Genomic DNA, 259,756 nt, shown 5'->3' on the forward strand with positions numbered 1-259,756 from the left:
ATGCACTCTCACTCACACACACTCACTCTCATGCAGTTACACTCACACAGGCTCACTCTCATGCAGTCTCACTCACACACACGATCACTCTCATGCAGTCTCACTCACACACGCTCGCTCTCCTGCAGTCTCACTCACACACGCTCGCTCTCATGCAGTCTCTCTCACACACACTCGCTCTCATGCAGTCTTCCTCACACACGCTCGCTCTCATGCAGTCTCACTCTAACACGCTCGCTCTCATGCAGTCTCACTCACACACACTCACTCTCATGCAGTCTCACTCACACACGCTCTCTCTCATGCAGTCTCACTCACACACACTCACTCTCATGCTGTCTCACTCACACACACACACTCTCATGCAGTCTCACTCACACACACTCACTCTCATGCAGTGTCACTCACACACACTCACTCTCATGCAGTGTCACTCACACACACTCACTCTCATTCAGTCTCACTCACAATCACTCTCTCTCATGCAGTCTCACTCACACACACTCACTCTCATGCAGTCTCACTCACACACACTCACTCTCATGCAGTCTCACTCACACACACTCACTCTCATTCAGTCTCACTCACACACACTCACTCTCATGCAGTCTCACTCACACACGCTCACTCTCATGCTGTCTCACTCACACACGCTCGCTCTCATGCTGTCTCACTCACACACGCTCGCTCTCATTCAGTCGCACTCACACACACTCACTCTCATTCAGTCTCACTCACACACACTCACTCTCATTCAGTCTCACTCACACACACTCACTCTCATTCAGTCTCACTCACACACGCTCACTCTCATGCTGTCTCACTCACACACGCTCGCTCTCATGCAGTCTCTCCCACACACACTCACTCTCATGCAGTCTCTCTCACACACACTCACTCTCATGCAGTCTCACTCACACACACTCACTCTCATGCAGTCTCACTCACACACACTCACTCTCATGCAGTCTCACTCACACACGCTCACTCTCATGCAGTCTCTCTCACACACACTCACTCTCATTCAGTCTCTCTCACACACGCTCACTCTCATGCAGTCTCACTCACACACACTCACTCTCATTCAGTCTCACTCACACAGGCTCACTCTCATGCAGTCTCACTCACACACACTCACTCTCATGCAGTCTCTCTCACACACACTCACTCTCATGCAGTCTCACTCACACACGCTCTCTCTCATGCAGTCTCACTCACACACGCTCACTCTCATGCAGTCTCACTCACACACACTCACTCTCATGCAGTCTCTCTCACACACACTCACTCTCATGCAGTCTCTCTCACACACACTCTCATGCAGTCTCACTCACACACACTCGCTCTCATGCAGTCTCTCACACACGCTCACTCACATGCAGCCTCACTCACACACACTCACTCTCATGCAGTCGCACTCACACACGCTCACTCTCATGCAGTCTCACTCACAGACGCTCGCTCTCATGCAGTCTCACTCACACGCTCGCTCTCATGCAGCCTCACTCACACACGCTCGCTCTCATGCAGTCTCACTCACACACGCTCGCTCTCATGCCGTCTCACACACACACGCTCGCTCTCATGCAGTCTCACTCACACACGCTCGCTCTCATGCAGTCTCACTCACACACGCTCGCTCTCATGCAGTCTCACACACACAAGCTTGCTCTCATGCCGTCTCACTCACACACGTTCGCTCTCATGCAGTCTTCCTCCCACACGCTCACTCTCATGCAGTCTCACTCACACACGCTCTCTCTCATGCAGTCTCACTCACACACGCTCACTCTCATGCAGTCTCACTCACACACACTCACTCTCATGCTGTCTCACTCACACACACTCACTCTCATGCAGTCTCACTCACACACTCACTCTCATGCTGTCTCACTCACACACACGATCACTCTCATGCAGTCTCACTCACACACGCTCGCTCTCCTGCAGTCTCACTCACACACGCTCGCTCTCATGCAGTCTCTCTCACACACACTCGCTCTCATGCAGTCTTCCTCACACACGCTCGCTCTCATGCAGTCGCACTCTAATACGCTCGCTCTCATGCAGTCTCACTCACACACACTCACTCTCATGCAGTCTCACTCACACACGCTCTCTCTCATGCAGTCTCACTCACACACACTCACTCTCATGCTGTCTCACTCACACACACTCACTCTCATGCAGTCTCACTCACACACACTCACTCTCATGCAGTGTCACTCACACACACTCACTCTCATTCAGTCTCACTCACAATCACTCTCTCTCATGCAGTCTCACTCACACACACTCACTCTCATGCAGTCTCACTCACACACACTCACTCTCATGCAGTCTCACTCACACACACTCACTCTCATGCAGTCTCACTCACACACGCTCACTCTCATGCTGTCTCACTCACACACGCTCGCTCTCATGCTGTCTCACTCACACACGCTCGCTCTCATTCAGTCGCACTCACACACACTCACTCTCATTCAGTCTCACTCACACACACTCACTCTCATTCAGTCTCACTCACACACGCTCACTCTCATGCAGTCTCACTCACACACACTCACTCTCATGCAGTGTCACTCACACACACTCACTCTCATGCAGTGTCACTCACACACACTCACTCTCATTCAGTCTCACTCACAATCACTCTCTCTCATGCAGTCTCACTCACACACACTCACTCTCATGCAGTCTCACTCACACACACTCACTCTCATGCAGTCTCACTCACACACACTCACTCTCATGCAGTCTCACTCACACACACTCACTCTCATTCAGTCTCACTCACACACGCTCACTCTCATGCAGTCTCACTCACACACGCTCACTCTCATGCTGTCTCACTCACACACGCTCGCTCTCATGCTGTCTCACTCACACACGCTCGCTCTCATTCAGTCGCACTCACACACACTCACTCTCATTCAGTCTCACTCACACACACTCACTCTCATTCAGTCTCACTCACACACACTCACTCTCATTCAGTCTCACTCACACACGCTCACTCTCATGCTGTCTCACTCACACACGCTCGCTCTCATGCAGTCTCTCCCACACACACTCACTCTCATGCAGTCTCTCTCACACACACTCACTCTCATGCAGTCTCACTCACACACACTCACTCTCATGCAGTCTCACTCACACACACTCACTCTCATGCAGTCTCACTCACACACGCTCACTCTCATGCAGTCTCTCTCACACACACTCACTCTCATTCAGTCTCTCTCACACACGCTCACTCTCATGCAGTCTCACTCACACACACTCACTCTCATTCAGTCTCACTCACACAGGCTCACTCTCATGCAGTCTCACTCACACACACTCACTCTCATGCAGTCTCTCTCACACACACTCACTCTCATGCAGTCTCACTCACACACGCTCTCTCTCATGCAGTCTCACTCACACACGCTCACTCTCATGCAGTCTCACTCACACACACTCACTCTCATGCAGTCTCTCTCACACACACTCACTCTCATGCAGTCTCTCTCACACACACTCTCATGCAGTCTCACTCACACACACTCGCTCTCATGCAGTCTCTCACACACGCTCACTCACATGCAGCCTCACTCACACACACTCACTCTCATGCAGTCGCACTCACACACGCTCACTCTCATGCAGTCTCACTCACAGACGCTCGCTCTCATGCAGTCTCACTCACACGCTCGCTCTCATGCAGCCTCACTCACACACGCTCGCTCTCATGCAGTCTCACTCACACACGCTCGCTCTCATGCCGTCTCACACACACACGCTCGCTCTCATGCAGTCTCACTCACACACGCTCGCTCTCATGCAGTCTCACTCACACACGCTCGCTCTCATGCAGTCTCACACACACAAGCTTGCTCTCATGCCGTCTCACTCACACACGTTCGCTCTCATGCAGTCTTCCTCCCACACGCTCACTCTCATGCAGTCTCACTCACACACGCTCTCTCTCATGCAGTCTCACTCACACACGCTCACTCTCATTCAGTCTCACTCACACACGCTCGCTCTCATGCAGTCTCACACACACAAGCTCGCTCTCATGCCGTCTCACTCACACACACTCGCTCTCACGCAGTCTCACTCACACACACTCACTCTCATGCAGTCTCTCTCACACACACTCACTCTCATTCACTCTCACTCACACACACTCACTCTCATGCAGTCTCTCTCACACACGCTCACTCTCATGCAGTCTCTCTCACACACACTCACTCTCATGCAGTCTATCTCACACACACTCACTTTCATGCAGTCTCACTCACACACACTCACTCTCATGCAGTCTCACTCACACACGCTCACTCTCATGCAGTCTCTCTCACACACACTCACTCTCATGCAGTCTCACTCACACAGGCTCACTCACATGCAGTCTCACTCACACACACTCACTCTCATGCAGTCTCTCTCACACACACTCACTCTCATGCAGTCTCACTCACACACGCTCACTCTCATGCAGTCTCACTCACACACACTCACTCTCATGCAGTCTCACTCACACACACTCACTCTCATGCAGTCTCACTCACACACTCACTCTCATGCTGTCTCACTCACACACACTCACTCTCAAGCAGTCTCACTCACACACACTCACTCTCATGCAGTCTCACTCACACACACTCACTCTCATGCAGTCTCACTCACACACTCACTCTCATGCTGTCTCACTCACACACACTCACTCTCATGCTGTCTCACTCACACACACTCACTCTCATGCTGTCTCACTCACACACACTCACTCTCATGCAGTCACACTCACACACTCACTCTCATGCAGTCTCACTCACACACACTCACTCTCATGCTGTCTCACTCACACACACTCACTCTCATGCTGTCTCACTCACACACACTCTCATGCAGTCTCACTCACACACACTCACTGTCATGCAGTCTCTCACACACACTCACTCTCATGCAGTCTCACTCACACACACTCACTCTCATGCTGTCTCACTCACACACACTCACTCTCATGCAGTTTCACTCGCACACTCACTCTCATGCAGTCTCATTCTCACACACTCACTCTCATGCAGTCTCACTCACACACGCTCGCTCTCATGCAGTCTCACTCACACACACTCACTCTCATGCTGTCTCACTCACACACACTCAGTCTCATGCAGTCTCACTCACACACACTCACTCTCATGCAGTTTCACTCGCACACTCACTCTCATGCAGTCTCATTCACACACACTCACTCTCATGCAGTCTCACTCACACACGCTCGCTCTCATGCAGTCTCACTCACACACACTCTCATGCTGTCTCACTCACACACACTCACTCTCATGCTGTCTCACTCACACACACTCACTCTCATGCAGTCTCACTCACACACACTCACTCTCATGCAGTCTCTCTCACACACACTCACTCTCATGCAGTCTCACTCACACACACTCACTCTCATGCAGTCTCACTCACACACACTCACTCTCATTCAGTCTCTCTCATACACGCTCACTCTCATGCAGTCTCACTCACACACACTCACTCTCATGCAGTCTCACTCACACACACTCACTCTCATGCTGTCTCACTCACACACACTCACTCTCATGCAGTCTCACTCACACACACTCACTCTCATGTAGTCTCACTCACACACACTCACTCTCATGCACTCTCACTCACACACACTCACTCTCATGCAGTTACACTCACACAGGCTCACTCTCATGCAGTCTCACTCACACACGCTCACTCTCATGCAGTCTCACTCACACACACTCACTCTCATGCTGTCTCACTCACACACACTCACTCTCATGCAGTCTCACTCACACACTCACTCTCATGCTGTCTCACTCACACACACGATCACTCTCATGCAGTCTCACTCACACACGCTCGCTCTCCTGCAGTCTCACTCACACACGCTCGCTCTCATGCAGTCTCTCTCACACACACTCGCTCTCATGCAGTCTTCCTCACACACGCTCGCTCTCATGCAGTCGCACTCTAACACGCTCGCTCTCATGCAGTCTCACTCACACACACTCACTCTCATGCAGTCTCACTCACACACGCTCTCTCTCATGCAGTCTCACTCACACACACTCACTCTCATGCTGTCTCACTCACACACACTCACTCTCATGCAGTCTCACTCACACACACTCACTCTCATGCAGTGTCACTCACACACACTCACTCTCATTCAGTCTCACTCACAATCACTCTCTCTCATGCAGTCTCACTCACACACACTCACTCTCATGCAGTCTCACTCACACACACTCACTCTCATGCAGTCTCACTCACACACACTCACTCTCATGCAGTCTCACTCACACACGCTCACTCTCATGCTGTCTCACTCACACACGCTCGCTCTCATGCTGTCTCACTCACACACGCTCGCTCTCATTCAGTCGCACTCACACACACTCACTCTCATTCAGTCTCACTCACACACACTCACTCTCATGCAGTCTCACTCACACACACTCACTCTCATGCAGTCTCACTCACACACGCTCGCTCTCATGCAGTCTCACTCACACACACTCACTCTCATGCTGTCTCACTCACACACACTCACTCTCATGCTGTCTCACTCACACACACTCACTCTCATGCAGTCTCACTCACACACACTCACTCTCATGCAGTCTCATTCACACACACTCACTCTCATGCAGTCTCACTCACACACACTCACTCTCATTCAGTCTCTCTCATACACGCTCACTCTCATGCAGTCTCACTCACACACACTCACTCTCATGCAGTCTCACTCACACACACTCACTCTCATGCTGTCTCACTCACACACACTCACTCTCATGCAGTCTCACTCACACACACTCACTCTCATGTAGTCTCACTCACACACACTCACTCTCATGCACTCTCACTCACACACACTCACTCTCATGCAGTTACACTCACACAGGCTCACTCTCATGCAGTCTCACTCACACACGCTCACTCTCATGCAGTCTCACTCACACACACTCACTCTCATGCTGTCTCACTCACACACACTCACTCTCATGCAGTCTCACTCACACACTCACTCTCATGCTGTCTCACTCACACACACGATCACTCTCATGCAGTCTCACTCACACACGCTCGCTCTCCTGCAGTCTCACTCACACACGCTCGCTCTCATGCAGTCTCTCTCACACACACTCGCTCTCATGCAGTCTTCCTCACACACGCTCGCTCTCATGCAGTCTCACTCTAACACGCTCGCTCTCATGCAGTCTCACTCACACACACTCACTCTCATGCAGTCTCACTCACACACGCTCTCTCTCATGCAGTCTCACTCACACACACTCACTCTCATGCTGTCTCACTCACACACACACACTCTCATGCAGTCTCACTCACACACACTCACTCTCATGCAGTGTCACTCACACACACTCACTCTCATGCAGTGTCACTCACACACACTCACTCTCATTCAGTCTCACTCACAATCACTCTCTCTCATGCAGTCTCACTCACACACACTCACTCTCATGCAGTCTCACTCACACACACTCACTCTCATGCAGTCTCACTCACACACACTCACTCTCATTCAGTCTCACTCACACACACTCACTCTCATGCAGTCTCACTCACACACGCTCACTCTCATGCTGTCTCACTCACACACGCTCGCTCTCATGCTGTCTCACTCACACACGCTCGCTCTCATTCAGTCGCACTCACACACACTCACTCTCATTCAGTCTCACTCACACACACTCACTCTCATTCAGTCTCACTCACACACACTCACTCTCATTCAGTCTCACTCACACACGCTCACTCTCATGCTGTCTCACTCACACACGCTCGCTCTCATGCAGTCTCTCCCACACACACTCACTCTCATGCAGTCTCTCTCACACACACTCACTCTCATGCAGTCTCACTCACACACACTCACTCTCATGCAGTCTCACTCACACACACTCACTCTCATGCAGTCTCACTCACACACGCTCACTCTCATGCAGTCTCTCTCACACACACTCACTCTCATTCAGTCTCTCTCACACACGCTCACTCTCATGCAGTCTCACTCACACACACTCACTCTCATTCAGTCTCACTCACACAGGCTCACTCTCATGCAGTCTCACTCACACACACTCACTCTCATGCAGTCTCTCTCACACACACTCACTCTCATGCAGTCTCACTCACACACGCTCTCTCTCATGCAGTCTCACTCACACACGCTCACTCTCATGCAGTCTCACTCACACACACTCACTCTCATGCAGTCTCTCTCACACACACTCACTCTCATGCAGTCTCTCTCACACACACTCTCATGCAGTCTCACTCACACACACTCGCTCTCATGCAGTCTCTCACACACGCTCACTCACATGCAGCCTCACTCACACACACTCACTCTCATGCAGTCGCACTCACACACGCTCACTCTCATGCAGTCTCACTCACAGACGCTCGCTCTCATGCAGTCTCACTCACACGCTCGCTCTCATGCAGCCTCACTCACACACGCTCGCTCTCATGCAGTCTCACTCACACACGCTCGCTCTCATGCCGTCTCACACACACACGCTCGCTCTCATGCAGTCTCACTCACACACGCTCGCTCTCATGCAGTCTCACTCACACACGCTCGCTCTCATGCAGTCTCACACACACAAGCTTGCTCTCATGCCGTCTCACTCACACACGTTCGCTCTCATGCAGTCTTCCTCCCACACGCTCACTCTCATGCAGTCTCACTCACACACGCTCTCTCTCATGCAGTCTCACTCACACACGCTCACTCTCATGCAGTCTCACTCACACACACTCACTCTCATGCTGTCTCACTCACACACACTCACTCTCATGCAGTCTCACTCACACACTCACTCTCATGCTGTCTCACTCACACACACGATCACTCTCATGCAGTCTCACTCACACACGCTCGCTCTCCTGCAGTCTCACTCACACACGCTCGCTCTCATGCAGTCTCTCTCACACACACTCGCTCTCATGCAGTCTTCCTCACACACGCTCGCTCTCATGCAGTCGCACTCTAACACGCTCGCTCTCATGCAGTCTCACTCACACACACTCACTCTCATGCAGTCTCACTCACACACGCTCTCTCTCATGCAGTCTCACTCACACACACTCACTCTCATGCTGTCTCACTCACACACACTCACTCTCATGCAGTCTCACTCACACACACTCACTCTCATGCAGTGTCACTCACACACACTCACTCTCATTCAGTCTCACTCACAATCACTCTCTCTCATGCAGTCTCACTCACACACACTCACTCTCATGCAGTCTCACTCACACACACTCACTCTCATGCAGTCTCACTCACACACACTCACTCTCATGCAGTCTCACTCACACACGCTCACTCTCATGCTGTCTCACTCACACACGCTCGCTCTCATGCTGTCTCACTCACACACGCTCGCTCTCATTCAGTCGCACTCACACACACTCACTCTCATTCAGTCTCACTCACACACACTCACTCTCATTCAGTCTCACTCACACACGCTCACTCTCATGCAGTCTCACTCACACACACTCACTCTCATGCAGTGTCACTCACACACACTCACTCTCATGCAGTGTCACTCACACACACTCACTCTCATTCAGTCTCACTCACAATCACTCTCTCTCATGCAGTCTCACTCACACACACTCACTCTCATGCAGTCTCACTCACACACACTCACTCTCATGCAGTCTCACTCACACACACTCACTCTCATGCAGTCTCACTCACACACACTCACTCTCATTCAGTCTCACTCACACACGCTCACTCTCATGCAGTCTCACTCACACACGCTCACTCTCATGCTGTCTCACTCACACACGCTCGCTCTCATGCTGTCTCACTCACACACGCTCGCTCTCATTCAGTCGCACTCACACACACTCACTCTCATTCAGTCTCACTCACACACACTCACTCTCATTCAGTCTCACTCACACACACTCACTCTCATTCAGTCTCACTCACACACGCTCACTCTCATGCTGTCTCACTCACACACGCTCGCTCTCATGCAGTCTCTCCCACACACACTCACTCTCATGCAGTCTCTCTCACACACACTCACTCTCATGCAGTCTCACTCACACACACTCACTCTCATGCAGTCTCACTCACACACACTCACTCTCATGCAGTCTCACTCACACACGCTCACTCTCATGCAGTCTCTCTCACACACACTCACTCTCATTCAGTCTCTCTCACACACGCTCACTCTCATGCAGTCTCACTCACACACACTCACTCTCATTCAGTCTCACTCACACAGGCTCACTCTCATGCAGTCTCACTCACACACACTCACTCTCATGCAGTCTCTCTCACACACACTCACTCTCATGCAGTCTCACTCACACACGCTCTCTCTCATGCAGTCTCACTCACACACGCTCACTCTCATGCAGTCTCACTCACACACACTCACTCTCATGCAGTCTCTCTCACACACACTCACTCTCATGCAGTCTCTCTCACACACACTCTCATGCAGTCTCACTCACACACACTCGCTCTCATGCAGTCTCTCACACACGCTCACTCACATGCAGCCTCACTCACACACACTCACTCTCATGCAGTCGCACTCACACACGCTCACTCTCATGCAGTCTCACTCACAGACGCTCGCTCTCATGCAGTCTCACTCACACGCTCGCTCTCATGCAGCCTCACTCACACACGCTCGCTCTCATGCAGTCTCACTCACACACGCTCGCTCTCATGCCGTCTCACACACACACGCTCGCTCTCATGCAGTCTCACTCACACACGCTCGCTCTCATGCAGTCTCACTCACACACGCTCGCTCTCATGCAGTCTCACACACACAAGCTTGCTCTCATGCCGTCTCACTCACACACGTTCGCTCTCATGCAGTCTTCCTCCCACACGCTCACTCTCATGCAGTCTCACTCACACACGCTCTCTCTCATGCAGTCTCACTCACACACGCTCACTCTCATTCAGTCTCACTCACACACGCTCGCTCTCATGCAGTCTCACACACACAAGCTCGCTCTCATGCCGTCTCACTCACACACACTCGCTCTCACGCAGTCTCACTCACACACACTCACTCTCATGCAGTCTCTCTCACACACACTCACTCTCATTCACTCTCACTCACACACACTCACTCTCATGCAGTCTCTCTCACACACGCTCACTCTCATGCAGTCTCTCTCACACACACTCACTCTCATGCAGTCTATCTCACACACACTCACTTTCATGCAGTCTCACTCACACACACTCACTCTCATGCAGTCTCACTCACACACGCTCACTCTCATGCAGTCTCTCTCACACACACTCACTCTCATGCAGTCTCACTCACACAGGCTCACTCACATGCAGTCTCACTCACACACACTCACTCTCATGCAGTCTCTCTCACACACACTCACTCTCATGCAGTCTCACTCACACACGCTCACTCTCATGCAGTCTCACTCACACACACTCACTCTCATGCAGTCTCACTCACACACACTCACTCTCATGCAGTCTCACTCACACACTCACTCTCATGCTGTCTCACTCACACACACTCACTCTCAAGCAGTCTCACTCACACACACTCACTCTCATGCAGTCTCACTCACACACACTCACTCTCATGCAGTCTCACTCACACACTCACTCTCATGCTGTCTCACTCACACACACTCACTCTCATGCTGTCTCACTCACACACACTCACTCTCATGCTGTCTCACTCACACACACTCACTCTCATGCAGTCACACTCACACACTCACTCTCATGCAGTCTCACTCACACACACTCACTCTCATGCTGTCTCACTCACACACACTCACTCTCATGCTGTCTCACTCACACACACTCTCATGCAGTCTCACTCACACACACTCACTGTCATGCAGTCTCTCACACACACTCACTCTCATGCAGTCTCACTCACACACACTCACTCTCATGCTGTCTCACTCACACACACTCACTCTCATGCAGTTTCACTCGCACACTCACTCTCATGCAGTCTCATTCTCACACACTCACTCTCATGCAGTCTCACTCACACACGCTCGCTCTCATGCAGTCTCACTCACACACACTCACTCTCATGCTGTCTCACTCACACACACTCAGTCTCATGCAGTCTCACTCACACACACTCACTCTCATGCAGTTTCACTCGCACACTCACTCTCATGCAGTCTCATTCACACACACTCACTCTCATGCAGTCTCACTCACACACGCTCGCTCTCATGCAGTCTCACTCACACACACTCTCATGCTGTCTCACTCACACACACTCACTCTCATGCTGTCTCACTCACACACACTCACTCTCATGCAGTCTCACTCACACACACTCACTCTCATGCAGTCTCTCTCACACACACTCACTCTCATGCAGTCTCACTCACACACACTCACTCTCATGCAGTCTCACTCACACACACTCACTCTCATTCAGTCTCTCTCATACACGCTCACTCTCATGCAGTCTCACTCACACACACTCACTCTCATGCAGTCTCACTCACACACACTCACTCTCATGCTGTCTCACTCACACACACTCACTCTCATGCAGTCTCACTCACACACACTCACTCTCATGTAGTCTCACTCACACACACTCACTCTCATGCACTCTCACTCACACACACTCACTCTCATGCAGTTACACTCACACAGGCTCACTCTCATGCAGTCTCACTCACACACGCTCACTCTCATGCAGTCTCACTCACACACACTCACTCTCATGCTGTCTCACTCACACACACTCACTCTCATGCAGTCTCACTCACACACTCACTCTCATGCTGTCTCACTCACACACACGATCACTCTCATGCAGTCTCACTCACACACGCTCGCTCTCCTGCAGTCTCACTCACACACGCTCGCTCTCATGCAGTCTCTCTCACACACACTCGCTCTCATGCAGTCTTCCTCACACACGCTCGCTCTCATGCAGTCGCACTCTAACACGCTCGCTCTCATGCAGTCTCACTCACACACACTCACTCTCATGCAGTCTCACTCACACACGCTCTCTCTCATGCAGTCTCACTCACACACACTCACTCTCATGCTGTCTCACTCACACACACTCACTCTCATGCAGTCTCACTCACACACACTCACTCTCATGCAGTGTCACTCACACACACTCACTCTCATTCAGTCTCACTCACAATCACTCTCTCTCATGCAGTCTCACTCACACACACTCACTCTCATGCAGTCTCACTCACACACACTCACTCTCATGCAGTCTCACTCACACACACTCACTCTCATGCAGTCTCACTCACACACGCTCACTCTCATGCTGTCTCACTCACACACGCTCGCTCTCATGCTGTCTCACTCACACACGCTCGCTCTCATTCAGTCGCACTCACACACACTCACTCTCATTCAGTCTCACTCACACACACTCACTCTCATTCAGTCTCACTCACACACACTCACTCTCATTCAGTCTCACTCACACACGCTCACTCTCATGCTGTCTCACTCACACACGCTCGCTCTCATGCAGTCTCTCTCACACACACTCACTCTCATGCAGTCTCTCTCACACACACTCACTCTCATGCAGTCTCACTCACACACACTCACTCTCATGCAGTCTCACTCACACACACTCACTCTCATGCAGTCTCACTCACACACGCTCACTCTCATGCAGTCTCTCTCACACACACTCACTCTCATTCAGTCTCTCTCACACACGCTCACTCTCATGCAGTCTCACTCACACACACTCACTCTCATTCAGTCTCACTCACACAGGCTCACTCTCATGCAGTCTCACTCACACACACTCACTCTCATGCAGTCTCTCTCACACACACTCACTCTCATGCAGTCTCTATCACACACACTCTCTCTCATGCAGTCTCTCTCACACACACTCACTCTCATGCAGTCTCACTCACACACTCACTCTCATGCAGTCTCACTCACACACACTCGCTCTCATGCAGTCTCTCACACACGCTCACTCACATGCAGCCTCACTCACACACACTCACTCTCATGCAGTCGCACTCACACACGCGCACTCTCATGCAGTCTCACTCACAGACGCTCGCTCTCATGCAGTCTCACTCACACGCTCGCTCTCATGCAGCCTCACTCACACACGCTCGCTCTCATGCAGTCTCACTCACACACGCTCGCTCTCATGCCGTCTCACACACACACGCTCGCTCTCATGCAGTCTCACTCACACACGCTCGCTCTCATGCAGTCTCACTCACACACGCTCGCTCTCATGCAGTCTCACTCACACACGCTCGCTCTCATGCAGTCTCACACACACGAGCTTGCTCTCATGCCGTCTCACTCACACACGTTCGCTCTCATGCAGTCTTCCTCCCACACGCTCACTCTCATGCAGTCTCACTCACACACGCTCTCTCTCATGCAGTCTCACTCACACACGCTCACTCTCATTCAGTCTCACTCACACACGCTCGCTCTCATGCAGTCTCACACACACAAGCTCGCTCTCATGCCGTCTCACTCACACACCCTCACTCTCATGCAGTCTCTCTCACACACACTCACTCTCATGCAGTCTTCCTCACACACGCTCACTCTCATGCAGTCTCACACACAGAAGCTCACTCTCATGCAGTCTCACTCACACATGCTCACTCTCATGCAGTCTCACTCACACACGCTCACTCTCATGCAGTCTCACTCACACACGCTCCCTCTCATTCACTCTCACTCACACACACTCACTCTCATGCAGTCTCTCTCACACACGCTCACTCTCATGCAGTCTCACTCACACACACTCACTCTCATGCAGTCTCACTCACACACACTCACTCTCATGCAGTCTCTCACACACGCTCACTCTCATGCAGTCTCTCTCACACACACTCACTCTCATGCAGTCTGACTCACACACGCTCACTCTCTTGCAGTCTCACTCACACAAGCTCACTCTCATGCAGTCTCACTCACACACACTCACTCTCATGCAGTCTCACTCACACACACTCACTCTCATGCAGTCTCACTCACACACACTCACTCTCATGCAGTCTCACTCACACACGCTCACTCTCATGCAGTCTCTCTCACACACACTCACTCTCATTCAGTCTCTCTCACACACGCTCACTCTCATGCAGTCTCACTCACACACACTCACTCTCATTCAGTCTCACTCACACAGGCTCACTCTCATGCAGTCTCACTCACACACACTCACTCTCATGCAGTCTCTCTCACACACACTCACTCTCATGCAGTCTCACTCACACACGCTCTCTCTCATGCAGTCTCACTCACACACGCTCACTCTCATGCAGTCTCACTCACACACACTCACTCTCATGCAGTCTCTCTCACACACACTCACTCTCATGCAGTCTCTCTCACACACACTCTCTCTCATGCAGTCTCTCTCACACACACTCACTCTCATGCAGTCTCACTCACACACTCACTCTCATGCAGTCTCACTCACACACACTCGCTCTCATGCAGTCTCTCACACACGCTCACTCACATGCAGCCTCACTCACACACACTCACTCTCATGCAGTCGCACTCACACACGCTCACTCTCATGCAGTCTCACTCACAGACGCTCGCTCTCATGCAGTCTCACTCACACGCTCGCTCTCATGCAGCCTCACTCACACACGCTCGCTCTCATGCAGTCTCACTCACACACGCTCGCTCTCATGCCGTCTCACACACACACGCTCGCTCTCATGCAGTCTCACTCACACACGCTCGCTCTCATGCAGTCTCACTCACACACGCTCGCTCTCATGCAGTCTCACTCACACACGCTCGCTCTCATGCAGTCTCACACACACAAGCTTGCTCTCATGCCGTCTCACTCACACACGTTCGCTCTCATGCAGTCTTCCTCCCACACGCTCACTCTCATGCAGTCTCACTCACACACGCTCTCTCTCATGCAGTCTCACTCACACACGCTCACTCTCATTCAGTCTCACTCACACACGCTCGCTCTCATGCAGTCTCACACACACAAGCTCGCTCTCATGCCGTCTCACTCACACACGCTCACTCTCATGCAGTCTCTCTCACACACACTCACTCTCATGCAGTCTTCCTCACACACGCTCACTCTCATGCAGTCTCACACACACAAGCTCACTCTCATGCAGTCTCACTCACACATGCTCACTCTCATGCAGTCTCACTCACACACGCTCACTCTCATGCAGTCTCACTCACACACACTCACTCTCATGCAGTGTCACTCACACACACTCACTCTCATTCAGTCTCACTCACAATCACTCTCTCTCATGCAGTCTCACTCACACACACTCACTCTCATGCAGTCTCACTCACACACACTCACTCTCATGCAGTCTCACTCACACACACTCACTCTCATTCAGTCTCACTCACACACACTCACTCTCATGCAGTCTCACTCACACACGCTCACTCTCATGCTGTCTCACTCACACACGCTCGCTCTCATGCTGTCTCACTCACACACGCTCGCTCTCATTCAGTCGCACTCACACACACTCACTCTCATTCAGTCTCACTCACACACACTCACTCTCATTCAGTCTCACTCACACACACTCACTCTCATTCAGTCTCACTCACACACGCTCACTCTCATGCTGTCTCACTCACACAAGCTCGCTCTCATGCAGTCTCTCTCACACACACTCACTCTCATGCAGTCTCTCTCACACACACTCACTCTCATGCAGTCTCACTCACACACACTCACTCTCATGCAGTCTCACTCACACACACTCACTCTCATGCAGTCTCACTCACACACGCTCACTCTCATGCAGTCTCTCTCACACACACTCACTCTCATTCAGTCTCTCTCACACACGCTCACTCTCATGCAGTCTCACTCACACACACTCACTCTCATTCAGTCTCACTCACACAGGCTCACTCTCATGCAGTCTCACTCACACACACTCACTCTCATGCAGTCTCTCTCACACACACTCACTCTCATGCAGTCTCTATCACACACACTCTCTCTCATGCAGTCTCTCTCACACACACTCACTCTCATGCAGTCTCACTCACACACTCACTCTCATGCAGTCTCACTCACACACACTCGCTCTCATGCAGTCTCTCACACACGCTCACTCACATGCAGCCTCACTCACACACACTCACTCTCATGCAGTCGCACTCACACACGCGCACTCTCATGCAGTCTCACTCACAGACGCTCGCTCTCATGCAGTCTCACTCACACGCTCGCTCTCATGCAGCCTCACTCACACACGCTCGCTCTCATGCAGTCTCACTCACACACGCTCGCTCTCATGCCGTCTCACACACACACGCTCGCTCTCATGCAGTCTCACTCACACACGCTCGCTCTCATGCAGTCTCACTCACACACGCTCGCTCTCATGCAGTCTCACTCACACACGCTCGCTCTCATGCAGTCTCACACACACGAGCTTGCTCTCATGCCGTCTCACTCACACACGTTCGCTCTCATGCAGTCTTCCTCCCACACGCTCACTCTCATGCAGTCTCACTCACACACGCTCTCTCTCATGCAGTCTCACTCACACACGCTCACTCTCATTCAGTCTCACTCACACACGCTCGCTCTCATGCAGTCTCACACACACAAGCTCGCTCTCATGCCGTCTCACTCACACACGCTCACTCTCATGCAGTCTCTCTCACACACACTCACTCTCATGCAGTCTTCCTCACACACGCTCACTCTCATGCAGTCTCACACACAGAAGCTCACTCTCATGCAGTCTCACTCACACATGCTCACTCTCATGCAGTCTCACTCACACACGCTCACTCTCATGCAGTCTCACTCACACACGCTCCCTCTCATTCACTCTCACTCACACACACTCACTCTCATGCAGTCTCTCTCACACACGCTCACTCTCATGCAGTCTCACTCACACACACTCACTCTCATGCAGTCTCACTCACACACACTCACTCTCATGCAGTCTCTCACACACGCTCACTCTCATGCAGTCTCTCTCACACACACTCACTCTCATGCAGTCTGACTCACACACGCTCACTCTCTTGCAGTCTCACTCACACAAGCTCACTCTCATGCAGTCTCACTCACACACACTCACTCTCATGCAGTCTCACTCACACACACTCACTCTCATGCAGTCTCACTCACACACACTCACTCTCATGCAGTCTCACTCACACACGCTCACTCTCATGCAGTCTCTCTCACACACACTCACTCTCATTCAGTCTCTCTCACACACGCTCACTCTCATGCAGTCTCACTCACACACACTCACTCTCATTCAGTCTCACTCACACAGGCTCACTCTCATGCAGTCTCACTCACACACACTCACTCTCATGCAGTCTCTCTCACACACACTCACTCTCATGCAGTCTCACTCACACACGCTCTCTCTCATGCAGTCTCACTCACACACGCTCACTCTCATGCAGTCTCACTCACACACACTCACTCTCATGCAGTCTCTCTCACACACACTCACTCTCATGCAGTCTCTCTCACACACACTCTCTCTCATGCAGTCTCTCTCACACACACTCACTCTCATGCAGTCTCACTCACACACTCACTCTCATGCAGTCTCACTCACACACACTCGCTCTCATGCAGTCTCTCACACACGCTCACTCACATGCAGCCTCACTCACACACACTCACTCTCATGCAGTCGCACTCACACACGCTCACTCTCATGCAGTCTCACTCACAGACGCTCGCTCTCATGCAGTCTCACTCACACGCTCGCTCTCATGCAGCCTCACTCACACACGCTCGCTCTCATGCAGTCTCACTCACACACGCTCGCTCTCATGCCGTCTCACACACACACGCTCGCTCTCATGCAGTCTCACTCACACACGCTCGCTCTCATGCAGTCTCACTCACACACGCTCGCTCTCATGCAGTCTCACTCACACACGCTCGCTCTCATGCAGTCTCACACACACAAGCTTGCTCTCATGCCGTCTCACTCACACACGTTCGCTCTCATGCAGTCTTCCTCCCACACGCTCACTCTCATGCAGTCTCACTCACACACGCTCTCTCTCATGCAGTCTCACTCACACACGCTCACTCTCATTCAGTCTCACTCACACACGCTCGCTCTCATGCAGTCTCACACACACAAGCTCGCTCTCATGCCGTCTCACTCACACACGCTCACTCTCATGCAGTCTCTCTCACACACACTCACTCTCATGCAGTCTTCCTCACACACGCTCACTCTCATGCAGTCTCACACACACAAGCTCACTCTCATGCAGTCTCACTCACACATGCTCACTCTCATGCAGTCTCACTCACACACGCTCACTCTCATGCAGTCTCACTCACACACGCTCCCTCTCATTCACTCTCACTCACACACACTCACTCTCATGCAGTCTCTCTCACACACGCTCACTCTCATGCAGTCTCACTCACACACACTCACTCTCATGCAGTCTCACTCACACACACTCACTCTCATGCAGTCTCTCACACACGCTCACTCTCATGCAGTCTCTCTCACACACACTCACTCTCATGCAGTCTGACTCACACACGCTCACTCTCTTGCAGTCTCACTCACACACGCTCACTCTCATGCAGTCTCACTCACACACACTCACTCTCATGCAGTCTCACTCACACACACTCACTCTCATGCAGTCTGACTCACACGCGCTCACTCTCATGCAGTCTCACTCACACACACTCACTCTCATGCAGTCTCACTCACACACACTCACTCTCATTCAGTCTCACTCACACACACTCACTCTCATGCAGTCTCACTCACACACGCTCACTCTCATGCTGTCTCACTCACACACGCTCGCTCTCATGCTGTCTCACTCACACACGCTCGCTCTCATTCAGTCTCACTCACACACACTCACTCTCATTCAGTCTCACTCACACACACTCACTCTCATTCAGTCTCACTCACACACACTCACTCTCATTCAGTCTCACTCACACACGCTCACTCTCATGCTGTCTCACTCACACACGCTCGCTCTCATGCAGTCTCTCTCACACACACTCACTCTCATGCAGTCTCTCTCACACACACTCACTCTCATGCAGTCTCACTCACACACACTCACTCTCATGCAGTCTCACTCACACACACTCACTCTCATGCAGTCTCACTCACACACGCTCACTCTCATGCAGTCTCTCTCACACACACTCACTCTCATTCAGTCTCTCTCACACACGCTCACTCTCATGCAGTCTCACTCACACACACTCACTCTCATGCAGTCTCTCTCACACACACTCACTCTCATGCAGTCTCACTCACACACGCTCTCTCTCATGCAGTCTCACTCACACACGCTCACTCTCATGCAGTCTCACTCACACACACTCACTCTCATGCAGTCTCTCTCACACACACTCACTCTCATGCAGTCTCTCTCACACACACTCTCTCTCATGCAGTCTCTCTCACACACACTCACTCTCATGCAGTCTCACTCACACACTCACTCTCATGCAGTCTCACTCACACACACTCGCTCTCATGCAGTCTCTCACACACGCTCACTCACATGCAGCCTCACTCACACACACTCACTCTCATGCAGTCGCACTCACACACGCTCACTCTCATGCAGTCTCACTCACAGACGCTCGCTCTCATGCAGTCTCACTCACACGCTCGCTCTCATGCAGCCTGACTCACACACGCTCGCTCTCATGCAGTCTCACTCACACACGCTCGCTCTCATGCCGTCTCACACACACACGCTCGCTCTCATGCAGTCTCACTCACACACGCTCGCTCTCATGCAGTCTCACTCACACACGCTCGCTCTCATGCAGTCTCACTCACACACGCTCGCTCTCATGCAGTCTCACACACACAAGCTTGCTCTCATGCCGTCTCACTCACACACGTTCGCTCTCATGCAGTCTTCCTCCCACACGCTCACTCTCATGCAGTCTCACTCACACACGCTCTCTCTCATGCAGTCTCACTCACACACGCTCACTCTCATTCAGTCTCACTCACACACGCTCGCTCTCATGCAGTCTCACACACACAAGCTCGCTCTCATGCCGTCTCACTCACACACGCTCACTCTCATGCAGTCTCTCTCACACACACTCACTCTCATGCAGTCTTCCTCACACACGCTCACTCTCATGCAGTCTCACACACACAAGCTCACTCTCATGCAGTCTCACTCACACATGCTCACTCTCATGCAGTCTCACTCACACACGCTCACTCTCATGCAGTCTCACACACACGCTCCCTCTCATTCACTCTCACTCACACACACTCACTCTCATGCAGTCTCTCTCACACACGCTCTCTCATGCAGTCTCACTCACACACACTCACTCTCATGCAGTCTCACTCACACACACTCACTCTCATGCAGTCTCTCACACACGCTCACTCTCATGCAGTCTCTCTCACACACACTCACTCTCATGCAGTCTGACTCACACACGCTCACTCTCTTGCAGTCTCACTCACACACGCTCACTCTCATGCAGTCTCACTCACACACACTCACTCTCATGCAGTCTCACTCACACACACTCACTCTCATGCAGTCTGACTCACACGCGCTCACTCTCATGCAGTCTCACTCACACACGCTCATTCTCATGCAGTTTCACTCACACACACTCGCACTCACGCAGTCTCACTCACACACACTCACTCTCATGCAGTCTCTCTCACACACACTCACTCTCATGCAGTCTCACTCACACAGGCTCACTCACATGCAGTCTCACTCACACACACTCACTCTCATGCAGTCTGACTCCCACACGCTCACTCTCATGCAGTCTCACTCACACACGCTCACTCACATGCAGTTTCACTCACACACACTCGCTCTCACGCAGTCTCACTCACACACACTCACTCTCATGCAGTCTCTCTCACACACACTCACTCTCATGCAGTCTCACTCACACAGGCGCCCTCTCATTCACTCTCACTCACACACACTCACTCTCATGCAGTCTCTCTCACACACGCTCACTCTCATGCAGTCTCTCTCACACACACTCACTCTCATGCAGTCTCACTCACACACACTCACTTTCTTGCAGTCTCACTCACACACACTCACTCTCATGCAGTCTCACTCACACACACTCACTTTCATGCAGTCTCACTCACACACACTCACTCTCATGCAGTCTCACTCACACAAGCTCACTCTCATGCTGTCTCAATCACACGCACTCACTCTCATGCAGTCTCACTCACACACGCTCACTCTCATGCAGTCTCACTCACACACACTCGCTCTCATGCTGTCTCACTCACACACACTCACTCTCATGCAGTCTCACTCACACACACTCACTCTCATGCAGTCTCACTCTCACACACTCGCTCTCATGCTGTCTCACTCACACACACTCACTCTCATGCTGTCTCACTCACACACACTCACTCTCATGCAGTCTCACTCACACAAGCTCACTCTCATGCTGTCTCAATCACACGCACTCACTCTCATGCAGTCTCACTCACACACGCTCACTCTCATGCAGTCTCACTCACACACACTCGCTCTCATGCTGTCTCACTCACACACACTCACTCTCATGCTGTCTCACTCACACACGCTCACTCTCATGCAGTCTCACTCACACACTCACTCTCATGCTGTCTCACTCACACACACTCACTCTCATGCAGTCTCACTCACACACACTCACTCTCATGCAGTCTCTCACACACACTCACTCTCATGCAGTCTCACTCACACACACTCACTCTCATGCAGTCTCACTCACACACGCTCACTCTCATGCAGTCTCACTCACACACTCACTCTCATGCTGTCTCACTCACACACACTCACTCTCATGCAGTCTCTCACACACACTCACTCTCATTCAGTCTCACTCACACACACTCTCTCTCATGCAGTCTCACTCACACACACTCACTCTCATGCAGTCTCACTCACACACACTCTCTCTCATGCAGTCTCACTCACACACACTCACTCTCATGCAGTCTCTCACACACACTCACTCTCATGCAGTCTCACTCACACACACTCACTCTCATGCAGTCTCACTCACACACGCTCACTCTCATGCAGTCTCACTCACACACTCACTCTCATGCTGTCTCACTCACACACACTCACTCTCATGCAGTCTCACTCACACACACTCACTCTCATGCAGTCTCTCACACACACTCACTCTCATGCAGTCTCACTCACACACACTCACTCTCATGCAGTCTCACTCACACACACTCACTCTCATGCAGTCTCACTCACACACACTCACTCTCATGCAGTCTCACTCACACACACTCACTCTCATGCAGTCTCTCACACACACTCTCTCTCATGCTGTCTCACTCACACACGCTCACTCTCATGCAGTCTCACTCACACACACTCACTCTCATGCAGTCTCTCACACACACTCACTCTCATGCAGTCTCACTCACACACACTCACTCTCATGCAGTCTCACTCACACACACTCACTCTCATGCAGTCTCACTCACACACACTCACTCTCATGCTGTCTCACTCACACACACTCACTCTCATGCAGTCTCACTCACACACACTCACTCTCATGCAGTCTCTCACACACACTCACTCTCATGCAGTCTCACTCACACACACTCACTCTCATGCAGTCTCACTCACACACACTCTCTCTCATGCAGTCTCACTCACACACACTCTCTCTCATGCAGTCTCACTCACACACGCTCACTCTCATGCTGTCTCACTCACACACACTCACTCTCATGCAGTCTCTCACACACACTCACTCTCATGCAGTCTCACTCACACACTCACTCTCATGCTGTCTCACTCACACACACTCACTCTCATGCAGTCTCACTCACACACACTCACTCTCATGCAGTCTCTCACACACACTCACTCTCATGCAGTCTCTCACACACACTCACTCTCATGCAGTCTCACTCACACACACTCACTCTCATGCAGTCTCACTCACACACGCTCACTCTCATGCTGTCTCACTCACACACACTCACTCTCATGCAGTCTCTCACACACACTCACTCTCATGCAGTCTCACTCACACACTCACTCTCATGCTGTCTCACTCACACACACTCACTCTCATGCAGTCTCACTCACACACACTCACTCTCATGCAGTCTCTCACACACACTCACTCTCATGCAGTCTCTCACACACACTCACTCTCATGCAGTCTCACTCACACACTCACTCTCATGCTGTCTCACTCACACACACTCACTCTCATGCAGTCTCACTCACACACACTCACTCTCATGCAGTCTCTCACACACACTCACTCTCATGCAGTCACTCACACACACTCACTCTCATGCAGTCTCACTCACACACACTCACTCTCATGCAGTCTCACTCACACACGCTCACTCTCATGCTGTCTCACTCACACACACTCACTCTCATGCAGTCTCTCACACACACTCACTCTCATGCAGTCTCACTCACACACTCACTCTCATGCTGTCTCACTCACACACACTCACTCTCATGCAGTCTCACTCACACACGCTCACTCTCATGCTGTCTCACTCACACACACTCACTCTCATGCAGTCTCTCACACACACTCACTCTCATGCAGTCTCACTCACACACTCACTCTCATGCTGTCTCACTCACACACACTCACTCTCATGCAGTCTCACTCACACACACTCACTCTCATGCAGTCTCTCACACACACTCTCTCTCATGCAGTCTCACTCACACACTCACTCTCATGCAGTCTCACTCACACACGCTCACTCTCATGCAGTCTCACTCACACACTCACTCTCATGCAGTCTCACTCACACACACTCACTCTCATGCAGTCTCACTCACACATGCTCACTCTCATGCAGTCTCACTCACACACTCACTCTCATGCAGTCTCACTCACACACACTCACTCTCATGCAGTCTCTCACACACACTCACTCTCATGCAGTCTCACTCACACACTCACTCTCATGCTGTCTCACTCACACACACTCACTCTCATGCAGTCTCACTCACACACACTCACTCTCATGCAGTCTCTCACACACACTCACTCTCATGCAGTCTCACTCACACACTCACTCTCATGCTGTCTCACTCACACACACTCACTCTCATGCAGTCTCACTCACACACACTCACTCTCATGCAGTCTCTCACACACACTCACTCTCATGCAGTCTCACTCACACACTCACTCTCATGCTGTCTCACTCACACACACTCACTCTCATGCAGTCTCACTCACACACACTCACTCTCATGCAGTCTCTCACACACACTCACTCTCATGCAGTCTCACTCACACACTCACTCTCATGCTGTCTCACTCACACACACTCACTCTCATGCAGTCTCACTCACACACACTCACTCTCATGCAGTCTCTCACACACACTCACTCTCATGCAGTCTCACTCACACACTCACTCTCATGCTGTCTCACTCACACACACTCACTCTCATGCAGTCTCACTCACACACACTCACTCTCATGCAGTCTCTCACACACACTCACTCTCATGCAGTCTCACTCACACACTCACTCTCATGCTGTCTCACTCACACACACTCACTCTCATGCAGTCTCACTCACACACACTCACTCTCATGCAGTCTCTCACACACACTCACTCTCATGCAGTCTCACTCACACACTCACTCTCATGCTGTCTCACTCACACACACTCACTCTCATGCAGTCTCACTCACACACACTCACTCTCATGCAGTCTCTCACACACACTCACTCTCATGCAGTCTCACTCACACACTCACTCTCATGCTGTCTCACTCACACACGCTCACTCTCATGCTGTCTCACTCACACACACTCACTCTCATGCAGTCTCTCACACACACTCACTCTCATGCAGTCTCACTCACACACTCACTCTCATGCTGTCTCACTCACACACACTCACTCTCATGCAGTCTCTCACACACACTCACTCTCATGCAGTCTCACTCACACACACTCTCTCTCATGCTGTCTCAGTCACACACGCTCACTCTCATGCAGTCTCACTCACACACTCACTCTCATGCTGTCTCACTCACACACACTCACTCTCATGCAGTCTCACTCACACACTCACTCTCATGCAGTCTCAGTCACACACACTCACTCTCATGCAGTCTCACTCACACACTCAGTCTCATGCTGTCTCACTCACACACGCTCACTCTCATGCAGTCTCACTCACACACACTCACTCTCATGCAGTCTCAATCACACACGCTCACTCTCATGCAGTCTCACTCACACACACTCGCTCTCATGCAGTCTCACTCACACACACTCACTCTCATGCAGTCTCTCACACACACTCACTCTCATGCAGTCTCACTCACACGCACTCTCTCTCATGCAGTCTCATTCACACACACTCACTCTCATGCAGTCTCACTCACACACGCTCTCTCTCATGCAGTCTCACTCACACGCTCACTCTCATGCTGTCTCACTCACACACACTCACTCTCATGCAGTCTCACTCACACACGCTCTCTCTCATGCAGTCTCACTCACACGCTCACTCTCATGCAGTCTCACTCACACACACTCTCTCTCATGCAGTCTCATTCACACACACTCACTCTCATGCAGTCTCACTCACACACACTCACTCTCATGCAGTCTCACTCACACACACTCACTCTCATGCAGTCTCACTCACACACTCACTCTCATGCTGTCTCACTCACACACACTCACTCTCATTCAGTCTCTCTCATACACACTCACTCTCATGCAGTCTCACTCACACACACTCACTCTCATGCAGTCTCACTAACACACACTCACTCTCATGCTGTCTCACTCACACACACTCACTCTCATGCTGTCTCACTCACACACACTCACTCTCATGCAGTCTCACTCACACACACTCACTGTCATGCAGTCTCTCACACACACTCACTCTCATGCAGTCTCACTCACACACACTCACTCTCATGCTGTCTCACTCACACACACTCACTCTCATGCAGTTTCACTCGCACACTCACTCTCATGCAGTCTCATTCACACACACTCACTCTCATGCAGTCTCACTCACACACGCTCGCTCTCATGCAGTCTCACTCACACGCACTCACTCTCATGCTGTCTCACTCACACACACTCAGTCTCATGCAGTCTCACTCACACACACTCACTCTCATGCAGTTTCACTCGCACACACTCACTCTCATGCAGTCTCATTCACACACACTCACTCTCATGCAGTCTCACTCACACACGCTCGCTCTCATGCAGTCTCACTCACACACGCTCGCTCTCATGCAGTCTCACTCACACACACTCACTCTCATGCAGTCTCATTCACACACACTCACTCTCATGCAGTCTCACTCACACACACTCACTCTCATGCAGTCTCACTCACACAGGCTCACTCACATGCAGTCTCACTCACACACACTCACTCTCATGCAGTCTGACTCCCACACGCTCACTCTCATGCAGTCTCACTCACACACGCTCACTCTCATGCAGTTTCACTCACACACACTCGCTCTCACGCAGTCTCACTCACACACACTCACTCTCATGCAGTCTCTCTCACACACACTCACTCTCATGCAGTCTCACTCACACAGGCGCCCTCTCATTCACTCTCACTCACACACACTCACTCTCATGCAGTCTCTCTCACACACGCTCACTCTCATGCAGTCTCTCTCACACACACTCACTCTCATGCAGTCTCACTCACACACACTCACTTTCTTGCAGTCTCACTCACACACACTCACTCTCATGCAGTCTCACTCACACACACTCACTTTCATGCAGTCTCACTCACACACACTCACTCTCATGCAGTCTCACTCACACAAGCTCACTCTCATGCTGTCTCAATCACACGCACTCACTCTCATGCAGTCTCACTCACACACGCTCACTCTCATGCAGTCTCACTCACACACTCACTCTCATGCTGTCTCACTCACACACACTCACTCTCATGCAGTCTCACTCACACACACTCACTCTCATGCAGTCTCTCACACACACTCACTCTCATGCAGTCTCACTCACACACACTCACTCTCATGCAGTCTCACTCACACACGCTCACTCTCATGCAGTCTCACTCACACACTCACTCTCATGCTGTCTCACTCACACACACTCACTCTCATGCAGTCTAACTCACACACGCTCGCTCTCATGCAGTCTCACTCACACACGCTCGCTCTCATGCAGTCTCACTCACACACACTCACTCTCATGCAGTCTCACTCACACACACTCACTCTCATGCAGTCTCACTCACACAGGCTCACTCACATGCAGTCTCACTCACACACACTCACTCTCATGCAGTCTGACTCCCACACGCTCACTCTCATGCAGTCTCACTCACACACGCTCACTCTCATGCAGTTTCACTCACACACACTCGCTCTCACGCAGTCTCACTCACACACACTCACTCTCATGCAGTCTCTCTCACACACACTCACTCTCATGCAGTCTCACTCACACAGGCGCCCTCTCATTCACTCTCACTCACACACACTCACTCTCATGCAGTCTCTCTCACACACGCTCACTCTCATGCAGTCTCTCTCACACACACTCACTCTCATGCAGTCTCACTCACACACACTCACTTTCTTGCAGTCTCACTCACACACACTCACTCTCATGCAGTCTCACTCACACACACTCACTTTCATGCAGTCTCACTCACACACACTCACTCTCATGCAGTCTCACTCACACAAGCTCACTCTCATGCTGTCTCAATCACACGCACTCACTCTCATGCAGTCTCACTCACACACGCTCACTCTCATGCAGTCTCACTCACACACTCACTCTCATGCTGTCTCACTCACACACACTCACTCTCATGCAGTCTCACTCACACACACTCACTCTCATGCAGTCTCTCACACACACTCACTCTCATGCAGTCTCACTCACACACACTCACTCTCATGCAGTCTCACTCACACACGCTCACTCTCATGCAGTCTCACTCACACACTCACTCTCATGCTGTCTCACTCACACACACTCACTCTCATGCAGTCTCTCACACACACTCACTCTCATTCAGTCTCACTCACACACACTCTCTCTCATGCAGTCTCACTCACACACACTCACTCTCATGCAGTCTCACTCACACACACTCTCTCTCATGCAGTCTCACTCACACACACTCACTCTCATGCAGTCTCTCACACACACTCACTCTCATGCAGTCTCACTCACACACGCTCACTCTCATGCAGTCTCACTCACACACTCACTCTCATGCAGTCTCACTCACACACACTCACTCTCATGCAGTCTCACTCACACACTCACTCTCATGCTGTCTCACTCACACACACTCACTCTCATGCAGTCTCTCACACACACTCACTCTCATGCAGTCTCTCACACACACTCACTCTCATGCAGTCTCACTCACACACACTCACTCTCATGCAGTCTCACTCACACACTCACTCTCATGCAGTCTCACTCACACACGCTCACTCTCATGCAGTCTCACTCACACACTCACTCTCATGCTGTCTCACTCACACACACTCACTCTCATGCAGTCTCACTCACACACTCACTCTCATGCTGTCTTACTCACACACGCTCTCTCTCATGCAGTCTCACTCACACACACTCACTCTCATGCAGTCTCTCACACACACTCACTCTCATGCAGTCTCACTCACACACACTCACTCTCATGCAGTCTCACTCACACACTCACTCTCATGCAGTCTCACTCACACACGCTCACTCTCATGCAGTCTCACTCACACACTCACTCTCATGCTGTCTCACTCACACACTCACTCTCATGCAGTCTCACTCACACACTCACTCTCATGCTGTCTCACTCACACACGCTCACTCTCATGCAGTCTCACTCACACACTCACTCTCATGCTGTCTTACTCACACACGCTCTCTCTCATGCAGTCTCACTCACACACACTCACTCTCATGCAGTCTCTCACACACACTCACTCTCATGCAGTCTCACTCACACACACTCACTCTCATGCAGTCTCACTCACACACGCTCACTCTCATGCAGTCTCACTCACACACTCACTCTCATGCTGTCTCACTCACACACACTCACTCTCATGCAGTCTCACTCACACACACTCACTCTCATGCAGTCTCACTCACACACTCACTCTCATGCTGTCTCACTCACACACACTCACTCTCATGCTGTCTCACTCACACACACTCACTCTCATGCAGTCTCACTCACACACTCAGTCTCATGCTGTCTCACTCACACACGCTCACTCTCATGCAGTCTCACTCACACACACTCTCTCTCATGCAGTCTCACTCACACACACTCACTCTCATGCAGTCTCTCTCACACACACTCACTCTCATGCAGTCTCTCTCACACACACTCTCTCTCATGCAGTCTCATTCACACACACTCACTCTCATGCAGTCTCACTCACACACGCTCTCTCTCATGCAGTCTCATTCACACACACTCACTCTCATGCAGTCTCACTCACACACGCTCTCTCTCATGCAGTCTCACTCACACGCACTCTCTCTCATGCAGTCTCATTCACACACACTCACTCTCATGCAGTCTCTCTCACACACACTCACTCTCATGCAGTCTCACTCACACACACTCACTCTCATGCAGTCTCACTCACACACACTCACTCTCATTCAGTCTCACTCACAATCACTCTCTCTCATGCAGTCTCACTCACACGCACTCTCTCTCATGCAGTCTCATTCACACACACTCACTCTCATGCAGTCTCTCTCACACACACTCACTCTCATGCAGTCTCACTCACACACGCTCTCTCTCATGCAGTCTCACTCACACGCACTCTCTCTCATGCAGTCTCATTCACACACACTCACTCTCATGCAGTCTCACTCACACACACTCACTCTCATGCAGTCTCACTCACACACTCACTCTCATGCTGTCTCACTCACACACACTCACTCTCATTCAGTCTCTCTCATACACACTCACTCTCATGCAGTCTCACTCACACACACTCACTCTCATGCAGTCTCACTCACACACACTCACTCTCATGCTGTCTCACTCACACACACTCACTCTCATGCTGTCTCACTCACACACACTCACTCTCATGCAGTCTCACTCACACACACTCACTGTCATGCAGTCTCTCACACACACTCACTCTCATGCAGTCTCACTCACACACACTCACTCTCATGCTGTCTCACTCACACACACTCACTCTCATGCAGTTTCACTCGCACACTCACTCTCATGCAGTCTCATTCACACACACTCACTCTCATGCAGTCTCACTCACACACGCTCGCTCTCATGCAGTCTCACTCACACGCACTCACTCTCATGCTGTCTCACTCACACACACTCAGTCTCATGCAGTCTCACTCACACACACTCACTCTCATGCAGTTTCACTCGCACACACTCACTCTCATGCAGTCTCATTCACACACACTCACTCTCATGCAGTCTCACTCACACACGCTCGCTCTCATGCAGTCTCACTCACACACGCTCGCTCTCATGCAGTCTCACTCACACACACTCACTCTCATGCAGTCTCATTCACACACACTCACTCTCATGCAGTCTCACTCACACACGCTCGCTCTCATGCAGTCTCACTCACACACACTCACTCTCATGCAGTCTCACTCACACACACTCACTCTCATGCAGTCTCTCTCACACACACTCACTCTCATGCAGTCTCACTCACACACACTCACTCTCATGCAGTCTCACTCACACACACTCACTCTCATTCAGTCTCTCTCATACACGCTCACTCTCATGCAGTCTCACTCACGCACGCTCACTCTCATGCAGTCTCACTCACACACACTCACTCTCATTCAGTCTCTCTCATACACGCTCACTCTCATGCAGTCTCACTCACACACACTCACTCTCATGCAGTCTCACTCACACACACTCACTCTCATGCAGTCTCACTCACACACACTCACTCTCATGCAGTCTCACTCACACACACTCACTCTCATGCAGTCTCTCACACACACTCACTCTCATGCAGTCTCACTCACACACACTCACTCTCATGCAGTTTCACTCGCACACTCACTCTCATGCAGTCTCATTCACACACACTCACTCTCATGCAGTCTCACTCACACACGCTCGCTCTCATGCAGTCTCACTCACACACACTCAGTCTCATGCTGTCTCACTCACACACACTCACTCTCATGCAGTCTCACTCACACACACTCACTCTCATGCAGTCTCATTCACACACACTCACTCTCATGCAGTCTCACTCACACACGCTCGCTCTCATGCAGTCTCACTCACACACACTCACTCTCATGCTGTCTCACTCACACACACTCACTCTCATGCAGTCTCACTCACACACACTCACTCTCATGCAGTCTCTCTCACACACACTCACTCTCATGCAGTCTCACTCACACACACTCACTCTCATGCAGTCTCACTCACACACACTCACTCTCATTCAGTCTCTCTCATACACGCTCACTCTCATGCAGTCTCACTCACACACACACATTCTCATGCAGTCTCACTCACACACACTCACTCTCATGTAGTCTCACTCACACACACTCACTCTCATGCACTCTCACTCACACACACTCACTCTCATGCAGTTACACTCACACAGGCTCACTCTCATGCAGTCTCACTCACACACGCTCACTCTCATGCAGTCTCACTCACACAGGCTCACTCTCATGCAGTCTCACTCACACACGCTCACTCTCATGCAGTCTCACTCACACACACTCACTCTCATGCTGTCTCACTCACACACACTCACTCTCATGCAGTCTCACTCACACACTCACTCTCATGCTGTCTCACTCACACACACGATCACTCTCATGCAGTCTCACTCACACACGCTCGCTCTCCTGCAGTCTCACTCACACACGCTCGCTCTCATGCAGTCTCTCTCACACACACTCGCTCTCATGCAGTCTTCCTCACACACGCTCGCTCTCATGCAGTCTCACTCTAACACGCTCGCTCTCATGCAGTCTCACTCACACACACTCACTCTCATGCAGTCTCACTCACACACGCTCTCTCTCATGCAGTCTCACTCACACACACTCACTCTCATGCTGTCTCACTCACACACGCTCTCTCTCATGCAATCTCACTCACACACACTCACTCTCATGCAGTGTCACTCACACACACTCACTCTCATTCAGTCTCACTCACAATCACTCTCTCTCATGCAGTCTCACTCACACACGCTCACTCTCATGCAGTCTCACTCACACACACTCACTCTCATGCAGTCTCTCTCACACACGCTCACTCTCATGCAGTCTCTCTCACACACACTCACTCTCATGCAGTCTCACTCACACACACTCACTTTCTTGCAGTCTCACTCACACACACTCACTCTCATGCAGTCTCACTCACACACACTCACTTTCATGCAGTCTCACTCACACACACTCACTCTCATGCAGTCTCACTCACACAAGCTCACTCTCATGCTGTCTCAATCACACGCACTCACTCTCATGCAGTCTCACTCACACACGCTCACTCTCATGCAGTCTCACTCACACACTCACTCTCATGCTGTCTCACTCACACACACTCACTCTCATGCAGTCTCACTCACACACACTCACTCTCATGCAGTCTCTCACACACACTCACTCTCATGCAGTCTCACTCACACACACTCACTCTCATGCAGTCTCACTCACACACGCTCACTCTCATGCAGTCTCACTCACACACTCACTCTCATGCTGTCTCACTCACACACACTCACTCTCATGCAGTCTCTCACACACGCTCACTCTCATGCTGTCTCACTCACATACACTCACTCTCATGCTGTCTCACTCACACACACTCACTCTCATGCAGTCTCTCACACACACTCACTCTCATTCAGTCTCACTCACACACACTCTCTCTCATGCAGTCTCACTCACACACACTCACTCTCATGCAGTCTCACTCACACACACTCTCTCTCATGCAGTCTCACTCACACACACTCACTCTCATGCAGTCTCTCACGCACACTCACTCTCATGCAGTCTCACTCACACACGCTCACTCTCATGCAGTCTCACTCACACACTCACTCTCATGCAGTCTCACTCACACACACTCACTCTCATGCAGTCTCACTCACACACTCACTCTCATGCTGTCTCACTCACACACACTCACTCTCATGCAGTCTCACTCACACACACTCACTCTCATGCAGTCTCTCACACACACTCACTCTCATGCAGTCTCACTCACACACACTCACTCTCATGCAGTCTCTCACACACACTCACTCTCATGCAGTCTCACTCACACACACTCACTCTCATGCAGTCTCTCACACACACTCACTCTCATGCAGTCTCACTCACACACTCACTCTCATGCTGTCTCACTCACACACACTCACTCTCATGCTGTCTCAGTCACACACACTCACTCTCATGCAGTCTCACTCACACACACTCACTCTCATGCAGTCTCACTCACACACTCAGTCTCATGCTGTCTCACTCACACACGCTCACTCTCATGCAGTCTCACTCACACACACTCTCTCTCATGCAGTCTCACTCACACACACTCACTCTCATGCAGTCTCTCTCACACACACTCACTCTCATGCAGTCTCACTCACACGCACTCACTCTCATTCAGTCTCACTCACACACGCTCACTCTCATGCAGTCTCACTCACACACGCTTACTCTCATGCAGTCTCATTCACACACACTCACTCTCATTCAGTCTCTCTCACACACACTCACTCTCATGCAGTCTCACTCACACACGCTTACTCTCATGCAGTCTCACTCACACACACTCACTCTCATGCAGTCTCTCTCACACACACTCACTCTCATGCAGTCTCACTCACGCGCACTCACTCTCATTCAGTCTCACTCACACACGCTCACTCTCATGCAGTCTCACTCACACACACTCTCTCTCATGCAGTCTCACTCACACACACTCACTCTCATGCAGTCTCTCTCACACACACTCACTCTCATGCAGTCTCACTCACACGCACTCACTCTCATTCAGTCTCACTCACACACGCTCACTCTCATGCAGTCTCACTCACACACACTCTCTCTCATGCAGTCTCACTCACACACACTCTCTCTCATGCAGTCTCATTCACACACACTCACTCTCATGCAGTCTCACTCACACACGCTCTCTCTCATGCAGTCTCACTCACACGCACTCTCTCTCATGCAGTCTCATTCACACACACTCACTCTCATGCAGTCTCACTCACACACACTCACTCTCATGCAGTCTCACTCACACACACTCACTCTCATGCAGTCTCACTCACACACTCACTCTCATGCTGTCTCACTCACACACACTCACTCTCATTCAGTCTCTCTCATACACACTCACTCTCATGCAGTCTCACTCACACACACTCACTCTCATGCAGTCTCACTCACACACACTCACTCTCATGCTGTCTCACTCACACACACTCACTCTCATGCTGTCTCACTCACACACACTCACTCTCATGCAGTCTCACTCACACACACTCACTGTCATGCAGTCTCTCACACACACTCACTCTCATGCAGTCTCGCTCACACACACTCACTCTCATGCTGTCTCACTCACACACACTCACTCTCATGCAGTTTCACTCGCACACTCACTCTCATGCAGTCTCATTCACACACACTCACTCTCATGCAGTCTCACTCACACACGCTCGCTCTCATGCAGTCTCACTCACACGCACTCACTCTCATGCTGTCTCACTCACACACACTCAGTCTCATGCAGTCTCACTCACACACACTCACTCTCATGCAGTTTCACTCGCACACACTCACTCTCATGCAGTCTCATTCACACACACTCACTCTCATGCAGTCTCACTCACACACGCTCGCTCTCATGCAGTCTCACTCACACATGCTCGCTCTCATGCAGTCTCACTCACACACACTCACTCTCATGCAGTCTCATTCACACACACTCACTCTCATGCAGTCTCACTCACACACGCTCGCTCTCATGCAGTCTCACTCACACACACTCACTCTCATGCAGTCTCACTCACACACACTCACTCTCATGCAGTCTCTCTCACACACACTCACTCTCATGCAGTCTCACTCACACACACTCACTCTCATGCAGTCTCACTCACACACACTCACTCTCATTCAGTCTCTCTCATACACGCTCACTCTCATGCAGTCTCACTCACGCACGCTCACTCTCATGCAGTCTCACTCACACACACTCACTCTCATTCAGTCTCTCTCATACACGCTCACTCTCATGCAGTCTCACTCACACACACTCACTCTCATGCAGTCTCACTCACACACACTCACTCTCATGCAGTCTCACTCACACACACTCACTCTCATGCAGTCTCACTCACACACACTCACTCTCATGCAGTCTCTCACACACACTCACTCTCATGCAGTCTCACTCACACACACTCACTCTCATGCAGTTTCACTCGCACACTCACTCTCATGCAGTCTCATTCACACACACTCACTCTCATGCAGTCTCACTCACACACGCTCGCTCTCATGCAGTCTCACTCACACACACTCAGTCTCATGCTGTCTCACTCACACACACTCACTCTCATGCAGTCTCACTCACACACACTCACTCTCATGCAGTCTCATTCACACACACTCACTCTCATGCAGTCTCACTCACACACGCTCGCTCTCATGCAGTCTCACTCACACACACTCACTCTCATGCTGTCTCACTCACACACACTCACTCTCATGCAGTCTCACTCACACACACTCACTCTCATGCAGTCTCTCTCACACACACTCACTCTCATGCAGTCTCACTCACACACACTCACTCTCATGCAGTCTCACTCACACACACTCACTCTCATTCAGTCTCTCTCATACACGCTCACTCTCATGCAGTCTCACTCACACACACACATTCTCATGCAGTCTCACTCACACACACTCACTCTCATGTAGTCTCACTCACACACACTCACTCTCATGCACTCTCACTCACACACACTCACTCTCATGCAGTTACACTCACACAGGCTCACTCTCATGCAGTCTCACTCACACACGCTCACTCTCATGCAGTCTCACTCACACAGGCTCACTCTCATGCAGTCTCACTCACACACGCTCACTCTCATGCAGTCTCACTCACACACACTCACTCTCATGCTGTCTCACTCACACACACTCACTCTCATGCAGTCTCACTCACACACTCACTCTCATGCTGTCTCACTCACACACACGATCACTCTCATGCAGTCTCACTCACACACGCTCGCTCTCCTGCAGTCTCACTCACACACGCTCGCTCTCATGCAGTCTCTCTCACACACACTCGCTCTCATGCAGTCTTCCTCACACACGCTCGCTCTCATGCAGTCTCACTCTAACACGCTCGCTCTCATGCAGTCTCACTCACACACACTCACTCTCATGCAGTCTCACTCACACACGCTCTCTCTCATGCAGTCTCACTCACACACACTCACTCTCATGCTGTCTCACTCACACACGCTCTCTCTCATGCAATCTCACTCACACACACTCACTCTCATGCAGTGTCACTCACACACACTCACTCTCATTCAGTCTCACTCACAATCACTCTCTCTCATGCAGTCTCACTCACACACACTCACTCTCATGCAGTCTCACTCACACACACTCACTCTCATGCAGTCTCACTCACACACACTCACTCTCATTCAGTCTCACTCACACACACTCACTCTCATGCAGTCTCTCACAGACGCTCGCACTCATGCAGTCTCTCTCACACACACTCACTCTCATGCAGTCTCTCTCACACACACTCACTCTCATGCAGTCTCACTCACACACACTCACTCTCATGCAGTCTCACTCACACACACTCACTCTCATGCAGTCTCACTCACACACGCTCACTCTCATGCAGTCTCTCTCACACACACTCACTCTCATTCAGTCTCTCTCACACACGCTCACTCTCATGCAGTCTCACTCACACACACTCACTCTCATGCAGTCTCTCTCACACACACTCACTCTCATGTAGTCACACACACACACGCTCTCTCTCATGCAGTCTCACTCACACACGCTCACTCTCATGCAGTCTCACTCACACACACTCACTCTCATGCAGTCTTTCTCACACACACTCACTCTCATGCAGTCTCTCTCACACACACTCTCTCTCATGCAGTCTCTCTCACACACACTCACTCTCATGCAGTCTCACTCACACACTCGCTCTCATGCAGTCTCTCACACACGCTCACTCACATGCAGCCTCACTCACACACACTCACTCTCATGCAGTCGCACTCACACACGCTCACTCTCATGCTGTCTCACTCACACACACTCACTCTCATTCAGTCTCTCTCATACACACTCACTCTCATGCAGTCTCACTCACACACACTCACTCTCATGCAGTCTCACTCACACACACTCACTCTCATGCAGTCTCACTCACACACACTCACTCTCATGCTGTCTCACTCACACACACTCACTCTCATGCTGTCTCACTCACACACACTCACTCTCATGCAGTCTCACTCACACACACTCACTGTCATGCAGTCTCTCACACACACTCACTCTCATGCAGTCTCACTCACACACACTCACTCTCATGCTGTCTCACTCACACACACTCACTCTCATGCAGTTTCACTCGCACACTCACTCTCATGCAGTCTCATTCACACACACTCACTCTCATGCAGTCTCACTCACACACGCTCGCTCTCAGTCTCACTCACACGCACTCACTCTCATGCTGTCTCACTCACACACACTCAGTCTCATGCAGTCTCTCTCACACACACTCACTCTCATGCAGTTTCACTCGCACACACTCACTCTCATGCAGTCTCATTCACACACACTCACTCTCATGCAGTCTCACTCACACACGCTCGCTCTCATGCAGTCTCACTCACACACGCTCGCTCTCATGCAGTCTCACTCACACACACTCACTCTCATGCAGTCTCATTCACACACACTCACTCTCATGCAGTCTCACTCACACACGCTCGCTCTCATGCAGTCTCACTCACACACACTCACTCTCATGCAGTCTCACTCACACACACTCACTCTCATGCAGTCTCTCTCACACACACTCACTCTCATGCAGTCTCACTCACACACACTCACTCTCATGCAGTCTCACTCACACACACTCACTCTCATTCAGTCTCTCTCATACACGCTCACTCTCATGCAGTCTCACTCACGCACGCTCACTCTCATGCAGTCTCACTCACACACACTCACTCTCATTCAGTCTCTCTCATACACGCTCACTCTCATGCAGTCTCACTCACACACACTCACTCTCATGCAGTCTCACTCACACACACTCACTCTCATGCAGTCTCACTCACACACACTCACTCTCATGCAGTCTCACTCACACACACTCACTCTCATGCAGTCTCTCACACACACTCACTCTCATGCAGTCTCACTCACACACACTCACTCTCATGCAGTTTCACTCGCACACTCACTCTCATGCAGTCTCATTCACACACACTCACTCTCATGCAGTCTCACTCACACACGCTCGCTCTCATGCAGTCTCACTCACACACACTCAGTCTCATGCTGTCTCACTCACACACACTCACTCTCATGCAGTCTCACTCACACACACTCACTCTCATGCAGTCTCATTCACACACACTCACTCTCATGCAGTCTCACTCACACACGCTCGCTCTCATGCAGTCTCACTCACACACACTCACTCTCATGCTGTCTCACTCACACACACTCACTCTCATGCAGTCTCACTCACACACACTCACTCTCATGCAGTCTCTCTCACACACACTCACTCTCATGCAGTCTCACTCACACACACTCACTCTCATGCAGTCTCACTCACACACACTCACTCTCATTCAGTCTCTCTCATACACGCTCACTCTCATGCAGTCTCACTCACACACACACATTCTCATGCAGTCTCACTCACACACACTCACTCTCATGTAGTCTCACTCACACACACTCACTCTCATGCACTCCCACTCACACACACTCACTCTCATGCAGTTACACTCACACAGGCTCACTCTCATGCAGTCTCACTCACACACGCTCACTCTCATGCAGTCTCACTCACACAGGCTCACTCTCATGCAGTCTCACTCACACACGCTCACTCTCATGCAGTCTCACTCACACACACTCACTCTCATGCTGTCTCACTCACACACACTCACTCTCATGCAGTCTCACTCACACACTCACTCTCATGCTGTCTCACTCACACACACGATCACTCTCATGCAGTCTCACTCACACACGCTCGCTCTCCTGCAGTCTCACTCACACACGCTCGCTCTCATGCAGTCTCTCTCACACACACTCGCTCTCATGCAGTCTTCCTCACACACGCTCGCTCTCATGCAGTCTCACTCTAACACGCTCGCTCTCATGCAGTCTCACTCACACACACTCACTCTCATGCAGTCTCACTCACACACGCTCTCTCTCATGCAGTCTCACTCACACACACTCACTCTCATGCTGTCTCACTCACACACGCTCTCTCTCATGCAATCTCACTCACACACACTCACTCTCATGCAGTGTCACTCACACACACTCACTCTCATTCAGTCTCACTCACAATCACTCTCTCTCATGCAGTCTCACTCACACACACTCACTCTCATGCAGTCTCACTCACACACACTCACTCTCATGCAGTCTCACTCACACACACTCACTCTCATTCAGTCTCACTCACACACACTCACTCTCATGCAGTCTCTCACAGACGCTCGCACTCATGCAGTCTCTCTCACACACACTCACTCTCATGCAGTCTCTCTCACACACACTCACTCTCATGCAGTCTCACTCACACACACTCACTCTCATGCAGTCTCACTCACACACACTCACTCTCATGCAGTCTCACTCACACACGCTCACTCTCATGCAGTCTCTCTCACACACACTCACTCTCATTCAGTCTCTCTCACACACGCTCACTCTCATGCAGTCTCACTCACACACACTCACTCTCATGCAGTCTCTCTCACACACACTCACTCTCATGTAGTCACACACACACACGCTCTCTCTCATGCAGTCTCACTCACACACGCTCACTCTCATGCAGTCTCACTCACACACACTCACTCTCATGCAGTCTTTCTCACACACACTCACTCTCATGCAGTCTCTCTCACACACACTCTCTCTCATGCAGTCTCTCTCACACACACTCACTCTCATGCAGTCTCACTCACACACTCGCTCTCATGCAGTCTCTCACACACGCTCACTCACATGCAGCCTCACTCACACACACTCACTCTCATGCAGTCGCACTCACACACGCTCACTCTCATGCAGTCTCACTCACAGACGCTCGCTCTCATGCAGTCTCACTCACACGCTCGCTCTCATGCAGCCTCACTCACACACGCTCGCTCTCATGCAGTCTCACTCACACACGCTCGCTCTCATGCCGTCTCACACACACACGCTCGCTCTCATGCAGTCTCACTCACACACGCTCGCTCTCATGCAGTCTCACTCACACACGCTCGCTCTCATGCAGTCTCACTCACACACGCTCGCTCTCATGCAGTCTCACACACACAAGCTTGCTCTCATGCCGTCTCACTCACTCACGTTCGCTCTCATGCAGTCTTCCTCCCACACGCTCACTCTCATGCAGTCTCACTCACACACGCTCTCTCTCATGCAGTCTCACTCACACACGCTCACTCTCATTTAGTCTCACTCACACACGCTCGCTCTCATGCAGTCTCACACACACAAGCTCGCTCTCATGCCGTCTCACTCACACACGCTCACTCTCATGCAGTCTCTCTCACACACACTCACTCTCATGCAGTCTTCCTCACACACGCTCACTCTCATGCAGTCTCACACACACAAGCTCACTCTCATGCAGTCTCACTCACACATGCTCACTCTCATGCAGTCTCACTCACACACGCTCGCTCTCATGCAGTCTCACTCACACGCTCGCTCTCATGCAGTCTCACTCTAACACGCTCGCTGTCATGCAGTCTCACTCACACACGATCACTCTCATGCAGTCTCACTCACACACGCTCGCTCTCCTGCAATCTCATTCACACATGCTCGCTCTCATGCAGTCTTCCTCACACACGCTCGCTCTCATGCAGTCTCACTCTAACACGCTCGCTCTCATGCAGTCTTTCTCACACACGCTCACTCTCATGCAGTCTTCCTCACACACGCTCGCTCTCATGCAGTCTCACTCACACACGCTCGCTCTCATGCAGTCTCACTCACACACGCTCGCTCTCATGCAGTCTCACTCACACACGCTCACTCTCATGCAGTCTTCCTCACACACCCTCGCTCTCATGCAGTCTCACTCACACACGCTGTCTCTCATGCAGTCTCACTCACACACGCTCACTCTCATGCAGTCTCACTCACACACACGCACTCTCATGCAGTCTCATTCACACACGCTTGCTCTCATGCAGTCTCACTCACGCACGCTCACTCTCATGCAGTCTCACTCACACACGCTCACTCTCATGCAGTCTCACTCACACACGCTCGCTCTCATGCAGTCTCACTCACACACGCTCGCTCTCATGCAGTCTCACTCACACACGCTCGCTCTCATGCAGTCTCACTCACACACACTCTCTCTCATGCAGTCTCACTCACACACGCTCGCTCTCATGCAGTCTCACTCACACACGCTCGTTCTCATGCAGTCTCACTCACACACGCTCACTCTCATGCAGTCTCACTCACACACGCTCGCTCTCATGCAGTCTCACTCACACACGCTCGCTCTCATGCAGTGTCACTCACACACGCTCACTCTCATGCAGTCTCACTCACACACGCTCACTCTCATGCAGTCTCTCACACACGCTCACTCTCATGCAGTCTCACTCACACACACTCACTCTCATGCAGTGTCACTCACACACACTCACTCTCATGCAGTTTCACTCACACACGCTCACTCACATACAGTCTCACTCACACACACTCACTCTCATGCAGTCTCACTCACACACGCTCACTCTCATGCAGTCTCACTCACACACGCTCTCTCACATGCTGTCTCACTCACACACACTCACTCTCATGCACTGTCACTCACACATGCTCACTCTCATGCAGTCTCTCACACACTCACTCTCATGCTGTCTCACTCACACACGCTCACTCTCATGCAGTCTCACTCACACACACTCACTCTCATGCAGCCTCACTCACACACTCACTCTCATGCAGTCTCACTCACACACGCTCACTCTCATGCAGTCTCACTCACACACACTCACTCTCATGCAGTCTCACTCACACACACTCACTCTCATGCTGTCTCACTCACACACGCTCACTCTCATGCAGTCTCACTCACACACACTCACTCTCATGCAGTCTCTCTCACACACACTCACTCTCATGCAGTCTCACTCACACACACTCACTCTCATGCAGTCTCACTCACACACGCTCACTCTCATGCAGTCTCTCACACACACTCGCTCTCATGCAGTCTCTCACACACACTCACTCTCATGCAGTGTCACTCACACACGCTCACTCACATACAGTCTCACTCACACACACTCTCATGCAGTCTCACTCACACACGCTCACTCTCATGCAGTCTCTCACACACACTCACTCTCATGCAGTCTCTCTCACACACACTCACTCTCATGCAGTCTCACTCACACACACTCACTCTCATTCAGTCTCACTCACACACGCTCACTCTCATGCAGTCTCACTCACACACGCTCACTCTCATGCAGTCTCACTCACACACGCTCACTCTCATGCAGTCTCACTCACACACACTCACTCTCATGCAGCCTTACTCACACACTCACTCTCATGCAGTCTCACTCACACACACTCACTCGCATGCAGTCTCACTCACACACACTCACTCCGATGCAGTGTCTCGCACACACACTCACTCTCATGCAGTCTCACTCACACGCTCACTCTCATGCAGTCTCACTCACACACGCTCACTCTCATGCAGTCTCCCTCACACACGCTCACTCTCATGCAGTCTCACTCACACACACTCACTCTCATGCAGTCTCTCTCACACACACTCACTCTCATGCAGTCTCCCTCACACACGCTCACTCTCATGCAGTCTCACTCACACACGCTCACTCTCATGCAGTCTCACTCACACACACTCACTCTCATGCAGCCTTACTCACACACTCACTCTCATGCAGTCTCCCTCACACACGCTCACTCTCATGCAATCTCACTCACACACACTCACTCTCATGCAGTCTCTCTCACACACACTCACTCTCATGCAGTCTCCCTCACACACGCTCACTCTCATGCAGTCTCACTCACACACTCACTCTCATGCAGTCTCACTCACACACACTCACTCTCATGCAGTCTCACTCACACACGCTCCCTCTCATTCAGTCTCACTCACACACGCTCACTCACACACACTCACTCTCATGCAGTCTCACTCACACACGCTCACTCTCATGCAGTCTCCCTCACACACACTCACTCTCATGCAGCCTTACTCACACACTCACTCTCATGCAGTCTCCCTCACACACGCTCACTCTCATGCAATCTCACTCACACACACTCACTCTCATGCAGTCTCTCTCACACACACTCACTCTCATGCAGTCTCCCTCACACACGCTCACTCTCATGCAGTCTCACTCACACACACTCACTCTCATGCAGTCTCACTCACACACACTCACTCTCATGCAGTTTCACTCGCACACACTCACTCTCATGCAGTCTCATTCACACACACTCACTCTCATGCAGTCTCACTCACACACGCTCGCTCTCATGCAGTCTCACTCACACACGCTCGCTCTCATGCAGTCTCACTCACACACACTCACTCTCATGCAGTCTCATTCACACACACTCACTCTCGTGCAGTCTCACTCACACACGCTCGCACTCATGCAGTCTCACTCACACACACTCACTCTCATGCAGTCTCACTCACACACACTCACTCTCATGCAGTCTCTCTCACACACACTCACTCTCATGCAGTCTCACTCACACACACTCACTCTCATGCAGTCTCACTCACACACACTCACTCTCATTCAGTCTCTCTCATACACGCTCACTCTCATGCAGTCTCACTCACGCACGCTCACTCTCATGCAGTCTCACTCACACACACTCACTCTCATTCAGTCTCTCTCATACACGCTCACTCTCATGCAGTCTCCCTCACACACACTCACTCTCATGCAGTCTCACTCACACACACTCACTCTCATGCAGTCTCACTCACACACACTCACTCTCATGCAGTCTCACTCACACACACTCACTCTCATGCAGTCTCTCACACACACTCACTCTCATGCAGTCTCACTCACACACACTCACTCTCATGCAGTTTCACTCGCACACTCACTCTCATGCAGTCTCATTCACACACACTCACTCTCATGCAGTCTCACTCACACACGCTCGCTCTCATGCAGTCTCACTCACACACACTCACTCTCATGCTGTCTCACTCACACACACTCAGTCTCATGCAGTCTCACTCACACACACTCACTCTCATGCAGTTTCACTCGCACACTCACTCTCATGCAGTCTCATTCACACACACTCACTCTCATGCAGTCTTCCTCACACACGCTCGCTCTCATGCAGTCTCACTCACACACGCTCACTCTCATGCAGTCTTCCTCACACACGCTCGCTCTCATGCAGTCTCACTCACACACGCTCGCTCTCATGCAGTCTCACTCACACACGCTCGCTCTCATGCAGTCTCACTCACACACGCTCACTCTCATGCAGTCTTCCTCACACACCCTCGCTCTCATGCAGTCTCACTCACACACGCTGTCTCTCATGCAGTCTCACTCACACACGCTCACTCTCATGCAGTCTCACTCACACACACGCACTCTCATGCAGTCTCACTCACACACGCTTGCTCTCATGCAGTCTCACTCACGCACGCTCACTCTCATGCAGTCTCACTCACACACGCTCACTCTCATGCAGTCTCACTCACACACGCTCGCTCTCATGCAGTCTCACTCACACACGCTCGCTCTCATGCAGTCTCACTCACACACGCTCGCTCTCATGCAGTCTCACTCACACACACTCTCTCTCATGCAGTCTCACTCACACACGCTCGCTCTCATGCAGTCTCACTCACACACGCTCGTTCTCATGCAGTCTCACTCACACACGCTCACTCTCATGCAGTCTCACTCACACACGCTCGCTCTCATGCAGTCTCACTCACACACGCTCGCTCTCATGCAGTGTCACTCACACACGCTCACTCTCATGCAGTCTCACTCACACACGCTCACTCTCATGCAGTCTCTCACACACGCTCACTCTCATGCAGTCTCACTCACACACACTCACTCTCATGCAGTGTCACTCACACACACTCACTCTCATGCAGTTTCACTCACACACGCTCACTCACATACAGTCTCACTCACACACACTCACTCTCATGCAGTCTCACTCACACACGCTCACTCTCATGCAGTCTCACTCACACACGCTCTCTCACATGCTGTCTCACTCACACACACTCACTCTCATGCACTGTCACTCACACATGCTCACTCTCATGCAGTCTCTCACACACTCACTCTCATGCTGTCTCACTCACACACGCTCACTCTCATGCAGTCTCACTCACACACACTCACTCTCATGCAGCCTCACTCACACACTCACTCTCATGCAGTCTCACTCACACACGCTCACTCTCATGCAGTCTCACTCACACACACTCACTCTCATGCAGTCTCACTCACACACACTCACTCTCATGCTGTCTCACTCACACACGCTCACTCTCATGCAGTCTCACTCACACACACTCACTCTCATGCAGTCTCTCTCACACACACTCACTCTCATGCAGTCTCACTCACACACACTCACTCTCATGCAGTCTCACTCACACACGCTCACTCTCATGCAGTCTCTCACACACACTCGCTCTCATGCAGTCTCTCACACACACTCACTCTCATGCAGTGTCACTCACACACGCTCACTCACATACAGTCTCACTCACACACACTCTCATGCAGTCTCACTCACACACGCTCACTCTCATGCAGTCTCTCACACACACTCACTCTCATGCAGTCTCTCTCACACACACTCACTCTCATGCAGTCTCACTCACACACACTCACTCTCATTCAGTCTCACTCACACACGCTCACTCTCATGCAGTCTCACTCACACACGCTCACTCTCATGCAGTCTCACTCACACACGCTCACTCTCATGCAGTCTCACTCACACACACTCACTCTCATGCAGCCTTACTCACACACTCACTCTCATGCAGTCTCACTCACACACACTCACTCGCATGCAGTCTCACTCACACACACTCACTCCGATGCAGTGTCTCGCACACACACTCACTCTCATGCAGTCTCACTCACACGCTCACTCTCATGCAGTCTCACTCACACACGCTCACTCTCATGCAGTCTCCCTCACACACGCTCACTCTCATGCAGTCTCACTCACACACACTCACTCTCATGCAGTCTCTCTCACACACACTCACTCTCATGCAGTCTCCCTCACACACGCTCACTCTCATGCAGTCTCACTCACACACGCTCACTCTCATGCAGTCTCACTCACACACACTCACTCTCATGCAGCCTTACTCACACACTCACTCTCATGCAGTCTCCCTCACACACGCTCACTCTCATGCAATCTCACTCACACACACTCACTCTCATGCAGTCTCTCTCACACACACTCACTCTCATGCAGTCTCCCTCACACACGCTCACTCTCATGCAGTCTCACTCACACACTCACTCTCATGCAGTCTCACTCACACACACTCACTCTCATGCAGTCTCACTCACACACGCTCCCTCTCATTCAGTCTCACTCACACACGCTCACTCACACACACTCACTCTCATGCAGTCTCACTCACACACGCTCACTCTCATGCAGTCTCCCTCACACACACTCACTCTCATGCAGCCTTACTCACACACTCACTCTCATGCAGTCTCCCTCACACACGCTCACTCTCATGCAATCTCACTCACACACACTCACTCTCATGCAGTCTCTCTCACACACACTCACTCTCATGCAGTCTCCCTCACACACGCTCACTCTCATGCAGTCTCACTCACACACACTCACTCTCATGCAGTCTCACTCACACACACTCACTCTCATGCAGTTTCACTCGCACACACTCACTCTCATGCAGTCTCATTCACACACACTCACTCTCATGCAGTCTCACTCACACACGCTCGCTCTCATGCAGTCTCACTCACACACGCTCGCTCTCATGCAGTCTCACTCACACACACTCACTCTCATGCAGTCTCATTCACACACACTCACTCTCGTGCAGTCTCACTCACACACGCTCGCACTCATGCAGTCTCACTCACACACACTCACTCTCATGCAGTCTCACTCACACACACTCACTCTCATGCAGTCTCTCTCACACACACTCACTCTCATGCAGTCTCACTCACACACACTCACTCTCATGCAGTCTCACTCACACACACTCACTCTCATTCAGTCTCTCTCATACACGCTCACTCTCATGCAGTCTCACTCACGCACGCTCACTCTCATGCAGTCTCACTCACACACACTCACTCTCATTCAGTCTCTCTCATACACGCTCACTCTCATGCAGTCTCACTCACACACGCTCGCTCTCATGCAGTCTCACTCACACACGCTCGCTCTCATGCAGTCTCACTCACACACACTCTCTCTCATGCAGTCTCACTCACACACGCTCACTCTCATGCAGTCTCACTCACACACACGCACTCTCATGCAGTCTCACTCACACACGCTTGCTCTCATGCAGTCTCACTCACGCACGCTCACTCTCATGCAGTCTCACTCACACACGCTCACTCTCAGGCAGTCTCACTCACACACGCTCGCTCTCATGCAGTCTCACTCACACACGCTCGCTCTCATGCAGTCTCACTCACACACGCTCGCTCTCATGCAGTCTCACTCACACACACTCTCTCTCATGCAGTCTCACTCACACACGCTCGCTCTCATGCAGTCTCACTCACACACGCTCGTTCTCATGCAGTCTCACTCACACACGCTCACTCTCATGCAGTCTCACTCACACACGCTCGCTCTCATGCAGTCTCACTCACACACGCTCGCTCTCATGCAGTGTCACTCACACACGCTCACTCTCATGCAGTCTCACTCACACACGCTCACTCTCATGCAGTCTCTCACACACGCTCACTCTCATGCAGTCTCACTCACACACACTCACTCTCATGCAGTGTCACTCACACACACTCACTCTCATGCAGTTTCACTCACACACGCTCACTCACATACAGTCTCACTCACACACACTCACTCTCATGCAGTCTCACTCACACACGCTCACTCTCATGCAGTCTCACTCACACACGCTCTCTCACATGCTGTCTCACTCACACACACTCACTCTCATGCACTGTCACTCACACATGCTCACTCTCATGCAGTCTCTCACACACTCACTCTCATGCTGTCTCACTCACACACGCTCACTCTCATGCAGTCTCACTCACACACACTCACTCTCATGCAGCCTCACTCACACACTCACTCTCATGCAGTCTCACTCACACACGCTCACTCTCATGCAGTCTCACTCACACACACTCACTCTCATGCAGTCTCACTCACACACACTCACTCTCATGCTGTCTCACTCACACACGCTCACTCTCATGCAGTCTCACTCACACACACTCACTCTCATGCAGTCTCTCTCACACACACTCACTCTCATGCAGTCTCACTCACACACACTCACTCTCATGCAGTCTCACTCACACACGCTCACTCTCATGCAGTCTCTCACACACACTCGCTCTCATGCAGTCTCTCACACACACTCACTCTCATGCAGTGTCACTCACACACGCTCACTCACATACAGTCTCACTCACACACACTCTCATGCAGTCTCACTCACACACGCTCACTCTCATGCAGTCTCTCACACACACTCACTCTCATGCAGTCTCTCTCACACACACTCACTCTCATGCAGTCTCACTCACACACACTCACTCTCATTCAGTCTCACTCACACACGCTCACTCTCATGCAGTCTCACTCACACACGCTCACTCTCATGCAGTCTCACTCACACACGCTCACTCTCATGCAGTCTCACTCACACACACTCACTCTCATGCAGCCTTACTCACACACTCACTCTCATGCAGTCTCACTCACACACACTCACTCGCATGCAGTCTCACTCACACACACTCACTCCGATGCAGTGTCTCGCACACACACTCACTCTCATGCAGTCTCACTCACACGCTCACTCTCATGCAGTCTCACTCACACACGCTCACTCTCATGCAGTCTCCCTCACACACGCTCACTCTCATGCAGTCTCACTCACACACACTCACTCTCATGCAGTCTCTCTCACACACACTCACTCTCATGCAGTCTCCCTCACACACGCTCACTCTCATGCAGTCTCACTCACACACGCTCACTCTCATGCAGTCTCACTCACACACACTCACTCTCATGCAGCCTTACTCACACACTCACTCTCATGCAGTCTCCCTCACACACGCTCACTCTCATGCAATCTCACTCACACACACTCACTCTCATGCAGTCTCTCTCACACACACTCACTCTCATGCAGTCTCCCTCACACACGCTCACTCTCATGCAGTCTCACTCACACACTCACTCTCATGCAGTCTCACTCACACACACTCACTCTCATGCAGTCTCACTCACACACGCTCCCTCTCATTCAGTCTCACTCACACACGCTCACTCACACACACTCACTCTCATGCAGTCTCACTCACACACGCTCACTCTCATGCAGTCTCCCTCACACACACTCACTCTCATGCAGCCTTACTCACACACTCACTCTCATGCAGTCTCCCTCACACACGCTCACTCTCATGCAATCTCACTCACACACACTCACTCTCATGCAGTCTCTCTCACACACACTCACTCTCATGCAGTCTCCCTCACACACGCTCACTCTCATGCAGTCTCACTCACACACACTCACTCTCATGCAGTCTCACTCACACACACTCACTCTCATGCAGTTTCACTCGCACACACTCACTCTCATGCAGTCTCATTCACACACACTCACTCTCATGCAGTCTCACTCACACACGCTCGCTCTCATGCAGTCTCACTCACACACGCTCGCTCTCATGCAGTCTCACTCACACACACTCACTCTCATGCAGTCTCATTCACACACACTCACTCTCGTGCAGTCTCACTCACACACGCTCGCACTCATGCAGTCTCACTCACACACACTCACTCTCATGCAGTCTCACTCACACACACTCACTCTCATGCAGTCTCTCTCACACACACTCACTCTCATGCAGTCTCACTCACACACACTCACTCTCATGCAGTCTCACTCACACACACTCACTCTCATTCAGTCTCTCTCATACACGCTCACTCTCATGCAGTCTCACTCACGCACGCTCACTCTCATGCAGTCTCACTCACACACACTCACTCTCATTCAGTCTCTCTCATACACGCTCACTCTCATGCAGTCTCCCTCACACACACTCACTCTCATGCAGTCTCACTCACACACACTCACTCTCATGCAGTCTCACTCACACACACTCACTCTCATGCAGTCTCACTCACACACACTCACTCTCATGCAGTCTCTCACACACACTCACTCTCATGCAGTCTCACTCACACACACTCACTCTCATGCAGTTTCACTCGCACACTCACTCTCATGCAGTCTCATTCACACACACTCACTCTCATGCAGTCTCACTCACACACGCTCGCTCTCATGCAGTCTCACTCACACACACTCACTCTCATGCTGTCTCACTCACACACACTCAGTCTCATGCAGTCTCACTCACACACACTCACTCTCATGCAGTTTCACTCGCACACTCACTCTCATGCAGTCTCATTCACACACACTCACTCTCATGCAGTCTGACTCACACACGCTCGCTCTCATGCAGTCTCACTCACACACACTCACTCTCATGCAGTCTCACTCACACACACTCACTCTCATGCAGTCTCACTCACACACACTCACTCTCATTCAGTCACTCTCATACACGCTCACTCTCATGCAGTCTCACTCACACACACACACTCTCATGCAGTCTCACTCACACACACTCACTCTCATGCTGTCTCACTCACACACACTCACTCTCATGCAGTCTCACTCACACACACTCACTCTCATGTAGTCTCACTCACACACACTCACTCTCATGCACTCTCACTCACACACACTCACTCTCATGCAGTTACACTCACACAGGCTCACTCTCATGCAGTCTCACTCACACACGCTCACTCTCATGCAGTCTCACTCACACACACTCACTCTCATGCTGTCTCACTCACACACACTCACTCTCATGCAGTCTCACTCACACACTCACTCTCATGCTGTCTCACTCACACACACGATCACTCTCATGCAGTCTCACTCACACACGCTCGCTCTCCTGCAGTCTCACTCACACACGCTCGCTCTCATGCAGTCTCTCTCACACACACTCGCTCTCATGCAGTCTTCCTCACACACGCTCGCTCTCATGCAGTCTCACTCTAACACGCTCGCTCTCATGCAGTCTCACTCACACACACTCACTCTCATGCAGTCTCACTCACACACGCTCTCTCTCATGCAGTCTCACTCACACACACTCACTCTCATGCTGTCTCACTCACACACGCTCTCTCTCATGCAATCTCACTCACACACACTCACTCTCATGCAGTGTCACTCACACACACTCACTCTCATTCAGTCTCACTCACAATCACTCTCTCTCATGCAGTCTCACTCACACACACTCACTCTCATGCAGTCTCACTCACACACACTCATTCTCATGCAGTCTCACTCACACACACTCACTCTCATTCAGTCTCACTCACACACACTCACTCTCATGCAGTCTCTCACAGACGCTCGCACTCATGCAGTCTCTCTCACACACACTCACTCTCATGCAGTCTCTCTCACACACACTCACTCTCATGCAGTCTCACTCACACACACTCACTCTCATGCAGTCTCACTCACACACACTCACTCTCATGCAGTCTCACTCACACACGCTCACTCTCATGCAGTCTCTCTCACACACACTCACTCTCATTCAGTCTCTCTCACACACGCTCACTCTCATGCAGTCTCACTCACACACACTCACTCTCATGCAGTCTCTCTCACACACACTCACTCTCATGCAGTCTCACTCACACACGCTCTCTCTCATGCAGTCTCACTCACACACGCTCACTCTCATGCAGTCTCACTCACACACACTCACTCTCATGCAGTCTCTCTCACACACACTCACTCTCATGCAGTCTCTCTCACACACACTCTCTCTCATGCAGTCTCTCTCACACACACTCACTCTCATGCAGTCTCACTCACACACACTCGCTCTCATGCAGTCTCTCACACACGCTCACTCACATGCAGCCTCACTCACACACACTCACTCTCATGCAGTCGCACTCACACACGCTCACTCTCATGCAGTCTCACTCACAGACGCTCGCTCTCATGCAGTCTCACTCACACGCTCGCTCTCATGCAGCCTCACTCACACACGCTCGCTCTCATGCAGTCTCACTCACACACGCTCGCTCTCATGCCGTCTCACACACACACGCTCGCTCTCATGCAGTCTCACTCACACACGCTCGCTCTCATGCAGTCTCACTCACACACGCTCGCTCTCATGCAGTCTCACTCACACACGCTCGCTCTCATGCAGTCTCACACACACAAGCTTGCTCTCATGCCGTCTCACTCACACACGTTCGCTCTCATGCAGTCTTCCTCCCACACGCTCACTCTCATGCAGTCTCACTCACACACGCTCTCTCTCATGCAGTCTCACTCACACACGCTCACTCTCATTCAGTCTCACTCACACACGCTCGCTCTCATGCAGTCTCACACACACAAGCTCGCTCTCATGCCGTCTCACTCACACACGCTCACTCTCATGCAGTCTCTCTCACACACACTCACTCTCATGCAGTCTTCCTCACACACGCTCACTCTCATGCAGTCTCACACACACAAGCTCACTCTCATGCAGTCTCACTCACACATGCTCACTCTCATGCAGTCTCACTCACACACGCTCGCTCTCATGCAGTCTCACTCACACGCTCGCTCTCATGCAGTCTCACTCTAACACGCTCGCTGTCATGCAGTCTCACTCACACACGATCACTCTCATGCAGTCTCACTCACACACGCTCGCTCTCCTGCAATCTCATTCACACATGCTCGCTCTCATGCAGTCTTCCTCACACACGCTCGCTCTCATGCAGTCTCACTCTAACACGCTCGCTCTCATGCAGTCTTCCTCACACACGCTCACTCTCATGCAGTCTTCCTCACACACGCTCGCTCTCATGCAGTTTCACTCACACACGCTCGCTCTCATGCAGTCTCACTCACACACGCTCGCTCTCATGCAGTCTCACTCACACACGCTCACTCTCATGCAGTCTTCCTCACACACCCTCGCTCTCATGCAGTCTCACTCACACACGCTGTCTCTCATGCAGTCTCACTCACACACGCTCACTCTCATGCAGTCTCACTCACACACTCGCACTCTCATGCAGTCTCACTCACACACGCTTGCTCTCATGCAGTCTCACTCACGCACGCTCACTCTCATGCAGTCTCACTCACACACGCTCACTCTCATGCAGTCTCACTCACACACGCTCGCTCTCATGCAGTCTCACTCACACACGCTCGCTCTCATGCAGTCTCACTCACACACGCTCGCTCTCATGCAGTCTCACTCACACACACTCTCTCTCATGCAGTCTCACTCACACACGCTCGCTCTCATGCAGTCTCACTCACACACGCTCGTTCTCATGCAGTCTCACTCACACACGCTCACTCTCATGCAGTCTCACTCACACACGCTCGCTCTCATGCAGTCTCACTCACACACGCTCGCTCTCATGCAGTGTCACTCACACACGCTCACTCTCATGCAGTCTCACTCACACACGCTCACTCTCATGCAGTCTCTCACACACGCTCACTCTCATGCAGTCTCACTCACACACACTCACTCTCATGCAGTGTCACTCACACACACTCACTCTCATGCAGTTTCACTCACACACGCTCACTCACATACAGTCTCACTCACACACACTCACTCTCATGCAGTCTCACTCACACACGCTCACTCTCATGCAGTCTCACTCACACACGCTCTCTCACATGCTGTCTCACTCACACACACTCACTCTCATGCACTGTCACTCACACATGCTCACTCTCATGCAGTCTCTCACACACTCTCACTCTCATGCTGTCTCACTCACACACGCTCACTCTCATGCAGTCTCACTCACACACACTCACTCTCATGCAGTCTCACTCACACACTCACTCTCATGCAGTCTCACTCACACACGCTCACTCTCATGCAGTCTCACTCACACACACTCACTCTCATGCAGTCTCACTCACACACACTCACTCTCATGCTGTCTCACTCACACACGCTCACTCTCATGCAGTCTCACTCACACACACTCACTCTCATGCAGTCTCTCTCACACACACTCACTCTCATGCAGTCTCACTCACACACACTCACTCTCATGCAGTCTCACTCACACACGCTCACTCTCATGCAGTCTCTCACACACACTCGCTCTCATGCAGTCTCTCACACACACTCACTCTCATGCAGTGTCACTCACACACGCTCACTCACATACAGTCTCACTCACACACACTCTCATGCAGTCTCACTCACACACGCTCACTCTCATGCAGTCTCTCACACACACTCACTCTCATGCAGTCTCTCTCACACACACTCACTCTCATGCAGTCTCACTCACACACACTCACTCTCATTCAGTCTCACTCACACACGCTCACTCTCATGCAGTCTCACTCACACACGCTCACTCTCATGCAGTCTCACTCACACACGCTCACTCTCATGCAGTCTCACTCACACACACTCACTCTCATGCAGCCTTACTCACACACTCACTCTCATGCAGTCTCACTCACACACACTCACTCGCATGCAGTCTCACTCACACACACTCACTCCCATGCAGTCTCTCGCACACACACTCACTCTCATGCAGTCTCACTCACACGCTCACTCTCATGCAGTCTCACTCACACACGCTCACTCTCATGCAGTCTCCCTCACACACGCTCACTCTCATGCAGTCTCACTCACACACACTCACTCTCATGCAGTCTCTCTCACACACACTCACTCTCATGCAGTCTCCCTCACACACGCTCACTCTCATGCAGTCTCACTCACACACGCTCACTCTCATGCAGTCTCACTCACACACACTCACTCTCATGCAGCCTTACTCACACACTCACTCTCATGCAGTCTCCCTCACACACGCTCACTCTCATGCAATCTCACTCACACACACTCACTCTCATGCAGTCTCTCTCACACACACTCACTCTCATGCAGTCTCCCTCACACACGCTCACTCTCATGCAGTCTCACTCACACACACTCACTCTCATGCAGTCTCACTCACACACACTCACTCTCATGCAGTCTCACTCACACACGCTCCCTCTCATTCAGTCTCACTCACACACGCTCACTCACACACACTCACTCTCATGCAGTCTCACTCACACACGCTCACTCTCATGCAGTCTCCCTCACACACACTCACTCTCATGCAGCCTTACTCACACACTCACTCTCATGCAGTCTCCCTCACACACGCTCACTCTCATGCAATCTCACTCACACACACTCACTCTCATGCAGTCTCTCTCACACACACTCACTCTCATGCAGTCTCCCTCACACACGCTCACTCTCATGCAGTCTCACTCACACACACTCACTCTCATGCAGTCTCACTCACACACACTCACTCTCATGCAGTCTCACTCACACACGCTCCCTCTCATTCAGTCTCACTCACACACGCTCACTCACACACACTCACTCTCATGCAGTCTCACTCACACACACTCACTCTCATGCAGTCTCACTCACACACACTCACTCTCATGCAGTCTCACTCACACACGCTCCCTCTCATTCAGTCTCACTCACACACGCTCACTCACACACGCTCACTCTCATGCAGTCTCACTCACACACACTCACTCTCATGCAGTCTCCCTCACAGACGATCACTCTCATTCAGTCTCACTCACACACACTCACTCTCATGCTGTCTCACTCACACACACTCACTCTCATGCAGTCTCACTCACACACACTCACTCTCATGCAGTCTCACTCACACACGCTCACTCTCATGCACTCTCAATCACACACGCTCACTCTCATGCAGTCTCAATCACACACGCTCACTCTCATGCAGTCTCAATCACACACGCTCACTCTCATGCAGTTTCACTCACACACTCACTCTCATGCAGTCTCACACACACTCACTCTCATGCAGTCTCACTCACACACACTCTCATGCAGTCTCACTCACACACGCTCACTCTCATGCAGTCTCTCACACACACTCACTCTCATGCAGTCTCACTCACACACACTCACTCTCATGCAGTCTCACTCACACACGCTCACTCTCATGCAGTCTCTCTCACACACACTCACTCTCATGCAGTCTCACTCACACACACTCACTCTCATTCAGTCTCACTCACACACGCTCACTCTCATGCAGTCTCACTCACACACGCTCACTCTCATGCAGTCTCACTCACACACGCTCACTCTCATGCAGTCTCACTCACACACACTCGCTCTCATGCAGTCTCTCACACACACTCACTCTCATGCAGTGTCACTCACACACGCTCACTCACATACAGTCTCACTCACACACACTCTCATGCAGTCTCACTCACACACGCTCACTCTCATGCAGTCTCTCACACACACTCACTCTCATGCAGTCTCACTCACACACACTCACTCTCATGCAGTCTCACTCACACACGCTCACTCTCATGCAGTCTCTCTCACACACACTCACTCTCATGCAGTCTCACTCACACACACTCACTCTCATTCACACACGCTCACTCTCATGCAGTCTCACTCACACACGCTCACTCTCATGCAGTCTCACTCACACACGCTCACTCTCATGCAGTCTCACTCACACACACTCACTCTCATGCAGCCTTACTCACACACTCACTCTCATGCAGTCTCACTCACACACACTCACTCGCATGCAGTCTCACTCACACTCACTCCCATGCAGTCTCTCGCACACACACTCACTCTCATGCAGTCTCACTCACACACGCTCACTCTCATGCAGTCTCACTCACACACGCTCACTCTCATGCAGTCTCCCTCACACACGCTCACTCTCATGCAGTCTCACTCACACACACTCACTCTCATGCAGTCTCTCTCACACACACTCACTCTCATGCAGTCTCCCTCACACACGCTCACTCTCATGCAGTCTCACTCACACACGCTTACTCTCATGCAGTCTCACTCACACACACTCACTCTCATGCAGCCTTACTCACACACTCACTCTCATGCAGTCTCCCTCACACACGCTCACTCTCATGCAATCTCACTCACACACACTCACTCTCATGCAGTCTCTCTCACACACACTCACTCTCATGCAGTCTCCCTCACACACGCTCACTCTCATGCAGTCTCACTCACACACACTCACTCTCATGCAGTCTCACTCACACACACTCACTCTCATGCAGTCTCACTCACACACGCTCCCTCTCATTCAGTCTCACTCACACACACTCACTCTCATGCAGTCTCACTCACACACGCTCACTCTCATGCAGTCTCCCTCACACACTCTCACTCTCATGCAGCCTTACTCACACACTCACTCTCATGCAGTCTCCCTCACACACGCTCACTCTCATGCAATCTCACTCACACACACTCACTCTCATGCAGTCTCTCTCACACACACTCACTCTCATGCAGTCTCCCTCACACACGCTCACTCTCATGCAGTCTCACTCACACACACTCACTCTCATGCAGTCTCACTCACACACACTCACTCTCATGCAGTCTCACTCACACACGCTCCCTCACATTCAGTCTCACTCACACACGCTCACTCACACACACTCACTCTCATGCAGTCTCACTCACACACGCTCACTCTCATGCAGTCTCCCTCACACACGCTCACTCTCATGCAGTCTCACTCACACACACTCACTCTCATGCAGTCTCCCTCACACACGATCACTCTCATTCAGTCTCACTCACACACACTCACTCTCATGCTGTCTCACTCACACACACTCACTCTCATGCAGTCTCACTCACACACACTCACTCTCATGCAGTCTCACTCACACACGCTCACTCTCATGCAGTCTCAATCACACACGCTCACTCTCATGCAGTCTCAATCACACACGCTCACTCTCATGCAGTCTCAATCACACACGCTCACTCTCATGCAGTCTCACTCACATGCTCACTCTCATGCAGTCTCACTCACACACGCTCACTCTCATGCAGTCTCACTCACACACACTCACTCTCATGCAGTTTCACTCACACACTCACTCTCATGCAGTCTCTCTCACACACACTCACTCTCATGCAGTCTCACTCACACACACTCACTCTCATGCAGTTTCACTCACACACTCACTCTCATGCAGTCTCACTCACACACTCACTCTCATGCAGTTTCACTCACACACTCACTCTCATGCAGTCTCACTCACACACACTCACTCTCATTCAGTCTCACTCACACACACTCACTCTCATGCAGTCTCACTCACACACGCTCACTCTCATGCAGTCTCACTCACACGCTCACTCTCATGCAGTCTCTCTCACACATGCTCACTCTCATGCTGTCTCACTCACACACACTCACTCTCATGCAGTCTCACTCACACACACTCACTCTCATGCAGTCTCACTCATACACACTCACTCTCATGCAGTCTCACTCACACACGCTCACTCTCATGCAGTCTCACTCACACACGCTCACTCACATGCAGTCTCTCTCACACACACTCACTCTCATGCAGTCTCACTCACACACGCTCACTCTCATGCAGTCTCACTCACACACACTCACTCTCATGCAGTCTCACTCACACACGCTCACTCTCATGCAGTCTCACTCACACACGCTCACTCTCATGCAGTCTCACTCACACACGCTCACTCTCATGCAGTCTCACTCACACACACTCACTCACATGCAGTCTCACTCACACACGCTCACTCTCATGCAGTCTCACTCACACACGCTCACTCACATGCAGTCTCTCTCACACACACTCACTCTCATGCAGTCTCACTCACACACGCTCACTCTCATGCAGTCTCACTCACACACACTCACTCTCATGCAGTCTCACTCACACACGCTCACTCTCATGCAGTCTCACTCACACACGCTCACTCTCATGCAGTCTCACTCACACACGCTCACTCTCATGCAGTCTCACTCACACACACTCACTCTCATGCAGTCTCACTCACACACGCTCACTCTCATGCAGTTTCACTCACACACGCTCACTCTCATGCAGTCTCACTCACACACACTCACTCTCATGCTGTCTCTCTCACACACGCTCACTCTCATGCAGTCTCACTCATACACACTCACTCTCATGCAGTCTCACTCACACACGCTCACTCTCATGCTGTCTCACTCACACACGCTCACTCTCATGCAGTCTCACTCACACGCTCACTCTCATGCTGTCTCTCTCACACACGCTCACTCTCATGCAGTCTCACTCATACACACTCACTCTCATGCAGTCTCACTCACACACGCTCACTCTCATGCAGTCTCACTAACACACGCTCACTCACATGCAGTCTCTCTCACACACTCACTCTCATTCAGTCTCACTCACACACACTCACTCTCATGCAGTCTCACTCACACACGCTCACTCTCATGCAGTCTCACTCACACACACTCACTCTCATGCAGTCTCACTCACACACACTCACTCTCATGCTGTCTCAATCACACACACTCACTCTCATGCAGTCTCACTCACACACGCTCACTCTCATGCTGTCTCACTCACACACGCTCACTCTCATGCTGTCTCACTCACACACACTCACTCTCATGCAGTCTCACTCACACACGCTCACTCTCATGCAGTCTCTCACACACGCTCGCTCTCATGCAGTCTCACTCACACACGCTCTCTCTCATGCAGTCTCACTCACACACACTCTCTCTCATGCAGTCTCACTCACACACGCTCACTCTCATGCAGTCTCACTCACACACGCTCACTCTCATGCAGTCTCACTCACACACGCTCACTCACATGCAGTCTCTCTCACACACACTCACTCTCATGCAGTCTCACTCACACACGCTCACTCTCATGCAGTCTCACTCACACACACTCACTCTCATGCAGTCTCACTCACACACGCTGTCTCTCATGCAGTCTCACTCACACACGCTCACTCTCATGCAGTCTCACTCACACACGCGCACTCTCATGCAGTCTCACTCACACACGCTTGTTCTCATGCAGTCTCACTCACGCACGCTCACTCTCATGCAGTCTCACTCACACACGCTCAATCTCATGCAGTCTCACTCACACACGCTCGCTCTCATGCAGTCTCACTCACACACGCTCGCTCTCATGCAGTCTCACTCACACACGCTCGCTCTCATGCAGTCTCACTCACACACGCTCACTCACACACACTCACTCTCATGCAGCCTTACTCACACACTCACTCTCATGCAGTCTCCCTCACACACGCTCACTCTCATGCAATCTCACTCACACACACTCACTCTCATGCAGTCTCTCTCACACACACTCACTCTCATGCAGTCTCCCTCACACACGCTCACTCTCATGCAGTCTCACTCACACACACTCACTCTCATGCAGTCTCACTCACACACACTCACTCTCATGCAGTCTCACTCACACACGCTCCCTCTCATTCAGTCTCACTCACACACGCTCACTCACACACACTCACTCTCATGCAGTCTCACTCACACACACTCACTCTCATGCAGTCTCACTCACACACACTCACTCTCATGCAGTCTCACTCACACACGCTCCCTCTCATTCAGTCTCACTCACACACGCTCACTCACACACGCTCACTCTCATGCAGTCTCACTCACACACACTCACTCTCATGCAGTCTCCCTCACAGACGATCACTCTCATTCAGTCTCACTCACACACACTCACTCTCATGCTGTCTCACTCACACACACTCACTCTCATGCAGTCTCACTCACACACACTCACTCTCATGCAGTCTCACTCACACACGCTCACTCTCATGCACTCTCAATCACACACGCTCACTCTCATGCAGTCTCAATCACACACGCTCACTCTCATGCAGTCTCAATCACACACGCTCACTCTCATGCAGTCTCACTCACACATGCTCACTCTCATGCAGTCTCACTCACACACGCTCACTCTCATGCAGTCTCACTCACACACACTCACTCTCATGCAGTTTCACTCACACACTCACTCTCATGCAGTCTCTCTCACACACACTCACTCTCATGCAGTCTCACTCACACACACTCACTCTCATGCAGTTTCACTCACACACTCACTCTCATGCAGTCTCACTCACACACACTCACTCTCATGCAGTTTCACTCACACACTCACTCTCATGCAGTCTCACTCACACACACTCTCATGCAGTCTCACTCACACACGCTCACTCTCATGCAGTCTCTCACACACACTCACTCTCATGCAGTCTCACTCACACACACTCACTCTCATGCAGTCTCACTCACACACACTCTCATGCAGTCTCACTCACACACGCTCACTCTCATGCAGTCTCTCACACACACTCACTCTCATGCAGTCTCACTCACACACACTCACTCTCATGCAGTCTCACTCACACACGCTCACTCTCATGCAGTCTCTCTCACACACACTCACTCTCATGCAGTCTCACTCACACACACTCACTCTCATTCAGTCTCACTCACACACGCTCACTCTCATGCAGTCTCACTCACACACGCTCACTCTCATGCAGTCTCACTCACACACGCTCACTCTCATGCAGTCTCACTCACACACACTCGCTCTCATGCAGTCTCTCACACACACTCACTCTCATGCAGTGTCACTCACACACGCTCACTCACATACAGTCTCACTCACACACACTCTCATGCAGTCTCACTCACACACGCTCACTCTCATGCAGTCTCTCACACACACTCACTCTCATGCAGTCTCACTCACACACACTCACTCTCATGCAGTCTCACTCACACACGCTCACTCTCATGCAGTCTCTCTCACACACACTCACTCTCATGCAGTCTCACTCACACACACTCACTCTCATTCACACACGCTCACTCTCATGCAGTCTCACTCACACACGCTCACTCTCATGCAGTCTCACTCACACACGCTCACTCTCATGCAGTCTCACTCACACACACTCACTCTCATGCAGCCTTACTCACACACTCACTCTCATGCAGTCTCACTCACACACACTCACTCGCATGCAGTCTCACTCACACTCACTCCCATGCAGTCTCTCGCACACACACTCACTCTCATGCAGTCTCACTCACACACGCTCACTCTCATGCAGTCTCACTCACACACGCTCACTCTCATGCAGTCTCCCTCACACACGCTCACTCTCATGCAGTCTCACTCACACACACTCACTCTCATGCAGTCTCTCTCACACACACTCACTCTCATGCAGTCTCCCTCACACACGCTCACTCTCATGCAGTCTCACTCACACACGCTTACTCTCATGCAGTCTCACTCACACACACTCACTCTCATGCAGCCTTACTCACACACTCACTCTCATGCAGTCTCCCTCACACACGCTCACTCTCATGCAATCTCACTCACACACACTCACTCTCATGCAGTCTCTCTCACACACACTCACTCTCATGCAGTCTCCCTCACACACGCTCACTCTCATGCAGTCTCACTCACACACACTCACTCTCATGCAGTCTCACTCACACACACTCACTCTCATGCAGTCTCTCTCACACACACTCACTCTCATGCAGTCTCACTCACACACACTCACTCTCATTCAGTCTCACTCACACACGCTCACTCTCATGCAGTCTCACTCACACACGCTCACTCTCATGCAGTCTCACTCACACACGCTCACTCTCATGCAGTCTCACTCACACACACTCGCTCTCATGCAGTCTCTCACACACACTCACTCTCATGCAGTGTCACTCACACACGCTCACTCACATACAGTCTCACTCACACACACTCTCATGCAGTCTCACTCACACACGCTCACTCTCATGCAGTCTCTCACACACACTCACTCTCATGCAGTCTCACTCACACACACTCACTCTCATGCAGTCTCACTCACACACGCTCACTCTCATGCAGTCTCTCTCACACACACTCACTCTCATGCAGTCTCACTCACACACACTCACTCTCATTCACACACGCTCACTCTCATGCAGTCTCACTCACACACGCTCACTCTCATGCAGTCTCACTCACACACGCTCACTCTCATGCAGTCTCACTCACACACACTCACTCTCATGCAGCCTTACTCACACACTCACTCTCATGCAGTCTCACTCACACACACTCACTCGCATGCAGTCTCACTCACACTCACTCCCATGCAGTCTCTCGCACACACACTCACTCTCATGCAGTCTCACTCACACACGCTCACTCTCATGCAGTCTCACTCACACACGCTCACTCTCATGCAGTCTCCCTCACACACGCTCACTCTCATGCAGTCTCACTCACACACACTCACTCTCATGCAGTCTCTCTCACACACACTCACTCTCATGCAGTCTCCCTCACACACGCTCACTCTCATGCAGTCTCACTCACACACGCTTACTCTCATGCAGTCTCACTCACACACACTCACTCTCATGCAGCCTTACTCACACACTCACTCTCATGCAGTCTCCCTCACACACGCTCACTCTCATGCAATCTCACTCACACACACTCACTCTCATGCAGTCTCTCTCACACACACTCACTCTCATGCAGTCTCCCTCACACACGCTCACTCTCATGCAGTCTCACTCACACACACTCACTCTCATGCAGTCTCACTCACACACACTCACTCTCATGCAGTCTCACTCACACACGCTCCCTCTCATTCAGTCTCACTCACACACACTCACTCTCATGCAGTCTCACTCACACACGCTCACTCTCATGCAGTCTCCCTCACACACACTCACTCTCATGCAGCCTTACTCACACACTCACTCTCATGCAGTCTCCCTCACACACGCTCACTCTCATGCAATCTCACTCACACACACTCACTCTCATGCAGTCTCTCTCACACACACTCACTCTCATGCAGTCTCCCTCACACACGCTCACTCTCATGCAGTCTCACTCACACACACTCACTCTCATGCAGTCTCACTCACACACACTCACTCTCATGCAGTCTCACTCACACACGCTCCCTCACATTCAGTCTCACTCACACACGCTCACTCACACACACTCACTCTCATGCAGTCTCACTCACACACGCTCACTCTCATGCAGTCTCCCTCACACACGCTCACTCTCATGCAGTCTCACTCACACACACTCACTCTCATGCAGTCTCCCTCACACACGATCACTCTCATTCAGTCTCACTCACACACACTCACTCTCATGCTGTCTCACTCACACACACTCACTCTCATGCAGTCTCACTCACACACACTCACTCTCATGCAGTCTCACTCACACACGCTCACTCTCATGCAGTCTCAATCACACACGCTCACTCTCATGCAGTCTCAATCACACACGCTCACTCTCATGCAGTCTCAATCACACACGCTCACTCTCATGCAGTCTCACTCACATGCTCACTCTCATGCAGTCTCACTCACACACGCTCACTCTCATGCAGTCTCACTCACACACACTCACTCTCATGCAGTTTCACTCACACACTCACTCTCATGCAGTCTCTCTCACACACACTCACTCTCATGCAGTCTCACTCACACACACTCACTCTCATGCAGTTTCACTCACACACTCACTCTCATGCAGTCTCACTCACACACTCACTCTCATGCAGTTTCACTCACACACTCACTCTCATGCAGTCTCACTCACACACACTCACTCTCATTCAGTCTCACTCACACACACTCACTCTCATGCAGTCTCACTCACACACGCTCACTCTCATGCAGTCTCACTCACACGCTCACTCTCATGCAGTCTCTCTCACACATGCTCACTCTCATGCTGTCTCACTCACACACACTCACTCTCATGCAGTCTCACTCACACACACTCACTCTCATGCAGTCTCACTCATACACACTCACTCTCATGCAGTCTCACTCACACACGCTCACTCTCATGCAGTCTCACTCACACACGCTCACTCACATGCAGTCTCTCTCACACACACTCACTCTCATGCAGTCTCACTCACACACGCTCACTCTCATGCAGTCTCACTCACACACACTCACTCTCATGCAGTCTCACTCACACACGCTCACTCTCATGCAGTCTCACTCACACACGCTCACTCTCATGCAGTCTCACTCACACACGCTCACTCTCATGCAGTCTCACTCACACACACTCACTCACATGCAGTCTCACTCACACACGCTCACTCTCATGCAGTCTCACTCACACACGCTCACTCACATGCAGTCTCACTCACACACACTCACTCTCATGCAGTCTCACTCACACACGCTCACTCTCATGCAGTCTCACTCACACACGCTCACTCTCATGCAGTCTCACTCACACACGCTCACTCTCATGCAGTCTCACTCACACACACTCACTCTCATGCAGTCTCACTCACACACGCTCACTCTCATGCAGTCTCACTCACACACACTCACTCTCATGCAGTCTCACTCACACACGCTCACTCTCATGCAGTTTCACTCACACACGCTCACTCTCATGCAGTCTCACTCACACACACTCACTCTCATGCTGTCTCTCTCACACACGCTCACTCTCATGCAGTCTCACTCATACACACTCACTCTCATGCAGTCTCACTCACACACGCTCACTCTCATGCTGTCTCACTCACACACGCTCACTCTCATGCAGTCTCACTCACACGCTCACTCTCATGCTGTCTCTCTCACACACGCTCACTCTCATGCAGTCTCACTCATACACACTCACTCTCATGCAGTCTCACTCACACACGCTCACTCTCATGCAGTCTCACTAACACACGCTCACTCACATGCAGTCTCTCTCACACACTCACTCTCATTCAGTCTCACTCACACACACTCACTCTCATGCAGTCTCACTCACACACGCTCACTCTCATGCAGTCTCACTCACACACACTCACTCTCATGCAGTCTCACTCACACACACTCACTCTCATGCTGTCTCAATCACACACACTCACTCTCATGCAGTCTCACTCACACACGCTCACTCTCATGCTGTCTCACTCACACACGCTCACTCTCATGCTGTCTCACTCACACACACTCACTCTCATGCAGTCTCACTCACACACGCTCACTCTCATGCAGTCTCTCACACACGCTCGCTCTCATGCAGTCTCACTCACACACGCTCTCTCTCATGCAGTCTCACTCACACACACTCTCTCTCATGCAGTCTCAATCACACACGCTCACTCTCATGCAGTCTCACTCACACACGCTCACTCTCATGCAGTCTCACTCACACACGCTCACTCACATGCAGTCTCTCTCACACACACTCACTCTCATGCAGTCTCACTCACACACGCTCACTCTCATGCAGTCTCACTCACACACACTCACTCTCATGCAGTCTCACTCACACACGCTGTCTCTCATGCAGTCTCACTCACACACGCTCACTCTCATGCAGTCTCACTCACACACGCGCACTCTCATGCAGTCTCACTCACACACGCTTGTTCTCATGCAGTCTCACTCACGCACGCTCACTCTCATGCAGTCTCACTCACACACGCTCACTCTCATGCAGTCTCACTCACACACGCTCGCTCTCATGCAGTCTCACTCACACACGCTCGCTCTCATGCAGTCTCACTCACACACGCTCGCTCTCATGCAGTCTCACTCACACACACTCTCTCTCATGCAGTCTCACTCACACACGCTCGCTCTCATGCAGTCTCACTCACACACGCTCGTTCTCATGCAGTCTCACTCACACACGCTCACTCTCATGCAGTCTCACTCACACACGCTCGCTCTCATGCAGTCTCACTCACACACGCTCGCTCTCATGCAGTGTCACTCACACACGCTCACTCTCATGCAGTCTCACTCACACACGCTCACTCATGCAGTCTCTCACACACGCTCACTCTCATGCAGTCTCACTCACACACACTCACTCTCATGCAGTGTCACTCACACAAACTCACTCTCATGCAGTTTCACTCACACACGCTCACTCACATACAGTCTCACTCACACACACTCACTCTCATGCAGTCTCACTCACACACGCTCACTCTCATGCAGTCTCACTCACACACGCTCTCTCACATGCTGTCTCACTCACACACACTCACTCTCATGCACTGTCACTCACACATGCTCACTCTCATGCAGTCTCTCACACACTCTCACTCTCATGCTGTCTCACTCACACACGCTCACTCTCATGCAGTCTCACTCACACACACTCACTCTCATGCAGTCTCACTCACACACTCACTCTCATGCAGTCTCACTCACACACGCTCACTCTCATGCAGTCTCACTCACACACACTCACTCTCATGCAGTCTCACTCACACACACTCACTCTCATGCTGTCTCACTCACACACGCTCACTCTCATGCAGTCTCACTCACACACACTCACTCTCATGCAGTCTCTCTCACACACACTCACTCTCATGCAGTCTCACTCACACACACTCACTCTCATGCAGTCTCACTCACACACGCTCACTCTCATGCAGTCTCTCACACACACTCGCTCTCATGCAGTCTCTCACACACACTCACTCTCATGCAGTGTCACTCACACACGCTCACTCACATACAGTCTCACTCACACACACTCTCATGCAGTCTCACTCACACACGCTCACTCTCATGCAGTCTCTCACACACACTCACTCTCATGCAGTCTCTCTCACACACACTCACTCTCATGCAGTCTCACTCACACACACTCACTCTCATTCAGTCTCACTCACACACGCTCACTCTCATGCAGTCTCACTCACACACGCTCACTCTCATGCAGTCTCACTCACACACGCTCACTCTCATGCAGTCTCACTCACACACACTCACTCTCATGCAGCCTTACTCACACACTCACTCTCATGCAGTCTCACTCACACACACTCACTCGCATGCAGTCTCACTCACACACACTCACTCCCATGCAGTCTCTCGCACACACACTCACTCTCATGCAGTCTCACTCACACGCTCACTCTCATGCAGTCTCACTCACACACGCTCACTCTCATGCAGTCTCCCTCACACACGCTCACTCTCATGCAGTCTCACTCACACACACTCACTCTCATGCAGTCTCTCTCACACACACTCACTCTCATGCAGTCTCCCTCACACACGCTCACTCTCATGCAGTCTCACTCACACACGCTCACTCTCATGCAGTCTCACTCACACACACTCACTCTCATGCAGCCTTACTCACACACTCACTCTCATGCAGTCTCCCTCACACACGCTCACTCTCATGCAATCTCACTCACACACACTCACTCTCATGCAGTCTCTCTCACACACACTCACTCTCATGCAGTCTCCCTCACACACGCTCACTCTCATGCAGTCTCACTCACACACACTCACTCTCATGCAGTCTCACTCACACACACTCACTCTCATGCAGTCTCACTCACACACGCTCCCTCTCATTCAGTCTCACTCACACACGCTCACTCACACACACTCACTCTCATGCAGTCTCACTCACACACGCTCACTCTCATGCAGTCTCCCTCACACACACTCACTCTCATGCAGCCTTACTCACACACTCACTCTCATGCAGTCTCCCTCACACACGCTCACTCTCATGCAATCTCACTCACACACACTCACTCTCATGCAGTCTCTCTCACACACACTCACTCTCATGCAGTCTCCCTCACACACGCTCACTCTCATGCAGTCTCACTCACACACTCACTCTCATGCAGTCTCACTCACACACACTCACTCTCATGCAGTCTCACTCACACACGCTCCCTCTCATTCAGTCTCGCTCACACACGCTCACTCACACACACTCACTCTCATGCAGTCTCACTCACACACACTCACTCTCATGCAGTCTCACTCACACACACTCACTCTCATGCAGTCTCACTCACACATGCTCCCTCTCATTCAGTCTCACTCACACACGCTCACTCACACACGCTCACTCTCATGCAGTCTCACTCACACACACTCACTCTCATGCAGTCTCCCTCACAGACGATCACTCTCATTCAGTCTCACTCACACACACTCACTCTCATGCTGTCTCACTCACACACACTCACTCTCATGCAGTCTCACTCACACACACTCACTCTCATGCAGTCTCACTCACACACGCTCACTCTCATGCAGTCTCAATCACACACGCTCACTCTCATGCAGTCTCAATCACACACGCTCACTCTCATGCAGTCTCAATCACACACGCTCACTCTCATGCAGTCTCACTCACACATGCTCACTCTCATGCAGTCTCACTCACACACGCTCACTCTCATGCAGTCTCACTCACACACACTCACTCTCATGCAGTTTCACTCACACACTCACTCTCATGCAGTCTCTCTCACACACACTCACTCTCATGCAGTCTCACTCACACACACTCACTCTCATGCAGTTTCACTCACACACTCACTCTCATGCAGTCTCACTCACACACACTCACTCTCATGCAGTTTCACTCACACACTCACTCTCATGCAGTCTCACTCACACACACTCTCATGCAGTCTCACTCACACACGCTCACTCTCATGCAGTCTCTCACACACACTCACTCTCATGCAGTCTCACTCACACACACTCACTCTCATGCAGTCTCACTCACACACACTCTCATGCAGTCTCACTCACACACGCTCACTCTCATGCAGTCTCTCACACACACTCACTCTCATGCAGTCTCACTCACACACACTCACTCTCATGCAGTCTCACTCACACACGCTCACTCTCATGCAGTCTCTCTCACACACACTCACTCTCATGCAGTCTCACTCACACACACTCACTCTCATTCAGTCTCACTCACACACGCTCACTCTCATGCAGTCTCACTCACACACGCTCACTCTCATGCAGTCTCACTCACACACGCTCACTCTCATGCAGTCTCACTCACACACACTCGCTCTCATGCAGTCTCTCACACACACTCACTCTCATGCAGTGTCACTCACACACGCTCACTCACATACAGTCTCACTCACACACACTCTCATGCAGTCTCACTCACACACGCTCACTCTCATGCAGTCTCTCACACACACTCACTCTCATGCAGTCTCACTCACACACACTCACTCTCATGCAGTCTCACTCACACACGCTCACTCTCATGCAGTCTCTCTCACACACACTCACTCTCATGCAGTCTCACTCACACACACTCACTCTCATTCAGTCTCATTCACACACGCTCACTCTCATGCAGTCTCACTCACACACGCTCACTCTCATGCAGTCTCACTCACACACGCTCACTCTCATGCAGTCTCACTCACACACACTCACTCTCATGCAGCCTTACTCACACACTCACTCTCATGCAGTCTCACTCACACACACTCACTCGCATGCAGTCTCACTCACACACACTCACTCCCATGCAGTCTCTCGCACACACACTCACTCTCATGCAGTCTCACTCACACACGCTCACTCTCATGCAGTCTCACTCACACACGCTCACTCTCATGCAGTCTCCCTCACACACGCTCACTCTCATGCAGTCTCACTCACACACACTCACTCTCATGCAGTCTCTCTCACACACACTCACTCTCATGCAGTCTCCCTCACACACGCTCACTCTCATGCAGTCTCACTCACACACGCTCACTCTCATGCAGTCTCACTCACACACACTCACTCTCATGCAGCCTTACTCACACACTCACTCTCATGCAGTCTCCCTCACACACGCTCACTCTCATGCAATCTCACTCACACACACTCACTCTCATGCAGTCTCTCTCACACACACTCACTCTCATGCAGTCTCCCTCACACACGCTCACTCTCATGCAGTCTCACTCACACACACTCACTCTCATGCAGTCTCACTCACACACACTCACTCTCATGCAGTCTCACTCACACACGCTCCCTCTCATTCAGTCTCACTCACACACGCTCACTCACACACACTCACTCTCATGCAGTCTCACTCACACACGCTCACTCTCATGCAGTCTCCCTCACACACACTCACTCTCATGCAGCCTTACTCACACACTCACTCTCATGCAGTCTCCCTCACACACGCTCACTCTCATGCAATCTCACTCACACACACTCACTCTCATGCAGTCTCTCTCACACACACTCACTCTCATGCAGTCTCCCTCACACACGCTCACTCTCATGCAGTCTCACTCACACACACTCACTCTCATGCAGTCTCACTCACACACACTCACTCTCATGCAGTCTCACTCACACACGCTCCCTCTCATTCAGTCTCACTCACACACGCTCACTCACACACACTCACTCTCATGCAGTCTCACTCACACACGCTCACTCTCATGCAGTCTCCCTCACACACGCTCACTCTCATGCAGTCTCACTCACACACACTCACTCTCATGCAGTCTCCCTCACACACGATCACTCTCATTCAGTCTCACTCACACACACTCACTCTCATGCTGTCTCACTCACACACACTCACTCTCATGCAGTCTCACTCACACACACTCACTCTCATGCAGTCTCACTCACACACGCTCACTCTCATGCAGTCTCAATCACACACGCTCACTCTCATGCAGTCTCAATCACACACGCTCACTCTCATGCAGTCTCAATCACACACGCTCACTCTCATGCAGTCTCACTCACACATGCTCACTCTCATGCAGTCTCACTCACACACGCTCACTCTCATGCAGTCTCACTCACACACACTCACTCTCATGCAGTTTCACTCACACACTCACTCTCATGCAGTCTCTCTCACACACACTCACTCTCATGCAGTCTCACTCACACACACTCACTCTCATGCAGTTTCACTCACACACTCACTGTCATGCAGTCTCACTCACACACTCACTCTCATGCAGTTTCACTCACACACTCACTCTCATGCAGTCTCACTCACACACACTCACTCTCATTCAGTCTCACTCACACACACTCACTCTCATGCAGTCTCACTCACACACGCTCACTCTCATGCAGTCTCACTCACACGCTCACTCTCATGCAGTCTCTCTCACACATGCTCACTCTCATGCTGTCTCACTCACACACACTCACTCTCATGCAGTCTCACTCACACACACTCACTCTCATGCAGTCTCACTCATACACACTCACTCTCATGCAGTCTCACTCACACACGCTCACTCTCATGCAGTCTCACTCACACACGCTCACTCACATGCAGTCTCTCTCACACACACTCACTCTCATGCAGTCTCACTCACACACGCTCACTCTCATGCAGTCTCACTCACACACACTCACTCTCATGCAGTCTCACTCACACACGCTCACTCTCATGCAGTCTCACTCACACACGCTCACTCTCATGCAGTCTCACTCACACACGCTCACTCTCATGCAGTCTCACTCACACACACTCACTCACATGCAGTCTCACTCACACACGCTCACTCTCATGCAGTCTCACTCACACACGCTCACTCACATGCAGTCTCTCACACACACACTCTCATGCAGTCTCACTCACACACGCTCACTCTCATGCAGTCTCACTCACACACACTCACTCTCATGCAGTCTCACTCACACACGCTCACTCTCATGCAGTCTCACTCACACACGCTCACTCTCATGCAGTCTCACTCACACACGCTCACTCTCATGCAGTCTCACTCACACACACTCACTCTCATGCAGTCTCACTCACACACGCTCACTCTCATGCAGTTTCACTCACACACGCTCACTCTCATGCAGTCTCACTCACACACACTCACTCTCATGCTGTCTCTCTCACACACGCTCACTCTCATGCAGTCTCACTCATACACACTCACTCTCATGCAGTCTCACTCACACACGCTCACTCTCATGCTGTCTCACTCACACACGCTCACTCTCATGCAGTCTCACTCACACGCTCACTCTCATGCTGTCTCTCTCACACACGCTCACTCTCATGCAGTCTCACTCATACACACTCACTCTCATGCAGTCTCACTCACACACGCTCACTCTAATGCAGTCTCACTCACACACGCTCACTCACATGCAGTCTCTCTCACACACTCACTCTCATTCAGTCTCACTCACACACACTCACTCTCATGCAGTCTCACTCACACACGCTCACTCTCATGCAGTCTCACTCACACACACTCACTCTCCTGCAGTCTCACTCACACACACTCACTCTCATGCTGTCTCAATCACACACACTCACTCTCATGCAGTCTCACTCACACACGCTCACTCTCATGCTGTCTCACTCACACACGCTCACTCTCATGCTGTCTCACTCACACACACTCACTCTCATGCAGTCTCACTCACACACGCTCACTCTCATGCAGTCTCTCACACACGCTCGCTCTCATGCAGTCTCACTCACACACGCTCTCTCTCATGCAGTCTCACTCACACACACTCTCTCTCATGCAGTCTCACTCACACACGCTCACTCTCATGCAGTCTCACTCACACACGCTCACTCTCATGCAGTCTCACTCACACACGCTCACTCACATGCAGTCTCTCTCACACACACTCACTCTCATGCAGTCTCACTCACACACGCTCACTCTCATGCAGTCTCACTCACACACACTCACTCTCATGCAGTCTCACTCACACACGCTCACTCTCATGCAGTCTCACTCACACACGCTCACTCTCATGCAGTCTCACTCACACACGCTCACTCTCATGCAGTCTCACTCACACACACTCACTCTCATGCAGTCTCACTCACACACGCTCAGTCTCATGCAGTCTCACTCACACACACTCACTCTCATGCAGTCTCACTCACACACGCTCACTCTCATGCAGTCTCACTCACACACGCTCACTCTCATGCAGTCTCACTCACACAGGCTCACTCTCATGCAGTCTCTCTCACACACACTCACTCTCATGCTGTCTCACTCACACACGCTCACTCTCATGCAGTCTCACTCACACACGCTCACTCTCATGCAGCCTCACTGACACACACTCACTCTCATGCTGTCTCACTCTCACACACTCACTCTCATGCTGTCTCTCACACACGCTCACTCTCATGCAGTCTCACTCATACACACTCACTCTCATGCAGTCTCACTCAAACACACTCACTCTCATGCAGTCTCACTCACACACGCTCACTCTCATGCAGTCTCACTCACACACGCTCACTCTCATGCAGTCTCTCACACACGCTCACTCTCATGCAGTCTCTCTCACACACACTCACTCTCATGCAGTCTCAGTCACACACACTCACTCTCATGCTGTCTCACTCACACACGCTCACTCTCATGCAGTCTCACTCACACACACTCACTCTCATGCAGTCTCACTCACACACGCTCACTCTCATGCAGCCTCACTGACACACACTCACTCTCATGCTGTCTCTCTCACACACGCTCACTCTCATGCAGTCTCACTCATACACACTCACTCTCATGCAGCCTCACTCACACACGCTCACTCTCATGCTGTCTCTCTCACACACGCTCACTCTCATGCAGTCTCACTCATACACACTCACTCTCATGCAGTCTCACTCACACACGCTCACTCTCATGCAGTCTCACTCACACACGCTCACTCACATGCAGTCTCTCTCACACACACTCACTCTCATGCAGTCTCACTCACACACGCTCACCCTCATGCAGTCTCACTCACACACACTCACTCTCATGCAGTCTCACTCACACACACTCTCTCTCATGCTGTCTCACTCACACACACTCACTCTCATGCAGTCTCACTCACACACGCTCACTCTCATGCAGTCTCTCACACACGCTCGCTCTCATGCAGTCTCACTCACACACGCTCTCTCTCATGCAGTCTCACTCACACACACTCTCTCTCATGCAGTCTCACACACACACGCTCGCTCTCATGCAGTCTCACTCACACACGCTCGCTCTCATGCCGTCTCACTCACACACGCTCGCTCTCATGCAGTCTCACTCACACACGCTCGCTCTCATGCAGTCTCACTCACACACGCTCGCTCTCATGCAGTCTCACTCACACACGCTCGCTCTCATGCAGTCTCACACACACAAGCTCGCTCTCATGCTGTCTCACTCACACACGTTCGCTCTCATGCAGTCTCACTCACACACGCTCACTCTCATGCAGTCTCACTCACACACGCTCACTCTCATGCAGTCTCACTCACACACACTCACTCTCATGCAGTCTCACTCACACACGCTCACTCTCATGCAGTCTCACTCACACACACTCACTCTCATGCAGTCTCACTCACACACGCTCACTCTCATGCAGTCTCACTCACACACGCTCACTCTCATGCAGTCTCACTCACACAGGCACACTCTCATGCAGTCTCTCTCACACACACTCACTCTCATGCTGTCTCACTCACACACGCTCACTCTCATGCAGTCTCACTCACACACGCTCACTCTCATGCAGCCTCACTGACACACACTCACTCTCATGCTGTCTCACTCACACACGCTCACTCTCATGCAGTCTCACTCATACACACTCACTCTCATGCAGTCTCACTCAAACACACTCACTCTCATGCAGTCTCACTCACACACTCTCACTCTCATGCTGTCTCACTCACACACGCTCACTCTCATGCAGTCTCACTCACACACACTCACTCTCATGCAGTCTCACTCACACACGCTCACTCTCATGCAGCCTCACTGACACACACTCACTCTCATGCTGTCTCTCTCACACACGCTCACTCTCATGCAGTCTCACTCATACACACTCACTCTCATGCAGCCTCACTCACACACGCTCACTCTCATGCTGTCTCTCTCACACACGCTCACTCTCATGCAGTCTCACTCATACACACTCACTCTCATGCAGTCTCACTCACACACGCTCACTCTCATGCAGTCTCCCTCACACACGCTCACTCACATGCAGTCTCTCTCACACACACTCACTCTCATGCAGTCTCACTCACACACGCTCACTCTCATGCAGTCTCACTCACACACACTCACTCTCATGCAGTCTCACTCACACACACTCTCTCTCATGCTGTCTCACTCACACACACTCACTCTCATGCAGTCTCACTCACACACGCTCACTCTCATGCAGTCTCTCACACACGCTCGCTCTCATGCAGTCTCACTCACACACGCTCTCTCTCATGCAGTCTCACTCACACACACTCTCTCTCATGCAGTCTCACTCACACACGCTCGCTCTCATGCAGTCTCACTCACACACGCTCGCTCTCATGCCGTCTCACTCACACACGCTCGCTCTCATGCAGTCTCACTCACACACGCTCGCTCTCATGCAGTCTCACTCACACACGCTCGCTCTCATGCAGTCTCACTCACACACGCTCGCTCTCATGCAGTCTCACACACACAAGCTCGCTCTCATGCTGTCTCACTCACACACGTTCGCTCTCATGCAGTCTCACTCACACACGCTCACTCTCATGCAGTCTTCCTCACACACGCTCACTCTCATGCAGTCTCACACACACAAGCTCACTCTCATGCAGTCTCACTCACACATGCTCACTCTCATGCAGTCTCACTCACACACGCTCACTCTCATGCAGTCTTCCTCACACACGCTCACTCTCATGCAGTCTCACTCACAGACGCTCGCTCTCATGCAGTCTCACTCACAGACGCTCGCTCTCATGCAGTCTCACTCACACGCTCGCTCTCATGCAGTCTCCCTCACATACGCTCGCTCTCATTCAGTCTTCCTCACACACGCTCGCTCTCATGCAGTCTCACTCTAACACGCTCGCTGTCATGCAGTCTCACTCACACACGATCACTCTCATGCAGTCTCACTCACACACGCTCGCTCTCCTGCAGTCTCATTCACACATGCTCGCTCTCATGCAGTCTTCCTCACACACGCTCGCTCTCATGCAGTCTCACTCTAACACGCTCGCTCTCATGCAGTCTTCCTCACACACGCTCACTCTCATGCAGTCTCTCTCACACACGCTTGCTCTCATGCAGTCTTCCTCACACACGCTCGCTCTCATGCAGTCTCACTCACACACGCTCGCTCTCATGCAGTCTCACTCACACACGCTCGGTCTCATGCAGTCTCACTCACACACGCTCACTCTCATGCAGTCTTCCTCACACACGCTCGCTCTCATGCAGTCTCACTCACACACGCTCTCTCTCATGCAGTCTCACTCACACACGCTCACTCTCATGCAGTCTCTCACACATGCTCGCTCTCATGCAGTCTCACTCACACACGCTCACTCTCATGCAGTCTCTCACACATGCTCGCTCTCATGCAGTCTTACTCACACACGCTCACTCTCATGCAGTCTCTCACACATGCTCGCTCTCATGCAGTCTCACTCACACTCGCTCGCTCTCATGCAGTCTCACTCACACACGCTCGCTCTCATGCAGTCTCACTGACACACGCTCACTCTCATTCAGTCTCACTCACACACGCTCACTCTCATGCAGTCTTCCTCACACACGCTCGCTCTCCTGCAGTCTCATTCACACACGCTCGCTCTCATGCAGTCTTCCTCACACACGCTCGCTCTCATGCAGTCTCACTCACACACGCTCGCTCTCATGCAGTCTCACTCACACACGCTCGCTCTCATGCAGTCTCACTCACACACGCTCGCTCTCATGCAGTCTCACTCACACACGCTCACTCTCATGCAGTCTTCCTCACACACGCTCGCTCTCATGCAGTCTCACTCACACACGCTCTCTCTCATGCAGTCTCACTCACACACGCTCACTCTCATGCAGTCTCACTCACACACGCTCACTCTCATGCAGTCTCACTCACACACACTCGCTGTCCTGCAGTCTCACTCACACACGCTCACTCTCATGCAGTCTCACTCACACACGCTCGCTCTCATGCAGTCTCACTCACACACGCTCACTCTCATGCAGTCTCTCACACATGCTCGCTCTCATGCAGTCTCACTCACACACGCTCACTCTCATGCAGTCTCTCACACATGCTCGCTCTCATGCAGTCTCACTCAGACACGCTCACTCTCATGCAGTCTCTCACACATGCTCGCTCTCATGCAGTCTCACTCACACACGCTCGCTCTCATGCAGTCTCACTCACACACGCTCGCTCTCATGCAGTCTCACTCACACACACTCACTCTCATGCAGTCTCACTCACACACGCTCGCTCTCATGCAGTCTCACTCACACACGCTCACTCTCATGCAGTCTCACTCACACACTCACTCTCATGCAGTCTCACTCACACACGCTCACTCTCATGCAGTCTCACTCACACACGCTCACTCTCATGCAGTCTCACTCACACACGCTCACTCTCATGCAGTCTCACTCACACACACTCACTCTCATGCAGTCTCACTCACACACGCTCACTCTCATGCAGTCTCACTCACACACACTCACTCTCATGCAGTCTCACTCACACACGCTCACTCTCATGCAGTCTCACTCACACACGCTCACTCTCATGCAGTCTCACTCACACAGGCTCACTCTCATGCAGTCTCTCTCACACACACTCACTCTCATGCTGTCTCACTCACACACGCTCACTCTCATGCAGTCTCACTCACACGCTCACTCTCATGCAGTCTCACTCACACACGCTCACTCTCATGCAGCCTCACTGACACACACTCACTCTCATGCTGTCTCTCTCACACACGCTCACTCTCATGCAGTCTCACTCATACACACTCACTCTCATGCAGTCTCACTCAAACACACTCACTCTCATGCAGTCTCACTCACACACGCTCACTCTCATGCTGTCTCACTCACACACGCTCACTCTCATGCAGTCTCACTCACACACACTCACTCTCATGCAGTCTCACTCACACACGCTCACTCTCATGCAGCCTCACTGACACACACTCACTCTCATGCTGTCTCTCTCACACACGCTCACTCTCATGCAGTCTCACTCATACACACTCACTCTCATGCAGCCTCACTCACACACGCTCACTCTCATGCTGTCTCTCTCACACACGCTCACTCTCATGCAGTCTCACTCATACACACTCACTCTCATGCAGTCTCACTCACACACGCTCACTCTCATGCAGTCTCACTCACACACGCTCACTCACATGCAGTCTCTCTCACACACACTCACTCTCATGCAGTCTCACTCACACACGCTCACTCTCATGCAGTCTCACTCACACACACTCACTCTCATGCAGTCTCACTCACACACACTCTCATGCTGTCTCACTCACACACACTCACTCTCATGCAGTCTCACTCACACACGCTCACTCTCATGCAGTCTCACTCACACACGCTCACTCTCATGCAGTCTCTCACACACGCTCGCTCTCATGCAGTCTCACTCACACACGCTCTCTCTCATGCAGTCTCACTCACACACACTCTCTCATGCAGTCTCACTCACACACGCTCGCTCTCATGCAGTCTCACTCACACACGCTCGCTCTCATGCCGTCTCACTCACACACGCTCGCTCTCATGCAGTCTCACTCACACACGCTCGCTCTCATGCAGTCTCACTCACACACGCTCGCTCTCATGCAGTCTCACTCACACACGCTCGCTCTCATGCAGTCTCACACACACAAGCTCGCTCTCATGCTGTCTCACTCACACACGTTCGCTCTCATGCAGTCTCACTCACACACGCTCACTCTCATGCAGTCTTCCTCACACACGCTCACTCTCATGCAGTCTCACACACACAAGCTCACTCTCATGCAGTCTCACTCACACATGCTCACTCTCATGCAGTCTCACTCACACACGCTCACTCTCATGCAGTCTTCCTCACACACGCTCACTCTCATGCAGTCTCACTCACAGACGCTCGCTCTCATGCAGTCTCACTCACAGACGCTCGCTCTCATGCAGTCTCACTCACACGCTCGCTCTCATGCAGTCTCACTCACATACGCTCGCTCTCATTCAGTCTTCCTCACACACGCTCGCTCTCATGCCGTCTCACTCTAACACGCTCGCTGTCATGCAGTCTCACTGACACACGATCACTCTCATGCAGTCTCACTCACACACGCTCGCTCTCCTGCAGTCTCATTCACACATGCTCGCTCTCATGCAGTCTTCCTCACACACTCTCGCTCTCATGCAGTCTCACTCTAACACGCTCGCTCTCATGCAGTCTTCCTCACACACGCTCACTCTCATGCAGTCTCTCTCACACACGCTTGCTCTCATGCAGTCTTCCTCACACACGCTCGCTCTCATGCAGTCTCACTCACACACGCTCGCTCTCATGCAGTCTCACTCACACATGCTCGGTCTCATGCAGTCTCACTCACACACGCTCACTCTCATGCAGTCTTCCTCACACACGCTCGCTCTCATGCAGTCTCACTCACACACGCTCTCTCTCATGCAGTCTCACTCACACACGCTCACTCTCATGCAGTCTCTCACACATGCTCGCTCTCATGCAGTCTCACTCACACACGCTCACTCTCATGCAGTCTCTCACACATGCTCGCTCTCATGCAGTCTTACTCACACACGCTCACTCTCATGCAGTCTCTCACACATGCTCGCTCTCATGCAGTCTCACTCACACTCGCTCGCTCTCATGCAGTCTCACTCACACACGCTCACTCTCATTCAGTCTCACTCACACACGCTCACTCTCATGCAGTCTTCCTCACACACGCTCGCTCTCCTGCAGTCTCATTCACACACGCTCGCTCTCATGCAGTCTTCCTCACACACGCTCGCTCTCATGCAGTCTCACTCACACACGCTCGCTCTCATGCAGTCTCACTCACACACGCTCGCTCTCATGCAGTCTCACTCACACACGCTCGCTCTCATGCAGTCTCACTCACACACGCTCACTCTCATGCAGTCTTCCTCACACACGCTCGCTCTCATGCAGTCTCACTCACACACGCTCTCTCTCATGCAGTCTCACTCACACACGCTCACTCTCATGCAGTCTCACTCACACACGCTCACTCTCATGCAGTCTCACTCACACACGCTCGCTCTCATGCAGTCTCACTCACACACGCTCACTCTCATGCAGTCTCACTCACACACGCTCGCTCTCATGCAGTCTCACTCACACACGCTCACTCTCATGCAGTCTCTCACACATGCTCGCTCTCATGCAGTCTCACTCACACACGCTCACTCTCATGCAGTCTCTCACACATGCTCGCTCTCATGCAGTCTCACTCACACACGCTCACTCTCATGCAGTCTCTCACACATGCTCGCTCTCATGCAGTCTCACTCACACACGCTCGCTCTCATGCAGTCTCACTCACACACGCTCGCTCTCATGCAGTCTCACTCACACACACTCACTCTCATGCAGTCTCACTCACACACGCTCGCTCTCATGCAGTCTCACTCACACACGCTCGCTCTCATGCAGTCTCACTCACACACGCTCGCTCTCATGCAGTCTCACTCACACACGCTCGCTCTCATGCAGTCTCACTCACACATGCTCACTCTCATGCAGTCTCACTCACACACGCTCACTCTCATGCAGTCTCACTCACACACGCTCACTCTCATGCAGTCTCACTCACACACGCTCGCTCTCATGCAGTCTCACTCACACACACTCACTCTCATGCAGTCTCACTCACACACGCTCACTCTCATGCAGTCTCACTCACACACACTCACTCTCATGCAGTCTCACTCACACACGCTCACTCTCATGCAGTCTCACTCACACACACTCACTCTCATGCAGTCTCACTCACACACGCTCGCTCTCATGCAGTCTCACTCACACACACTCACTCTCATGCAGTCTCACTCACACACGCTCACTCTCATGCAGTCTCACTCACACACGCTCGCTCTCATGCAGTCTCACTCACACACACACTCTCATGCAGTCTCACTCACACACACTCACTCTCATGCAGTCTCTCACACACACTCACTCTCATGCAGTCTCACTCACACACACGATCACTCTCATGCAGTCTCACTCACACACACTCACTCTCATGCAGTCTCACTCACACACTCACTCTCATGCAGTCTCTCTCACACACACTCACTCTCATGCAGTCTCTCTCACACACACGATCACTCTCATGCAGTCTCACTCACACACACTCACTCTCATGCAGTCTCACTCACACACACTCACTCTCATGCAGTCTCTCACACACACTCACTCTCATGCAGTCTCACTCACACACACGATCACTCTCATGCAGTCTCACTCACACACACTCACTCTCATGCAGTCTCACTCACACACACTCACTCTCATGCAGTCTCACTCACACACACGATCACTCTCATGCAGTCTCACTCACACACACTCACTCTCATGCAGTCTCACTCACACACACGATCACTCTCATGCAGTCTCACTCACACACACTCACTCTCATGCAGTCTCACTCACACACACACTCTCATGCAGTCTCACTCACACACACGATCACTCTCATGCAGTCTCACTCACACACACTCACTCTCATGCAGTCTCACTCACACACACTCACTCTAATGCAGTCTCACTCACACACACTCACTCTCATGCTGTCTCTCTCACACATGCTCACTCTCATGCAGTCTCACTCACACACGCTCACTCTCACGCAGTCTCACTCACACACACTCGCTCTCATGCAGTCTCACTCACACACACACACTCTCATGCAGTCTCACTCACACACACTCACTCTCATGCAGTCTCACTCACACACGCTCACTCTCATGCAGTCTCACTCACACACACTCGCTCTCATGCAGTCTCACTCACACACACACACTCTCATGCAGTCTCACTCACACACACTCGCTCTCATGCAGTCTCACTCACACACACACACTCTCATGCAGTCTCACTCACACACACTCGCTCTCATGCAGTCTCACTCACACACACTCACTCTCATGCAGTCTCACTCACACACACTCACTCTCATGCTGTCTCTCTCACACACAAAGAACAAAGAACAAAGAACAAAGAACAAAGAAATGTACAGCACAGGAACAGGCCCTTCGGCCCTCCAAGCCCGTGCCGACCATACTGCCCGACTAAACTACAATCTTCTACACTTCCTGGGTCCGTATCCTTCTATTCCCATCCTATTCATATATTTGTCAAGATGCCCCTTAAATGTCCCTATCGTCCCTGCCACCACTACCTCCTCCGGTAGTGAGTTCCAGGCACCCACTACCCTCTGCGTAAAAAACTTGCCTCGTACATCTACTCTAAACTTTGCCCCTCTCACCTTAAACCTATGCCCCCTAGTAATTGACCCCTCTACCCTGGGGAAAAGCCTCTGACTATCCACTCTGTCTATGCCCCTCATAATTTTGTATACCTCTATCAGGTCGCCCCTCAACCTCCTTCGTTCCAGTGAGAACAAACCGAGTTTATTCAATCGCTCCTCATAGCTTATGCCCTCCATACCAGGCAACATTCTGGTAAATCTCTTCTGCACCCTCTCTAAAGCCTCCACATCCTTCTGGTAGTGTGGCGACCAGAATTGAACACTATACTCCAAGTGTGGCCTAACTAAGGTTCTATACAGCTGCAACATGACTTGCCAATTCTTATACTCAATGCCCCGGCCAATGAAGGCAAGCATGCCGTATGCCTTCTTGACTACCTTCTCCACCTGTGTAGCCCCTTTCAGTGATCTGTGGACCTGTACTCCTAGATCTCTTTGACTTTCAATACTCTTGAGGGTTCTACCATTCACTGTATATTCCCTACCTGCATTAGCCCTTCCAAAATGCATTACCTCACATTTGTCCAGGTTAAACTCCATCTGCCATCTCTCCGCCCAAGTCTCCAGACAATCTAAATCCTGTCTCACTCACACACGCTCACTCTCATGCAGTCTCACTCACACACACTCGCTCTCATGCAGTCTCACTCACACACTCTCACTCTCATGCAGTCTCACACACACACGCTCGCTCTCATGCAGTCTCACACACACACACTCGCTCTCATGCAGTCTCACTCACACACACTCACTCTCATGCAGTCTCACTCACACACACTCACTCTCATGCTGTCTCTCTCACACACGCTCACTCTCATGCAGTCTCACTCACACACACTCGCTCTCATGCAGTCTCACTCACACACTCTCACTCTCATGCAGTCTCACACACACACGCTCGCTCTCATGCAGTCTCACTCACACACGCTCAATGGGCCGAATGGCCGTTTTCTGGACTGTAAATTCTATAGGCTGGAATCCGTTGTGTAACTCGTAGAAAATAAAGAAGAGGATGGCTGGGCTCCTCCAGGGCTCCTCCAGGGACTCCCGGCCATGTGTTCTCGGGAAGCTGTGCGCCGTTCAGTGGCTTCGGGATTCTCCACCACGACGCAGTCAATGGGAATTCCCATTGAATCCACCCCACACTGCCGGGACACACGGGACCGAGGCATCGTCCTCGCTGACTCTCTGCCTGGGGGTCGCCACGGTGATCAGCGTCCCAGCCCCCAGCACCAAGGAATCCCCCCACACTCATTTCCCTCATTCCCCTCGCCGACACGAACTTCCCTCATCCCCCTCCCTTGTCTCATCTCGCTGTGAGAGAACGTGAGTGAATGTTCGAGAGAGAGCGCGAGTGTGAGTAAGTATGACTGAATGTGTGAGAGTGAGTGAGAGCGTGAGACTGTTAGAGAGCATGAGCGTGTTTGAGAGGGTTTGAGTGTGTTATCGAGCGTTACTGAGTGTGAGAGAGCAAGTGAATGTTAGAGAGGGAGCGTGAGAGTGTTTGAGAGTGTGTGAGAGAGCTGACTGAGTGTGAGCGATTGTGATTGAGTGTGAGAGAGTGTAAGAGAGTCTGAGTGACTGTGAGTGAGTGTGGAGATTGAGTGACCATGGGTGTGAATGAGTGTAAGAGAGTGTGAGAGAGTGTGTGAATGAGTGTGTGAGTGTGTGTGTGAACGAATATGAGTGAACGTGTATTAGTGAGTGAGAGATGGAATGAGTAAATGAGCGAGTGTGAGTGAGTGTTTGAATGATTGTGTGAGCAAAGCCTGAGTAAGTGTGAGAGAGTGTGAGACTTTGAGAGAGTGTTAGTGAGTGTGAATGAATGTGACTGTGAGTGAGGGTGAATGAGTGAGAGTTTGTGAGTGAGTGAGAGCATGAGTGACTGTGAGTAAGCCTCAGTGAGTGTGTCAGACTGTGAGAGAGCATGAGTGAGTGAGTGCGAGTGAGTGAGAGCATGAGTGTGTGAGACTGTGAGAGCGTGAGTGAGTGTGTCTTAAGAAGTGTGAGTGAGCATGAGCGAGATTGAGAGTGTGAGAGACTTTGAGTGTGAGTGAGTGTGAATGCACGTGACTGAGCATGTGAGTCTGAGAGTGTATGCGAGTCTGAATGTGAGACAGAGACAGTGATGGTGAGTGAGTGTGAGCAAGACTGAGTGTGAGAGAGTGTATGTGAGTGTGAGAGAGTGTGATCAAGTGTGAGAGTGTAAGCAAGTGTCAGTGTCTGAGCGAGTGTGTAAGTGAGCGTGTGAGTGAGTGTGTGTGACTGTGTGCGAGTATGGGAACAAGTGTGTGAATTAATGTGTGTTTGAGTGTGAGCAACTATATAAGCAAGTGTGTGAATGAATGTGAGTGAGCGTGTCAGTGAGTGAGAGATGGAATGAGTAAATGAGCGAATGTAAGTGTTTGAATGAGTGTGTGAGCAAAGCCTGAGTGAGTGTGAGCGACTTTGAGAGAGCGTTAGTGAGTACGAATGAACGTGACAGTGAGTGAGCCTGAGTGAGTGTGTAAGACTGTGAGAGAGCAGGACTGAGTGAGTGCAAGTGAGTGAGAGCATGAGTGAGTGTGTGAGACTGTGAGAGCGTGAGTGAGTGTGTCTTAAGGAGTGTGAGTGAGCATGAGCGAGATTGAGAGTATGAGAGACTTTGAGTGTGAGTGAGTGTAAATGCAAGTGATTGTGCATGTGAGTGAGTCTGAGCATGTAAACGAGTCTGAATGTGAGACAGAGGGACAGTGATAGTGAGTGAGTGTGAGCAAGACTGAGTGTGAGAGAGTTTGAGAGAGAGTGTAAGTGAGTGTCTGAACGTGGGAGAGTTTGATCGAGTGTGAGAGTGTAAGCAAGTGTCAGTGTCTGGTCGAGTGTGTAAGTGAGTGTGTGTGTGACTGAGTGAGTGTGGGAATGAGTGTGTGAATGAATGTGAGTGTGTGAGCATGTGGTAGTGACTGAGAGAGGGAGCGAGTAAATGAGAGAGTGAGCGAATGTGTGGATGAGTATGTGAGGGAGTGCGTGAGTGAATGTGAGAGTGTGAGCGAATGTGAGTGACTTTGAGAGTGTTAGTAAGTGTGAATGAGCGTGAGTGTGAGTCAGTGAGTGTAAGTGAGAGCATGAGTGACTGTGTGAGTGAGCCTGATTGAGTGTGTAAGATTGTGAGAGTGTGAGTGAGTGTGTACAAGTGAGTGCAGATGAATGCGAGTGAGTGTCAATGAGAGCGGGTGAGTGAGACTGTGAGAGAGCATGAGCGAGTGTGTCTGAGAGAGTGAGAGAGAGAGTGTGTGTGAGAGTATGAGTGAACTGACTGAGTGTGAGCGATTGTGAGGGAGTGTAAGAGTGAGTGTGAGAGTGAGTGTGATGGAGTGTGAGAGCGGGTGTAAGGCAGTAGCGAGAGAGAGTATGAGAGAGCATGAGTGATAGTGAGTGAGAGAATGGGAGAGTGAGTGAATGGGAGTGAACATGAGCGAGTGTGAGCAAGCGTGAGAGTGTGAGCGAGTGTGAGTGTGTGAGCATGAGTGAGTATGTGAGTGTGAGCATGAGATAATGCAAGTTTGAGTGTGGGTGAGAGCGAGTGTGAATGTGTGAGTGGGTGTGAGTGTGAGCGAGTGAGCAAGTGTGAGTGTGAGCGAGTGTGAGCGAGGCTGTGTTATTCTGCTCTCTGCGGTGACAGTTTCTGTTAAGTGAGTTGCTCGGAGAGGAAATGCATTTCCTGTCTCACTGTTTACCTCTTGATGTGACTCTCATGTTTCCGCCCAAATTCGGTTTGCTCGCATCGCGCGCGGGAGGCTCAGACACCCTCGCTCCCTCCCTCCCTCCTTGTCCGGCGCTGTGCCCCCACCCTTGCCGTGAAACCCTGGCCCCACCCCGACCTCCCCGAGCAGGACAGGCCCAACTCTGGTCAAACTGGGACCACCGAACCTGCCCTGGGGTAGAGTCTGCAGCACGGAGACATTCACCGAGGACCACCACTGAATGGACATGCTCATCCTCCTCACCATCGGGCTCCTCTCCTTGCTGAGGGGCAGCCAGCAGCTGGCGGAGAGGGTAAGGGCGTCTCGGGACGGAGGGGAGGGATGGGGAGCGCAGACAACAACAGGCGTCAGTGCGGCAGAGTGGGGCCCATGGTAACAGAGGGGGAATTTGGGCAGTGGGTCAGGGCTGGACTCAGTGTGAGGGTGCCAGAGAGAGACAAAGAGAGGGACAGAGAGACAAAGAAATAGAGAGATAGAGAAATAGAGAGATAGAGAAATAGAGAGACAGACAGAGAGAGAGAGGGACAGGGAGTCAGAGAGATAGATAAATAGAGAGAGAGGGAGAGAGGCAGAGAGAGAGAGAGAGAGGGACAGAGAGACAGAGAAACAGAGAGATAGAAAAATAGAGAGAGAGACTGAGCGAGAGAGGGACAGAGATAGAGAAATAGTGAGAGAGACAGAGAGAGAGGGGGGGCAGAGAAACAGAGAGATAGAAAAATAGCGAGAGAGAGAGAGAGAGAGGGACAGGGAATCAGAGAGATAGAGAAATAGAGAGAGAGGGAGGGACAGAGAAACAGAGAGATAGAAAAATAGAGAGAGAGACTGAGCGAGAGAGGGACAGAGAGACAGAGATAGAGAAATAAAGAGAGAGACAGAGAGAGGGGCAGAGAGAGAGAGAAATAGAGAGATAGAAAAATAGAGAGAGAGACTGAGAGAGAGAGAGAAATAGAGAGACACAGAGAGAGAGGGACAGAGAGACTGAGAGACAGAGAGAGAGGGACAGAGAGATGGAGAAACAGAGAAAGAGAGAGGGACAGAGAGATAGATAAACAGAGAGAGAGACGGACAGGGAGTCAGAGAGATAGAGAAATAGAGGCAGAGAGAGGGAGGGACAGAGAGAGACAGAGAAATAGAAAGAGAGAGAGAGAGCGAGAAAGGGGCAGAGAGACAGAGAAACAAAGATAGAGAAGTAGAGAGAGAGACAGAGAGAGAGGGAGAGAGAGATAGAGAAATGGAGAGAGATAGGGAGAGAGGGACAGAGATGGAGAAACAGAGAGAGAGGGACAGAGAGATAGAGAAACAGAGAGAGAGAGAGAAAGACAGACAGAGAGAGAGAAAGAGAGAGGGACAGAGAGAGAGTGGGACAGAGGGATAGCGAAATAGAAAAATAGAGCAAGAGAGACAGACCGACAGAGAGACAGAGAGAGAGTGAGGGGCAGAGAGACAGAAACAGAGAGATAGCGAAGTAGAGAGAGAGAGACAGAGAGAGACAGCGGGAGAGAGAGATAGCAAAATAGAGAGACAGAGCAAGAGAGAGGGACAGAGAAGAGAAGGAGAGGGGGGACAGAGAGACAGAGAAAGAGAGAGATAGATAAATAGAGAGAGAGAGACAGAGAGAGAGGGGATAGAGAAGCAGAGAAACATAGAGATAGAGAAATATAGACAGAAAGAGAGACAGAGAGAGGGTCAGAGAGGCAGAGAAACAGAGAAATAGAGAAACAGAGACAGAGAGACAGGGTGAGAGAGACAGAGACAGAGAAACAGAGGTAGAGAAATTGAGAGGGGGGGGCAGAGGGACAGAGAAACAGATAGATAGACAAATAGAAAGAGAGCGAGAGAGATAGAGAGAGAGGGGGACAGAGAGACAGAGAAAGAGAGATAGAGAAATAGAGAGAAAGAGCGAGAGAGAGAGACAGAGAAATAGAGAGAGTGAGAGAGGCAGAGAAACAGAGAAAGAGAGGAAGAGAAATAGAGAGAGAGAGAAAAACAGAGATAGAGTAGTAGAGAGAGAGAGAGATAGAGAGAGAGAGAGAGACGGACTGGGAGTCAGAGAAACAGAGAGATAGAGAAATAGAGACAGAAAGAGAGAGTGAGAGGGACAGAGGTAGAGAAACAGATAGAGAGATAGAGAAATAGAGAGAAAGACAGAGCGACAGAGATGGAGAGAGTCAGATGGGAGAGTGAAAGAGATGGAGAGAGAGACAGAGATGGAGAGAGAGACAGAGATGGAGTGAGAGATAGAGAGACAGAGAGAGGGAGAATAAGAGAGACAGAGCGAGAGATGGAAAAGAGAGTGCGAGAGACAGACAGAGCGAGAGACAGAGAGAGAGAGACAGAGAGAGGGAGAGTAAGACAGAAAGAATGTGTGAGAGAGAGATAGACAGAGAGAGAAAGAGAGAGATAGAAAGGATGAGGGTGAAAGAAAAAATGTGTCACTGAATTTCTTGTTTTGTTGATTGTGACCTTTTCATTCTGACATTTCGATATGAGAAACGAGAATCATCAGAGAATCTTTCAGCAGCCCAGCCTCCTAAACCCTCCCCACAAACTCTGTCCCCTAAGCCCATCCTCCTAAACCCTCCCCACAAACTCTGTCCCCTAAGCCCATCCTCCTAAACCCGCCCCACAAACTCTGTCCCCTAAGCCCATTCTCCTAAACCCTCCCCACAAACTCTGTCCCCTAAGCCCATTCTCCTAAACCCTCCCCACAAACTCTGTCCCCTAAGCCCATTCTCCTAAACCCTCCCCACAAACTCTGTCCCCTAAGCCCATTCTCCTAAACCCTCCCCACAAACTCTGTCCCCTAAACCCTTACCCCTAAACCCTCCCCATAAACTCTGTCCCCTAAGCCCATTCTCCTAAACCCTCCCCACAAACTCTGTCCCCTAAACCCTTCCCCCTAAACCCTCCCCACAAACTCTGTCCCCTGAACCCTTCCCCCTAAACCCTCCCCACAAACTCTGTCCCCTAAACCCTTCCCCCTAAACCCTGTCCCTTAAACCCTTCCCCCTAAACCCTCCCCACAAACTCTGTCCCCAAACCCTCCCCACAAACTCTGTTCCCTAAACCCTTCCCCCTAAACCCTCCCCACAAACTCTGTCCCCTGAACCCTTCCCCTAAACCCTCCCCACAAACTCTGTCCCTTAAACCCTTCCCCCTAAACCCTCCCCACAAACTCTGTCCCCAAAACCTCCCCACAAACTCTGTCCCCTAAACCCTTCCCCCTAAACCCTCCCCACAAACTCTGTCCCCTAAACCCTTACCACAAACTCTGTCCCTTAAACCCTCCCCACAATCTGTGCCCCTAAACCCTCCCCACAAATTCTGTCCCCTAACCCCCCCCCACAATCTGTGTCCCCTAAACCCTCCCCATAAACTGTGTCCCCGAAGCCCTACCCCCTAAACTCTTCCGTCTAAATACTTCCCCCTAGATTCTCCCCAAAACACTCTCCCCAACCCTTCCCGCAAACCCTCCCCCGCAAAGCCACTCCCCAAACCCTCCACTAAAACCCCCCCCACAAAACCCCTCCCCACAAAACACTCCCCACAAACGCCTCCCCACAAACCTCTCCCCAAAACCTCCCTCCAAAACCCTCTCCCACAATACTCCTACCAAACCCCTCTCCCAAAACCCACCCCCAAGACACGCCCTCCAGAACACCTCCCAAGACACTCCCCCAAAACACACCTTCTAAAACACTCCCCCAAAACACTCCCTCCAAAACACTCCCTCCAAAACACTCCCTCCAAAACACTCCCTCCAAAACACTCCCTCCAAAACACTCCCTCCAAAACACTCCCTCCAAAACACTCCCTCCAAAACACTCCCTCCAAAACACTCCCTCCAAAACACTCCCTCCAAAACACTCCCTCCAAAACACTCCCTCCAAAACACTCCCTCCAAAACACTCCCTCCAAAACACTCCCCAAAACACTCCCCAAAACATTCCCCAAAACACTCCCTCAAATTATCCCCCAAACCTTTTCTCCAAAACCCTGCCCACAGATCCTTTCCCCAAAGCATTCCCGCAAACGTTCCCACAAGTCCTCCCTTCAAAACCCATCCAAAATGTGCCCCTCAAAACCCTCCCTTCAAAACCATCCCAAAACCATCCCTCCGAAACCGTCCCAAAACCCTACCTCCAAAACCGTCCCAAGACACTCTTTCCAAAACTATACCCCAAAATCCCTCCCTCCAAAACTATCCCTCCTAAACCATCCCAAAACCATCCCTCCAAAACCATCCCAAAAACCTTCCTCCGTAGCCCTCCCAAAACCATCCCTCCGAAACCGTCCCAAAACCCTCCCTCCAAAATCGTCCCAAAACCCTCGCTCCAAAACCATCCCAAAACCATCCCTCCAAAACCGTCTCAAAACCATCCCTCCAAAACCATCCCACCAAAACCGTCCCAAGACACTCTTTCCAAAACTATACCCCAAAATCCCTCCCTCCAAAACTATCCCTCCAAAATCGTTAAAAAACCCTACCTCCAAAACCATCCCAAAAACCATCCTTCCAAAACCGTCCCAAAACCCTCCCTCTAAAATCGTCCCAAAACCCTACCTCCAAAACCATCCCAAAACCATCCCTCCAAAACAGTCTCAAAACCATCCCTCCAAAACCGTCCCAAGACACTCGTTCCAAAACTATACCCCAAAATGACACCCTCCAAATCTATCCCTCCAAAACCGTCCCAAAACCATCCCTCCAAAACCATCACAAAACCATCCCTCCAAAACCGTCCGAAAACCCTCCCTCCAAAACCACCCCTTCAAAACCGTCTCAAAACCACCCCTCCAAAATTATCCCAACACCAACCCTTCAAAACCATCTCAAAACCATCCCTCCAAATCCGTCCCAAGACACTCGTTCCAAAACTACACCTCAAAATCCCTCCCTCCAACTCCATCCCAAAACCCTCCCTCCAAAACCATTATCCTTAGCCACAAAACACACCCCCTAACACTCACACCAAAACCTTCCCTCCAAATTCCATCCTCCAAATCCCTTCCCCAGAATCTCACTCCTCCCGAAAGCCAATTCTATGATTTCTATGATTTCATTGCTACGCCGATAACATCTCCCCATCACGAAAACCTTTACCTCACTGTGAGGCAGTGTGTGTGGGACCTGTACCCCAGTGAGCGTCAGTGTGTGTGGAACCCGTATACCAGTGAGAGTCAGTGTGTGTGGAACCCGTACCCCAGTGAGAGTCAGTGTGTGTGTGGAACCCGTACCCCAGTGAGAGTCAGTATGTGTGGAACCCGTAACCCAGTGAGAGTCAGTGTGTGTGGAACCCGTACCCCAGTGAGAGTCAGTGTGTGTGGAACGCGCACCCCAGAGAGAGTCAGTGTGTGTGGAACCCATACACCAGTGAGAGTCAGTGTGTGTGGAACCCGTACCCGAGTGAGAGTCAGTGTGTGTGGAACCCGTACCCCAGGGAGAGTCAGTGTGTGTGGAACCCGTACCCCAGTGAGAATCAGTGTGTGTGGAACCTGTACCCCAGTGAGAGTCAGTGTGTGTGGAACCCGTACCCCAGTGAGAGTCAGTGTGTGTGGAACCCGTACCCCAGTGAGAATCAGTGTGTGTGAAACCCATACCCCAGTGAGAGTCAGTGTGTGTGGAACCCATACCCCAGTGAGAGTCAGTGTGTGTGGAACCCGCACCCCAGTGAGAGTCAGTGTGTGTGGAACCCATACCCCATTGAGAGTCAGTGTGTGTGGAACCCGTACCCCAGTGAGAGTCAGTGTGTGTGGAACCCGTACCCCAGTGAGAGCCAGTGTGTGTGGAACCCGTATCCCAGTGAGAGTCAGTGTGTGTGGAACCCATACCCCAGTGAGAGACAGTGTGTGTGGAACCCATACCCCAGTGACAGTAATTGTGTGTGGGACCCTTACCCCAGTGAAAGTCAGTGTGTGTGGAACCTGTACCCCAGTGAGAGTCAGTGTGTGTGGAACACATACCCCAGTGAGAGTCAGTGTGTGTGGAACCCGTACCCCAGTGAGAGTCAGTGTGTGTGGAACCCGTACCCCAGTGAGAGTCAGTGTGTGTGGAAGCCGTACCCCAGTGAGAGTCGGTGTGTTTGTGGAACCCGGACCCCAGTGAGAGTCAATGTGTGTGGAACCCGTACCCCAGTGAGAGTCAGTGTGTGTGGAACCCGTACCCCCGTGAGAGTCAGTGTGTGTGTGGAACAGGTACCCCAGTGAGTGTCAGTGTGTGTGGAACCCGTACCCCAGTGAGAGTCAATGTGTGTGGAACCCGTACCCCAGTGTGAGTCAGTGTGCGTGGAAACCATCCCCCATTGAGAGTCAGTGTGTGTGGAAACCATATCCCAGTGAGAGTCAGTGTGTGTGGAATCCGTACCCCTGTGAGAGTCAGTGTGTGTGGAACCCGTACCCCAGTGAGAGTCAGTGCGTGAGGAACCTATACCCCAGAGAGAGTCAGTGTGTGTGGAACCCCTACCCCAGTGACATCATTGTTTGTGGAACCCATACCCCAGAGAGAGTCAGTGTGTGTGGAACCCCTACCCCAGTGAGATCAGTGTGTGTGGAACCCGTACCCCAGTGAGAGTCAGTGTGTGTGGAACCTGTACCCCAGTGAGAGACAGTGTGTGTGGAACCTGTACCCCATTGAGAGTCAGCGTGTGTGGAACCCGTACTCCAGTGAGAGTCAGCGTGTGTGGAACCCGTACCCCAGTGAGAGTCAGTGTGTGTGGAACCCGTACCCCAGTGAGAGTCAGTGTGTGGAACCTGTACCCCATTGAGAGTCAGTGCGTGTGGGACCTGTACCCCAGCAGTGAGAGTCAGCGTGTGTGGAACCCGTACCCCAGTGAGAGTCAGTGTGTGTGGAACCCGTACCCCAGTGAGAGTCAGTGTGTGGAACCTGTACCCCATTGAGAGTCAGTGCGTGTGGAACCTGTACCCCAGTGAGAGTCAATGTGTGTGGAACCCGTACCCCAGTGAGAGTCAGTGTGTGTGGAACCCATACCCCAGTGAGAGTCAGTGTGTGTCGAAACCCATACCCCAGTGAGGGTCAGTGTGTGTGGAACCCGTACCCCGGTGAGAGTCAGTGTGTGTGGAACCTGTACCCCAGTGAGATTCAGTGTGTGTGGAACCCGTACCCCAGTGAGAGTCAGTGTGTGTGGAACCCGTACCCCAGTGAGAGTCAGTGTGTGTGGAACCCTGACCGCAGTGAGAGTCAGTGTGTGTGGAACCCATACCCCATTGAGAGTCAGTGTGTGTGGAACCCGTACCCCAGTGAGAGTCAGTGTGTGCGGAACCCATACCCCAGTGAGAGCCAGTGTGTGTGGAACCCGTATCCCAGTGAGAGTCAGTGTGTGTGGAACCCAGACCACAGTGAGAGTCAGTGTGTGTGGAACCCGTACCCCAGAGAGAGTCAGTGTGTGTGTAACCCGTACCCCAGTGAGTGTCAGTTTGTGTGGAACCTGTACCCCAGTGAGAGTCAGTGTGTGTGGAACCCATACCCCAGTGAGAGTCAGTGTGTGTGGAACCCATACCCAAGTGACAGTAATTGTGTGTGGGACCCTTACCCCAGTGAGAGTCAGTGTGTGTGGAACACATACCCCAGTGAGAGTCAGTGTGTGTGGAACCCATGCCCCAGTGAGAGTCAGTGTGTGTGGAACCCGTACCTAAGTGAGAGTCAGTGTGTGTGGAACCCGTACCCCAGTGAGAGTCAGTGTGTGTGGAACCTGTACCCCAGTGAGTGTCAGTGTGTGTGTGGAACCCGTACCCAAGTGAGAGTCAGTGTGTGTAGAACCCGTACCTAAGTGAGAGTCAATGTGTGTGGAACCCGTACCCCAGTGAGAGTCAGTGTGTGTGGAACCTGTACCCCAGTGAGTGTCAGTGTGTGTGGAACCCGTACCCCAGTGAGAGTCATTGTGTGTGGAACCCGTAACCCTGTGAGAGTCAGTGTGTGTGGAACCCGTACCCCAGTGAGAGTCAGTGTGTGTGGAAGCCGTACCCCAGTGAGAGTCGGTGTGTTTGTGGAACCCGGACCCCAGTGAGAGTCAGTGTGTGTGTGGAACAGGTACCCCAGTGAGAGTCAGTGCGTGTAGAACCTATACCCCAGAGAGAGTCAGTGTGTGTGGAACCCGTACCCCAGTGAGATCAGTGTGTGTGGAACCCATACCCCAGTGAGAGTCAGTGTGTGTGGAACCCCTACCCCAGTGACATCATTGTTTGTGGAACCCATACCCCAGTGAGAGTCAGTGTGTGTGGAACCCGTACCCCAGTGAGAGTCAATGTGTGTGGAACCCGTACCCCAGTGAGAGTCAGTGTGTGTGTGGAACAGGTACCCCAGTGAGTGTCAGTGTGTGTGGAACCCGTACCCCAGTGAGAGTCAGTGTGTGTGGAATCCGTACCCCTGTGAGAGTCAGTGTGTGTGGAACCCGTACCCCAGTGAGAGTCAGTGTGTGTGGAACCCGTACCCCAGTGAGAGTCATTGTGTGTGGAACCCGTACCCCAGTGAGAGTCAGTGCGTGTGGAACCTATACCCCCAGAGAGAGTCAGTGTGTGTGGAACCCGTACCCCAGTGAGATCAGTGTGTGTGGAACCCGTACCCCAGTGAGAGTCAGTGTGTGTGGAACCCCTACCCCAGTGACATCATTGTTTGTGGAACCCATACCCCAGTGAGAGTCAGTGTGTGTGGAACCCATACCCCAGTGAGAGACAGTGTGTGTGGAACCTATACCTCAGAGAGAGTCAGTGTGTATGGAACCCATACCCCAGTGAGAGACAGTGTGTGTGGAACCCGTACCCCAGTGAGAGTCAGTGTGTGTGGAACCCATACCCCGGTGAGAGTCAGCGTGTGTGGAACCCGTACCCCAGTGAGAGTCAGTGTGTGTGGAACCAGTACCCCATTGAGAGTCAGTGTGTGTGGAACCCGGACCCCAGTGAGAGTCAGTGTGTGGAACCTGTACCCCATTGAGATTCAGTGCGTGTGGAACCTGTACCCCAGTGAGAGTCAATGTGTGTGGAACCCGTACCCCAGTGAGAGTCAGTGTGTGTGGTACCCATACCCCAGTGAGAGTCAGTGTGTGTCGAACCCATACCCCAGTGAGGGTCAGTGTGTGTGGAACCCGTACCCCGGTGAGAGTCAGTGTGTGTGGAACCTGTACCCCAGTGAGATTCAGTGTGTGTGGAACCCGTACCCCAGTGAGAGTCAGTGTGTGTGGAACCCGTACCCCAGTGAGAGTCAGTGTGTGTGGAACCCTTACCGCAGTGAGAGTCAGTGTGTGTGGAACCCATACCCCATTGAGAGTCAGTGTGTGTGGAACCCGTACCCCAGTGAGAGTCAGTGTGTGCGGAACCCCTACCCCAGTGAGAGCCAGTGTGTGTGGAACCCGTATCCCAGTGAGAGTCAGTGTGTGTGGAACCCAGACCCCAGTGAGAGTCAGTGTGTGTGGAACCCGTACCCCAGTGAGAGTCAGTGTGTGTGGAACCTGTACCCCAGTGGGAGTCAGTGTGTCTGGGACTCGTATGCGAGTGAGAGTCGGTGTGTGTGGAACCTGTACCCCAGTGAGAGTCAGTGTGTGTGTGGAACAGGTACCCCAGTGAGTGTCAGTGTGTGTGGAACCCGTACCCCAGTGAGAGTCAGTGTGTGTGGAATCCGTACCCCTGTGAGAGTCAGTGTGTGTGGAACCCGTACCCCAGTGAGAGTCAGTGTGTGTGGAACCCGTACCCCAGTGAGAGTCATTGTGTGTGGAACCCGTACCCCAGTGAGAGTCAGTGCGTGTGGAACCTATACCCCCAGAGAGAGTCAGTGTGTGTGGAACCCGTACCCCAGTGAGATCAGTGTGTGTGGAACCCGTACCCCAGTGAGAGTCAGTGTGTGTGGAACCCCTACCCCAGTGACATCATTGTTTGTGGAACCCATACCCCAGTGAGAGTCAGTGTGTGTGGAACCCATACCCCAGTGAGAGACAGTGTGTGTGGAACCTATACCTCAGAGAGAGTCAGTGTGTATGGAACCCATACCCCAGTGAGAGACAGTGTGTGTGGAACCCGTACCCCAGTGAGAGTCAGTGTGTGTGGAACCCATACCCCGTGAGAGTCAGCGTGTGTGGAACCCGTACCCCAGTGAGAGTCAGTGTGTGTGGAACCAGTACCCCATTGAGAGTCAGTGTGTGTGGAACCCGGACCCCAGTGAGAGTCAGTGTGTGGAACCTGTACCCCATTGAGATTCAGTGCGTGTGGAACCTGTACCCCAGTGAGAGTCAATGTGTGTGGAACCCGTACCCCAGTGAGAGTCAGTGTGTGTGGTACCCATACCCCAGTGAGAGTCAGTGTGTGTCGAACCCATACCCCAGTGAGGGTCAGTGTGTGTGGAACCCGTACCCCGGTGAGAGTCAGTGTGTGTGGAACCTGTACCCCAGTGAGATTCAGTGTGTGTGGAACCCGTACCCCAGTGAGAGTCAGTGTGTGTGGAACCCGTACCCCAGTGAGAGTCAGTGTGTGTGGAACCCTTACCGCAGTGAGAGTCAGTGTGTGTGGAACCCATACCCCATTGAGAGTCAGTGTGTGTGGAACCCGTACCCCAGTGAGAGTCAGTGTGTGCGGAACCCCTACCCCAGTGAGAGCCAGTGTGTGTGGAACCCGTATCCCAGTGAGAGTCAGTGTGTGTGGAACCCAGACCCCAGTGAGAGTCAGTGTGTGTGGAACCCGTACCCCAGTGAGAGTCAGTGTGTGTGGAACCTGTACCCCAGTGGGAGTCAGTGTGTCTGGGACTCGTATGCGAGTGAGAGTCGGTGTGTGTGGAACCTGTACCCCAGTGAGAGTCAGTGTGTGTGGAACCTGTACCCCAGTGAGATTCAGTGTGTGTGGAACCCGTCTCTCAGTGAGAGTCAGTGTGTGTGGAACCCGTACCCCAGTGAGAGTCAGTGTGTGTGGGACCCATACCCCAGTGAGAGTCAGTGTGTGTGGAACCCAGACCGCAGTGAGAGTCAGTGTGTGTGGAACCCGGGCCCCAGTGAGAGTCAGTGTGTGTGGAACCCGTACCCCAGTGAGAGTCAGTGTGTGTGGAGCCCGTCCCCCAGTGAGAGTCAGTGTGTGTGGAACCCGTATCCCAGTGAGAGTCAGTGTTTGTGGAACCCGTACACCCAGTGAGATTCAGTGTGTGTGGAACCCGTACCCCAGTGAGAGTCAGTGTGTGTGGAACCTGTACCCCAGTGAGAGACAGTGTGTGTGAAACCCGTACCCCAGTGAGAGTCAGTTTGTGTGGAACCCGTATACCAGTGAGAGGCAGTGTGTGTGGAACACATACCCGAGTGAGAGTCTGTGTGTGTGGAACCTGTAACCCAGTGAGAGTCAGTGTGTGTGGAACCTGGACCCCAGTGAGAGTCAGTTTGTGTGGAACCCGTATACCAGTGAGAGGCAGTGTGTGTCGAACACATACCCCAGTGAGAGTCAGGGTGTGTGGAACCTGTACCCCAGTGACAGTAATTGTGTGTGGGACCCTTACCCCAGTGAGAGTCAGTGTGTGTGGAACCTGTACCCCACAGAGAGTCAGTGTGTGTGGAACCTGTACCCCAGAGAGAGTCAGTGTGTGTGGAACCTGTAGAGGGTGCCATCTCCGCTACTCCACTACTGGGCCGATATCTGGGGTTTGAATATCTGTGTGTGTCTCTCTCCAGCTGGCACTGAAACTTCAGAGGCCAGGGGATGTCGCACTGGGACACTTCCACTGAAGAGAGCACTGATTCAAGCCTGCCGTTTATTCCTAACCGACAGCCTGAGACTTATAGCACACAGATCTCCAGACCCCTACCAATACCCAGGTGATTCTCTCTCTTGCCGGTGGTGCAACACTCACCCGGTTCCTACTCCACTAGAGTAGCTTTCCCAAGAGAGAGAATAGGACACTGCTGTTTATTCCCTAACCAGCAGTCTGTCCTGAGTGAATCGCTCAAGATGACCCTCGATTCCTGAACCCGGAATTAAGGTGAGGAGTATTTTAACAATGACTTGGTCAGAGATCGCTGGTGAAAGATTGAAGAATTTAAACGACTCCAATTATCATCAAATCAAGGTTTATTGCAAAACCCAGGTCAAAATCATCAACAGAAGAAACACAATAAAATCTTATGCTCTAATACAACTAAGTCTATTCAAAAGTAATATAGCGGACACAACGAAAATTCTTATGATTACACAGTTTTTAGCAATATCACAAGGCACAAAACAAGTTCCCTTCCCCAAAGCCTCAACCACTATTAAAGTCAAGGGAGTTTCGCAAGCTGCTGCGGGGTACTTACGGTCACAGGCTGCAGAGGTCAAGTCAGGGGTGCAGAGGTCGAGCCAAGAACGAAGAGACCCCCAATCGAAAACACAGCCCCTTTTATATTGTTTTACCTGGCTTTGTCCTGTGATCGGCCAGCCCCTTTTGCATTGAAAAAGGTAAGGTTTAAAGTTCCCGCTGGTCCCGCCCCCTTTGGGCCGGTCAGACCTGTCGAGATGGGAGTACCTCCCCTAGGTCCGCCTCCAGTCTGTTTTTTTGAGATAACGAGGTTGAGCTCCCTTGAAGATTTTCAAAGACTTCCATCTGCTCCGGAGATAGCTGCTATGTTGATGGGGTGTTGATTGGATTCTGCTCTGGTGGAGGCAAAGTCATTTACATCTGCATGGGGCTATGACCATCCCATTGTCCTGCTTGCATGCAAGCCTCCTGTGTATTCCCGTGCCCCTTTGCCTGTGTTTTGTTGTTATCTCGTTGTCTGGCTCCTTCTTCCTTGTAGCTCCTAGGGGGGTTTTTGTAAATACTTATGTACTTATGTCCCTACTCAGCTCAGCGGGCCAAGCCTGCTGGGAAAACTGGTTCCGTTTTCTTGGCTGAAAAGTCAGTTTACAGTCTCTGAGTTTTTATTCTTGGGCAGTTCCAAAAGGGCCGAATTGCCCGAAAACCTTACAAACCCGTACCCAAGTGAGAGTCAGTGTGTGTGGAACCCGTACCCCAGTGAGAGTCAGTGTGTGTGGAACCCGTACCCCAGTGAGAGTCAGTGTGTGTGGAACCCGTACTCCCAGTGAGAGTCAGTGTGTGTGGAACCCGTATCCCAGTGAGAGTCAGTGTGTGGAACCCGTATCCCAGTGAGAGTCAGTGTGTGTGTGGAACCCGTACCCCAGTGAAAGTCAGTGTGTGTGGAACCCGTACCCCAGTGAGAGTCAGTGTGTGTGGAACCCGTATCCCAGTGAGAGTCAGTGTTTGTGGAACACGTAGCCCAGTGAGATGCAGTGTGTGTGGAACAGGTACCCCAGTGAGAGTCAGTGTGTGTGGAACCCGTCCCCCATTGAGAGTCAGTGTGTGTGGAGCCCGTCCCCCATTGAGAGTCAGTGTGTGTGGAACCCGTATCCCAGTGAGAGTCAGTGTTTGTGGAACACGTAGCCCAGTGAGATGCAGTGTGTGTGGAACAGGTACCCCAGTGAGAGTCAGTGTGTGTGGAACCCGTACCCCAGTGAGAGTCAGTGTCTGTGGAGCCCGTCCCCCATTGAGAGTCAGTGTGTGTGGAACCCGTATCCCAGTGAGAGTCAGTGTTTGTGGAACACGTAGCCCAGTGAGATGCAGTGTGTGTGGAACAGGTACCCCAGTGAGAGTCAGTGTGTGTGGAACCCGTACCCCAGTGAGAGTCAGTGTGTGTGGAATCCGTACCCCATTGAGAGTCAGTGTGTGTGGACGCGCACCCCAGAGAGAGTCAGTGTGTGTGGAACCCGTACCCCAGTGAGAGTCAGTGTGTGTGAAACCAGTACCCCAGTGAGAGTCAGTGTGTGTGGAACCCGTACCCCAGTGAGAGTCAGTGTGTGTGGAACCCGTACCCCAGTGAGAGTCAGTGTGTGAGGACGCGCACCCCACAGAGAGTCAGTGTGTGTGGAACCCGTACCCCAGTGAGAGTCAGTGTGTGTGGAACCCGTACCCCAGTGAGAGTCAGTGTGTGTGGAACCTGTACCCCAGTGAGAGTCAGTGTGTGTGGAACCCGTACCCCAGGGAGAGTCAGTGTGTGTGGAACCCGTACCCCAGTGAGAGTCAGTGTGTGTGGAACCTGTACCCCATTGAGAGTCAGTTTGAGTGGAACCCGTACCCCAGTGAGAGTCAGTGTGTGTGGAACCTGGACCCCATTGAGAGTCAGTGCGTGTGGAACCTGTACCCCAGTGAGAGTCAATGTGTGTGGAACCCGTACCCCAGTGAGAGTCAGTGTGTGTGGAACCCATACCTCAGTGAGAGTCAGTGTGTGTGGAACCTGTACCCCATTGAGAGTCAGTGCGTGTGGAACCTGTACCCCAATGAGAGTCAATGTGTGTGGAACCCGTACCCCAGTGAGAGTCAGTGCGTGTGGAACCTGTACCCCAGTGAGAGTCAATATGTTTGGAACCCGTACCCCAGTGAGAGTCAATGTGTGTGGAACCCGTACCCCAGTGACAGTCAGTGTGTGTGGAACCCGTACCTAAGTGAGAGTCAGTGTGTGTGGTACCCGTACCCCAGTGAGAGTCAGTGTGTGTGGAACCTGTACCCCAGTGAGTGTCAGTGTGTGTGTGGAACCTGTACCCAAGTGAGAGTCAGTGTGTGTGGTACCCGTACCCCAGTGAGAGTCAGTGTGTGTGGAACCGGTACCCCAGTGAGTATCAGTGTGTGTGTGGAACCCGTACCTAAGTGAGAGTCAGTGTGTGTGGAACCCGTACCCCAGTGAGAGTCAGTGTGTGTGGAACCTGTACCCCAGTGAGTGTGAGTGTGTGTGGAACCCGTACCCCAGTGAGAGTCATTGTGTGTGGAACCCGTACCCCAGTGAGAGTCAGTGTGTGTGGAACCCGGACCCCAGTGAGAGTCAGTGTGTGTGGAACCCGTACCCCAGTGAGAGTCAGTATGTGTGGAAGCCGTACCCCAGTGAGAGTCGTTGTGTTTGTGGAACCCGAGTCAGAGTCAGTGTGTGTGTGGAACCTGTACCCCAGTGAGTGTCAGTGTGTGTGGAACCCGTACCCCAGTGAGAGTCAGTGTGTGTGGAACCCGTACCCCAGTGAGAGTCTGTGTGTGTGGAACCTATACCCCAAAGAGAGTCAGTGTGTGTGGAACCCCTACCCCAGTGACATCAGTGTTTGTGGAACCCATACCCCAGTGAGAGTCAGTGTGTGTGGAACCTATACCTCAGAGAGAGTCAGTGTGTGTGGAACCCCTACCCCAGTGAGAGTCAGTGTGTGTGGAACCTATACCCCAAAGAGAGTCAGTGTGTGAGGAACCCCTACCCCAGTGACATCAGTGTTTGTGGAACCCATACCCCAGTGAGAGTCAGTGTGTGTGGAACCCGTACCCCAGTGAGAGTCAGTGTGTGTGGAACCTATACCCCAAAGAGAGTCAGTGTGTGTGGAACCCCTACCTCAGTGACATCAGTGTTTGTGGAACCCATACCCCAGTGAGAGTCAGAGTGTGTGGAACCTATACCTCAGAGAGAGTCAGTGTGTGTGGAACCCCTACCCCAGTGAGAACAGTGTGTGTGGAACCTGTACCCCAGTGAGAGTCAGTGTGTGTGGAACCCATGCCCCAGTGAGAGTCAGTGTGTGTGGAACCCGTACCTAAGTGAGAGTCAGTGTGTGTGGAACCCCTACCTCAGTGACATCAGTGTTTGTGGAACCCATACCCCAGTGAGAGTCAGAGTGTGTGGAACCTATACCTCAGAGAGAGTCAGTGTGTGTGGAACCCCTACCCCAGTGAGAACAGTGTGTGTGGAACCTGTACCCCAGTGAGAGTCAGTGTGTGTGGTACCCGTACCCCAGTGAGAGTCAGTGTGTGTGGAACCTGTACCCCAGTGAGTGTCAGTGTGTGTGTGGAACCTGTACCCAAGTGAGAGTCAGTGTGTGTGGTACCCGTACCCCAGTGAGAGTCAGTGTGTGTGGAACCGGTACCCCAGTGAGTATCAGTGTGTGTGTGGAACCCGTACCTAAGTGAGAGTCAGTGTGTGTGGAACCCGTACCCCAGTGAGAGTCAGTGTGTGTGGAACCTGTACCCCAGTGAGTGTGAGTGTGTGTGGAACCCGTACCCCAGTGAGAGTCATTGTGTGTGGAACCCGTACCCCAGTGAGAGTCAGTGTGTGTGGAACCCGGACCCCAGTGAGAGTCAGTGTGTGTGGAACCCGTACCCCAGTGAGAGTCAGTATGTGTGGAAGCCGTACCCCAGTGAGAGTCGTTGTGTTTGTGGAACCCGGACCCCAGTCAGAGTCAGTGTGTGTGTGGAACCTGTACCCCAGTGAGTGTCAGTGTGTGTGGAACCCGTACCCCAGTGAGAGTCAGTGTGTGTGGAACCCGTACCCCAGTGAGAGTCTGTGTGTGTGGAACCTATACCCCAAAGAGAGTCAGTGTGTGTGGAACCCCTACCCCAGTGACATCAGTGTTTGTGGAACCCATACCCCAGTGAGAGTCAGTGTGTGTGGAACCTATACCTCAGAGAGAGTCAGTGTGTGTGGAACCCCTACCCCAGTGAGAGTCAGTGTGTGTGGAACCTATACCCCAAAGTGAGTCAGTGTGTGAGGAACCCCTACCCCAGTGACATCAGTGTTTGTGGAACCCATACCCCAGTGAGAGTCAGTGTGTGTGGAACCCGTACCCCAGTGAGAGTCAGTGTGTGTGGAACCTATACCCCAAAGAGAGTCAGTGTGTGTGGAACCCCTACCTCAGTGACATCAGTGTTTGTGGAACCCATACCCCAGTGAGAGTCAGAGTGTGTGGAACCTATACCTCAGAGAGAGTCAGTGTGTGTGGAACCCCTACCCCAGTGAGAACAGTGTGTGTGGAACCTGTACCCCAGTGAGAGTCAGTGTGTGTGGAACCCATGCCCCAGTGAGAGTCAGTGTGTGTGGAACCCGTACCTAAGTGAGAGTCAGTGTGTGTGGAACCCCTACCTCAGTGACATCAGTGTTTGTGGAACCCATACCCCAGTGAGAGTCAGAGTGTGTGGAACCTATACCTCAGAGAGAGTCAGTGTGTGTGGAACCCCTACCCCAGTGAGAATAGTGTGTGTGGAACCTGTACCCCAGTGAGAGTCAGTGTGTGTGGAACCCATGCCCCAGTGAGAGTCAGTGTGTGTGGAACCCGTACCTAAGTGAGAGTCAGTGTGTGTGGAACCTGTACCCCAGTGAGTGTCAGTGTGTGTGTGGAACCCGTACCCAAGTGAGAGTCAGTGTGTGTGGAACCCGTACCTAAGTGAGAGTCAGTGTGTGTGGAACCCGTACCCCAGTGAGAGTCAGTGTGTGTGGAACCCGTACCCCAGTGAGAGTCAGTGTGTGTGGAACCCGTACTCCCAGTGAGAGTCAGTGTGTGTGGAACCCGTATCCCAGTGAGAGTCAGTGTGTGGAACCCGTATCCCAGTGAGAGTCAGTGTGTGTGGAACCTGTACCCCAGTGAGAGTCAGTGTGTGTGGAACCCATGCCCCAGTGAGAGTCAGTGTGTGTGGAACCCGTACCTAAGTGAGAGTCAGTGTGTGTGGAACCCGTACCCCAGTGAGAGTCAGTGTGTGTGGAACCTGTACCCCAGTGAGTGTCAGTGTGTGTGTGGAACCCGTACCCAAGTGAGAGTCAGTGTGTTTGGAACCAGTACCTAAGTGAGAGTCAGTGTGTGTGGAACCCGTACCCCAGTGAGAGTCAGTGTGTGTGGAACCTGTACCCCAGTGAGTGTCAGTGTGTGTGTGGAACCCGTACCCAAGTGAGAGTCAGTGTGTTTGGAACCCGTACCTAAGTGAGAGTCAGTGTGTGTGGAACCCGTACCCCAGTGAGAGTCAGTGTGTGTGGAACCTGTACCCCAGTGAGTGTCAGTGTGTGTGGAACCCGTACCCATGTGAGAGTCAGTGTGTGTGGAACCCGTACCCCAGTGAGAGTCAGTGTGTGTGGAACCAGTACCCCAGTGAGAGTCAGTGTGTGTGGAACCCGTACCTAAGTGAGAGTCAGTGTGTGTGGAACCCGTACGCCAGTGAGAGTCAGTGTGTGTGGAACCCGTACCCCAGTGAGAGTCAGTGTGTGTGGAAGCCGTACCCCAGTGAGAGTCGGTGTGTTTGTGGAACCCGGATCCCAGTGAGAGTCAATGTGTGTGGAACCCGTAGCCCAGTGAGAGTCAGTGTGTGTGTGGAACAGATACCCCAGTGAGTGTCAGTGTGTGTGGAAACCATCCCCCAGTGAGAGTCAGTGTGTGTGGATCCTGTACCCCATTGAGAGTCAGCGTGTGTGGAACCCGTACCCCAGTGAGAGACAGTGTGTGTGGATCCTGTACCCCATTGAGAGTCAGCGTGTGTGGAACCCGTACCCCAGTGAGAGTCAGTGTGTGTGGAACCAGTACCCCATTGAGAGTCAGTGTGTGTGGAACCCGTACCCCAGTGAGAGTCAGTGTGTGTGGAACCTGTACCCCATTGAGAGTCAGTGCGTGTGGAACCTGTACCCCAGTGAGAGTCAATGTGTGTGGAACCCGTACCCCAGTGAGAGTCAGTGTGTGTGGAACCCATACCCCAGTGAGAGTCAGTGTGTGTGGAACCCTTACCCCAGTGAGAGTCAGTGTTTGCGGAACCCATACCCCAGTGAGAGCCAGTGTGTGTGGAACCCGTATCCCAGTGAGAGTCAGTGTGTGTGAAACCCAGACCCCAGTGAGAGTCAGTGTGTGTGGAACCCGTACCCCAGTGAGAGTCAGTGTGTGTGTAACCCGTACCCCAGTGAGTGTCAGTTTGTGTGGAACCTGTACCCCAGTGAGAGTCAGTGTGTGTGGAACCCATACCCCAGTGAGAGTCAGTGTGTGTGGAACCCGTACCCCAGTGAGAGTCAGTGTGTGTGGAACCCGTGCCCCATTGAGTCTCAGTGAGTGTGGAACCCATATCCCAGTGAGAGTCAGTGTGTGTGGAATCCGTACCAGAGTGAGAGGCAGTGTGTGGGGAACCTGTATCCCAGTGAGAGTCAATGTGTGTGGAACCGGTACCCCAGTGAGAGTCAGAGTGTGTGGAACCCGTACCCCAGTGAGAGTCAGTGTGTGTGGAACCCGTACCCCAGTGAGAGTCAGTGTGTGTGGAACCCTTAACCCAGTGAGAGTCAGTGAGTGTGGGATGCGTACCCCAGTGAGAGGCAGTGTGTGGAACCCGTAACCCAATGACAGTCAGTGTGTGTGGAACCCGTACCCCAGTGAGAGTCAGTGTGTGTGGAACCTGTACCCCAGTGGGAGTCAGTGTGTCTGGGAGCCGTATGCGAGTGAGAGTCGGTGTGTGTGGAACCTGTACCCCAGTGAGAGTCAGTGTGTGTGGAACCTGTACCCCAGTGAAATTCAGGGTGTGTGGAACCCGTCTCTCAGTGAGAGTCAGTGTGTGTGGAACCCGTACCCCAGTGAGAGTCAGTGTGTGTGGGACCCGTACCCCAGTGAGAGTCAGTGTGTGTGGAACCCAGATCCCAGTGAGAGTCAGTGTGTGTGGAACCCGGGCCCCAGTGAGAGTCAGTGTGTGTGGAACCCGTACCCCAGTGAGAGTCAGTGTGTGTGGAGCCCGTCCCCCAGTGAGAGTCAGTGTGTGTGGAACCCGTATCCCAGTGAGAGTCAGTGTTTGTGGAACCCGTACACCCAGTGAGATTCAGTGTGTGTGGAACCCGTACCCCAGTGAGAGTCAGTGTGTGTGGAACCTGTACCCCAGTGAGAGACAGTGTGTGTGAAACCCGTACCCCAGTGAGAGTCAGTTTGTGTGGAACCCGTATACCAGTGAGAGGCAGTGTGTGTGGAACACATACCCCAGTGAGAGTCTGTGTGTGTGGAACCTGTAACCCAGTGAGAGTCAGTGTGTGTGGAACCTGTACCCCAGTGAGAGTCAGTTTGTGTGGAACCCGTATACCAGTGAGAGGCAGTGTGTGTGGAACCTGTACCCCAGTGACAGTAATTGTGTGTGGGACCCTTACCCCAGTGAGAGTCAGTGTGTGTGGAACCTGTACCCCAGTGAGAGTCAGTGTGTGTGGAACACATACCCAAGTGAGAGTCAGTGTGTGTGGAACCCGTACCCCAGTGAGAGTCAGTGTGTGTGGAACCCGTACCCCAGTGAGAGTCAGTGTGTGTGGAACCCGTACTCCCAGTGAGAGTCAGTGTGTGTGGAACCCGTACCCCAGTGAGAGTCAGTGCGTGTGGAACCCAGACCCCAGTGAGAGTCAGTGTGTGTGGAACCCGTACCCCAGTGAGAGTCAGTGTGTGGAACCCGTACCCCAGTGAGAGTCAGTGCGTGTGGAACCCGTACCCCAGTGAGAGTCAGTGTGTGGAACCCGTACCCCAGTGAGAGTCAGTGTGTGTGGAACCCGTATCCCAGTGAGAGTCAGTGTGTGTGGAACCCATACCCCAGTGAGAGTCAGTGTGTGTGGAACCCATACCCCAGTGAGAGTCAGTGTGTGTGGAACCCATACCCCAGTGAGAGTCAGTGTGTGTGGAACCTGTACCCCAGTGAGAGTCAGTGTGCGTGGAACCTGTACCCCAGTGAGAGTCAGTGTGTGTGGAACCCAGACCCCAGTGAGAGTCAGTGTCTGTGGAGCCCGTCCCCCATTGAGAGTCAGTGTGTGTGGAACCCGTATCCCAGTGAGAGTCAGTGTGTGTGGAACCCATACCCCAGTGAAAGTCAGTGTGTGTGTGGAACCCGTATCCCAGTGAGAGTCAGTGTTTGTGGAACCCGTACCCCCGTACCCCAGTGAGATGCAGTGTGTGTGGAACCGGTACCCCAGTGAGAGTCAGTGTGTGTGGAACCCGTACCCCAGTGAGAGTCAGTGTGTGTGGAATCCGTACCCCAGTGAGAGTCAGTGTGTGTGGACGCGCACCCCACAGAGAGTCAGTGTGTGTGGAACCCGTACCCCAGTGAGAGTCAGTGTGTGTGTGGAACAGATACCCCAGTGAGTGTCAGTGTGTGTGGAAACCATCCCCCAGTGAGAGTCAGTGTGTGTGGATCCTGTACCCCATTGAGAGTCAGCGTGTGTGGAACCCGTACCCCAGTGAGAGACAGTGTGTGTGGATCCTGTACCCCATTGAGAGTCAGCGTGTGTGGAACCCGTACCCCAGTGAGAGTCAGTGTGTGTGGAACCAGTACCCCATTGAGAGTCAGTGTGTGTGGAACCCGTACCCCAGTGAGAGTCAGTGTGTGTGGAACCTGTACCCCATTGAGAGTCAGTGCGTGTGGAACCTGTACCCCAGTGAGAGTCAATGTGTGTGGAACCCGTACCCCAGTGAGAGTCAGTGTGTGTGGAACCCATACCCCAGTGAGAGTCAGTGTGTGTGGAACCCTTACCCCAGTGAGAGTCAGTGTTTGCGGAACCCATACCCCAGTGAGAGCCAGTGTGTGTGGAACCCGTATCCCAGTGAGAGTCAGTGTGTGTGGAACCCAGACCCCAGTGAGAGTCAGTGTGTGTGGAACCCGTACCCCAGTGAGAGTCAGTGTGTGTGTAACCCGTACCCCAGTGAGTGTCAGTTTGTGTGGAACCTGTACCCCAGTGAGAGTCAGTGTGTGTGGAACCCATACCCCAGTGAGAGTCAGTGTGTGTGGAACCCGTACCCCAGTGAGAGTCAGTGTGTGTGGAACCCGTGCCCCATTGAGTCTCAGTGTGTGTGGAACCCATATCCCAGTGAGACTCAGTGTGTGTGGAATCCGTACCAGAGTGAGAGTCAGTGTGTGTGGAACCCTTAACCCAGTGAGAGTCAGTGAGTGTGGGATGCGTACCCCAGTGAGAGGCAGTGTGTGGAACCCGTAACCCAATGACAGTCAGTGTGTGTGGAACCCGTACCCCAGTGAGAGTCAGTGTGTGTGGAACCTGTACCCCAGTGGGAGTCAGTGTGTCTGGGACCCGTATGCGAGTGAGAGTCGGTGTGTGTGGAACCTGTACCCCAGTGAGAGTCAGTGTGTGTGGAACCTGTACCCCAGTGAAATTCAGGGTGTGTGGAACCCGTCTCTCAGTGAGAGTCAGTGTGTGTGGAACCCGTACCCCAGTGAGAGTCAGTGTGTGTGGGACCCGTACCCCAGTGAGAGTCAGTGTGTGTGGAACCCAGACCCCAGTGAGAGTCAGTGTGTGTGGAACCCGGGCCCCAGTGAGAGTCAGTGTGTGTGGAACCCGTACCCCAGTGAGAGTCAGTGTGTGTGGAGCCCGTCCCCCAGTGAGAGTCAGTGTGTGTGGAACCCGTATCCCAGTGAGAGTCAGTGTTTGTGGAACCCGTACACCCAGTGAGATTCAGTGTGTGTGGAACCCGTACCCCAGTGAGAGTCAGTGTGTGTGGAACCTGTACCCCAGTGAGAGACAGTGTGTGTGAAACCCGTACCCCAGTGAGAGTCAGTTTGTGTGGAACCTGTACCCCAGTGAGAGTCAGTTTGTGTGGAACCCGTATACCAGTGAGAGGCAGTGTGTGTGGAACCTGTACCCCAGTGACAGTAATTGTGTGTGGGACCCTTACCCCAGTGAGAGTCAGTGTGTGTGGAACCTGTACCCCAGTGAGAGTCAGTGTGTGTGGAACACATACCCAAGTGAGAGTCAGTGTGTGTGGAACCCGTACCCCAGTGAGAGTCAGTGTGTGTGGAACCCGTACCCCAGTGAGAGTCAGTGTGTGTGGAACCCGTACTCCCAGTGAGAGTCAGTGCGTGTGGAACCCAGACCCCAGTGAGAGTCAGTGTGTGTGGAACCCGTACCCCAGTGAGAGTCAGTGTGTGGAACCCGTACCCCAGTGAGAGTCAGTGCGTGTGGAACCCGTACCCCAGTGAGAGTCAGTGTGTGGAACCCGTACCCCAGTGAGAGTCAGTGTGTGTGGAACCCGTATCCCAGTGAGAGTCAGTGTGTGTGGAACCCATACCCCAGTGAGAGTCAGTGTGTGTGGAACCCATACCCCAGTGAGAGTCAGTGTGTGTGGAACCCATACCCCAGTGAGAGTCAGTGTGTGTGGAACCTGTACCCCAGTGAGAGTCAGTGTGCGTGGAACCTGTACCCCAGTGAGAATCAGTGTGTGTGGAACCCAGACCCCAGTGAGAGTCAGTGTCTGTGGAGCCCGTCCCCCATTGAGAGTCAGTGTGTGTGGAACCCGTATCCCAGTGAGAGTCAGTGTGTGTGGAACCCATACCCCAGTGAAAGTCAGTGTGTGTGTGGAACCCGTATCCCAGTGAGAGTCAGTGTTTGTGGAACCCGTACCCCCGTACCCCAGTGAGATGCAGTGTGTGTGGAACCGGTACCCCAGTGAGAGTCAGTGTGTGTGGAACCCGTACCCCAGTGAGAGTCAGTGTGTGTGGAATCCGTACCCCAGTGAGAGTCAGTGTGTGTGGAACTCGTACCCCAGAGAGAGTCAGTGTGTGTGGAACCCGTACCCCAGTGAGAGTCAGTGTGTGTGGACGCGCACCCCACAGAGAGTCAGTGTGTGTGGAACCCGTACCCCAGTGAGAGACAGTGTGTGTGGAACCTGTACCCCAGTGAGAGTCAGTGTGTGTGGAACCCGTACCCCAGGGAGAGTCAGTGTGTGTGGAACCCGTACCCCAGTGAGAGTCAGTGTGTGTGGAACCTGTACCCCATTGAGAGTCAGTGTGAGTGGAACCCGTACCCCAGTGAGAGTCAGTGTGTGTGGAACCTGTACCCCATTGAGAGTCAGTGCGTGTGGAACCTGTACCCCAGTGAGAGTCAATGTGTGTGGAACCCGTACCCCAGTGAGAGCCAGTGTGTGTAGAACCCGTACCGCAGTGAGAGTCAGTGCGTGTGGAACTTGTACCCCAGTGAGAGTCAGTGTGTGTGGAACCCGTACCCCAGTGAGAGTCAGTGTGTGTGGAACCCATACCTCAGTGAGAGTCAGTGTGTGTGGAACCTGTACCCCATTGAGAGTCAGTGCGTGTGGAACCTGTACCCCAATGAGAGTCAATGTGTGTGGAACCCGTACCCCAGTGAGAGTCAGTGCGTGTGGAACCTGTACCCCAGTGAGAGTCAATGTGTTTGGAACCCGTACCCCAGTGAGAGTCAATGTGTGTGGAACCCGTACCCCAGTGAGAGTCAGTGTGTGTGGAACCCGTACCTAAGTGAGAGTCAGTGTGTGTGGTACCCGTACCCCAGTGAGAGTCAGTGTGTGTGGAACCTGTACCCCAGTGAGAGTCAGTGTGTGTGTGGAACCCGTACCCAAGTGAGAGTCAGTGTGTGTGGTACCCGTACCCCAGTGAGAGTCAGTGTGTGTGGAACCTGTACCCCAGTGAGTGTTAGTGTGTGTGTGGAACCCGTACCCAAGTGAGAGTCAGTGTGTGTGGTACCCGTACCCCAGTGAGAGTCAGTGTGTGTGGAACCGGTACCCCAGTGAGTGTCAGTGTGTGTGTGGAACCCATACCTAAATGAGAGTCAGTGTGTGTGGAACCCGTACCCCAGTGAGAGTCAGTGTGTGTGGAACCTGTACCCCAGTGAGTGTCAGTGTGTGTGGAACCCGTACCCCAGTGAGAGTCAGTGTGTGTGGAACCCGTACCCCAGTGAGAGTCAGTGTGTGTGGAAGCCGTACCCCAGTGAGAGTCGTTGTGTTTGTGGAACCCGGACCCCAGTGAGAGTCAGTGTGTGTGTGGAACCTGTACCCCAGTGAGTGTCAGTGTGTGTGGAACCCGTACCCCAGTGAGAGTCAGTGTGTGTGGAACCCGTACCCCAGTGAGAGTCAGTGTGTGTGGAACCTATACCCCAAAGAGAGTCAGTGTGTGTGGAACCCCTACCCCAGTGACATCAGTGTTTGTGGAACCCATACCCCAGTGAGAGTCAGTGTGTGTGGAACCTATACCTCAGAGAGAGTCAGTGTGTGTGGAACCCCTACCCCAGTGAGAGTCAGTGTGTGTGGAACCTATACCCCAAAGAGAGTCAGTGTGTGTGGAACCCCTACCCCAGTGACATCAGTGTTTGTGGAACCCATACCCCAGTGAGAGTCAGTGTGTGTGGAACCCGTACCCCAGTGAGAGTCAGTGTGTGTGGAACCCGTGCCCCATTGAGTCTCAGTGTGTGTGGAACCCATATCCCAGTGAGAGTCAGTGTGTGTGGAACCCGTACCCCAGTGAGAGTCAGTGTGTGTGGAACCCGTGCCCCATTGAGTCTCAGTGTGTGTGGAACCCATACCCCAGTGAGAGCCAGTGTGTGTGGAACCCGTACCCCAGTGAGAGTCAGTGTTTGTGGGACCCGGACCCCAGTGAGAGTCAGTGTGTGTGGAACCCATATCCCAGTGAGAGTCAGTGTGTGTGGAATCCGTACCAGAGTGAGAGGCAGTGTGTGGGGAACCTGTATCCCAGTGAGAGTCAATGTGTGTGGAACCGGTACCCCAGTGAGAGTCAGAGTGTGTGGAACCCGTACCCCAGTGAGAGTCAGTGTGTGTGGAACCCGTACCCCAGTGAGAGTCAGTGTGTGTGGAACCCTTAACCCAGTGAGAGTCAGTGAGTGTGGGATGCGTACCCCAGTGAGAGGCAGTGTGTGGAACCCGTAACCCAATGACAGTCAGTGTGTGTGGAACCCGTACCCCAGTGAGAGTCAGTGTGTGTGGAACCTGTACCCCAGTGGGAGTCAGTGTGTCTGGGACCCGTACCCCAGTGAGAGTCAGTGTGTGTGGAACCCGTACCCCAGTGAGAGTCAGTGTGTGTGGAACCCGTACCCCAGTGAGAGTCAATGTTTGTGGAACCCGTACCCCAGTGAGAGTCAGTGTGTGTGGAACCCGTACCCCAGTGAGAGTCAGTGTGTGTGGAACCCGTACCCCAGTGCGAGTCAGTGTGTGTGGAACACATTCCCCAGTGAGAGTCAGTGTGTGTGGTACCCATGCCCCAGTGAGAGTCAGTGTGTGTGGGGCCCGTACCCCAGTGAGAGTCAGTATGTGTAGAATCCATATCCCAGTGAGTCAGTGTGTCATGAACCCCTACCCCAATGAGAGTGAGTGTGGGTGGTACCCGTACCTCAGTGAGAGGCAGTGTGTGTGGAACCTGTACCCCTGTGAGAGTCAGTGTGTGTGGACGCGCACCCCAGAGAGAATCAGTGTGTGTGGAACCCGTACCCCAGTGAAAGTCAGTGTGTGTGGAACCAGTACCCCAGTGAGAGTCAGTGTGTGTGGAACCCGTACCCCAGTGAGAGTCCATGTGTGTGGAACCCGTAGCCCAGTGAGAGTCAGTGCGTGTGGAGCCCGTACCCCAGTGAGAGTCAGTGTGTGTGGAACCCGTACCCCATTGAGAGTCAGTGTGTGTGGAACTCGTACCCCAGTGAGAGACAGTGTGTGTGGAACCCGTACCGCAGTGAGAGTCAGTGTGTGAGGACGCGCACCCCACAGAGAGTCAGTGTGTGTGGAACCCGTACCCCAGTGAGAGTCAGTGTGTGTGGAACCCGTACCCCAGTGAGAGTCAGTGTGTCTGGAACCTGTACCCCATTGAGAGTCAGTTTGAGTGGAACCCGTACCCCAGTGAGAGTCAGTGTGTGTGGAACCTGTACCCCATTGAGAGTCAGTGCGTGTGGAACCTGTACCCCAGTGAGAGTCAATGTGTGCGGAACCCGTACCCCAGTGAGAGTCAGTGTGTGTGGAACCCGTACCCCAGGGAGAGTCAGTGTGTGTGGAACCCGTACCCCAGTGAGAGTCAGTGCGTGTGGAACCTGTACCCCAGTGAGAGTCAGTGTGTGTGGAACCCGTACCCCAGTGAGAGTCAGTGTGTGTGGAACCCGTACCCCAGTGAGAGTCAGTGTCTGTGGAACCTGTACCCCATTGAGAGTCAGTGTGTGTGGAACCCGTACCCCAGTGAGAGTCAGTGTGTGTGGAACCTGTACCCCATTGAGAGTTAGTGCGTGTGGAACCTGTACCCCAGTGAGAGTCAATGTGTGTGGAACCCGTACCCCAGTGAGAGTCAATGTGTGTGGAACCTGTACCCCATTGAGAGTCAATGTGTGTGGAACCTGTACCCCATTGAGAGTCAGTGTGTGTGGAACCCGTACCGCAGTGAGAGTCAGTGTGTGTGGAACCTGTACCCCAGTGAGAATCAGTGTGTGGAACCCATACCCCAGTGAGAGTCAGTGTGTGTTGAATCCGTTCCCCAGTGAGAGTCAGTGTGTGTGGAACCCGTACCCCATTGAGTCTCAGTGTGTGTGGAACCTGTACCCCAGCGAGAGTCAGTGTGTGTGGAACCCGTACCCCAGTGAGAGTCAGTGTGTGTGGAACCCGTACCCCAGTGAGAGTCAGTGTGTGTGGAACACATTCCCCAGTGAGAGTCAGTATGTGTGGAACCCATATCCCAGTGAGTCAGTGTGTCATGAACCCCTACCCCAATGAGTGAGTGTGGGTGGTACCCGTACCCCAGTGAGAGTCAGTGTGTGTGGAACCCGTACCACAGTGAGAGTCAGTGTGTGTGGAACCCGGTACCCAGTCAGAGTCAGTGTGTGTGTGGAACCCGCACCCCAGTGAGTGTCAGTGTGTGTGGAACCCGTACCCCCGAGAGAGTCAGTGTGTGTGGAACCCCTACCCCAGTGAGAGTCAGTGCGTGTGGAACCTGTACCCAAGTGAGAGTCAATGTGTGTGGAACCCGTACCCCAGTGAGAGTCAGTGTGTGTGGAACCCGTACCCCAGTGAGAGTCAGTGTGTGTGGAACCCGTACCCCAGTGAGAGTCAATGTTTGTGGAACCCGTACCCCAGTGAGAGTCAGTGTGTGTGGAACCCGTACCCCAGTGAGAGTCAGTGTGTGTGGAACCCGTACCCCAGTGCGAGTCAGTGTGTGTGGAACACATTCCCCAGTGAGAGTCAGTGTGTGTGGTACCCATGCCCCAGTGAGAGTCAGTGTGTGTGGGGCCCGTACCCCAGTGAGAGTCAGTATGTGTAGAATCCATATCCCAGTGAGTCAGTGTGTCATGAACCCCTACCCCAATGAGAGTGAGTGTGGGTGGTACCCGTACCTCAGTGAGAGGCAGTGTGTGTGGAACCTGTACCCCTGTGAGAGTCAGTGTGTGTGGAAACCGTATCCCCGTGAGAGTCAGAGTGTGTGGAACCCGTTCCCCAGTCAGAGTCAATGTGTGTGTGGAACCCGCACCCCAGTGAGAATCCGTGTGTGTGGAACCCGTACCCCAGTGAGAGTGAATGTGTGTGGAGCCTGTACCCCAGTGAGAGTCAGTGTGTGTGGAACCCGTACCCCAGTGAGAGTCAGTGTGTGTGGAACACATTCCCCAGTGAGAGTCAGTATGTGTGGAACCCATATCCCAGTGAGTCAGTGTGTCATGAACCCCTACCCCAATGAGTGAGTGTGGGTGGTACCCGTACCTCAGTGAGAGGCAGTGTGTGTGGAACCTGTACCCCAGTGAGATTCAGTGTGTGTGGAACCCATGCCCCAGTGAGAGTCAGTGTGTGTGGAACCCGTACCCCAGTGAGAGTCAGTGTGTGTGGAACCCGTACCCCAGTGAGAGTCAGTGTGTGTGGAACCCGGTACCCAGTCAGAGTCAGTGTGTGTGTGGAACCTGCACCCCAGTGAGTGTCAGTGTGTGTGGAACCCGTACCCCCGAGAGAGTCAGTGTGTGTGGAACCCCTACCCCAGTGAGAGTCAGTGCGTGTGGAACCTGTACCCAAGTGAGAGTCAATGTGTGTGGAACCCGTACCCCAGTGAGAGTCAGTGTGTGTGGAACCCGTACCCCAGTGAGAGTCAGTGTGTGTGGAACCCGTACCCCAGTGAGAGTCAATGTTTGTGGAACCCGTACCCCAGTGAGAGTCAGTGTGTGTGGAACCCGTACCCCAGTGAGAGTCAGTGTGTGTGGAACCCGTACCCCAGTGCGAGTCAGTGTGTGTGGAACACATTCCCCAGTGAGAGTCAGTGTGTGTGGTACCCATGCCCCAGTGAGAGTCAGTGTGTGTGGGGCCCGTACCCCAGTGAGAGTCAGTATGTGTAGAATCCATATCCCAGTGAGTCAGTGTGTCATGAACCCCTACCCCAATGAGAGTGAGTGTGGGTGGTACCTGTACCTCAGTGAGAGGCAGTGTGTGTGGAACCTGTACCCCTGTGAGAGTCAGTGTGTGTGGAAACCGTATCCCCGTGAGAGTCAGAGTGTGTGGAACCCGTTCCCCAGTCAGAGTCAATGTGTGTGTGGAACCCGCACCCCAGTGAGAATCCGTGTGTGTGGAACCCGTACCCCAGTGAGAGTGAATGTGTGTGGAGCCTGTACCCCAGTGAGAGTCAGTGTGTGTGGAACCCGTACCCCAGTGAGAGTCAGTGTGTGTGGAATGCGTACCCCAGTGAGAGTCAGTGTGTGTGGAACACATACCCCAGTGAGAGTCAGTGTGTGTGGAACCCGTACCCCAGTGAGAGTCAGTGTGTGTGGAACCTGTACCCCATTGATAGTCAGTGTGTGTGGAACCCGTACCCCAGTGATAGTCAGTGTGTGTGGAACCCGTACCCCAGTGAGATTCAGTGTGTGTGGAACCCGTATCCCAGTGAGAGTCAGTGTGTGTGGAACCTGTACCCCAGTGAGAGTCAGTGTGTGTGGAACCCGTACCCCAGTCAGAGTCAGTGTGTGTGGAACCCGTACCCCAGTGAGATTCAGTGTGTGTGGAACCCGTATCCCAGTGAGAGTCGGTGTGTGTGGAACCTGTACCCCAGTGAGAGTCAGTGTGTGTGGAACCTGTACCCCAGTGAGAGTCAGTGTGTGTGGAACCCGTATCCCAGTGAGTCAGTGTGTGTGAGACCCGTACCCCAGTGAGAGTCAGTGTGTGTGGAACACGCACCCCAGTGAGAGTCAGTGTGTGTGGAATCCGTATCCCAGTGAGAGTCAGTGTGTGTGAGACCCGTACCCCAGTGAGAGTCAGTGTGTGTGGAACCCTTACCCCATTGAGAGTCAGTGTGTGTGGAACCTATACCCCATTGAGAGTCAGTGTGTGAGGAACCCGTACCCCAGTGAGAGTCAGTGTGTGTGGATCCTATACCCCAGTGAGAGTCAGTGTGTGTGGATCCTGTACCCCATTGAGAGTCAGTGTGTGTGGATCCTGTACCCCATTGAGAGTCAGTGTGTGTCTAAACCTGTACCCCATTGAGAGTCAGTGTGTGTGGAACCTGTACCACAGTGAGAGTCAGTGTGTGTGGAACCCATACCCCAGTGAGAGTCAATGTGTGTGGAACCTGTACCGCAGTGAGAGTCAGTGTGTGTGGAACCTGTACCCCAGTGAGAGTCAGTGTGTGTGGAACCTGTACCACAGTGAGAGTCAGTGTGTGTGGATCCTGTACCCCAGTGAGAGTCAATGTGTGTGGAACCCATACCCCAGTGAGAGTCAGTGTGTATAGAACCCGTATCTCAGTGTGAGTCAGTGTGTCTGGGACCCCTACCCTAGTGAGAGTCAGTGTGTGTGGAACCCGTATCCCAGTGAGAGTCAGTGTGTGTGTGAGACCCGTACCCCAGTGAGAGTCAGTGTGTGTGGAACCCTTACCCCAGTGAGAGTCAGTGTGTGTGGAACCTGTACCCCAGTGAGAGTCAGTGTGTGTGGAACCCATTCCCCAGTGAGAGTCAGTGTGTGTGGAACCCGTACCCCAGTGAGAGGCAGTGTGTGTGGAACCCATTCCCCAGTGAGAGTCAGTGTGTGTGGAATCCGTACCCAGTGAAAGTCAGTGTGTGTGGAACCTGTACCCCAGTGAGAGTCAGTGTGTGTGGAACCCATACCCCAGTGAGAGTCAGTGTGTGTGGAACCCGTACCCCAGTGAGAGTCAGTGTGTGTGGAACCCATACCCCAGTGAGAGTCAGTGTGTGTGGAACCCGCACGTCAGTGAGAGTCAGTGTGTGTGTGAGACCCGTACCCCAGTGAGAGTCAGTGTGTGTGGAACCCGTATCCCAGTGAGAGTCAGTGTGTGTGTGAGACCCGTACCCCAGTGAGAGTCAGTGTGTGTGTAACCCGTACCCCAGTGAGAGTCAGTGTGTGTGGAACCTGTACCCCAGTGAGTGTCAGTGTGTGTGGAACCTGTACCCCATTGAGAGTCAGTGTGTGTGGAACCCGTACCCCAGTGAGAGTCAGTGTGTGTGGAACCTGTACCCCTGTGAGAGTCAGTGTGTGTGGAACCTGTACCCCAGTGAGAGTCAGTGTGTGTGGAACCCGTACCCCAGTGAGAGTCAGTGTGTGTGGAACCTGTACCCCAGTGAGAGTGAATGTGTGTGGAACCTGTACCCCAGTGAGAGTCAGTGTGTGTGGAACCCGTACCCCAGTGAGAGTCAGTGTGTGTGGAACCCGTACCCCAGTGAGAGTCAGTGTGTGTGGAACCCGTATCCCAGTGAGAGTCAGTGTGTGTGGAACCCATACCCCAGTGAGAGTCAGTGTCTGTGGAACCCGTAACCCAGTGAGAGTCAGTGTGTGTGGAACCTGTACCCCAGTGAGAGTCAGTGTGTGTGGAACCTGGACCCCAGTGAGAGTCAGTGTGTGTGGAACCTGTACCCCAGTGAGAGTCAGTGTGTGTGGAACCCGTACCCCAGTGAGAGTCAGTGTATGTGGAACCCATACCCCAGTGAGAGTTACTGTGTGTGGAACCCATACCCCAGTGAGAGTCAGTGTGTGTGGAACCCGTATCCCAGTGAGAGTCAGTGTGTGTGGAACCCATACCCCAGTTAGAGTCAGTGTGTGTGGAACCTGTACCCCATTGAGAGTCAGTGTGTGTGGAACCTGTACCCCAGTGAGAGTCAGTGTGTGTGGAACCTGTACCCCAGTGAGAGTCAGTGTGTGTGGAACCCGTACCCCAGTGAGAGTCAGTGTGTGTGGAACCTGTACCCCAGTGAGAGTGAATGTGTGTGGAACCTGTACCCCAGTGAGAGTCAGTGTGTGTGGAACCCGTACCCCAGTGAGAGGCAGTGTGTGTGGAACCCGTACCCCAGTGAGAGTCAGTGTGTGTGGAACCCGTATCCCAGTGAGAGTCAGTGTGTGTGGAACCCATACCCCAGTGAGAGTCAGTGTCTGTGGAACCCGTAACCCAGTGAGAGTCAGTATGTGTGGAACCTGTACCCCAGTGAGAGTCAGTGTGTGTGGAACCTGGACCCCAGTGAGAGTCAGTGTGTGTGGAACCTGTACCCCAGTGAGAGTCAGTGTGTGTGGAACCCGTACCCCAGTGAGAGTAAGTGTGTGTGGAACCCGTGCCCCAGTGAGAGTCAGTGTGTGTGGAACCCATACCCCAGTGAGAGTCAGTGTGTGCGGAACCCGTATCCCAGTAAGAGTCAGTGTGTGTGGAACCCGTACCCCAGTTAGAGTCAGTGTGTGTGGAACCCGTACCTCAGTGAGAGTCAGTGTGTATGGAACCCGTACCCCAGTGAGAGTCAGTGTGTGTGGAACCTGTACCCCAGTGAGAGTCAGTGTGTGTGGAACCCCTACCCCAGTGAGAGTCAGTGCGTGTGGAACCTGTACCCCAGTGAGAGTCAATGTGTGTGGAACCCGTACCCCAGTGAGAGTCAGTGTGTGTGGAACCCGTACCCCAGTGAGAGTCAGTGTGTGTGGAACCCGTACCCCAGTGAGAGTCAATGTTTGTGGAACCAGTACCCCAGTGAGAGTCAGTGTGTGTGGAACCCGTTCCCCAGTGAGAGTCAGTGTGTGTGGAACCCGGACCCCAGTGAGAGTTAGTGTGTGTGGAACCTGTACCCCAGTGAGAGTCAGTGTGTGTGGAACCCGTACCCCAGTGAGAGTCAATGTGTGTGGAACCCGTACCCCAGTGAGAGTCAGTGCGTGTGTGGAATCGGTACCCCAGTGAGAGTCAGTGTGTGTGGAACCCGTACCCCAGTGAGAGTCAGTGTGTGTGGAACCCGTACCCCAGTGAGAGTCAGTGTGTGTGGAAGCCGTACCCAAGTGAGAGTCGGTGTGTTATGGAACCCGTACCCCAGTGACTCAGTGTGTGTGTGGAACCGGTACCCCAGTGAGAAACAGTGTGTGGAACCCATACCCCAGTGAGAGTCAGTGTGTGTTGAATCCGTTCCCCAGTGAGAGTCAGTGTGTGTGGAACCTGTACCCCAGTGAGAGTCAGTGTGTGTGGAACCCGTACCCCAGTGTGAGTCAGTGTGTGTGGAACACATTCCCGAGTGAGAGTCAGTGTGTGTGGAACCCATGCCCCAGTGAGAGTCAGTGTGTGTGGGGCCCGTACCCCAGTGAGAGTCAGTATGTGTAGAATCCATATCCCAGTGAGTCAGTGTGTCATGAACCCCTACCCCAATGAGAGTGAGTGTGGGTGGTACCCGTACCTCAGTGAGAGGCAGTGTGTGTGGAACCTGTACCCCTGTGAGAGTCAGTGTGTGTGGAAACCGTATCCCCGTGAGAGTCAGAGTGTGTGGAACCCGTTCCCCAGTCAGAGTCACTGTGTGTGTGGAACCCGCACCCCAGTGAGAATCCGTGTGTGTGGAACCCGTACCCCAGTGAGAGTGAATGTGTGTGGAGCCTGTACCCCAGTGAGAGTCAGTGTGTGTGGAACCCGTACCCCAGTGAGAGTCAGTGTGTGTGGAACCCGTACCCCAGTGAGAGTCAGTGTGTGTGGAACACATACCCCAGTGAGAGTCAGTGTGTGTGGAACCCATACCCCAGTGAGAGTCAGTGTGTGTGAAACCTGTACCCCATTGATAGTCAGTGTGTGTGGAACCCGTACCCCAGTGATAGTCAGTGTGTGTGGAACCCGTACCCCAGTGAGAGTCAGTGTGTGTGGAACCCGTATCCCAGTGAGAGTCAGTGTGTGTGGAACCTGTACCCCAGTGAGAGTCAGTGTGTGTGGAACCCGTACCCCAGTCAGAGTCAGTGTGTGTGGAACCTGTACTCCAGTGAGAGTCAGTGTGTGTGGAACCCGTATCCCACTGAGGCAGTGTGTGTGAGACCCGCACCCCAGTGAGAGTCAGTGTGTGTGGAACCCGTATCCCAGTGAGAGTCAGTGTGTGTGGAACCTGTACCCCATTGAGAGTCAGTGTGTGAGGAACCCGTACCCCAGTGAGAGTCAGTGTGTGTGGATCCTATACCCCAGTGAGAGTCAGTGTGTGTGGAACCCGTACCCCATTGAGAGTCAGTGTGTGTGGATCCTGTACCCCATTGAGAGTCAGTGTGTGTGTAAACCTGTACCCCATTGAGAGTCAGTGTGTGTGGAACCTGTACCACAGTGAGAGTCAGTGTGTGTGGAACGCATACCCCAGTGAGAGTCAGTGTGTGAGGAACCTGTACCCCAGTGAGAGTCAATGTGTGTGGAACCTGTACCGCAGTGAGAGTCAGTGTGTGTGGAACCTGTACCCCATTGAGAGTCAGTGTGTGTGGAACCTGTACCCCAGTGAGAGTCAGTGTGTGTGGAACCTGTACCACAGTGAGAGTCAGTGTGTGTGGATCCTGTACCCCAGTGAGAGTCAATGTGTGTGGAACCCATACCCCAGTGAGAGTCAGTGTGTATAGAACACGTATCTCAGTGTGAGTCAGTGTGTCTGGGACCCCTACCCTAGTGAGAGTCAGTGTGTGTGGAACCCGTACCCCAGTGAGAGTCAGTGTGTGTGGAACCCGTATCCCAGTGAGAGTCAGTGTGTGTGGAAACCGTACCCCAGTGAGAGTCTGTGTGTGTGAGACCCGCACCCCAGTGAGAGTCAGTGTGTGTGGAACCCGTATCCCACTGAGGCAGTGTGTGTGAGACCCGCACCCCAGTGAGAGTCAGTGTGTGTGGAACCCGTATCCCAGTGAGAGTCAGTGTGTGTGGAACCTGTACCCCATTGAGAGTCAGTGTGTGTGGAACCTGTACCCCAGTGAAAGTCAGTTTGTGTGGAACCCATACCCCAGTGAGAGTCAGTGTGTGTGGAACCCATACCCCAGTGAGTGTCGGTGTGTGTGGAACCTGTACCCCATTGAGAGTCAGTGTGTGTGGAACCCGTACCCCAGTGAGAGTCAGTGTGTGTGGAACCTGTACCCCTGTGAGAGTCAGTGTGTGTGGAAACCGTACCCCAGTGAGAGTTAATGTGTGTGGCACCTGTACCCCAGTGAGAGTCAGTGTGTGTGGAACCTGTACCCCATTGAGAGTCAGTGTGTGTGGAACCTGTACTCCAGTGAGAGTCAGTGTGTGTGGAACCCGTACCCCAGTGAGAGTCAGTGTGTGTGGAACCTGTACCCCAGTGAGAGTGAATGTGTGTGGAACCTGGAGCCCAGTGAGAGTCAGTGTGTGTGGAACCCGTACCCCAGTGAGAGTCAGTGTGTGTGGAACTCATACCCCATTGAGAGTCAGTGTGTGTGGAACCCGTACCCCAGTGAGAGTCAGTGTGTGTGGAACCCGTATCCCAGTGAGAGTCAGTGTGTGTGGAACCCATACCCCAGTGAGAGTCAGTGTCTGTGGAACCCGTAACCCAGTGAGAGTCAGTGTGTGTGGAACCTGTACCCCAGTGAGAGTCAGTGTGTGTGGAACCTGTACCCCAGTGAGAGTCAGTGTGTGTGGAACCTGTACCCCAGTGAGAGTCAGTGTGTGTGGAACCCGTACCCCAGTGAAAGTCAGTGTATGTGGAACCCATACCCCAGTGAGAGTCAGTGTGTGTGGAACCCGTACCCCAGTGGGAGTCAGTGTGTGTGGAACCCATACCCCAGTGAGAGTCAGTGTGTGTGGAACCTGTACCCCAGTGAGAGTCAGTGTGTGTGGAACCTGTACCCCAGTGAGAGTCAGTGTGTGTGGAACCCGTATCCCAGTGAGAGTCAGTGTGTGTGGAACCCGTACCCCAGTGAGAGTCAGTGTGTGTGGAACCCGTACCCCAGTGAGAGTCAGTGTGTGTGGAACCCGTACCCCAGTGAGAGTCAGTGTGTGTGGAACACATTCCCCAGTGAGAGTCAGTATGTGTGGAACCCATATCCCAGTGAGTCAGTGTGTCATGAACCCCTACCCCAATGAGTGAGTGTGGGTGGTACCCGTACCCCAGTGAGAGTCAGTGTGTGTGGAACCTGTACCCCATTGAGAGTCAGTGTGTGTGGAACCCGTACCCCAGTGAGAGTCAGTGTGTGTGGAACCTGTACCCCATTGAGAGTTAGTGCGTGTGGAACCTGTACCCCAGTGAGAGTCAATGTGTGTGGAACCCGTACCCCAGTGAGAGTCAATGTGTGTGGAACCTGTACCCCATTGAGAGTCAATGTGTGTGGAACCTGTACCCCATTGAGAGTCAGTGTGTGTGGAACCCGTACCGCAGTGAGAGTCAGTGTGTGTGGAACCTGTACCCCAGTGAGAATCAGTGTGTGGAACCCATACCCCAGTGAGAGTCAGTGTGTGTTGAATCCGTTCCCCAGTGAGAGTCAGTGTGTGTGGAACCCGTACCCCATTGAGTCTCAGTGTGTGTGGAACCTGTACCCCAGCGAGAGTCAGTGTGTGTGGAACCCGTACCCCAGTGAGAGTCAGTGTGTGTGGAACCAGTACCCCAGTGAGAGTCAGTGTGTGTGGAACACATTCCCCAGTGAGAGTCAGTATGTGTGGAACCCATATCCCAGTGAGTCAGTGTGTCATGAACCCCTACCCCAATGAGTGAGTGTGGGTGGTACCCGTACCCCAGTGAGAGTCAGTGTGTGTGGAACCCGTACCACAGTGAGAGTCAGTGTGTGTGGAACCCGGTACCCAGTCAGAGTCAGTGTGTGTGTGGAACCCGCACCCCAGTGAGTGTCAGTGTGTGTGGAACCCGTACCCCCGAGAGAGTCAGTGTGTGTGGAACCCCTACCCCAGTGAGAGTCAGTGCGTGTGGAACCTGTACCCAAGTGAGAGTCAATGTGTGTGGAACCCGTACCCCAGTGAGAGTCAGTGTGTGTGGAACCCGTACCCCAGTGAGAGTCAGTGTGTGTGGAACCCGTACCCCAGTGAGAGTCAATGTTTGTGGAACCCGTACCCCAGTGAGAGTCAGTGTGTGTGGAACCCGTACCCCAGTGAGAGTCAGTGTGTGTGGAACCCGTACCCCAGTGCGAGTCAGTGTGTGTGGAACACATTCCCCAGTGAGAGTCAGTGTGTGTGGTACCCATGCCCCAGTGAGAGTCAGTGTGTGTGGGGCCCGTACCCCAGTGAGAGTCAGTATGTGTAGAATCCATATCCCAGTGAGTCAGTGTGTCATGAACCCCTACCCCAATGAGAGTGAGTGTGGGTGGTACCCGTACCTCAGTGAGAGGCAGTGTGTGTGGAACCTGTACCCCTGTGAGAGTCAGTGTGTGTGGAAACCGTATCCCCGTGAGAGTCAGAGTGTGTGGAACCCGTTCCCCAGTCAGAGTCAATGTGTGTGTGGAACCCGCACCCCAGTGAGAATCCGTGTGTGTGGAACCCGTACCCCAGTGAGAGTGAATGTGTGTGGAGCCTGTACCCCAGTGAGAGTCAGTGTGTGTGGAACCCGTACCCCAGTGAGAGTCAGTGTGTGTGGAACACATTCCCCAGTGAGAGTCAGTATGTGTGGAACCCATATCCCAGTGAGTCAGTGTGTCATGAACCCCTACCCCAATGAGTGAGTGTGGGTGGTACCCGTACCTCAGTGAGAGGCAGTGTGTGTGGAACCTGTACCCCAGTGAGATTCAGTGTGTGTGGAACCCATGCCCCAGTGAGAGTCAGTGTGTGTGGAACCCGTACCCCAGTGAGAGTCAGTGTGTGTGGAACCCGTACCCCAGTGAGAGTCAGTGTGTGTGGAACCCGGTACCCAGTCAGAGTCAGTGTGTGTGTGGAACCTGCACCCCAGTGAGTGTCAGTGTGTGTGGAACCCGTACCCCCGAGAGAGTCAGTGTGTGTGGAACCCCTACCCCAGTGAGAGTCAGTGCGTGTGGAACCTGTACCCAAGTGAGAGTCAATGTGTGTGGAACCCGTACCCCAGTGAGAGTCAGTGTGTGTGGAACCCGTACCCCAGTGAGAGTCAGTGTGTGTGGAACCCGTACCCCAGTGAGAGTCAATGTTTGTGGAACCCGTACCCCAGTGAGAGTCAGTGTGTGTGGAACCCGTACCCCAGTGAGAGTCAGTGTGTGTGGAACCCGTACCCCAGTGCGAGTCAGTGTGTGTGGAACACATTCCCCAGTGAGAGTCAGTGTGTGTGGTACCCATGCCCCAGTGAGAGTCAGTGTGTGTGGGGCCCGTACCCCAGTGAGAGTCAGTATGTGTAGAATCCATATCCCAGTGAGTCAGTGTGTCATGAACCCCTACCCCAATGAGAGTGAGTGTGGGTGGTACCTGTACCTCAGTGAGAGGCAGTGTGTGTGGAACCTGTACCCCTGTGAGAGTCAGTGTGTGTGGAAACCGTATCCCCGTGAGAGTCAGAGTGTGTGGAACCCGTTCCCCAGTCAGAGTCAATGTGTGTGTGGAACCCGCACCCCAGTGAGAATCCGTGTGTGTGGAACCCGTACCCCAGTGAGAGTGAATGTGTGTGGAGCCTGTACCCCAGTGAGAGTCAGTGTGTGTGGAACCCGTACCCCAGTGAGAGTCAGTGTGTGTGGAATGCGTACCCCAGTGAGAGTCAGTGTGTGTGGAACACATACCCCAGTGAGAGTCAGTGTGTGTGGAACCCGTACCCCAGTGAGAGTCAGTGTGTGTGGAACCTGTACCCCATTGATAGTCAGTGTGTGTGGAACCCGTACCCCAGTGATAGTCAGTGTGTGTGGAACCCGTACCCCAGTGAGATTCAGTGTGTGTGGAACCCGTATCCCAGTGAGAGTCAGTGTGTGTGGAACCTGTACCCCAGTGAGAGTCAGTGTGTGTGGAACCCGTACCCCAGTCAGAGTCAGTGTGTGTGGAACCCGTACCCCAGTGAGATTCAGTGTGTGTGGAACCCGTATCCCAGTGAGAGTCGGTGTGTGTGGAACCTGTACCCCAGTGAGAGTCAGTGTGTGTGGAACCTGTACCCCAGTGAGAGTCAGTGTGTGTGGAACCCGTATCCCAGTGAGTCAGTGTGTGTGAGACCCGTACCCCAGTGAGAGTCAGTGTGTGTGGAACACGCACCCCAGTGAGAGTCAGTGTGTGTGGAATCCGTATCCCAGTGAGAGTCAGTGTGTGTGAGACCCGTACCCCAGTGAGAGTCAGTGTGTGTGGAACCCTTACCCCATTGAGAGTCAGTGTGTGTGGAACCTATACCCCATTGAGAGTCAGTGTGTGAGGAACCCGTACCCCAGTGAGAGTCAGTGTGTGTGGATCCTATACCCCAGTGAGAGTCAGTGTGTGTGGATCCTGTACCCCATTGAGAGTCAGTGTGTGTGGATCCTGTACCCCATTGAGAGTCAGTGTGTGTCTAAACCTGTACCCCATTGAGAGTCAGTGTGTGTGGAACCTGTACCACAGTGAGAGTCAGTGTGTGTGGAACCCATACCCCAGTGAGAGTCAATGTGTGTGGAACCTGTACCGCAGTGAGAGTCAGTGTGTGTGGAACCTGTACCCCAGTGAGAGTCAGTGTGTGTGGAACCTGTACCACAGTGAGAGTCAGTGTGTGTGGATCCTGTACCCCAGTGAGAGTCAATGTGTGTGGAACCCATACCCCAGTGAGAGTCAGTGTGTATAGAACCCGTATCTCAGTGTGAGTCAGTGTGTCTGGGACCCCTACCCTAGTGAGAGTCAGTGTGTGTGGAACCCGTATCCCAGTGAGAGTCAGTGTGTGTGTGAGACCCGTACCCCAGTGAGAGTCAGTGTGTGTGGAACCCTTACCCCAGTGAGAGTCAGTGTGTGTGGAACCTGTACCCCAGTGAGAGTCAGTGTGTGTGGAACCCATTCCCCAGTGAGAGTCAGTGTGTGTGGAACCCGTACCCCAGTGAGAGGCAGTGTGTGTGGAACCCATTCCCCAGTGAGAGTCAGTGTGTGTGGAATCCGTACCCAGTGAAAGTCAGTGTGTGTGGAACCTGTACCCCAGTGAGAGTCAGTGTGTGTGGAACCCATACCCCAGTGAGAGTCAGTGTGTGTGGAACCCGTACCCCAGTGAGAGTCAGTGTGTGTGGAACCCATACCCCAGTGAGAGTCAGTGTGTGTGGAACCCGCACGTCAGTGAGAGTCAGTGTGTGTGTGAGACCCGTACCCCAGTGAGAGTCAGTGTGTGTGGAACCCGTATCCCAGTGAGAGTCAGTGTGTGTGTGAGACCCGTACCCCAGTGAGAGTCAGTGTGTGTGTAACCCGTACCCCAGTGAGAGTCAGTGTGTGTGGAACCTGTACCCCAGTGAGTGTCAGTGTGTGTGGAACCTGTACCCCATTGAGAGTCAGTGTGTGTGGAACCCGTACCCCAGTGAGAGTCAGTGTGTGTGGAACCTGTACCCCTGTGAGAGTCAGTGTGTGTGGAACCTGTACCCCAGTGAGAGTCAGTGTGTGTGGAACCCGTACCCCAGTGAGAGTCAGTGTGTGTGGAACCTGTACCCCAGTGAGAGTGAATGTGTGTGGAACCTGTACCCCAGTGAGAGTCAGTGTGTGTGGAACCCGTACCCCAGTGAGAGTCAGTGTGTGTGGAACCCGTACCCCAGTGAGAGTCAGTGTGTGTGGAACCCGTATCCCAGTGAGAGTCAGTGTGTGTGGAACCCATACCCCAGTGAGAGTCAGTGTCTGTGGAACCCGTAACCCAGTGAGAGTCAGTGTGTGTGGAACCTGTACCCCAGTGAGAGTCAGTGTGTGTGGAACCTGGACCCCAGTGAGAGTCAGTGTGTGTGGAACCTGTACCCCAGTGAGAGTCAGTGTGTGTGGAACCCGTACCCCAGTGAGAGTCAGTGTATGTGGAACCCATACCCCAGTGAGAGTTACTGTGTGTGGAACCCATACCCCAGTGAGAGTCAGTGTGTGTGGAACCCGTATCCCAGTGAGAGTCAGTGTGTGTGGAACCCATACCCCAGTTAGAGTCAGTGTGTGTGGAACCTGTACCCCATTGAGAGTCAGTGTGTGTGGAACCTGTACCCCAGTGAGAGTCAGTGTGTGTGGAACCTGTACCCCAGTGAGAGTCAGTGTGTGTGGAACCCGTACCCCAGTGAGAGTCAGTGTGTGTGGAACCTGTACCCCAGTGAGAGTGAATGTGTGTGGAACCTGTACCCCAGTGAGAGTCAGTGTGTGTGGAACCCGTACCCCAGTGAGAGGCAGTGTGTGTGGAACCCGTACCCCAGTGAGAGTCAGTGTGTGTGGAACCCGTATCCCAGTGAGAGTCAGTGTGTGTGGAACCCATACCCCAGTGAGAGTCAGTGTCTGTGGAACCCGTAACCCAGTGAGAGTCAGTATGTGTGGAACCTGTACCCCAGTGAGAGTCAGTGTGTGTGGAACCTGGACCCCAGTGAGAGTCAGTGTGTGTGGAACCTGTACCCCAGTGAGAGTCAGTGTGTGTGGAACCCGTACCCCAGTGAGAGTAAGTGTGTGTGGAACCCGTGCCCCAGTGAGAGTCAGTGTGTGTGGAACCCATACCCCAGTGAGAGTCAGTGTGTGCGGAACCCGTATCCCAGTAAGAGTCAGTGTGTGTGGAACCCGTACCCCAGTTAGAGTCAGTGTGTGTGGAACCCGTACCTCAGTGAGAGTCAGTGTGTATGGAACCCGTACCCCAGTGAGAGTCAGTGTGTGTGGAACCTGTACCCCAGTGAGAGTCAGTGTGTGTGGAACCCCTACCCCAGTGAGAGTCAGTGCGTGTGGAACCTGTACCCCAGTGAGAGTCAATGTGTGTGGAACCCGTACCCCAGTGAGAGTCAGTGTGTGTGGAACCCGTACCCCAGTGAGAGTCAGTGTGTGTGGAACCCGTACCCCAGTGAGAGTCAATGTTTGTGGAACCAGTACCCCAGTGAGAGTCAGTGTGTGTGGAACCCGTTCCCCAGTGAGAGTCAGTGTGTGTGGAACCCGGACCCCAGTGAGAGTTAGTGTGTGTGGAACCTGTACCCCAGTGAGAGTCAGTGTGTGTGGAACCCGTACCCCAGTGAGAGTCAATGTGTGTGGAACCCGTACCCCAGTGAGAGTCAGTGCGTGTGTGGAATCGGTACCCCAGTGAGAGTCAGTGTGTGTGGAACCCGTACCCCAGTGAGAGTCAGTGTGTGTGGAACCCGTACCCCAGTGAGAGTCAGTGTGTGTGGAAGCCGTACCCAAGTGAGAGTCGGTGTGTTATGGAACCCGTACCCCAGTGACTCAGTGTGTGTGTGGAACCGGTACCCCAGTGAGAAACAGTGTGTGGAACCCATACCCCAGTGAGAGTCAGTGTGTGTTGAATCCGTTCCCCAGTGAGAGTCAGTGTGTGTGGAACCTGTACCCCAGTGAGAGTCAGTGTGTGTGGAACCCGTACCCCAGTGTGAGTCAGTGTGTGTGGAACACATTCCCGAGTGAGAGTCAGTGTGTGTGGAACCCATGCCCCAGTGAGAGTCAGTGTGTGTGGGGCCCGTACCCCAGTGAGAGTCAGTATGTGTAGAATCCATATCCCAGTGAGTCAGTGTGTCATGAACCCCTACCCCAATGAGAGTGAGTGTGGGTGGTACCCGTACCTCAGTGAGAGGCAGTGTGTGTGGAACCTGTACCCCTGTGAGAGTCAGTGTGTGTGGAAACCGTATCCCCGTGAGAGTCAGAGTGTGTGGAACCCGTTCCCCAGTCAGAGTCACTGTGTGTGTGGAACCCGCACCCCAGTGAGAATCCGTGTGTGTGGAACCCGTACCCCAGTGAGAGTGAATGTGTGTGGAGCCTGTACCCCAGTGAGAGTCAGTGTGTGTGGAACCCGTACCCCAGTGAGAGTCAGTGTGTGTGGAACCCGTACCCCAGTGAGAGTCAGTGTGTGTGGAACACATACCCCAGTGAGAGTCAGTGTGTGTGGAACCCATACCCCAGTGAGAGTCAGTGTGTGTGAAACCTGTACCCCATTGATAGTCAGTGTGTGTGGAACCCGTACCCCAGTGATAGTCAGTGTGTGTGGAACCCGTACCCCAGTGAGAGTCAGTGTGTGTGGAACCCGTATCCCAGTGAGAGTCAGTGTGTGTGGAACCTGTACCCCAGTGAGAGTCAGTGTGTGTGGAACCCGTACCCCAGTCAGAGTCAGTGTGTGTGGAACCTGTACTCCAGTGAGAGTCAGTGTGTGTGGAACCCGTATCCCACTGAGGCAGTGTGTGTGAGACCCGCACCCCAGTGAGAGTCAGTGTGTGTGGAACCCGTATCCCAGTGAGAGTCAGTGTGTGTGGAACCTGTACCCCATTGAGAGTCAGTGTGTGAGGAACCCGTACCCCAGTGAGAGTCAGTGTGTGTGGATCCTATACCCCAGTGAGAGTCAGTGTGTGTGGAACCCGTACCCCATTGAGAGTCAGTGTGTGTGGATCCTGTACCCCATTGAGAGTCAGTGTGTGTGTAAACCTGTACCCCATTGAGAGTCAGTGTGTGTGGAACCTGTACCACAGTGAGAGTCAGTGTGTGTGGAACGCATACCCCAGTGAGAGTCAGTGTGTGAGGAACCTGTACCCCAGTGAGAGTCAATGTGTGTGGAACCTGTACCGCAGTGAGAGTCAGTGTGTGTGGAACCTGTACCCCATTGAGAGTCAGTGTGTGTGGAACCTGTACCCCAGTGAGAGTCAGTGTGTGTGGAACCTGTACCACAGTGAGAGTCAGTGTGTGTGGATCCTGTACCCCAGTGAGAGTCAATGTGTGTGGAACCCATACCCCAGTGAGAGTCAGTGTGTATAGAACACGTATCTCAGTGTGAGTCAGTGTGTCTGGGACCCCTACCCTAGTGAGAGTCAGTGTGTGTGGAACCCGTACCCCAGTGAGAGTCAGTGTGTGTGGAACCCGTATCCCAGTGAGAGTCAGTGTGTGTGGAAACCGTACCCCAGTGAGAGTCTGTGTGTGTGAGACCCGCACCCCAGTGAGAGTCAGTGTGTGTGGAACCCGTATCCCACTGAGGCAGTGTGTGTGAGACCCGCACCCCAGTGAGAGTCAGTGTGTGTGGAACCCGTATCCCAGTGAGAGTCAGTGTGTGTGGAACCTGTACCCCATTGAGAGTCAGTGTGTGTGGAACCTGTACCCCAGTGAAAGTCAGTTTGTGTGGAACCCATACCCCAGTGAGAGTCAGTGTGTGTGGAACCCATACCCCAGTGAGTGTCGGTGTGTGTGGAACCTGTACCCCATTGAGAGTCAGTGTGTGTGGAACCCGTACCCCAGTGAGAGTCAGTGTGTGTGGAACCTGTACCCCTGTGAGAGTCAGTGTGTGTGGAAACCGTACCCCAGTGAGAGTTAATGTGTGTGGCACCTGTACCCCAGTGAGAGTCAGTGTGTGTGGAACCCGTACCCCAGTGAGAGTCAGTGTGTGTGGAACCTGTACCCCAGTGAGAGTGAATGTGTGTGGAACCTGGAGCCCAGTGAGAGTCAGTGTGTGTGGAACCCGTACCCCAGTGAGAGTCAGTGTGTGTGGAACTCATACCCCATTGAGAGTCAGTGTGTGTGGAACCCGTACCCCAGTGAGAGTCAGTGTGTGTGGAACCCGTATCCCAGTGAGAGTCAGTGTGTGTGGAACCCATACCCCAGTGAGAGTCAGTGTCTGTGGAACCCGTAACCCAGTGAGAGTCAGTGTGTGTGGAACCTGTACCCCAGTGAGAGTCAGTGTGTGTGGAACCTGTACCCCAGTGAGAGTCAGTGTGTGTGGAACCTGTACCCCAGTGAGAGTCAGTGTGTGTGGAACCCGTACCCCAGTGAAAGTCAGTGTATGTGGAACCCATACCCCAGTGAGAGTCAGTGTGTGTGGAACCCGTACCCCAGTGGGAGTCAGTGTGTGTGGAACCCATACCCCAGTGAGAGTCAGTGTGTGTGGAACCTGTACCCCAGTGAGAGTCAGTGTGTGTGGAACCTGTACCCCAGTGAGAGTCAGTGTGTGTGGAACCCGTATCCCAGTGAGAGTCAGTGTGTGTGGAACCCGTACCCCAGTGAGAGTCAGTGTGTGTGGAACCCGTACCTCAGTGAGAGTCAGTGTGTATGGAACCCGTACCACAGTGAGTGTCAGTGTGTGTGGAACCTGTACCCCAGTGAGAGTCAGTGTGTGTGGAACCTGTACCCCAGTGAGAGTCAGTGTGTGTGGAACCCGACCCCAGTGAGAGTCAGTGTGTGTGGAACCCGCACCCCAGTGAGAGTCAGTGTGTGTGGAACCCGTACCCCAGTGAGAGTCAGTGTGTGTGGAACCCGTACCCCAGTGAGAGTCAGTGTGTGTGGAACCCGTACCCCAGAGAGAGTCAGTGTGTGTGGAACCCGTATCCAGTGAGAGTCAGTGTGTGTGGAACCCGTACCCCTGAGAGAGTCAGTGTGTGTGGAACCCGTATCCCAGAGAGCGTCAGTGTGTGTGGAACCCGTGCCCCAGTGAGAGTCAGTGTGTGTGGAACCCGTACCCCAGTGAGAGTCAGTGTGTGTGGAACCCGTACCCCAGTGAGAATCAGTGTGTGTGGAACCTGTAACCCAGTGTGAGTCATTGAGGTTTTAGTTGAGGGAATTCATTTTAAACGTCCTTTCTCTGCAGGTGATAGTGCCATCGATATCTAATGATCCTGTCAGCAAAGGGTGTTCTGCCCCAAATACAGATTATGAAAAATCAACGGAGCGCTGCTGTTCAAAGTGTCCCCCAGGTAGGAGCAATGGACCGCACTGTCAGAGGGTCAGTACTGAGGGAGGGCCGCACTGTCAGAGGGTCAGTACTGAGGGAGGGCCGCACTGTCAGAGGGTCAGTACTGAGGGAGCGCTGCACTGTCAGAGGGTCAGTACTGAGGGAGCGCTGCATTGTCAGAGGGTCAGTACTGAGGGAGGGCCGCACTGTCAGAGGGTCAGTACTGAGGGAGCGCTGCACTGTCAGAGGGTCAGTACTGAGGGAGTGCTGCACTGTCAGAGGGTCAGTACTGAGGGCGTGCTGCACTGTCAGAGGGTTAGTACTGAGGGAGTCCTGCACTGTCAGAGGGTCAGTACTGAAGGAGCGTCGCACTGTCAGAGCATCAGTACTGAGGGAGTGCCGCACTGTCAGAGGGTCAGTACTGAGGGAGTGCCGCACTATCAGAGGGTCAGTACTGAAGGAGCATCGCACTGTCAGAGGGTCAGTACTGAGGGAGTGCCGCACTGTCAGAGGGTCAGTACTGAGGGAGTGCTTCACTGTCAGAGGGTCAGTACTGAGGGAGTGCTGCACTGTCAGAGGGTCAGTACTGAGGGAGTGCTGCACTGTCAGAGGGTCAGTACTGAGGGATCGCCGCATTGTCAGAGGGTCAGTGCTGAGGGAGAGCCGCATTGTCAGAGGGTCAGTGCTGAGGGAGTGCTGCACTGTCAGAGGGTCAGTACTGAGGGAGCGCTGCACTGTCAGAGGGTCAGTGCTGAGGGAGAGCTGCATTGTCAGAGGGTCAGTGCTGAGGGAGTGCCGCACTGTCAGAGGGTCAGTACTGAGGGAGTGCTGCACTGTCAGAGGGTCAGTACTGAGGGAGTGCTGCACTGTCAGAGGGTCAGTACTGAGGGAGTGCTGCACTGTCAGAGGGTCAGTACTGAGGGATCGCCGCATTGGCAGAGGGTCAGTGCTGAGCGATTGCTGCACTGTCAGAGGGTCGGTGCTGAGGGAGCGCTGCACTGTCAGAGGGTCAGTACTGAGGGAGCGCTGCATTGTCAGAGGGTCAGTACTGAGGGATCGCCGCATTGTCAGAGTGTCAGTGCTGAGGGAGTGCTGCACTGTCAGAGGGTCAGTACTGAGGGAGTGCTGCATTGTCAGAAGGTCAGTACTGAGGGAGTGCTGCACTGTTGGAGGGTCAGTGCTGAGGGAGTGCTGCACTGTCAGAGGGTCAGTACTGAGGGAGTGCTGCACTGTCAGAGGGTCAGTACTGAGGGAACGCTGCACTGTCAGAGGGTCAGTACTGAGGGAGCGCTGCATTGTCAGAAGTTCAGTACTGAGGGAGCGCTGCACTGTTGGAGGGTCAGTTCTGAGGGAGTGCCACATCTGTTGTTGGGCCAGTACTGAGGGAGTGCTGAAGTATTGGATGGTCAGTACGGAGGGAGCACAGCATTTTCGGAGGGTCAGGGTTATAGAGAAAGGACAAACTGTGGAGCAGAGTTACATAGAGAGTTGACACATTTGGGAACAGAGGCATACAAAGAGAGGACACACTGCGTAATAGAGGGATAGAGAGGGAGGACACACTGTTGAACAGAGAGATAGAGATGGAGGACATACTGGAGAACAGAGGGATCTCGAGAGAGACACACACTGGGGAACAGAGGGATTATAGAGAGAAGACACACTGGGATCAGAGGGTTATGGAGAGAGTATGTGGATTGTATTTTTCCCTCAAACAAAACTGTGGCAAACGCTGCTGTCCTCAGTCATTATCAGGTTTACCTTTTGGGATTGTGCATTGTGCAGGTTGGAAGCCTCATTTACTTAATGAGAACAGTGATCACCCTTCAGAGAAATTAATACATCAAAGACTGCGAGAAAGAGGAAAGATGAAAAGCGACAGACGCAGAGAGAGAGAGGAACAGAGGGGGAGATAGAGAGAGGGAGGACACAGAGAGCGAAACAGAGCGACAGATCCGATAGAGGAAAACAGTGAGACGGGAAAAAAGAGAGTGTCACAGATCGACAGAGACAGAGATGGAGAGAGCAAAAGAGTGAGACAGATAGACAGGGAGAGAGGTTGACAGAGAACGGGGCAGAGAGAGAGATACAGAGAAAGAGAGACAGAAAGAGTGATAAAGAGAGAGAGGGACTGAGGAAGAAATATAGAGAGTGAGAGGCGGTCAGAGAGAGTGAGAGGAAGACAGAGAGTGAAAGAAATACTGAGAGAGAAAAAAAGAGAGCAGACAGAGAGAGGGGGACAGCGATAGACAGAGAGAAATAGAGAGAGAGAGAAAGATGTTTACCGTATTAACGTGCTGGGTTTCCTGTGTGGTCAAACACAACGGCAGCAGTTTTGCTAACCATGTCACTTTTGTACCTGAGAGCCGAGTTAGACGTATTGTTGACAGTGATCCTGCATAGTCAGCTACCCACATCCTCTCGTGAATACAAGCTGCAGAAAAAGCACTTCAAACAGTGAACATGCAGAGTGTTACAGATAGAGAGAGAGCTGATTCCGCACTGTCAAAGGGTCAGTACTGAGGGGTTGCGACAGTCAGGGTCAGTACTGAGGGAGTGCCACACTGTCGGAGGGTCAGTACTGAGGGAGTGCCGCACTGTCGGAGGGTAAGTGCTGAGGGTGTGCTGCACTGTCGGAGGGTAAGTGCTGAGGGAGTGCTGCACTGTCGGAGGGTCAGTACTGAGGGAGAGCTGCACTGTCCGAGGGTCAGTACTGAGGAAGTGCAGCACTGACAGAGAGTCAGTACTGAGGGAGTGCCACACTGTCCGAGGGTCAGTACTGAGGGAGCAACGCACTGTCAGAGGGTCATTCCTCAGAGAGCGCTGCACTGTCGGAGGGCCAGTACTGTGGGAGCACCGCACTGTCAGAGGGTCAGTATTGAGGGTGTGCCGCACTGCCAGGGGATCAGTACTGAGGGAGTGGAGGGAGCACCGCACTGTTGGAGGGTCAGCACTGAGGGAGCACCGCTCTGACAGAGGGTCAGCACTGAGGTAGTGCCACACTGTTGGAGGGTCAGTACTAAGGGAGTGCCACATCGTTGGATAGTCAGTACGGAGGGAGTGTCGCATTGTTCGAGGGTCAGTACTGAAGGAGCGCCGCACTGTCAGATGGTCAGTACTATGGGAGTGCTGCACTGTCAGAGGGTCAGTACTGAAGGAGTGCTGCATTGTCAGAGGGTCAGTACTGGGGCCGTTGCACTGTCGGATGTCAGTACCGAGGGAGCGCCGCACTGACGGAGGGTCGATACAGAGGGAGTGCCGCACTGTTGCAGCGGCAGCACTGAGGAAGTGCTGCACTCTCGGAGGGTCAGTACTGAGGGAATGCTGCAATGTTGGAGGGTCAGTACTGAGGGAGTGCAGCAATGTCGGAGTGTCAGTATTGTGGGTGTGCCGCACTGTCAGGGGGTCAGTACTGAGGGAGTGCTGCACTGTCAGAGTGTCAGTACTGTGGTAGTCCCATACTGTCAGAGGGTCAGTACTGAAGGAGCGCTGCACTGTCAGAGGGTCAGTACTGAAGGAGCGCCGCACTGTCAGAGGGTCAGTACCGAGGGAGTGTTACATTGTCGAAGTGCCACACTGGCGGAGGATCAGTCCTGAGGGAGTGCTGCTTGACAGAGGGTCAGTATTGAGTGTGCACCGAACTGTCTGAGGGTTAGTACTGACAGAGCACCGCACTCTCAGAGGGTCAGTACTGAGGGAGCGTTCGACTGTTGGAGGGTCAGTACAGAGGGAGAGCCGCACTATCACAGGGTCAGTACTGAGGGAGCGCCGCACTCTCAGAGGGTCAGTACTGAGGGAGCGTTGCACTGTCGGAGAGTCAGTACTGAGGGAGTGCTGCACTGTCAGAGGGTCAGTACTGAGGGAGTGCTGCACAGTCGGAGGACCAGTACTGTGGGAGCACCGCACTGTCAGAGGGTCAGTATTGAGGGTGTGCCGCACTACCAGGGGGTCAGTACTGAGGGAGTGGAGGGAGCACCGCACTGTTGGAGGGTCAGCACTGAGGGAGCGCCGCTCTGACAGAGGGTCAGCACTGAGGTAGTGCCACACTGTTGGAGGGTCAGTACTATGAGAGTGCCACATCGTTGGATAGTCAGTACGGAGGGAGTGTCGCATTGTTCGAGGGTCAGTACTGAAGGAACGCCACACTGTCAGATGGTCAGTACTGTGGGAGTGCTGCACTGTCAGAGGGTCAGTACTGAAGGAGCGCCGCATTGTCAGAGGGTCAGTACTGGGGCCGTTGCACTGTCGGACTTCAGTACAGAGGGAGCGCCGCACTGACGGAGGGTCGATACAGAGCGAGTGCCGCACTGTTGCAGCGTTAGCACTGAGGGAGTGCTGCACTCCAGGAGGGTCAGTACTGAGGGAGTTCTGCACTCTCGGAGGGTCAGTACTGAGGGAATGCTGCAATGTTGGAGGGTCTGTACTGAGGGAGTGCAGCACTGTCGGAGTGTCAGTATTGTGGGTGTGCCGCACTGTCAGGGGGTCAGTACTGAGGGAGTGCTGCACTGTCAGAGGGTCAGCACTGAGGGAGCGCCGCTCTGACAGAGGGTCAGCACTGAGGTAGTGCCACACTGTTGGAGGGTCAGTACTAAGAGAGTGCCACATCGTTGGATAGTCAGTACGGAGGGAGTGTCGCATTGTTCGAGGGTCAGTACTGAAGGAACGCCACACTGTCAGATGGTCAGTACTGTGGGAGTGCTGCACTGTCAGAGGGTCAGTACTGAAGGAGCGCCGCATTGTCAGAGGGTCAGTACTGGGGCCGTTGCACTGTCGGACTTCAGTACAGAGGGAGCGCCGCACTGACGGAGGGTCGATACAGAGCGAGTGCCGCACTGTTGCAGCGTTAGCACTGAGGGAGTGCTGCACTCCAGGAGGGTCAGTACTGAGGGAGTTCTGCACTCTCGGAGGGTCAGTACTGAGGGAATGCTGCAATGTTGGAGGGTCTGTACTGAGGGAGTGCAGCACTGTCGGAGTGTCAGTATTGTGGGTGTGCCGCACTGTCAGGGGGTCAGTACTGAGGGAGTGCTGCACTGTCAGAGTGTCAGTACTGTGGTAGTCCCGTACTGTCAGAGGGTCAGTACTGAAGGAGCGCCGCACTGTCAGAGGGTCAGTACTGAGGAAGTGTTGCACACTGTCGGAGGATCAGTCCTGAAGGAGTGCTGCTTGACAGATAGTCAGTATTGAGTGTGCACCGAACTGTCCGAGGGTTAGTACTGACAGAACACCGGACTCTCAGAGGGTCAGTACTGAGGGAGCGTTGTACTGTTGGAGGGTCAGTACAGAGGGAGAGCCACACTGTCGGAGGGTCAGCAGTGAAGGAGTGCCGCACTCTCAGAGTGTCAGTACTGAGGGAGCGTTGCACTGTCGGAGAGTCAGTACTGCAGGATCGCCGCACTGTCAGAGGGTCAGTACTGAGGGAGCGTTGCACTGTCGGAGAGTCAGTACTGAGGGAGCGCTGCACTGTCAGAGGGTCAGTACTGAGCGAGTGCTGCACTGTCGGAGGGTCAGTACTGAGGGAGTACTGCACTGTTGGTGGTCAGTACTGAGGGAGTTGCATTCTCGGAGGGTCAGTACTGAAGGAGTGCCGCACTGTCAGAGGGTCAGTACTGAGGGAGTACTGCACTGTTGGTGGTCAGTACTGAGGGTGCTGCACTGTTGGATGGTCAGTACTGAGGGAGTTGCATTGTCGGAGGGTCAGTACTGAGGGAGTGCTGCACTGTCGGAGGGTCAGTACTGAGGGAGTACTGCACTGTCAGAGGGTCAGTACTGAGGGAGTGCTGCACTGTCGGAGGGTCAGTACTGAGGGAGTACTGCACTGTTGGTGGTCAGTACTGAGGGTACTGCACTGTTGGATGGTCAGTACCGAGGGAGCGTTGCATTGTCGGAGGGTCAGTGCTGAGGGAGTGCTGCACTGTCAGAGGGTCAGTGCTGAGGGAGTGCTGCACTGTCGGAGGGTCAGTACTGAGGGAGTGCTGCACTGTTGAATGATCAGTACAGAGGGAGCATTGCACTGTCAGAGGGGCAGTACTGAGGGAGTGGTGCACTGTCAGAGGGGCAGTACTGAGGGAGTGCTGCAATGTCGGAGGGTCAGTACTGAGCGAGTGCTGCACTGTTGGTGGTCAGTACTGTGGGAGTTGCATTCTCGGAGGGTCAGTACTGAGGGAGTGCGGCACTGTCAGAGGGTCAGTACTGAGGGAGTACTGCACTGTTGGTGGTCAGTACTGAGGGTGCTGCACTGTTGGATGGTCAGTACTGAGGGAGTTGCATTGTCGGAGGGTCAGTACTGAGGGAGTGCTGCACTGTCGGATGGTCAGTACTGAGGGAGTACTGCACTGTCAGAGGGTCAGTACTGAGGGAGTGCTGCACTGTCGGAGGGTCAGTACTGAGGGAGTACTGCACTGTTGGTGGTCAGTACTGAGGGTGCTGCACTGTTGGATGGTCAGTGCCGAGGGAGCGTTGCATTGTCGGAGGGTCAGCGCTGAGTGAGTGCTGCACTGTCAGAGGGTCAGTGCTGAGGGAGTGCTGCACTGTCGGAGGGTCAGTACTGAGGGAGTGCTGCACTGTTGAATGATCAGTACAGAGGGAGCATTGCAATGTCAGAGGGGCTGTACTGAGGGAGCGCTGCACTGTCAGAGGGGCAGTACTGAGGGAGTGCTGCAATGTCGGAGGGTCAGTACTGAGCGAGTGCTGCAATGTCAGAGGGTCAGTACTGAGCGAGTGCTGCACTGTCAGAGGGTCAGTACTGAGGGAGTGCCGCACTGTCACAGAGTCAGTACTGAGGGAGTGCTGCACTGTCGGAGGGTCAGTACTGAGGGAGTACTGCACTGTTGGTGGTCAGTACTGAGGGAGTTGCATTCTCGGAGGGTCAGTACTGAGGGAGTGCTGCACTGTCAGAGGGTTAGTACTGAGGGAGTACTGCACTGTTGGTGGTCAGTACTGAGGGTGCTGCACTGTTGGATGGTCAGTACTGAGGAAGTTGCATTGTCGGAGGGTCAGTACTGAGGGAGTGCTGCACTGTCGGAGGGTCAGTACTGAGGGGGTACTGCACTGTCAGAGGGTCAGTACTGAGGGAGTGCTGCACTGTCGGAGGGTCAGTACTGAGGGTGTACTGCACTGTTGGTGGTCAGTACTGAGGGTGCTGCACTGTTGGATGGTCAGTACCGAGGGAGCGTTGCATTGTCGGAGGGTCAGTGATGAGGGAGTGCTGCACTGTCAGAGGGTCAGTGCTGAGGGAGTGCTGCACTGTCGGAGGGTCAGTACTGAGGGAGTGCTGCACTGTTGAATGATCAGTACAGAGGGAGCATTGCACTGTCAGAGGGGCAGTACTGAGGGAGCACTGCACTGTCAGAGGGGCAGTACTGAGGGAGTGCTGCAATCTCGGAGGGTCAGTACTGACAGAGCACCGCACTGTTGGAGGGTCAATTCTGAGTGTTGCACTGTCGGATGTGGGTGTTCTTTTTGAGGTGATGTGATTCTTTTACTCTCTCCTTAGGTACATTCAAGGTGAAGTCCTGTTCGAATGACCAGGACACTCAATGTGAGTTATGTCGTCCTGGATCCTACACTGAAGTCTGGAACTTTATTAGTGGATGTCTCTCCTGCCGAGGGCTTTGCAAAGCAGGTCAGGGGAGCCTCAACTTTATTCCAACATCACTCCCTCACTCCAACATCACTCCCTCACTCCAACATCACTCCATCACTCCAACATCACTCCGTTCTCACTCAAAATTACTCCCTCACTCCTCCTCACTCCAACATCACTCCAACATCACACCTGCACTTGAACATCACTCCTCTCTCTTAACTTCACTCCCTCACTCCAACACCACTCTTGCACTCCAACCTCACTCAAAATCACTCCCTCATTTCAACATCACTCCCTCAGTCCAACCTCACTCCCTCACTCAAAATTTCTCCCTCACTCCTCCATCACTCAACATCACTCCCTCTCTCCAACCTCACTTAGGATCACCCCCTCAGTGCAATCTCATTCACATCTCACACCCTCGCTGCAACATCACTCTCACTCCAACATGAATCCCTCCCCAACATCACTCCCTCACTCCAACCTCACTTAGCATCACCCCCTCAGTGCAATCTCATTCACATCTCACACCCTCGCTGCAACATCACTCTCACTCCAACATGAATCCCTCCCCAACATCACTCCCTCACTCCAACCTCACTCAAATCTCACTCCCTCATTCCAATCTCACTTCCTCACTCCTTTCTCACTCCAACATCATTCCCTCACTCCAACCTCACTCCCCCATTCCAATCTCACTCCCTCACTTTAATCTCACTCAGCATCACCCAACCTTACTCAAACATCATTCCGTCAGTCCTCCCTCACTCTAACATCATTCCCTCAAACATCACTCCCTCACTCCAACCTCACTCAAATCTCACTCCCTCACTCCAACCTCACTCAGCATCACACCCTCAGTACAATCTCATTCACATCTCACTCCTCGCTGCAACATCACTCTCACTCCAACATCAATCCCCCCCAACATCCCTCCCTCACTCCAACCTCACTCAAATCTGACTCCAACCTCACTCCCTCACTTTAATCTCACTCAGCATCACCCCAACCTTACTCAAACATCATTCCTTCAGTCCTCCCTCACTCTAACATCACTCCCTCAAACATCACTCCTTCACTAAAACCTCACTCAAACCTCACTCCCTAAATTTTACTCCATCACTCAAATTTAATTCCCTCACCCAATCTCACTCCCTCACTGCAACATCACTCAATCGCACTCCCCCAGTCCAATCTCACTCAATCTCAGTCCCTCACTCGAACTTCACTCCCTCACTCCAAGTTCACTCCCTCACTCCAAGCTAACTCGGGGCGGGATTCTCCGACCCGCCGCTGGGTCGGAGAATCGCCAGGGGGGGGCGGCATGAGTCCCGCCCCCGCCGGCCGCCGAATTCTCCGGCACCAGAGATTCGGCGGGGGCGGGAATCGCGCCGCGCCGGTCGGCGGGCACCCCCGGCGATTCTCCGGCCCGTGATGGGCTGAAGTCCCGCTGCTGCTATGCCGGTCTAACCGGCGTGAATTGAACCCGGTCCCTTACCGGCGGGACCTGGCGGCAGGAGCGGGCTCCGGGGTCCTTGGGGGGGGGGGGGGGCGATCTGGCCCCGGGCGGTGCCCCCACGGTGGCCTGGCCCACGATTGGGGCCCACCGATCCGCGGGCGGGCCTGTGCCGTGGGGGCAGTCTTTTACTACGCGTCAGCCGTGTAGGTCTCCGCGATGGCAGACGCGTAGGTGACCCCCCCCCCGCGTATCCGCGGGGATGACGTCAGCAGCCGCTGACGCTCCCGCGCATGCGCCTTCGGCCCAAGCTGGCATGGCGCCAAAGGCCTTCCACCGGCGGGGCGCCAACCACTCCAGGGCGGGCCTAGCCCCTAAAGGTGCGGTTTCCGCCGGAGTGGTTCACGCCACTCCATCCCGCCGGGACCCCCCGCCCCGCCGGGTAGGGGAGAATCCCGCCCAACTCAAATCTCATTTAACATCACTCTGTCCCTCAAACCTCACTCCCTTGCTCAAATGTCATTCCCTACCTCCACCCTCATTTAAATCTCACTCCAACCTCACACCCTCACTCCACCTCATCACCTCCTCACTCCAACCTCACTTCTTCCCTACAACACCACTCAATCGCACTCCCTCACTCCAACCTCACTCCATTTCACTCTATCACTCAAAGTTCACTCCCTCACTCATACTTCAATCCCTCGCTCGAACCTCACACAAAACTCACTCCAACCTCACCCCAATATCAGTCAAATTTCACCCCCACACTCCAACCCCTCACTCAATCTCACTCCCTCACTAAAACCTCACTCAATCTATCTCCCTCACTCAAACTTCACTTTGCTCAAAACAAACTCACTCCAACCACACTCAATAGCATTCCCCCACTCAATCTCACACTCCACTCCAAACTCACTCCATCACTCCAAACTCACTCAACGTCATTCAAACCTCATTCAAACTTCACTCCCTCACTCAAACCTCACTCCCACAATCCAAGCTCGCTCAACACCACTCCAACCCCATTTACATTCACTCCCTCACTCCTACAACACCCAACCTCACTGAGACCTTACTCAATATCACCAACTTCACTCAAACTTCTCTCCCTCACTACAATCTCACTCAATCGCATTCCCTCACTCAAACCTCACTCCCACACTCCAACCTCACTGCAACTTATCTCAAACTTCATTCCCTCACTCCAATCTCATTCCTCATTCCAAACTCGCTCCACACCACTCCACCCCATTCACATTCACTCCCTCACTCAAACCTCACTCCCACACTTTAACCTCACTCAACATCACTGCAACTTAGCTCAAACTTCATTCCCTCAGTACAATCTCATTCCTCACTCCAACCTCACTCAACATCACTCCAATCTTACTCAACCTCACTCCCTAACTCCACCCTCACACCCTCACTCCAAAATCACTGAATCTCACACCCTCACTCAAACTTCACCCCATCACTCCAACCGCACTCAACATCACTCCTCCCTCACTCAAACTTCTTTCCCTCACTACAATCTCACTCCAACACCACTCAATCTCACTCCCTCACTCAAACCTCATCCCTTCACTCCAACACTCAACATCACTCCAGCCTCACTCAAACTTCACTCTCTCACGACAGCGGCACTCCCTCTATCCAGCCTCATGCAAACCTCTCTCCCTCGCTCCAACCACACTCCAACCTCACTACGACTTCCCCCACTCCAACCTCAGTTCCTTATTCAAACCTCACTCCCTCAATCCAACGTCACTCAAAACTCACTTCCTCACTCAACCTTAATCCAACCTCACTCAAACTCACTCCAACCTCACTCCCTCACTCAATATCACTACTTCATGCAACCTCACTCACTCACTCGAACCTCATTCAACCTCACTCCGACTTCACTTCCTCACTCAGCCACACTCCCTCCTCACTCCAACCTCGACTTAACTTCACTCGATCTCAGTCATCTCACTCAACCTAAATTCAATCTCACTCAATCTTAATCCCTATCAACTAACTTTAGCCCCCGCACCCTAAACTGTAAACCTGAAACATAATCTTAACCCTAACACCCTCAGCATATCCCCCAATGCCTAAACCCTGACCCTAACTCGCTCACACAATCCCCTAACCCACCAATGCCTAATCCTAATCACTAATCTGTAGCATTGACCCCTAACCCTAATGGTAACCCCTAACCCTAATCCTTAACCCCCTAATCCCCTAGATCTAACCCTAACACTAATACCCAACCTGAACTCTAACCCCAAATCCTAACACCGACTCCCTAACCCTACACCTACCCCCTAATCCCTACCCTCAACCCCTAACCCTAAAATCTATTCTGTAAAATTGACCCCTAACCCCAAACTGTAACCTCCAAGACTTAACCCTAACACTAAGCCCTAATCTGAACTCTAACCCTCGACCCCGTAACCCTAACCCCCGAACTCCAAAGGAGTTCACTCTCTTTTCTCACTGTTTTACAGAGCTGGGACTTATTCAGCTCCAGGAATGCACAGCCACGACCAAGCGAAAATGTGTGTGTGGCCCCGGGACGTACTGCAAATCAAAAGTGGATGAGAGTGACACCACGTGTAGTCACTGTGTGCAACACAGCTCCTGTCCCCCAGGTCAGGGGGTCAGAATATCAGGTAGCGACTCCTTTTTAAAATATTTTTATTGCAAGCACTTAACAATCTACACAGAATATCAACCCAATAAACAACCACAACCCCGCACCAATGCCTCACGGCACCAAGGTCCCAGGTTCGATCCCGGCCCTGGGTCACTGTCCGTGTGGTTTGCACATTCTCCCCGTGTCTGCCTGGGTCTCACCCCCACAACCCAAAGATGTGCAGGGTAGGTGGATTGGCCACACTAAATTGCCCCTTAATTGGAAAAAAATGAATTGGGTACTCTAAATTTAAAAAAAATAACCAAAGCTCTTCAACCCCCCCTGACACCAACACCCTGCCATGTCCTGCCTTCCCCATTTTAACCCCCTTATCCTCCCAACCCCCCCCCCTTCCCCTTTGCTGACCCCTCAATCCTCCTTGAAGAAATCAATAGACAGTTTCCACCCCTGAGTGAACGCTTCTACCGATCCCCACAGAGTGAACCTGACCTTCTCCAACCTCAGGAATTCCGCCAGGTCATTCAAAATCCGTCTCCGAGCTATCAGGGAGGCAAAGGCTAATTCCTCCCCCCCACTTGTGTTTAATATCCTCCACCGGATTGCCCTCCCTCTCCAGCAATATCCGCACCTTCCTCTCTGTAGTGATCTCTGTATCTGTTAAAACGTGATTAGTTAATGTGAAGTCAGTACAGACAGATGATCACTAGATGGCAACACTAACAGGGGCTATATAAGGAGTTTCCCGCTCTTTCTGTACGTTAGTGTGGGTGTACTGCAGCTAGAGCAAAGACGTGACCAGATCAGAGCGTACTGTATTATCATAATTGTTAGTTTAATCTAATCTTAGTTAATTATCTTGCTAGTCAAAGTATTAAAGTGAAAGAACTCACAAGCATATTATTTTGTTACTCAATAAATAATTTGACATCGACTGGAAGACTTTGACTGTTTATAAAACCATGAGACCATAAGACATAGGAGCAGAATTCGGCCACTCGGCCCGTCGAGTCTGCTCCGCCATTCAATCATGGCTGATATGTTTCTCATCCCCATTCTCCTGCCTTCTCCCCATAACCCCTGATTCCCTTATTAATCAAGAACCTATCTATCTCTGTCTTAAAGACACTCAGTGATTTGGCCTCACCAAGTTCAATACAACTCGGCCAGATAAATGAGTAATATTTATATTACAATTCTGTAATTTTAACCCCCTTACAGCTTTAAGGTTAAAAAAGGACACAGAGTGTGTGGAGGGGAACGACAAGGAGGGGGGGGCACAGGAGTTTGGTTATTTTTTTGTGTGATTTCCTGCTTGTTCTCTTTTTGGTTTGGGTTGTGTTTGATGTATATATATATATATATAAATGCCTTAATAAAAACATTTTGAAAAATGTATCCCCTTGCCATATCTGTGAGCTATACAAATGCAGCTCCCTCCCTCTCTGCTTCCCACGTGCAGGTAACTACAACGCTAACACTGTCTGCACAACCTGTCCAGCGGGAGCATTCTCCAATGTTTCATCAGCAACCCAGAGGTGTCAAACGCACACAGAGTGAGTACAACAGAGGACATACAGTCTCTGGGCTTGAGAGGGGTGAAGTTAAAGCGATAGGGAGGGTTGCCGGGGCTGGAGGAGGTTCCAGAGATAGGGAGGATTGCCACACCTGGAGGTTCCAGAGATAGGGAGGATTGCCACACCTGGAGGAGGTTCCAGAGATAGGGAGGATTGCCACACCTGGAGGAGGTTGCAGAGATAGGGAGGATTGCCACACCTGGAGGAGGTTACAGAGATAGGGAGGATTGCCACACCTGGAGGAGGTTCCAGAGATAGGGAGGATTGCCACACCTGGAGGAGGTTGCAGAGATAGGGAGGATTGCCGGGGCTGGAGGAGGTTACAGAGATAGGGAGGATTGCCACACCTGGAGGAGGTTGCAGAGATAGGGAGGATTGCCACACCTGGAGGAGGTTGCAGAGATAGGGAGGATTGCCAGGGCTGGAGGAGGTTACAGAGATAGGGAGGATTGCCACACCTGGAGGAGGTTGCAGAGATAGGGAGGATTGCCACACCTGGAGGAGGTTACAGAGATAGGGAGGATTGCCACACCTGGAGGAGGTTCCAGAGATAGGGAGGATTGCCACACCTGGAGGAGGTTCCAGAGATAGGGAGGATTGCCACACCTGGAGGAGGTTACAGAGATTGGGAGGATTGCCACACCTGGAGGAGGTTGCAGAGATAAGGAGGATTGCCACACCTGGAGGAGGTTACAGAGATAGGGAGGATTGCCACACCTGGAGGAGGTTACAGAGATAGGGAGGATTGCCACCCTGGAGGAGGTTACAGAGATAGGGAGGATTGCCACACCTGGAGGAGGTTGCAGAGATAGGGAGGATTGCCACACCTGGAGGAGGTTACAGAGATAGGGAGGATTGCCACACCTGGAGGAGGTTGCAGAGATAGGGAGGATTGCCACACCTGGAGGAGGTTCCAGAGATAGGGAGGATTGCCACACCTGGAGGAGGTTACAGAGATAGGGAGGATTGCCACACCTGGAGGAGGTTACAGAGATAGGGAGGATTGCCACGCCTGGAGGAGGTTACAGAGATAGGGAGGATTGCCACGCCTGGAGGAGGTTACAGAGATAGGGAGGATTGCCACGCCTGGAGGAGGTTACAGAGCTGGGGGCTGGATTCTCCGATCTGAACCCGAAGTGCTAACACTGGCGTGGGAACAGTGGCGTCTTACGCCCGAAAAAACAGCGCAAAAGCTGCACCGATCCTCCATCTGGTGGGGGGGCTAGCCAGCACGGATGTGGCCTGCGGATACGGCCAGAGAATTGCCGGGTCCGTAGCGGCATAAGCGCATGGCGGAGGCATGCTGCACTGTGCAACACGGCGCCTGCAGCACGCCTGCCAAAATACTGCCACCTGTAATCTGCCTCCCCACCCTCGGACCACCCCCCACCTGTCCCTCAGCCCCCGATGAAGGCCCCCTGAACGTGGAACAGCCCCCCACCCCCCCACCGCACCGACTGTGGCGGCACTGGACTCAGTCTGCAAATGCCACGCCTGGTTCACGGAAAAAAAAGGACAAGTATCCCACACCGCTGGGAATGCGTCACAAGGGAGGTGGAGCATCGGGGGAGGGCCTCAGGTGACATCCTTCGAGAACACCGTTTTCGACAGCGCGGAGCCCACGATTTTGGCGCAAACGGGGATTCTCCGGCCGATCGCCAAATGCAATTGTGGCACCGGCGACCGAGGTTCTAGGAGGAGGTCACGTAGATAGGGTTCTGGGGGACTGGAGGAGGTTACACAGATAGTGTTCTAGGGGCTGGAGGAGGTCACGTAGATAGGGTTCTCGGGGCTGGAGGAGGTTACACAGATAGGGTCCTGGGGAACTGGAGGAGATTACACAGATAGGGTTCTAGAGACTGGAGGAGGTTACACAGATAGGGTCCTGGGGGACTGGAGGTGGTTACACAGATAGGGTTCTAGGGGGCTGGAGGAGGTTACACAGATAGTGTTCTAGGGGCTGGAGGAGGTCACGTAGATAGGGTTCTCGGGGCTGGAGGAGGTTACACAGATAGGGTCCTGGGGAACTGGAGGAGATTACACAGATAGGGTTCTAGAGACTGGAGGAGGTTACACAGATAGGGTCCTGGGGGACTGGAGGTGGTTACACAGATAGGGTTCTAGGGGGCTGGAGGAGGTTACACAGATAGTGTTCTAGGGGACTGGAGGAGGTTACACAGATAGGGTTCTAGGGGCTGGAGGAGGTGACACAGATAGGGTTCTAGGGGACTGGAGGAGGTCACACAGATAGGGTTCTAGGGAACTGGAGGAGGTTACACAGATAGGGTTCTAGGGGGCTGGAGGTGGTTGCACAGATAGGATTCTAGGGGACTGGAGGAGGTCACACAGATAGGGTCCTGGGGGACTGGAGGTGGTTACACAGATAGGATTCTAGGGGACTGGAGGAGGGGAGGTTACACAGATAGGGTCCTGGGGGACTGGAGGTGGTTACACAGATAGGATTCTAGGGGACTGGAGGAGGTCACACAGATAGGGTTCTAGGGAACTGGAGGAGGTTACACAGATAGGGTTCTAGGGGACTGGAGGATATACACAGATAGGATTCAAGGGGACTGGTGGAGGTGGCACAGATAGGGGTCAGGGGACTGGAGGTGGTTACACAGATAGGGTTCTAGGGGACTGGAGGAGGTCACACAGATAGGGTTCTATGGGGCTGGAGGTGGTTACACAGTTAGGGTTCAAGAGGATTGGAGGAGGTGACACAGATAGGGGTAAAGGGACTGGAGGAGGTTAAACAGATAGGGTACTTGGGGGTTGGAGGAGGTTACACAGATAGGGTTCTATGTGACTGGAGGAGTTTATACAGTTAGGGTTCTAAGAGGCTGGAGGAGGTTATACAGTTAGGGTTCTAAGGGGCTGGAGGAAGTTACACTGATAGGGTTCTAGGAGCTGGAGGAGGTGACACAGATAGTGTTCTGGGGGACTGGAGGAGGTTACACAGATAGGGTTCTAGGGGCTGGAGGAGGTTACACAGATAGGGTTCTAAGTGGCTGGAGGAGGTTACACAGATTGGGTTCTAGAGGCTGGAGGTGGTTACACAGATAGGGGTCTCGGGGGCTGGAGGAGGTTACACAGATAGGGTTCTCGGGACTGGAGGGGGTTACACAGATAGGGGTCTAGGGGGCTGGAGGAGGTTACACATATAGAGTTCTAGGGGGCTGGAGGAGGTTACACAGATAGGGTTCTGGGGGACTGGAGGAGGTTACACAGATAGGGTTCAAGGAGCTGGAAGAGGTTACACAGATAGGGTTCTAGGGGCTGGAGGAGGTTACACAGATAGGGTTCTAGGGGCTGGAAGAGGTTACACAGATAGGGTTCTAGAGGCTGGAGGAGGTTACACAGATAGGGTTCTAGGGGCTGGAGGAAGTGACACAGATAGGGTTCTAGGGGCTGGAGGAGTTTACACAGATAGGGTTCTAGGGGCTGGAGGAGGTTACACAGATAGGGTTCTAGGGGGCTGGAGGAGGTTACACAGATAGGGTTCTAGGGGACTGGAGGAGGTACACAGATAGGGTTCTAGGGGACTGGAGGAGGTTACACAGATAGGGTTCTAAGGGGCTGGAGGATGTTACACAGATAGGGGTCAGGGGACTGGAGGAGGTTACACAGATAGTGTTCTAAGTGGCTGGAGGAGGTTACACAGATAGGGTTCTAGAGGCTGGAGGAGGTTACACAGATAGGGTTCTAGGGGGTTGGAGGAGGTTACACAGATAGGGTTCTAGGGGACTGGAGGAGGTTACACAGATAGGGTTCTAGGGGCTGGAGGAGGTTACACAGATAGGGTTCTAGGGGACTGGAGGAGGTTACACAGATAGGGTTCAAGGGGCTGGAGGAGGTTACACAGATAGGGTTCTAGGGGCTGGAGGAGGTGACACAGATAGGGTTCTAGGGGCTGGAGGAGGTTACACAGATAGGGTTCTAGGGGGCTGGAGGAGGCTACACAGATAGGGTTCTAAGGGGATGGAGGAGGTTACACAGATAGAGTTCTAGGGGCTGGAGGAGGCTACACAGATAGGGTTCTAGGGGCTGGAGGAGGTTACACAGATAGAGTTCTAGGGGACTGGAGGAGGTTACACAGATAGGGTTCTAAGTGGCTGGAGGAGGTTACACAGATAGGGTTCTAGAGGACTGGAGGAGGTTACAGAGATAGGGCTCTATGGGCTGGAGGTGGTTACACAGATAGGGGTCTAGGGGGCTGGAGGAGGTTACACAGATAGGGGTCTAGGGGACTGGAGGAGGTTACACAGATAGGGTTCTAAGTGGCTGGAGGAGGTTACACAGATAGGGTTCTAGAGGCTGGAGGAGGTTACAGAGATAGGGCTCTATGGGCTGGAGGTGGTTACACAGATAGGGGTCTAGGGGGCTGGAGGAGGTTACACAGATAGGGTTCTAGTGGGCTGGAGGAGGCTACACAGATAGGGTTCTCGGGGCTGGAGGAGGTGACACAGGTAGGGTTATAGGGGACTGGAGGAGGTTACACAGATAGAGTTCTAGGGGACTGGAGGAGGTTACACAGATAGGGTTCTAAGTGGCTGGAGGAGGTTACACAGATAGGGTTCTAGAGGCTGGAGGAGGTTACAGAGATAGGGTTCTATGGGCTGGAGGTGGCTACACAGATAGGGGTCTAGGGGACAGGAGGAGGTTACACAGATAGGGTTCTAGTGGGCTGGAGGAGGCTACACAGATAGGGTTCTCGGGGCTGGAGGAGGTGACACAGATAGGGTTCTAGGGGACTGGAGGAGGTTACACAGATAGGGTTCTAGGGGGCTGGAGGAGGTTACACAGATAGGGTTCTAGGGGACTGGAGGAGGTTACACAGATAGGGTTCTCGGGGGCTGGAGGAGGTTACACAGATAGGGTTCTAGGTGCTGGAGGAGGTTACACAGATAGGGTTCTAGAGGCTGGAGGAGGTTACACAGATAGGGTTCTAGGGGCTGGAGGAGGTTACACAGATAGGGTTCTAGGGGACTGGAGGAGGTTGCACAGATAGGGTTCTAGGGGACTGGAGGAGGTTACACAGATAGGGTTCTAGGGGGCTGGAGGAGGTTACACAGATAGGGTTCTAGGTGCAGGAGGAGGTTACACAGATAGGGTTCTAGAGGCTGGAGGAGGTTACACAGATAGGGTTCTAGGGGCTGGAGGAGGTTACACAGATAGAGTTCTAAGGGTAGAGAAGGTAGTCAAGAAGGCATACGGAATGCTTGCCTTCATTGGCCGGGGCATTGAGTATAGGAATTGGCAAGTCATGTTGCAGCTGTATAGAATCTTAGTTCGGCCACACTTGGAGTATAGTGTTCAATTCTGGTCGCCACACTACCAGAAGGATGTGGAGGCTTTAGAGAGGGTGCAAAAGAGATTTACCAGAATGTTGCCTGGTATGGAGGGCATAAGCTATGAGGAGCGATTGAATAAACTCCGTTTGTTCTCACTGGAACAACGGAGGTTGAGGGGCGACCTGATAGAGGTCTACAAAATTATGAGGGGCATAGACAGAGTGGATAGTCAGAGGCTTTTCCCCAGGGTAGAGGGGTCAATTACTAGGGGGCATAGGTTTAAGGTGCGAGGGGCAAGGTTTAGAGTAGATGTACGAGGCAAGTTTTTTACGCAGAGGGTAGTGGGTACCTGGAACTCGCTACCGGAGGAGGTGGTGGAAGCAGGGACGATACTGACATTTAAGGGGCATCTTGACAAATACATGAATAGGATGGGAATAGAGGGATACGGACCCCGGAAGTGTAGAAGATTGTAGTTTAGTCGGGCAGTATGGTCGGCACGGGCTTGGAGGGCCGAAGGGCCTGTTCCTGTGCTGTACTTTGCTCTTTGTTCTTTGTTCTTTGAGGAGGTTACACAGATAGGGAACATTTGGAAGTGTCATGAAAATGGGAGAGACAAGAGATGCCACAAAGGGATAGGACAAGGAAGATGATGAGAAAATATTCCGTTGGAATTTTGGGAAAGGGAGCAGGATTTGGATGATTCAGGTCTTTCCTCAATTGCCCAGCACAGTTGGTGAGAGCTGGAACACCGTGTACATCTTCTCGCTCCAACCTGAGACGCACTCGCCTTTGAGTGAGAGTGCCGAGAGTGATTAAGGTTCTGGAGACTGATTCCTGTGGCGGCAGGAGTCACGGTTCGGGGTGGAGGAGGTTACACAAAGGTGTCCTACTCAATGGGGCAGGGGCTGACAGAGATTGGCAGGACAAGATTGAGAATTCTCATCGAAATGTCCGACAATTCAGTGAGGCTTGTTGGGAGGGTCCCCCACATCCTGTTCCTAGATCATTCCCTCACGCCCCCCACCCACACCCTCCCACTCCGCTCACGAGTGTCCTCCCACACCAATTGCTCCATCAAAGTCTGAATTTGTTCCTGTTCTCCCCACTAGCTGCTTGGCACTCAGGAAGCTCACAGCCAGACCAGGGAACGCCTCTGCGGATGCCGAGTGTTTGGCTACAACTGCCGGAATCCTGGGACGATCTGGGGACAAGCACGGCGGTAAGATCCGGACTCGCACCGCACCGAACCGGTTGACACAATGTTGCGTACGGAGGGAGCGCCACACTGTCAGAGGGTCAGTACTGAGGGAGTGCCGCACTGTCAGAGGGTCAGTACTGAGGGAGTGCCCCACTGTCAGAGGGTCAGTACTGAGGGAGCACTGCATTGTCAGAGGGTCAGTACTGAGGGAGTGCCCCACTGTCAGAGGGTCAGTACTGAGGGAGTGCCCCACTGTCAGAGGGTCAGTACTGAGGGAGTGCTGCACTGTCAGAGGGTCAGTACTGAGGGAGTGCCCCACTGTCAGAGGGTCAGTACTGAGGGAGTGCTGCACTGTCAGAGGGTCAGTACTGAGGAAGTGACACACTGTCAGAGGGTCAGTACTGAGGAAGTGACACACTGTCAGAGGGTCAGTACTGAGGGCGTGCTGCACTGTCAGAGGGTCAGTACTGAGGGAGTGCCGCACTGTCAGAGGGTCAGTACTGAGGGAGTGCCCCACTGTCAGAGGGTCAGTACTGAGGGAGCACTGCATTGTCAGAGGGTCAGTACTGAGGGAGTGCCCCACTGTCAGAGGGTCAGTACTGAGGGAGTGCTGCACTGTCAGAGGGTCAGTACTGAGGAAGTGACACACTGTCAGAGGGTCAGTACTGAGGAAGTGACACACTGTCAGAGGGTCAGTACTGAGGGAGCACCGTTCTGTCAGAGAGTCAGTACTGAGGGATCGCTGCATTGTCAGAGGGTCAGTACTGAGGGAGTGCCCCACTGTCAGAGGTTCAGTACTGAGGGAGCACTGCATTGTCAGAGGGTCAGTACTGAGGGAGTGCCCCACTGTCAGAGGGTCAGTACTGAGGGAGTGCCCCACTGTCAGAGGGTCAGTACTGAGGGAGTGCCCCACTGTCAGAGGGTCAGTACTGAGGGAGTGCTGCACTGTCAGAGGGTCAGTACTGAGGGAGTGCCCCACTGTCAGAGGGTCAGTACTGAGGGAGTGCTGCACTGTCAGAGGGTCAGTACTGAGGAAGTGACACACTGTCAGAGGGTCAGTACTGAGGAAGTGACACACTGTCAGAGGGTCAGTACTGAGGGAGCACCGTTCTGTCAGAGAGTCAGTACTGAGGGATCGCTGCATTGTCAGAGGGTCAGTACTGAGGGAGTGCCCCACTGTCAGAGGGTCAGTACTGAGGGAGCACTGCATTGTCAGAGGGTCAGTACTGAGGGAGTGCCCCACTGTCAGAGGGTCAGTACTGAGGAAGTGACGCACTGTCAGAGGGTCAGTACTGAGGGAGCGCTGCACTGTCAGAGGGTCAGTACTGAGGGAGCGCCGCACTGTCAGAGGGTCAGTACTGAGGGAGCACTGCATTGTCAGAGGGTCAGTACTGAGGAAGTGACACACTGTCAGAGGGTCAGTACTGAGGAAGTGACGCACTGTCAGAGGGTCAGTACTGAGGGAGCACTGCATTGTCAGAGGGTCAGTACTGAGGGAGAGCCCCACTGTCAGAGGGTCAGTACTGAGGGAGTGCTGCACTGTCAGAGGGTCAGTACTGAGGAAGTGACGCACTGTCAGAGGGTCAGTACTGAGGGAGCGCTGCACTGTCAGAGGGTCAGTGCTGAGGGAGTGCTGCATTGTCAGAGGGTCAGTACTGAGGGAGCACCTCACTGTCAGAGGGTCAGTACTGAGGGAGTGCTGCATTGTCAGAGGGTCAGTACTGAGGGAGTGCCCCACTGTGAGAGGGTCAGTACTGAGGGAGTGCTGCACTGTCAGAGGGTCAGTACTGAGGAAGTGACACACTGTCAGAGGATCAGTACTGAGGGAGCGCTGCATTTATTAGAAGGTCCGTACTGTTGGGACATCCGGAGACCCTGTGGGGGACAAGATGGCGGCACCATGGTGCGCACATTGCGGGGTCGGGACAAGATGGCGGCACCATGGTGCGCACATTGCGGGGTCGGGACAAGATGGCGGCGCCCATGGTGCGCACATTGCGGGGTTGGGACAAGATGGCGGCGCCCATTGGTCGCACATGGACCCGGGAGGAGAAGATGGCGGCTCCCATTGTGCGTCTGGCGTGGGGGAGGGGGCGATAGCGGGCGTGATCGCAGCGACTGCGCGAGCCTGGCACACCGCCGCGAAGTGGCCCTTTTTACTGCAGGCTTTACAAACTGCAGTGCGGGCCGGGCAGTGTTGGCGGGGGTGCTTCTGCTGTCCGCAGAAGTTGCAGCGGGGACCCCCGGGGAGCGCGGATCAGCGTGCGGCGCAGGCGTATTGGGAAGGCAGGGCCCCGGCTGAGGAGCTCGTTGATGGGGTCCAGGAGGTGTAGGAAGGAGTAGAAGGGTGGGCAGCGCGGAGGGAGAGTTACGATTGTACCATGTAACGGGGATGCGACCGTCATGGAGAGCGCCAAGGTTTTCGTCTCCGCCAGTTCAAGCGTGGCCCCTTCCAGTAATCGTTCCCGGATGCGGTCCGACGCAATCCCCGTCACGAAGGCATCGCGCATGAGGAGATTCGCGTGTTCGGCGGCCGTAGCGGCCTGGCACAGTCACAGTCCCGGACGAGTGGAATTAGGGACCACCAGAAGTCTTCGATGGACTCACCAGGTAGTTGCGAGCGGGTGGCGAGTACATGCCTGGCGAAGAGCATGTTCGCCTTCTGTGTGTACTGTTCCTTAAGGAGTTCCATTGCTTTTGTGTAATTCGTGGCACCTTGGAACAACGGAACATTCTTTGAGAAGGTGACTGAACAGGTAGACGAGGGTAGAGCAGTTGATGTGGTGTATGTGGATTTCAGTAAAGCGTTTGATAAGGTTCCCCACGGTAGGCTATTGCAGAAAATACGGAGGCTGGGGATTGAGGGAGATTTAGAGATGTGGATCAGAAATTGGCTAGCTGAAAGGAGACAGAGGGTGGTGGTTGATGGGAAATGTTCAGAATGGAGTTCAGTTACAAGTGGCGTACCACAAGGATCTGTTCTGGGGCCGTTGCTGTTTGTCATTTTTATCAATGACCTAGAGGAGGGCGCAGAAGGGTGGGTGAGTAAATTTGCAGACGATACTAAAGTCGGTGGTGTTGTCGACAGTGTGGAAGGATGTAGCAGGTTACAGAGGGATATAGATAAGCTGCAGAGCTGGGCTGAGAGGTGGCAAATGGAGTTTAATGTAGAGAAGTGTGAGGTGATTCACTTTGGAAGGAATAACAGGAATGCGGAATATTTGGCTAATGGTAAAGTTCTTGGAAGTGTGGATGAACAGAGGGATCTAGGTGTCCATGTACATAGATCCCTGAAAGTTGCCACCCAGGTTGATAGGGTTGTGAAGAAGGACTATGGAGTGTTGGCCTTTATTGGTAGAGGGATTGAGTTCCGGAGTCAGGAGGTCATGTTGCAGCTGTACAAAACTCTGGTTCGGCCGCATTTGGAGTATTGCGTACAGTTCTGGTCACCGCATTATAGGAAGGACGTGGAGGCTTTGGAGCGGGTGCAGAGGAGATTTACCAGGATGTTGCCTGGTATGGAGGGAAAATCTTATGAGGAAAGGCTGATGGACTTGAGGTTGTTTTCGTTGGAGAGAAGAAGGTTAAGAGGAGACTTAATAGAGGCATACAAAATGATCAGAGGGTTAGATAGGGTGGACAGTGAGAGCCTTCTCCCGCGGATGGATATGGCTGGCACGAGGGGACATAGCTTTAAACTGAGGGGTAATAGATATAGGACAGAGGTCAGAGGTAGGTTCTTTACGCAAAGAGTAGTGAGGCCGTGGAATGCCCTACCTGCAACAGTAGTGAACTCACCAATATTGAGGGCATTTAAAAGTTTATTGGATAAACATATGGATGATAATGGCATAGTGTAGGTTAGATGGCTTTTGTTTCGGTGCAACATCGTGGGCCGAAGGGCCTGTACTGCGCTGTATCGTTCTATGTTCTATGTTCTAACATGCTGGAGCTCAGTCTGGAATACAGGACGTTTATCTTCTGAGCCTCCATTGGCTCGGGGTCCGCAGCCTTGATGTAGGCCTCAAAACATGCTAGCCAGTGAGTAAAGTCTTTTCTAGCATTGGACGAGTGCGGATCCAGCTGCAGGCGATCGGGCTTAATTCTGATATCCATTCTGTGGAAAATCTGACTAATAAATTGATGCACGATCAATTGCATAAAGACTAAAGTTGGGTACAACTGTGGCTTTTTTACAGTCAGATGCGAGGCCTCCTGCTGCAGCTGGCGAAATGGCAGGGCACAGGAGGTCATGCATATTTATACAGTTCTCCGTGGGCGGAGCCAGCCGGCAGGAGCTACCGGCGAACCTGTAGTGCAGGTCCTACCTTACATCTCCTATTACAGTGGTTCACCACAATTAGATTGAGGATTGATACAAGACCATGCGGAGAGTGTGGGACAGTGGGATTAATTTGGTTGAGATATCAGTTTTGGCTGCTGAGCAACCATTTCAAGTGGTGGCCATTCTGTATGCAACCGAAGCATGCAGGCACTAACCTCTCCATCTTTTTTACAGACTCCACCTCGGTCTCTCTGGCTGTGCTCTCTGCCATCTTGTTCATCATCGTGGTGACCACGGGCTTTTGTCTTCTGCAGGGACTTCGCAAGCAACGGCCTCTCCAACTGGCCTGTTTCAAAAAGGGTGAGATGATAGGATCTCAACTAGGCCTCAGGCTTTGTGCAGGAAGGGTGAGCAGGGAGGAAGGGTGAGCAGGGAGGGAGGGTGGGAAGAAGTATCCAGGAAGGAGGAAGGTAAGAAGAGATGGCCGTTAAGCTCCTCGAGACTGCCCAGCCAGGCATTACAGACACATAGCTACATAGAAAATAGGAGCAGGAAGAGGCCTTTTGACCCTTCGAGCCTGCTCCGCCATTCATCACGATCATAGCTGGTCATCCAACTCAATAGCCTAATCCTACTTTCTCCCCATAACCTTTGATCCCATTCTCCCCAAGTGCTATATCCAGCTGCCTCTTGAACATATTCAAAGTTTTAGCATCAACTACTTCCTGTGGTAATGAATTCCACAGGCTCACCACTCTGTGTGAAGAAATGTCTCCTTAGATCTGTCCAAAATGGTTCACCCTGAATCCTCAGACTGTGACCCCTGATTCTGGACACACCCATCATTTGTAACGCCTTTGTCAAACGCCTTCCCTGTCTAGTCCCGTTAAAATTTTATAAGTCTCTATGAGATCCCCCCCTCATTCTTCTGAACTCCCAGCGAGAACAATCCCAACCTCGTCAATCTCTCCTCATATGACAATCCCGCCATCCCTGGAATCAGTCTGGTAAACCTTCGCTGCACTCCCTCCATAGCAAGAACTTCCTTCCTCAGAGAAGGAGACCAAAACTGCACACAATACTCCAGGTGTGGCCTCACCTAGGCCCTGTACAATTGCAGCAACACATCCCTGCTTCTGTACTCGAAACCTCTCGCAATGAAGGCCAACATACCATTAGCCTTCTTTACCGCCTGCTGCACCTGCTTGCTTACCTTCAGCGACTGGTGCACAAGGACACCCAGGTCCCGCTGCACACTCCCCTCTCCCAATTTACAACCATTCAGGTAGTAATCTGCCTTCCTGTTTTTGCTTCCAAAGTGAATAACCTCATTAATCGCTGGCTTTGAAAGCAGACCAAGGCAGGCCAGCAGCACGGTTCAATTCCCGTACCAGCCTCCCCGAACAGGCGCCAGAATGTGGCGACTAGGGGCTTTTCACAGTAACTTCATTGAAGCCGACTTGTGACAATAAGCGATTTTCATTTAATTTCATTTCACTTATCCAAATTATACTGCATCTGCCATTGATTTGCCCACTTGCCCACTCGCCCAACCTGTCCAGATCATGCTGTAGGATCCCTGCATCCTCGTCACAATTCACCCTCCCACCTAACTTGATATCATTGCAAACTTTGAGATGTTACATTTTGTACCTTCATCCAAATCATTAATATATATTGTGAATAGCTGGGGTCCCAGCACCGATCCCTGTGGTACCCCACTAGTTACTGCCTGCCAATTTGAAAAGGACCCATTAATCCCCACTCTTTGTTTCCTCTCTGCCAACGAGTTTTCTATCCACCTCAATACATTTCCCCCAATCCCATGCGCTTTAATTGTGCACAATTATCTCTTATGCGGGACTTTGTCAAATGCCTCCTGAAAGTCCAAATATACCACATCGACTGGCTCCCCCTTGTCGACTGTACTGGTTACATCTTCAAAGAATTCCAACAGATTTGTCAAGCATGATTTTCCCTTCATAAATCCATGCTGACTCTGACTGATCCTGCCACTGCTTTCCAAATGATCCGCTATAAAGTCCTTGGCCGGGATTCCCCGAGTCTCCGCGTTGCAATCGCGCTTGACGCGGGAGCGGAGAATGGGTTGTCACACCCGTGATCGGGTCGCTTCCTGCGATTCTCCGGAGACCGGAGAATTGCCACGGCACCAGTCAGGGGCCATTGAAAGAGGCCCCCTCGGTGATTCTCCGCCGACAACTGGCCGAGTTCCCGCCGGCGTGGTTCACCCATGGTTCCACCCAGCGGGAGCTCGGAGTGGTGGCTGTGAAAACAGTCCACGTGGTGGGGGGCGGGGGGGGGATCCGTCACGGGGGGGGGGGGAAGGCCTTCAGGACGGCCAGCTCGCGATCGGGGGCCACCGATCGGCGCGCGCGATCTGGGGGGGGCACATATTGTGTGGGCCGGTCCGCCATGTTGCTCAGAACCAAGGCCAGAGGTGCAGGGCCCGGTCTCAGCAGCCGGAGCTGCGAGGACTACTCCGGGACCTTCCAGCCCCCTTCAAATCGGAGAATCACTCCGCACTTTCTAGTCAAAAGTCCAGAGTGATTCATGCCCGTTTTCTCGCGTGGGGAACATAGCCCCATTATCAGAGAATTCCGTCCCTTGATAATGGTTTCAAGTATTTTCCCCACTACCGATGTCGGGCTTACAGGTCTAATATATAGAGAGAGAGAGACATACAGAGAGAGACATACAGAGAGAGACAGACAGAGAGAGACATACAGAGAGAGACATACAGAGAGAGACAGACAGAGAGAGACAGACAGAGAGAGGAGACAGAGAGAGAGAGAGACAGAGAGAGAGAGACAGAGAGAGACATACAGAGAGAGACATACAGAGAGAGACATACAGAGAGAGACAGACAGAGAGAGGAGACAGAGAGAGAGAGACAGAGAGAGAGACAGAGACAGATCGAGAGACAGCGAGAGACAAAGAGAGAGACAGAGAGAATGAGGGAGAGTCAGAGGGAGAGACAGAGAGAGACTCACAGAGACTCAGAGAGAGAGAGAGAGAGACAGAGACAGAGGCGGAGGGACATAGAGAAAGGGAGAGGGAGACAGAGAGAGAGGGCGGGAGATACAGAGAGGGAAAGACACAGAGAGACACACACACACAAAGAGAGAGATGCAGAGACAGAGTGAGAGGCGGAGAGACAGAGATAGAAAGATAGAGAGACGGAGACAGAGACAAATAGACAGAGAGACAAAGAGAAAGACAACGCCAGGGTCCCAGGTTCGATTCCTGCTTGGGTCACTGTCTGAGCGGAGTCTGCACATTCTCCCCGTATCTGCGTGGGTTTCCTCCGGGTGCTCTGGTTTCTTCCGACAAATCCCGAAAGACGTGCTGTTAGGTGAATTGGACATTCTGAATTCTCCAGCAGTGTACCTGAACAGGAGCCGGAATGTGGCGACTAGGTGATTTTCACAGTAACTTCATTGCAGTGTTAATGTAAGCCTACTTGTGACACTAATAAAGATTTAAAAAAAGATAGAAAGACAGACGGAGAGAGAGAGACAGACAGAGAGAGCGATAGAGACAGACAGAGGGAGAGATAGAGACAGACAGAGGGAGATTGTCATGATATGTAAACATGCAGATAATGACCACATAGAATAGGACACGACCAATGAGCAGTCAGGACACTCAGGGGTGGTATCTCACTATAAAAGGGATGAGGCACTCACACCCCACCTCTTTCTACAGACCAACATCTACAGAGTGAGACAGGGTGTATCCTCAGCATTACACCCCAGCACGTGGCTTAGAGCAAGGCTGGTTCAGTTAGACTGAGTTACTACATTTAGATTAGCAGAGAGTCAAACTCATTGAGAACTGTGCTAATAGTTCAATAAAACACATTGAACTCACTTCAAAGTCTGGAGCATCGTTTACTCAAAACTGCATCAAGTGGCAGCTTGTGTTATTCCAAATTACATAACACAACATGACACCAGGAGTCTGTTCAATCTAGTTAGTTCAACTCAGCAAGATCCGTGACGACCAGCGAATGTATCCCGGCACAATGGAAAAGATTCCGGCTCCTCACCAGCTCAGGACCTCCGGCAATCTCAGTGCCAACTGGCGGACATTCAAGCAGAAATTTCAGCTTTACGTCGAAGCATCAGACCTCAATGGTGCGTCTGATGCACGGAAGATAGTTCTTTTCCCCACCACAGCGGGTGATCACGCCTTGGAAATATTCAACTCCTTTCACTTCGCCGAAGACCAGGACAAGGCAAAGTTTCCGACCATCCTGGACAAGTTTGACAGCCACTGTGAGGTGGACACCAACAAAATCTTCGAGCGCTACATATTCAAGCAGCGATTGCAAGGTAAAGACGAATCCTTCACCTCATATTTAACTAACCTTAGACTGCTAGCGCAATCCTGCAACTTCGGTGATATCACTGACTCCATGATCAGAGACCAAATCGTTTTTGGAGTTCACTCTGATCCTCTGAGAGAGCAGTTACTGAAGATCAAGCATATGACCCTGCCTGTCGCGATTGAAACATGCACAGTGCATGAGCACGCTGAAAATCGCTATTCCCAGTGCGAAACGGCAGAACATGATAAACTAGCCTCCCACGAGGCGGAGAATGTGCAGGTCATCTCCCGGATGCAGCGCCTCAACATTGATAAAGCGGCCATTTTGTGCGCTCTTCCCGGGGCCCGATGCATGCGCGATGCGAACGGGATAACGAAGCGGCCGAAACCCGCACTGCGCGGGTGCAGACGTCTGAGAACCGCACTGCGCAGGTGCAGACGTCTGAGAACTGCACAGCGCATGTGCAATGACGCACGGAGCGTCAGGACGCCGATGTCATGACGTGTTCGAACTGTGGCACCGCCCATTTAAAGAAACATTGCCCTGCAAGAGGCAGACGCTGTTTTAAACTGCGGGAAGCCAGGCCACTATGCAGCCCTGCGAAGATCTGCACCCCCAGTCAGGAGCCAGCGCTCCCAATTCCGACGACGGCACATCCGGAATGTGCAACAACGCCTACAGGATTCTGATCCCGGCAGTGCAACGGATCCAGGTGATGAATGCCTGGACAACGCCTACCGTGTGGGCATTATTATAACGTGTGAATACGCCACATCAGACACATCGCAAGTCCAATCGATCCTAGCTGTGGATTCCGAGGACGAATAGTGAGCAGTGATGAAGGTCAACCACTGCCCCATCCAGTTCAAGCTGGACACAGGTGCCTCTGCCAACCTCCTCTCACAGGCAGACTTCAGACGCGTTAAGAAGCCTCCCACGGTCCTTCCAGCTGCCTGCGAGCTCCTGGATTACAACGGGAATGCCATCACGGCACTGGGATCCTGCCACCTGCACGTATCCAACCGACACACACAAGCACGGTTACGCTTTGAAATTGTTAAGCCGGTCAGAGCATCCCTACTAGGTGCACACGCCTGCAAGCAGCTGAACCTTATTCAAAGGGTTTACACCACGACATCCTCCCATGTGGATCTTCAGGCCGGCATCGCCGACATCCTCGCCCAGTATCCAGATGTGTTCGACGGGATGGGCACGCTGCCATATCGATACAGGATTCTGCTACGACCTGATGCCAAGCCAGTGGTCCACGCACCACGGCGAGTCCCTGCTCCGCTGAGAGAGCGCCTGAAGGCACAACTCAAGGATCTGCAGCAAAAAGGTCACCGGACCGACTGACTGGGTCAGCTCGATGGTCTGCGTGAAGAAGCCTTCGGGGAACCTGCGCATCTGCATTGATCCCAAGGATCTCAATAAGAATATCATGCGGAAACACTACCCCATCCCGAAGCGGGAGGAACTTATGAGTGAGATGGCACACGCGCGCTTCTTCACCAAATTGGATGCATCACAGGGATTTTGGCAAATCCAGCTGGAAGAGTCCAGCAGAAGGCTCTGCACCTTCAACACACCGTTTGGCAGATACTGCTACAATCGCATGCCATTTGGCATCATCTCGGCATCGGAGATATTCCATCGCATCATGGAGCAGATGATGAAAGGCATTGAAGGGGTTCATCTGTACATGGACGACATCATCATATGGTCCGCGACCCCTGAAGAACATGTGTCCTGTCTCCAGAAGGTATTCCGCCATGTACATGCCAACGGCCTAAAGTTAAACAGGTCCAAATGTTGTTTTGGCACATCGACGCTCAAGTTCCTAGGCAACCAGATCTCACAGCATGGTGTGCGCCCGGACACAGACAAAATCAAGGCCATCGAGGCGATGAAGGTCCCTGAGGTCAATTTTCTGGGCAAGTTAATTCCAAACACACACACCACGGCCCTACACAACCTGGTGAAAAAGTCAACTGCCTTTGAGTGGAAGGCAGCACACCAGACAGAGTGGCTGGAGCTGAAAGCCAAGCTCACCACTGCACTAGTCCTGGCATTCTTCGACCTGGACCGGGAGACAAAGACATCCACAGATGCGAGTCAGGATGGCATCGGTGCGGTGTTGCTTCAACGAGATGACACATCATCCTGGGCACCAGTAGCCTACGCATCAAGGGCGATGACGCCCACTGAAACCAGATATGCACAGATTGAGAAGGAGTGCTTGGGTCTTCTCACCGGCATCCTCAAATTTCATGATTATGTCTCCGGCTGCCGACATTCACTGTCGAGACGGATCATAGGCCTCTGGTCCACATCATCCACAAGGACCTGAACGACATGACGCCTCGGTTGCAGAGAATCCTGCTTAAACTTAGGAGGTATGACTTCACCTTGGTGTACACACCTGGCAAGGAGCTGATCATCGTTGATGCATTGTCCCGCTCCGTCACCTCGCCCAGTGAGCCGCTGGAGATCATCCAGCACATCGAATCGCAGGTGCAGCTGTGTGCTAGCACTCTCCCGGTGACAGATGAGAAGGTAGTTCTCATCCGTGATGAGACAGCCAAAGACCCCCTCTTGCAGCACGTCATCCACACCCTCACCAATGGCTGGCAGAAAGGGCAGTGTGCACAATTTTATAATGTGAAGGACGACCTGACGGTGATTGATGGTATCCTCCTCAAGCGGGACAGGATTGTCATTCCCTCAGTCTCCAGAGCTTGGTGCTGTGCCAGATTCATGAGGGACACCTGGGCGTCAAGAAGTGCAGATGCAGAGCCCGGCAAGCTGTCTACTGGCCCGGCATCAGCCAGGACATCACAAACATGGTCCTGAACTGTGCTACCTGTCAGCGGTTCCAGCCAGCGCAGAGCAAGGAGACGCTCCAACAGCATGACATAGTGACTTTCCGTGGTCCAAGGTTGGCATCGACCTCTTTCATGCCAATGGTCGCGACTACGTATTGACCATCGACTATTCCTCGAATTACCCTGAGGTGCTGAAGCTCCCGGACCTCACCTCTCGGACTGTCATCAAAGCCTTTAAGCAGATGTTCTGAAGGCATGGCATTCCAATCACTGTCATGAGCGATAATGGCCCGTGCTTTACCAGTCGAGAATGGTCCACGTTTGCCAGGTCATACAATTTCCAGCATCTCACCTCCAGTCCGCACTATCTGCAGTCCAATGGAAAGTCGGGGTGCACATTATGAAACAGCTCATCTGCAAGGCCGCGGACTCTGCTTCCGACATACACCTTGCCCTGCTCGCGTACAGGGCGACTCAATTGTCCACTGGCATGTCGCCAGCTCAACTCCTGATGAACAGGGACCTGCGGACGACACTTCCAGCCATACACCTGCTCAACCTGGATCACAGCTCAGCTCAGAGACTGTCAAAAGCAGGGCTATGATGCCCATGCCACCAATCTGGCCGTGCTATCCCCAGCAGACACTGTCAGGATCAAGATACCGGGTGGTGGGTGGTCTGCCCTGGCTGTCGTTGTTCGACAGGCCGCGACCCGCTCTTATGTTGTACGTATGGCTGATGGCTCCACCGTGCAAAGGAATCGACGGGCACTGCGCAAAGTTGCCTGCCCGCAACCACTTTCTCCTCCATTTCCATATGTTGAATTGCCACCTCCTGATACCTCGCACCACGAGGCCACCAGTCAGGCTTCCATCCCGCCTGTCAGGGCGCCGTTGTCCCCTCCGCCACCTCTCCGGCGGTCGACCAGGATCAGACGCAAGCCTCAGAGACTGGACTTGTGAACGTTTGTTTTGTTTGCTCTGTTCTGTTGTCCTCCGTCAGTCACATTAGACAGACTCATTCACATGTAAATACATTCACATACGCCAACAAAACATAAAAAGAAGGAGAGATGTCATGATCTGCAAACATGCAGCTAATGAACACATCGAATAGGACACGACCAATGAGCAGTCAGGACACTCAGGGGTGGTATTTCCCACAGACCAACATCTACAGAGTGAGACAGGGTGTATCCTCAGCCTCACACCCCAGCACGTGGCTTAGAGCAAGGCTGGTTCAGTTAGACTGAGTTACTACATTTAGATTAGCAGAGAGTCGAACTCATTGAGAACTGTGCTAATAGTTCAATAAAACACATTGAACTCACTTCAAAGTCTGGAGCATCTTTTACTCAAAACTGCATCAAGTGGCAGCTTGTGTTATTCCAAATTACATAACACAACAGAGATAGAGAGACACAGAAAGATTCAGACAGACAGAGAGGGAGAGAGAAGGTGGAGAGACACAGATAGAGGGGAAGAGACACAGAGGGCATGGGAGAGACACAGAGAGGGAGGCAGAGAGAGAGACAGAGAAAGAGAGAGACAGAGACAGACGGGGAGACAAATAGTCAGACGGGGAGAGAGTGAGAAAGAGAGAGAGAGCTGGGAGGTTTATGAAGATATTCCAAAGCTGGGCATCAAGGCAGCTGAAGGCAATTGCCGGCCTGGGGAGGTGACAAGAATAGGGAGGAATGTAGGGGCTGGAGGAGGTTACAGAGATTGGGGGCTGGATTCTCCGTTTGGGAGACTAAGGCCGGAATTCTCCGACCACGCGCCGGGGAGGGCGCGAGAATTGCGCCACGCCGCCCTGACACCGGCTTGCCGATTCTGCGGCGCCAATTCCCGGGCGCCCGCGGGATCGCGCCACACCGGTCGGGGGCCATTGAAAGCTCCCCCCCTCCCCCCCCCCGGCGATTCTCCGGGCCTCGAAGGGCCGAGTGACGGCCGAGTCCCGCTGGCGTGGGTTGGGTATGGTGCCACTCGGCAGGACCTCGGAGTTCTGGCTGCGGGGGCCGTCCTGGTGGGAGGGGGCGACCCCAGGTGGGCCTCCACGGAGGCCTGGCCCGCGATCGGGGCCTACCGATCGGCGTGCGGACTAGTTCCTTGGGGGCCTCTGTTCCTCCGCAGCGGTCGGGCTCCGCCATGTTGCCTGGGACAGGCACGGAGGTTGGAATCCACGCGCATGCACGGAATCACGCCGGCCGTGGCGCACCAGCTTTCGGGCTGCGGAGACAACTCCGGCACCGTACTAGCCCCCTGGGAATGGGCGGATAGCTGCCAGCTGAGACCCGTTGATGCCGGCATCAGAGCTTGGCCGTAGGATGTCACAACGCCGGCGTGAAAACGGTGGTGTTTTACACCGGGGGGGGGGGGGCTAGCAGCCAGGCAGCGTAGAGCTCCCAGCTCTAGCTGCCGATACGGCCTGGAGAGTTGCCGGGACCATGGCCGCACAGGGACAGGGCAGCGGCCGCGCCGTGCTTCATGGCGGATGTCGCTCGCGGACCTGGCCCGCTAAATAGTGCCAACCCTTCGGCCGGCTTGCGCGCACCGGGCCGCCCCACCATAGTGCCCCCGCCCGTGGATCGGTCCTCCCCCGACTGCGGCTGCGCGGGACTGAGTCCGCAGCCGCCACGCTAAGTTCCCGATGGGTGAGATCACATGCGACCCACGCGATCGGGGACTCAGCCGGTTGTGGACCTCAGCCAACGTTCGGAGGCCGTGGAGACGGCGTGAGAGAGTACACCGCTTTTCAGGGGGTGGAGCATCACAAAAGCGGCGCCGCCCCGGATTCCGGCATCATCGGGGATTCTCCGCCCCATCGCCGAACCCATTTTTGGCGTCAGGGATCGGAGAATCCGGCCCAGGGAGGGGTGTCGGGGCTGGAGCAGGTTGCGAAGGTAGGGAGGGGTGTCGGGGCTGGAGAAGGTTACAAAGATAGGGAGGGGTGTAGGGGCTGGAGCAGGTTGCGAGGATAGGGAGGGGAGTAGGGGCTGGAGCAGGTTGCGAGGATAGGGAGGGGTGTAGGGGCTGGAGCAGGTTATGAAGATAGGGAGGGGTGTAGGTGCTGGAGCAGGTTATGAAGATAGGGAGGGGTGTAGGTGCTGGAGCAGGTTATGAAGATAGGGAGGGGTGTAGGGGCTGGAGCAGTATGCGAAGATAGGGAGGGGTGTAGGGGCTGGAGCAGGTTATGAAGATAGGGAGGGGTGTAGGTGCTGGAGCAGGTTATGAAGATAGGGAGGGGTGTAGGGGCTGGAGCAGGTTGCGAAGATAGGGAGGGGTGTAGGGGCTGGAGCAGGTTGCGAAGATAGGGAGGGGTGTAGGGGCTGGAGCAGGTTATGAAGATAGGGAGGGGTGTAGGTGCTGGAGCAGGTTATGAAGATAGGGAGGGGTGTAGGGGCTGGAGCAGGTTGCGAAGATAGGGAGGGGTGTAGGGGCTGGAGCAGGTTGCGAAGATAGGGAGGGGTGTAGGGGCTGGAGCAGGTTGCGAAGGTAGGGAGGGGTGTCGGGGCTGGAGCAGGTTACGATGGTAGGGAGGGGTGTAGGGGCTGGAGCAGGTTACGAAGATAGGGAGGGGTGTCGGGGCTGGAGCAGGTTGTGAAGATAGGGAGGGGTGTCGGGGCTGGAGCAGGTTACGAAGATAGGGAGGGGTGTAGGGGCTGGAGCAGGTTGCGAAGGTAGGGAGGGGTGTCGGGGCTGGAGCAGGTTACGAAGATAGGGAGGGGTGTAGGGGCTGGAGCAGGTTACGAAGATAGGGAGGGGTGTCGGGGCTGGAGCAGGTTACGAAGATAGGGAGGGGTGTAGGGGCTGGAGCAGGTTACGAAGATAGGGAGGGGTGTCGGGGCTGGAGCAGGTTGTGAAGATAGGGAGGGGTGTCGGGGCTGGAGCAGGTTACGAAGATAGGGAGAGGTGTCGGGGCTGGAGCAGGTTGCGAAGATAGGGAGGTGTGTAGGGGCTGGAGTAGGTTACAGAGATAGGGAGGGGTGTAGGGGCTGGAGCAGGTTGCAAGGGTAGGGAGGGGTGTAGGGGCTGGAGTAGGTTGCGAAAGTACGGAGGGGTGTAGGGGCTGGAGGTTGTAATAGAGTTAATTTTGGATAGGAGGTGTTTGATTGATCATGTCACTGATATCCTGTCATTTTTATTTCTGTCCAGTTTTCAAACGCTGCATTTCTGACCCAGAGGTAATGCCGAAAATATAATACCTTCCCCTAGATTTCCCTTGCCTGTCCTCTCTCTATATCCCTCTCTTCCCCAGTGTGCCCTCTCTCTATATCCTCTATTCCCTAGTGTGTCCTCTCCCTATATCCATTTGTTCCCCAGTGTGTCCTCTCACTATATCCCTCTGTTCCCCAGTGTGACCTCTCATTATATCCCTCTGTTCCCCAGTGTGTCCGCTCCCTATATTCCTCTGTTCCCCAGTGTGTCCTCTCTCTATATCCTTCTGTTTCCCAGTGTGTCCTCTCTCTATATCCCTCTGTTCCCCAGTGTGCCCTCTCTCTATATCCTCTATTCCCTAGTGTGTCCTCTCCCTATATCCATTTGTTCCCCAGTGTGTCCTCTCACTATATCCCTCTGTTCCCCAGTGTGTCCTCTCATTATATCCCTCTGTTCCCCAGTGTGTCCTTCTCTATATCCCTCTTTCCCAATGAGTCCTCTCCCTGTATCCCTCTGTTCACCAGTGTATTCGCTCTCGATATCCCTCTCTTTCCCAGTGTTTCCTCTCTCTAAATCATTCTGTTCCCCAGTGTGTCCTCACTCCAAATCCCTCTGTTCCCGTGTCCCCTCTCTATATCCCTCTGTTCCCCAGTGTGCCCTCTCCCTATATCCTCTATTCCCCAGTGTGTCCGCTCTCTATATTCCTCTGTTCCCCAGTGTGTCCTCTCTCTATATCCTTCTGTTCCCCAGTGTGTCCTCTCTCTATATCCCTCTGTTCCCCAGTGTGTCCTCTCTCTATATCCCTCTGTTCCCCATTGTGTCTCTGTTATGGGCCAGGGTTTAGAGAACCCCAAAGTGTATCATGGAGTTCACCTGACCCACAACTTTTAATAGATTGTGGCATGGGGAGCACACGGCCCACTCTACAGGTGTGGTACAGCAGAAATGGAAAAGTATTTTTGAAAGCAAAACAATGTTTATTTTATGAACTCAAGTTAACCTTTTTAAAACATACAGTGAACATTTTAGCAACCATTAATTCAAATACAACCCCCAAAGACGACAACACTAAGTAATCCTTTAAGCTTTCCTTTTAACATCCATAAGACTTAAAAAAACATAACCTTTAACGGAAGCACATCAGATTAAAGTCACTACTGAGAGCAGTTATTAGTTTTAAATCACCAAAGGATCGATTTACATTTTTTAGATTACAGAGAGATATTCATACACCTTCTGGCTGTGACTGCAGCTATCCAGCTCTGAAAATGAAACTAAAACACACCCTGCAGCAAACAGCCTAAAACAAAAGTAAAAAGCTGACAGACAGCCCAGCTCCACCCACTCTTTGACATCACTGCAGTAATAAACACTCATTCCTTAAAGGTACTCTCACTACAGATATTTAGATACACACCCATTTACAAACACCCATTTCTTAAAGGTACTCTCACATGACAGTCTCTCCCTCTATATCCCTCTGTTCCCGTGTGTCCTGTCTCTGTTTCCCTCTGTTCCCCCATGTGTCCTCTCTCTATATCCCTGTTCCCCAGTGTATCTCTCTCTATATACCCCCCTGTTCCCCAGTGTGTCCTCTCTCTGTATCCCTCTGTATTCCAATGTGTCCTCCCTCTATATCCCTCTGTTCCCCAGTGTGTCCTCTCTCTATATCCCCCTGTTCCACAGTGTGGCCTCTCTCTATATCCCTCTGTATTCCAATGTGTCCTCCCTCTATTCCCCAGTGTGTCCTCTCTCTATATCCCCCTGTTCCACAGTGTGCCTCTCGCTCTGTATCCCCCTGTTCCCCAATGTGTTCTCTCTCCTTATATCCCTCTGTTCCCTAGTGTGTCCTCTCTCTATATCCCCGTTCCCCAGTGTGTCTCTCTCTTTAGCCCCCTGTTCCCCAGTGTGTTCTCTCTCTCTATATCCCTCTGTTCCCCAGTTTGTATTCTCTCTATATCCCTCTGTTCCCCAGTGTGTCTCTCTCTCTCTCTATATCCCTCTGTTCCCCAGTGTGTCCTGTCTCTGTATCCCTCTGTTCCCCAGTGTGTCCTCTCTCTATATCCCTCTGTTCCCCAGTGTGTCTCTCTCTCTATATCCCTCTGTTCCCCAGTGTGTCCTCTCTCTATATCCCTCTGTTCCCCAGTGTGTGTCTCTCTCTATACCCCCCTGTTCCCCACTGTGTCCTCTCTCTATAATCCCTCTGTTCCCCAGTGTGTTCTCTCTCCCTATATCCCTCTGTTCCCCAGTGTGTCCTCTCTCTATATCCCCCTGTGTGTCTCTCTCTTTATCCCCCATTCCCCAGTGTGTCTCTCTCTTTATCCCCCTGTTCCCCAGTGTGTTCTCTCTCTATATCCCTCTGTTCCCCAGTTTGTCCTCTCTCTATATCCCCCTGTTCCACAGTGTCTCTCTCTCTATATCCCTCTGTTCCCCAGTGTGTCCTCTCTCTATATCCCTCTGTTCCCCAGTGTGTGTCTCTCTCTATACCCCCCTGTTCCCCACTGTGTCCTCTCTCTATAATCCCTCTGTTCCCCAGTGTGTTCTCTCTCTATATCCCTCTGTATTCCAGTGTGTCCTCCCTCTATATCCCTCTGTTCCCCAGTGTGTCCTCTCCCTATATCCCTGTTCCCCAGTGTGTCCTCTCTCTATATCCCCCTGTTCCCCAGTGTCTCTCTATCTCTATATCCCCCTGTTCCCCAGTGTGTTCTCTCTCCCTATATCCCTCTGTTCCCCAGTGTGTCCTCTCTCTATATCCCCCTGTGTGTCTCTCTCTTTATCCCCCATTCCCCAGTGTGTCTCTCTCTTTATCCCCCTGTTCCCCAGTGTGTTCTCTCTCTATATCCCTCTGTTCCCCAGTTTGTCCTCTCTCTATATCCCCCTGTTCCACAGTGTCTCTCTCTCTCTATATCCCTCTGTTCCCCAGTGTGTCCTCTCCCTATATCCCTGTTCCCCAGTGTGTCCTCTATCTATATCCCTCTGTTCCCCACTGTGCCCTTCTCTATATCCCTCTGTTCCCCAATGTGTCCACTCTCTATATCCCTCGGTTCCCCAGTGTGTCCTCTCTCTACATCCCTCTGTTCCCCAGTGTGTTCTTCTCTATATGCCTCTATCCCAATGAGTCCTCTCTCTATATCCCTCTGTTCCCTAGTGTATTCTCTCTCTATATCCCTCTTTCCCAGTGTTTCCTCTCTCTAAATCATTCTGTTCCCCAGTGTATCCTCACTCCAAATCCCTCTGTTCATGTCCTCTCTCTATATCCCGCTGTTCGCAGTGTGTCATCTCTCAATATCCCTGATTCCCAATGCATCCTCTGTAAATATCTCTCTTTTCCCCGTGTCCTCTCTCCATATCCCTCTGTTTTCCAATGTGGCCTCTCTCTATATGCTTGTTCCCATGTGCCCTCTCCCTATATCCTCTATTCCCCAGTGTGTCCGCTCTCTATATTCCTCTGTTGCCCAAACTGTCCTCTCTCTAAATCCCTCTGTTCTCCAGTGTGTCCTCTCTATATCCCTCTGTTCTCCAGTGTGTCCTCTCTCTATATCCCTCTATTCCCCAGTGTGTCCGCTCTCTTTATTCCTCTGTTCCCCAGTGTGTCCTCTCTATATCCCTCTATTCCCCAGTGTGTCCACTCTCTTTATTCCTCTGTTCCCCAGTGTGTCCTCTCTATATCCCTCTATTCCCCAGTGTGTCCGCTCTCTTTATTCCTCTGTTCTCCAGTGTGTCCTCTCTCTAAATCCCTCTGTTCTCCAGTGTGTCCTCTCTATATCCCTCTATTCCCCAGTGTGTCCGCTCTCTTTATTCCTCTGTTCCCCAGTGTGTCCTCTCTCTATATCCCTCTGTTCCCCAGTGTCCTCACTCTATATCCCTCTGTTCCCCAGTGTGTCCGCTCTCTATATCCCTCTGTTCCTTGCTGTGTCCCCTCTATTGCTCTCTTCATCTGTCCATCTCGCCTTCTTTTCCATGGTAACACATCTCTTGCTCTCCAGGCCCAGACTACTGATGATACCTCTCCTGACGCCCTCCGAGGTGAACAGCTTTTGTGTCCAAGTGAGTTCGCTCAGCAACAGACAACTCCAGTGGCCTTGACCTCCCCGCCTTTGGAGTCCGAAGTTTTACAGGAACGTCCCTGTGAGCCGAAAGCAGCAGCTGACAGGAGTACCATCCAATCGGGAGAAAGCACGAGTGGGAGCCGTGAAGAGGGTCAGACCTTGCCCAATCAAGGGACAGTAAAACTCGAAGGGGGCGGTGACAAACCTACTGGCATTATTGGTTAGTGCGGCGCTCACTCAATACTGACCCTCTGACAGTGCGGCACTCCCTCAGTACTGAGCTTCAGACAATGCAGCACTCCCTCAGTACTGACCCTCTGACAGTGCAGCACTCCCTCAGTACTGACCCTCTGACAGTGCGGCACTCACTCAATACTGACCCTCTGACAGTGCGGCACTCTCTCAGTACTGAGCTTCAGACAATGCAGCACTCCCTCAATACTGACCCTCTGACAGTGCGGCGCTCCCTCAGTACTGACCCTCTGACAGTGCGGCACTCCCTCAGTACTGACCCTCTGACAGTGCGGCGCTCCCTCAGTACTGACCCGCTGACAGTGCAGCGCTCTCTCAGTACTGACCCTCTGACAGTGCGGCACTCCCTCAGTACTGACCCTCTGACAGTGCAGCGCTCTCTCAGTACTGACCCGCTGACAGTGCAGCGCTCTCTCAGTACTGACCCTCTGACAGTGCGGCACTCCCTCAGTACTGACCCTCTGACAGTGCAGCGCTCTCTCAGTACTGACCATCTGACAGTGCGGCACTCCCTCAGTACTGACCCTCTGACAGTGCAGCGCTCCCTCAGTACTGACCCTCTGACAGTGCGGCACTCCCTCAGTACTGATCCGCTGACAGTGCAGCGCTCTCTCAGTACTGACCCTCTGACAGTGCGGCACTCCCTCAGTACTGACCCTCTGACAGTGCAGCGCTCTCTCAGTACTGACCATCTGACAGTGCGGCACTCCCTCAGTACTGACCCTCTGACAGTGCAGCGCTCCCTCAGTACTGACCCTCTGACAGTGCGGCACTCCCTCAGTACTGATCCGCTGACAGTGCGGGTACTCTCAGTACTGACCCTGACAGTGCAGCACTCCCTCATTACTGACCCAGTGCGGCGCTCCCCCAGTACTGACCCTCTGACATGGAGGTGGTTCCTCAGTATGACCCTCTGACATTGAGGTGGTCCCTCAGTACTGACCCTTCTCAGTAAGTTTAAAAAAAAAATGTATTTTATTACAAACATGTATCAAAACAGGTTGCAGCGAACAAACACCCCGAGAAACATGCTTCCCAACAATCAACTATACAGTCTGTACAGATTGTTCCTCTGTTTCACCCCCCTCCCCGGCGACAAAAAGCCCCTCAAACACGATCACAAACATCCCCCACCTTTCCTCAAACCCCCCTGAAGAGCCCCTTAACTCATACTTTATCTTCTCTAATCGCAGGAAGTCATACAGGTCACCCAACCAAGCTGCTACCCCCGGTGGCGATGCCGACCGCCACTCCAGCAAAATTCGCCGCCGTGCAATCAGAGAGGCGAAGGCCACGAAATCGGCCTTCCTCCTCTCCATGAGCTCCGGCTTCTCTGAAACCCCAAATATCACCACCAAAGGGTCCGGGTCCACCTCTCCTCCACTATCCTGGCTAAGACTGCGAACATTCCCGCCCAGAATCTTCCCAATTTTTCGCAACCCCAAAACATGTGCGCGTGATTCGCTGGCCCCCGCGCACACCTCTCACACTCATCTGCTACCCCCTGTAAGAACCCACTCATTCTCACCTGAGTCATATGCACCCTGTGCATCACCTTAAACTGTATCAGGCTCATCCTTGCAAACGAGGAGGTCCCGTTTACCCTACACAGTGCCTCACTCCATAATCCCCAATTGATCTCCCCTCCCAACTCCGCTTCCCATTTCTCTTTGATCTTCACCACCCACTCGCCTCCCTGCTCCCCCAGCCACTTATCCCCAATTCTTCCCTCCCCTTCCACATCCGGGAGCAGCAGTCGCTCCAGCAGAGTGTATCCTCGCAACCTAGGGAACCCCCTCCAAATCATTCGCGTTAAGTCCCTGACCTGTAGATACCTGAACTCACTTCCCCTATGCAGCTCTACCCTCTCCCTTAGCTCCTCCAGACTGGCGAATCCTTCCTCCAAATACAGATCTCTCACCTTGACCAGCCCCACTTCCCTCCACCTCCATACTCCTGTATGCACTATCCATCCCCCCCGGTTCAAACCCATGTTTCTCGCACAGCGGAGTTAGCACCGACATCCCTTCCACCCTAAAATGCCTCCTCAACTGATTCCATATCTTCACCGTGGACTTCACCAGGTTCCTTGAATACCTACTCGGAGCCATTGGCAACGCTGCCGTCACTATAGTCCTCAAACTGGACCCCTGACAAGATTCCTCCTCCATCCGAACCCACTCTACCCCTTCTCCATCCCACCACCGCCGCACCTTGTCCACATTCGCGCCCAATAATAATGAAGCAAGTTCAGCAATGCCAACCCCCCCTGCTGCCTCTGCCTCTGTAGCAGGGTCCACCCCACCCTCGGCACTTTCCCCGCCCATACAAAGTCAGAAATGATCGTGTCCACTTTCCGGAAAAAAAAGCCTTTGGTGTAAAGATCTGGAGAGCCTGAAAGATAAACTAGAACCTCGGCAGAATATTCATTTTCACCACTTGGACCCACCCCGCCAATGTTAAGTGCAGTGTATCCCACCTCTTAAGATCCTCCCTGACCTTCTCCACCAGCTTCATTAAGTTCCACTTATGGAGCCCCGTCCATTCCCTCGCTACCTGAATCCCCAAATACCTAAACCTATCCTTCGCTACCGTAGATGGCATCCCTCCAAACCTCCCAGCATGCCCATAATCCTTCCCATACTCTCCAACGGATCCGAAACATACAGCAAGAGGTCATCGGAATAGAGCGACACCCGAAGCTCCCTCTGTCCCCTCATAATCCCCACCAGTCCACCGACCCCTGAGAGCCATCACCAATGGCTCTATGGCCAGGGCAAACAGCAGCGGTGACAGCGGGCACCCCTGCCTCGTACCCCTGTGTAAGTCAAAGCTTTGTGAGCTCATATCATTCGTCCTCACCCTCGCCCTTGGTGCCACATACAGCAACCGCACCCATGCCACAAATCCCGGCCCAAACCTTCTCAAAACCTCGAACAAGTACCGCCACTCCACCCGATCAAATGCCTTCTCCGCGTCCATGGACACCACCACCTCCGGTACCAGAGCCCCCGACGGACTCATCACCACATTCAACAGCCGTCTTATATTACTCGCGAGCTGCCTGCACTTCACAAAGCCTGTTTGATCTTCTGCAACCACCCCCGGGACACACTCCTCCATTCTCCCCGCCAACAACTTAGCCAATACTTTCACATCCGTGTTCAATAGTGATATGGGTCTATATGACCCACATTCCACCGGGTCCTTCCCCTTTTCAGGATTAGTGTGATTACTGCCTGCGTCGTTGTTTCTGGCAACTCCCCCTTCTCCAGTGCTTCATTAAACGCCCCCAACAGATGTGGTGCTAGGTCCGCCGCAAATTCCTTATAAAATTCCGCTCGGTACCATCCGGCCCAGGGGCCTTCCCCGACTTCATACCCCTGATACTATCCAGCACCTCCCTCAGCCCAGGGGCTCCTCCAACGCCTGCCTCGTTGCGCTTCCTCAGTACTGACCCTCCGACAGTGTGGCACTCCCTCAGTACTGACCCTCTGACAGTGCGGCACTCCCTCAGTACTGACCCTCTGACAGTGCGGCGCTCCCTCAGTACTGACCCTCCGACATTGCGGAGCTCCCTCAGTACTGACCCTCTGACAGTGCAGCACTCCCTCAGTACTGACCCTCTGACAGTGCGGCACTCCCTCAGTACTGACCCTCTGACAGTGCAGCACTCCCTCAGTACTGACCCTCTGACAGTGCGGCACTCCCTCAGTACTGACCCTCTGACAGTGCGGCACTCCCTCAGTACTGACCCTCCGACAGTGTGGCACTCCCTCAGTACTGACCCTTCGACAGTGCGGGCATTCCTCAGTACTGACCCTCCGACAGTGCGGCACTCCCTCAGTACTGACCCTCCGACATTGCGGCCCTCCCTCAGTACTGACCCTCTGACAGTGCGGCGCTCCCTCAGTACTGACCCTCTGACAGTGCGGCACTCCCTCAGTACTGACCCTCTGAAAGTGCGGCACTCCCTCAGTACTAATCCTCCGACAGTGTGGCCCTCCCTCAGTACTGACCCTCCGACAGTGCGGACCTTCCTCAGTACTGACCCTCCGACAGTGCGGCAATTCCTCAGTACTGACCCTCCGACAGTGCGGAGCTCCCTCAGTACTGACCCTCCGACAGTGCGGAGTTCCCTCAATACTGACCCTCCGACAGTGCGGAGCTCCCTCAATACTGACCCTCCAACAGTGCAGCACTCCCTCAGTACTGACCCTCTGACAGTGCGGCACTCCCTCAGTACTGGCCCTCCGACAGTGCGGCACTCCCTCAGTACTGACCCTCCGACAGTGTGGCACTCCCTCAGTACTGACCCTCCGACAGTGCGAACCTCCCTCAGTACTGACCTTCCGACAGTGTGGCACTCCCTCAGTACTGGCCCTCTGACAGTGTGGCACTCCCTTAGTACTGACCCTCCGACAGTGCGGACCTCCCTCAGTACTGACCCTCCGACAGTGCGGAGCTCCCTCAGTACTGACCCTCCGACAGTGCGGAGCTCCCTCAATACTGACCCTCCGACAGTGCGGAGCTCCCTCAGTACTGACCCTCTGACAGTGCGGAGCTCCCTCAGTACTGACCCTCCGACAGTGTGGCGCTTCCTCAGAGCTGACCCTCCGACAGTGTGACGATTCCTCAGTACTGACCCTCCAACAGTGCGGAGCTCCCTCAGTATTGACCCTCCGACAGTGTGACGATTCCTCAGTGCTGACCATCTGACAGTGTGACGCTTCCTCAGTACTGACCATCCGACAGTGCAGCACTCCCTCAGTCTGCAGCCTCCGACAGTGCAGCACTCCCTCGGTACTGACCCCCCGACAGTATGGCGTTCTCTCAGTGCTGCAGGAATCTGAAATCTCTCTTCTTGTCTTCCAGGTCCCGTGTACATCTACAATCCCTCACGAGTGTACGTGGGTGTGATCAGCAACCAAAGAGCTTCGCAACGGAGCCTCGCAGCCAGAGATAGGCCTGCACCAAACGAGGGGACTCTCAGATACCCACAGGAGGAGCAGGGGACCTCCGTGAGGGAGACGGGACATGTTCCCCAGCAGGAATGTGGGAAGGAGTACCACCTTCCTGAATCCGTCTCAGAGGAGCCCTAGAGAAAAGGAGTCCAACTCACCCCTGTGGATTATGAAGACATTCCTCAGTCTCGGAGCGTCGGCCTTGTTGTAAATAGTGTATAGAAGTCTCACGCAGTGCGGCGTTCTATCAGTCCGAACTCACTGACAGTGCGGCGCTCCGTCAGTACTGACCCTCTGACAGTGTGGCAGACCCTCAGTGCTGACCGTCCGACAGTGCAGCACTCCCTCAGTGCTGACCCTCCGACAGTGCAGCACTCCCTCAGTACTGACCCTCTGACAGTGTGGCACTCCCTCAGTACTGACCCTCTGACAGTGCAGCACTCCCTCAGTACTGACCCTCTGACAGTGCAGCACTCCCTCCGTACTGACCTCCGACAGTGTGGCGCTCCCTCAGTACATACATTCTGACAGTGCGCCACTCCCTCAGCACTGGCCCTCTGTCATTGCAACGCTCCTCAGTACTGACCCTCCGACAATGCAACACTCCCTCCGTACTGACTCACTGACAATGCGGCACTCGCTCAGTACTAACCCTCTGACAGTGCGGCGCTCCCTCAGTGCTGACCCTCTGACAGTGCGGCTCTCCCTCAGTACTGACCCTCTGACCGTGCAACGCTCCCTCAGTACTGACCCTTTGACAGTGCGGTACTCCCTCAGTACCGACCCTCTGACCGTGCAACGCTCCCTCAGTACTGACCCTCTGACAGTGCGGCACTTCCTCAGTACTGACCCTCCGACAGTGCGGCACCCCCTTAGTACTGACCCTCTGACAGTGCAACGCTCCTCAGTACTGACCCTCTGACAGTGTGGTACTCCCTCAGTACTGACCTTCTGACAGTGCGGCACTCCCTCAGTAATGACCCTATGACAGTGCGGCGCTTCCTCTATACTGACCCTCTGAGAGTGCAACGCTCCCTCAGTACAGACCCTCTGACAGTGCGGCAGTCCCTCAGTACTGACCCTCTGACAGTGCGGCGCTCCCTCAGTACTGACCCTCTGACACTGCGGCACTCCCTCAGTACTGACCCTCTGACAGTGCGGCGCTCCCTCAGTACTGACCCTCTGACAGTGCGGCACTCCCTCAGTACAGACCCTCTGACAGTGCGGCACTCCCTCAGTACTGATCCTCCGACAGTGTGGCCCTCCCTCAGTACTGACCCTCCGACAGTGCGGACCTTCCTCAGTACTGACCCTCCGACAGTGCGGTAATTCCTCAGTACTGACCCTCCGACAGTGCGGAGCTCCCTTAGTACTGACCCTCCGACAGTGCGGAGCTCCCTCAATACTGACCCTCCGACAGTGCGGAGCTCCCTCAATACTGACCCTCCGACTGTGCCACGCTCCCTCAGTACTGACCCTCCGACAGTGAGGCAATTCCTCAGTACTGACCCTCCGACAGTGCGGAGCTCCCTCAATACTGACCCTCCGACAGTGCGGACCTCCCTCAGTACTGACCCTCTGACAGTGCGGAGCTCCCTCAGCACTGACCCTCCAACAGTGCGGCACTCCCTCAGTACTGGCCCTCCGACAGTGCGGCACTCTCTCAGTACTGACCCTCTGACAGTGTGGCGTCCCTCAGGACTGACCCTCCGCCAGTGCTGTGCTGCCTCAGTACTGACCCTCTGACAGTGTGGCACTCTCTCAGTACTGACCGTCTGACAGTGCGGCGCTCTCTCAGTACTGACCCTCTGACAGTGCGGCGCTCCCTCAGGACTGACCCTCCGCCAGTGCGGCACTCGCTCAGTACTGACCCTCTGACCGTGCAACGCTCCCTCAGTACTGACCCTCTGACAGTGCGGCGCTCCCTCAGGACTGACCCTCCGCCAGTGCGGTGCTCCCTCAGTACTGACCCTCTGACAGTGCGGCGCTCCCTCAGGACTGACCCTCTGACAGTGCGACACTCCCTCAGGACTGACCCTCCGCCAGTGCGGTGCTCCCTCAGTACTGACCCTCTGACAGTGCGGCGCTCCCTCAGCACTGACCCTCTGACAGTGCAGCACTCCCTCAGTACTGACCCTCTGACAGTGCGGCGCTCCCTCAGTACTGACCCTCTGACAGTGCAGCACTCCCTCAGTACTGACCCTCTGACAGTGCAGCACTCCCTCAAGACTGACCCTCCGCCAGTGCGGCACTCCCTCAGCACTGACCCTCTGACAGTGCGGCTCTCCCTCAGTACTGACCCTCTGACAGTGCAGCACTCCCTCAGTACTGACCCTCTGACAGTGCGGCGCTCCCTCAGTACTTACCCTCTGACAGTGCGGCTCTCCCTCAGTACTGACCCTCCGACAGTGCGGCTCTCCCTCAGTACTGACCCTCTGACAGTGCGGTGCTCCCTCAGGACTGACCCTCCGCCAGTGCGGCGCTCCCTCAGGACTGACCCTCCGACAGTGCGGCGCTCCCTCAGTACTGACCCTCCGACAGTGCGGCGGTCCCTCAGTACTGACCCTCTGACAGTGCGGCGCTCCCTCAGTACTCACCCTCTGACAGTGCGGTGCTCCCTCAGTACTTAAATCTGTTTACCTTCTGTGTTTGTCGATATGAAAATAAAATCCATTTATTTTTCTGTTACCCAACAAGAACCTTTAATAGCGTCTTCCAGAATGGCTGAAGATTGGCAGGACACGTATTCTTGCTCTTTCGCACGCGGCTGATGTTGGCTTTGAAGCGTGGCAGAGTTCTCTATTCGAAACTGGAGCATGATGGACTGGGACTTTGTCCCCAGCCTCTCGATGGAGCCCAGAAATTGGATATGAGTGAAGGTGCAGCTCGGTTGCAGAGGTGCTGATTCAGGCACACCCTCACCCAGGTTTCAGGCCTGACACAGTCAGCCCCAGGTCGAGGGCACACACCCGCAGATGCGGAGATCGTTCATGAGCCAATGCCAGCCCATCACCCCACTGGCTGTGCCGGGAGACTCGCATCCAGTTCAGGAACCATTTCAAAATAGAGCAGCAGGTAGTGAGACAGAGAGAGGGAGACTGAGACACAGACAGAGAGAGAAAAGAAGCGAGGCAGTGCGAAGGCGACACAGAAAGAGAGAGAGAGAGAGACACACAGAACTGGAAAGCAAGAGTCAGAGAGACAGACAGTGGGAGAAGAGAGCGAGACAGAGAGGGAGAGAGAGAGAGAGAGGGAGAGAAAGGCAGAGAGGGAGAAAGACACCAATTACAAGCAACATTCACACAATTGAATCCCAGTCGAATTCATCTTGAATCTCACTGCCAGAACTGCACATTCTCTGACCTGTCAAAACACAAATCATTCTCTGTTAAGGCTTCGACACAGAGTAAAGCTCCCATTGCACTGTCCCCATCAAACACTCCCAGGACAGGTACAGCACGGGGTTAGATACAGAGTAAAGCTCCCTCTACACTGTCCCCATCAAACACTCCCAGGACAGGTACTGCACGGGGTTAGATACAGAGAAAAGCTCTCTCTACACTGTCGCCATCAAACACTCCCAGGACAGGTACAGCACAGGGTTAGATACAGAGTAAAGCTCCCTTTAAACTGTCCCCATAAAACGCTCCCAGGACAGGTACAGCTCGGGGTTAGATACAGAGTAAAGCTCCCTTTAAACTGTCCCCATAAAACGCTCCCAGGACAGGTACAGCTCGGGATTAGATACAGAGTAAAGCTCCCTCTGCACTGTCCCCATCAAACACTCCCAGGACAGATACAGCACAGGGTTAGATACAGAGTAAAGCTCCCTCTACACTGTCCCCATCAAACACTCCCAGGACAGGTACAGCACGGGGTTAGATACAGAGTAAAGCTCCCTCTACATTGTCCCCATCAAACACTCCCAGGACAGGTACAGCACGGGGTTAGATACAGAGTAAAGCTCCCTCTACACTGTCCCCACCAAACACTCCCAGGACAGGGACAGCACAGGGTTAGACACAGTGTAAGGTTCCCTCGACATGTGGGGCTGGTTTAGCACAGGGCTAAATCGCTGGCTTTGAAAGCAGACCAAGGCAGGCGCAGCGGGGGTTCAATTCCCGTACCAGCCTCCCCGAACAGGCGCCGGAATGTGGCGACTCGAGGCTTTTCACAGTAACTTCATTTGAAGCCTACTTGTGACAATAAGTGATTTTTATTTCATTTTTTTCATGTTTTCCACTGTCCCCATCAAACACTCCCAGGACAGGTACAGCACAGGGTTAGATACAGAGTAAAGCTCCCTCTACACTGCCCCCATCAAACACTCCCAGGACAGGTACTGCACGGGGTTAGATACAGAGTAAAGCTCCCTCTACACTGTCCCCATCAAACACTCCCAGGACAGGTAGAGCACGGGGTTAGATACAGAGTAAAGCTCCCTCTACACTGTCCCCATCAAACACTCCCAGGACAGGTACTGCATGGGGTTAGATACAGAGAAAACCTCCCTCTACACTGTCGCCATCAAACACTCCCAGGACAGGTACAGCACAGCGTTAGATACAGAGTAAAGCTCCCTCTACACTGTCCCCATCAAACACTCCCAGGACAGGGACATGGGGTTTGATACAGAGTAAAGCTCTCTCTACACTGTCCCCCATCAAACACTCCCAGGACAGGTACATGGGGTTTGATACAGAGTAAAGCTCTCTCTACACTGTCCCCCATCAAACACTCCCAGGACAGGGACAGCACGGGGTTAGATAAAGAGTAAAGCTCCCTCTACACTGTCCCCATCAAACACTCCCAGGACAGGTACAGCACGGGGTTAGATGCAGAGTAAAGCTCCCTCTGCACTGTCCCCATCAAACACTCCCAGGACAGATACAGCACAGGGTTAGATACAAAGTAAAGCTCCCTTTAAACTGTCCCCATAAAACGCTCCCAGGACAGGTACAGCTCGGGGTTAGATACAGAGTAAAGCTCCCTCTGCACTGTCCCCATCAAACACTCCCAGGACAGATACAGCACAGGGTTAGATACAGAGTAAAGCTCCCTCTACACTGTCCCCATCAAACACTCCCAGGACAGGTACAGCACGGGGTTAGATACAGAGTAAAGCTCCCTCTACACTGTCCCCACCAAACACTCCCAGGACAGGGACAGCACAGGGTTAGACAGTGTAAGGTTCCCTCGACATGTGGGGCTGGTTTAGCACAGGGCTAAATCGCTGCCTTTGAAAGCAGACCAAGGCAGGCGCAGCGGGGGTTCAATTCCCGTACCAGCCTCCCCGAACAGGCGCCGGAATGTGGCGACTCGAGGCTTTTCACAGTAACTTCATTTGAAGCCTACTTGTGACAATAAGTGATTTTTATTTCATTTTTTTCATGTTTTCCACTGTCCTCATCAAACACTCCCAGGACAGGTACAGCACAGGGTTAGATACAGAGTAAAGCTCCCTCTACACTGCCCCCATCAAACACTCCCAGGACAGGTACTGCACGGGGTTAGATACAGAGTAAAGCTCCCTCTACACTGTCCCCATCAAACGCTCCCAGGACAGGTAGAGCACGGGGTTAGATACAGAGTAAAGCTCCCTCTACACTGTCCCCATCAAACACTCCCAGGACAGGTACTGCATGGGGTTAGATACAGAGAAAACCTCCCTCTACACTGTCGCCATCAAACACTCCCAGGACAGGTACAGCACAGGGTTAGATACAGAGTAAAGCTCCCTCTACACTGTCCCCATCAAACACTCCCAGGACAGGGACATGGGGTTTGATACAGAGTAAAGCTCTCTCTACACTGTCCCCCATCAAACACTCCCAGGACAGGTACATGGGGTTTGATACAGAGTAAAGCTCTCTCTACACTGTCCCCCATCAAACACTCCCAGGACAGGGACAGCACGGGGTTAGATACAGAGTAAAGCTCCCTCTACACTGTCCCCATCAAACACTCGCAGGACAGGTACAGCACAGGGTTAGATACAGAGTAAAGCTCCCTCTACACTGTCCCTATCAAATACTCCCAGGACAGGTACAGCACAGAGTTAGATACAGAGTAAAGCTCCCTCTACACTGTCCCCATCAAACACTCGCAGGACAGGTTCAGCACGGGGTTAGATACAGAGTAAAACTCCCTCTACACTGAACCACTCAAATACTCCGAGGACAGGTACAGCACGGGGTTAGATACAGAGTAAAGCTCCCTCTACACTGCCCCCATCAAACACTCCCAGGACAGGTACAGCACGGGGTTAGATACAGAGTAAAGCTCCCTCTACACTGTCCCCATCAAACACTCCCAGGACAGGTACAGCACGGGGTTAGATGCAGAGTAAAGCTCCCTCTACACTGTCCCCATCAAACACTCCCAGGACAGGTACAGCACGGGGTTAGATGCAAAGTAAAGCTCCGTCTACACTGTCCCCATCAAACACTCCCAGGACAGGGACAGCATGGGGTTAGATACAGAGTAAAGCTCCCTCTACACTGTCCCCATCAAACACTCCCAGGACAGGTACAGCGCAGGGTTAGATACAGAGTAAAGCTCCCTCTACACTGTCCCCATCAAACACTCCCAGGACAGGTACAGCACGGGGTTAGATACAGAGTAAACCTCCCTCTACACTGTCGCCATCAAACACTCCCAGGACAGGTACAGCACGGGGTTAGATACAGAGTAAAGCTCCCTCTACACTGTCCCCATCAAACACTCCCAGGACAGGTACAGCACGCGGTTAAATACAGAGTAAAGCTCCCTCTACGCTGTCCCCATCAAACACCCCCAGGACTGGTACAGCACGGGGTTAGATACAGAGTAAAGCTCCCTCTACACTGTCCCCATCAAACACTCCCAGGACAGGTACAGCACGGGGTTAGATACAGAGTAAAGCTCCCTCTACACTGTCCCCATCAAACACTCCCAGGACAGGTACAGCACGGGGTTAGATACAGAGTAAAGCTCCATCTACACTGTCCCCATCAAACACTCCCAGGACAGGTACAGCACGGGGTTAGATACAGAGTAAAGCTCCCCCTGCTCTGTCCCCATCAAACATTCCCAGGACAGGTACAGCACGTGGTTAAATACAGAGTAAAGCTCCCTCTACACTGTCCCCATCAAACACTCTCAGGACAGGTACAGCACGGGGTTAGATGCAGAGTAAAGCTCCCTCTACACTGTCCCCATCAAACACTCCCAGTACAGGTGCAGCACAGGGTTTGATACAGAGTAAAGCTCCCTCTACACTGCCCCCATCAAACACTCCCAGGACAGGTACAGCACGAGGTTAGATACAGAGTAAAGCTCCCTCTACACTGTCCCCATCAAACACTCCCAGGACAGGTACAGCACGGGGTTAGATACAGAGTGAAGCTCCCTCTGCTCTGTCCCCATCAAACATTCCCAGGACAGGTACAGCACGGGGTTAGATACAGAGTAAAGCTCCCTCTACACTGTCCCCATCAAACACTTCCAGGACGGGTACAGCACGGGGTTAGATACAGGGTAAAGCTCCCTCCCAATGTCCCCATCAAACACTCCCAGGACAGGTGCAGCACGGGGTTAGATACAGAGTAAAGCTCCCTCTACACTGTCCCCATCAAACACTGCCAGGTCAGGGACAGCACGGGGTTAGATACAGAGTAAAGCTCCCTCTACACTGTCCCCATCAAACACTCCCAGGACAGGTACAGCACGGAGTTAGATACAGAGTAAAGCTCCCTCTACACTGTCCCCATTGAACACTCGCAGGACAGGTACAGCACGGGGTTAGGTACAGAGTAAAGCTCCCTCAACACTGTCCCCATCAAACACTCCCAGGACAGGTACAGCACAGCGTTAGATACAGAGTAAAGCTCCATCTACACTGCCCCCATCAAACACTCCCAGGACAGGTATAGCACAAGGTTAGATACAGAGTAAAGCTCCCTCTACACTGAACCACTCAAATACTCCCAGGACAGGTACAGCACGGGGTTAGATACAGAGTAAAGCTCCCTCTACACTGCCCCCATCAAACACTCCCAGGACAGGTACAGCACGGGGTTAGATTCAGAGTAAAGCTCCCTCTACACTGTCCCCATCAAACACTCCCAGGACAGGTAGAGCATGGGGTTAGATACAGAGTAAAGCTCCCTCTACACTGTCCCCATCAAACACTCCCAGGACAGGTACAGCACGGGGTTAGATGCAGAGTAAAGCTCCCTCTACACTGTCCCCATCAAACACTCCCAGGACAGGTACAGCACGGGGTTAGATGCAGAGTAAAGCTCCCTCTACACTGTCCCCATCAAACACTCCCAGGACAGGGACAGCATGGGGTTAGATACAGAGTAAAGCTCCCTCTACACTGTCCCCGTCAAACACTCCCAGGACAGGTACAGCGCAGGGTTAGATACAGAGTAAAGCTCCCTCTACACTGTCCCCATCAAACACTCCCAGGACAGGTACAGCACGGGGTTAAATACAGAGTAAAGCTCCCTCTACACTGTCCCCATCAAACACTCCCAGGACAGGTACAGCGCAGGGTTAGATACAGAGTAAAGCTCCCTCTACACTGTCCCCATCAAACACTCCCAGGACAGGTACAGCACGGGGTTAGATACAGAGTAAAGCTCCCTCTGCACTGTCCCCATCAAACACTCCCAGGACAGGTACAGCACGGGGTTAGATACAGAATAAAGCTCCCTCTACACTGTCCCCATCAAACACTCCCAGGACACGTACAGCACGGGGTTAAATACAGAGTAAACCTCCCTCTACACTGTCCCCATCAAACACTCCCAGGACAGGTACGCGGGGGGTTAGATACAGAGTAAAGCTTCCTCTACACTGACCCCATCAAACACTCCCAGGACAGGTACAGTACGGGGTTAGATATAGAGTAAAGCTCCCTCTACACTGTCCCCATCAAACAGTCCCAGGACAGGTACAGCGCAGGGTTAGATACAGAGTAAAGCTCCCTCTACACTGTCCCCATCAAACACTCCCAGTACAGATACAGCACGGGGTTAGATACAGAGTAAACCTCCCTCTACACTGTCGCCATCAAACACTCCCAGGACAGGTGCAGCACAGGGTTTGATACAGAGTAAAGCTCCCTCTACACTGTCGCATCAAACACTCTCAGGACAGGTACAGCACGGGGTTAGATACAGAGTAAAACTCCCTCTACACTGTCCCCATCAAACACTCCCAGGACAGGTGCAGCACAGGGTTTGATACAGAGTAAAGCTCCCTCTACACTGCCCCCATCAAACACTCCCAGGACAGGTACAGCACGAGGTTAGATACAGAGTAAAGCTCCCTCTCCACTGTCCCCATCAAACACTCCCAGGACAGGTACAGCACGGGGTTAGATACAGAATAAAGCTCCCTCTACACTGTCCCCATCAAACACTCCCAGGACACGTACAGCACGGGGTTAAATACAGAGTAAACCTCCCTCTACACTGTCCCCATCAAACACTCCCAGGACAGGTACGCGGGGGGTTAGATACAGAGTAAAGCTTCCTCTACACTGACCCCATCAAACACTCCCAGGACAGGTACAGTACGGGGTTAGATATAGAGTAAAGCTCCCTCTACACTGTCCCCATCAAACACTCCCAGGACAGGTACAGCGCAGGGTTAGATACAGAGTAAAGCTCCCTCTACACTGTCCCCATCAAACACTCCCAGTACAGATACAGCACGATGTTAGATACAGAGTAAACCTCCCTCTACACTGTCGCCATCAAACACTCCCAGGACAGGTGCAGCACAGGGTTTGATACAGAGTAAAGCTCCCTCTACACTGTCGCATCAAACACTCTCAGGACAGGTACAGCACGGGGTTAGATACAGAGTAAAACTCCCTCTACACTGTCCCCATCAAACACTCCCAGGACAGGTGCAGCACAGGGTTTGATACAGAGTAAAGCTCCCTCTACACTGCCCCCATCAAACACTCCCAGGACAGGTACAGCACGAGGTTAGATACAGAGTAAAGCTCCCTCTCCACTGTCCCCATCAAACACTCCCAGGACAGGTACAGCACGGGGTTAGATACAGAGTAAAGCTCCCTCTACACTGTCCCCATCAAACACTCCCAGGTCAGGGACAGCACGGGGTTAGATACAGAGTAAAGCTCCCTCTACACTGTCCCCATCAAACACTCCCAGGACAGGTACATGGGGTTTGATACAGAGTAAAGTTCTCTCCACACTGTCCCCATCAAACACTCCCATGACAGGTACAGCACGGGGTGAGATTCAGAGTAAAGCTCCCTCTACACTGTCCCTATCAAATACTCCCAGGACAGGTACAGCACGGAGTTAGATACAGAGTAAAGCTCCCTCTACACTGTCCCCATCGAACACTCGCAGGACAGGGTCAGCACGGTGTTAGATACAGAGTAAAGCTCCCTCTACACTGTCCCCATCAAACACTCCCAGGACAGGTACATGGGGTTTGATACAGAGTAAAGTTCTCTCTACACTGTCCCCATCAAACACTCCCAGGACAGGTACAGCACGGGGTGAGATACAGAGTAATGCTCCCTCTACACTGTCCCTATCAAATACTCCCAGGACAGGTACAGCACGGAGTTAGATACAGAGTAAAGCTCCCTCTACACTGTCCCCATCGAACACTCGCAGGACAGGTACAGCACGGGGTTAGGTACAGAGTAAAGCTCCCTCAACACTGTCCCCATCAAACACTCCCAGGACAGGTACAGCACAGGGTTAGTTACAGAGTAAAGCTCCCTCTACACTGCCCCCATCAAACACTCCCAGGACAGGTATAGCACAAGGTTAGATACAGAGTAAAGCTCCCTCTACACTGAACCACTCAAATACTCCCAGGACAGGTACAGCACGGGGTTAGATACAGAGTAAAGCTCCCTCTACACTGCCCCCATCAAACACTCCCAGGACAGGTACAGCACGGGGTTAGATTCAGAGTAAAGCTCCCTCTACACTGTCCCCATCAAACACTCCCAGGACAGGTACAGCACGGGGTTAGATGCAGAGTAAAGCTCCCTCTACACTGTCCCCATCAAACACTCCCAGGACAGGTACAGCACGGGGTTAGATGCAGAGTAAAGCTCCCTCTACACTGTCCCCATCAAACACTCCCAGGACAGGGACTGCACGGGGTTAGATACAGAGTAAAGTTCTCTCCACACTGTCCCCATCAAACACTCCCAGGACAGGTACAGCACGAGGTTAGATACAGAGTAAAGCTCCCTCTACACTGTCCCCATCAAACACTCCCAGGACACGTACAGCACGGGGTTAAATACAGAGTAAACCTCCCTCTGCACTGTCCCCATCAAACACTCCCAGGACAGGTACGCGGGGGGTTAGATACAGAGTAAAGCTTCCTCTACACTGACCCCATCAAACACTCCCAGGACAGGTACAGTACGGGGTTAGATATAGAGTAAAGCTCCCTCTACACTGTCCCCATCAAACACTCCCAGGACAGGTACAGCGCAGGGTTAGATACAGAGTAAAGCTCCCTCTACACTGTCCCTATCAAACACTCCCAGTACAGATACAGCACGGGGTTAGAGACAGAGTAAACCTCCCTCTACACTGTCGCCATCAAACACTCCCAGGACAGGTGCAGCACAGGGTTTGATACAGAGTAAAGCTCCCTCTGCTCTGTCCCCATCAAACATTCCCAGGACAGGTACAGCACGTGGTTAAATACAGAGTAAAGCTCCCTCTACACTGTCCCCATCAAACACTCTCAGGACAGGTACAGCACGGGGTTAGATACAGAGTAAAACTCCCTCTACACTGTCCCCATCAAACACTCGCAGGACAGGTGCAGCACAGGGTTTGATACAGAGTAAAGCTCCCTCTACACTGCCCCCATCAAACACTCCCAGGACAGGTACAGCACGAGGTTAGATACAGAGTAAAGCTCCCTCTCCACTGTCCCCATCAAACACTCCCAGGACAGGTACAGCACGGGGTTAGATACAGAGTAAAGCTCCCTCTACACTGTCCCCATCAAACACTCCCAGGTCAGGGACAGCACGGGGTTAGATACAGAGTAAAGCTCCCTCTACACTGTCCCCATCAAACACTCCCAGGACAGGTACATGGGGTTTGATACAGAGTAAAGTTCTCTCCACACTGTCCCCATCAAACACTCCCAGGACAGGTACAGCACGGGGTGAGATACAGAGTAAAGCTCCCTCTACACTGTCCCTATCAAATACTCCCAGGACAGGTACAGCACGGAGTTAGATACAGAGTAAAGCTCCCTCTACACTGTCCCCATCGAACACTCGCAGGACAGGGTCAGCACGGTGTTAGATACAGAGTAAAGCTCCCTCTACACTGTCCCCATCAAACACTCCCAGGACAGGTACATGGGGTTTGATACAGAGTAAAGTTCTCTCTACACTGTCCCCATCAAACACTCCCAGGACAGGTACAGCACGGGGTTAGATGCAGAGTAAAGCTCCCTCTACACTGTCCCCATCAAACACTCCCAGGACAGGGACTGCACGGGGTTAGATACAGAGTAAAGCTCCCTCTACACTGTCCCCATCAAACACTCCCAGGACAGGTACAGCACGAGGTTAGATACAGAGTAAAGCTCCCTCTACACTGTCCCCATCAAACACTCCCAGGACAGGTACAGCACGGGGTTAGATACAGAGTGAAGCTCCCTCTGCTCTGTCCCCATCAAACATTCCCAGGACAGGTACAGCACGGGGTTAGATACAGAGTAAAGCTCCCTCTACACTGTCCCCATCAAACACTTCCAGGACGGGTACAGCACGGGGTTAGATACAGAGTAAAGTTCTCTCTACACTGTCCCCATCAAACACTCCCAGGACAGGTACAGCACGGGGTGAGATACAGAGTAAAGCTCCCTCTACACTGTCCCAACAAATACTCCCCGGACAGGTACAGCACGGGGTTAGATACAGAGTAAAGCTCCCTCTACACTGTCCCTATCAAATACTCCCAGGACAGGTACAGCACGGAGTTAGATACAGAGTAAAGCTCCCTCTACACTGTCCCCATTGAACACTCGCAGGACAGGTACAGCACGGGGTTAGGTACAGAGTAAAGCTCCCTCAACACTGTCCCCATCAAACACTCCCAGGACAGGTACAGCACAGGGTTAGATACAGAGTAAAGCTCCATCTACACTGCCCCCATCAAACACTCCCAGGACAGGTATAGCACAAGGTTAGATACAGAGTAAAGCTCCCTCTACACTGAACCACTCAAATACTCCCAGGACAGGTACAGCACGGGGTTAGATACAGAGTAAAGCTCCCTCTACACTGCCCCCATCAAACACTCCCAGGACAGGTACAGCACGGGGTTACATTCAGAGTAAAGCTCCCTCTACACTGTCCCCATCAAACACTCCCAGGACAGGTAGAGCATGGGGTTAGATACAGAGTAAAGCTCCCTCTACACTGTCCCCATCAAACACTCCCAGGACAGGTACAGCACGGGGTTAGATGCAGAGTAAAGCTCCCTCTACACTGTCCCCATCAAACACTCCCAGGACAGGTACAGCACGGGGTTAGATGCAGAGTAAAGCTCCCTCTACACTGTCCCCATCAAACACTCCCAGGACAGGGACAGCATGGGGTTAGATACAGAGTAAAGCTCCCTCTACACTGTCCCCGTCAAACACTCCCAGGACAGGTACAGCGCAGGGTTAGATACAGAGTAAAGCTCCCTCTACACTGTCCCCATCAAACACTCCCAGGACAGGTACAGCACGGGGTTAAATACAGAGTAAAGCTCCCTCTACACTGTCCCCATCAAACACTCCCAGGACAGGTACAGCGCAGGGTTAGATACAGAGTAAAGCTCCCTCTACACTGTCCCCATCAAACACTCCCAGGACAGGTACAGCACGGGGTTAGATACAGAGTAAAGCTCCCTCTGCACTGTCCCCATCAAACACTCCCAGGACAGGTACAGCACGGGGTTAGATACAGAATAAAGCTCCCTCTACACTGTCCCCATCAAACACTCCCAGGACACGTACAGCACGGGGTTAAATACAGAGTAAACCTCCCTCTACACTGTCCCCATCAAACACTCCCAGGACAGGTACGCGGGGGGTTAGCTACAGAGTAAAGCTTCCTCTACACTGACCCCATCAAACACTCCCAGGACAGGTACAGTACGGGGTTAGATATAGAGTAAAGCTCCCTCTACACTGTCCCCATCAAACACTCCCAGGACAGGTACAGCGCAGGGTTAGATACAGAGTAAAGCTCCCTCTACACTGTCCCCATCAAACACTCTCAGGACAGGTACAGCACGGGGTTAGATACAGAGTAAAACTCCCTCTACACTGTCCCCATCAAACACTCCCAGGCCAGGTGCAGCACAGGGTTTGATACAGAGTAAAGCTCCCTCTACACTGCCCCCATCAAACACTCCCAGGACAGGTACAGCACGAGGTTAGATACAGAGTAAAGCTCCCTCTCCACTGTCCCCATCAAACACTCCCAGGACAGGTACAGCACGGGGTTAGATACAGAGTAAAGCTCCCTCTACACTGTCCCCATCAAACACTCCCAGGTCAGGGACAGCACGGGGTTAGATACAGAGTAAAGCTCCCTCTACACTGTCCCCATCAAACACTCCCAGGACAGGTACATGGGGTTTGATACAGAGTAAAGTTCTCTCCACACTGTCCCCATCAAACACTCCCAGGACAGGTACAGCACGGGGTTAGATACAGAATAAAGCTCCCTCTACACTGTCCCCATCAAACACTCCCAGGACACGTACAGCACGGGGTTAAATACAGAGTAAACCTCCCTCTACACTGTCCCCATCAAACACTCCCAGGACAGGTACGCGGGGGGTTAGATACAGAGTAAAGCTTCCTCTACACTGACCCCATCAAACACTCCCAGGACAGGTACAGTACGGGGTTAGATATAGAGTAAAGCTCCCTCTACACTGTCCCCATCAAACACTCCCAGGACAGGTACAGCGCAGGGTTAGATACAGAGTAAAGCTCCCTCTACACTGTCCCTATCAAACACTCCCAGTACAGATACAGCACGGGGTTAGAGACAGAGTAAACCTCCCTCTACACTGTCGCCATCAAACACTCCCAGGACAGGTGCAGCACAGGGTTTGATACAGAGTAAAGCTCCCTCTGCTCTGTCCCCATCAAACATTCCCAGGACAGGTACAGCACGTGGTTAAATACAGAGTAAAGCTCCCTCTACACTGTCCCCATCAAACACTCTCAGGACAGGTACAGCACGGGGTTAGATACAGAGTAAAACTCCCTCTACACTGTCCCCATCAAACACTCCCAGGACAGGTGCAGCACAGGGTTTGATACAGAGTAAAGCTCCCTCTACACTGCCCCCATCAAACACTCCCAGGACAGGTACAGCACGAGGTTAGATACAGAGTAAAGCTCCCTCTCCACTGTCCCCATCAAACACTCCCAGGACAGGTACAGCACGGGGTTAGATACAGAGTAAAGCTCCCTCTACACTGTCCCCATCAAACACTCCCAGGTCAGGGACAGCACGGGGTTAGATACAGAGTAAAGCTCCCTCTACACTGTCCCCATCAAACACTCCCAGGACAGGTACATGGGGTTTGATACAGAGTAAAGTTCTCTCCACACTGTCCCCATCAAACACTCCCAGGACAGGTACAGCACGGGGTGAGATACAGAGTAAAGCTCCCTCTACACTGTCCCTATCAAATACTCCCAGGACAGGTACAGCACGGAGTTAGATACAGAGTAAAGCTCCCTCTACACTGTCCCCATCGAACACTCGCAGGACAGGGTCAGCACGGTGTTAGATACAGAGTAAAGCTCCCTCTACACTGTCCCCATCAAACACTCCCAGGACAGGTACATGGGGTTTGATACAGAGTAAAGTTCTCTCTACACTGTCCCCATCAAACACTCCCAGGACAGGTACAGCACAGGGTTAGATACAGAGTAAAGCTCCCTCTACACTGAACCACTCAAATACTCCCAGGACAGGTACAGCACGGGGTTAGATACAGAGTAAAGCTCCCTCTACACTGCCCCCATCAAACACTCCCAGGACAGGTACAGCACGGGGTTAGATACAGAGTAAACCTCCCTCTACACTGTCCCCATCGAACACTCGCAGGACAGGTACAGCACGGGGTTAGGTACAGAGTAAAGCTCCCTCAACACTGTCCCCATCAAACACTCCCAGGACAGGTACAGCACAGGGTTAGTTACAGAGTAAAGCTCCCTCTACACTGCCCCCATCAAACACTCCCAGGACAGGTATAGCACAAGGTTAGATACAGAGTAAAGCTCCCTCTACACTGAACCACTCAAATACTCCCAGGACAGGTACAGCACGGGGTTAGATACAGAGTAAAGCTCCCTCTACACTGCCCCCATCAAACACTCCCAGGACAGGTACAGCACGGGGTTAGATTCAGAGTAAAGCTCCCTCTACACTGTCCCCCTCAAACACTCCCAGGACAGGTACAGCACGGGGTTAGATGCAGAGTAAAGCTCCCTCTACACTGTCCCCATCAAACACTCCCTGGACAGGTACAGCACGGGGTTAGATGCAGAGTAAAGCTCCCTCTACACTGTCCCCATCAAACACTCCCAGGACAGGGACAGCACGGGGTTAGATACAGAGTAAAGCTCCCTCTACACTGTCCCCATCAAACACACCCAGGACAGGTACAGCACGAGGTTAGATACAGAGTAAAGCTCCCTCTACACTGTCCCCATCAAACACTCCCAGGACAGGTACAGCACGGGGTTAGATACAGAGTGAAGCTCCCTCTGCTCTGTCCCCATCAAACATTCCCAGGACAGGTACAGCACGGGGTTAGATACAGAGTAAAGCTCCCTCTACACTGTCCCCATCAAACACTTCCAGGACGGGTACAGCACGGGGTTAGATACAGAGTAAAGTTCTCTCTACACTGTCCCCATCAAACACTCCCAGGACAGGTACAGCACGGGGTGAGATACAGAGTAAAGCTCCCTCTACACTGTCCCAACAAATACTCCCCGGACAGGTACAGCACGGAGTTAGATACAGAGTAAAGCTCCCTCTACACTGTCCCCATCGAACACTCGCAGGACAGGTACAGCACGGGGTTAGGTACAGAGTAAAGCTCCCTCAACACTGTCCCCATCAAACACTCCCAGGACAGGTACAGCACAGGGTTAGATACAGAGTAAAGCTCCCTCTACACTGCCCCCATCAAACACTCCCAGGACAGGTATAGCACAAGGTTAGATACAGAGTAAAGCTCCCTCTACACTGTCGCCATCAAACATTCCCAGGACAGGTAGAGCACGGGGTTAGATACAGAGTAAAGCTCCCTCTACACTGTCCCCATCAAACACTCCCAGGACAGGAACAGCACGGGGTTAGATGCAGAGTAAAGCTCCCTCTACACTGTCCCCATCAAACACTCCCAGGACAGGTACAGCACGGGGTTAGATGCAGAGTAAAGCTCCCTCTACACTGTCCCCATCAAACACTCCCAGGACAGGGACAGCATGGGGTTAGATACAGAGTAAAGCTCCCTCTACACTGTCCCCATCAAACACTCCCAGGACAGGTACAGCGCAGGGTTAGATACAGAGTAAAGCTCCCTCTACACTGTCCCCATCAAACACTCCCAGGACAGGTACAGCACGGGGTTAAATACAGAGTAAAGCTCCCTCTACACTGTCCCCAACAAACACTCCCAGGACAGGTACAGCGCAGGGTTAGATACAGAGTAAAGCTCCCTCTACACTGTCCACATCAAACACTCCCAGGACAGGTACAGCACGGGGTTAGATACAGAATAAAGCTCCCTCTACACTGTCCCCATCAAACACTCCCAGGACACGTACAGCACGGGGTTAAATACAGAGTAAACCTCCCTCTACACTGTCCCCATCAAACACTCCCAGGACAGGTACGCAGGGGGTTAGATACAGAGTAAAACTTCCTCTACACTGACCCCATCAAACACTCCCAGGGCAGGTACAGTACGGGGTTAGATACAGAGTAAAGCTCCCTCTACACTGTCCCCATCAAACACTCCCAGGACAGGTACAGCGCAGGGTTAGATACAGAATAAAGCTCCCTCTACACTGTCCCCATCAAACACTCCCAGTACAGATACAGCACGGGGTTAGATACAGAGTAAACCTCCCTCTACACTGTCGCCATCAAACACTCCCAGGACAGGTGCAGCACAGGGTTTGATACAGAGTAAAGCTCCCTCTGCTCTGTCCCAATCAAACATTCCCAGGACAGGTACAGCTTGTGGTTAAATACAGAGTAAAGCTCCCTCTACACTGTCCCCGTCAAACACTCCCAGGACAGGTGCAGCACGGGGCTTGATACAGAGTAAAGCTCCCTCTACACTGCCCCCATCAAACACTCCCAGGACAGATACAGCACGAGGTTAGATACAGAGTAAAGCTCCCTCTACACTGTCCCCATCAAACACTCCCAGGACAGGTACAGCACGGGGTTAGATACAGAGTGAAGCTCCCTCTGCTCTGTCCCCATCAAACATTCCCAGGACAGGTACAGCACGGGGTTAGATACAGAGTAAAGCTCCCTCTACACTGTCCCCATCAAACACTTCCAGGACGGGTACAGCACGGGGTTAGATACATTGTAAAGCTCCCTCTCCACTGTCCCCATCAAACACTCCCAGGACAGGTACAGCACGGGGTTAGATACAGAGTAAAGCTCCCTCTACACTGTCCCCATCAAACACTCCCAGGTCAGGGACAGCACGGGGTTAGATACAGAGTAAAGCTCCCTCTACACTGTCCCCATCAAACACTCCCAGGACAGGTACATGGGGTTTGATACAGAGTAAAGTTCTCTCTACACTGTCCCCATCAAACACTCCCAGGACAGGTACAGCACGGGGTGAGATACAGAGTAAAGCTCCCTCTACACTGTCCCTATCAAATACTCCCAGGACAGGTACAGCACGGAGTTAGATACAGAGAAAAGCTCCCTCTACACTGTCCCCATCGAACACTCGCAGGACAGGTACAGCACGGGGTTAGGTACAGAGTAAAGCTTCCTCTGCTCTGTCTCCATCAAACACTCCCAGGACAGGTACAGCACGGGGTTAGATACATAGTAAAGCTCCCTCAACACTGTCCCCATCAAACACTCCCAGGACAGGTACAGCACAGGGTTAGATACAGAGTAAAGCTCCCTCTACACTGTCCCCATCAAACACTCCCAGGACAGGTACAGCGCAGGGTTAGATACAGAGTAAAGCTCCCTCTACACTGTCCCCATCAAACACTCCCAGGACAGGTACAGCACGGGGTTAAATACAGAGTAAAGCTCCCTCTACACTGTCCCCAACAAACACTCCCAGGACAGGTACAGCGCAGGGTTAGATACAGAGTAAAGCTCCCTCTACACTGTCCACATCAAACACTCCCAGGACAGGTACAGCACGGGGTTAGATACAGAATAAAGCTCCCTCTACACTGTCCCCATCAAACACTCCCAGGACACGTACAGCACGGGGTTAAATACAGAGTAAACCTCCCTCTACACTGTCCCCATCAAACACTCCCAGGACAGGTACGCAGGGGGTTAGATACAGAGTAAAACTTCCTCTACACTGACCCCATCAAACACTCCCAGGGCAGGTACAGTACGGGGTTAGATACAGAGTAAAGCTCCCTCTACACTGTCCCCATCAAACACTCCCAGGACAGGTACAGCGCAGGGTTAGATACAGAATAAAGCTCCCTCTACACTGTCCCCATCAAACACTCCCAGTACAGATACAGCACGGGGTTAGATACAGAGTAAACCTCCCTCTACACTGTCCCTATCAAATACTCCCAGGACAGGTACAGCACGGAGTTAGATACAGAGTAAAGCTCCCTCTACACTGTCCCCATCGAACACTCGCAGGACAGGTACAGCACGGGGTTAGGTACAGAGTAAAGCTTCCTCTGCTCTGTCTCCATCAAACACTCCCAGGACAGGTACAGCACGGGGTTAGATACATAGTAAAGCTCCCTCAACACTGTCCCCATCAAACACTCCCAGGACAGGTACAGCACAGGGTTAGATACAGAGTAAAGCTCCCTCTACACTGTCCCCATCAAACACTCCCAGGACAGGTACAGCGCAGGGTTAGATACAGAGTAAAGCTCCCTCTACACTGTCCCCATCAAACACTCCCAGGACAGGTACAGCACGGGGTTAAATACAGAGTAAAGCTCCCTCTACACTGTCCCCAACAAACACTCCCAGGACAGGTACAGCGCAGGGTTAGATACAGAGTAAAGCTCCCTCTACACTGTCCACATCAAACACTCCCAGGACAGGTACAGCACGGGGTTAGATACAGAATAAAGCTCCCTCTACACTGTCCCCATCAAACACTCCCAGGACACGTACAGCACGGGGTTAAATACAGAGTAAACCTCCCTCTACACTGTCCCCATCAAACACTCCCAGGACAGGTACGCAGGGGGTTAGATACAGAGTAAAACTTCCTCTACACTGACCCCATCAAACACTCCCAGGGCAGGTACAGTACGGGGTTAGATACAGAGTAAAGCTCCCTCTACACTGTCCCCATCAAATACTCCCAGGACAGGTACAGCGCAGGGTTAGATACAGAATAAAGCTCCCTCTACACTGTCCCCATCAAACACTCCCAGTACAGATACAGCACGGGGTTAGATACAGAGTAAACCTCCCTCTACACTGTCGCCATCAAACACTCCCAGGACAGGTGCAGCACAGGGTTTGATACAGAGTAAAGCTCCCTCTGCTCTGTCCCAATCAAACATTCCCAGGACAGGTCCAGCTTGTGGTTAAATACAGAGTAAAGCTCCCTCTACACTGTCCCCGTCAAACACTCCCAGGACAGGTGCAGCACGGGGCTTGATACAGAGTAAAGCTCCCTCTACACTGCCCCCATCAAACACTCCCAGGACAGATACAGCACGAGGTTAGATACAGAGTAAAGCTCCCTCTACACTGTCCCCATCAAACACTCCCAGGACAGGTACAGCACGGGGTTAGATACAGAGTGAAGCTCCCTCTGCTCTGTCCCCATCAAACATTCCCAGGACAGGTACAGCACGGGGTTAGATACAGAGTAAAGCTCCCTCTACACTGTCCCCATCAAACACTTCCAGGACGGGTACAGCACGGGGTTAGATACATTGTAAAGCTCCCTCTCCACTGTCCCCATCAAACACTCCCAGGACAGGTACAGCACGGGGTTAGATACAGAGTAAAGCTCCCTCTACACTGTCCCCATCAAACACTCCCAGGTCAGGGACAGCACGGGGTTAGATACAGAGTAAAGCTCCCTCTACACTGTCCCCATCAAACACTCCCAGGACAGGTACATGGGGTTTGATACAGAGTAAAGTTCTCTCTACACTGTCCCCATCAAACACTCCCAGGACAGGTACAGCACGGGGTGAGATACAGAGTAAAGCTCCCTCTACACTGTCCCTATCAAATACTCCCAGGACAGGTACAGCACGGAGTTAGATACAGAGTAAAGCTCCCTCTACACTGTCCCCATCGAACACTCGCAGGACAGGTACAGCACGGGGTTAGGTACAGAGTAAAGCTTCCTCTGCTCTGTCTCCATCAAACACTCCCAGGACAGGTACAGCACGGGGTTAGATACATAGTAAAGCTCCCTCAACACTGTCCCCATCAAACACTCCCAGGACAGGTACAGCACAGGGTTAGATACAGAGTAAAGCTCCCTCTACACTGCCCCCATCAAACACTCCCAGGACAGGTATAGCACAAGGTTAGATACAGAGTAAAGCTCCCTCTACACTGAACCACTCAAATACTCCCAGGACAGGTACAGCACGGGGTTAGATACAGAGTAAAGCTCCCTCTACACTGTCCCCATCAAACACTCCCAGGACAGGTACAGCATGGGGTTAGATACAGAGTAAAGCTCCCTCTACACTGTCCCCATCAAACACTCCCAGGACAGGTACAGCACGGGGTTAGATACAGAGTAAAGCTCCGTCTACACTGTCCCCATCAAACACTCCCAGGACAGGTACAGCACGGGGTTAGATACAGAGTAAAGCTCCCTCTACACTGTCCCCATCAAACACTCCCAGGACAGGTACAGCACGGGGTTAGATACAGAGTAAAGCTCCCTCTACACTGTCCCCATCAAACACTCCCAGGACAGGTACAGCACGGGGTTAGATACAGAGTAAAGCTCCCTCTACACTGTCCCCATCAAACACTCCCAGGACAGGTACAGCATGGGGTTAGATACAGAGTAAAGCTCCCTCTACACTGTCCCCATCAAACACTCCCAGGACAGGTACAGCACAGGGTTAGATACAAAGTGAAGAGCATGAGGAAAATGAGATCGAACCTTGTTGGGGAACAGGGAAAAGCTTGAGTGATGCTGGGCCGTCTGGATTGTGTTTTGTGCCGCCATTTCCAGCCTGCGGTCCCTCCATCTGGATCATTGTGGGCTGGTGACCCGTGTTGTCTGGGAGAGGGTGAGAGAGAGAGAGAGACAGAGAGAGAGAAACAAGTCAATACATCGTCTCACTGCTCTATTCTTCTCTCACAGACCCCTTTAATATTCCCCGTTTCCTATAACAATCCCCATCCCCGTCCCCTATCAACATCCGCTTTAACCCTCCCCATCCCCGTTAACCATCCCCCTCCCCTATAACCATCCCCTATAAATATCCCTGTCCCCGACCACCATCACCTATAACCATCCCTGTCCCCTATAACCAGCCCCGTCCCCTATCACCATCCCCTTTAACCCTCCCCCATCCATCATCATCATCCCTGTCCCAGTTAACCACCTCCATCCCCCATAACCATGCCTATCCCCTATAACCCCCCCATGTCCCCGTTAACCAGTCCCATCCCCTATAATCCTTCCCGTTAACCACCTCCATTCCCTTTAACCTTCCCTATCCCCGTTAACCATGCACGTCCCCATAACCCTTCACTTTAACCACCCCTGTCCCCTGTAACCCTCTATGTCCCTGTTAACCAGTCCCATCCCCTGTAACCATCTCCATCCCCTATAACCCTCCCTGTTCCCATTAACCATCCCCACCCCTACATGATGAATGGCGCAGCAGGCTCGAAGGGCCAGAAGGCCTCCTCCTGTTCCCATCTTCTATGTCTCTATGTATCTAACCCTCCCTTTAAGCATCCCAGTCCCTTTAACTCTTGTTGTTCCACACAGTGGCATTGTTGCATTGTCACTGGGCTGGTAATCCGGAGATCCAGGCTAATGCTCTGGGAACCTGCGTTCAAACCCACCAGGGCAGGTGGTGGAATTTGAATTTAATTTTTAAAAACCTGGAATTAAAAGTCTAATATTGACCATGAAACCACTGTCAACTTTTGTAAAAATCCATGGGGTTCAGTGATATCCTTTAGGGAAGGAAATTTCTCATCCTTACTTGGTGAGGCCTACATGTGACTCCAAACCCAAATGTGGTTAACTCTTAAAATACCCTCAGGGATGGGCAATGAATGTTGGCTCAGCCGTCAATGCCCACATCCCATAAACGAGTAAAGAATTAAATCCCATCGCTGTCATGTTTAACACTCGCGTTTAACCATCACAATCGCCAGAACTGTCCCTGTCGCCTATAACTATCACTGCCGCCTATAACTGAACCTGTCCCCTATAACTGTCCCTGTCCCCTATGACCGGACCTGTCCCGTATAACTACCCCTGTCCCCTGTAACTACCCCATCCCAATAACTGTCCCTGCCCCCTATAGCTATCCATGCCCCCAAAACTGTCGCTGTCCCCTATAATTGTCTCAGTCCCCTGTAACTATCCCTGTCCCCTATAACTGACCCAGTCCCGTATAACTATCCCTGTCCCCTCTTATTGTCCCTGGCCCCTGTAACTATCCCTGTCTCCATAGCCGACCCTTTAACCCTCCCCAATAACCACCCCATCCTCTACAACCGTCCCTGTCCCCAATAACCCTGCCCTATATTGTCTCCATCCCCTTTAAACCTCTCCATTAACCTTCCCCAACCCCTTTATCCCTCCCCATCCCCAACCCCTTTATCTCTCCTCGTCCCTTTTAATCCTCCCGGTCCCCTTACTTAAAAAAAAGATTCGTTCCAAACAATGCAAAAAATTCCAAATGTACAGAAAGAACATTCAAATGTAATACAAAGTTTGTCAACATTTAATTTTTACAAACTATAGTAAACCCAAACCCAAAGGCCCCCTATTTCCCCCCGGTCGCCCCCCCCCACCCCTCCGCCCTCCCCCAGTTGTTGGCCACAACAGGTCTTTGAAGATGGCGATGGACGGCCTCCATCTTGAGTAAAACCCTTCCTCCAACCATCTGATGGCATATTTAAATTTTTTTCAGTCCCAACAATTCTACCCAGTCCCCAAACCATGCCGAGGCCCAAGGTGGCGGCGCCGGCCTCCATCCGAGCAGGACCAGTCGCCGGGCAATCAGAAAGGCCCTTCTTCCCCTCAAGAAGCTCCGGCAAGGCCGACACCCGAATGATCGTCGCCGGTGGACAAGCCTTCAGCTTGATCCCCACGATCTCCGGCACGGTCTCAAAGAACGAGATCCAGAACTCGACCAAATTTGGGCAGGAGCAGGACAGGTGTGACTGGTTCGTCGGCCCCCTCGTCATTCACGCAGGTCCTCTACTTTGGGGAAGAACACAAATTGTATCAGGCTTAGCCTGACACAAGGGAAAGTAGAGTTCACCCTCTCCAAAATATCCCCTCATTCCAGTCCCAGACCCAGTTCCTCTTTCACTTCCCCCTTTATTCCTTCTAACAGAGCCTTCCCTGTCTCCAGTAATCACCTGTATATGTCAGAAGTCTTCCCTTCTCCCAGCTCATCACAGGATAACATCCAGTCCATTAGTGCAGGTCTCGGGGAATGAAGAGAGTTCCTTGCGAGCAAAGTCCCGCACCTGCAGCTTCCTAAACGTGCTCCCCACCCCCTCAGGAGTTGATACTTTCATCCCCTCCAGTCCCGCGATCCTACCCTCCACAAATAGATCCCTAAACCTCTCAATCCCCTCCTTCTTCCAAATCTTGTACTTCCCATAACCACCCACTCTGCCGCCTCCCCCCATCCCTGTTCCCCTTCCCACAGAGTTCTTGCCCAAGGCCATACCATCTCCTCGGCCTGCTTGCTTACTAGGCCCCGAAGCCTGGTCCGCGATTATCCCGCGTGCTTGGAAGACACCGTCCAACCAGCCACAGAGATCCCGGAACTGGCCCCGTTCAAAGGACTTGTCATTCCCCGAGAGGAAGGTCTCGCCTGTGCCTGTCAGAGAGAGAGAGCAAAGGTAGATATCGCCTGCCTGGGCCAACCGGAACTGCGGGAGTGGGGTGAAAGGCCGGAGGCTACACCCACTGGACGAGGTCACCGCGCTCGCAGGAGGATCGCGCGCGGTCAGTGACGGCCTCCTGGGGCTCCCTACCTGGAAACTGAGAGAGGTCCATCTCTGTCCACTCGATGTGACTCGCGATCTCGAGGCCAGCCCTGACCGAGTCGACGGTGGCCAACCAATCCAGAGGGAGAACTCCTCAAAAACACAAGAGAGGGAACCTAGAGCGTCAGCGTATTGAGAGGAGAAAGAGACACTCAGAGAGAAGGGGAGAGAGAGAGAGAGATGGAGGTACAGAGAGAGTGCGGAGAGAGTGAGAGGGAGAAACAGAGACAAAGACAGAGAGAGATGGGGAGAGACTAAGAGAGAGAAACAGACAGAGAGAGAGAGGCAGATAGATGGAGAAATACAGGGAGATGGAGAGAAACAGAGAGAGACATAGATAGAGGTTCAGAGAGAAAGAGAGGAGAGACAGAGAGATGATAGAGTGAGAGACAGAAATAGAGTCAGATTGAAAGAGACAAAGAGAGAAATAGAGAGAGCCACAGATCGAGAGAGTGGGAGAGCCAGAGAGAGAGTGGGAGAGACAGAGAGTGAGACAGAGATAGAGAGAGAGTGAGAGTGTGATGAACGGTTATTGTATTACTGTACCCTTATCACCATGTAAGGTGATGTCAGCTTTAAGACCGGGCTTGGAACCCTGGGGGACCTCCGGCTCCGCCCACCTGGGAGTCGTATATAAGGGGCCACCTTGCAGGCGGTACCCAGTAAGCACCCGTCTCGGCACCAGGCTAGTTCTTAGCTTATTAAAGCCTTCTTTACCGTTTTACTCTCTAGCGTCGTTATTGACGGTACAACAGAGAGACAGAAAGAGGCAGAGAGAGAGATAGACAGAGAGATGATCCCTTACCTGGTCCAGTGGAGGAAGTGGCTTCTCTCGGGGTCTCCAGCACCTGGTTCTGGATCTCCCTCCCCTGGCTGATGGGCTGTGCGGGGCTCCGTGGCGTGGAGAATGAGGAGCGGAGGAGGGGGGAGCAGGAGAGCACGGGGGTGTGAAGTGGGGTTCCGGACTCCATGGGGACATTGCCAGACCCTGAGAGAGAGAGAACGAGTCAGAGAGAATGAAATCCCAATAACTGTTGATTGAGACACAGAGGGGAGTTGGAGAGGAGCGTGGCGGTGTGAGGTGTGGACTGGGTTGCTCCCGAATTCCGTCGTCTCCCCCCTCCCCCGCCCATTGAGGCAGGCCCACACACGAGCCCCGCCCACACAAGCCCCGCCCACACACGAGCCCCACCCACACACGAGCCCCACCCTCCTCCGCACGGACATACCTGCGTGTCCTGATAATGCGACTGAGTGACACAAACTCCGAAATGATAGATTCAGGTCTGCAAAATCCAGTTCGGGAAAAGGGAACGCTGTCTCCGGTCGGGATTGAGGGAGCCTCCGGTCCGAGTCCAAAACCTACAGGTGGCATAGAAAGGACTTAGAATCCGACCCACTGAATCCCGGATACAATGTGAATCTCTCTCTCTGTAAGGAGCCCCTGTTAAAGAGGGAGTCTCTCTCTCTCTCTCTCTCTCTCTGTGTCAGTGATGCACGATCAATTGCACAAAGACTTGAGTTGGGTACAACTGAGGCTTTATTGCTCTAAGATGTGTGGCCTCCCACAGCAGCTGGCGAAATGGCTGCTGCACGGAGGACACGCATATTTATACTCCGCCTACTGGGCGGAGCCAGCATGCAGGGACTACCGTTGTACCTGTAGTACAGGTCCTACCATACATCACCTAATATAGGTGTAACAGTGGTTTACCACATTCACCCCCTGTTAAAATTGAGTCCGGCGGGGGTGGTGGAGAATTATATACAACAACTGAATTGTACATGTACAATTTTTGTGAGAAAAAAAATGTCTTTTGAAGTCCAGTGGACCAGTTAGAGGTTCAACCGGTCCGGGGCCTTGATGTGCCGCTGGGAGCGATGCAGTGGTGGCGGCGATGCCGATGCTGGTCTGGCCTTCGGTTACTCCGGGAGCATGCCAAAATTTCTTCATCCTCGGGCGTGGGCAGGGGAAGGACGGATGGTCCCGGGGGGGTTGATGCTGGGAGCGCCGGGGGAGGGGAGGGTGGCGCCGGGCCGGAGGGGTGTGTGTGTGGGGAACCTGCTGGTGCCAGGTCCCTGAGGGAGACAGTATCCTTGTGGCTGTCGGGGACGCCATGTAGTCATACTGAGGGTTCGCATGGAGCAATTGCACCCTCTCCACCAAGGGGTCCGCCTTGTGGAGTCGGACGTGCCTACGGAGAAGGATGGGTCCTGGAGCTGCGAGCCAAGTAGGGAGCGACACTCCAGATGTGGACTTCCTGGGGAAGGCAAAGAGACGTTCATGGTGTGTGTTGTTAGTGGCGGTGCACAGTAGTGACCGGATGGAGTGTAGTGCATCAGGGAGGACCTCCTGCCAGCGAGAGGCTGGGAGGTTCCTTGTCCGTAGGGCCAGCTGGACGGCCCTCCATACCGCCCTGTTCTCCCTCTCTACCTGTCCGTTTCCCCGGGGGTTATAGCTGGTCGTCCTGCTGGAGGCGATACCCCTGCTGAGCAGGAACTGACGCAGCTCATCACTCATGAATGAGGATCCCCTGTCACTGTGGATGGAGGCGGGGAAGCCGAACAGAGCGAAGATTGTGTTGAGGGCTTTGATGACGGTGGCAGACGTCATATCGGGGCATGGGATGGCGAAGGGGAATCTGGAGTACTCATCGACCACACTGAGAAAATACGTGTTACGGTCAGTGGAGGGGAGGGGCCCTTTGAAATCCATGCTGAGGCGTTCAAAGTGGCGGGAAGCCTTCACCAGGCGCGCACAGTCTGGCCGGTAGAAGTGCGGCTTGCACTCCGCACAGACCTGGCAGTCCCTGGTGACTGTCCTTACTTCCTCGACGGAGTAGGTCAGATTGCGGGCCTTTATAAAGTGGTACAACCGTGTGACTCCCAGGTGACAAAGGCTGTCGTGCAGGGTCCGGAGTCGGTCTACCTGTGCGCTGGCACATGTACCTCGGGATAGGGCATCGGGGGACTCGTTGAGCTTGCCGGAGCGATACAAAATCTCGTAATTGTAGGTGGAGAGCTCAATCCTCCACCTCAAGATCTTATCATTCTTTTTTTTAATAAATATTTTTATTCTCCTCCTTTTTCACATTTTCTCCCGCATTTACACCCATCAACAATAAACAATAATCAGCAAGATATGTCAATCCCCATAACAATAACAACGATCCCATCCGCCCACCAACCCCCAAACATCAGCCCGCATGTTTACATAAACAAATGACAAAAAGGAATCAGGGATTACCCATAATCACCCTTAATACACACAGAACCCCCCCCCCCAACTAATGTTCGATGTTATCCAGTTCTTGAAAGTGCATAATAAATAGTGCCCATGACTTATAGAACCCCTCCGAGCTTCCCCTCAGTTCAAACTTAACCTTCTCAAGGGTCAAGAATTCCAACAGGTCGCCACGCCAGGGCACTGGGTGGAGAGGCTGCTCTCCATCCCAGCAGGATCCGCCTTCGGGCGATCAACGAGGCGAAGGCTACGATATCGGCCTCCGCACCCGTTTCCAACCCTGGCTGGTCCGACACCCCGAATATGGCCTCCCGGGGACCCGGGTCCAGTTTCACGTGCACCACCTTGGAAATTACCCTAAACACCTCCTTCCAGTACTCCCCTAGCTTTGGACAGGACCAAAACATATGAACGTGATTCGCGGGCCCCCCCCCCCCCCCCCCCACAACGCTCACACACATCCTCTACTCCTTCAAAAAATCGGCTCATCCTCGCCCTCGTGAGGTGCGCGCTATATACCACCTTCAGCTGTATCAGCCCCAACCTCGCACACGAGGTGGAGGCATTTACTCTCCGGAGCACCTCACACCAGACCCCCTCCTCTATAACCTCTCCCAGCTCTTCCTCCCACTTTGTTTTGATCCCTTCCAGTGGTGCCTTATCCTCTTCCAGAATAGCTCCGTACACCGCTGATACTGCCCCCTTCTCCAGTCCCCTTGTCGTCAACACCTCCTCCAGCAATGTGGAGGCCGGTTCCTCTGGGAAGCTCTGTATCTCCTTCCTGGCAAAATCCCGAACCTGCATGTACCTAAACACTTCTCCCTGCTCCAGCTCATACTTTGCTTCCAGCTCCCTCAATCCTGCAAACCGACCCCGAAGAAACAAATCTTTTAGCGTCTTAATCCCCCTCTCTTCCCATTTCCGAAAACTTCCATCCCACCTCCCTGGCTCAAATCTGTGGTTCCCCCGAATCGGCATTTCCCTTGACCCTACCCCCAACCTGAAGTGTTGCCGAAACTGCCTCCAGATTTTCAATGAAGCTATTATTACCGGACTCCCTGAGTATTTCCCCGGAGCTATCGGGAGCGGCGCTGTTGCTAGTGCTTTCAATCCTGACCGCCTGCACAAACTCTCCTCCATTCTGACCCTCTGGGAATCAACCCCTCTGACCCAGCTCCGCGCCTTCTCCACATTCGCCGCCCAGTATTGTACATCAGGTTCGGAAGACCCAAACCCCCTGCCTGCCTTCCCCTCTGTAGCAGCACCTTTCTCACTCTGGCCACCTTCCCTCCCCACATGAATGAGGTAATCCTTCCCTCAATCTCTCTGAAGAAAGCCTTTGGCAGGAAATTCGGCAGGCATTGAAAAATAAACAGGAATCGCGGCAACACGTTCATTTTAACCGCCTGCACCCGACCCGCCAGTGACAGGGGGAGACCATCCCACCTTGCCAGATCAGCTTTCACTCTCCCCACCAAACTTGAAATGTTGTACCTGCGGAGCCCCCCCACTCCCGGGCAACCTGCACCCCCAGGTACCTAAAATGAGTCCCTGCCCTACGGAATGGCAGCCCCCCCACCCCTGCCCCACCCCCGGCCGAGACACCACAAAATACTCACTCTTGTCTAGATTCAGCTTGTACCCCGAGAAAGACCCAAATACCCGCAGTAGCTCCAATATTCCCCCTATCGACACACTCGTTTCCGACACATACAGCAGCAAGTTGTCGGCATATAAGGACACCCTATGCTCTATCCCCCCCCCCCCCGCACTATTCCTTTCCATACCCCCGAACTTCTCAATGCGATGGCCAACGGCTCAATCGCGAGTGCAAACAGCAGGGGGGACATAGGACATCCCTGTCTCGTCCCACGGTGGGGAGAAAAGTATCTCGAACTGATATTATTTGTGCGGACACTCGCCTTCGGTTCCTTATATGATAGCTTTACCCAAGATCTTATCATTCTTGATCTTGCCCCGCTATGTGTTATTGAACATGAAGGCTACCGACCGTTGGTCAGTGAATCTCCTGCCGGCCAGGTAATGCCTCCAATGCCGCACAGCCTCAACGATAGCTTGGGCCTCCTTTTCGACAGATGAGTGCCGAATTTCTGGGGCATGAAGGGTGCGGGAAAAGAATGCCACGGGTCTGCCTGCCTGATTGAGGGTGGCGGCTAGGGCGACGTCTGATGCATCGCTCTCCACTTGAAAGGGCAGCGTCTCGTCTACTGCGTGCATCCCGGCCTTGGCGATATCGGCTCTGATACGGGCGAAGGCCTGTTGAGCCTCGGCCATCAGGGGAAAATGGCTGGACTGTATAAGTGGGCGGGCCTTGTCCGCATAGTTTGGGACCCACTGGGCGTAGTATGAAAAGAACCCAAGGCAACGTTTGAGGGCCTTGGGCAGTGGGGGAGGGGGAGCTCCATGAAGGGGTGCATGTGGTCGGGATTGGGCCCCAGAACTCCGTTCTGGACCACATAGCCGAGGATGGCTAAGCGGTTTGTGCTGAACACGCACTTCTCCTTGTTGTAAGTGAGGTTTAGGAGAGTGGTGGTGTGGAGAAATTTAGCAAGGTTGGCGTCGTGGTCCTGCTGATCATGGCCGCAGATGGTGACATTGTCTAGGTACGGAAAGGTGGCCTGCAAACCGTACCGGTCGACCATTCGGTCCATCTCCCTTTGGAAGACCGAGACCCCGTTGGTGACGCTGAAGGGAACCCTGAGGAAGTGATAGAGGCGACCGGCTGCCTCGAAGGCGGTGTATGGATGGTCCGCTTTACGGATGGGGAGCTGGTGGTAGGCAGATTTGAGGTCTACCGTTGAGAAGACCCGGTACTGTGCAATCTGATTGACCAAATTAGATATGCGTGGCAGAGGGTACATGTCGAGCTGCGTGTACCGATTGATGGTCTGGCTGTAGTCCACGACCATTCTGTGTTTCTCCCCAGTTTTAACCACTACCACTTGGGCTCTCCAGGGGCTGTTGCTGGCCTCGATGATGCCTTCCCGAAGCAGCCGCTGGACCTCGGACTTGATGAAGGTCCTGTCCTGGGCGCTGCACCGTTTGCTCCTGGTGACGACGGGTTTGCAATCCGGAGTTAGACTTGCAAAGAGGGAAGGTGGATCGACCTCGGTGTACCGCGAGGGAGCAGCGCGTGACTGTATCCGGGTGGATGAAGCTTTCGGTGCTCCCGGAGTCCAGCCGGCAAGAGGTCATGTGTCCATCGATTTTAACGCTGGTCGATGCGGTGGCCAGGTTGTGCGGACGAGACTGGTCGATGGTCACTGAGGCGAGTCATGGTTGGTCGTTGCTGGTGTCGGATGATGGGGAGCCCGGGGGGCACAGGTCCTGGAACGCTGGTGGTGCCCATGTGCCGTGGGGGAGACAAGATGGCGGCGCCTGAAGATCATGGGAAGGACAAAATGGCGGCGCCCATGGGCCGCACGTGGCGGGGGCTGGAAAAGATGGCAGCTCCCATGGGCCACATGTGCTGCGCGGAGGGGAAGATGGCGGCGTCCACTGGCTGCGTTTTGTCTGAGGGGGAGAAGATGGCGGCGTCCACTGGCCGCGTTTTGTCTGAGGGGGAGAAGATGGCGGCGTCCACTGGCCGCACGTGGTCCGTGGAGGTGGAGGTGGCATCGCCCATTGTCCATAAACGAGGGGGGTGGGGGCGATAGCGGCGACTGCGTGGGCCTGGCACACCGCGGCGAAGTGCCACTTTTTACCGCAAGCCTTACAAAGGGCAGGGCGGGCCGGGCAGCGTTGGCGGGGGTGTTCTGCTGGCCGCAAAAATAACCTTGGGGACCCCCGGGGTTCGCTGACTGGCGCATGGTGCAGGCGTATTGGCTGGGTAAAGCCCCGGCTGGGGCGGCCGTCTGTGGGGTCCACGATGCGTAGGAGGGGTGGGCCGTGCGGCTGGGGGTGTAGGCATGGATATTGGGCGAGGCGACCGTCATAGAGAGCTCGCTTCTTTGTCTCTGTGAGATCGAGCGTGGCCCCCTCTAGAAGTCGCTGGCGTATGAGGTCCGACCCAATCCCCGTAACAAAAGCGTCCCGCATAAGGAGGTTTGAATGTTCAGTGGCCGTAACGGCCTGACAGTCACAGTCCCGGACTAGTGGGATTCGGGCCTGCCAGAAGTCTTCTGTGGACTCACCAGGGAGTTGAGAGCGAGTGGTGACTACCTGCCTGGCGAAGAGCGTGTTCGTCTTCTGGGCGTAATTTTCTTTGAGCAGCGCCATGGCACGGCGTAGTTCGGGGCGTCCTGGATCAGCGGAAAGACATTGGAGCTCAACCTCGAGTACAGGATCTGTATTTTCTGAGCCTCTGGAACAGGGCTTGGCGGCGAGTTGATGTACGCCTCAAAACAAGCTAGCCAGTGATTAAAGTCCTTTTTGGCATCGCTTTATTGCGGATCCATCTGCAGGCGATCCAGCTTGATACGGAGGTCCATCTTCTGAAAACCTTAGAGCAATAAATTGATGCACGATCAATTGCACAAAGACTAGAGTTGAATACAACTGAGGCTTTATTGCTCTAAGATGTGTGGCCTCCCGCAGCAGCTGGAGAAATGGCTGCTGCATGGAGGACACGCATATTTATACTCCGCCAACTGGGCGGAGCCAGCAGGCAGGGACTACCATCGTACCTGCAGTACAGGTCCAGCCATTCATCACATAATATAGGTGTAACAATGGTTTACCACTGTCAGGAACCCCTGTTAAAGAGGGAGTCTCTCTCTCTCTGTTAGAGACCTCTGTTGAATAGGGAGTCTCTCTCTCTCTCTCTGTGTCAGGGACCCCTGTTAAAGAGGGAGTCTCTCTCTCTCTGTCTCTCTGTCAGGGACCCCTGTTAAAGAGGGAGTCTCTCTCTCTGTCAGGGACCCCTGTTACAGAGGGAGTCTCTCTCTCTCTGTCAGGGACCCCTGTTACAGAGGGAGTCTCTCTCTCTCTCTCACTGTCAGCGACCCCTGTTAAAGAGGGAGTCTCTCTCTCTCTGTCTCTCTGTCAGGGACCCGTGTTAAAGAGGGAGTCTCTCTCTCTCTGTCAGGGACCCCTGTTACAGAGGGAGTCTCTCTCTCTCTGTCAGGGACCCCTGTTACAGAGGGAGTCTCTCTCTCTGTCCCACTGTCAGGGACCCCTGTTACAGAGGGAGTCTCTCTCTCTCTCTCTGTCAGAGACCCCTGTTAAAGAGGGAGTCTCTCTCTCTCTGTTAAATACCTCTGTTAAAGAGGGAGTCTCTCTCTCTCTGTCAGGGACCCCTGTTAAAGAGGGAGTCTCTCTCTCTCTCTCTCTGTCAGAGACCCCTGTTAAAGAGGGAGTCTCTCTCTCTCTCTGTCAGAGACCCCTGTTAAAGAGGGAGTCTCTCTCTTTCTCTCTCTCTGTCAGGAACCCCTGTTAAAGAGGGAGTCTCTCTCTCTCTCTCAGGGACCTCTGTTAAAGAGGGAGTCTCTCTCTCTCTCTGTCAGGAACCCCTGTTAAAGAGGGAGTCTCTCTCTCTCTCTCAGGGACCTCTGTTAAAGAGGGAGTCTCTCTCTCTCTCTCTGTCAGGAACCCCTGTCAAGGGGGAATCTCTCTCTCTCTCTCAGGGACCTCTGTTAAAGAGGGAGTCTCTCTCTCTCTGTCAGGAACCCCTGTTAAAGAGGGAATCTCTCTCTCTCTCTCAGGGACCTCTGTTAAAGAGGGAGTCTCTCTCTCTCTGTCAGGAACCCCTGTTAAAGAGGGAGTCTCTCTCTCTCTCTCTCTCTCTCTGTCAGGAACCCCTGTTAAAGAGGGAGTCTCTCTCTCTCTCTCTGTCAGTGAGGTACCCTCAATAATGACGCTTGGAGATTAAACTGTAAAGAAGGCTTTATTAGACTAATAACTATACTACAGCTAAAGACGAGAGCTGACTGCTACACAGACCATGAGGCAGGCCTTTATGTATGGCTCCCAGATGGGCGGAGCCAGAGGCGGAGTCCCCAGGGTTCCATGCCCGGTCTTAAAGGGGACATCACCTTACATGATGATAAGGCAGTAACCGTTCATCACATTCACCCCCTGTTTAAAAAGGAGTCCGGCGGGGGTGAAGTGCCATCATAGGTCCATCCGTCTCGGCGGCCGGATCGTCCTCCTCGATCTCCTCAATTCGGGCGGTGGTGCGGCGGGCACGGACGTCCCGGTTGAGGGCACATCCGGGAGCACAGCGGTCGGAGCTTCGGTCCGGGTCGGGGCAGAGGAACTAGGCAGGGCCGGGGGTAGCGGAGCCGGCGCCGGTGGGGTGTGTGAAGGGGGGCGCAAGTAAAGCTCGGTAGGAGCTCACCAATGGGTGGTAGGGCCGGAAGGGGGTGTGTTGTAGGGGGCGACGGGTCCTGCAGGGGAGTGGCGTGGGAAGGGGCTTCTGTGGTGGAGGATCCAGCGGGTGCCAGATCCCGGAGGGAAAATGTATCTTGCCTGCCGTCGGAGTACTCCACGTAGGTGTAACTGGGGTTGGTGTGGAGCAGTCGGACCTTTTCAACTAGGGGGTCCGTTTTATGGCTCCTCGCGTGCCTCCGGAGAAGAACAGGTACCGGAGCCGTCAGCCAAGGTGGAAGCGAGACCCCGGAGGTAGACTTCCTGTTGAAGAGAAACAATCGGTCGTGAGGGGTCTCATTCGTGGCCGTGCAGAGGAGTGACCTAATGGAATGTAGGGCATCGGGTAGGACCTCCTGCCAGCGGGTGATTGGGAGATTTCTCGACCGCAGGGCCAGAAGGACAGCCTTCCACACGGTCGCGTTCTCCCTCTCCACCTGCCCGTTTCCCCGTGGGTTATAACTGGTCGTTCTGCTCGAGGCGATGCCTTTGCTGAGCAGATACTGACGCAGTTCATCGCTCATGAACGATGTACCCCGGTCGCTGTGGATATAAGCAGGGAAACCGAACAGGGTGAAGTTGCTGTGCAGTGCCTTAATCACCGTGGCTGAGGTCATGTCGGTGCAGGGAATGGCGAATGAGAAACGGGAGAACTCATCGATCACGGTGAGGAAATAGGCATAACGGTTGGTGGACGGGAGGGGCCCTTGAAGTCCACGCTCAGTCGCTCAAAGGGGCCCGAGGCCTTCACGAGCCGAACCTTGTCTGGCCGATAGAAGTGCGGTTTGCACTCCGCACAGACTTGGCAGGTCCTGACCATGGCCTTGACCTCCTTGGTTGAGTAAGGTAGGTTGCGGGACTTGATGAAATGGACGAGCCGGGTAACCCCCGGGTGGCAGAGGTCATTGTGGATGGCATGCAGGCGGTCGTCCTGCGCGTTGGCGCATGTGCCGCGGGACAGGGCATCTGGGGGCTCGTTGAGCTCCCCTGGACGATACTTGATATCGTACGAGTAGGTGGAGAGTTCGATCCTCCACCTCAAAATTTTATCGTTTTTTATTTTGCCCCGTTGCGTGTTATCGAACATATAGGCGACCGACCGTTGGTCGGTGACGAGGGTAAACCTCCTACCGGCGAGGTAGTGTCTCCAGCGCCGCACAGCCTCCACAATGGCTTGTGCCTCCTTTTCGACTGCAGAGTGTCGAATCTCGGAGGCGGTGAGGGTTCGGGAGAAGAACGCTACTGGTCTGCCTCCTTGATTGAGGGTAGCAGCCAGGGCGATGTCTGATGCATCGCTCTCTACCTGGAAAGGGATGGTTTCGTCCACCGCGTGCATGGCGGCCTTGATGATGTCAACCTTGATGCGGTTGAAGGCCAATTGAGCCTCAGCCGAGAGGGGAAAAGTGGTGGTCTTTAGGAGTGGGCGGGCTTTGTCCGCATACTTGGGGACCCACTGGGCGTAATAGGAGAAAAGCCCCAAGCGCCGTTTGAGAGCCTTGAGGCTGCGGGGGAGAGGGAGTTCCTTAAGGGGGCGCATGCGGTCGGGGTCGGGACCTAGGACCCCGTCTTTCACGACATAGCCGAGGATGGCCAGCCGGGTGGTGTGGAAAACGCATTTGCCCTCGTTATAGGTCAGGTTAAGGGCTCGGGCGGTCTGGAGGAACTTTTTGAGGTTAGCGTCATGGTCCTGCTGAACATGGCCGCAGATGGTGACATTGTCCAAGTACGGGTATGTCGCCCGCAAACCGTACTGGTCCACAATTTGGTCCATCGCCCTTTGAAAGACGGAGACCCCATTTGTGACACCAAAGGGACCCTGAGGAAGTGGAAGAGCCGGCCGGCTGCTTCGAAGGCAGTATAGGGGCGGTCTTTTGGTCGGATGGGGAGCTGGTGGTAGGCAGATTTGAGGTCGACCGTGGAAAAGACTCGGTATTGGGCGATCCGATTTACCATTTCCGTGATGCGAGGAAGGGGGTACGCATCAAGCTGCGTGAATCGGTTTATGGTCTGGCTATAATCCACGACCATCCGTTTCTTCTCCCCGGACCGGACTACCACCACTTGCGCTCTCCAAGGGCTGTGGCTAGCCTCGATGACCCCCTCTCCCAGTAAACGCTGGACCTCTGACTTGATACAAGCCATATCTTGGGCACTGTAGCGCCGGCTCCTGGTGGCGACGGGCTTACAGTCGGGAGTGAGGTTAGCGAATAGCGAGGGGGGTGCTACTTTCAGTGTCGCAAGGCAGCACACCGTGAGGGGGGGCAAGGGTCCGCCGAACTTCAGTGTCAGGCTTCGGTGGCTGCACTGGAAATCCAGTCCGAGCAGCAGGGGGGCACAGAGGTGAGGGAGGATATAAAATTTGAAACGGGTGTATTTGGCACCCTGGATCGAGAGATCCGCAATACAGTACCCCGTGATTTGTACCGAGTGGGACCCAGATGCGAGGGCTATGGTTTGGGATGCGGGATGGGTGCGTAGGGAGCAGCACCTTACCGTTTCAAGGTGGATAAAGCTCTCCGTGCTCCCGGAGTCGAAGAGGCATGCAGTGTCGTGCCCGTTGACCTGGACCTGCATCATGGAGTCCTGCAGGTGTTTTGGCCGAGTTTGATCGAGGGTGATCGCACCCAGTCGCGGGTAGTCGGAGTCATCAGCCGAGTCGGACTCGTAAAATGGCCGCTGCCGTTGGTCGCACGTGTCGGGTCGAGAAGATGGCTGCCGACCAGATGGCCGCGCCCATGATTCGCACGAGGCTGATGACGCGTCAGAAGAGGGCGTGTCGGGTCGGTGCGCAGCAGCATTGCGAGGCCTGCGGGCCTGAGAGCCTGATTTTCGGGCCGGCTGTTCTTTGTTTTTCTGGCCCCTGGGTCTGGCCAGGCAGACCCTCGTAAAGTGCCCTTTCTTCCCGCAGTCGCTGCAGATCGCGGAGCGGGCTGGGCAGCGTGGGCGTGGGTGCTGGCCCTGCCCGCAGAAGTAGCATGGTGTGCTCCCATGGTGAGCGGGTCGCCGCGTGGCGCAGGCCTGTAATATGGTTGAGTCTGAGGAGGTCCGGGGGGGGCTGGCAGAGTCCGCGGGGTACGTACCCAAGTTATGTCGGGCCACCTCCAGCGAGGAGGCGAGCATTAGCGTCTCCTGGAGGTCTATTGCCCCGTTTTCGAGCAGCCGCTGCCGGATGTAGGTCGAGCGGATGCCGGACACAAAAGCATCTCTGATATGCAGGTTCATATGGACTTCCCCTGTCACATGTTGATGGTCACAGTCCTTGGCAAGCGCGGTGAGTTTTTCAACAAACTCGTCGAGCGATTCCCCCGAGCGCTGCCGGCAGGTAGAGAGCAGATGCCGGGCGTGCACCTCATTGACGGGTTTGACAAACCGCTTGCGGAGCAACTCAATCGCTTCCTCGTAAGACGTCGCCTTTTCGAGCGTGGCGGAGATTCTGTGACTCACCCGGGCGTGGAGTAGACGCAGCTTGCGTGGCCCCAGGATGGGAGTCTCTGCGGAGTCCAGGATGGGAGTCTCTGCGGAGTCCAGGTAGGCCTCGAAGCACCGCAGCCAGTATTTAAAAATTTCCTTTGCCTCCGGCGTTCGTGCTTCCAGATTGAGCTTCTCTGGTTTTAGGCCTGCGTCCATCCTGAACCTAGTTTAGTCTAATAAATTGAGGTACCCTCAATAATGACGCTTAGAGTTTAAACTGTAAAGAAGGCTTTATTGGACTAATAACTATACTACAGCTATGGACGAGAGCTGACTGCTACACAGACCATGAGGCAGGCCTTTATGTATGGCTCCCAGATGGGCGGAGCCAGAGGCGGAGTCCCCAGGGTTCCAAGCCTGGTCTTAAAGGGGACATGACCTTACATGATGATAAGGCAGTAACCGTTCATCACAGTCAGGGACCCCTGTTAAAGAGGGAGTCTCTCTCTCTCTCTCTCTGCCAGGAACCCCTGTTAAAGAGGGAGTCTCTCTCTCTCTGTGACATGGAACCCCTGTTAAAGAGGGAGTCTCTCTCTCTCTCTCTCGGTCAGGAAGCCCTGTTAAAGAGGGAGTCTCTCTCTCTCTCTCAGGGACCCCTGTTAACGAGGGAGTCTCTCTCTCTCTCTCTCTGTCAGGAACCCCTGTTAAATAGGGAGTCTCTCTCTCTCTCTCTGTCAGGGACCCCTGTTAAAGAGGGAGTCTCTCGCTCTCTCTGTCGTGGACCCCTTTTAAAGAGGGAGTCTCTCTCGCTCTCTGTCAGGAAACCCTGTTAAAGAGGGAGTCTCTCTCTCTCTCTCTGTCAGGGACCCCTGTTAAAGAGGGAGTTTCTCTCTCTCTCTGTCAGGAACCCCGGTGATGCGACCATCAATTCACATGAAACCAGGAGTAGAAGTAAGCTGGCTTTAATCAACTAGAACGGTGCCTGCCTGCGACTGATCTGTTACTGGGAGCCACCTACAGGGCGACTGCTCTTATACCACCCTCAAGGGATGGAGCCGGGGGCGGAGCCCACACAGGCCCCAACATGCTACATCATAGGTAATACCTTACAATGGTCCATAGGTGGAGCCCACATGGGCAACAGCGTAATACAGATATGTACATGGTGAATTGTTACAGCAATACATTCACCACATTCACCCCCTGTTAAAAAAATGAAGTCCGGCGGGGGTGGTGGGTTTATAAGTTCAGCCGGTCCGGCGCACGGATTGTGCGCTGTGATCGTCGAAGCTCTGGTATTGCAGCTAGCCTGGGCATCGAACTCAGCCGTGCTGGCATTGGTAGTGAAGTCGCCGATGCGAGCATAGATGTGGACTCCAGGAGCGTGTCTTCTGTGGCTTCATTCCTGTGGGTCGGTGAAGGAGGAATGGCGGGCGGGAGGGGATGCGGGTGCCATGTAGGGGAGGGGGCGCTGGTCAGTGTAGGTTGGGCGGGGTAAGATGGGGTGGCGGTGGTAGTGGAACCTGCGGGTGCCAGGTCCCGGAGCGAGACCGTATCCTGTCGGCCGTCGGGGTGTTCGATGTGAGCGTACTGGCGGTTGGTGTGTAGGAGCTGGACCCTCTCGACGAGGTGGTCGGACTTATGGCTCCTGACGTGTTTGCGTAGCAGGACGGGCCCCGGTGTTTTCAGCCAGGACGGAAGCGAGGCCCCTGAGGTGGATCTCCTCGGGAAAACAAATAGGCGGTCATGAGGGGTCTCGTTTGTGGCCGTGCAAAGTAGGGACCTAATAGAGTGGAGTGCGTCGGGGAGGACCTCCTGCCAGTGGGGAACTGGGAGATTCCTAGACCGTAGGGCCAGGAGGACGGTCTTCCAGACCGTCGCGTTCTCCCTCTCCACCTGCCCGTTTCCCCTGGGGTTATAACTGGTAGTCCTGCTCGAGGCGATGCCCTTACTGAGCAGGTACTGACGCAGTTCGTCGCTCATGAACGACGAGCCCCGGTCACTGTGAACGTACATGGGGAAACCAAACAGGGTGAAGACACTATGTAGGGCTTTAATGACGGTGGCCGCGGTCATGTCGGGGCAAGGGATTGCAAAGGGGAAGCGGGAGAACTCGTCGATGATGTTGAGGAAATATGTGTTGCGGTTGTTGGAGGGGAGGGGCCCTTTGAAATCGATACTGAGGCTTTCAAAGGGTCGGGGCGCCTTTACCAGGTGGGCTTTATCCGGTCGATAGAAGTGCGGTTTACACTCCACACAGATTTGGCAGTCCCTGGTCATGGCTCTGACCTCCTCGGTGGAGTAGGGCAGGTTGCGGGCCTTGATGTAATGGGCGAGCCGGGTGACCCCCGGGTGGCAGAGGTCATCGTGGATAGCCCGTAGCCGGTCATCTTGCGCGCTGGCGCATGTGCTGCGGGACAGGGCATCTGGGGGCTCGTTGAGCTTCCCAGGACAGTATGCTATATCGTAATTATAGGTGGAGAGTTCGATTCTCCACCTCAAGATCTTATCATTCTTGATTTTGCCCCGCTGTGTACTATCGAACATGAAGGCTACCGATCGTTGGTCGGTGACGAGGGTAAACCTCCTACCAGCGAGGTAGTGCCTCCAGTGCCGCACGCTTCCACGATGGCTTGGGCCTCTTTTTCGACCGAGGAGTGTCGAATTTCGGAGGTGGTGAGGGTTCGTGAAAAAAACGCTACCAGTCTGCCTGCCTGATTGAGGGTAGCGGCGAGGGCGACGTCTGATGCGTCGCTCTCCACCTGGAAGGGGACGGACTCGGCTTTGGCAATGTCTGCCTTGATGCAGCTGAAGGCCTGGCAGGCCTCAGCAGCCAGTGGGAAGATGGTGGCCTTGATTAGTGGGCGGGCTTTGTCCGCAAAGTTGGGGACCCACTGGGCGTAATATGAAAAGAAACCGAGGCATCTTTTCAGGGCCTTGGGGCAGTGGGGAAGGGGGAGTTGCAGGAGGGGGCGCATACGGTCAGGGCCGGGTCCTAGAACCCCGTTTTCCACGTCGTAGCCGAGGAAAAACGGAAAACGGATTTCTCCTTATTGTAAGTGAGGTTAAGGGTTTGGAGAAATCTCTGGAAGTTGGCATAGTGGTCCTGCTGATCATGGCCACAGATGGTGACGTTGTCCAAGTACGGAAATGTGGCCCGCAGCCCGTACTGGTCCACCATTCGGTCCATCGTTCTTTGGAAGACCAAGACCCCGTTCGTGGCGCCAAAGGGGACCTGGAGGAAGTGGAAGAGGCGGCCGTCTGCCTCAAAAGCCGTGTAGTGGCGGTCCTCCGGGCGGATTGGGAGCTGGTGGTACGCAGACTTCAGATCCACTGTGGAGAATACGCAGTAGTGTGCGATCTGATTAGCCATGTCTGCGATCCGGGGAAAGGGGTACGCATCGAGGTGCTTGTACCGGTTTATAGTTTCGCTGTAATCTACAACCATCCGGTTCTTTTCCCCGGTCCTGACTTCCACCCCTGAGCTCTCCAGGGGCTATTGCTGCCTCAATGACTCCCTCCCGCAAGAGTCGCTGGACCTCGGACCTGATAAAAGTCCTGTCCTGGATGCTATACCGCCTGCTTCTGGTGGCGACTGGCTTACAGTCGGCGGTGAGATTTGCAAAGAGCGGGGGAGGGTCAACCTTTCGGGTCGCGAGGCTACATACGGTGAGTGGGGGTAGGGGCCCGCCGAACTTCAGAGTTAGACTCCTGAGGTTACATTGGAAATCCAGTCCCTATAGAAGAGGAGCGCAGAGGTCGGGGAGTACATATCATTTAAAGTTGGCGTACTCGGCGCCCTCTATTGCGAGGGTTGCGGTAGTGCACCCCCGGACCTGCACCGAGTGCGAACTGGAGGCAAGGGAGATGGTTTGATGCGCCGGGAAGATTGGGAGCGAGCAGCGTCTTACCACGTCTGGATGAATGAAGCTCTCTGTGCTCCCAGAGTCGAAGAGGCAGGGCGTTTCGTGTCCGTTTACCCTGACCGCGCTGCGTTGCGGGTAGCCGGCGTGGTCGGAGGTGCTGAGGCGGCCAAGATGGCGGGCCCCGTCGGTCGCACGTGTCGGGCGGTGAGGAAGATGGCGTCCAAGATGGCAGCCCCCATGAATCGCACATGGCGGGCCGCATGGACGAGGATGGCCAAGGTGGCGGCCCCCATGAGTCGCACACGCTGTGCGGGCTGGAAGATGACTGCCCCCACGGAGGCAGATGACGCGTCTGGGAGGGACGGAGCCGGCAGACACGCTGCCACACTGCCGGATCTGAGGGCCTGTGAGTCTGAGGGTCGGGCCTGCGATTTAGAGTTCTTGGACCTGGCCAGGCAAACTTTAGCAAAATGTCCTTTTCTCCCGCAGTCGCTGCAGTTCGCGTTACGGGCCGGGCTGCGCTGCCGAGGGTGTTGAGGCTGGCCGCAGAAATAGCAGGGTAGCCCCCCCATGGTGGGCGGGCAGCCGCACGGTACAGGCCTGGGGTATTCTTTGGTCGGGAGTCCACGAGGGGGTCGCGTGATCGGACGGGAACGCATTAAGGCTTTGGAACGCTACTTCCAGAGAGGAGGCTAATTTTACCGTCTCTTCCAGATCTCGGGCACTTTTTCGAGTAGGCGCTGTCTCACGTAGTTGGACTTGACTCCAGCCACGTAGGTGTCCCGGATGGCGAGGTTTATATGTTGAGTGGCCGTAACGGCCTGGTAATTGCAGCTTCGTGCAAGGACTTTCAGGTTGTGTAGGTACTCTTCCAGCGATTCCCCGGGACCCTGGCGGCAAGTGGTGAGGTGATGCTGCGCGTATACCTTGTTCACGGGCCTTACGTCGAGGCGCTCTAGCGTCGTGAGGGCGTCTGTGTAGGTGGAGGCTTCCTCGAGTTGAACAGAGATTCGGTGGCTCACCCGTGCGTGGAGGAGACTCAGCTTCTGTTCGTCGGTGACGGAAGGCGAGGAGGGGGCGGTGAGGTAGGCCTTGAAACAGCGGAGCCAGTGCGAAAAAATCCCTTTCGCCTCCGCGGCCTGCGGATCGAGATCCAGTCGGTCAGGTTTGAGGGCCGAGGACTTCCGGGTCGCGGCGATGCGGAGCTAAGCCGCGCGAGTCGGCAGCTCCCGCAGAAATGGACTTTTGGGCCCGCTAACGGAGCCCCAACGGACCTTTAAAAAAAAAACCAACCCGTGGGGAAGAACGGAGGAAGTCCCCTACAGCCCTGCATGGGCCGGACCCGCAGTGAAACGGCGAGGAAAGCGGCCCTGGAGCAGCGGGAGAAGAAAGAAGAAGAAAGAAAAGAAAAAAACAAAATGGCGGCGCCCATGGACAGAGAGGAGATCGAAGAGTTCATCAAGTGCTGCTTCGAGGAGCTGCATAAGGAGATGGTGGCGCCTATACTGGCAATGGTGGAAAAACTTGGAGCAACCCAGAAAGCCCAAGAGGTGAAGATCCAGGAGATCCAGGAAAAAGTGAGTGAGAACGACAACGAGCTCGTGGGCCTGGCGGAGAGAGTGGAGCGGCACGAAGCGCTGCACAGGACGTGGGCGGGAAGACTCGAAGACCTGGAGAACAGATCAAGGAGAAACAACTTGAGGATCCTGGGTCTCCCAGAAGGAGTGGAGGGGGCCGATGCCGCGGCATATGTGGGCACAATGATTGGACGGTGATGGGTGCGGAGGCCCCCCCGGGATTGCTGGAGCTGGATGGGGCGCACCGAGTGCTGGCGAGGAAGCCCAAGGCAAAAGAGCCGCCAAGGGCGATGGTGGTGAGATTTCACCGGTTTACGGACAGAGAGAGGGTCCTGAAATGGGCCAAGAAGGAACGGAGCAGCAAGTGGGACAATGCGGAGATCAGAATATACCCGGACTGGAGCACGGAGGTCGCTAAGCGGAGAGCGGGTTTCAACCAGGCCAAAGCGGTGCTCCATCGGAAAGGGGTAAAATTTGGAATGTTGCAGCCAGCGCGACTGTGGGTTACACATAACGGCCAACACCACTACTTCGAAACGCCCGAAGAGGCGTGGACCTTTATATTAGCTGAAAAATTGGACTCTAATTGAGGGTTTGTGTGGGAGGGGGGTGTTTGAGGGTTGAAGTATGATGGTGGTTGTACATAGGGGGTCAACCACACGCAGGAAATGCTATGTGGGCTGGGGGAGAGGGACAAGGCCGCGACAGGAGCTGCGCCATGGGAGGCGGGGCAGGCTTTGGAAAGCGCAGGGTTGTCTTTCCCGCGCGCGGCAAAAAAAGGCGGGAAGGGGACAAAGGAATGTACATTGATTGGGAGAGACCCACACGGGGGGGTTAAAGGGATGGCGGGGGAAGCCGGGGTCAGCAGGTGTCAGCTGACTTACGGGAGGGATATGGGGGGAGCAAAAAAGCTAGACGGGGATCTAGCGGGGGGGGGCGGGGAGGGAGGGGAGAGGAGGGAGGGGGGGGAAGGGGGGGGGGGGGAAAGGGTTGCTGCTGCACTGGCCGAAAGAGAACGGGACACAGAAGAGGTGGCTGGAGCGGGGGTCCCCCAGCTGGGGGACTGGAGAGTGAGGGAGACGCGGACAAGGGACTGGCCAAGAAAAGGAGATGGCTAGTCGGCGGGGCGGGGCGGGGGCGGGGGGGGGGGGGTGGGGGGGGTGGGGGGTGGGTGGGTGGGGGGTGGGTGGGTGGGGGGAGAGTCCCCCCAATCCGGCTGATAACGTGGAACGTGAGGGGCCTGAATGGGCCGGTGAAGCGGGCTCGAGTGTTCACGCACTTGAAAGGGACTGAAGGTAGATGTGGCAATGCTCCAAGAGACACACCTGAAGGTGGCGGACCAGGTCAGGTTAAGAAAGGGATGGGTAGGACAGGTATTTCACTCGGGATTGGACACAAAAAATAGAGGGGTGGCAATTCTGGTGGGAAAGCGGGTGTCATTTGAGGCCAAGACTATCGTAGCGGATAATGGAGGGAGATATGTGATGGTGAGTGGTAGGTTGCAAGGAACGTGGGTGATGTTGGTAAATGTATACGCCCCGAACTGGGATGATGCTGGATTCATGAAGCGCATGTTGGGGCGCATTCCGGACCAGGAGGTAGGAGGACTAATAATGGGAGGGGACTTCAATACGGTGCTGGACCCAGCACTGGACCGCTCCAAATCAAGGACGGGAAGGAGGCCGGCGGCGGCCAAGGTAATTAGGGGGTTTATGGATCAGATGGGGGGAGTGGACCCATGGAGGTTTGCAAGGCCGCAGGCCAGGGAATTTTCTTTTTTCTCCCATGTGCATAAGGCTTACTCCCGGATAGATTTCTTTGTTCTGGGCAGGGCGCTGATCCCGAGAGTGGGGGGGACGGAGTATTCGGCCATAGCCGTTTCGGACCATGCCCCGCACTGGGTGGAACTGGAGCTGGGAGAGGAGAGGGACCAACGCCCGCTGTGGCGGCTGGATGTGGGACTGCTGGCCGATGAGGTGGTGTGTGGGAAGGTGAGGGGGTGTATTGAAAGGTACTTGGAGGCCAACGACAACGGGGAGGTGCGAGTGGGGGTGGTATGGGAGGCGTTGAAGGCGGTGATCGGGGAGAGCTGATCTCCATCAGGGCTCATAGGGAGAAGATAGAGGGAATGGAAAGGGAGAGGTTAGTGGGGGAGATCTTGCGGGTGGACAGGAGATACGCAGAGGCCCCGGAGGAAAGATTACTTTGGGAAAGGCGACGGCTCCAGACGGAGTTTGACCTGCTGACCACGGGCAAGGCGGAGGCACAGTGGAGGAAGGCGCAAGGGGCGACTTACGAGTACGGGGAAAAGGCCAGTCGGATGCTGGCGCACCAGCTCCGTAAGAGGGCGGCAGCGAGGGAAATAGGGGGAATCAAAGATGGAAGGGGAGCCACGGTTCGAGGGGCAATGGAAATAAATAAGGTATTTAAGGATTTCTATGAAGAGCTGTACAGATCCCAGCCCCCAGGGGGGGAAGGGGGGATGAGGCGATTCCTGGACCAGCTGGGGTTCCCGAGGGTGGAGGAGCAGGAGGCGGTTGGTTTGGGGGCACCAATTGGGTTGGAGGAGTTGAGTAAGGGTTTGGGGAGCATGCAGGCGGGGAAGGCCCCGGGGCCGGACAGGGTCCCGGTGGAATTCTATAGAAAATATGTGGACCTGCTGGCCCCGCTACTAGTGAGGACCTTCAATGAGGCAAGAGAGGAGGGAACCCTGCCCCAGACAATGTCGGAGGCGACAATCTCCCTGATCCTAAAGCGAGACGAGGATCCACTGCAATGTGGATCGTACAGGCCGATTTTGCTCCTCAATGTGGATGCTAAGCTATTGGCGAAGGTACTGGCCACTAGGATTGAGGACTGTGTCCCGGGGGTGATTCACGAAGACCAAACGGGATTCGTAAAGGGCAGGCAGTTAAATACCAATGTGCGGCGTCTCTTAAACATGATAACGATGACATCGGAGGAGGGAGAGGTGGAGATAGTGGCAGCTATGGACGCGGAAAAAGCCTTTGACCGAGTAGAGTTGGAGTACCTCTGGGAGGTATTGCGCAGGTTTGGTTTCGGGGGAGGGTTTATTAGATGGGTTAAGCTCCTTTATAGCGCCCCGGTGGCGAGCGTAGTGACAAACCGGCGGAGGTCGGAGTACTTTCGGCTGTACCGAGGGACGAGACAGGGGTGCCCCCTGTCCCCCCTCTTGTTTGCACTGGCGATCGAACCCTTGGCCATATCACTTAGGGAGTCTCAGAAATGGAGAGGGATAGTCCGCGGGGGAGAGGAGCATCGGGTATCGCTATACGCGAATGACCTGCTGCTATACGTGGCGGACCCAATGGAGGGGATGGTGGAGGTCATGCAGACTCTGAAGGAGTTTGGAGAGTTCTCGGGCTACAAGCTTAATCTAGACAAGAGTGAGTTTTTTGTATTACAGGCAGGGGACCAAGAAAGAGGGATAGGGGACCTACCGCTGAGGAGGACGGAGAGGAGTTTTCGGTATCTGGGGATCCAGATAGCCAGAAGCTGGGGGGCCCTACATAAACTGAATTTGACGAGGGTGGTGGAGCAAATGGAGGAGGATTTTAAAAGATGGGACATGCTCCCGCTCTCGTTGGCGGGTAGGGTGCAGTCGGTCAAAATGGTGGTCCTTCCGAGGTTTTTGTCCGTGTTTCAGTGCCTCCCCATCGTGATCACCAAGGGCTTTTTCAAGAGAGTAGGTAGGAGTATCATGGGGTATGTGTGGGCAAATAAGACCCCAAGGGTTAGGAGAGGGCTCTTGGAACGCAACAGGGACCGAGGAGGGTTGGCTTTGCCAAACCTCGAGAGTTACTACTGGGCAGCAAATGTGGCGATGGTCCGTAAGTGGGTTATGGAGGGAGAGGGGGCGGCATGGAAGAGGATGGAGATGGCGTCCTGTAAAGGAACGAACCTGGGGGCGTTGGTAACGGCACCGCTGCCGCTCTCGCCGACAAAATACACCACAAGCCCGGTGGTGGCAGCAACACTAAAGATCTGGGGCCAGTGGAGAAGACACAGGGGTGCAATGGGAGCATCGGTGTGGTCCCCGATCAGGGGTAACCACCGGTTTGTCCCGGGGAAGATGGACGGGGGGTTCCAAGGCTGGCATCGGGCAGGGATTGGAAGAATGGGGGACCTGTTCATTGACGGGACATTTGCGAGCCTGGGGGCACTGGAGGAGAAATTTGAGTTACCCCCGGGAAATGCATTTAGATATATGCAGGTGAGGGCTTTTGCGAGGCGACAGGTGAGGGAATTTCCGTTGCTCCCGGCACAAGAAGTTCAAGATAGGGTGATCTCGGGGGTATGGGTCGGGGAGGGCAAGGTGTCGGAAATATACCAAGAGATGAAAGCAGAGGGGGAAGCGCTAGTAGGAGAATTGAAAGGTAAATGGGAGGAGGAGCTGGGGGAGGAGATTGAGGAAGGGCTATGGGCTGATGCCCTGGGTAGGGTTAATACCTCCTCCTTGTGTGCCAGGCTCAGTCTGATACAATTTAAGGTGGTCCACAGAGCGCATCTGACGAGGGCGAGGCTGAGTAGGTTCTTTGGGGTAGAGGATAGATGTGAAAGATGTTCAGGGAGCCCGGCGAACCATGTCCATATGTTTTGGTCATGCCCGGCACTGGAGGGGTTCTGGAGAGGAGTGGCGGGAGTAATATCCCAGGTGGTGAAAGTCCGGGTCAAGCCAAGCTGGGGGCTAGCAATATTTGGAGTAGTGGACGAGCCGGGAGTGCAGGAGGCGAAAGAGGCCGGCATTCTGGCCTTTGCGTCCCTAGTAGCCCGGCGAAGGATCTTGCTATTGTGGAAGGAGGCGAAGCCCCCTAGCCTGGAGGCCTGGATTAACGACATGGCGGGGTTCATAAAATTGGAGAGAATTAAGTTCGCTTTGAGAGGGTCTGCACAGGGGTTCTACAGGCGGTGGCAACCGTTCCTAGATTATCTCGCGGAGCGTTAGAAGAAGGGCGATCAGCAGCAGCAGCAACCCTGGGGAGGGCGGGGGGGAACGAGAGATTGTTTGAGGGGATGGACGAGTGGGAGATAGCACGGAGGGTGGGGGGAAACGGTACGCGCGGCCAAGAGCCAGTGTATAAAGCTATGTAAATATACCATCTTGCCTTGTATATATCTTGCTCAGGGAGAATTTGCGTTATTTTGTTACGGGGGCGGGGGGGGGGGGGGCGGGAGGGGGGTGATTGTTTGTAAAGGGGGAAAAAATTGTGTTGTTAAAAAACCTTAATAAAAAATTTTTTTTTAAATAAGGTTTGAGGGCCGATTCCATAGTGGCGTTGTAGTTGATTAAATTGATGCGACCATCAATTCACACGAAACCAGGAGTAGAAGTAAACTGTGGCTTTAATCAACTAAAACAGTGCCTGCCTGCGACTGATCTGTTAGTGGGAGCCACTACAGGGCGACTGCTCTTTATACCTCCCCTCAAGGGGTGGAGCCAGGGGCGGAACCCACACAGGCCCCAACATGCTACATCATAGGTAATACCTTACAATGGTCCATAGGTGGAGCCCAAATGGGCAACAGCGTAATACAGATATGTACATGGTGAATTGTTACAGCAATACATTCACCACACCCTGTTAAAGAGGGAGTCTCTCTCTCTCTCTCTGTCAGGGACCCCTGTTAAAGAGGGAGTCTCTCCTCTCTCTCTCTCCCTGTCAGGGACCCCTGTCAGGGATGTAATGTTTTTGTCGGATGGCCTGATTCATTACAAGAACACTTGTAGCTAAAACTATAAACGATTTATTAACATTAACTGTGTAATGATAGCAAGCACAAGCAACCTGTGATGAACTGTTACTGCCTTATCATCATGTAAGGTGATGTCCCCTTTAAGACCAGGCTTGGAACCCTGGGGACTTGCCTCTGGCTCCGCCCATCTGGGAGCCATACATAAAGGCCTGCCTCATGGTCTGTATAGCAGTCAGCTCTCGTCCATATCTGTAGCATAGTCATTAGCCTAATAAAGCCTTCTTTACAGTTTAATCTCTAAGCGTCATTATTGAGGGTACCTCAATTTATTAGGCTGAACTAGATTCAGGATGGACGCAGGCCTAAAACCAGAGAAGCTCAATCTGGAAGCACGAACACCGGAGGCAAAGGAAATTTTTAAATACTAGCTGCGGTGCTTCGAGGCCTACCTGGACTCCGCAGAGACTCCCATCCTGGGGCCACGCAAGCTGCGCCTACTCCACGCCCGGGTGAGTCACAGAATCTCCGCCACGCTCGAAAAGGCAACGACTTATGAGGAAGCGATTGAGTTGCTCCGCAAGCGGTTTGTCAAACCCGTCAATGAGGTGCACGCCCGGCATCTGCTCTCTACCTGCCTGCAGCGCTCCGGGGAATCGCTCGACGAGTTTGTTGAGAAACTCACTGCGCTCGCCAGGGACTGTGACCACCAGGATGTGACAGGGGAAGTCCATATGAACCTGCACATCAGAGATTCTTTCGTGTCCGGCATCCGCTCGACCTACATCCGGCAGCGACTGCTCGAAAACGGGGCAATAGACCTCCAGGAGACGCTAACGCTCGCCTCCTCGCTGGAGGTGGCCCGACTTAACTTGGGTACATACCCCGCGGACTCTGCCAGCCCCCCCCGGACTTCCTCAGACTCGCCCGTATTACAGGCCTGCGCCACGCGGCGACCCGCTCACCATGGGGGCACACCTTGCTACTTCTGCGGGCAGGGCCAGCACCCACGCCCACGCTGCCCAGCCCGCTCCGCGATCTGCTGCGACTGCGGGAAGAAAGGGCACTTTGCGAGGATCTGCCTGGCCAGACCCAGGGGCCAGAAAAACAAAGAACAAAGGCCTCGCAATGCTGCTGCGCACCGACCCGACACGTCCTCTTCTGACGCGTCATCAGCCTCGTGCGAATCATGGGAACAGCCATCTTCTCGACCCGACACGTGCGACCAACGGCAGCGGCCATTTTACGACTCCGACTACCCGCGACTGGGTGCGGTCACCCTCGATCAAACTCGGCCAAAACACCTGCAGGACTCCATGATGCAGGTCCAGGTCAACGGGCACGACACTGCATGCCTCTTCGACTCCGGGAGCACGGAGAGCTTTATCCACCCTGAAACGGTAAGGCGCTGCTCCCTACGCACCCATCCCACATCCCAAACCATAGCCCTCGCATCTGGGTCCCACTCGGTACAAATCACGGGGTACTGTATTGCGGATCTCTCGATCCAGGGCGCCAAATACACCCGTTTCAAATTTTATATCCTCCCTCACCTCTATGCCCCCCTGCTGCTCGGACTGGATTTCCAGTGCAGCCACCGAAGCCTGACATTGAAGTTCGGCGGACCCTTGCCCCCCCTTACGGTGTGCTGCCTTGCGACACTGAAAGTTGCACCCCCCTCGCTATTCGCTAACCTCACTCCTGACTGTAAGCCCGTCGCCACCAGGAGCCGGCGCTACAGTGCCCAAGATATGGCTTTTATCAAGTCAGAGGTCCAGCGTTTACTGGGAGAGGGGGTCATCGAGGCTAGCAACAGCCCTTGGAGAGCGCAAGTGGTGGTAGTCCAGTCCGGGGAGAAGAAACGGATGGTCGTGGATTATAGCCAGACCATAAACCGATTCACGCAGCTTGATGCGTACCCCCTTCCTCGCATCGCGGAAATGGTAAATCGGATCGCCCAATACAGAGTCTTTTCCACGGTCGACCTCAAATCTGCCTACCACCAGCTCCCCATCCGACCAAAAGACCGCCTCTATACTGCCTTCGAAGCAGCCGGCCGGCTCTTCCACTTCCTCAGGGTCCCCTTTGGTGTCACAAATGGGGTCTTCGTCTTTCAAAGGGCGATGGACCAAATGGTGGACCAGTACGGTTTGCGGGCTACATACTCGTACTTGGACAATGTCACCATCTGCGGCCATGATCAGCAGGACCATGACGCTAACCTCAAAAAGTTCCTCCAGACCGCCCGAGCCCTTAACCTGACCTATAACGAGGGCAAATGCGTTTTCCACACCACCCGGCTGGCCATCCTCGGCTATGTCGTGAAAGACGGGGTCCTAGGTCCCGACCCCGACCGCATGCGCCCCCTTGAGGAACTCCCTCTCCCCCGCAGCCTCAAGGCCCTCAAACGGTGCTTGGGGCTTTTCTCCTATTACGCCCAGTGGGTCCCCAAGTATGCGGACAAAGCCCACCCACTCCTAAAGACCACCACTTTTCCCCTCTCGGCTGAGGCCCAATTGGCCTTCAACCGCATCAAGGCCGACATCATCAAGGCCGCCATGCACGCGGTGGACGAAACCATCCCTTTCCAGGTAGAGAGCGATGCATCAGACATCGCCCTGGCTGCTACCCTCAATCAAGGAGGCAGACCAGTAGCGTTCTTCTCCTGAACCCTCACTGCCTCCGAGATTCGACACTCTGCAGTCGAAAAGGAGGCACAAGCCATTGTGGAGGCTGTGTGGCGCTGGAGACACTACCTCGCCGGTAGGAGGTTTACCCTCGTCACCGACCAACGGTCGGTCGCCTATATGTTCGATAACACGCAACGGGGCAAAATAAAGAACGATAACATTTTGAGGTGGAGGATCGAACTCTCCACCTACTCGTACGATATCAAGTATCGTCCAGGGGAGCTCAACGAGCCCCCAGATGCCCTGTCCCGCGGCACATGCGCCAACGCGCAGGAGGACCGCCTGCAAGCCATCCACAATGACCTCTGCCACCCGGGGGTTACCCGGCTCGTCCATTTCATCAAGTCCCGCAACCTACCTTACTCAACCAAGGAGGTCAAGGCCATGGTCAGGGCCTGCCAGGTCTGTGCGGAGTGCAAACCGCACTTCTATCGGCCAGACAAGGTTCGGCTCGTGAAGGCCTCGGGCCCCTTTGAGCGACTGAGCGTGGACTTCAAGGGGCCCCTCCCGTCCACCAACCGTTATGCCTATTTCCTCACCGTGATCGATGAGTTCTCCCGTTTCCCATTCGCCATTCCCTGCACCGACATGACCTCAGCCACGGTGATTAAGGCACTGCACAGCATCTTCACCCTGTTCGGTTTCCCTGCTTATATCCACAGCGACCGGGGTACATCGTTCATGAGCGATGAACTGCATCAGTATCTGCTCAGCAAAGGCATCGCCTCGAGCAGAACGACCAGCTATAACCCACGGGGAAACGGGCAGGTGGAGAGGGAGAACGCGACCGTGTGGAAGGCTGTCCTTCTGGCCCTGCGGTCGAGAAATCTCCCAACCACCCGCTGGCAGGAGGTCCTACCCGATGCCCTACACTCCATTAGGTCACTCCTCTGCACGGCCACAAATGAGACCCCTCATGAGCGATTGTTTCGCTTCCCCAGGAAGTCTACCTCCGGGGTCTCGCTTCCACCTTGGCTGACGGCTCTGGGACCTGTTCTTCTCTGGAGGCACGCGAGGAGCCATAAAACGGACCCCCTAGTTGAAAAGGTCCGACTGCTCCACGCCAACCCGTTACGCCTACGTGGAGTACTCCGACGGCAGGCAAGATACGGTTTCCCTCCGGGATCTGGCGCCCGCTGGATCCTCCACCACAGACGCCCCTTCTCGCGCCGCTCCCCTGCAGGACCCGTCGCCCCCTACAACACACCCCCTTCCGGCCCTACCACCCGTTGGTGAGCTCCTACCGTGCGCCCCCACTTTACACACCCCGCCGGCGCCGGCTCCGCTACCCCCGGCCCTGCCTAATTCCTCTGCCCCGACCCGGACCGAAGCTCCGACCGCTGTGCTCCCGGATGTGCCCTCAACCGGGACGTCCGTGCCCGCCGCACCACCGCCCGAATTGAGGAGGTCGAGGAGGACGATCCGGCCGCCGAGACGGATGGACCTATGATGGCACTTCACCCCCGCCGGACTCCTTTTTAAACAGGGGGTGAATGTGATGAGCGGTTACTGCCTTATCATCATGTAAGGTGATGTCCCCTTTAAGACCGGGCTTGGAACCCTGGGGACTCCGCCTCTGGCTCCGCCCATCTGGGAGCCATACATAAAGGCCTGCCTCATGGTCTGTATAGCAGTCAGCTCTCGTCCAAATCTGTAGCACAGTTATTAGTCTAATAAAGCCTTCTTTACAGTTTAATCTCTAAGCATCATTATTGAGGGTACCTCACAACCTCTCTCTTCAACTTCCTCCAGCCAGTCTGAGGGGTCACCTGACTCTAACATTCACTTATACACCAGTGAGTCTCGCAGTGATCAATCAGTGAATTACAACACAACCATGATGTCACTGCAAGGGACCCTTGTTACTTGTTAAAGAGGGAGTCTCTCTCTCTCTCTACCTGTCAGGGATCCCTCTTAAAGAGGAAGCCTCACTCTCTGTCAGGGACTCCTGTTACAGAGGGAGTCTCACACTCTGTCTCTCTCTCTCCATCAGGGACCGCTGTTAATGAGGGAGTTTCTATCTCTCATGTAAGAGACCCTTGTTAAAGAGAGAGTCTCTCTCTTCCTCCATCAGGGACCGCTGTTAATGAGGGAGTTTCTATCTCTCATGTAAGAGACCCTTGTTAAAGAGAGAGTCTCTCTCTTCCTCCATCAGGGACCACTGTTAAAGAGGGAGTATTTCTCTCTCTCCGTCAGGGACTCCTGTTACAGAGGGAGTCTCTCTCTCTCTCTGTCAGGAACCCCTGTTACAGAGGGAGTCTCTCTCTCTCTCTCTCTGTCAGGGACTCCTGTTAATAAGAAAGTTTCTATCTCTCTCTGTCAGGAACGCCTGTTACAGAGGGAGTCTCTCTCTCTCTCTGTCTCACTGTCAGTGGCCTCTGTTACAGAGGGAGTCTCTCTCTCTCTCTGTCAGGGACCCCTGTTACAGAGGGAGTCTCTCTCTCTCTCTCTCTCTCTGTCAGGAACCCCTGTTACAGAGGGAGTCTCTCTCTCTCTGTCAGGGACCCCTGTTACAGAGGGAATCTCCCTCTCTCTCTCTCTCTCTCTGTCAGGAACCCCTGTTACAGAGGGAGTCTCTCTCTCTCTCACTGTCAGCGACCCCTGTTACAGAGGGAGTCTCTCTCTCTCTCTCTGTCTCACTGTCAGGAACCCCTGTTACAGAGGGAGTCTCTCTCTCTCTCTGTCAGGGACCCCTGTTACAGAGGGAGTCTCTCTCTCTCTCTCTCTCTCTCTGTCAGGGACCCCTGTTACAGAGGGAGTCTCTCTCTCTCTCTGTCAGGGCCCCTGTTACAGAGGGAGTCTCTCTCTCACTGTCAGGGCCCCTGTTACAGAGGGAGTCTCTCTCTCACTGTCAGGGACCCCTGTTACAGAGGGAGTCTCCCTTTCTCTCTCTCTCTCACTGTCAGGGACCCCTGTTACAGAGGGAGTCTCTCTCTCTCTCTGTCTCACTGTCAGGGACCCCTGTTACAGAGGGAGTCTCTCTCTCTCTCTCTGTCTCACTGTCAGGGATCCCTGTTACAGAGGGAGTCTCTCTCTCTGTCTGTCAGGGACCCCTGTTAAAGAGGGAGTCTCTCGCTCGCTCTCTATCTGTCTCAGTGTCAGGGACCCCTGTTACAGAAGGAGTCTCTGTCTGTCTCTCTCTCTGTCTCACTGTCAGCGACCCCTGTTAAAGAGGGAGTCTCTCTCTCTCTCTCTGTCTCACTGTCAGGGAGCCCTGTTACAGAGGGAGTCTCTCTCTCTCTCTTTGTCAGCGACCCCTGTTACAGAGGGAGTCTCTCTCTCTCTGACAGGGACCCCTGTTACAGAGGGAGTCTCTCTCTCTCTCTCTCTCTCTCACCGTCAGGGACCCCTGTTACAGAGGGAGTCTCTCTCTCTCTGTCTCACTGTCAGGGACCCCTGTTACAGAGGGAGTCTCTCTCTCTGTCTCACTGTCAGAGAGCCCTGTTACAGAGGGAGTCTCTCTCTCTGTCTCACTGTCAGGGACCCCTGTTACAGAGGGAGTCTCTCTCTCTGTCTCACTGTCAGGGAGCCCTGATACAGAGGGAGTCTCTCTCTCTGTCTCACTGTCAGGGACCCCTGTTACAGAGGGAGTCTCTCTCTCTCTCTCACTGTCAGGGAGCCCTGTTACAGAGGGAGTCTCTCTCTCTCTCTTTGTCAGCGACCCCTGTTACAGAGGGAGTCTCTCTCTCTCTGTCAGGGACCCCTGTTACAGAGGGAGTCTCTCTCTCTCTCTCTCTCTCTCTCACTGTCAGGGACCCCTGTTACAGAGGGAGTCTCTCTCTCTCTCTCTCTCTCTGTCTCACTGTCACGGACCCCTGTTACAGAGGGAGTCTCTCTCTCTCTCTCTCTCTCTGTCTCACTGTCACGGACTCCTGTTACAGAGGGAGTCTCTCTCTCTGTCTCACTGTCAGCGACCCCTGTTACAGAGGGAGTCTCTCTCTCTCTCTGTCTCACTGTCAGGGACCCCTGTTACAGAGGGAGTCTCTCTCTCTCTCTGTCAGGGACCCCTGTTACAGAGGGAGTCTCTCTCTCTCTCTCTCTCTGTCAGGAACCCCTGTTACAGAGGGAGTCTCTCTCTCTCTGTCAGGGACCCCTGTTACAGAGGGAGTCTCTCTCTCTCTCTCTCTCTCTGTCAGGAACCCCTGTTACAGAGGGAGTCTCTCTCTCTCTCACTGTCAGCGACCCCTGTTACAGAGGGAGTCTCTCTCTCTCTCTCTGTCTCACTGTCAGGAACCCCTGTTACAGAGGGAGTCTCTCTCTCTCTCTGTCAGGGACCCCTGTTACAGAGTGAGTCTCTCTCTCTCTGTCAGGGACCCCTGTTACAGAGGGAGTCTCTCTCTCTCTCTCTGTCAGGGCCCCTGTTACAGAGGGAGTCTCTCTCTCACTGTCAGGGCCCCTGTTACAGAGGGAGTCTCTCTCTCACTGTCAGGGACCCCTGTTACAGAGGGAGTCTCCCTCTCTCTCTCTCTCTCACTGTCAGGGACCCCTGTTACAGAGGGAGTCTCTCTCTCTCTCTGTCTCACTGTCAGGGACCCCTGTTACAGAGGGAGTCTCTCTCTCTGTCTGTCAGGGACCCCTGTTAAAGAGGGAGTCTCTCGCTCGCTCTCTATCTGTCTCAGTGTCAGGGACCCCTGTTACAGAAGGAGTCTCTGTTTGTCTCTCTCTCTGTCTCACTGTCAGCGACCCCTGTTAAAGAGGGAGTCTCTCTCTCTCTCTCTGTCTCACTGTCAGGGAGCCCTGTTACAGAGGGAGTCTCTCTCTCTCTCTTTGTCAGCGACCCCTGTTACAGAGGGAGTCTCTCTCTCTCTGACAGGGACCCCTGTTACAGAGGGAGTCTCTCTCTCTCTCTCTCTCTCTCACCGTCAGGGACCCCTGTTACAGAGGGAGTCTCTCTCTCTCTGTCTCACTGTCAGGGACCCCTGTTACAGAGGGAGTCTCTCTCTCTGTCTCACTGTCAGAGAGCCCTGTTACAGAGGGAGTCTCTCTCTCTGTCTCACTGTCAGGGACCCCTGTTACAGAGGGAGTCTCTCTCTCTGTCTCACTGTCAGGGAGCCCTGATACAGAGGGAGTCTCTCTCTCTGTCTCACTGTCAGGGACCCCTGTTACAGAGGGAGTCTCTCTCTCTCTCTCACTGTCAGGGAGCCCTGTTACAGAGGGAGTCTCTCTCTCTCTCTTTGTCAGCGACCCCTGTTACAGAGGGAGTCTCTCTCTCTCTGTCAGGGACCCCTGTTACAGAGGGAGTCTCTCTCTCTCTCTCTCTCTCTCTCACTGTCAGGGACCCCTGTTACAGAGGGAGTCTCTCTCTCTCTCTCTCTCTCTGTCTCACTGTCACGGACCCCTGTTACAGAGGGAGTCTCTCTCTCTCTCTCTCTCTCTGTCTCACTGTCACGGACTCCTGTTACAGAGGGAGTCTCTCTCTCTGTCTCACTGTCAGCGACCCCTGTTACAGAGGGAGTCTCTCTCTCTCTCTGTCTCACTGTCAGGGACCCCTGTTACAGAGGGAGTCTCTCTCTCTCTCTGTCAGGGACCCCTGTTACAGAGGGAGTCTCTCTCTCTCTCTCTCTCTGTCAGGAACCCCTGTTACAGAGGGAGTCTCTCTCTCTCTGTCAGGGACCCCTGTTACAGAGGGAGTCTCTCTCTCTCTCTCTCTCTCTGTCAGGAACCCCTGTTACAGAGGGAGTCTCTCTCTCTCTCACTGTCAGCGACCCCTGTTACAGAGGGAGTCTCTCTCTCTCTCTCTGTCTCACTGTCAGGAACCCCTGTTACAGAGGGAGTCTCTCTCTCTCTCTGTCAGGGACCCCTGTTACAGAGTGAGTCTCTCTCTCTCTGTCAGGGACCCCTGTTACAGAGGGAGTCTCTCTCTCTCTCTCTGTCAGGGCCCCTGTTACAGAGGGAGTCTCTCTCTCACTGTCAGGGCCCCTGTTACAGAGGGAGTCTCTCTCTCACTGTCAGGGACCCCTGTTACAGAGGGAGTCTCCCTCTCTCTCTCTCTCTCACTGTCAGGGACCCCTGTTACAGAGGGAGTCTCTCTCTCTCTCTGTCTCACTGTCAGGGACCCCTGTTACAGAGGGAGTCTCTCTCTCTGTCTGTCAGGGACCCCTGTTAAAGAGGGAGTCTCTCGCTCGCTCTCTATCTGTCTCAGTGTCAGGGACCCCTGTTACAGAAGGAGTCTCTGTTTGTCTCTCTCTCTGTCTCACTGTCAGCGACCCCTGTTAAAGAGGGAGTCTCTCTCTCTCTCTCTGTCTCACTGTCAGGGAGCCCTGTTACAGAGGGAGTCTCTCTCTCTCTCTTTGTCAGCTACCCCTGTTACAGAGGGAGTCTCTCTCTCTCTGACAGGGACCCCTGTTACAGAGGGAGTCTCTCTCTCTCTCTCTCTCTCTCTCACCGTCAGGGACCCCTGTTACAGAGGGAGTCTCTCTCTCTCTGTCTCACTGTCAGGGACCCCTGTTACAGAGGGAGTCTCTCTCTCTCTGTCTCACTGTCAGAGAGCCCAGTTACAGAGGGAGTCTCTCTCTCTGTCTCACTGTCAGGGACCCCTGTTACAGAGGGAGTCTCTCTCTCTGTCTCACTGTCAGAGAGCCCTGATACAGAGGGAGTCTCTCTCTCTGTCTCACTGTCAGGGACCCCTGTTACAGAGGGAGTCTCTCTCTCTCTCTCACTGTCAGGGAGCCCTGTTACAGAGGGAGTCTCTCTCTTTTTGTCAGCGACCCCTGTTACAGAGGGAGTCTCTCTCTCTCTGTCAGGGACCCCTGTTACAGAGGGAGTCTCTCTCTCTCTCTCTCTCTCTCACTGTCAGGGACCCCTGTTACAGAAGGAGTCTCTCTCTCTCTCTCTCTGTCTCACTGTCACGGACCCCTGTTACAGAGGGAGTCTCTCTCTCTCTCTCTCTCTCTCTGTCTCACTGTCACGGACTCCTGTTACAGAGGGAGTCTCTCTCTCTGTCTCACTGTCAGCGACCCCTGTTACAGAGGGAGTCTCTCTCTCTCTCTGTCTCACTGTCAGGGACCCCTGTTACAGAGGGAGTCTCTCTCTCTCTCTCTCTCTGTCTCACTGTCAGGGACCCCTGTTACAGAGGGAGTCTCTCTCTCTCTCTCTCTGCCTCACTCTCAGGGACCCCTGTTACAGAGGGAGTGTCTCTCTCTCTCTCTCTGTCTCACTGTCAGTGACCCCTGTTACAGAGGGAGTCTCTCTCCCTCTCTCTCTCTCTCACTGTCAGGGGCCCCTGTTACAGAGGGAGTCTCTCTCTCTCTCTCTGTCTCACTGTCACGGACCCCTGTTACAGAGGGAGTCTCTCTCTCTCCGTCTCGCTGTCACCGACCCCTGTTACAGAGGGAATCTCTCTCTCTCTCTCTCTCTGTCTCACTGTCAGGGACCCCTGTTACAGAGGGAGTCTCTCTCTCTCTCTCTCTCTGTCAGGGACCCCTGTTACAGAGGGAGTCTCTCTCTCTTTCTCACTGTCAGCGACCCCTGTTACAGAGGGAATCCCTCTCTCTCTTTCCGTCTCACTGGAAGGGACCCCTGTTACGAAGGGAGTCTCTCTCTCTCTACGTCAGGGTCTCCTGTTGAAGGGGGTACTCACTATGAGAGGAGGAGCCAGTGTGACTCGATCGAACACATGCTGGGTATTGACCTGCACAGTCCTGGAAACCTCTCCACTGCCCGATGCCTGCTCGCCTTCCGAGGACACAATCACAGGTGGGATCTTACTCTGCACATCTTGAGCAGAAGTAACGCACACCTGCAGAGAGTTCAAGAAAACAGTTGACAAATTAAATTTAAACTCCCAACCCGAGGGAGCGCTGCACTGTCATTGGGTCATTTCTGAGGGAGCGCTGCACTGTCAGAGGGTCAGTACTGAGGGAGTGCTGCACTGTCAGAGGGTCAGTACTGAGGGAGCGCAGCACTGTCAGAGGGTCAGTACTGAGGGAGTGCCGCACTGTCAGAGGGTCAGTACTGAGGGAGCGCAGCACTGTCAGAGGGTCAGTACTGAGGGAGTGCTGCACTGTCATTGGGTCATTTCTGAGGAAATGCCGCACTGTCAGAGGGTCAGTACTGAGGGAGTGCTGCACTGTCAGAGGGTCAGTACTGAGGGAGCGCAGCACTGTCAGAGGGTCAGTACTGAGGGAGTGCTGCACTGTCAGAGGGTCAGTACTGAGGGAGCGCCGCACTGTCAGACGGTCAGTACTGAGGGAGTGCCGCACTGTCAGAGGGTCAGTACTGAGGGAGTGCTGCACTGTCAGAGGGTCAGTACTGAGGGAGCGCAGCACTGTCAGACGGTCAGTACTGAGGGAGTGCCGCACTGTCAGAGGGTCAGTACTGAGGGAGTGCTGCACTGTCAGAGGGTCAGTACTGAGGGAGTGCTGCACTGTCAGAGGGTCAGTACTGAGCGAGTGCCGCACTGTCAGAGGGTCAGTACTGAGGGAGCGCCGCACTGTCAGAGGGTCAGTACTGAGCGAGTGCTGCACTGTCAGAGGGTCAGTACTGAGGGAGTGCTGCACTGTCAGAGGGTCAGTACTGAGCGAGTGCCGCACTGTCAGAGGGTCAGTACTGAGGGAGTGCTGCACTGTCAGAGGGTCAGTACTGAGCGAGTGCTGCACTGTCAGAGGGTCAGTACTGAGGGAGCGCAGCACTGTCAGACGGTCAGTACTGAGGGAGTGCCGCACTGTCAGAGGGTCAGTACTGAGGGAGTGCTGCACTGTCAGAGGGTCAGTACTGAGGGAGCGCAGCACTGTCAGACGGTCAGTACTGAGGGAGTGCCGCACTGTCAGAGGGTCAGCACTGAGTGAGTGCTGCACTGTCAGAGGGTCAGTACTGAGGGAGTGCCGCACTGTCAGAGGGTCAGTACTGAGGGAGTGCCGCACTGTCAGAGGGTCAGCACTGAGTGAGTGCTGCACTGTCAGAGGGTCAGTACTGAGGGAGAGCTGCACTGTCAGAGGGTCAGTACTGAGGGAATGCCGCACTGTCAGACGGTCAGTACTGAGGGAGTGCTGCACTGTCAGAGGGTCATTACTGAGTGAGCGCTGCACTGTCAGAGGGTCAGTACTGAGGGAATGCCGCACTGTCAGAGGGTCAGTACTGAGGGAGTGCTGCACTGTCAGAGGGTCAGCACTGAGTGAGCGCTGCACTGTCAGAGGGTCAGTACTGAGGGAATGCCGCACTGTCAGAGGGTCAGTACTGAGGGAGTGCTGCACTGTCAGAGGGTCAGTACTGAGTGAGCGCTGCACTGTCGGTGGGTCAGTACTGAGGGAGAGCTGCACTGTCAGAGGGTCAGTACTGAGGGATCACCGCACTGTCAGAGGGTCAGTACTGAGGGAGTGCTGCACTGTCAGAGGGTCAGCACTGAGTGAGCGCTGCACTGTCAGAGGGTCAATACTCAGGGAGTGCTGCACTGTCAGAGGGTCAGTACTGAGGGAGTGCCGCACTGTCAGAGGGTCAGTACTCAGGGAGCGCCGCACTGTCAGAGGGTCAGTACTGAGGGAGCGCTGCACTGTCAGAGAGTCAGTACTGAGGGAATGCCACACTGCCAGAGGGTCAGTACTCAGGGAGTGCCGCACTGTCAGAGGGTCAGTACTGAGGGAGTGCTGCACTGTCAGAGGGTCAGTACTGAGAGAGTTCCGCACTCTCATAGGGTCAGTACTGAGGGAGTGCCGCACTGTCAGAGGGTCAGTACTGAGAGTGCTGCACTGTCAGAGGGTCAGTACTGAGGGAGTGCCACACTGTCAGAGGGTCAGTTCTGAGAGAGTGCCACAATGTCAGAGGGTCATTACTGAGGGAGTACAGCAATGTCAGAGGGTCGGTACTGAAGGAGCGCCGCACTGTCAGAGGGTCAGTACTGAAGGAGTGACACACTGTCAAAGGGTCAGTATTGAGGGAGTGCTGCACTGTCAAAGGGACAGTATTGAGGGAGCGGCGCACTATCAGAGGGTCAGTACTGAGGGAGCGGCGCACTGTCAGAGGGTCAGTTCTGAGGGATCGCTGCACTGTTGGATGGTCAGTACTGAGGGAGTGCCGCACTGTCAGAGGGTCAGTATTGAGGGAGCGTGGCACTGTCGGAGGGTCAGTATTGACGGAGCGCCGCACTGTCAGAGGGTCAGTATTGAGGGAGCATGGCACTGTCGAAGGGTCAGTATTGACGGAGCGCCGCACTGTCAGAGGGTCAGTACTGAGGGAGTGCCGCACTGTCAGAGGGTCAGTACTGAGGGAGTGCCGCACTTTCAGAGGGTCAGTATTGAGGGAGCTTGGCACTGTCGGAGGGTCAGTATTGACGGAGCACCGCACTGTCGGAGGGTCAGTATTGACGGAGCGCCGCACTGTCGGAGGGTCAGTATTGAGGGAGAGCCGCACTGTCGGAGGGTCAGTATTGAGGGAGAGCCGCACTGTCGGAGGGTTAGTATTGAGGGAGAGCCGCACTTTCGGAGGGTCAGTATTGTGGGAGAACCGCACTGTCGGGGGGTCAGTATTGAGGGCGAGCCGCACTGTTGGAGGGTCAGTATTGAGGGAGCACCGCACTGTCGGAGGGTCAGTACTGAGGGAGCACCGCACTGTCGGAGGGTCAGCACTGAAGGAGTGCCGCACTATCGGAGGGTCAGTATTGAGGGAGAGCCGCACTTTCGGAAGGTCAGTATTGAGGGAGTGCCGCACTCTCAGAGGGACAGTATTGAGGGAGAGCCGCACTATCGGAGGGTCAGTACTGAGGAAGTGACGCACTGTCGGAGGATCAGTATTGAGGGAGAGCCGCACTATCGGAGAGTCAGTATAGAGGGATAGCCGCACGGTCGGAGGGTCAGTATTGAGGGAGAGTCGCATTGTCGGAGGGTCAGTATTGAGGGAGTGCCACATTGTCAGAGGGTCAGTATTGAGGGAGCACCTCACTGCCCCAGAGATTGCACTGTCAATATGATTTTTTTTTAAGGCCACCCTGTTTATAGCTGTACCTGAGATGCTCCAGAATGGTCGCCAGGGACATTAGAATTGACCGAAGCAGCAGACAGACTGGTCATGTGTTCCCACTGTAGGTAGACAGATATTATTACCACCATCAAACAATCCCGGGACCAGTCCAGAGATAATCCCAACAGCCATAAACCACTTTACACAATCCCAATGGAGCCAAACATTTTCCCCTTCACTCCCACTGTACACAATCCCAATGGACCTAAACCCCTTCCTGTTCACTCCCACTGTACACAATCCCAATGGACCCAAACCCCTTCCCGTTCACCCCCACTGCACACAATCCCAATGGACCCAAACCCCTTCCCGTTCACTCCCACTGTACACAATCCCAATGGACCCAAACCCCTTCCCGTTCACCCACACTGCACACAATCCCAATGGACCCAAACCCCTTCCCGTTCACTCCCACTGTACACAATCCCAATGGACCCAAACACCTTCCCGTTCACTCCCACTGTACGCAATCCCAATGGACCCAAACCCCTTCCCGTTCACTCCCACTGTGCACAATCCCAATGGACCCAAACCCCTTCATATTCATTCCCACTGTACACAATCCCAATGGACCCAAACCCCTCCATATTCATTCCCAATCCCAAAGGATCCAAACCCCTTCACATTCACTCCCACTGTACACAATCCCAATGGACCTAAACCCCTTCCCGTTCACTCCCACTGTACATAATCCCCTTGGACTCAAACCTCTTCCCATCAATCCCACTGTAAATAATCCCAATGGACCCAAATATCTCCCCTTCACTCCCACTGTACACAATCCCAATGGACCCAAACCCCTTCCCATTCACTCCCACTGTACACAATCCCAATTGATCCAAACCCCTTCCCATTAACTCCCACTGTACACAATCCCAATGGATCTGAATTCTTCCTGTTTACTCCCATTGTAAACAAACCTAATGGACCCAAATCCCTTCCCATTCTTTCCTACTGTACACAATCCCAATGGAAACAAACACCTATCCGTTCATTCCCACTGTACACAATCCCAATGGACACAAACCCCTTCCCGTTCTTTCCCACTGCACACAATCCCAATGGACACAAACCCTTTCCTCTTCACTCCCACAATACACAATGCTGGTGCGTTTTGTTCACAATGAGCTTCCTGGATACACTGCCTCACCTCCTCTGCCTCGTGCAATCTTTTGATACCGCGATGTGAGCATCCGTCCTCTTCGAGATTTCCTTCCATTCTCCAATATGATCCCTAAAAAGAAAGTGGTGTGACTTGTTACTTGTGCTTCAGTGCAGCGCTCCCTCAGCCCTGACTCTCCAACAGTGCGGCGTTCCCTCAGCACTGACCCTCCGACAGTGCGGCGTTCCCTCCAGCACTGATCCTCCGACAGTGCGGCGTTCGCTCAGCACTGACCCTCCGACAGTGCGGCGTTCCCTCAGCACTGACCTTCTGACAGTGCGGCACTCCCTCAGTACTGACCCTCTGACAGTGCGGCACTCCCTCAGTACTGACCCTCTGACAGTGCGGCACTCCCTCAGTACTGACCCTCCGACAGTGCGGCGTTCCCTCAGCACTGACCTTCTGACAGTGCGGCACTCCCTCAGTACTGACCCTCTGACAGTGCGGCACTCCCTCAGTACTGACCCTCCCACATTGCGGAGCTCCCTCACTGCTGAGACTCCAACTGTGCGGCGTTACCTCAGTACCGGCCTTCCGACAGTGTGGCGCTCACACAGCACTGACCTTCCGAAAGTACAGAGCTCCCTCTGTCATGACCCTCCGACAGTGCGGCACTCCCTCAGTACTGACCCTCTGACAGTGCAGCACTCCCTCAGTACTGACACTCTGACAGTGCGGCGATCCCTCAGTACTGACCCTCCGACAGTGCGGCACTCCCTCAGTACTGACCCTCTGACAGTGCAGCACTCCCTCAGTACTGACCATCCGACAGTGCGGCACTCCCTCAGTACTGACCCTCTGACACTGCGGCACTCCCTCAGTACTGACCCTCCGACAGTGCGGCACTCCCTCAGTACTGACCCTCTGACAGTGCAGCACTCCCTCAGTACTGACCATCCGACAGTGCGGCGATCCCTCAGCACTGACCCTCTGACAGTGCAGCACTCCCTCAGTACTGACCCTCTGAAAGTGCAGTGCTCCCTCAGCACTGACCCTCTGACAGTGCGGCGCTCCCTCAGTACTGACCATCCGACAGTGCGGCGATCCCTCAGCACTGACCCTCTGACAGTGCAGCACTCCCTCAGTACTGACCCTCTGAAAGTGCGGTGCTCCCTCAGTACTGACCCTCCGACAGTGCGGCGCTCCCTCAGTACTGACCCTCTGACAGTGCGGCACTCCCTCAGTACTGACCCTCCGACAGTGCAGTGCTCCCTCTGTACTGATCCTCTGACAGTGCGGCACTCTCAGTACTGACCCTCTGACAGTGCGGCGCTCCCTCAGTACTGACCCTCTGACAGTGCAGCACTGCCTCAGTACTGACCCTCTGACAGTGCAGCACTGCCTCAGTACTGTCCCTCCGACAGTGCGGCGCTCACTCAGCACTGACCCTCCGACAGTGCGGCACTCACTCAGCTCTGTCCCTCCGACAGTGCGGCGCTCACTCAGCACTGACCCTCCGACAGTGCGGCACTCACTCAGCACTGTCCCACAGACAGTGCGGCACTCACTCAGCATTGTCCCTCCGACAGTGCGGTGCTCACTCAGCACTGTCCCTCCGACAGTGCAGCGCTCACTCAGCACTGTCCCTCCGACAGTGCGGTGCTCACTCAGTACTGACCCACAGACAGTGCGCCGCTCACTCAGCACTGACCCTCCGACAGTGCGGCGCTCACTCAGCACTGACCCTCCGACAGTGCGGCGCTCACTCAGCACTGTCCCTCTGACAGTGCGGCGCTCACTCAGTGCTGACCCTCATACAGTGCGGCGCTCACTCAGCACTGACCCTCTGACAATGCGGCGCTCACTCAGCACTGTCCCTCCGACAGTGCGGCGCTCACTCAGTGCTGACCCTCCGACAGTGCGGCGCTCACTCAGCACTGACCCTCCGACAGTGCGGCGCTCACTCAGCACTGTCCCTCCGACAGTGCGGCGCTCACTCAGTGCTGACCCTCATACAGTGCGGCGCTCATTCAGCACAGACCCACTGTGGTAGTACCAGGTATTGCGGTACCTGAGAGGCTGATGACCATTGGTTAGACCCAGGAGTCTACCATTGGCTGTATTACGTAGCTCCGCCCTGACAGGCGGAGTATAAGAAACTGTGCCTTCCCAGCAGCCTTCACTTTCTGTACCGAAGCTGCTGGGGAACAAATTCTAGCAGATGAAAGCCTTCAGTTATGAAATCACTTCGTCTTGAGTGTAATTGATCGCGCATCAATTTAATCTACTAGACTTAAGCTGGAAGGATGGATCTCCGAATCAAACCAGAGTGCCTTCAACTCATCCCCCACGCGGAGAACTCAGCTGCAATTTTTAAACACTGGCTGGCGTGCTTTAAAGGCTACCTCGAGACATCCGGAGGTACCCCCTCAGAAGGACAGAAAATGCATCTCCTGCGCTCAAAGGTCAGCCCTGGGATCTACACCCTTATCGAGGAGGCGGCGAACTATGATGCCGCGATCGAACTACTCGAAGGACATTATATCCGCCCTGTAAATCAGGTCTACGCTCGCCACCTGCTTGCGACGAGACGGCAAAGCCCCGAAGAATCGTTGGAAGATTTCTACCGGGCGCTACTGGTGCTGGGCCGAAACTGTGGCTGCCCGCAAGTTTCGGGGAGCGAGCACATGGAACTTTTAATCAGGGATGCTTTCGTAGCAGGTATGAGCTCCCCAGATATCCGCCGAAGACTCCTAGAAAGGGACACTCTCGGACTTAGAGAGGCACGGGCCCTGGCAGGGTCCATGGACGTTGCCAACAGAAGCGCACAGTCCTATGTGCCTGACCGCGGGGCGGCCCCCTGGGCTGCGTGGCAGCCCGCAGCGGCAGCCCCACAGACCTTCCCCCTGACCCCGCAGGCCTGCGCTACGAGATGGCCCGCTAACGCCGCCGGGCCCCGCTGTTTCTTCTGTGGGCAGGCGAATCATCCCCGCCCGCGCTGCCCGGCCCGCACCGCCACCTGCAAAGGATGCGGCAAGAAGGGCCACTTTGTGGGGGTCTGCCAGGCCCGCGCCGTGGCCGCGGTCTCCAGCGACTATGGACTGCCGCAGCAACCCCCCCTTCAGGCCCCGACCGGCCAGCGCTCACCGCCACCCCCCCTATCCTAGGGCCACGGGCGCGGCCATCTTGCCCCTCGGACACCACGCTGGATGGGTGGGCGCCACCATTTTGTACATCGCCGCCGCCATCTTGTTCATCACCGGACACCATGTGCGACTCATGGGTGACGCCATCTTGGATGGGGCCCCAGGCCCCCAGCACGGCTGACTACGCGCTGCCCGATCAGAACTCGCAATTGCTTCATCTGGCCTCGGTGACACCGGGCCAAAGTCGACCCCGGACACTCACAGCGGCTACAACGATGGTCTTCATCAATGGCCACGAGACGTCTTGCCTGATTGACTCTGGGAGCACGGAAAGCTTTGTTCACCCCGACACGGTAAGGCGCTGTTCACTTGTAACCCACCCTGTAAATCAAGGGATCTCCCTGGCCTCCGGGTCACACTCGGTGGAGATAAAGGGGTTCTGCCTAGTGAACCTCACTGTCCAAGGCAGGAAATTCGACAATTTCCGCCTGTATATCCTGCCGCACCTCTGCACAGCTACCCTCCTGGGGCTGGATTTCCAATGTAACTTGCAAAGCCTGACCTTTAAATTCGGCGGCCCTATACCTCCCTCACTGTCTGCGGCCTTGCGACCCTTAAGGTCGACCCCCCTTCCCTGTTTGCGAACCTCACCCCGGATTGCAAACCCGTCGCCACCAGGAGCAGACGGTACAGTGCCCACGACCGGACCTTCATCAGGTCAGAGGTCCAAAGGCTGTTGAGGGAAGGGGTCATCGAAGCGAGCAACAGTCCCTGGAGAGCTCAAGTAGTGGTGGTGATGACCGGGGAGAAACATAGTATGGTCATTGACTACAGTCAGACCATCAACAGGTTTACGCAGCTGGACGCGTACCCTCTCCCCCGTATAGCCGACCTGGTAAACAGGATCGCACAATACAAGGTCGTCTCCACGGTGGATCTCAAGTCTGCCTACCACCAGCTACCCCTCCGTAATAGTGATCGCAAGTACACTGCCTTCGAAGCAGATGGGCGGCTCTATAAATTTTTAAGAGTTCCCTTTGGTGTCACTAATGGGGTCTCGGTCTTCCAGCGAGAGATGGACCGAATGGTTGACCGGTACGGCTTACGCGCAACGTTCCCGTATCTGGATAACGTCACCATCTGCGGCCATGACCAGCAGGACCACGACACCAACCTCCGCAAATTCCTCCAGACCGCAAAAATCCTTAACCTGACCTACAATAAGGATAAATGTGTGTTTAGCACCAACCGTCTAGCCATTCTAGGCTACGTAGTGCGAAGTGGAGTTATAGGCCCCGACCCTGAGCGCATGCGCCCCCTCATGGAGTTCCCCCTCCCTCACTTCCCCAAGGCCCTGAAGCGCTGCCTCGGGTTTTTCAGCTATTATGCACAGTGGGTCCCCAACTACGCAGACAAAGCCCGACCCCTAATCCAGTCCACAACCTTCCCCCTGTCGACGGAGGCCCGCCAGGCCTTCTGCCGCATCAAAGCAGACATTGAAAAGGCCACGATGCGTGACATCGATGAGTCCCTCCCCTTCCAGGTCGAGAGCGATGCGTCCGACGTAGCTCTGGCGGCCACCCTCAACCAAGTGGGCAGACCCGTGGCCTTCTTCTCCCGTACCCTCCATGCTTCCGAAATTCGCCATTCCTCGGTCGAAAAAGAGGCACAAGCCATAGTAGAAGCTGTGAGACATTGGAGGCATTACCTGGCCGGCAGGAGATTCACTCTCCTCACGGACCAACGGTCGGTTCCCTTCATGTTCGATAATGCACAGCGGGGCAACATTAAAAACGACAAGGTCTTGCGGTGGAGGATAGAACTCTCCACCTTCAACTACGAGATCTTGTACCGTCCGGGGAAGCTAAACGAGCCTCCTGATGCCGTGTCCCGCGGCACTTGTGCCACCGCACAAGTGGACGGCTTCCGATCCCTCCACGAGGACCTCTGCCACCCGGGGGGTCACTCGCTTTTTCCATTTTGTCAAGACCCGCAACCTGCGGGAACTCCATCGAGGAGTTCAGGTCAGTCATCAGGGACTGCCGAATCTGCGCAGAGTGCAAACCGCACTTTTACCGGCCAGAGACGGCGCACCTGATAAAGGCTTCCGTCCCTTTGAACGCCTCAGCATGGATTTCAAAGGCCCCCTCCTCTCCACCGACCGCAACACGTACTTCCTGAACGTGATTGACGAGTACTCCCGGTTCCCATTCGCCATCCCCTGCCCCGACATGACCACTACCACTGTCATCAAGGCCCTCCAGGTTATCTTTACACTGTTCGGGTTCCCCGCGTACATACACAGTGATAGGGGTTCTCCTTTATGAGCGACGAACTGCGTCAATTCCTGCTCAGCAAGGGCATCGCCTCGAGCAGGACGACCAGTTACAACCCCCGGGGAAACGGACAGGTGGAGAGGGAGAACGGAACAGTCTGGAAGACTGTTCTACTGGCCCAACGGTCCAGGGATCTCCCAGTCTCCCGCTGGCAAGAAGTCCCCCCGATGGCCCTCCACGCCATCCGGTCGCTGCTCTGTACAGCCACAAATCAGACACCTCATGAACGTCTCCTTGTTTTCCCCAGGAAGTCCTCCTCCGGGACCTCGCTCCCAACCTGGCTAGCGACACCTGGACCCATCCTGCTTCGGAAGCACGTGCGGGCTCACAAGTCGGACCCGTTGGTCGAGAAGATCCACCTGCTGCACGCTAACCCCCAGTACGCCTACGTGGCGTTCCCTGACGGACGGCAAGATACGGTCTCCCTCCGGGGCCTGGCGCCCGCCGGAAACCCACGCGCACCCGAACCATTGCCCCCCCACCACAGCACCTCACTGGAGGGTCAGTACTCCCGCCGCTCCTGCCTGGGCCTGCCCACCCAGCGACACCCCCTATAGGTCCCCCCCCCCCCCCGTGTCAACCTTTTGCCCCAACAACACCGCCTAGGGGTGACGAAGCTGCCAGGGAGGCCGAAACCACGCTCCCGGAGTCGCAACCACCGGGACCCCCACCAGAATCACCACCGAAGCCCAGACGCTCCAGAAGGACGACCAGGCCACCCGATCGACAGATTGCTTCGCTGTGACTTTAACTGTGAACAAACACTTTGTAAATATCCTCGACAGCACGGTACCTCCATACCTGGTCATACCATGTTAAAGGCGACTGTTAACAGTGACCACCACCCCCGGCGGACTCTTTTTTAACAGGGGGTGAATGTGGTAGTACCAGGTATTGCGGTACCTGAGAGGTTGATGACCATTGGTTAGACCCAGGAGTCTACCATTGGCTATATTACGTAGCTCCGCCCTGAAGGTGGGGTATAAGAGATGGTGCCTTCCCAGCAGCCTTCACTTTCTGTATCGAAGCTGCTGGGGAAAAGGTTCCAGCAGATTAAATCCTTCAGTTATGAATCACTTCGTCTTGAGAGTAATTGATTGCGCATCACCCACCGACTATGCGACACTCCCTCAGTCCTGACCCTCAGACAGTGCGGCACTCACTCAGCACTGACCCTTCAACAGTGCAGAGATCCCACATCACTGATCATCCAACGGTGTAGCGCTCCTCAGTACTGACCCTCTGACAGTACGTGCTCACTCAGTACTGATCCCCCGACAATGTGACACTCACTCAGTATTGATCCTCCGACAATATGGCGGTCACTCAGCACTGACCCTCTGATAATGCGGGGCACAGTCAGCACTGTCCCTCCGACAATACGGCACTCCCTCAGTCCTGAACCACAGACATGCGCGCTCACGCAGCACTGACCCTCGAATAGTGCGGCACTCCCTCAGCAGTGATCCTCCGACAGTGCGACAGTCACTCAGTACTGACCCTCCGACAATGCAGCACTCCCTCAGTCCTGATCCTCCGACAGTGTGGCGCTCACTCAGAACTGACCCTCCGACAGTGCGCCGCTCACTCAGCACTGACCCTCCGACAGTGCGGCGCTCACTCAGAACTGACCCTCCGACAGTGCGGCACTCCCTCAGTACTGACCCTCCGACAGTGCGGCGCTCACTCAGAACTGACCCTCCGACAGTGCGGCGCTCCCTCAGTACTGACCCTCCGACAGTGCGGCACTCCCTCAGTACTGACCCTCTTACAGTGCGGCACTCCCTCAGCACAGACCCACAGACAGTGCGCGCTCACTCAATTCTGACCTTCCAACAATGTGACACACAGTCAGTATTGATCCTCCGATAATGCGGCGCTCCCTCAGTACTGACCCTCCGACAGTGCGGCACTCACTCAGTACTGACCCTCTGACAGTGCGGCACTCCCTCAGGACTGACCCTCTGACAGTGCGGCACTCCCTCAGTACTGACCCTCTGACAGTGCAGCACTCCCTCAGTACTGACCTTCCAACAATGTGACACACAGTCAGTATTGATCCTCCGATAATGCGGCGCTCCCTCAGTACTGACCCTCCGACAGTGCGGCACTCACTCAGTACTGACCCTCTGACAGTGCGGCACTCCCTCAGTACTGACCCCAGACAGTGCAGCACTCACTCAGTACAGACACTCCGACAGTGCGGCACTCCCTCAGTACTGACCCTCCGACAGTGCGGCACTCCCTCAGCACAGACCCACAGACAGTGCGCGCTCACTCAATTCTGACCTTCCAACAATGTGACACACAGTCAGTATTGATCCTCCGATAATGCGGCGCTCCCTCAGTACTGACCCTCCGACAGTGCGGCACTCACTCAGTACTGACCCTCTGACAGTGCGGCACTCCCTCAGGACTGACCCTCTGACAGTGCGGCGCTCCCTCAGTACTGACCCTCTGACAGTGCGGCGCTCCCTCAGTATTGACTCTCTGACAGTGCAGCACTCCCTCAGTACTGACCCTCTGACAGTGCGGCACTCCCTCAGTACTGACCCTCTGACAGTGCAGCACTCCCTCAGTACTGACCTTCCAACAATGTGACACACAGTAAGTATTGATCCTCCGATAATGCGGTGCTCCCTCAGTACTGACCCCAGACAGTGCGGCACTCACTCAGTACTGACCTTCCAACAATGTGACACACAGTCAGTATTGATCCTTCGATAATGCGGCGCTCCCTCAGTACTGACCACAGACAGTGCGGCACTCACTCAGTACTGACCCTCTGACCGTGCGTCACTCTCTCAGTACTGACCCTCAGACAATGTGGCATTCAGTCAGTATTGATCCTCCGATAATGCGGTGCTCACTCAGCACTGTCCCTCCGACAGTGCGGCACTCACTCAGTGCTGACCCTCCGACAGTGCGGTGCTCACTTAGCGCTGTCCCTCCGACAGTGCGGCGCTCACTCAGCACTGTCCCTCCGACAGTGCGGCGCTCACTCAGCACTGTCCCTCCGACAGTGCGGCGCTCACTCAGCACTGACCCTCTGACAGTGCAGCACTCACTCAGTACTGACCCTCTGACAGTGCGGCGCACACTCAGCACTGTCCCTCCGACAGTGCGGCGATCCCTCAGTATTGACCCTCTGACAGTGCGGCGCACACTCAGCACTGTCCCTCCGACAGTGCGGTGCTCACTCAGCACTGACCCACAGACAGTGCGGCACTCACTCAGCACTGTCCCTCCGACAGTGCGGTGCCCACTCAGCACTCACCCACAGACAGTGCGGTGCTCACTCAGCACTGACCCTCCGACAGTGCGGCACTCACTCAGCACTGACCCTCTGACAGTGCGGTGCTCACTCAGCACTGACCCTCCGACAGTGCGGCACCCACTCAGCACTGTCCCTCCGAAAGTGCGGCACTCACTCAGCACTGACCCTCCGACAGTGCGGCACTCACTCAGCGCTGTCCCTCCGACAGTGCGGCACTCACTCAGCACTGTCCCTCTGACAGTGCGGTGCTCACTCAGCACTGTCCCTCCGACAGTGCGGCACTCACTCAGTACTGACCCTCTGACAGTGAAGTGCTCACTCAGCACTGTCCCTCCGACAGTGCGGCATTCACTCAGTGCTGACCCTCCGACCGGGCGGTGCTCACTCAGCACTGTCCCTCCGACAGTGCGGCGCTCACTCAGCACTGACCCACAGACAGTGCGGCGCTCACTCAGTACTGACCCTCTGACAGTGTGGCGCTCACTCAGCACTGACCCTCCGACAGTGCGGCGCTCCCTCAGCACTGACCCTCCGATAGTGCAGCCCTCCCTCAGTATTGACCCTCTGACAGTGCGGCACACACTCAGCACTGTCCCTCCGACAGTGCGGTGCTCACTCAGCACTGACCCACAGACAGTGCGGCACTCACTCAGCACTGTCCCTCCGACAGTGCGGCGCTCACTCAGCACTCACCCACAGACAGTGCGTTGCTCACTCAGCACTGACCCTCCGACAGAGCGGCACTCACTCAGCACTGACCCTCCGACAGTGCGACACTCACTCAGCACTGTCCCTCCGACAGTGCGGCACTCACTCAGCACTGTCCCTCTGACAGTGCGGTGCTCACTCAGCACTGTCCCTCCGACAATGCGGCACTCACTCAGTACTGACCCTCTGACCGTGCGGCGCTCACTCAGTACTGACCCTCAGACTGTGCGGCCCTCCCTCAGTACTGACCCTCCGACAGTGCGGCGCTCACTTAGTACTGACCCTCAGACAATGTGGCACTCAGTCAGTATTGATCCTCCGATAATGCGGCGCTCACTCAGCGCTGTCCCTCTGACAGTGCGGCCCTCCCTCAGTACTGACCCTCCGACAGTGTGGCGCTCACTCAGCACTGACCCTCCGACAGTGCGGCGCTCACTCAGTACTGACCCTCAGAGAATGTGGCACTCAGTCAGTATTGATCCTCCGATAATGCGGCGCTCACTCAGCACTGTCCCTCCGACAGTGTGGCGCTCACTCAGCACTGTCCCTCCGACAGTGCGGCGCTCACTCAGCACTGTCCCTCCGACAGTGCAGCACTCACTCAGCAATGTCCCTCCGACAGTGCGGCGCTCGCTCAGCACTGTCCCTCCGACAGTGCGGCGCTCACTCAGCACTGACCCTCCGACAGTGCGGCGCTCACTCAGAGCTGACCCTCCGACAGTGCGGCGCTCCCTCAGTACTGACCCTCCGACAGTGCGGCACTCCCTCAGTACTGACCCTCTTACAGTGCGGCACTCCCTCAGCACAGACCCACAGACAGTGTGCGCTCACTCAATTCTGACCTTCCAACAATGTGACACACAGTCAGTATTGATCCTCCGATAATGCGGCGCTCCCTCAGTACTGACCCTCCGACAGTGCGGCACTCACTCAGTACTGACCCTCTGACAGTGCGGCACTCCCTCAGTACTGACCCCAGACAGTGCAGCACTCACTCAGTACAGACACTCCGACAGTGCGGCACTCCCTCAGTACTGACCCTCCGACAGTGCGGCACTCCCTCAGTACTGACCCTCTTACAGTGCGGCACTCCCTCAGCACAGACCCACAGACAGTGCGCGCTCACTCAATTCTGACCTTCCAACAATGTGTCACACAGTCAGTATTGATCCTCCGATAATGCGGCGCTCCCTCAGTACTGACCCTCCGACAGTGCGGCACTCACTCAGTACTGACCCTCTGACAGTGCGGCACTCCCTCAGGACTGACCCTCTGACAGTGCGGCGCTCCCTCAGTACTGACCCTCTGACAGTGCGGCGCTCCCTCAGTATTGACTCTCTGACAGTGCAGCACTCCCTCAGTACTGACCCTCTGACAGTGCGGCACTCCCTCAGTACTGACCCTCTGACAGTGCAGCACTCCCTCAGTACTGACCTTCCAACAATGTGACACACAGTCAGTATTGATCCTCCGATAATGCGGCGCTCCCTCAGTACTGACCCCAGACAGTGCGGCACTCACTCAGTACTGACCTTCCAACAATGTGACACACAGTCAGTATTGATCCTCCGATAATGCGGCGCTCCCTCAGTACTGACCCCAGACAGTGCGGCACTCACTCAGTACTGACCCTCTGACCGTGCGTCACTCTCTCAGTACTGACCCTCAGACAATGTGGCATTCAGTCAGTATTGATCCTCCAATAATGCGGTGCTCACTCAGCACTGTCCCTCCGACAGTGCGGCACTCACTCAGTGCTGACCCTCCGACAGTGCGGTGCTCACTTAGCGCTGTCCCTCCGACAGTGCGGCGCTCACTCAGCACTGTCCCTCCGACAGTGCGGCGCTCACTCAGCACTGTCCCTCCGACAGTGCGGCGCTCACTCAGCACTGACCCTCTGACAGTGCAGCACTCACTCAGTACTGACCCTCTGACAGTGCGGCGCACACTCAGCACTGTCCCTCCGACAGTGCGGCGATCCCTCAGTATTGACCCTCTGACAGTGCGGCGCACACTCAGCACTGTCCCTCCGACAGTGCGGTGCTCACTCAGCACTGACCCACAGACAGTGCGGCACTCACTCAGCACTGTCCCTCCGACAGTGCGGCACTCACTCAGCACTGACCCTCTGACAGTGCGGCACTCACTCAGCACTGTCCCTCCGACAGTGCGGTGCTCACTCAGCACTGACCCTCCGACAGTGCGGCACTCACTCAGCACTGTCCCTCCGACAGTGCGGTGCTCACTCAGCACTCACCCACAGACAGTGCGGTGCTCACTCAGCACTGACCCTCCGACAGTGCGGCACTCACTCAGCACTGACCCTCTGACAGTGCGGTGCTCACTCAGCACTGACCCTCCGACAGTGCGGCACCCACTCAGCACTGTCCCTCCGAAAGTGCGGCACTCACTCAGCACTGACCCTCCGACAGTGCGGCACTCACTCAGCGCTGTCCCTCCGACAGTGCGGCACTCACTCAGCACTGTCCCTCTGACAGTGCGGTGCTCACTCAGCACTGTCCCTCCGACAGTGCGGCACTCACTCAGTACTGACCCTCTGACAGTGAAGTGCTCACTCAGCACTGTCCCTCCGACAGTGCGGCACTCACTCAGTGCTGACCCTCCGACCGGGCGGTGCTCACTCAGCACTGTCCCTCCGACAGTGCTGCGCTCACTCAGCACTGTCCCTCCGACAGTGCGGCGCTCACTCAGCACTGACCCACAGACAGTGCGGCGCTCACTCAGTACTGACCCTCTGACAGTGTGGCGCTCACTCAGCACTGAGCCTCCGACAGTGCGGCGCTCCCTCAGCACTGACCCTCCGACAGTGCAGCCCTCCCTCAGTATTGACCCTCTGACAGTGCGGCACACACTCAGCACTGTCCCTCCGACAGTGCGGTGCTCACTCAGCACTGACCCACAGACAGTGCGGCACTCACTCAGCACTGTCCCTCCGACAGTGCGGCGCTCACTCAGCACTCACCCACAGACAGTGCATTGCTCACTCAGCACTGACCCTCCGACAGAGCGGCACTCACTCAGCACTGACCCTCCGACAGTGCGACACTCACTCAGCACTGTCCCTCCGACAGTGCGGCACTCACTCAGCACTGTCCCTCTGACAGTGCGGTGCTCACTCAGCACTGTCCCTCCGACAATGCGGCACTCACTCAGTACTGACCCTCTGACCGTGCGGCGCTCACTCAGTACTGACCCTCAGACTGTGCGGCCCTCCCTCAGTACTGACCCTCCGACAGTGCGGCGCTCACTTAGTACTGACCCTCAGACAATGTGGCACTCAGTCAGTATTGATCCTCCGATAATGCGGCGCTCACTCAGCGCTGTCCCTCTGACAGTGCGGCCCTCCCTCAGTACTGACCCTCCGACAGTGTGGCGCTCACTCAGCACTGACCCTCCGACAGTGCGGCGCTCACTCAGTACTGACCCTCAGAGAATGTGGCACTCAGTCAATATTGATCCTCCGATAATGCGGCGCTCACTCAGCACTGTCCCTCCGACAGTGTGGCGCTCACTCAGCACTGTCCCTCCGACAGTGCGGCGCTCACTCAGCAATGTCCCTCCGACAGTGCGGCGCTCGCTCAGCAGTGTCCCTCCGACAGTGCGGCGCTCACTCAGCACTGTCCCTCCGACAGTGCGGCGCTCACTCAGCACTGACCCTCCGACAGTGCGGCGCTCACTCAGCACTGCCACTGTCCCTCCGACAGTGCGGCGCTCACTCAGCACTGTCTGCCCTCCGACAGTGCGGCGCTCACTCAGCACTGTCCCTCCGACAGTGCGGCGCTCACTCAGTACTGACCCTCCGACAGTGCGGCGCTCACTCAGCACTGTCCCTCCGACAGTGCGGCGCTCACTCAGCACTGTCCCTCCGACAGTGCGGCACTCACTCAGCACAGTCCCTCCGACAGTGCGGCGCTCATTCAGCACTGACCCACAGACAGTGCGGCACTCACTCAGCACTGTCCCTCCGACAGTGATGCACTCACTCAGCACTGTCCCTCCGACAGTGCGGCGCTCATTCAGCACTGACCCGACAGACAGTGCGGCACTCACTCAGCACTGACCCTCCGACAGTGCGGCACTCACTCAGCACTGACCCTCTGACAGTGCAGCACTCGCTCAGTACTGACCCTCCGACAGTCCGGCGCTCCCTCAGTACTGACCCTCGACAGTGCAGCAGCTCACTCAGCACTGACCCTCGACAGTGCAGCGCTGACTCAGTACTGACCCTCCGACAATGTGGCGCGCACTCAGTACTGACCCTCCGACAGTGCGACACTAACTTAGTACTGACCCTCCGACAATGTGGCGCTCACTCAGCACTGTGCTTTTGACAGTGCGGCACTCCCTCAGTACTGACCCTCAGACAGTGCGGCACTCCCTCAGTACTGACCCTCAGACAGTGCGGCACTCCCTCAGTACTGACCCTCCGACAGTGCGACACTAACTTTGTACTGACCCCCCGACAATGTGGCGCTCACTGAGCACTGTCCTTTCGACAGTGCGCACTCCCTCAGTACTGACCCTCCGACTTTGCAGCGCTCCTCAGGATTGACCCTCCAACTGCCATGTTCTGTAGACAGGCCGTTAAGAATGATGAACCACAGAACATCCAGTTCAAGTAATTTATTATGAAATCACTGCGTGATAAAGATAACTGGGATATATAAATTATTTTTTTTAAATATATTTTTATTCAAATCTTTACATATTTTCAACAAACCTTACAGAAACAAGAAAAAACAAAGAACGCATAAATAAACATCTTACAACTACATAAACACAGTAGTGAACACAATGTTGATCCAGGCTTCCACACTCGGGGGCCTCGCATCTTTCCACTGTAGCAGAATCCTCCGCTGGGCTACCAGGGACGCAAAGGCCAGAATATTGGCCCTCTTTTGCCTCCTGCACTCCCGGCTCGTCCGATACCCCAAATAGTGCTAACCCCCAGCTCGGCTTTACCCGGGTGTTCACCACCATAGACATCGTCCTCGCAATGCCCCTCCAGAACCCATCCAGCGCCGGGCACGCCCAGAACATATGGGTATGATTTGCAGGTGGGTATGTGGGTATGGGTATGTGAGCACCTCCCTCACCTGTCTTCCACCCAAAGAACCTGCTCAGCCTCGCCCCTGTCATGTGCGCTCTGTGAAGAACCTTAAATTGTATCAGGCTAAGCCTGGTGCAATAGGAGGAAGAATTAACCCTCCCCACGTACCCTTGTTTATCTCCTTCCCAAGCTACTCCTCCCATTTACCCCTTTAGCTCCTCCTCCTCCTGCATCTCTTGGTAGATCCCCGAGTCCCTGCCTTCTCCAACCCACACCCCCGAGAGCACCTTATGCTGGATCCAACGTGCTGGAAGCAGCGGGATCTCCCTCACCTGCCGTCTTACAAACGCCCTTACCTGCATGTTATCATAGGGTTATCATAGAATTTACCAGTGCAGAAGGAGGCCATTCGGCCCATCGAGTCGGCACCCGGCTCTTGGAAAGAGCACCCTACCCAAGCCCACATCCCCACCCATCCTCATAACCCAGTAACCCCACCCAACACTAAGGGCAATTTTGGACACGAAGGGCAATTTATCATGGCCAATCCACCTAACCTGCACATCTTTGGACTGTGGGAGGAAACCGGAGCACCCGGAGGAAATCCACGCACACATGGGGAGAACGTGCAGACTCCGCACAGACAGTGACCAAGCCGGAATCGAACCTGGGACCCTGGAGCTGTGAAGCAATTGTGCTAACCACTATGCTACTGTACTGCCCCATTTCCGGGGCGAAGCCCAAATTTTTCCTCCAGCGCCCCAAGGCTTGCAAACGTCCCATCTACAAACAGATCCCCCATCCTTCTAATTCCTGCCCTGTGCCAACTAAGGAACGCTCCATCCATTCTCCCCGGGACGAACCGATGGTTCTCTCGGATCGGGGACCAAACCAAAGCTCTACCTCACTCCTGTGGTGTCTCCACTGCCCCAAATTTTCAAAGTCGCCGCCACCACCCGGCGGGAGCGGCAGCGGTGCTGTCACCAGCGCTCTCAGACTCGTGCCCTCACAGGACGCCATCACCAGCCTCTTCCACGCCGCCCGCTCCCCCTCCATTACCCACTTGCTTATCATCACCACATTGGCAGCCCAGTAGTACCCACACAGATTCGGCAACGCTAGCCCTCCTCTGTCCCTACTCCATTCCAGAAACACCCTTCTCACCCCTCGGGGTCTTTTTCGCCCACACGAATCCCATGATGCTCCTACTGACCGTTTAAAAAAGGCCTTAGGGCTCAGGATGGAGAGGCACTGGAATATAAAAAGGAACCTCGGGAGCACCGTCATTTTCACCGACTGCACCCTACCCGCCAGGGGGAGTGGCAGCATATCCCACCTTTTAAACTCCTCCTCCATCTGCTCCACCAGTCGCGTCAAGTTGAGCTTGTGTAGGGCCCCCCAGCTCCTGGCCATCTGGATCCCTAGGTACCGAAAACTCCTTTCCACCCTCTTCAATGGAAGCTCGTCTATCCCCCTTCCCTGGTCCCCCTGGGTGTACCACGAAGAGCTCACTCTTCCCCACATTGAGCTTTTACCCGGAAAAGTCCCCAAACTCCCTGAGGATCCGCATCACCTCCGGCATCCCCCCCACTGGGTCCGCCACATACAGTAACAGGTCGTCTGCATACAGTGATACCCGGTGTTCCTCCCCCCCCCCCCCCCACCGGACCAGCCCCCCTCCAGTTCCTGGACTCCCTTAAAGCCATAGCCAAAGCTCAATTGCCAATGCAAATAGCAAGGGGGATAGGGGGCACCCCTGCCTCGTCCCCCGGTACAGCCGAAAGTATTCCGACCTCCTCCGATTCGTGGCCACACTCGCCACCGGGGCTTCGTAAAGTAGCCTAACCCAACTAATGAACCCCTCCCAGAACCCAAACCTCCTCAACACTTCCCGGAGGTACCCCCACTCCACACTATCGAAGGCCTTCTCCGCGTCCATCACCGCCACTATCTCCGCTTCCCCTCCACTGTAGGCATCATGATTACGTTAAGGAGCCTCCACACATTGGTATTCAACTGCCTTCCCTTAACAAAACCCGTCTGGTCCTC

The 259,756-nt window shown here is 53.6% G+C and overlaps 2 protein-coding genes across 3 annotated transcripts; one reads left to right on the top strand and one right to left on the bottom strand.

Annotated features, from left to right (window-relative positions):
* The first annotated feature begins 88,670 nt into the window (after positions 1–88,670).
* LOC140392889 (tumor necrosis factor receptor superfamily member 3-like) lies at positions 88,671–181,474 on the top strand. Its single transcript, XM_072478651.1, has 10 exons — positions 88,671–89,049; positions 134,066–134,171; positions 141,642–141,770; positions 145,686–145,850; positions 147,294–147,387; positions 153,815–153,924; positions 158,423–158,548; positions 169,519–169,547; positions 173,508–173,790; positions 178,698–181,474. Exons 1-10 carry the CDS (start codon positions 88,978–88,980, stop codon positions 178,922–178,924), a joined length of 1,341 nt encoding a protein of 446 aa, XP_072334752.1. The 5' UTR covers positions 88,671–88,977; the 3' UTR covers positions 178,925–181,474.
* Positions 181,460–243,297, bottom strand: LOC140392890 (forkhead box protein J2-like). 2 transcript variants are annotated; one of them, XM_072478653.1, is made up of 9 exons: positions 243,218–243,297; positions 242,052–242,126; positions 238,697–238,855; positions 205,520–205,652; positions 205,096–205,278; positions 204,279–204,383; positions 203,993–204,121; positions 201,199–201,318; positions 181,460–182,149 (listed from the first exon to the last, which is right to left on the bottom strand). In XM_072478653.1, exons 1-9 carry the CDS (start codon positions 243,284–243,286, stop codon positions 182,085–182,087), a joined length of 1,038 nt encoding a protein of 345 aa, XP_072334754.1. In that variant the 5' UTR covers positions 243,287–243,297; the 3' UTR covers positions 181,460–182,084. The 2 variants fall into 2 exon arrangements, with proteins under 2 accessions (XP_072334754.1, XP_072334753.1); XM_072478652.1 differs by having other exon boundaries at positions 203,969–204,121.
* Positions 243,298–259,756: the final 16,459 nt, after the last annotated feature.

The sequence above is a fragment of the Scyliorhinus torazame genome, chromosome 16 (genome assembly GCF_047496885.1).
Source record: "Scyliorhinus torazame isolate Kashiwa2021f chromosome 16, sScyTor2.1, whole genome shotgun sequence".
Classification (NCBI taxonomy): Eukaryota; Metazoa; Chordata; class Chondrichthyes; order Carcharhiniformes; family Scyliorhinidae; genus Scyliorhinus; species Scyliorhinus torazame.

Excerpts from the sequence above, each read along its gene's own strand:
- LOC140392889 (XM_072478651.1), top strand. The coding sequence starts at position 88,978 with ATGGACATGCTCATCCTCCTCACCATCGGGCTCCTCTCCTTGCTGAGG. Across the intron at positions 153,925-158,422 it reads ATCTGGGGACAAGCACGGCG|ACTCCACCTCGGTCTCTCTG; the intron begins GTAAGATCCGGA and ends TCTTTTTTACAG. Across the intron at positions 173,791-178,697 it reads CAAACCTACTGGCATTATTG|GTCCCGTGTACATCTACAAT; the intron begins GTTAGTGCGGCG and ends CTTGTCTTCCAG.
- LOC140392890 (XM_072478652.1), bottom strand. The coding sequence starts at position 243,286 with ATGGAAGGAAATCTCGAAGAGGACGGATGCTCACATCGCGGTATCAAA. Across the intron at positions 242,127-243,217 it reads GATTGCACGAGGCAGAGGAG|TGGGAACACATGACCAGTCT; the intron begins GTGAGGCAGTGT and ends GTCTACCTACAG. Across the intron at positions 204,122-204,278 it reads GGACCTCTCTCAGTTTCCAG|GCACAGGCGAGACCTTCCTC; the intron begins GTAGGGAGCCCC and ends TCTCTCTGACAG.